The sequence below is a fragment of the Lacerta agilis genome, chromosome 3, assembly GCF_009819535.1.
Source record: "Lacerta agilis isolate rLacAgi1 chromosome 3, rLacAgi1.pri, whole genome shotgun sequence".
Taxonomy (NCBI): Eukaryota; Metazoa; Chordata; class Lepidosauria; order Squamata; family Lacertidae; genus Lacerta; species Lacerta agilis.
In genome coordinates, this window is record NC_046314.1 from 9,739,005 (window position 1) to 10,027,362 (window position 288,358).

Here is a 288,358-nt window from a genome sequence, read left to right on the forward strand (position 1 = left end):
CCTTCTAGCTATGTATGATGGGAGTTGTAGGCCAAAAACATCTGGGGACCCAAGGTTGAGGAACACTGCTCTAGATGTTGTTGGACCATAATTCCCATCATCCCCAACCGTGCTCACTGGGACTGATAGGAGTTTGAGTCCAACATTAATCTGGAGGGCGCCAGGTTGGGGAAGGCTCTGATCCAGGCATAGGCAAACTCGGCCCTCCTGATGTTTTGGGACTACAACTCCCATCACCCCTGACCACTGGCCCTGTTAGCTAGGGGTGATGGGAGTTGTAGTCCCAAATCATTTAGAGGGTCGAGTTTGTCTATGCCTGCTCTGATCTTTCCCACCTGGGTGACTCTGTAGAGCAGCCGATACTATCAGGATTATAGTTTATCAACAGTGACAGCAAGCCTAGAATAATGGGCTTCTTCTTCTTCTTTGGCGATCACTCATAGCAGAGTAAGATTGTCTTCCATGAACACGGTTTTTAACAATGAGTCCATAAGTGACTATGGAGGCCAATTCTGGACCCCCACGCCCTTCCACAGTGGGGATATTGGTTCCCGGGTGGATGTTGATCATGGTGTGGATTTGCCAAGCATGCCTTCCTCTTTGCATGTTTCTCCCTTGCGTCCTGAGTTCGAGTGTCTTCAAAGCCCATGACACCTTTGGTAAAGGCGGTTCTCCAAGTGGAGCGCTCGCAGGCCATTGTTTCCCAGTTGTCGGTGTTTATACTACACATTTTAAGATTTGCCTTGAGACAGTCTTTAAACCTCTTTTGTTGACCACCAGCATTACGCTTTCCATTTTTAAGTTCGGAATAGAGTAGTTGCTTTGGAAGACGATAATCAGGCATCCGCACAACATGACCAGTCTCCAATGAAGTTGATGTTGAACAATCATTGCCTCAACAGTGGTGATCTTTGCTTCATCCAGTACACTGATATTAGTTCGCCTGTCTTCCTGTCACCTTTTAAAAAGAGATTGATAATTTTGGCTTCCCTAAATGGTCAGCTCACCATTAAAACTTCCAATTGCTCATTGGCATCTGTGCCGCTCCAAACCTGATGTCACATATGATATCAGTTGTGGTGCAGGTGAGCATGGTTTTGGGATACACCCTCCTTGGCCACATTGGGCCCTCTTTTCCCTGCTGCTAACTGGGTTGATGCAAGCATGGGCAGTGTAGTAGCAATAATAATAATAATAATAATAGTAATAATAATAATAATAATAATAATAATTTATGATTTCTACCCCACTCATCTGGTTGGGTTTCCCCAGCCACTCTGGGCAGCTTCCAATAAAAGATTAAAAATACATTAAAACACCAGTCATAAAAACTTCCCTAAACAGGGCTGCCTTCAGATGTGTTCTAAATGTTATATAGTTGTTTATTTCTTTGACGTCTGATGGGAGGGTGTTCCATGGGGCGGGCACCACTAGTGTGTGTGTGCAGGGGCGTAGCAAGATAAATTGGTAACCGGGGGCCAAAAAAATTTTGTCACCCCCCCCCCAGGCATGGGAAAGTCAGGTGGTACCCAGTGCGGAAAATTTCTTGTCAACCCCCCCCATTGATTCCCTCCCCCGCAAAAATGGTTTTGCGTTATTTCATATTTTCTTACAAAGGAAAAATAACAAGTAATAATAATAATAAACTTTTATTTATATCCCGCCCTCCCCGGCCGAAGTCGGGCTCAGGGTGGCTAACATCAGATACATAACATTGGTATAAAATCAAACAATAATTAAATTACCTCCTTAAAACATCTCAAAATCAAATTAAAGTCTAATTAGATGGCTTTCCACAGGGTTAGGGTTGGGAACAGTAAGTGTTCTCTGAACTGAAATTTCAGCCTTCACGACATAGGAAAACAGCCAAGTGAACAGCTATTTTGGTGGAGGAGGGTCAAGATATTAACCGATATGCATGAAATTTCATATATAGCTATATAATCCCTAGTAAGTAAGACCTTCGGAGCAGGCATTTTCACAAAAAAAATATCAATTTTTTTTCCTAAAAAAAATGTTCCTTGATAATTTGTCACCCCCCCTCCCTTATGGAACACGGGGCGGACCGCCCCCGCCCCCCTTGCTACACCCCTGTGTGTGTGGAAGTCCTGGACTGCCCAGATGACGACCCCCCTCACTGATGTGGCCCAAAGGAAAGCAGAACAATACATTTGGCACCAGCTTGGCTGCAGAAGCTGCTGGAAGGAGGTGTACAAGGTGCCATCCAACTGTCTTAGGGACTCCACTCCGGATTTGTGTAGGGTTTACTCCTAGGCCTTTTCTTCTCCCCAAGATATCCTTCAAGGCAGTGGAGGTTTAGGATCAGAGTTTTCCTTCTCCTAGATGGGTTCCCTTCCCAGGTTGACAAGCCCCATCTGCCCCTCACTTCCATCTACAGCACATGCAGAAACCACCTTACTGACCGCCGGATCCACTATTGGTCTCATCCATTCCATCTGCTAGAACTTGTCTTTGCATGCGGGGGAACTCCCTAACGCCCCACAGGTTTGAAGCCCATTGGCTACCCTCACCTTGTTTAGCCAGCCCGTCAAAGCCTTTCCTGGGATGTGGCCGCTGTTCCATGCTGACAGCTTCCAAGAGCCCCAGATGAGAGCTGAGTGCAGGGTGGGGACCAAAGGTGGACCAGCAGAGAGACACCTCCCCTAACACTTAGCTACTTAAATCAAGATTGAAGTTCGTGGCTAATCCTGATTATCAGTACCAACACAATGAGCTCTAGCACGCTTGGCTCCATGTGGCCTGGTGTGGAGCACTTGGTATTAGAATTCACTTCAGAACATGCTTGGTCTGTGGGGAATCCCCTTTGTTTCTGAAGACCTGTTGTTGGTCTCCATCTGTCTCAGGAAGAGTGCACCTTTGAGTGTAAGGTCAAACCATTGGAGAGTTACAGAGACTGATGTGGCTGTAGAGACTGAAAGTGGAGAGAGATGTTTTGTTGCACCTGGGGCAGGTGAAGGTGTCCAGTTTTGTTGCTACAGGTGCAACATGGTGTTTCTTCTCTCCGATCTCCTCCCAGCGGTCATTCCTCCTCTGGCCACTGCTGTGGATACATAACCAATCTGTCTTTCTCCAAACATGCTGATATGTTAATACTATGTCTGTCCCCTTAATTGCAGGACACACACACAAACTGCCAGCGTGGGGGACCCAATCCTTTGCCCCAAGTAGGTTTGTGATCTGGATCAGGCTCCACATCAGTGATTTGCACTTTGAGCAAAGCTCCCACTGAAACAAATATTAGTTGCTTCCCTCAATGCAAACCACAAAAGCAGAGAACCCTGTTTGGGACCCCTAGTAGGGTGCAAAGGTTTAAAAGCCCCTCCCACCATGCTGGTATCCCAGTTCAAATGGGAGCCCCCACACTGGTAATCTGTGGAAAAAACAACAAAAAACAACCCAGTACCCCACACATAAGAGCCCAGGTATATAGCTAACATAGCATCAGCTTTGGCCCTGAGGGAACTCAATTTTCACTCCCAGAAAAATCTCTTCAGTTATGGAATAAAACTTGAGACAGGGCAGTGTGGACCTTGAGGTCTGAAGCTAAAAAAGCAAATAGCGATATTTACTATGTAATGAATGTTCCAACCTGAAACATGTTTACTTAGAAACAAATCCCACTTATTTCAACAGAAAAGTCTTAGGATTGGAGCCATGCAGCCCCATCCTAAACATGTTTACTTAGAAATAAATCCACTCTGTTTAACCAGACTTACCTCATGGTAAGTAGCGCTTTTAGGATTTCTGTGTTGTAAGTCTCCCCTCATTTATTTCCCTTTTTGAAGTTTACGGTATTGTTTTGGATGGAAAAATGCAAGGCTATGCCTTTGCAAATTATCTAAATTGCCCCAGCTGGTAACAGAGCACAGGTGCATCACAGACACACTGTCTTTCTCCAGACATGCTGATATATTAATACTATGTCTTGCTAGCAGTGGTGTGGACGGGCTTGGGAAGGTGGCGGGAAGGCTCTTAGACCCATCAGAGAACTGCATCTCCCTTCCTAAGCCAGACAGAAGATTCCCGGGCTTTGGGATGGAGGTGCCAAGGGAACATTTAGGGCACTGACCTAATCCCCCTAGTCCACCTCTGCCCGTCAGATGTTTTTGGCCTACAACTCACATGATCCAAAGCTAGCAGGACCAGTGGTCAGGGACAATGGGAATTGTAGTCTCAAAACATCTGGAGGGCTGAGGTTGAGGAAGACTGCCCTACCTAGTCCATCAATCACACACTACTGCTTGCCAAAAATTTTGTGACCACATAATGATGCTGCCTGTTTGAAGGACAGAAGTGGGTTCCTTTGTCCCATGTGAAGGGACAATAGAGACACTGATCCCCAGGCCCACACATGCCACTTGCGTGCATGAGATAGATCCCATTTGCTTCGTTTGATACAATCAATGCACATTTTCACATGCATGCTTCCTGATACTTGCATCACATGTAATGTGCACATTTTTGCAAATAACTTTTCCCCAATGTAACACGCACCCTCGCTCAGCCCTGTTGCAAGGATAAAATGGGCAAGGGATGGACCATCTAAACTGGGGTGTGGGGTGTGCTGGCCTATGGTCTATAGGCTGACTATGGCTCTTTCTGGCACTTGGAATCCCACCCCACCACCACATCCCTCATCAACCCGGCTTGACACTCCAAGTGTTTTTGCCTGGCAAAATGTATTCCTAATCTAGGATAATGTCAGAGGTGAGCCAGCAGTAAATCACACTGTGCAAGTTGGTGCTAACTCTTTATTAGCAGCTGCTGAATCTGAAGGTCCCTTCCTCTCCACAGTTGCCTAAGTCCCCTCCTCTCCAGGGTTTCTCCTGAGCAATCAGAGACTGAGCCTGCCTGCATCCAACCTCTCCTCCACTCTTTTCACCCCTCTTCTGGTTCTGGGAGACAAAGCGGGGAGGAGAACTTATCTCAGCAGGAGGAGGAGACACCTGTGACTTTTCACCAGCTTGACTCATCTCTGTCTCTTGGCCACTTTCCCTCCTCCCATTCTCCTGCTTCAGCTTCTGCCTCTGATTCTGGACTTCTCTCTGCCACAGACTCTCCCAGCTCACTAAACCCTGTTACCTCTTCAGTTTTTGACACCTCCCAGTCTTCTCCCTCTTCTCCCACTGACCACTCATCATTGTCCCACCACCACTCCCCGGGCTCCGAGCCTTCTGCCTTTGGAGTTTCTCTAGCTGGTTCCTCTCACTGTTCCTCTGCTTCCAGTTTTTTCCACTTGTCTGGATGGAGGTCCAGGGGCAGGGGGTGTAGAAAGTAGTCTACTGTAGAAAGGCACAGCTTTACATTTGTTGCTCCTCCCAGTTTTCCCTCTGTCCCTGCCCATCCCTGGCCTGTAGCCTTTGGAATGTTTTGAGAGCCAGTTTGGTGTAGTGGTTAAGAGCGGTAGACTCGTAATCTGGGGAACCGGGTTCGTGTCTCCACTCCTCCACATGCAGCTGCTGGGTGACCTTGGGCTAGTCACACTTCTTTGAAGTCTCTCAGTCCCACTCACCTCACAGAGTGTTTGTTGTGGGGGAGGAAGGGAAAGGAGAATGTTAGCCGCTTTGAGACTCCTTCGGGTAGTGAAAAGCGGGATATCAAATCCAAACTCTTCTTCCTCTTCTTCTTCTTCCCAGAAGGGAATGTGGCCCTTTGTAGACTATCCTGGCCTATTAGAGGAGGGGGAGACGGATGCTGAAAATCAAATAAATAAATAAATAAATATTTAAAAGAAACTGTATTTAATGCAAGAAAATAGTTCTGTGCTACTGAATGCAGACAGGAAAATGCATCAGTTTTCATGCATCCCTAGTTAAAAGCCAATAGCTTTCATGTCTTTACGTAAGGAGCAAAGGTTTGGGAGACTTGCATATTTGTCCCATCTATTTCCTTTAAAGCGTAACTGCTGATTTTTAGAGGGACGTTTGGGTATCCACAGTATTTGACTTGCTCCTAATCCTCAGAGCTGTCAGAATACCACAGCGTCAGAAGATTGGCAGATGAAGTTAATGGACTATATGGAACTCGCAGAACTGACCGCGAAACTCCGAGACCAGAGGGAGGAGAAGGTGCAAGAAGAGTGGAAGAAATTTAAAGAATATCTGAAACAACGTGAAAAATTGGACATTTGAAGTGAAATCAGTGAATATAATAGGCGTTAGCTATATACGGTAATGTTAGGTTAAAATAGTATATTAGAAGTTAAGAATGTGTTTTTTATGTATAATAGTATGGTTAGTAATAAGTTGATAGAGATAAGATAAGATGTTAGTTGATTTAGATTAAGAATAATGGTGAATGAATATTAAAATAGTTACAAAGTTACTAAAGTAAATTCGAACTGAACACAGAAGAGAGAACGGAGGAAGTCCCCTAAGTAAGATTTGAAATAATGCTAAAATAATAATTAATTGGTGTGTTCCTGTGTTCCTGTGGTGTTAGGTATGTATCAGTTTTATTTGATTGTTATTTGTATTTTGTAGTGTATTTGTATTTTATGTAGTTTGTATGTTTTCTATTCGTTGTTTTGTGTGGAAATACCAATAAATTCTTTAAAAAAAAACAAAACCAGAATACCACAGCGTCTCGTAGTACCGAAACCCTGAACTGTCTCGTCATCCTTATAGGGCTTAGCTATACTGTCAATGCAAACATGTTTCTTTTAGCGCATTAGTAACGAAGGGCTCCCTCTGCTGGTTTATTAAATGCATGAACCATTGGGGAACGTCCAATGTCTTTTCCTTCCAACAAACTCAAGAAATCTTCCGGAGACTATTGGCCTAGCAGTTGATGCTGTTGGGGTAATGGCAGTGCAAGTTCAGGAGTCAACATGGCACCTTTTATAGAGTCCTGGAACAGGAAATCAGATTCTTTCAAAGAGCTAGCAATGGGGAAAGTGTATTATTTACCTGTTACAGGTATGCAGTGCAGGAAAGCTTTATTTTGGGGTGGGGTGGGGTGGGGGGAGTCTGCTACGATAACATCTCTTCATCAGACTGTTACAAAGTAGTATTCATTATTAATACCTGCCATGCATCTCAGGATTTTGGAACAATGGGTTAAATACTCTAAGAGATTGATTTTTTTTCTTTTTTGTCCCTTGGTAGGGCTGTCTCCTCCCTCCCCCTTTCAACCCATTATTTCTTTTAGAAATGCTCCCCTTGAAAGGCTGCTGTGTTTTGATCATCAGTTGCAAAACAGATGAGATGGATAAAGAGAAGGTGACTTGAAATGGAATGGAAAGGGGGGGGAGAGAGAATGAGGATGAACTACAAGAAAGGGAACATGACCCCATTTTGGAGGGTTAACAGGAGGGGGGAAACTGAGCCTTGGGGTAGATGATATAGAAAAGGATAAAAGGTCAGAAAAAGTACTAGTGGGTGGAGTGAATCTCCAGTGGATTTTTAAAAAATAATAGACATAAAAAGCCAGGAATGGATTCTAGTGTGATTCAAATAACGGAGGAGTCGTCCCTTGAGATGAATCATTTTAAAGATTTTAAATAGTACTTTCCCTGCCATCACAGTTCTTGTTATCTAAGCTAAGCTAACTGAGCATCTCAGAAGTAAGCTTCATTGAGTTTAATGGGGCTCACTCTCAGGTAAGTTGGTGTAGGATTTCAGCCTATACGCATTTATTTGGGAGTTGGGACTAAGTCCCATGGAATTCACGGGGACTTAGCTCTGAGTAGACACCTATAGGTTTGCACCGTGAACCTCAGCAGTGTCCTTCCATTTTCCCATCTCCCAAATCCATCACTGGAACGGACTTTCGGGGTTTTTGTTTAGCTATAAAACTCCCATCTGGAGCCGGAGCCAATTCTGAATGGACAGAACGTTGCCAAGGATTTGGTGCAGCACTTGTAACTGAGCTATAAAATGTTGCGTTCCGTTTTTAACGCAGGAGTTCTCCAAGGGAAGCTGGTGCTGATGCAAGCAGTGGCCATTAAGAGTTCACCAGAAGTTGCTCTACTCCTCTGGGAGCAAGAGATCTATTTTGCCAGCAGGACTTCATTGGTGACTTACATCAGTGGAGGCCTGGCCTGGCCAATGGGTACCAGTGCTGTCAAGTATCTCGTTTTCCCCGGGATTCTCCCTTATTTTAAGCAGTTTCCCGCTGCTCTCCCTTATTTTTTATTTCCCTTAAATTTCCCGTTTTTAATGGAAGCAGCTCCTCCCCTGCTGGCCAGGGACTGGGTGGGAAGACCTCGCCTACTTGGAGAGAAAAGCCTCAGCCCTCAAAGCAAGTGGGAGCCGTTTCCCGTGCTTACAGGGGGGTGTATTCCTCCCCCTGCATCAGCCCCTATCCGTTGCCGCCGAGCCCCTCAGCCGGCCAATAGGGTTAGCTGGCGGGCGGAGCCTGGCTGCCTTTGAGCAGCTGCTGCTTCCTGTCCTGTTTTGATGGGATCAGACAAGAAGACGATGCGGCTCCATCGCGCAGAGCACATGGCTGCCCTCCTCTTTGCTGGCTGCCCTCCTCTTATTGCTGCTCCACCCACATTGCTGCTCCACCCACTTTTGCTTCTGGCTCCGCCCACCACTGACATGTGACTGTCCCCGGGATAGGTGAGACTGCTGATCCCTTATTTTCAAATCCGAAACTTGACAGCTATGATGGGTACCAATTGGTCAAATAGCTGCCAGATGTTGATACTGCGATTCTTTGGCCCCAGGCAGATGCTCTGTATCAGCGTTCCCCAACCTTGGGCCTCCAGCTGTTTTTGTCCTACAACTCCCATCATCCCTGACCACTGGCCTTGCTACCTAGGGGTGATGGGAGCTGTAGTCCAAAAACAGCTGGAGGCCCAAGGTTGGGGAACACTGCTCTATATGATCAAGAGAAAACGCCAACAAAGTAGATAAACTATTGCGGTACCAGTCGCAGTGCCACCCTCCCCCAGGCAGCGAGTCCTAAGTGGTGTGAGAGAACAAACTCATAAACAGACAACGATGGAGATTAAAAATGGCCGCAACTTTACTGATTGCAGGTATAGGTGGAATTTAGGCTCAGGTATTTGGTGTATATAAATCTTATCCTCCTGCCAGAAGGCTGAAACTGCATCAGGGTCATGCCAAGGAATGTGGCCATTGATCTACCAAGCTGGTTGCCATAAGGCTGTCACTGGACGCTCCATGGCTCATCTGCTCCGCGCTTGGCTTCTGGGCAGAGACTTCCACCAAAACCCCTCTAACGAGGTACCCTAAATACATTGCTGGTTCAGGACTGGGGTATACACCACTTTACCCAAATGGTCGGACTCTAGTATACCCCCCCATGCCTTAACCACCAAAAGTTGTGTTGTTTTTATATGAGAAAGGCAAAACCTCTCAACCGGCCAATTTGTCTACAGGCAAATTCCTCCCCGGCTCTGAATAAGGCAGCCACTGGCAACCATAGCAAGGACAGGATGCCAAAATAGATGGATGAATGGAACAACCTAGGGAATGAAGACTTCAAAGCAGAAACCTAAAAGTAAAATTACAATGAAAAGGGTAATGAGGAATAGACCATAGAAGTAACAAAACAGTTAATATAGGAAGGGGGAGGTTGCTCCTTGGCCATTAACAGAGGCGTAGGAAAGTCAGGTGGTACCCGGCGCAGAAAATTTCTCCCCCCCCCCATTGATTTCCCCCCTGCAAAAATGGTTTTACGTTATTTCATATATTTTTACAAAGGAATAATAACAAGTAATAGTAAAAAAAAAAAAAAACCTTTTATTTATATCCCGCCCTCCCTGACCGAAGTCGGGCTCAGGGTGGCTAACATCAGACACATAACATTGGTATAAAATCAAACAATAATTAAATTACCTCCTAAAAACATCTCAAAATCAAATTAAAGTCTAATTAGATGACTTTCCACAGGGTTAGGGTTGGGAACAGTAAGTGCTCCACTGAACTGAAATTTCAGCCTCCGTGACATAGGAAAACAGCCAAGTAAACAGCTATTTTGGTGGAGGAGGGTCAAGATATTAACCGATATGCATGAAATTTCATCTATAGCTATATCATCCCTAGTATAGTAAGATAAGACCTTTGGAGCAGGCATATTTTTTTATGAACCGCCCTAGTAGGGCAGTAATTGTTCCTTGATAATTTGTCACCTCCTCCATTATAGGACCTGGGTCAGTCCGCCCCCTACGCCCCCCTTGCTACGCCCCTGGCCATTAATAAGCTTCTTCAACAGCCTTCTCTCAGAGTTACAGGTAGGTAGCAGTGTTGATCTGCCATGGTCAAAACAAAATAAATAATAAATAAAAATTCCTTCCAGTAGCACCTTAGAGACCAACTAAGTTTGTTCTTGGTGTGAGCTTTCGTGTGCATGCACACTTCTTCAGATTCTTCAGTACGTCTTCAATATAGCGGTGAGCAGCTGTTATATTAACACTTTGACAGAAGGCTGTTGAAGAAGCTCATGTCAAAATAAGACCATGGCATTATATTAAAAGTGCATTCTCCTCTGTATCCTTGGATACTTGAAAAATTATGTTGAAAAGTCAAATCTCCTATTATAATGAACAAGTTCCGTTACAACTATTGGATATTAAATAAGTTAGACAACAAAGGGGAACTGTAAATAAACGAGAAATTGGAATAATAGTGTGTTAGAAGAAAGAAAGAGGAGAAACAGAAAGAAATTATAGCTGAGTTGACTGGAAGTCATGCACAGGGTGGGGTGTGGGGTGTTGGAAGGTGGTGGGTAGAGTGTGATGAAGATAAGGAAAGTATGATGGAGTGTTTGGTTTTTAAGATGTTGAAAAATGTATGTAGGTTGTGTATGTTTTGTCGGAAATATGTGTATGTATTATAATTTGAAACATTAAAATAAAGCATTTTTATTTAAAAAAAATATATTAAAAGTGCATTCATTAACAAGAAATAGGAATGCAGGGAAATATGGTTTGGGTTGCCTTTTAATGGGAACATACCAAATTCGCGCTTCACATAATAATAATAATAATAATAATAATAATAATAATAATAATAATAATTTATACCCCACCCATCTGGTTTCCCCAGTCACTCTGGGCGGCTTCCAACAAAATATTAAAACACAATAATCCATCAAACATTAAAAGCTTCCCTAAACAGGACTGCCTTCAGATGTCTTCTAAAGGTCTGGTAGTTGTTGTTCTCTTTGACATCTGGTGGGAGGGCATTCCACAGGGCGGGTGCCACCACCGAGAAGGCCCCCCTCTGCCTGGTTCCCTGTAACTTGGCTTCTCGCAGTGAGGGAACCGCCAGATGGCCCTCGGCGCTAGACCTCAGTGTCCGGGTAGATCGATGGGGGTGGAGACGCTCCTTTAATGTTTTATTATGTTTTTATATGTGTTGGAAGCCACCCAGAGTGGCTGAGGCAACCCAGTCAGATGGGTGGGGTATCATCATCATCATCATGGAATAGGACATCCCTATTTTCATTGGTGACATGTTGGAGGGTATGCATAAACCGCCCGAAAAATCAGCAAGGAAATGGCTAGCTTGTTGTTTTTAAAAACTGTAGGAAAACCTATATGATGAAATATGTTATCAAGCCTCCAAAGAATGTCTAGAGTAGAAGACTTTGGATTGGGAGCTTGAATGGAATTTTCTTCCTTTCTCCACCCCACCCACCCCCCTCTCTCTTCCCCCAATTTCAGGGCAAAGAAATGCAACAACTCTCCTCACATCCAGAGCACAGTGTACGGAGACCCCGGCTAAGAGAAGACACAATCCCACAGATACAATCTCTAGAAATCACGAGGTGACAGATGAATGGTTGAGGAGCCCTGAATAACTAAATAAAGTCCGCCATGTTTTCCTTAGCAAGTAAAGAAAATACTTTTAGCATTTCACGGTCACTTTTGGGGTCAAGGAAAATCTCGAATCCAAATACAACAAACCCAAGAGGGTGATACTGCCAAGAGTCTGATGGTTAGGGTGAGGAGCTCTGCCGAGGAGGCTGAGGAAGAAGCCTACTGATGATGGACTTAATTTGAGCTTTGCTTGGATCCTGGGAAACAGAGAGCTGTTTCCTTTTAAACAGACTTGATTGCATCTAAGCATATATAAGCAAACACCAGCCAGATAGGCTGATAGCAGCTTGTTGAGCTGGGAAATAAGCAGCTGCCATTTAAAAGCCACTGGGAGGTTGCTGGCTGTGTGTATTTTTATTTTTATTTAAATGATATCTTTTGTCCCCCCCCCCCAGTTTTTTTTGTTTTTTGTTTTTTTACAAATATATATTTAGTTTTGGCTGTTTTAAAGATTGACTTTTCTGTTTGCTGGGTTGTTATAGGTGCACATTTATTAGTTGACAGTGTTTCGTTTCCTCTTTGTTCTATGTAACAATGAAAATATTTCAATCCAGCCTGCCATTTTGCTATTTTCAGGAAGTGCACAAAAATTATTATTATTATTATTATTTTAGAAAGAATAGAAAACGTTCAGATAAAAATAAAATTCTAGAATATCCATCACAGTCAGAAGCTGGAAAACAGACTAGGGTTTCCATATTTCAAAAAATAAAAATCTGGACTGAGCTTTGTGTGTGTGTTTGTTTGTGTGTGAAATCTCCCCAAAAACAAAAATTGAAGTTTTTGAGCTGTTTTTGAGGGAAATCGGCAAAAAAACCCAACGCTTTCTACACGGGTTGCCATACACCTGGGTTTCCCCAAAGATTTTAACTGATCTTCAGCAATTCCACCCGGACGCTATTTTCAATGGACAAATACCATAACGGCTGCCATCACATTTTAGCTGATGTCAAGGAGGAAAAATCTGTACCATACATTGAAACTATAATTGGAGTGTGTGGGGGGGGGGGGGGAGAAGCTTTTAAATATAGATTTCTTCTAACAAACACATTCCTGTATGTAGTTTTGACCAACATACTCATTCTTTAAAAAAAAAAAAATTGCAAATGATTTTTCCCAATATCATGCATTTTCACTAATGTTTTTTATGCTGAGTTTTCCCAACTGTAATGCAGAAGTCACCAGACCCTTATATATAGTGGGAGGGTGGGGTTGTTTCAGTGTATCTGAAGAAATGTGTGTGCACATGAAAGCTTATACCAGAACAAACGTAGCTGGTCTCTAAGTTGCTACTGGACAATTTTTTATTTTTTATTTTATATTTGGAATGTGTTTATAAAAAACATAACAGGTTATAAATAATCATATATGTATTTGGATAATAATATTTATATACAGTAACTCTATAGTAGACAAGCATATAGGGGATTGCTTTCATTGATGTTTAATCATTTAGTCATGTCCGACTCTTCGTGACCCCATTTGTTTGTATAAAGTGATGTACAGTCATACCTCAGCTTGCGTTTTTTCAGGTTCCGAACGCGGCAAACCCGGAAGTGTTTTCTTCCGGGTTTCACCCAGCGAGCATGCGCAGAAGCGTTCTGCATGGTTTGCGCATGCACAAAGCATTCTGCGCAGTTCGCACATGGGAAGAAGCACGATATTGCACTTCCGCGCATGCACGATATCGCTGCTCGGGTTATGGACTTTTCGTGGTGCGAATGGCACCCCGGAACGGATCGGGTCCATAACCCGAGGTACCACTGTATAATATACCTTTTTAAATTTTATTTTTGCTTTTGCAAACCTTTTTTATTTCTATTTTATTTTTGTTCAACTGAAATATTTTAAATAATAAATAAATAAATACAGCTTACGGTAAAGGCAATTTTAATTAAACCATTTGTAAATTGTCAGAATAAATAAATAAAATTTCCTTCCTTTAAAACATTTTCAATAATTCTAAGGGGAAAAATATATATTAACCATTTCAGCTGCATCAAACGATCTCGTCTTCCATCAAAAGTATATGAGAAAGGCCCAGCCGTACCAAAAGGCTAAAAAATAGCTTCTATCCATGGGCTGTTAGGCTGTTGAACGAAAAATAACATAGTGAAATTGACTTGCGAGGTGGTGTGTTGTTTGATAAGAAATTGAGTGTTTGGGGCGGGGGAGGCTCATTTAATTTCATTGTACACAGGTTGTACAATGACAATAAAGGTATTATTAGGAAAGATAATAAGAGTATATTATAAGGAAAGATAATAAGAGTATATAGAAGATATGAGAAGATTGTAGAATGCAAAGATTAATGTAATTTCAGAACGTAGAGGAAATCGAGTGGGGGGGTGGAGAGAAGTGGGGGAAAGGACAAAAGAATATTATGCTTAATTGACGAGTTAAATGATAAATACAGTTATGGGTAGGGATGGGAAGGATGTGGTGACAGATTTGGTATGTATGTATTGTGATGCATTTGTATTTCTGTTATGATGTAATATGGAAAAACCGATGAAAAAGGCTAAATAAATAAATAAACTGTTTTTTCAAAGCCTGCAGTGAGCACACGATACCATGGAGAGCTTCGGATGACATTCATTTCCCAGCCACCTGAGGTTTGCCTGCATCTCCTCTTCCTAACCCAAATACATATGTTGGTTTTTATGACACCATAGATTTATGTATTTATCGTTTAAGAAATGTACATCCCACCCTCTGCCATATGTTCACAGGGCGGGTATGGAAAAACACAAAACCAACGTACACAAATCACTAGAGCTCCAATTAAAATTAGGAGTGTATAATTCAGTCCTTTCCCTGATAACAATTCACATCAGAACTCCCTACTGTTGTTCAAAGGCCCCCATCAAACAGAAATGTCTTATCCTGACATTTCCAAGGTAGGGACTGGCCTGATTTTGGATGTTCCATAACTAGAGCTCTCCAGCCAAGAAAACCCCTATAATCCCTAACAGAAACTCTTCAGGCCTTTATTGATATACTCATTTTAAACACCTTTTCTGTCTGGTCATGTATCATTTCCCAAAATTTCCTCACTTTCTTGCAAGTCCAACACCTTGCGAGTCAAACACCACACACCCAGAAGTGAGTGTTCCGGTTTGCGAACGTTCTTTGGAACCCAAACGTCTGACGCGACTTCCACACCTTCCGATTGGCTACAGAAGCTTCCTGCAGCCAATCGGAAGCCGTGCCTTGGTTTCCAAACGTTTTGGAAGTCAAACGGACTTCCAGAACAGATTCCGTTCGACTTCCGAGGTACCGCTGTCATTTGTTTTGTGTTAAGAACAACACTTAGCACCAGGCTACACACATTTGTTTTAAGGCCCTAAAATGTCGCTACAACACTATCCTAGAGGTTATCACCCTATATGTACCTACTGGGGACTAATGGCACAAGTCTAACCATTTCTACTCAAAAGTAAATCCTATTGAATTCAGGGAGGCTCACAGGGCCTTACTTCTCAGGTGTCCTATACAGGATTGTAGCACTATCCTGTTTTCATTGATTGGCAGGGGCTAATCATATCTAATAACCCCACTGAATGGTGTTCCATCTAGATATCACCTCATATAGCATGATTATTTTTGTTCTGATGAAGAGAACAGCTTTGAGTCAGGCCAAGAGACATCCAGCTAGATGCATCTTTCGAGCAGTGCCATTAGATTTACAGAGTGGATTAATCTGTTTGCACGTCACTCACAAAGACCCGAGAGTGCTGTAGAAGGCTGGTTGTTATCTTCCTGGTAGCCCTTGCAGGGCCATTTATGGCACTTCCTTACTGCAGAAAACTCCCGGTGCAATTTGGAGTAGAAGGACAGCACTTGAAAGAATAAAGGGAAATCCTCATAATTTTGTTTATTGTTTCCGACAGATAAAATGCCCGGATTCTGACACCAAATGGAAATCAGTCTTGTCTTTTGCGCTTGCTTGCAACTCATGAAGTAGTTCTCTTTCTCTCCTTAAATGCTCCAACTCTGTGAAAAGAGGAAAATAAATAAGTTGTAAAAGTATCTAGAGAAAGATCTCTCTGCTCAACTAAGTTGGTTTTGTCTATTACGACACCAATCGGAAAGACTCTCTGTGTGTTTATGGTAAAATTAATGCATTATATTAACATAAATGAATGCAACAAAAATGGGACACATTTCAGGAAAACCAGACATATTTTCATGATTATTGAGAAAGCAATATAATCCATCCAAATATTCAATATTGTTTAACTACAGTTTGTGTGTGTGTTTGTGTGTCTTCGTTTAGTGGAACGAAAGTTAAGAGGTTAATGTGCATAATAACCAGCCATTGTGCACATTTGCCAGGCCTCATGGAGAATATGCACATAACCCTCCCACAAAGAGGAAAGTGTGCACATTTCCCACTCAATGTACATTATCTGCAACAGACCTAGGAGAATGTTCATACAGTGACTGAATTTTGTACATTCTCTGGCCAGCATGCATAATCTCCAATAGGCTTTGGGAAATGTGCATATCTTGATTGCATTTTGAACATTCTTGGGCCAATGTGCACATTCCCCAGACAGTATGTATAATATATGAGAAGCATTGTCTATTTCTTGTTCTGAAGTGCACAGTTTGCACTCCCAGGGCTGCTACTGACCCACTGCCTGATCTTACATGGTCCACAACATACCCTTTCACTGATAAGCCAAGCAGCAGAAAGAAGGGTGTGTGTGTTCCAGATAAGGATTGTTTACTTATTAATTTTATATCCTACCTTTGCTCCAAAAGAGCCCTTTCTGCAGCCAAGTCCCATCACCACCTGGAAAATAGAAGGGGAAGAAATTGAGGCAGTGAGAGATTTTACTTTCTTGGGTTCCATGATCACTGCAGATGGTGACAGCAGTCACGAAATTAAAAGACGCCTGCTTCTTGGGAGAAAAGCAATGACAAACCTAGACAGCATCTTAAAAAGCAGAGACATCACCTTGCCGACAAAGGTCCGTATAGTTAAAGCTATGGTTTTCCCAGTAGTGATGTACGGAAGTCAAAGCTGGACCATAAAGAAGGCTGATCGCCGGAGAATTGATGCTTTTGAATTATGGTGCTGGAGGAGACTCATGGACTGCAAGAAGATCAAACCTATCTATTCTGAAGGAAATCAGCCCGAGTGCTCGCTGGAAGGACAGATCCTGAAGTTGAGGCTCCAGTACTTTGGCCACCTCATGAGAAGAGAAGACTCCCTGGAAAAGACCCTGATGTTGGGAAAGATGGAGGGCACTAGGAGAAGGGGACGGCAGAGGACGAGGTGGTTGGACAGTGTTCTTGAAGCTACCAACATGAGTCTGACCCAACTGCGGGAGGCAGTGGAGGATAGGGGTGCCTGGCGTGCTCTGGTCCATGGGGTCACGAAGAGTTGGACACAACTAAACAACTAAACAACAACAGTCGCACTTTAACCATTCTCACCTGTTCCGCAGCACAAGTGGGATTGCAGAGAGGAGAGAAATTTACACCTCCCCTTCAGCTCCTGTGATTTCAATGGAAATCCCTATTAAACACAGGAGAGTAGCACCATGGATCAATCATCACAGGGGAGGAGAGATTTCACCAGCTAAATAAGGGCCACCCAGCAGGAAAAAGGGGGCTGGAAGAGAAAGAGACTGGGATAGCTCAGTCAGTTGAACATAATACTCTTAATCTCAGGGCTGTGAGTTTGAGACCCACATTGGGCAAAAGATTCCTGCATTGCAGGGGGTTGGACTAGAGGACCCTTGTAGTCCCTACCAGGACTCCAGTTCTATGATTCTATACCTTTGATCCTACTCACTGCCATTTCAATATTCTCTTGGAGTAATTTCAGCAGTGGTCAGCAAAACGGAGAAGGGAGGGCAGGGTTGTGCCTGGCTTCCCAACTGCCAAGCATCACTGCTGCAAAACTGATGGCTTCCTAAAGGGACCCCTAACGGTTAGGTCCAGTCGTGGATGACTCTGGGGTTGCGGCGGTCATCTTGCTTTATTGGCCGAGAGAGCCGGCGTACAGCTTCCGGGTCATGTGGCCAGCATGACTAAGCCACTTCTGGAAAACCAGAGCAGTGCACGGAAACGCCGTTTACCTTCCTGCCGGAGTGGTACCTATTTATCTACTTGCACTTGGATGTGCTTTCGAACTGCTAGGTTGGCAGGAGCAGGGACTGAGCAACGGGAGCTCAGCCCATCATGGGGATTCGAACCGCCGACCACCTGATCGGCAAGCCCTAGGCTCTGTGGTTTAACCCACTGTGCCACCTGCGTTCCATGGCTTCCTAGAGGGTCCTTAAAAACAAAGAGGTCAGTCCACTGACCTGCACTCCATTCAGCCCCTCTGAGTCGCCATTTTCATTTTGCACAGAGTCTATCTATGGGGAGAATTCAAAGGGTGCCTGCCAGCAACTGGGGCCGATTCAGAGTGCTGTGCTTGCTGCTTGTTATTGCTGACCCCCCCCCCCAAAAAACCCCCTGAGAAATAGGAGGGAGCCCACCTGAGGACAATGTGCAAAGGGTTTCCTCCACCAAGCCTGGAGCTGGCTCTGACACTACTGCTCCTCTGATCTAAGTTGCCCACCCCCTCCAGTGTGCTGTTTTTAAGGCTGTTTGGGATTTTATTGCAAGCATCTGTATGTAACATTGCACTAGGCCCTGATGTAGACACGACATTCAAGTTCTGGCTGGAGAACTTTAGAGAGGCAAGCCCAGAAGAGTGTTATGTCCACTGTCTGAGAGCAGAATCCCATGGAGGGGTGGAAACAGCAATCTAGGACAGCTGCGAGTATGCTTAGTATTAATATCAAATACGACGGTAATTCGAAACAGAATCTTCTGGGTACAGATCTGAGCTGTGGAAGCCAAGTTATGAAATGATATTAGCATCTGGATCTTAGAGGCAGCGGAGGAAGGGCCTGCCAGCATTTGCCATATGTCCCATCTGTAGAGAATATTTAAAATACGTAAACACAACGAGTTAATAAAGAGAGTTGCAAAGAGAAGTGCTTCTCCCTGTTCCAGTGGCATGGCAAATTATCAAAACAGCCAAGTCCAAATGGAAAGTCTGAAACGGAGAAAAGCAGATGTAAAATGGCAGAGGTCTCTCCTGTTTATACCCCTTATCTGATTTGGAGACGCCAGCAAACATTTGTGATATGCTTATCTTGTGATGAAGGGTTTAAAAAAGATGTTGTTGCCAAAGGTCTCTCGTATTGTTCCTAAAAAGCAGTATCTTATTGTGAATTGAATTCTTTTCCCGGGCCATTTCTTTGCTTTCCAACGCAAGCGATGCTCATCTTAAGAGCTGCCTTGATTATCTTTATAGAAAGGCAGGACGTAAATGAGAGAGAGAGAGAGAGAGAGGGAGGGAGGGAGGGAGGGAGGGAGGGAGGGAGAGAAACTTCAAGTGATGTCATGCTAGATGCTTTTTCAATGAGTTTAAAAGTTAATGATTTTTAATGCTTATTTCTTATTGGATTTATGTTGTTTCTACTTTACTTTCCTAAGGCTCATGGCGGCTTCCAGAAAACTGAAACAATAAAAGTAACAATAAAAACAAATGTACAACAAGAATCAGTCAGCACAATTAAATCAACAGATGGACAACAGCAGCCAGGCAGCAATCATGGGAATTTTGGAAGAGGCAGATTTTGTAAGCTCTCCCAAAAGTCAAAAGGCCCCTTCTACTCAATTTGGCTCTTGCCTTGTTATCATTAGACTCAAATTTAAACAATAACCTTAAATGCAGAGATATAGTATTTTTTTCCCCTAATGTCAGCAGTCCAAATAACAATAGCCAAATTCTGGAAACAACCTATAGAAATCCCCATTGAAATCTGGGTAAATAATATTTGGAATGTGGCTCTATCGGAACGCTTTATTCGCCACAGAAAGGCACTTCAGGGTTAAACATTCTTTACTTTCATGAATGAGTCAGAAGATACTTTTATTCCAACCACAACACAAGAATCTCTGTGGAAAGGATACTTGAATTGATAATGCATAAATAAACGTATTGCTTGTGTACTGTGTACTGTATATGAAACTTAATGTACCTTTCAACAAGCTACTGTAGTTATATATTGTTCTTGATCGGAGCAGCCGCCGAGACCACATAACACCGGTCTTGAAAGACCTACATTGGCTCCCAGTACGTTTCCGAGCACAATTCAAAGTGTTGGTGCTGACCTTTAAAGCCCTAAACGGCCTCGGTCCAGTATACCTGAAGGAGCGTCTCCACCCCCATCGTTCTGCCCGGACACTGAGGTCCAGTGCTGAGGGCCTTCTGGCAGTTCACTCGCTGCAAGAAGCCAAGTTACAGGGAACCAGGCAGAGGGCCTTCTCGGTAGTGGCACCCGCCCTGTGGAACACCAGATGTCAAAGAGAAAACCAGCTACCAGACTTTTAGGACACATCTGAAAGCAGCCATGTTTAGGGAAGCTTTTAATGTTTAATAGATTATTGTATTTTAACATTCTGTTGGAAGTTGCCCAGAGTGGCTGGGGAAACTCAGCCAGATGGGCGGGGTATAAATAATTTATTATTATTATTATTATTATTATTATTATTATTATTATTATTATATTAATATTATTATACATGAAAACCAACAAAAAGTTGAAAGACTCAAACAATCCTGATCCACCCAGCCAGGTCACCCCACAGCCTTTGAGGGACCTGTGATCCTTGTGATGCTGTTGGACCAGCTCCCACCAGTCGCAGACTTGCCCTTCCCATGACTGTCCACACGTTATGGGCAAACATCTGCAGAGGAGATCCTGCTGTATGTACATAGGCTGTCCTCCTGACTGGGAACCCTAACCACACAGGTTTCCCATCTTGGGGGTGAGCCCTCAACACATGGTTGAGCTGACAAAGACGTATAGAACAAGCCAATCCTCTGAGACAGATTTGGGAGTGCACAAAGGGATCTGTTCAGGGAAAGAGACGAAAGAGAAGTCATGTTGTCTTTGCATCCACCTGCTTGCATGACTTTGGATCGCAGACTGGTGCCCTTTCTACAATATATAGCAGGGGTAGGCAACCTAAGTCCCATGGGCTGGATGCAGCCCAATCTCCTTCTCAATCTAGCCCATGGATGGTCCGGGAATCAGCGTGTTTTTACATGAGTAGAATGTGTGCTTTTATTTAAAATGCATCTCTGGGTTATTTGTGGGGCATAGGAATTCATTCTTTTCTTTCTTTCTTCAAAATATAGTCCCACCACATGGTCTGAGGGACGGTGGACTGGCCCACGGCTGAAAAAGGTTGTTGACCCCTGATATATAGGTTCCATTCACAGATGCCCACCCTGATGTGGGAGCTGCTTCAGAACCCATATTGCTGCAGTGTGGATACTGGGATCGCTTGGTAGTGGTGGAACGGCATGGACCCTTCTCATTAGATCTTTACCTGGCAAGGACAGAAAGTGGCGAACAGGTGGGAAGAACCCACACAACCGACCCCATCCAATATTGAAAAACAGAACATAGCAGCATGGAAAATTGGCTTCTGAGCCACCATCAGCATGTGGACTGACTTTGACAGGAGGGCTGGACAAGTCATCTGTCAGTCATCTAATGTCATAATGTTGTCGGGTGATTGACAGCTGCTAAAAGCCCAGGTGGCTGTTTGGCATTTGGGAGGTACTGAATAAAGCATTTTGCAAGTCCCATAGGGCCGGCAAAGCACTTTGCGCAGCAGTTGCTAAGTACCTGGCAGTCAGCTGATGGTCGGATGCTTGGGAAGTTCTGGATAAAGCGGCTTTCCAGCCACTACCAATTGGCCCTCTTTTAGCCAAGCTGTGCCACACCTCATGACAACAATTATGCCCAAATATGACAACAAATATGCCCCAAACAGCCTCACACCAAATGGGGGCATCTGCCAGGTCAGATTAGGCCTATTGGACCAGAGGTTCCCCACTCCTGACTTACAGGGATGAATGGTCATTATGAAGCTTAGTGAGCCAGGCTAATGAATCCTAAATTGTTTCCTAGACACCTTATAAAGTATCTTAGAATGTGAGCTAGAGTTGAAAACTCAAAATTACCTTCAAACCAGCAGGAGACAAAATAGCCACACCATTTTTATTTCCATAGCTCTTTGTAAGCTCCTGACTGTAAATTGATGCGAGGGGGCAGTTTTGCTTGGGGTCATGAAATCATAGATTCGTAGAGTCGTAGAGTTAGAAGGAACCCCAAGGGTCATCTGGTCCAACCCCCTGCAATGCAGGAATCTCAACAGACGCATCTCTGACAGATGGTCATCCAGCCTCTGCTTAAAAACCTCCAAGGAAGGAGAGACCACAACTTCCCAAGGGAGTCCGTTCCATGGTCGAATAAGCTTGTACTGCGTTCATCAACTGAGCATTTGTATGCAGAAAAGCATTGGCAAGGATAGGCCTAAATAAGACAAACAGGGAGGTGGGCAGGAGGCCCGTTTCCAATTTGTGTCAAATCTGAGATGGAGCAAGAATCCTAGTGAGATGCGAAAGAGGAGCAGTTCATTTAACCACATTTTGATCTGGTTAGTCTAAAACAGGGGTCAGCAACCTTTTTCAGCTGTGGGCCGGTCCACTGTCCCTCAGACCTTGTGGGGGGCCGGACTATATTTTGAAAAAAAAAAAGTGAACAAATTCCTATGCCCCACAAATAACCCAGAGGTGCATTTTAAATAAAAGCACACATTCTACTCATGTAAAAACATGCTGATTCCCGGACCGTCCACGGGCCGGATTTAGAAGGTGATTGGGCCTTAGGTTGCCTACCCCTGGTCTAGAAGAAGAAGAAGAAGAAGAAGAAGAAGAAGAAGAAGAAGAAGAAGAAGAAGAGGAGGAGGAGGAGGAGGAGGAGGAGGAGGAGGAGGAGGAGGAGGAGGAGGAGGAGTTTGGATTTGATATCCCACTTTTCACTACCTGAAGGAGTCTCAAAGCGGCTAACATTCTCCTTTCCCTTCCTCCCCCACAACAAACACTCTGTGAGGTGAGTGGGGCTGAGAGACTTCAGAGCAGTGTGACTAGCCCAAGGTCACCCAGCAGCTGCATGTGGAGGAGCGGAGACACAAACCCGGTTCCCCAGATTACAAGTCTACCACTCTTAACCACTACACCACACTGGCTCTCAAATAAGCAGAAACATTGATGTTCCTGAGATGGGGTTATAACTGGGTTGCGGCCAGAGCCTCATAGTTCATTTTTATGCCCTAGATTGGGGTCCCAGTACAAAATCTGGCGGGTCTTCTTCAACTCTTGCACCTTTAAAATCATGGCCCATAGACACGCGTGGTTCCAACCTCTGGTTTAGCAACACCACAGTTCCTGGATCGGTAAGAGGTTTGCCCTTTTCCTCTTAGGCATGACTTGAGTAGCAGACTCTGCCAATGAATAACATTTCACTATGCTGAAGTAATAGTGAAAAGAGAATGATTCAAGATGCATCTGCAGGGCAATCTGATACTGGCTTGGGGTTTTGCTTATTGCCAAGTCACTACTTTGCTCTTTTTAACCACTTGGAAACGAGTTTCGCTAAGCAAGGTTGATGAGCCAATGAGGCATCTTAAATTTGCAGCTTCTTGGAGCAAAGGAGATCACTGAGCGATGTGATAACATTGGCAGCGGAAAGTACGGTTCTCAAATTTTCGGCCAGCTTCCAAATGAATGAGCTGTTAATAAGGCAGAAAGGCTGGCTTCAGGCTCACAGCAGGATCATCAAATGTTTTGCAGACCTTAACAAGATATCGAAACCGTTGGGTATTATTATTAGTATATATTTAAACATAGATTATACTTTAAACGTCTCGATTAGTCACCTTCAGAGTAACGGTACGTTTTATTTCATGAAAAATATTCAGTATTGGCCTTTGTTAAATCATGATGTTCTTTTCAGAATGGGGGCAGCTACCTGATGTTACTTGAGCTCATAAAGAGGAAAGTAGTATAAGGAAATATAATAATTAGCAGCATGCATTTCTACTGAGAACTAAATAAATCTCTAGATTTAAAAAAAAAAATGCTATATATTGCTTTTACAGTAATGTAAACCACATTGTGCATTTTATATCCCTGGGATTTTTAATAAGACTCAATGAACTGGGAGTAGATCCACTGAAATCAATACAACTATTCTTGACATCCGTCTGTCTCAGGAGACAATGGAGATGTGCACCTTTGGGTGTGAAGTCAAACCATTGGAGAATTATAGGGCCTGCTGGGGCTGTAGAAATGGGAGATTTTTTGTTGCAGCTGGGGCAGATGTATCGTGGTGTTTCTTCGGTCTGTGCTCCTCCCAGTGGTCATTCCTCCACTGGTCACTGCTGTGGATACATGACATGTCTGTCTCCACGTACAGTGATTGTATGCAAAGGATTCCCTCCCACAAAGTGCGAGAGGGCCCTCAAGGGTGGTTTACATTACTGTAAAAGCAATATACACATTGCAATGCACATGGGGGGGGGGTGTTTCTCCATATCAGAATTCCTTTGCAGATCAAATTCAAATCTCAGACTGAGACTGTTCTGCCCTTTGGCGCCCCATAAAAGACACTCTTGTGCAGAGATGACTTCCAACACATGTCCCATGGGGCTAGCTGAGCAGTACAGTACAAAAAAAAAAAAATAGGTGTTGCTCAGAAACAGCTACAAACATTTATGGCTTCCCTGTTGGATTCCCAGGATCTGTCCACCATTTGCTAATTTTTACAGGTTTGAAATGATAGAATTGGCACCCAGTTGGTGGTCAGGTGCCACTTTGGAAACAGATGGTGCCTGGAAGGACTCGAGGAAGACGGAGGCCACTTGGGAGATTAAGACATCTGTAAAAATACAGGTTGGGGGCTAGAGAGAGAGTTGGTGCTGATTTTTAGATCACAAAACATTCAGCACTTCACACCTCTGTTGCCTAAATAAGGTCAGACACAGACCTTACTTTAGGGATGGGTGACTCTGTCGATTTTTTGTTACTCATTATCCCAGACTTAAGTTTGGTTCCTCACATTTCCACATTCATTTGCATCTCTTTGTTTTATTTTTTAAAAATCCATTGTGAAAATTCAACAGCATTTTAGTCCAAATTTCTCTCCATCTTGCAATTTTGCCTAATATACATGTTTTTGCAAAGCATTTCCCTCCAATATACTGCATTTTTGGCATGTTATTTTCTCTGATATATGCGTGTTTGTGCACATGTTACCCTAATAAGTGCCTTTTCATGAGCATTACTTGAATGCTTCAGATAATTCGGAAAAGTGCAGATTTTGAGTTATTGTATTGGAAAGTGCAAATGTGGAAGCCCTGCCTTTAAATGCAAACTAAATAAAATTTCTCTGAGATTTTATTCTTCCTGCCCACACTTCACTGGCTTTCTCTGCCATTGGTACTGTAGATCTACAAATTCCAGGAGCACATTGTCCAAAGAACGAACAAGGAAAAGGGAGAGGTGGTTAACGCCAGGAAACTGAAATTAAAAAGTAAAGTCTCCAAACTGATGCTCAATGGGAATTGATTGTTTTGCATAATCTGGACAATGGGATTTGATTTCCAAAAAAATTCATCAGGGTCACTGGAAGAAAAAGAAAGAATAACAAAAGATGTTGAAATGAATGCAAATTCTAAAACAAATCATAAACTGAATTGTTTATGTATTACCATACTGTGTCATGGCTATCTTCTACTTGAATATAAACATCTATTCATCCCTTGCATTCATCTTGCATTCCTTGCATCCCTTGCATTCATCTTAACATCTATTTTTAAAACAAAATAAAAAAATAAAAAAATTATTTCCAGTAGCACCTTAGAGACCAACTAAGTTTCTTCTTGGTATGAGCTTTCGTGTGCATGCACACTTCTTCAGATGCACACGAAAGCTCATACCAAGAACAAACTCAGTTGGTCTCTAAGGTGCTACTGGAAATAATTTTCTATTTTGTTTTGACTATGCTCCTTTGGTGTGTTTGTATGTGTGCAGAATTTTGAAAGCCCCCCCCCCCTCCTTTTTAAATCGAGTGCTTTTGTAACATCATTGTAATTCTGAATTGTATTTTTGTACACTGCTTAGAGGTTTAAAATATTAAGGGCCGGATTCAACTAAGTTGTTACGCTAGCCACTGGCGGAGGAAGAGGGGTGCGGGGGGAGCGCACCACCCCCGGCAGCATGATCATGGTGGGGTGCCATCGTGGCTGAACCTTAGAGACCAACTAAGTTTGTTCTTGGTATGAGCTTTCGTGTGCATGTACACGTCTTCAGATACACATGCACACGAAAGCTCATAACAAGAACAAACTTAGTTGGTCTCTAAAGTGGTTGGACAGTGTTCTCGAAGCAACTAGCATGAGTTTGGCCAAGCTGCAGGAGGCAGTGAAAGATAGGCATGCCTGGCGTGCTCTGGCCCATGGGGTCACGAAGAGTCGGACACGACTGAATGACTGAACAACAACAAGGTGCTACTGGAAGGATTTTTTTTTTTTTTTTACTATGGCAGACCAACACGGTTACCTACCTGTAACTGGATCTATTTTTAAGTTATCTATGACGTTTATATCCCATCTTTCCTCCAAGGAATTCAAGGCTGTCTCCCTGCCTTTCCTGTCTTCATAACAACCCTGCAAAGGCAGGTTAGGTGGTGCCTGACCCAAGAGGGACTGGTGAGCTTTTTGGCCTGAGCAGAGATTTGAACTTGGGACTATCAAGTCTTAGCCCAATGTTCCAACCACTACTGTTTCTCTTTCTCGTAGATGTTTTTCATTTAGAATCATAGAATCATAGAGTTGGGAGAGACCACAAGGGCCATCCAGTCCAACCCCCTGCCAAGCAGGAAACACCATCAAAGCATTCCTGACAGATGGCTGCCAAGCCTCCGCTTAAAGACCTCCAAAGAAGGAGACTCCACCACACTCCTTGGTAGCAAATTCTACTGCCGAACAGCTCTCACTGTCAGGAAGTTCTTCCTAGTGTTTAGGTGGAAACTTCTTTCTTGTAGTTTGAATCCATTGCCCCGTGTCCGCTTCTCTGGAGCAGCAGAAAACAACCTTTCACCCTCCTCTATATGACATCCTTTTATATATTTGAACATGGCTATCATATCACCCCTTAACCTTCTCTTCTCCAGGATAAACATACCCAGCTCCCTAAGCCGTTCCTCATAAGGCATTGTTTCCAGGCCTTTGACCATTTTGGTTGCCCTCTTCTGGACACGTTCCAGCTTGTCAGTATCCTTCTTGAACTGTGGTGCCCAGAACTGGACACAATATTTGTATATGTTATTTTACATTGGGGTGTATCCAGTGGTTTCCTCCAGCTGATGGAAGGATCTTTGATTCAGTAGAGGTCCCCATCAATGAACTGGGGAAGAATGTGATTCTTCACCACTCCTACAGCAAGCATCACCTCCCAGACACTCTTCCAAAGTGTTTCCCAACCGTACAAAGCAGATTTGGATGCAACCCATATTTTATATAGCTCATGGACAGCAGATCCATGCCAGGTTAGCCCTGAGAGCTCATGGAATCTTCATGTTTAGAGGTAGCCTATCCCCAAATACCTGTTGGGGGGGGGGTGGGACAGCAGGGAAAGGCTGTTGCCTTCATGCATTGCTTCTGGGCTTCCCAGAAATATTTGGTTTGGTTGCTGTTGTAGTCAGGATGCAGGGTTAGGTCAATCTTTGGCCAGACCCTGCAGGGTTTCGCGTATGGACTTAATTACAGTGCCCCTCGGTAAGACTGCTATCAAAATGCATCGAGCAAATTTCATGTAGTAATAAATTACTACTTTTGAAACACCAGTTTGAGGCTTTGTGTCTGCATTTTTCTTAAACCTAGAGAACACTACATCTGTTCCTTGTTTCTTTCCAGGGCAAATGTCCTGAGCTGCAAAGTGGGTCTGGTTGATGAAGTCTGAATTTATGATTCATACATGGTGGTCCATGACTTCTGACTGATCCTCAGCTATCTTAGCTCACTTGCCTGTAACTATGAGGGTCAGGGATTAACTGAATTTGATTTCTGTTAATATTATTACCATGAGCTCTGGCATGTCAGGCTGAATGTTAAAAATCACATCCCATGCCAATCCTGAGGTATGGTGACTGCACAGTTGTGGAATTCCCTCCCTAGTGAAAGCTACTCTCTGCCAGTCTTTGGACTCAGTTTTAAACAAATGGTCTCACTTCATAAGGCCTTAAGGGACTTACTTTGATTCTTCTTTTTTAAAAAAATATTTCCATTTTACAATATTCAACACTAAATATAAATCCAATAATGTTCTCTGCGACTTCCCTCCCTCCTCTTCTGCAGTTTCTTATTTTTCTATCAAATTCTTACTGCATATTTTAATTTACCCTTTTAACCCATTTATCCTTTTAAATTCCCTTAGAATCCTTACTGCCCATGTTTATATCAATCCTGCTAAGGTTTTTAATTGTTTAAACAAAAAGTTTGTTTTCATATATTAAAAAAAAAAAAATTCTCCATTCAGCTACAAAGAGTTTTTCACCCTGATCTCTTAATCTTCCATTTCACCATCTCTGCATATTCCATCAATTTTTGTTGCCAATCGTCTCTTTTTGGGGTCAGTTCCTCTTTCCAGTTTTGTGCATATATCATTCAGGCAGCTGTGGTAGTATGCATAAATAGTTGCGGTTAAAAAAAAAAATCTTTCGGCACCTCTTCTGCAAATATACCTAAAAGGAAAGCTTCTGGGTTTTTTTTTAAACAAAAGTTACTTTAAACATTTTTTTTTTAATTCATTATAAATCATTTCCTAGAAGGCTTTTGCAACTTCACAGGGCCACCACATGTGAAAAAAGTACCCTCTTTCTCTTTACACTTCCAATATATATTGGATTTAGGCTTATACATTCTTGCCAGCTTGCTAGGCATCAAATACCATTTATATACATCATAGTCACGTAGTTTTCTTTTAATGCATAGCACACTGTAAATTTTAAATCTCCCTTCCAAAGTCTTTCCCACACTGCCATATCAATATTACTGTATAACCTATATCCATTGCCCAATGTATCATTGGTGATTTAACCATTTCATCCTTTGTTTCCAATTCTAATAATAATTTATACATTTTAGACATTACCTTTTGCTTATCTTTTAGAAGGTCTTTTTCTAAGACCTTGTGAGGTTTGAGTTGTAAAGCCGATTTTTAAATCAATCTTAAAAGTCTCATTTAGTTGGCGAGAGCCACATTGGTGTTTTCTTTTCCAGCAAGTTTTTATATTTATCCCATGCTCTGTATAGATTTTTCCTAATTATATAGTTGGTGAAACCTTTATGGATTCCAGTTTTCCCATGCTACAACTATGCATGCCAGCCAAATTTATTATCATGTCCTTCAAGATCCAAAATATGTGAGTTCTTCTATAAAATCCACCCCTTTAACCAGCAAAGACAGGCTGCCTCGTGGCATAGCCTTAAGTCTGGCAGGAAGAAGCCACCTCTTTCTTTTGCATCAATCAAAATTTTATATTTTATTCTTGGTTTCTTCCCTTGCCAGATAAATTTTATTACGTCTCTTTGCCATTCCTTAAAGCATCCTGCATAACTGACAACTGGAGCTGTCTGAAACGTAAAAAGTCATTCTCGGCAGAACATTCTTTTTTAATATGTGCTGCATTTTTGCAATTTCATATTATCATAGAACTGTAGAGTTGGAAGGGAACACAGGAGTCAGTTTCGCTGTGTGTGTGTGTGTGTGTGTGTGTGTGTGTGTGTGTTTTATCCTCTTAGTTGTGAGCTGCCTTGGGAGAATTTATTCTTGCAGGTGGAATAGGAACTATACACACACACACACACACACACACACACACACACCTAGTTACAGGTAGGTAGCCATGTTGTTCTTGCCATAGTCAAAACAAAATAAATTTACAAAAATCCTTCCAGTAGCACCTTAGAGACCAACTAAGTTTGTTCTTGGTATGAGCTTTCGTGTGCATCTGAAGAAGTGTGCATGCACACGAAAGCTCATACCAAGAACAAACTTAGTTGGCCTCTAAGGTGCTACTGGAAGGAATTTTTTAATTTTTTATATGTATCTAGACAGTGCTGTTTTTCTAGAAAAAGAGGTGCCAGAACTCACCATGAACATCTCCCTTGTTCTCTTATAATGACAATGACACCCACCTGAGAACTGAGTTCCAGCGAGTTCTGGCTGTAAAAAGCCCTGTATATATTTAGCACCTCCTGGCAAATAGAAGGGGAAGAAATGGAGGCAGTGAGAGATTTTACTTTCTTGGGCTCCATGATCACTGCAGATGGTGACGGCACGAAATAAAAAGACGCCTGCTTCTTGGGAGGAAAGCGATGACAAACCTAGACAGCATCTTAAAAAGCAGCGACATCACCTTGCCGACAAATGTCCGTATATTTAAAGCTATGGTTTTCCCTGTAGTGATGTATGGAAGTGAGAGCTGGACCATAAAGAAGGCTGATCGTCGAAGAATTGATGCTTTTGAATTATGGTGCTGGAGGAGACTCTTCAGAGTCCCATGGACTGCACAAAGGTCAAACTTATCCATCCTTAAAGATATCAGTCCTGAGTGCTCCCTGGAAGGACAGATCCTGAGGCTCCAGTACTTTGGCCACCTCATGAGAAGAGAAGACTCCCTGGAAAAGACCCTGATGTTGGGAAAGATAGAGGGCACAAGGAGAAGGGGACAACAGAGGATGAGATGGTTGGACAGTGTTCTCGAAGCGACTAGCATGAGTTTGGCCAAACTGCGGGAGGCAGTGTAGGATAGGGGTGCCTGGCGTGCTCTAGTCCATGGGGTCATGAAGAGTTGGAAACGACTGAACAAGTGAACAACAACATATCTAGCAGAGTGCAGCGCAGCCAGTTATGTACTTCCAACCTCCTCACCCAGCACCCACCAAAAGTAGCCTATTGCTCATTCTCACCGGAACAGCTTCTGTTTCTTCTTAAAACACTCCTCCCACAATTTTGTCTAGGTTAGCAAATGACAAACCTCCCCTTTTTAAGGAGCTGGATTTGGCCCAAGGTCAGCCAGCTGTTATTCTCTGCAATACAACGACAAGGGGAAACCTCTGGCAGCAGCTCCAGTGCTAAATCAATGATAAAAACTATGTCCATGCATAAATGAATTGCTAAGCCAGCCGCACAGTGAAGAGGTAAATGTTTTAAGATTTTTTTTAGCCAAAGAGAGTTTAAAGTTGAGCAGGATTTTAAATCAACACAGCTCCGTGTAAAAACACGCTTCCACCCACCCACCCCTCCCTCCTTCGTAAAGACAAGCACAGAAGTGTTAAGCTTGCTTCTTCAATCGTTTCAGATTCACATCTGAAGGGCGTTGGGAAGAACAGAGTCAATATTCCTGTTACCCTGTTCGTTTGAATTTGTGCATATTTGTGCAGCTGTCGCTGGAAATCTTAATTTGAGCAGAAGTCCAATACAACACCACAGTGGCCAGCTAGGAAGGCTCAGCCCTGAAAAAATAAACACAGGGGCTAACTAAAATCAACAACAACAACAGGAGGAGCAGCAGCAGTGGCGGCGGCCTGGGGAGAAAGAAGTTTGATGCCGATGCCAAGCCAATCTCTCGTCATTCTTGATCGGCAGATAATAAAGTGGAACTTGGAAGAGAGCTTTGCTCTCAGAGCAGACCAGCGCATTATCGGCAACCTCTCTGCTCCTCTGACAGAGTTTTTTTTTTTTTAAGGATTTCGCTAGGGTGAGGCAGATTTTCAGTGACATGCTGGTGAAAGATAAGCATTGCATCTACCACATAGCCATGGGGTGTTCTGCGCCCCCCTCCCAATTCCTGATCCATGCAATCCAAAGATTTAGGTTTGATTCAAATCTCTTTGCCTATTTTTAAGCACTCTGTAGTGTCCTAGAGAGCTGAGGTGAGTGAGTGAGTGAGTGAGTGAGTGAGTGAGTGAGTGAGTGAGTGACCGGGTGGGTGCCTTAACAGTATCTGTTTGGACTAGTTTGGGTATTATTATTTTCTACGTTCTGATTTATTCCCCAGATTTAGGGTTCTGCAAAGATTATTTTTAATTACAGGTAGGTAGCCGTGTTGGTCTGCCATAGTCAAAACAAAACAAAAAATAAAAAATTCCTTCCAGTAGCACCTTAGAGACCAACTAAGTTTGTTCTTGGTATGAGCTTTCATGTGCATGCACACTTCTTCAGATACACTGAAATAGAAGTCACCAGACCCTTATATATAGTGAGAGAGCGAGGAGGGGTATTACCCATCAGCCAATCACCCATTCCCACCACCCTCCTGACTATTTCAGTCAACCTCACTGAGGTGACTAAACTGTGCCTGGACTGTACCATCTCAGGCGGAAGGTCTGAAAGTCACATGATAATATAAATGCCGCAGTATTTTTAAAAAGGCTTCTACGTAATTAGGGAGAAGGACACCAACCTAGCCTTCTCCCCCATTGTGCACGTTTTTTTTATTTGCGTATGTGTGTGTGTGTGTGTGTGTTCTTTCTCAAATGATCCCCTACTTAAACTTTGAAGTGGCACTGAATGTGAAACAGGTTTCCTACATCAGTGAGAAGCAGGCCGTAAGATGTGGCAATTAGTCGAGGACTGACTGGATGAAGGACAGAGAAGTTTGTGAGAATATGAATAGAAACTAGCCTACTGTACAAAATTCACATTTATTGCTCAGCTGCCGGCACAAAAATAGAATGAGTTGTTCTGTTCACAGATCCACTTCACAATGTATTCCTTAGCATGATCGTGTTCAATGATCATGAACACATGGCACTCATGTTGATCAAGGTTGTTGGGGGATACGTATGTGTGTTCTCCATCCTGACTTTCGAGGCCAAAATAATAATAATAATAAAATGACCCAGGGCATATTCTGCTCCAGATCAATGAGTACAGTCATTCCTCAGGTTACGGCCGCCTCAGGTTGTGTTTTTTCACTTCCGGGTTTCGCACTGCGCACATACGCAGAAGCATTCTGCGCACTTCGCCCATGCGCAAAAGCGCCGCTCTGGTTGCGGACTTTCTGGGGTGCGAATGGCACCCCGGAACGGATCGTGTCCACAACCAGAGGTACCACTGTACATGAGATAAATGTATGGGGCCGATTGTTTGCTTCCTCTTCCTCCAGATTGTGAGAAAGTACATTACATTGTTCTCTAAGGCTGGATTCAGGTGTTGGGCAAATAGAAGTTGAACCCATACCTGCAGATTTCAAGGGGGGGGAGAGAAATGAAACATATTGAAAGGCACCTGCTGCAAACATTTGATTTCCCTACTTTAAAATTAAAGTGTTTGTGTGTATGTGTGTGTGTGTGTGTGTGTAAATAATTTTTAGGGCAACCTACAGTTTTCGCTTGATTACCCTGTCATGTTTAATGCAACAATATATCAGCTGCTAATAATAAAAAAAATTAAGCTCAGTCCTTCTCTCTGGAGAGCTGCTCTGAACCATGGGGCCCTAAACCGTAATGTCTGCAACAGACATGCTACCCAATTAAATTGTTAGGGAACAGGCTTTTATATCCTTAACACCTAATTTGCTATTGTTTCTTTTAAAGTGTTTGGCTTCCCTGTGGCTTTTGTGCTCCTTCTTCTGTTTTATGGCTCTCGGTGTGTGTTGTGTTGTGTTGCATTGCATGCAAGTATTCTAGAGGCCTACTTAAGAGTCCCCTCACAAATTTGGTACAGGGGAAAATATGGGACCTGATCTCTTCCCACCGACCGAGATAACACCACTGTGCCAATGAGGCAATTAGACCCTTTGAGCAGCAATTTTTGTAGCACTTTATTAGTGACAGAAGTCCAATTACCCCCTTGTTTTCTTCCTTTGAAGGAGATTGAACACAAAGACAAGCAATGATATACTGACTACGAACCTTTCAAGTTGCAGGAGAGATGGCCAAATTCCTGATACTATGTCAATAACTCACATTGCTGAATTTTTGTAGAGAGTAGTATATTTGTTCTGGATTTGAAAGAGGCAGAAATGAAATAGGGTCAAAGTAAAGGTAAAGGTGGGACCCAGGTGGCGCTGTGGGTTAAACCACAGAGCCTAGGGCTTGCTAATCAGAAGGTCTGCGGTTCGAATCCCTGCCACGGGGTGAGCTCCCGTTGCTCGGTCCCAGCTCCTGCCCACCTAGCAGTTCGAAAGCACGTCAAAGTGCAAGTAGATAAATAGGGACCGCTCCAGCGGGAAGGTAAACGGCATTTCTGTGTGCTGCTCTGGTTCGCCAGAAGCGGCTTTGTCATGCTGGCCACATGATCCGGAAGCTGTCTGCAGACAAACGCCGGCTCCCTCAGCCTATAGAGTGAGATGAGCGCCGCAACCCCAGAGTCGTCCACGACTGGACCTGATGGTCAGGGGTCCCTTTACCTTTTTTAAGGTAAAGGTAAAGGGACCCCTGACCATTAGGTCCAGTTGTGGACGACTCTGGGGTTGCAGCACTCATCTCACTTTACTGGCCAAGGGAGTTGGCATACAGCTTCCAGGTCATGTGGCCAGCATAACTAAGCCGCTTCTGGCAAAACCAGAGCAGCGCACGGAAACACCATTTACCTTCCCACCAGAACTGCTATGTGGGCAGGACCAAGCAACAGGAGCTCACCCCGCCACGGGGATTCGATCCGCCGACCTTACAATCGGCAAGCTCTAGGCTCAGTGGTTTAGACCACAGCGCCACCTGTGTCCTAGGGTCAAAGTACATCTTATTTTATTTTGTGTGGGAAAGAAGGGATTGGGTAGCATAATTTATCAAAATAAACACGGGCGAAGACAGTCAGATAGTCAGGGACTGCCACCTCTGTTGTCAATATGTTGAGTTGAATTGTAAATGCGTAGGATACATTTGAGGATAATGAGTGTTACAGTTTTTATCATTGTTGTAAAATATATTATAATAGGTTGCGCTATTAGTTTTTAATTATATTTTTGAGTAGGATACCATTTTTTTTTTATTGCACCGTTGTACGATTTGGTGATGGACCTTGGCTCATACGGATACGGATTTGGAATATTTATTTGGTACTTTAAAATGTGATCCTGTGCATGTCTGCTCAGAATTAAATTTCACAAGTGGGGCAATCGAAGCCCCCTTTGCACCAGTCTTGCAGTGGGAGATTGGATTGGATGGGGGTGTCCTTTCAATTAGCCCTGCCGATCTCCCTCACTCCAGAGACATTTCCCAATTGCCACCTTCTTACAGGAAGGGCAATTCTGGTATTTTAAACAACCAGTCCTCCAGGTGCATATTGAGGTGCTATTGGCTCATGGGAATTGTATTGCACAAGCATTTAAAACTTTTGAACCTGCATTTTTTTATACCTCCTTTGTCACCAAAGTATGGGTGATGCTTGATATTAGAATATGCACAATGACTGAGAGAAAGGCCGGATTTAGGTTTGATGAGGCCCTAAGCTACTGGAGGTAATGGGGCCCTTTATATGTCCCTCTGTCCTTTGTCAACAACAAATTGTCGCTGTTTTTTATGTTGAATATATGCTATATGGTAATTTATGGACCTAATAGGTATCTAAAGCCATTTGCGCATTAAGAAAATATGTATTTTATCAAAGTAATTGTTGAGAAGTCCAAGCAGAATGTAGGCACCCTGTCTATAGAAATGAGCAAACCAGTGATATTTTAGGGAGCAGGCTAGCAGGCATAGCCCATTATTTACATCATAGAAACCTACACAACACAAAACACTGTTGCTGTGTGTAGGTTTTATTTTATTTGTTTTTTATCTTATACAGTGGAACCTCGGGTTGCGGACGTAATCCATGACAGAGGCACGTCCGTAACCTGCAGCGTTCATAACCTACACCGCCACTTTTGCGTGATACGATTTGGCACTTCTGCGCATGCGTGAGCTGTGAAACCTGGAAGTTGTGGCAGATTGGCCCTAGGGTGGAGGAGGTATGACATCCCAGTGCAGAAAGAGTTAAGCCACCTTCATTTTGACAGACAGTTCATCCTTTGGGGGCAGGGCGATCCCCTGTTTAAAAGGAGAGAACAGCCGTTTTGGCAGTTGAGAAGAGGGAGGGTGTGTGTGGAGACAGGGAGAAGAGGGGTGTGGGGCCAGGATAGTGGTGGTTAGGCTAGGATAGGATGAAGATTAGTCGCTTATACTGAAAGAGTTTATATTCTAGATGTAACTAAGCTGATGAACTATTGAAATATGTGAAACATTATGTTATGAAATAAATAAAGACTTGTTTTTGTTGAGCCAAGAGAAAAGAGGCATTTATTTGGTCCAGCCATATATGGATGCTCATGAGGAGGTCAACTCAGGGAAAAGACAAAACTGACCTGCAGGGTGATAGTTTGTGTCTTGGAGTTTCACTCAGGAGGGGCAAAGGGGCAGAAACCTCGGTAAGGCTACACAGTTACTAAAAGGGTTTAGCTAACTGACGCAGTGGGGGGAATCTAATGAGAGAGAGCCCCAGAACTGATAGAGCTGAGAGGTATTCTCAACCCAGGAGCCCAGAGCAATATATATATATATATATATATATATATATATATATATATAACAGGCCACGACAGCTGAGAACCCCGTTACTAAGTGATCCCTAGTTATAATAAAAGGGGATTATCCACACAGACGGACCTCAAGAATTGAGGTGGGGTGGATAGAAAAAGTGACCCCGAACACCTCAGAAATAATACACTTAGTAACAGAGGGGTAGTGGGCAGGGAGGTTCGCCGCAGAAGTAATCATTTCCGGTACTTCTGGGTTTCCCGCGGTCCGCAACCTGAAAACATGTAACCCAAAGCGTTTGTAACCCAAGGTACCACTGTATTTTGGAAATGTGCATCCAGTTGTTGTTTTTCCTTTAATTTTTTTGGGGGCCCCAAGAGAGTGGGGCCCTAAGCTATAGCTTGTTTACCTTATATGGCGGCACTGACTGAGAGGGGAATGAACCGAATCAGGCACATTCGGTTTAATTTTCAGTTATTCCAAAATGAATGCACAAATGGACACGAATGGCATTTCCATTCACTGACATGGTGACAGGAGCGAGACATCAGTGGAACCTGCACAAAAATGGAACTTTTACTTGCACGAGCCGTGTAACATGGGAGCAGTGAGCCAACATGAGCTCACCCTCTTCCATTTGGAGAACTGAGAAACTGCAACTTGTAGCTTTCTAGCTCATGGAAGAAAACAGGCAATCTTGGAAGACTTTGCCGCTCCCATATTTGTATAAGTCGCCCTCTGATGTCTACTCAGAACTGACTTCAATCAGAAGCGCTGTATGGCCAAACCTATAGAGAGGATAGGGAGACAAGTTTCCTTGCATTGGGAACAGTTGTTTTCTTAAAATATTTAGCTTGCTGTGCATTTCATATGGGAGCAGATGAGTCTTTGAAGAGAAACAACCCAACAAAAATAAGGAGAGAGAAAAGGTTACTTAATTTCAATAAACTAAAAAATTCACATAACGAATTTATTTGTAAGCACAAAGGAAAGGTTTCAAAGATGGGGTGCTTTTATAGAAAACTAGACTCCATTGGTTGAATTTTACATATAAAATTTACTCAGGGCTTTTTTTCAGCCGGAACTCAGTTCCTACACCTCTCAGGAGGGCACCATTGCCCTCCAAAGAGAACGAGGGAGGTGAGGTGTTCATGGTGAGTTCCAGCCCCTCTTTTTCTAGAAAAATAGCACTGAATTTACTTATACCTAGTTCACAATTATGTTAAGGGATAGAATTTATTGTGTTGATGTTTTAAAGTCTATTATGAAACAGGCAGCTACTTCTTGTTATAAGGACTTAAACTGTTATTTATGTATATTTGCTTTGATTTTTCTTTCCTGTTCCACTTTCCTGTATTCTTCCTCTCTTTAAGTGTAATTTTTAAAAGTTGGGTTTTTAAAAGAGAGAGAGAGAGAGAGAGAGAGGCTGAGCCGAAAATTCACATAATGATCGAGGGATAGGAAAGGGACTTGTGTTACACGCTGTATTTATTCCTCGCCGTACATTTAAAGCACATTTATGCTATTTAACGAGGGACCCAGGTGGCACTGTGGGTTAAACCACAGAGTCTAGGGCTTGCCAATCAGAAGGTCGGTGGTTCGAATCCCTGCGACGGGGTGAGCTCCTGTTGTTCGGTCCTAGCTCCTGCCCACCTAGCAGTTCGAAAGCACGTCAAAGTGCAAGTAGATAAATAGGGACCGCTCCAGCGGGAAGGTAAACGGCGTTTCCGTGCGCTGCTCTGGTTAGCCAGAAGCGGCTTTGTCATGCTGGCCACATGACCCGGAAGCTGTCTGCGGACAAACGCCAGCTCCCTCGGCCTATAGAGCGAGATGAGCGCCGCAACCCCAGAGTCGGACACGACTGGACCTGATGGTCAGGGGTCCCTTTACCTTTACCTTTATGCTATTTAACATTCATTGCTTCCCCACAAATTCGCGGGAACTGTAGCTTACCTCTCACAGAGGTGCAGTTCCAAGCACCCTTAATAAAATGCTGTTCCCAGTGTGCTGTAGTGGTTAAGAGCGGTAGACTTGTAATCTGGGGAACCGGGTTCGTGTCTCCGCTCCTCCATATGCAGCTGCTGGGTGACCTGGGCTAGTCACACTTCCCTGAAGTCTCTCAGCCCCACTCACCTCACAGAGTGTTTGTTGTGGGGGAGCAAGGGAAAGGAGAATGTTAGCCGCTTTGAGACTCCTTCGGGTAGTGAAAAGCGGGATATCAAATCCAAACTCTTCTTCTTCTTCTTCTTCTTCTTCTTCTTCTTCTTCTTCTTCTTCTTCTTCTTCCCAGGATTCTTTGGGAGAAGCCTTGTGTTTTCAATGTGTGGTATTGATGTGGCCACAGTGAGGCAAGATTTAAGAGGTGCCTCTAACCACTATGCACAGATCACACCATGCACGCTCGAGATAGGTGGACGAATGCAGGAGGGAAGCCCCCACGTCCTCTTGCAATTCAGTAAATTACTTTCACATTGGGGGGAAATGTTGTTTTCTCACAGCTGGTCTGCTAACATGTGCACGTGTCTTTCTGGATCATGTGCATGTGCTACTATACCTATTTGACCGTCTATTTTGCACTGCAATGAACTCCAAACATAGCTTGGCTTTAATACTGTATGATGCTCTGCTCAACCACTATGGTGTTGTATAATGTAATGAAGGAGGGCAATCTGAGTCGTGCTGTAATCGAATCCAAAAGTAGATTTGCTTCTCTTTCCTTCCTGGCTGACTGATTGTTAAATCTGTGGATATCCTAAACTCCTGGGTCATGAGTATTAACCTAGCATAGGGAAACTCACAAGTTCATGTTACTTTCCTACAGCTGTTGAGTGGTATATAATTATTGACAACTATTATTCGTGTTATATATATAGTACTTTAACAACCAGTCCCCTTAGCCTTTATTTTTTGTTAAAGGATATGCTTCCACACCATTCCGTACATCCAAATCACAGGCATACACGTATCAGATACAGGACCGGCATTTCATGATTATAAAAATGGGCAAGAACACGAGTTTGCACTAGCAGAAATGCACAAATTGTACATACAGAATGCAAGCAGTCTGCTGAGGGAGCTTCGAGTGCAAGAAGAAACAGGGTCAAAAGTATTTAAATTAATGCTGGTTCTCACTAACCTGAGCAGAAAAGCAGAAAAAGACATTCAAACCGTAAAGGTCAGGCCATAGAGAGTCAATGGTTTGTTCTGGGTCACTGGTTTTACAAATAATCAAAGGCAGAATCATTTGTCAAGGATATTGTTAATTTAATATTATGGGAAGTATTCCGTGTAGACCCATTAAAATTAATGGACCTAAATTGTGTTCACTAATTTTCAGTGAGTCTGTTGTTCAGTCGTTCAGTCGTGTCCGACTCTTCGTGACCCCATGGACCAGAGCGCGGCAGGCATGCCTATCCTTCACTGCCTCCCGCAGTTTGGCCAAACTCATGTTAGTAGCTTCGAGAACACTGTCCAACCATCTCATCCTCTGTCGTCCCCTTCTCCTTGTGCCCTCCATCTTTCCCAACATCAGGGTCTTTTCCAGGGAGTCTTCTCTTCTCATAAGGTGGCCAAAGTACTGGAGCCTCAACTTCAGGATCTGTCCTTCTAATGAGCACTCAGGGCCGATTTCCTTGAGAATGGATCGGTTTGATCTTCTTGCAGTCCATGGGACTCTCAAGAGTCTCCTCCAGCACCATAATTCAAAAGCATCAATTCTTTGGCGATCAGCCTTCTTGATGGTCCAGCTCTCACTTCCGTACATTACTACTGGGAAAACCATAGCTTTAACTATACGGACTCAGAGTCTACTCTGAGTCAGTCTACTCTGAGTAAATACTATGCTTACCGGTAGCTTGTTTTCATTCTGTGTCTGTATCTGTTTGTTAACCACCTTGAGTCTCTGTGATGAGATCACTTAGCAAATAATGTAATTTCTATCGCACCTAACAAAGATTACTAAAAGAGGTATTGCCACCTCTATCCTAATGCAATCCATTAACAGGAGAACTTCCCTTAGCTAAACACAAAGTCTTTGGCTCGTGTAATTTTGCCCTTGGCAAACATTATTTTGCCCTTGGCATCACATCAATGCAGAGAGCCTGATGGTGCACAGTATAAGGTAGGAGGGGTGTTTGTTCTTGGAAGACCCTGGATGGTATTATGAATGTGCTAAATGAGCTATTTTTCTTTGTCGGAATCAAGAGCTAACTGTGATGGATCCTTCGCTCGCTTGCTGACTCACTATGTTATAGAATTCTGTTGGAAGGCCAACAAAATTGCACAGAAGAGTGCATGTTTGTGATGTGATGGACATTATCTGCTGGGACTTTTGAAAGGCATTAAAAAAAAAATCCCTGGCCCCAAGGAAGCACAGGGATCATGGAACAAGAGGACGAATCCTTTTATGGGTTTGCAAATGGACAAATGAAGGATTCAGACAATGGGGCAGTCTTTACAACAGACCGTTTTCAGTGGAGGGAAGTAAGCAGGGGACTCTGGAAGAGGTGTACGTTGGTTCTGTGCGCAGCCTGAATTGCAAGTCAAGTAGGGGTGATCCGGATGAGGTTATCACATTCCCAAGTTAGCTCACACTGTGAGCAAGGCACCTGAAATCAGATCAGGGATTCCTTAAATTCCTAAGTCACTCACCTCAGTACAATTTCCCTCTCTCAAACTTCAGTTGAAGAGCTCTTCTTGTGACTCCTAGCTGTCCAATATTTTTTTTTTAATTAATGTTTATTTCCCCTTTGCCTCCTTTAAAGTAAGTTCTCCGGTGTGCTGCTCATTGTCAGCCTAATTATTACCCATTTACCCATGGGTGCCTCCTTCATGTTTTAAGACAAATTGCCCACCAAACACTAGGTGCTGGGTGATTTCTATTTCACCCACCTCAAAATGGTAAAGTCTGTCATTACAGAAGCACCCATGTCCTCATCATTTTGAAAGCCGGTTGGATTCATCTTCTCAGATTGGACAACCACGTCTGAAAATTGCACCCAGTTCTGGAGGAGGAGGAGGAGGAGGAGGAGGAGGAGGAGGAGGAGGAGGAGAAGAAGAAGAAGAAGAAGAAGAAGAAGAAGAAGAAGAAGAAGAAGAAGAAGAAGAAGAAGAAGAAGAAGAAGAAGAATGGACTTTCTTCTGCTTCTTTAAAATAAATATATAAACTCCCTGAATATCCTTGGATGGATCTGACTGCAATATGGCAAGCTTAATCCACTCCAGAGCAGCACATTTGCCTGCAAATTTCAGCTAGTTCTGTGAAAAGGGGGGTGGAGGAGTGATAGCCATTTTTAGGTTCCACTAAAATAGGTCTGTGTTCTGCAACCGTTAGAAAATACAAAATCAGGCTGTAATCCTATGCACACTTATTTGGTAGCAAGCCCCTCTGAATTCAGTAAGGCTTACGTCTAAGTAAACATGCATAGGATCAGGCTGTCAGTGTTCAGAAACGTGAAGAAAGACACAATTGCCCTATTTTGAAGAGCAAAAAAGAGGACACATTTGCCGACTTCTGCTTTTAACTATGGATCGCTGTGATGACTCTCAATTTACATACCCATGAAAAAGAGGATGTGTCCTGGAAAAAGAGGACATATGGCAACCGTAGGAGACTTTCAGGACATCAGCAGCTACTCTTTGAACGAAAGAAGGTTTTTTTCCTTGGAGTAACCATTAATTAACCTGAAAACAGAGTGCTCTGAAATGCTGACACCCATTCTTTCAATAGGTCTACTCTGAGTAAAACTTAAATCCCAACCAATTCCTTGGAGAATGGCTGCAAAGCAACTGGTTAATGTAATGACAATACTTGCTGATACTGAGGGCAAATTGTGCTGAACAATCCAAAGGTCTTGCCAAGTGTGTCTGTGTTTTTACATGAGAGAAGGGTCATATTTACTCCACCTCTGAATAGCGTAGGACTAATTTTATTACCAGGGTTCAGAAAACTAACTGGAAGGGAAACAGTGTCCTCCATCTAGCAAAAGATCCGACATGGTGTAGTGGTTAGAGTGATTGGACTAGGACCTGGGAGACCAGGGTTCAAATTCCGACTCGGCCATGAAGCTCGCTGGGCAACCTGGGACCAGTCACTGCCTCTCAGCCTTACCTACTTCCCACCGATGTTGATGGGATGAAAGGGAAAACGGGAAAACCACTTGGCCACCTGGAGCTCCTCGGAGGATTTGCGTCAAATAATAATTAAATAATAAAATGGGGACGTTGAGGGGGCTGCTGGCCAATTCACACAATCAACCGAGGCCTGGTACCTGGCGTGCAACGTACCTCTTTAAATCTAAGTCTTCCATCCCAGTGACCAGGGAGGATGCTAAGAAACAACTGGAAACCAAACACAGACATAGGATTAATGTTGCTCTCAGCAGCAGACTTCTTTCCTGCATTAAAGTCAACACATCACCGAACACTTACTTCACATTCTCCCTGGGGTGGCCCATGAATTCCCTTTATAAGATTAAGGCAGTCTCCATCTCTTCCCCACCCACCATCCACCCCGCCCCGCAGAATAATTTGCATTTCTTTAATTTTTGCATCAATAGACTCATTACGGGCCTTTTTGGCCTTGCGGTTTCCTCCTTTAATGTCCCCATCGTTTTCTTCTATTCATTTACGCTCGTTTTGCATTCATCCCTTGTCCCAAATTCCTCTCTTTGCAGTTAAAAATAACAAAGTTGCCAATGTTTTGGAAGCTGCTGGGATGATTTTTCTTTTCCCTGGAAAAGGTTTTCCCCCCTCGCTCCTTTTTTGCCCTCCCAGCCTCGGAGTTCAAAGGGACAAGTTTCCAGGCACACACAGGCACAAGCACACCCTTGCCACCAGGAGGGAAGGAGGTGGGGCTAGGAAATATACTGTTTTTTCCTGCAAATATTCATTTTGGTGTCAGCTAAGGCTATGATATTGCTGCCATTAGGCCAGAAAAGAGCAAATGAGTTAGGCAGACAGCAAACATGAAGGTGATTTTATAATTTAAAAAATAGCAGCATAAAAGATCAGGGAAGTTGAAAGAAATGATGAGAAGCTACAGGATGGATCCAGGCTAGGTTCGTCTCACTTGCTGCTGAAAGCAATGGGTCTTAAGTCACTGTGATGAAGTATCCACACTGATTTCACTGGGTCCTAACTTAGTCCATGGTTGGACACATTGGAATGGTGGGAGGAATCTGCTAGAAACCACCAAAGGAAGAAGGCTCAGACCCCAGGGAGTGGTGGTGGGATGACGATGACTGGTCAGAGGGAGAAGACTGGGAAGAGGAGGTGCCAGAAGCTGAAGAGGTAACAGGGTTTATTGAGCTGTGAGACTCTGTGGCAGAGAGAAGTCCTGAAGCTGGAGCTGGAGAAGAAGAAGAAGAAGAAGAAGAAGAAGAAGAAGAAGAAGAAGAAGAAGAAGAAGAAGAAGAAGAGTTTGGATTTGATATCCCGCTTTATCACTACCCAAAGGAGTCTCAAAGTGGCTAACATTCTCCTTTCCCTTCCTCCCCCACAACAAACACTCTGTGAGGTGAGTGGGGCTGAGAGACTTCAGAGGAGTGTGACTAGCCCAGGTCACCCAGCAGCTGCATGTGGAGGAGCAGAGACGCGAACCCGGTTCCCCAGATTACAAGTCTACCGCTCTTAACCACTACACCACACTGGCACTCACTGGAGAATGGAGGAGAGATGTCAAGAGGCAGAGATGAGTCAGGCTGGTGAAGAGTCATGGGTGTCTCCTCCTTCTGCTGCAATAAGCTCCCCATCCCCTTGTCTCCCAGAACCAGAAGAGGAATGAAAAGGGCAGAGGAGAGGTTGCCTGCACGCAGGCACAGTCTCTGATTGTTTGGGGGGAAGCCCTGGAGAGGAGAAGGCACAGACAGCTGTGGGGAGGAAGGGACCTTTAGTTTCGGCAACCGATTTCATGGAATAAGACCCACCAGGAATGAGCTGCCATGCTCATTAGACCTGACACGCAACCAAGTATGTGGAGATCATGGTTTTGCTAACCAAGACTTCACTCCAACCCTGAACTGTGTGATTTCCTGAGGCTTGTGCATTTAACTAATCCAACTCAATGTAGCTGTATTCCATCTCCTGGGAGGTCAGGAACACTTCTTGTCACCAAGGGTAATAATGGCAAAGAGATGGTGCGACGAACCTCCCTGCCAACTACCCCTCTGTTACTAAGTGTATTACTTCTGAGGTGTTCCGGGTCACTTTTTCTATCCACCCCACCTCGATGCCTTGAGGTCTGTCTGTGTGGATAATCCCCTTTTATTATAAGTAGGGATAACTTAGTAATGGGGTTCTCTTGTCCAGCTTCCGTGGCCTGTTATATATATATATTGCTCTGGGCTCCTGGGTTAAGAATACCTCTCAGCTGTCAGTTCCGGGTCTCTCTCTCATTAGATTCCCCCCACTGCGTCAGTTAGCTAAACCCTTTTAGCAACTGTGTAGCCTTACCAAGGTTTCTGCCCTTTTGCCCCTCCTGAGGGAAACTCCAAGACACAAACTATCACCCTGCAGGTCAGTTTTGTCTTTTCCCTGAGTTCACCTCCTCATGAGCATCCATATATCGCTGGACCAAATAAATGCCTCTTTTCTCTTGGCTCAACAAAAACAAGTCTTTATTTATTTCAGAACATCATGTTTCAAGTACTTCAATAGTTCATCAGCTTAGTTACATCTAAAGTATAAACTCTTTCAGTATAACCGACTGATCTTCATCCTATCCTAGCCTAACCACCACTATCCTGGCCCCACACCCCTCTTCTCCCTGTCTCCACACACACCCTCCCTCTTCTCAACTGCCAAAACGGCCGTTCCCTCCTTTTAAACCGGGGACCGTCCCGCCCTCAAAGGATGAACTGTCCGTCAAGATGAAGGTGGATTAACTCCTTCTGAGCCAGGATGTAATAACTCCTCCCCCCTAGGGCCAATCCGTCACAGGTGGCACTTCATTTTTGTTAGTGGTGATGATTCTCTCTCTCTCTCTCCGAGTTAAAGTATTCAGTAGGGATGCCCTATTGATTTATCTATGCCCATTCCACAGATTTTCTAGGTGTGGGTCTGGTTGCATGAAGTAGGTTTTTCCTCTGCTGTTGACAGACCATCACTTCAAACTTAAGAGACACTTCAGAGCTGTGGTGTCTGAAATAAGGAAGCATCCAGGATGCCCAACTGAAGTATGGAAAGAAAGGACTTCTCACATGCTTGGTGGGCTTAAAAGGAAGGTTGCTTACCTTTAAATGTTATTCTTCAGCTGGGCTTCTGTGTAGTCACTGTGTTGGGACTTCTGCAGCTAAATTTAGTTTAGCTTTGCTGAGTTCAGTTTAATATTTGTATCCTGCTTCTCTGTTCAGTCCATCAAAGCAGCTGAGGTACATCTGAATAGCAACTCAATAAATCTGCGGCTGATCGCACTAATAGTTTAAAAACAGCAGGTCATACACTAAAAGTTTATTGTTTTTTAATATTAACCCTAATATTAACCCTAATATTTTATTGAAAGAATTTCAATTATAAAGAAATAAATGATAAATAAATAGAGAGAAAGTAGGGGAAGTGGGGGGGGGGACAAAGGGGTGTATGCATACACACACACACACACACACACACACACACACTGCTTTTTTCTGGGGGTACACATACCCCTAAACATTTTGTGAATCTTTGTACTTTTGTCCATTTGCTGTATTTATTTTTCACAATTTGAGCTATGAAATGGTGATTTTCTTGAGTCAAAATGAGAGTACTCCTAAACATTTTTCTTAGAAGAAAAAGCACTATGTGTGTATATATTTTTTAGAAACTCCAAATTAAGAAAACACCCCTCAGCACTAACCGTGTATAAGACAAGCCCCAATTTTAAACCTCATTGGGGGGGGGGGTGGAACAAAACCTAGTCTTATACATGGAAAAATATGGTATATATTGGATGTAATGTAATATACTCCCATACACTCCTATATAAATTTATTTAGTGTTATTATCCAAATACATATGTAGATATTAATAGCCTACTACATTTTGTATAAACTCATTCCAAATGCTGCCATGTTTATCCAAACAGAAGTCTACGTCTGTAACAGTCCGTTCATAAGTTGCGAGTTTTGTCACATTGTCAATCCATTGATTAAAGGGTATCATATATTTATTATTTCACTTCATCAATATCAGTCTCTTGGCTACCATTAGGGTGTGTAGAATCCTTTTTTGTTGTACTGTTGTTAATTTCCATACAATTGGTACAGTATATAGTTTTAGAAAAACACACCAAAAAAACCTATTTCTCTTAGAAAGAAAGAAAGAAAGAAAGAAAGAAAGAAAGAAAGCTTTACTAATCATCTAAAAATAGAGAAAAATTAATGTTGGTGAATCTCATTGTGGAGAGAATTCTACAATCTTGGGGCCACCACTAGACAGGCCCTATCTCTTGAACCTGCCCACATATTCTCATAAGTGAATGGGAGAGGAACTGAGTCTCTGAGGCAGATTGGAAAGGAAGGGGGGTTCAAATGGAAGAGGTCTGTTCAAATGGAATCAGTCTGTTTCTGAGTCTGTCTGGTCCTAAGTGAGATGTGGGAAATCCATACCCCACCAGATATCGCTGGACCACATTGCTGGCATTGGCCATGCTGCTCAGGGCTGATGGGGCTTGGACTCCAACCACGACTGGAGGACCACCCTGCCCTCAACCATAATCCCAAAGTGGATTTGAGTTTATGCTAACCGAAGCACATCCATTCCTGACTGAACAGGCAGACATGTTCCACTCAGGGCACTGTGCTCAGTTTGTTTGACCAGAACAGTGTCACAAGGGGTATTTCTGTATTCTGTTAACTTTGGGTCATAGGTGGCAAACCTGCCAAGGGAACAGAGACTCGCTGTTCCTTCAACACCATGGTAAATTAACCCTATGTCCCCGTCATTCTTTCAGGATTGCAACTATTTAAAGGAAGAACTAGAGGCAGCAAAAACACACACACCAGTTGACCCACAAATTCTACATTTTGACAACTCTGCTGTTCTCAGGGCTGGTTGTAGGGGCAAGCATACATTTCCACATTCCATCTCTGATAATAATTTTGAGATAAGATATACTCTGCCCTCTTGTAGCCTCTTCAGAGTAGGAGGGTAAGAATAAGAGATGCGATCCAAGGGCTTCTGCAGTGATGCTCAAGTGTTCCTCAATAATTTAGATGTGGACATTGTGCTTTTGTGTTTTTTTAAACCTTGCTTCTGTCACAAAGTGGCTTGTGAAAGCTAATCCAACACAGCAAAATTCAAACGAAAGAAATCAGGGACCGCTGACTCTTCCTATTCCTCTGCTGATGCTCTGGTATTCTCTTAAAGTGTTCCTTTGTTCCAAGACTTGGCTGTCAACTTTGTGCATTTTTATGAGAAGGCATCCAATGATTTAGGGTCTGCTCTTGCTTGCCAAGATCAATTGAATGCCTTACAGTATTTATTTATCAGGCAGATTTGTCCCCAGCCATTCCATATAAATATTTCCAGTGCAATTTACAATATGTCTCTCTGTGTGCATAATCTTAAAACTGTTGTTGTTGTTGTTGTTGTTGTTGTTGTTGTTGTTGTTGTTGTTGTTTTAAAAATGAGAGGACATGAATGAAAAGGGGCAAACGAAATTTCATCATTAAAACAATGTCATCAGAGCTTAAAAGACTTGAGATTTTTATTTATTTTTAAGGTTATTTTCCCAGCAAGGTAAAGGGAACCCTGACCATTAGGTCAGTCATGTCCGACTCTGGGGTTGCGGCGCTCATCTCACGTTAGTGGTCGAGGGAGCCGGCGTACAGCTTCCAGGTCATGTGGCCAGCATGACTAAGCCACTTCTGGCAAACCAGAGCGCGCACGGAAACACCGTTTACCTTCCCTACCTATTTATCTACTTGCACTTTGACGTGCTTTCGAACTGCTAGGTGGGCAGGAGCAGGGACCGAGTAACGGGAGCTCACCCCGTCGCGGGGATTCGAACCGCCGACCTTCTGATCAGCAAGCCCAAGAGGCTCAGTGGTTTAGACCACAGCACCACCCGCGTCCCACTGTGGTCTAAACCAGCACAGTAATTAAAAAAATACGCAGCCTATCTGCCATTAGTTGAGTCTCCCTAAGAGAAGCATTCCACAGACAGGGTGCTACCTCACCTGATAGGTGTTCTCTGGATACCACCTGCCTCACCTGAGATGGCAGGGGCACCCAGAGGAAAGCCCTCAAATATTACCTCTGTGCAGGAGATTCTTCAGGCGACTGGGTCTCAAACTCTGTAGAGCTAGGGACTCCAAATGTTGTTGAACTCCAACACCCATCAGACTGTGGCCATTAAGGCAACCCTTACTATTTGAATTATATCTGGTCACCCGGATTGGTTGTTGGTCTTGGAACAATAAAAAGGTTCATATACATCTCCAAACACATGTTCAGGGTCCATATGTAATTCTATAATAGCTTTAATGAAGTCCAAATATTGGACCCTGGTGTGTGTGTGTGTAGGGGTTATCGGAATCAATCGTATATTCACTCATAAACTCAGAAAGTGCTCACATGGTAATGTAAAACCCTTTTCATCTCGAGCTTTCCCGGTAAAGGAACCGGGCTGCATTAATCTGTGTCAGCTGCAAAAAAGCTAGGCCTGACCCAAAAGGATTTTTATAAGGATCAATACGAAATGTACAGAAGCTTGCTAGTTACAAAAGCAAGCTGTGCAGCCGTCCTCCCAAAGAGGCTCTCAGCAAGAGTCAGAATGACTCAAGAAGCTGTAGGAAGTTTTCAGTCCATGTTCAAGTTCCATGGGGTCAAGAGGTGGTAATCATGAAAAGGTTTGTCATTCATAATTAGTGATGAACACAAACACCCCCCAAAAAATCCCACCCTGACTTTACCACCTTGGTTGCAGACTGCAGAGTTGGAAGGCAGGTTTCGGTAATTCTGCAAGAGTCCTGCAAAGTTCAACCCCAATTTCTGGTGGTCATGGAACTCCCCATTACTGTGGGGCACTACTATAATCATAGAGAGGCTAGAAGGGTTAGGAGCTGGGGGCACTGTTATACAGTGGTTCCGCTCCTTCCTCGTGGGCCATGTTCAGAAAGTGGTGGTAGGGGATGAGTGTTCAGACCCCTGGGCTCTCACTTGTGAGGTGCCTCGTGGTTCCGTCCTCTCCCCCATGCTTTTTAATATCTATATGAAGCCGATGGGAGAGATCATCAGGGGGTTTGGGGTGGGTGTTCATCAGTATGCGGATGATACCCAGCTCTACCTCTCTTTCAAATCAGAACCAGTGAAGGCGCTGAAGGTCCTGTGTGAGTGCCTGGAGGCGGTTGGAGGATGGATGGCTGTTAACAGATTGAGTTTGAATCCTGACAAGACAGAAGTACTGTTTTTGGGGGACAGGAGGTGGGCAGGTGTGGAGGATTCCCTGGTCCTGAATGGGGTAACTGTGCCCCTGAAGGACCAGGTGCGCAGCCTGGGAGTCATTTTGGACTCACAGCTGTCCATGGAGGCGCAGGTTAATTCTGTATCCATGGCAGCTGTCTACCAGCTCCATCTGGTACGCAGGCTGAGACCCTATCTGCCCGCAGACTGTCTCGCCAGAGTGGTACATGCTCTAGTTGTCTCCTGCTTGGACTACTGCAATGCGCTCTACGTGGGGCTACCTTTGAAAGTGATCTGGAAACTGCAATTAATCCAGAATACGGCAGCTAGACTGGTGACTGGGAGTGGCTGCCGGGACCACATAACACTGGTCCTGAGAGATCTACATTGGCTCCCAGTATGTTTCCGAGCACAGTTCAAAGTGTTGGTGCTGACCTTTAAAGCCCTAAACGGCCTCAGTATACATGAATTAGGGTCTCAACCCCCATCATTCAGACCAGACACTGAGATCCAGTGCCGAGGGCCTTCTGGCGGTTCCCTCACTGCGAGAAGCAAAGCTACAGAGAACCAGGCAGAGGGCCTTCTCAGTAGTGGCGCCCGCCCTGTGGAACGCCCTCCCATCAGAGGTCAAAGAGATAAGCAACTACATGACATTCAGAAAATACCTGAAGGCAGCCCTGTTTAGGGAAGTTTTTAATCTGTGACATTTTAATGTATTTTAATATTTGTTGGAAGCTGCCCAGAGTGGCTTGGGGGACCTAGCCAGATGGGTGGGGTACAAATAATAATAAAACAACAACAACAGCAGCAGCAGCAGCAACAACAACAACAACAACAACAACAACAACAACAACAACAACGGAATAAGTGGAACATTCATGGAAAACAAGGAAATCAATGGCTACTAAACATAATGGCTCTGTCCTTCCGCTATCGCCGGCAGTATGGCTCTGAATGTTAGTTCATGGGAAACACAAGTGGAGAGAACGCTGTTGCACTCAGGTCAGTGGTATAGCATGGGTTGCCAGTGCCCGGGACCACACAGAGGGGTGGGATAGGAGGAAGGGAAACAGTATGCATGTGCATTCAACTGCCTAATGGCATCTGCATCATCCAGGAGATCACAAGCCGCAGAGATAAGTAAAGAAGGGATGTTCCATTGCCTGGAGAGGTCAACTTCCTGGTTCGCATGGAGAAGCAGTTTTCAACGGAGCCCAGCAAGGGAAGCTCATAGCTGTATTTAGGAAGCAACGGGTGTTGAAAGCTCACCCCGTTGCAGGGAGTCAAACCAGCGACCTCCCAATCGGCAAACCCTAGCGCCACCCAATTGCACAGTCTCAATAAATCACCTATACATCTGCAGTATAAAAAGTATGTATGAATGGATTTTTCTTCTTTTAGTCTACCACAAAGGATTTAAACAATGCCACCCATAGCTCTCTCTCTCTCTCTCTCTCTCTCTCTCTCTCTCTCTCTCTCTCTCTCTTTTAAAAAAGGTCCTTGAAACTGAAATAAGACCCACCCATTCCCATATCACCTAAATCTAATAAAAATATGTAGGTGACTGTTGTTCATTATGTAGTTCCATTATCTGCAGTAAAAACCCATCTGGTCTCATCATGTAGCATATCAGTATACAGAGATGAATTATCCAGCACAAGAACTCCTGAATCCTTGTTCCCCTATCTTGTTTATGAAGGTTGGGATCCAAAGAAAAGTGAGTGGATCTCTACTCATGCAGATACAAGTTATATCCCATGTACCACTTGCAACATTCAATGGTGAATTCATTTGAAATCTCAAATATACAGTATAAAGGCTGCCTTAGGACAACACAATTATTTTTTTAAGATATTAAAAACCTGGTCCTGAAATAATGGGGCAGTTTCTGGTTCCAATTTGCTTTCGTTGTTGCGAGATTCATCCAGAGAAGTGTTTCTTTCTGTTTTAATTTCCTAAATAATTCTATTCTTCCCTCTTGCCAGTGTTCAGGAGTGCATCCTGTTGCTTTTATTTAGTGATAGCAGCAGCAGCCACACTTAAGAGAGATGAATCAGCAGGCCTGGGGAACCTCCAAGATTTGCAGATATATAATCTGAAAGAAACCGGTGGGCCCCACGCCGGAAATGTCCCGGACTAAACATGCTCAATGCCCACAGAATGTTGACTGACTTTTGGAGTTGGGGGGGGTGGTATTTGGTGGCAGGGCTAATGGAATGGAGTGTTCTGGAGGGAGGCAAAGTGTACTGGCTGGAACAGTGAATAGGAGCGCTGCAGGCTGAAACATTTTGCTTTAGATCTCCTTCACCCGTCTGCAACCAAGGCTGAAATCCTTCACACATTTTTTTCTGAGAGAAAGTCCCACTCAGCACAGTGGGGCTTCTATCTCAATAAGCATTCACAGGATTGTGCTATAAAACTTCAATCTGATGCCCGCCCACCTGGGCAGAGATGTTCAAATCTGTCAGTTTTGGTGTAGTGTGGTGTAGTGGTTAAGAGCGGTGGACTCGTAATCTGGTGAACTGGGTTCGCATCTCCGCTCCTCCACATGCAGCTGCTGGGTGACCTTGGGCTAGTCACACTTCTTTGAAGTCTCTCAGCCCCACTCACCTCACAGAGTGTTTGTAGCCAGGCTACTACCGGAGACCCTCGGTGCTTTCTGAAGAACCCCCCTCCCGTGTCACTCCCATTTGTGAAGAGAAGAAGAAGAAGAAGAAGAAGAAGAAGAAGAAGAGAAGAGTTTGGATTTGATATCCCGCTTTATCACTAGCCGAAGGAGTCTCAAAGCGGCTAACATTCTCCTTTCCCTTCCTCCCCCACAACAAACACTCTGTGAGGTGAGTGGGGCTGAGAGACTTCAAAGAAGTGTGACTAGCCCAAGGTCACCCAGCAGCTGCATGTGGAGGAGCGGAGACACGAACCCGGTTCACCAGATTACGAGTCTACCGCTCTTAACCACTACACCACACTGGTGAGGGAGTTTAACCCTCCTTGAAGTTCGAGCCTAAATTTCGCTCGCCAGGAGCATTGTTTGGCTCAGCCCTATTTGTACACAGGGATGTGAAGGTTACTTCGGCCTTTTGCTTTCGACAGAACCAAAATAACGATAAGCGCGAGAATCCGGGGCCAAAGAAAGAACCGGCGTCTCTCTAAATGCCTTCTCTCACACACACACACACACACATGTTCATTTCGGCATTGACAGGTCTGCAAACAGGAACCATTCAATGGACTGGACTTTCGCTCTCCCCAATTAAGAACAGCCTCTCATTGCTCCCTCCTGTGGATATGGCCAAAGATGGAAAAGGCCCCACCTGGGGCACTTAACCTCTCTGCCATTCATGCTGCCTTTGCTAACTCTCCAGGGCCCAGTAAGTTCAGTCCCCTTCTTTAAAGGCAGACCCTCTTTTCTTAAGCTTCTGAGTAGACTTGAATGAGTCTTCTTTTTTATTATTATTAATATGTACCTTTGGAAACATTCATAAGGGCATTATTTAAGCGAGGAGCAACACCTGTTAGAAATGTTCAGCTCCGTATAATTAAACCATTTCTTACAGCTCGGGAAATTTCTGGGAAGGCCTAACGGTTAAAGGAATCAATCCCCATTCATTTGTTTAGAAAGGGGTATGGGGAACTAAGGGGAGCCATCACAGCCAGTGGTTACGTCTCTGGAATAAAAGCAACTGGAGGAGACTAATTGTACTTTCCCCCCTCTTTGTTTTATTATCGCCAGATACTAAATATAGCTGAACAAGTTTTAAGAGGGTCACTCTCAAACACACAAAATCCTTTACATAAACGTTGCTGATCAAAGGCCCAATCTGCTAGGGTTGCCATACATTCGGAATTTCCCAGACATACCCGGAATTTGGCTGTCGGGAACAGCATCCAGGCAGAAGTCGCTGAAATGTCTGGGGAAATCCACAGGTATGGCAACTCGTATCGGAAGTGGTGATTTTGGCGATTTCTGGGGGAAATAGCTCCAAAACTTTAAAAAGCTAAACAACTTTTGTGTCTGGATTTTCACCTTCTGAAATATGGCAACCCTACAGTCATGAAATTAGAAGACGCCTGCTTCTTGGGAGAAAAGCAATGACAAACATAGACAGCATCTTAAAAAGCAAAGACATCACCTTGCCAACAAAGGTCCATATAGTTAAAGCTATGGTTTTCCCAGTAGTAATGTACGGAAGTGAGAGCTGGACCATCAAGAAGGCTGATCGCCGAAGAATTGATGCTTTTGAATTATGGTGCTGGAGGAGACTCTTGAGAGTCCCATGGACTGCAAGAAGATAAAACTCACTGGAAGGGCAGATCCTGAAGTTGAGGCTCCAGTACTTTGGCCACCTCATGAGAAGAGAAGACTCCCTAGAAAAACCCTGATGTTGGGAAAGATGGAGGGCACTAGGAGAAGGGGACAACAGAGGATGAGATGGTTGGACAGTGTTCTTGAAGCTACTAACATGAGTTTGGCCAAACTGCGAGAGGCAGTGAAGGATAGGGGTGCCTGGCGTGCTCTGGTCCATGGGGTCACGAAGAGTCGGACATGACTGAACGACTGAACAACAACAACACAATCTGCACCATGCATTTAAAGCAGTATCACCCTACTTTAAACAGTCATGGCTTCCCCCAAAGAATCCTGGGAGGTGTAGTTTTTGTTAAAAACAAACAAACAAACAAACAGGATTAACCTGAATGAATAAACTCTGTTCTGCTCACAGACAAGCATCAATACGATTCACAGCGTTTCCAGCAAGTCTGATGTCAGATGATTCTAGAGCCTTCTCCTAAGTTTCGTAGAGCGGCATGCAAGGTTTGCGGTATTGTGGTCTTTGTTTTTTGTTTTTAAAAAAAGTAGAATTCAGTCTACTCGCTAATAAAATGTAGCCTCCTCTTTGATGAAACTGTGTTCCAAGAGAGCAGCTGGTGATAAACCGTGGTACACTTGATACTGCTAGTGGAACGTAACGGAGGTAGAATGTGAAACTTACTCCAAGAAGGATTTGGCTTGGACTCCCAGCCTAACATCCCTGTGGAGCCTTCCATTATCTTGAGTGACAAGGACCCTGGCATTATAGCTCACTGTGGAGATGCCCCCCTTCCTCGGGCATCAAAGTCGAACAACATTAGCAGAGCACAGAATCTGGAACTCTTTCAGGCACTCTGATCCCCGCAATTCCCACAGCATCTGGTAACTGCAGCTTATTAATTGTTTACCAGAATGTTTGCCACTTAAAATGAAGCCATTCCAGGTACTTCGAGCTTAACTGACGCTCGGCCCATTGGTTGCCAGAAGTTTTCCAAGTTTGTTTTCTTCTGTGTGTTGAGAGACAGCACAGCCCTTTCTCGTCTGGCTGCAAAGCAGCCAAGAAGGGCTTTTGATTTCCGTTCTGGTTTGCAAAGCTCTTGGCTTCGATGGAAAGGTGTTTAATGAAGCACGTACCGTAAAGGTATGCGCTCCGTCACAAAGTCCCTACTCCTGGCTCCTTCACAATGCACGGTTACACAGAAGCCTTATATACATGAAGGAGGCAAAGCAACCTGTGAGAAAAAAGAACCTGCAGATGAAAGCTTCCCATTGATGAAATGTCCCAAAGAATGGGCTTGAATCCTTAATTTGACTCTGCCTTTGTACAAAGCCCATTTCCCCATTGATTTCAGAGTTAAGAGGGAACAGGATTCAAAACTTGAATGATTGGTCAGAATATTATCAGATTAATGAAGTATGCAAGACAGATAAGAAACTTGGTTTTCAGGTGGAAAAATCTAAGTTGGAGACGGAATTGCTGGAGCCAAAGATCAAAAATTTATCCAGAATGTACAATTTATTGCTCGAGTGGCATACAAAAGATGAAATGGTAAAATCAACAATGATAGATTGGGCTAAGGGTGTGGGGCACAACATCATGATGGAGGATAGGGAGAAATTGTGGAGAACTGGTATAAAATTTTCAGCATGCAATATTCTTAGAGAGAATGTTATGAAGATGATGTATAGGTGGTATTTAACACCGGTTAAATTAGAGAAAATGTATCATGGGCAGAGTAATAAATGCTGGAAATGCAAGCAAGTAGAAGGAACATTTTTCCATATGTGGTGGACGTGCCCAAAGGTAAAAGACTTCTGGGAAAGGATTTATAATGAATTGAAAAAGGTGTTGAAAAACACATTTAATAAAAAAAACCAGAAGCCTTTTTATTTGGTATTGTAAATCAGGAAATCCCAAAATGTGATAGGACTTTCTTTATGTATGCCACGACAGCAGCTAGAATCTTGATAGCTAAAAACTGGAAGACAGAGGAGTTACCAACGATAGAAGAATGGCAGATGAAAATGATGGACTATATGGAGCTTGCTGAACTGACCGGGAAACTTCGTGACCAGAGGGACGATGCGGTGGAAGAAGATTGGAAGAAATTTAAAATGTATTTAAAAGATTATTGTAAGATTAGAAGTAAGCTGAAAGATATGCTAGGCTGTAGATTTAGAAGATAGATCTAAGGTTTATAACTGTTTGAATAAATGATAAGGATATTAGATAAGAAGAGACGATAAGGGTTAATTAACAAAAAGATGATTTTAACAATGTAAATAAATTACTAATGATATTTCAAGGAATGCAGGAAAAGAGGATGTGAGGAAGTCAACCCACAATGATAAGAAAATAAGATAGTTGAATTAAGATTTTTAAGTGTTTATTTTGTATTATTGTTTTTATTGTTTGTTTATGTTTATGTTTTTGTTGATGTCTATGTTATACTTTGCTAAAACTAATAAAAATTTATTTAAAAAAAAACAAAAAACGACTGCGGATCTTGGTGGGTTTTGTCGTGCACATTTGTAATTCCTCCTCGTGAAATTGTTAAACCAAGTGCTCCAGTTCACTGCATCTGCCTTCTCCTGGCAAATTTGGGCTCTATGTTTGTCAAATAGGAATAGGAATAGGAATAATTTTATTGGCCAAGTACCGACATACTTGGAATTTTGCTTCGGCTACATTACAATATATACGTACCTTATACAACACTATTCCACTCACAATACAATAACACAGCAAAGGAACCCCACCCATAACTGGCCTCCCCTTCCACTACCTAACTATGAATTTAACAATTTAGTGGCGCAAGGGAAGAAACTGTTCCTGTGCCTAGCCGTTTTTGTATATAAAGCCCTGTAGCGACGTCCAGATAGAAGTAAATCAAACAGATGATGACCGGGATGCAAAGGATCTGCGACAATATGTGAATATTTCACATTCAAAATTGGAAAAAAATATTATCAATGGTTGTGGGGTGAAAGGATAAGAAGGGAAGGCCATATGGATGTTGTTCTAAATCTTGGAAGGTTTGCAGATTGAAATAAATGGAAGAAGAAGAAGAAGAAGAAGAAGAAGAAGAAGAAGAAGAAGAAGAAGAAGAAGAAGAAGAAGAAGAAGAGGAGTTTGGATTTGATACCCCGCTTTTCACTACCCGAAGGAGTCTCAAAGTGGCTAACATTCTCCTTTCCCTTCCTCCCCCACAACAAACACTCTGTGAGGTGAGTGGGGCTGAGAGACTTCAAAGAAGTGTGACTAGCCCAAGGTCACCCAGCAGCTGCATGTGGAGGAGTGGAGACACGAACCCGGTTCCCCAGATTACGAGTTTACCACTCTTAACCACTACACCACACTGGCAAGCAATATAATGAGTAGGAGTCCTGGCTTTATAGAAGAGTTCATGAATTCTCTGAGCAAGGGAAGCCTTTCTTGGAGACACATTTCTTCAGGGTTTCAGAATTAGCTGACTACTGAAGGACTTTTATTAAACCAGGGACAGGGGTCAGGCATCTGTTTTTATAAGGAACTTTTTGATACCTCTATGGGCCCATTACAAGGTCTCAAACTTACCTGGGAGAAGGAAAAGTTGACTTTAATTGGGGTGCAATGTGGACATATAAGCTCTATAAATCAACCTCTGCTTATTTTAAGGGAATATTCCTTTAAAAAATCTGCACAGGTGGCACCAAGCTCCTGTGCTGTTTTCTCCTATGACATCAAATACCCCACAGGATTCCTTGCATGGTTGCGGTAGCAGGGGGACATTCTTCTACTTACGCTGGAAATGCCCTCTGGCATCCAAATTTTGGACTGGTGTTTTTGAAGATGCATTTAAAAAAAAAATTAAATAGCCCATTCAAGTCTCCCCACAATTTGCCCTTTTGAACTTGTCGGACGATCAAACAGCAGTTTTCCAATCTAAGAAACTTTTTACATGGACGCTGGCTGCAGTGAGAAGTTCTTTGGCCCAGACATGGAAGACAACACACACAGGATTTAAACCTCTCGTTGTGGTGCAAGAATATGTGGACTCTGGCTATTGCAGGGAAAATAACTCACAAATTACCACGTTTCTAAGGAAGACCCAGAACATTTCTATGCCATTTGGTAAGATATCATTTCTTATGTGTGAAATGTGGCTCTCGTGGTGTGTTTCGCAGCTTTGTTTTTCCACGTTATCTGCTCTCTGTTTATTTGGAGAATGCAACTTCTGTACTGCTCCCACGTTTTCTAACTTTGATTATTTCTGCTTGTTTGTACTTGTGATTTTATATTAATTAAAAAAACTTTTTGTAGAAAAAGAATTAGCTGGTTTCAGAAAATGCAGGTTCAATCATTTGCTGCAAGTATGCTATGGACAGAAGGGGCTCATTGTTCACTGATTATTATTATTATTATTATTATTATTATTATTATTATTATTATTATTATTAAACCTATGTAGGGAGGACTCAAGAGGAGCAAGGGGAGTGATCTCCTCCATTCTGGGCTGCATCAATAGGAGTATAGCGTCTAGATCAAGGGAGGTAATAGTACTACTATATTCTGCTCTGGTCAGACCTCACCTGGAATACTGTGTCCAGTTCTGGGCACCACAGTTCAAGAAGGATACTGACAAGCTGGAACGTGTCAGAAGAGGGCAACCAAAATGGTCAAAGGCCTGGAAATGATGCCTTATGAGGAACGGCTTAGGGAGCTGGGTATGTTTAGCCTGGAGATGAGAAGGTTAAGGGGTGATATGATAGCCATGTTCAAATATATAAAAGGATGTCATATAGAGGAGGGTGAAAGGTTGTTTTCTGCTGCTCCAGAGAAGCGGACACGGGGCAATGGATTCAAACTACAAGAAAGAAGATTCCACCTAAACATTAGGAAGAACTTCCTGACAGTGAGAGCTGTTTGGCAGTGGAATTTGCTACCAAGGAGTGTGGTGGAGTCTCCTTCTTTGGAGGTCTTTAAGCAGAGGCTTGACAGCCATTTGTCAGGAATGCTTTGATGTTGTTTCCTCCTTGGCAGGGGGTTGGACTGGATGGCCCTTGTGGTCTCTTCCAACTCTATGATTCTATGATTCTATTATATATAGGCTGATGCTGGAGCTCAGATATGCTGAAGGACAAGAGTTAAAAACAACATGGAGGCTGTGTGGAAAGACGTGAGGAAGGAAAGCTTTCTTTAAAAATACCTCTGCAAGAATTCAGGAGGCTACCATGACACTGGCACTTGGGTGACACTTGACATCTCAGGGTTTATCCAGGTTTACTTTTTGCCCCACTGTTTCCGGGCACTGGTCTGTGCTTAAAAGCTCCATGTCTGAGCATTTTATTATTATTATTTTGACACGGAGCTTTCCCTGTGAAATCCAACACTTTATCGCTCAATCAGAGCAGACATCAACTCAGACTGTTTCTGAGGAGCTCTGCCTGCTTCGAGCTGTGATTTGTGTTCCAAGGTGCTCCGCATAAAACAAAACTGTGTTCCCGTTTGCTCTTGCAGGGAATCTAAAAAGGGTTATGACTTTCACCCCTTCTTGGCAGAAGTGGATGAAATTTGAAGGCACAAGAGAACTTCCATGGTTAATTAAGTCTGCCAGATTGCAGGGGCAGAGGCCTCTATGAGGAAGACAATCACTTTCCTCTATGTTCCACATTAGGGCAATACCTTTATTATACAAACTATGGGTCAGATTCGACTAAGTGTGGTGGAGTCTCCTTCTTTGGAGGTCTTTAAGCGGAGGCTTGACAGCCATCTGTCAGGAATGCTTTGATGGTGTTTCCTGCTTGGCAGGGGGTTGGACTGGATGGCCCTTGTGGTCTCTTCCAACTCTATGATTCTAAACAATTGTGCTTACAGAAGCCAGAGCAACGAATCCCACTAGTGCAATAGGCTTCCTGTTCTCATTGCCTTGTCAGCTTCCCCACTACCCAAATCAGCTAACGGGAGTTGAAAGAAGCCCCGGAACCGTGTATTGATGGAGGAGAGAGAAACCAATTCTATCTCGCAAGCAAAAATTCCTGTACTGGCAGAATGTTCATAATATTGTGATGTCAGATTCTTCCATAAACCTCCAAAATCTGTACTAGTTTCATACTTTTAGATTAGATTAGATTAGATTAGATTAGATTAGATTAGATTAGATTTATTTATTGTCATTGTCCGTATATACACAGTATACACAACAACGAAAATCAAACACCCAAAGACCGGATTTACCATACACATTTGCACATATCTCCAACACTCTCATCCTTATTAAAACATAACATAATACAGAGTATAACATAACCTATTAAAAGCATAGCATAACCTAAAAGCCTGTCTCATTCCTTACTACTCACTGCTTACTATTACTTACTACTGACCCTGAGATCATTATTAAGTGCAATCAAAGCTCTTGGATAGAAACTATTCAGAAGGCGTGTGGTTCGAGTTTTCATTATCCTGTATCTTCTGCCCGAAGGCAACAGTTCAAAAAGGTTGTGAGCAGGATGGGTGGGATCTCTCGGGATGTTGTGTGACTTCTTCAAACAGCGAGACGTGAAGATCTCATCCTCCTTTTGAGGAAGGAGTAGGAGTTTGCCTCCTGCTCTTTCTTAAAATAATTAAGAGATGGCCGAGTGCTGTGCATTAGCAGCTTCAAACCAGACAGTTTAGTTTTCTGGTGCTTGTGTTGGGGGGGGGGGAGAGAGACATCCTCCAATAGGCATTACAAGGTGAGTCTGTCCTTAATACTGCCTGTGGAGTGCTGAAGAGCTTCAGAGGGAAAAAAAATTCAAGCAGACCAGTGGGGTTAAAAAAGGGGGGGGTAAATGAAGTGTTTAACTTTTTGTAAAAATCCTTGGCTGCTCTGCTTTTACACCAACAATAACTAAAACTTGTCCAGAGCTCTCCAATGCTCTGTAGACAACATTTAGACACACTTACTTCTTGCAAAACTATGGGCCTGGAATGGAGAAACAGAGAGACATAGCAACAGAAAAGGAGGGAGTACAAAAAAAAGAAACAGCTCAGAACAGCACAAGGCTTTGTGAGGGGCCTGATCTGACACAGAGCACTTTGCAGGTTGACTTGGGGAGAGGCATAAGCCCCTGATTTACCTTGTTATTTGGCCGAGAGCAATGCTGGAGGAGACTCTTGAGAGTCCCATGGTCTGCAAGAAGATCAAACCTATCCATTCTGAAGGAAATCAGCCCTGAGTGCTCACTGGAAGGACAGATCCTGAAGCTGAGGCTCCAATACTTTGGCCACCTCATGAGAAGAGAAGACTCCCTGGAAAAGACCCTGATGCTGGGAAAGATGGAGGGCACAAGGAGAAGGGAACGACAGAGGACGAGATGGTTGGACAGTGTTCTCGAAGCTACCAACATGAGTCTGACCAAACTGCGGGAGGCAGTGGAAAACAGGAGTGCCTGGCGTGCTCTGGTCCATGGAGTCACGAAGAGTCGGACATGACTAAATGACTAAACAACAACAAAGCAGTTTCACAGTGCTACAATTTCTGCTCATATAATGCATTTTGCAATTGTTTTAAAGCACATTTGCCTGAAAATTCATAAATTTTGCACACGAAGATTTTCAAACAATCTTCGCTAATACAACGCAGCCTTGTATGCCATTCCCACTAATAAACACATTTTTGTGCCCACTTTCCCCTAATATACTCATTTAAAAATAAATAAATGCACAATTTTGGTTAGAGAACCGCATCTCAAAAGCTGAAAAGGTAGCTGCGTTTTTTCATTTGTGTCTCGTTGCGAGAAGTTCAAACTAGATAGGCTGGTATTCAAATGTGACGTGAAACAAATTTCCCCTCCTATCCTTAGCTGGCTGTGAGTAGAAAAACAAGGGAGCAGATTTATCCAGATATGACATGACTGGCAAAATAATCACGTACCTCAAGCTCAGAGCACATGTAGCGGGGTCAGCACTATGGAGAGCCTAGAAGGACTCTGCATGTGACTTTTTAAATTCTAAAGAAAAAGAAATCCTGTTTGAGCAGAGCTGTAGCCTGTTCTTTTGTAGGATTACATCAGCATGTTGTCCTGCCCTGCATGTGCAAGTGTTGGTATTTATTATTCAGCAGCTGGGAAAGTGAATAGTCTGGAGGCTTAGAGTTCATGGGGAGGGGGCTGAACTTTACATTCATTTGGCTATTTTTTTTTACTGATGGGAGACAGGCTGGGCACTTATCCTGTTTTCCAGAAAACTGCTGAACAAGGAGAAGAGCTTTGGACAACCTTCCTCCTTCCCTCCCTGCCCCCCAACCCGGCCAGGAGCCATGTGGGGAGGGGGGCCAACAAGGTATTGAGAGGCAACATTAAAAGGGCACCGTTAATTGCTCTGCTAGCTTATGGCGCACAAACTGGTTAAGCCCAGAGCACCTGGATATAAGACCATTTACTTCGCTGGGAAGAAAACAATGTTTTGCTCTCCTATCGCCCTGGAACTAAAACACCATGTTACAGCTGCTGTTGTTACCCACCACCAGAAAGAAGGTCCCAAGGCAGGTTAAAACATTATAAAATACAGCATTAAAGTGTGTGTGTGTGTGTGTGTGTGTGTGTGTGTGTGTGTGTGTGTAAAAGGCCAGGATAATAATAATAATAATAATAATAATAATAATAATAATAATAATAATAATAATAATAATTTTATTTATACCCCGCCCTTCCCAGCCAGAGAACCGGGCTCAGGGCGGCTAACATCAATTAAAATCACAACAAAAACATAAAAACGATCAATTTAAAATAACAGATTAAAATACAAATTTAAAATTCAATTAAAACTGCAGGTCTCAATTTCAAAATAACCCACCAATAAAAGATGAAGCATAAATATTAAACAGAAACCAACCCAAAGGCCAGGTGGAACAGCTCCGTCTTGCAGGCCCTGCGGAAAGATGGCAAATCCCGCAGGGCCCTGGTCTCCCGTGATAGGCTGTTCCACCAAGTCGGGGCCAATATTGAGAAGGCCCTGGCCCTAGTTGAGGCCAACCTAACGTCTTTGTTGCTCGGGATAAAGAGGAGCATCTTCAATATATGATGAACACTGCATAATTATACTTTTTTAGTATTGATATTAGCATTGGTTTTAGTATTAATACTCCACCCATCAGGATGGGTTACCCCAGCCACTCTGAGCAGCTTCCCACAAATTAAAACACAGTAAGACATCAAACATTATAAACTTCCCTATGCAGAACTCCCTATTATAAAAGTCAGATAGTTTATCTCCATGACCTCTGATGGGAGGGCGTTCCACAGGGCAGGCGCTACTACCGAGAAGGCCCTCTGCCTGGTTCCCTGTAACCTCACTTCTCGCAGGGAGGGAACTGCCAGAAGGCCCTCAGAGCTGGATCTCCGTGTCGGGGCTGAACGATGGGGATGGAGACGCTCCTTCAGGTATACTGGGCCGAGGCCGTTGAGGGCTTTAAAGGTCAGCACCAACACTTTGTATTGTGCTCGGAAACGTACTGAGACAATGGTACAATGAGGGTGGCAGATGCACCTCTGTGAGAAGGGAATTCCACAACTTAGAGGCTGCCATAGAAAACTCCCTCTCTGGGTTCACCACCGCTGTACCTATGTAGGTAATGGAACTGCTAAGAGGGCCACCTCTGCTGATCTTAATACCTGGGAGGGTCTGGAGGGAAGGAGGTGGCATTTGTTATGCAAGCAACAAAGGGCTACACTCGTGACTAAGGTCCCATCCACAGCATACCCTTAAATCACATTTAACACACACAAATCCCAGAAACTGGTTTGTTATGGGAATTGTAACTCTGAGAGGGGTAAACATCCCATGGTAAAGGTGTATGGAATTATGCCTGGTATGAAAATTAAGAGAAGTAGTGGTGGCCACCAACTTGGATGGCTTTAAAAAAAGGATTAGAGAAATTCGTGGAAGGTAAAGGGTAAAAGTAAAGGACCCCTGGATGGTTAAGTCAAATCAAAGGCTACTATGGGATGTGGCGCTCATCTCGCTTTCAGGCCAAGGGAGCTGGCGTTTGTCCACAGACAGCTTTCCGGGTCATGTGGCCAGCAGGACTAAACCACTTCTGGTGCAATGGAACACTGTGACAGAAGCCAGAGTGCACGGAACAACAACAACAAACTTTATTTGCATAGCCTACAGGAAATGCCATTTACCTTCCCGCCACAGCGGTGCCTATTTATCTACTTGCACTGGTGTGCTTTCGAACTGCTAGGTTGATAAGAGCCGGGACAGAGCAATGGGAGCTCACTTTGTCGTAGAGATACGAACCGCCAACCTTCCGATCGGCAAGCCCAAGGGGCTGAGTGGTTTAGACCACAGCGCCACCCGCATCCACTTCCTGTAGGTAGAGAGGCCCTGTAATAGATGGGTTGCCTTCTTGCCAGCTCTTTGCCCTGCCTGCTGCTTCTCTGCCCGCATGCTGCTGCCCATTTCGGTGAGATGACCACTACACTCATACTTCTGCTGGCCACCTCACTAAGAGAAGAATATACAGGGTCCACCATCTGCTCCCAACTAAGCCCACCTCACTGAGAAAGAGATTGTGCTGACATATACCTGCTTTTGGCAGCTTCCTCAAGAGAAATATTCTGCCCACATGCTACTGCCTGCCTGAGTGGAAGAGGAACAAAGATGAACGAATGCCTCTCCCCACAAGATGATGCTCCCTGTCTGAAGGACAGGGGCTGCCCACTGTGGCCAATGCTAGCCACCTGAGGGAGAAAAACTGGCCACTGTGATCTCATGCTGATGCTGCCTATGTCACAGACTGGCCACTGTGTTCTCACACGGATGTGTCCAACCAGAAGGAGAGACACAGGCCATTGTGATGTCATGCTGATGCTGAAGGAGAGAGAAACTGGCCAATGTACCAGCCCACAACTGCTGTTCACCTGAATAACAAGGAGACACTGCCTGGCACGCCAACACATTGCTCACCATGTTCATGAGAATTATGTCCTTTGCACCTTGGACCAAACTGGAGTTTCTTAACTTGCTTTTACTCTCCTGTTCCTGCATATTAGGTTCCCTTACGAGAGGTCTATAATAACAAGGTAATGAATCAACACACATTAATTTGTACACAAAAGCTAGGTAAAGGTAAAAGGTAAAGGACCCCTGGATGGTTAAGACCAGTCAAAGGCGACTATGGGGTTGAGGCGCTCGTCTCGCTTTCAGGCTGAGGGAGCTGGCATTTGTCCACAGACAGCTTTCTGGGTCATGTGGCCAGCAGGACTAAACCGCTTCTGGCACAATGGAATACCGTGACAGAAACCAGAGCCGCAGCGGTACCTATTTATCTACTTGCACTAGCGTGCTTTCGAACTGCTAGGTTGGCAGGAGCTGGGACAGAGCAACGGCAGCTCACTCCGTCACGGGGATTCAAACCGCCAACCTTCTAATTGGCAAGTCCAAGAGGCTCAGTGGTTTAGACCACAGTGCCGCCCACTTCATGGAGGATAATCCTTTCCATGGCTGCTAGCTGCAATGGCCGGAGGCATTATGCCTCTGAATACCATTTGCTGAGAATCACAAGTGGGCAGGCTGCTGTTGTTCTCATGTCCTGGTTCTGGGGTTCCCATGGTCCTCTGGTTGGCCACCAGGAGAACAGGTTGCTGGACAAGATGGAGGACCTCTGGTCTGATCCTACAGGGCTCTTCTTACCTCTTTAGATTGAGGAAGCATAACAGACCGAAGGACAATGAGTTTCATAGCCAAATGTTTATTTTAACCTGGGTCACTCCACACAGGCTGGTGATGAACCACCAGGGATGGTGTTCTGTTTATACAGCCACCCTTGCAGCTGGACCAGAACTGGAAGTGTGAAGCAGCACTCAGCATCCACGATAAGCCTCCTCTTCTTTGTGTTGCTTAGTACGTTGTGTCCTTTGGAGCTGTAACATCAAACCGAGTAGGAATTTCCCTTTTCTTCTCCTGGAGCTGGCTGCAGTAGTTGTCTCTCTTCCTACTCCCACTGCCTTTACCCTTAAGTAGTTACCGTTAATTTGAAGCAGCATGTTGTGTATGGGATACTTCAAATGGCTCTTTCCAGCGCATTTCGCCTTTGTTAGCAGTGGATTTCACCCCCATTGTGTGTAGCCAGCCCAGTTGCTTAGCTTTTGTGTGGTCCAGCCGCATCACACCCCAAGGTGGTATAGTTGCAGGCCATGCCATTCCCCTGTTATTTACAATGCCTAATTAAGATCCCACTTGCAACTCTTCACCCCACCCTTAATTCTTATATGAAGCAGCCAACGAAAGGTTTTGATTTCCTTTTTGGCTGGAAGACCTTTTGGCTTCTGTGAGCAAAGGGGGATTAGGAAGGGAAAGCACATAAAGGTATGTGCAAAATCACCGCGTCAAAACTGCTCTCAGAACGCTGTCTCCAAGGGATGAAAAATGTTATGAGCGGAGAGGGCTAATTGGAAGCTGGTTCAGAGATTGCACACTGGGTGGTAAAAGGCCAGGCAAGCAGGCACACGGTTTGATCAGCCACACAGCACAGACACGTCTAGCATTCCTCCCTTTTCGCAACGTGGCTGACACCCTGGGAAAGATCCTTTTTTTCCATCTAGCCCCCACAGCAGCCCAGACGCAGGAATCAACTGTAGCACAAACAAAATGTCACATCTCCCTCGTTTCGGAGGGGCTGGAACAAATTCTGGTCCAAAATCTGTTATGGCCCCATCCTAAGCATGCTGAGAAGTTCCACTGGGTTCCATGAGACATACTCCCAAGCAAGCATGCATAGGATCACAACCTTGAGGTCATGGGCATTTTCGTCCCCGTGGTCTATGGGCAGAAATCAACCAATCAACCTGGGCTATATTTAGCACGTACTGATTGTGATCTGATTGAAAGATCTAGGAACTGAAGGTCACCACCGCTCTGAATTCACAGCAAAAGATTTGTGCGATTCCTAAGAAAAAGTGTGGATCCATAGCGCTGAAGGACGGAGACAAAGCCTGAGTTGCTGTCCAAAGACAAAGAAGTCTGGTTCCTCCACCACCAACAACCATTCAGTAATCCTATGCTCTACTGATGGGGCCTGCCTGGTGTAACCCTACCTAGGGCTTGCCATTCTCCCATCACCCTTGGTTTCCGTGAGACTCATCTCCTTCCCCTTCCTTCTCAGATCTCACATAGAAGGTCGACACGTTTTAATTTGGCACATTATGGACAGACGAACCAGCTTTTCATCCTATCAGGGTGGCAAAATGAGTAGGAAAGAACATACGTGGTAGTATGATAGGTATACCTAATCACGTTCTTTAATTGTTCTCAATTGTCAGACGTACAGCCAGAACACAGGGCAGTCCTGGATGTATGAATTACACCTTCAATCAGTTACAGTGCTATTTAATCACATCTAAGTCCTATATAGGGATGCGGGTGGCGCTGTGGTCTAAACCACAGAGCCTAGGGCTTGCCGATCAGAAGGTTGGCGGTTCGAATCCCCATGATGGGGTGAGCTGCCATTGCTTGATCCCTGCTCCTGCCAACCTAGCAGTTCGAAAGCACATCAAAATGCAAGTAGATAAATAGGTACCGCTCTGGCGGGAAGGTAAACGGCGTTTCCATGCGCTGCTCTGGTTTGCCAGAAGCAGCTTAGTCATGCTGGCCACATGACCCGGAAGCTGTACGCCGGCTCCCTCGGCCAGTAAAGCAAGATGGGCACCGCAACCCCAGAGTCATCCGCAACCAGACCTAATGGTCAGGGGTACCTTTAATTTTACCTTTAAGTCCTATATACTGCAACATTTTTTCATAACTGTACCATTTAGATATATTACCAATGCACCTACCTAGCTAAGCAGTCCCTGGTCGTTGTTGCTAAGTGGATGTATTTTATTGTGTTTCTGAATTTTCTCTCTTAACACATAATAAGTTGTTGCACGCTACACTGTAATTGTTGCGGTTATGTTAAAGTGCCGTTGTATAATTTTGCACTGTATGACACTGTGATGCCATGGACTTATAAATAAAATTAAGAAGAAGCATGAGGATGGGATGTGCATTTTATTTAGAAAATTGTTGTGTGTACATTTGCTGAAACTCACACTTGAACTAATTTATATTTTTAATATTTGGCTTTGGGCAGGGGTGGAGTGAGATTTTAAAGCAACAGTTTAGGAGAGGGATGCAAATCCAGATATTTCTCCTCATTTTACAAAGAGGCCCAGACTTCAGCCAAGGAGCACAGTTATAGTCCACACACAGGTAACAAAAGAGCCCGTTTCTTTCCATGTGAAAAGGACAACAATGATCGGCGCATTCCATTGGTTTTTAAAAGTCACAGTAGGAAGCGGATTAAGGCTGCAGTCCTCACCCCATTTACCTGGGAGCAAGCTCCAGCAAGCTCAGCTGGACATACTTCTGAGTAGACCTGGTTACAATTGCCGCCTTGGTGCACAGTGGCTGCTTCTAAGCAATAAAACAACTTAGACAGCAAAAACACCAAACTACACTTCGGGGTGGGGGAGAGTAAACCAATGAGGCATCCGTTGGGACAGCGGCAATTATATACCAGTGCATGTGCAAATAATAGATAGAAATAGAAATACTTTATTGTCACTGTATCACATGTTTACACAAAATAAAAATAAAAAACAAATCCTTCCAGTAGCACCTTAGAGACCAACTAAGTTTGTTCTTGGTATGAGCTTTCGTGTGCATGCACACTTCTTCAGAAAGCTCATACCAAGAACAAACTTAGTTGGTCTCTAAGGTGCTACTGGAAGGATTTTTTATTTTTTATTTTGTTTTGACTACGGCAGACCAACACGGCTACCTACCTGTAACTCACATATTTACAGTGAGATTAAACGAGCCCCCCTCCCCCCCCCAATCTCTCAGTCCTTGTCACACTCGGTGTGCTGTCATACTACCACCAACCCCAAAGGTCAGCTGCAATGTTGCTGTCTTCCATTCAGCAGCCACACGGCCCATGGGTAGAAACGGTTCTTTAACCTGTTGGTGCGGCTTATCATGTGGGCAGGAGATTAAAATGGTGCTGGCCAGGGTGTGAGTCATCCCTGAGAATGTTTCTCGCTCTTCTGAGGCAACGGTCTCTCGCGATAACATCTAGCGGACTCAGGGGACAGCCCACGATTTCCTGCGCCGTCTTCACCACCCTCCGTAGGGACTCTCTGTCCATGGCTGTCAAGCCAGCATACCACACCGTAATGCAGTATGAGAGAACACTTTCTATCGTGGACCGATAGAAGGAAATCATCACTTGCTGTTCAACTTTGTTCTTTCGCAAGATCCTTAGGAAATGAAGTCTCTGTTGGGCCTTCCTAACCACCTGGGCTGTATTGACCTTCCAAGTTAGGTTTTCACTAAGATGTACTCCTAGGTATTTAAATTTATGTATTTATTTATTTATGTATCTATTTACATACAATATGTTAAAAAAAGCAACACTAAGACAGAAAACATTCACAGGAAGGGTCTATGCCTGGGCAAGGTAGGCAACCTAAGGCCCAGGGGCTGGATCTGGCCCAATCGCCTTCTAAATCTGGCCCGTGGACGGTCTGGGAATCAGCGTGTTTTTACATGAGTAGAGTGTGTCCTTTTATTTAAAATGCATCTCTGGGTTATTTGTTGGGCCTGCCTGGTGCTTTTACATTAGTAGATTATGTCCTTTTATTTAAAATGCATCTCTGGGTTGTTTGTGGGGCATAGGAATTCGTTCTTTCTTTTTCCCAAAATATAGTCCGCCCCCCCCCACAAGGTCTGAGGGACGGTGGACCAGCCCACGGCTGAAAAAGGTTGCTGACCCCTGGTCTATGCCATGATGGAGGGAGGGCTAGAGCCCATCATTCTGACCCCTTAGCTTTCTATGTCTATAACATCCCACTTGCAGTCTGAAGTGATTCGCTCCAGGAACAGGTTGGCTACCTAAGGGAGAATTCAACCCTAGCTGAGAAAATAGTCACAATCTGCACTGTCTGCTTCAACCTGAAGTTTGGCTTCTGAGTCACTCTGTACAAGATCTATGTATCCTCACTCAAGGCAGTCGGTGTTGGATCCAAAAATAGCTATATTTCCCCCCACAACCACCTTTGGGGGCCAAAGTGGGTTACATTTACAGGCACAAGAGCTACTCCGGACTGGATGAAGCCTGCAAAATCACAAATTGGTCCACAGGCTCTTTGTGGGGGAAGTAAAACCAGTGTTTTTTTCTGGGGGGGGGGGCGCAGGGGTACATTTTGTGAATCTTTGTACTTTTGTCCATTTACTGTATTTATTTTTTCCCGATTTGAACTATAAAATGGTGATTTTTCTTGAGTCAAAATGAGAGTACCCCTAAATATACACACACACACACACACACACACACACACACACATATATATATATATATATATATATATATATATATATATATATATATATCTGTTTCTTTCTGGTGGTTGTTTGTGGTGGCTGATATGCTTTGCAGGCTTCCTGGTCGGCCTTTGCAGGTCTCCGATAGGCCTTACAATTTGAGGCTGTCAAGAAGGCTGCTTGCAGAGTTATGAAGAACTGGGGGGTTTTTTGTCTTGATTTTTGCTAAAGCAGAGGAATGTAGGCTTTTCAAAAAATTGAAAGTAAACTTTTAACTTGTAACAGACAAACAAATACAAAACCCATCCACTGCTGTGTTTCAACCAGTGCTTTTTCCCTTTAAAATGTTTAGGGGTACTCTCACTCTGACTCAAGAAAATCACAATTTTATCATTCAGATCGGGGGAAATAAATACAGTAAATGGGCCAAAGTACAAAGATTCACAAAATGTTTAGGGGTGTGCGTACCCCCAGGAAAAAAGCACTGGTTTTTAACAATCAGCTATCCCAAGTTCTTCTGTACTATCTGCAGGAAACATTTTTGAGTGTTCACTTTTTGCAAAGAAAAATAGAAATATTATATAGGAAAAATAGAGCTGTGTCGGACCTGAAAAAGCACAGCAACTGTGTGCTCTGTAGCCTTAAGAGAACCCCAGTCTACCTGGCGGGTGGGAATATTGGCACTGAGGAAGCCTTTGCATTTCTCAAACTTTATTGCCTACATCACCTCTTATTCTTCATGGAAGGATCGACTACTTACCCACGTTCTTCATCTGTTGTGAGAAGAGGAAAAGCTTGGTGGCTTCTTGTGAACTAGAAGGAAGTGAATATAAATCAAGCTGTCACCTCCACAGAGGTTCTTCTGAATGCCATTCCAACCAGTAATCTGAGCTGTGGATTCTTCCTATCTCATGAGAAATCTCCTTTTTCAAAGAGTGTACCACTCAGTTCTAGTCAAGACAATTATATAACCAAGGGCAGAGGTCTGCAACCTTTAAGACCAAAAGAGCCACTTGGACCCGTTTCCGAAGGGAAAAAAAAAACTGGGAGCCGCAAAACCATTGCAACATTTAAAACAAATATAACACTGCATTTTATTTTTAAAAATCCGATTTAAATTTTAAAAAATCCGATTTAAATATTAAAAAATCCGATTTAAATAAAAAAATCCATTAAAAAAAAAAATCATTCATTTTTATCCACCCTGGGGACCACTACCAGGTCACAGCCTGATCCAAGGTGGGTTGCAACAGCATACAAATATTTGATTTGTTGTTTTTTTTAAAAAAAAATGAGTCCTCAACTGCACACTTGTGTTAAATGTTTGTCCCATGTCTTATTGAAGACTGCTGGCTTTTACAATAATCTTAGTGTCTTTTACCCTTAATATTCCAGACCAGAGGCTATGTTCACCTCTTCCAACCTCCTCTCTTGCTAAATAAAGCACAGAATTGCACCAGAGAAGCCTGTGATGTTTGTGCTGACTTGCATACAGGTGGCTGTAGTAGTTCGTAGTGTTCAAACCTTTTTAGGGGAGTTCCCTGCCCCCTTAATGACAATGGCGATAGATTTTGCACATGAACACAGATCCAAGTTAGGACTCCTCTCTTCCACACCAACAGGTGCTTTGTCAAGGCTCCCCTAACACACACTCAGGACAGAGGAAAAACTGCAAAACGTCCCGGCCTTGCTCCGGGGCGGAGAGAGACGCGCGCCTGCGAGAGCGCGGTCTGAGGCTGCGAGCGGAACCAGGAGCGAAGGAGGCAGCGGCAGGGAAACAGGCGCCGCTTCCTCGACCATTTTTAAAAAGAGGGCTTCCCCCCTCGCCCTCGCCTGCCACCCGCCGCCCCTGGCCCAGCCCGCAGCTGCCTACCTCGTCGTCGCCTCGACGCAGCAGCCAGCAGCCTTCTGAGAGGAACCGCGGCCAGCCCTCCCCCGCGGTCCCACAACCCAGCCAAGGAGTCCTGGCCTCCAGTGCCCGTGCGGGGACGCGTCTGAAGGCCCCCTTCCTGCCCCCATCCCGTCCCGCCTCCCAGCTGCCTCTGGATGCCGCGGGGTCCCACATACCCGCCGACCCCGGAGCTCCCCTGTCCGCCCCAAGGCCGCCTCCCACGCTAGGAAGACTCCCGGAGCTGGGCAGGGTTGGTCCTGCCAGGCAGGCTTGGGGGGCAGCCTCTCCCATGGGCGCCTGCTTCGGAGGCGGGGTCTTCAAAGTTCCCCCTCCCGCTCACCCAGCTCCATCTCTTCCCGAAGGAGCGTGTGCGCCTCAGGCACGCTCCCTGCCAGAACCCTCGGCTGAGCTGCACCACCTCTACTGCGTCCCCACCGCCTCCAAGCCCCGCTGCCCCGCTGTTCAAGGCCAGGTGATCCTGGGTACGCCCCTGAGCAGCGCCCTCAGCCTCTGGAGGGCGGGCCGCCGGCCAGCTGGAGGGCGGTCGCTGCCAGCTGGAGAAGTGGGCGGGCGTATCCGCCCCGGAGCCGCGGCAGCCGTGTAAAAGAGCCGCATGCGGCTCCGGAGCCGCAGGTTGCTGACCCCCGACCAAGGGAATAATCCTTGGTGATTTCCTTCCAGCATTTTTGTGTCCCTTTGCCAGGCCATAATGCCTAATGGACATTCAGGATCATTTAAAGGTTTATTAGCAACATCCTTACACCGTTCCGTTGCACACACGATCAAGTTAATGAATGAATGGTGAGGAGCTGGACTTATTTAATGCTTATTTTATTGCTCAGTGGTTTTCAAATTCCAGATTCATTGACAATGGTGTGAAAACCTGTGTATGTAGGCAGACTCAGGTCATAGGTAAAGGTAAAGGGACCCCTGACCATTAGGTCCAGTCATGGACGACTCTGGGGTTGCAGCACTCATCTTGCTTTACTGGCCGAGGGAGCCGGCGTACAGCTTCTGGGTCATGTGGCCAGCATGACAAAGCCGCTTCTGGCGTACCAGAGCAGCGCACGGAAACGCCGTTTACCTTCCCGCCGGAGCGGTACCTATTTATCTACTTGCACTTTTATGTGCTTTCGAAATGCTAGGTTGGCAGGAGCAGGGACCGAGCAACGGGAGCTCACCCTGTCGCGGGGATTCAAACCGCTGACCTTCTGATCGGCAAGCCCTAGGCTCTGTGATTTAACCCACAGCGCCACCCGCGTCTCTATGTGGATGCTAAGTAGGTGATTTGATAGCAGACACTGTGTACCAAATAACGAACTGAAGCTGTGGAAGAGGCATGAATTAGCTTTGGAGGCTGAATGGGGAACCTTTATCCCAGCAATGCTGCCATGACACATACGAACCAATGGAAAAATAATAACCAGGACATTCTTTGTTTGCATATGCCAAGCATAGCAGCAGCAGCTCAGATATTTATATATGCCTGTAAAGGTTTCAAGTGTGTAGTTAATTTGATTAGATTATTTCCCGCCCTTATAATGGGACCCTAGATTTATACTTTTAAGCCTTTGAGCTTATTAATTGGAGCCCTAAAGCTCTGTCTGGCCTGCGAAAGTACACTGGAGCTCAGCAGGGCAGCCTTCCATCAGGAAAGAGAACTGCGAGAGAGAATGAAGACTGACAACATGGCTGCAACGAAAAAAGGAGTGAAAGGGATCCAAACCTGTGACGCGACCCTCCTTGGAAAGTACATCTCCCGAATACAACATGAGTGCCAAAGCATTATGGAACATTTTAAATTTGGGAGGATGGGAGGTTGTTGCCAAGAGATGCCTTAGGAAGCCAGTTCTCCGTGCATTCATGGGAATCATACTAACTTACCTTAGAGCAGGCATGTCCAACAGGTAGATCGTGATCTACCAGTAGATCACTGGACGCCCGTGGTAGATCACTGGTAGATCATTGACTCCCCCCAAACAAACTGAACAACTGTGTTTCCCCTAAAAAAAAGTTGAATATTTTACCTCCCTGAAAAAACTCAACAACTTTGACCCGAACCCCAAAAAAGGGGGTAGATCACTGCCAGTTTTTAACTCCGTGAGTAGATCGCAGTCTCTCGGGAGTTGGCCACCCCTGCCTTAGAGGGTTAGCCTAGTGCCCTCCAGATGTTTCTGGACTTCAACTCCCATCATCACTCACCGTGACGGTTGGGGCTGATGGGAGTGGGTGTCCAACATCATCTGGAGGGCACCCTGGCCACAGCAGCTGTATCACGACCTCCTTTGGGACAGTGCTTTTTTGTGATGGTACTCACCAGTACAGCATACCATCCCCTCTTCATTTTGCCAACCATGTTGTGCTGGCATCTCCAGCACTGTTATGTATTTCTGCACCTCGTCTCCCCCCCCCCCATGTGAAAAGTGCTACTCACAGCTCTCTACAAATGTTGTTATTGTTTTCCCAAGCGAGGATGGCCTATGATCCAAGGTTAATGGTTCCCGTTTCCACAAAGAGTCCCCACAAGTTTCAGCCACATTTCTTGCCCACTAGTTGTACCTGCAGTGAATGCCATACCTGAAATAACCAACGTAGCCTGAGTTTATGCTATCGTATATCCTAAAGAAAGAGTGGGAGGGGGCCTGTTTTCAGCCCCAGGGAGCCATTCCCTTCTGGGCAACTTTTTGAGGTGTGGACAGAGCAACAGATATAAGTTTACCTTTGTGCAACAGGATACTTTCTGCACACACCTCTCTTTCTGACATGCATCCAGAGATTCACAATACATTATCAAAGTTCAAGGATACATTGCAGTCAGGCAAAAGCGCTTGGGAGTATGAAGTAGGGTGAGTGAGGGGTGTGGCCTGAGGAGAGTACTAAGGGCACATAGAGAGACCAAGAGGGCAACCTTTGGCTCCCAAGTTCTGAGATAGAATCATAGAATTGAAAGAGACCACAAGGGCCATCCAGTCCAACCCCCTGCCAAGCAGGAAACACCATCAAAGCATTCCTGACAGATGGCTGCCAAGCCTCTGCTTAAAGACCTCCAAAGAAGGAGACTCCACCACACTCCATGCCAGCAAATCCCACTGTCGAACAGCTCTCACTGTCAGGAAGTTCTTCCTAATGTTTAGGTGGAATCTTCTTTCTTGTAGTTTGAATCCATTGCCCCGTGTCCGCTTCTCTGGAGCAGCAGAAAACAACCTTTCACCCTCCTCTATATGACATCCTTTTATATATTTGAACATGGCTATCATATCACCCCTTAACCTTCTCTTCTCCAGGCTAAACATACCCAGCTCCCTAAGCCGTTCCTCATAAGGCATCGTTTCCAGGCCTTTGACCATTTTGGTTGCCCTCCTCTGGACACGTTCCAGCTTGTCAGTATCCTCCTTGAACTGTGGTGCCCAGAACTGGACACAGTATTCCAGGTGAGGTCTGACCAGAGCGGAATACAGTGGTACTATTACTTCCCTTGATCTAGATACTATACCCCTATTGATGCAGCCCAGAATTGCATTGGCTTTTCTCACCCCTGTCTGTCCTAAAGTGATGTTGTGGCCATTCAAAGGCACTTAATGAACCCAGGGCTCTTTCCTTTGATTCCAATTCACTCCAGTCTTGGGTCAACCCCTCAGTTTCACAGGTAGAATAATAAATGAAAAACTGAAACAAATTGAGGGGTAGTTGTTACGGGTCTGTTGCTAATGTCCTCGAGGCTTGACATTCCTGAGTGCATGCACTGGCTATTTTGAATAATAGCCTCTGTGCTCTTCTGAGAAGATTTATTGGTTTCATTCCAGACATGTTCTATTCTTAGGAATGCTTGAAGCATACGTGTCAGGGGCTGGGCAGAGGAGGAGGAATGGCGGAGACCCTTCCAGGGAGGAGGAAGAGGAAGACAGTATAGATTTACAACAGAGGTTTGAGGGAGGTCGCAGCTCAGAGGCAGATGAGGGGAGAAGTTGGGAAATCATGGGAGAGCCTGCTCCTAAGGTCATATCTTACTATACTAGGGATTATATAGCTATATATGAAATTTCATGCATATCGGTTAATATCTTGACCCTCCTTCACCAAAATAGCCGTTCACTTGGCTGTTTTCCTATGTCACGAAGGCTGAAATTTCAGTTCAGAGAACACCTACTGTTCCCAACCCTAACCCGGTGGAAAGCCATCTAATTAGACTTTAATTTGATTTTGAGATGTTTTTAGGAGGTAATTTAATAATTGTTTGATTGTATACCAATGTTATGTATCTGATGTTAGCCACCCTGAGCCCGAATTCGGCCGGGGAGGGTGGGATATAAATAAAAGGTTTTTTTGATTACTTGTTATTATTCCTTTGTAAGAAAATATGAAATAACGTAAAACCATTTCTGCAGGGGGCGGAATCAATGGGGGGGTTGGCAAGAAATTTTCCACACCGGGTACCACCTGATCTTCCCATGCCTGGGGGGGGGGTGTGTGACAAAATTATTTTGCCCCTGGGTACCAATTTACCTTGCTACGCCACTGCTAGAAAGCATTCCAGACCCACCATCTCCCAGAACCCGGTGAGCCTTAAAAGTAGGAGAGCAAAGAGCTCATTGACAGAGGGCACCTAGCAGCACCTGTAGAGGAGATGATGATGATGACGACCAATGAGGAAGTGGGAGAGAACAGGGATGGAGGTTCACTCAGGACAACGCCATTATCCAAGAGGCTGGGTTCTATAGCCTCACTCTGTAAAGTTTGAAATAAAAAAAAGACAATAAGAAACTTTTCCTTGTCTTTATACTTTCCTGGGCAACCAGCCGGGAACTGCCGACAGCATCCTGTCAATAGGTGTTCAGCTGCAGGATGGGATGATAAGGGTATCATATGGTTGGAAGTGACCTCAACGGTCAGCCCTCTGCCGACCCAGGACACCTACCGCTTGCAGCAGCCCTGCTGGATGGGCATCCTAGGTGGGCAGCTTCTGTTTCAAAACCTCTAACCAAGGAGAGTTTGCCACCTTCCAAGGCAGGCTGCTCCACTGTCAAACAGCCTGTATCACCTGGAAATTCTTTCTAATGTTTAGCTAAAAATCCCCTTCCTTGCAATTTGAACCTCTCTGGAGCATCAGAGAACAAACTCGCTCCGTCTTTTATGTGACGGCCCATCAAACATCCTCTCCCACTTCTGCTATTTTGTTTCTTTAGAATGGGTTGCTTCCAATGTTGTAGAAGCAGAGATGTTCTGGAATAACTGAATGGTTTAGCTTTTCCCACCCCAGTGCAGCATCTTGTGTCTTCCTCCCCCCCCCAAAAAAAAACCTCTCCCTTGCCGACAGTAGAAGAATGGCAGATGAAGCTAATGGACTTTATGGAACTCGCCGAACTGACCGCGAGAATCCGAGACCAGAGGGAGGAGAAGGTGTCGCAGGATTGGAAGAAATTCAAAGATTATTTAGTCAAATGTGTAAAATTGAATATTTGAGCAGAATTAGCTAGCAGAATTGGCTTTAGCATGTCTATGTTAGATAAAATAGCGTAGAAGAAGTTTAGATGTGAATGTTACGAATGTGTAAGAGTATCTAAAGATATTGAGTTTAAGTGAGAAATTATATTTGTTTAATTAACTTAAAGTTTATTGAGAGACAAGGTTAAGATTTGTGGAAAAAGATACAAAGCTACCCAATTTATATACTAGTTTTGAAAGCAGGAGGGGGAACGGGGGAAGTCTAAAAGTATGTAAAGAAGATAGAATCAAGAAGAAGATTGAGATAGGTGTATGTTTAGTTATGTATTTGTGCTTTTCTTATGTTCATTGTTATTGTCATTGTTATTGTTGATTGTTGATTGTTTGTTGTTTATCATGTATTTTTGTATTTTCTTTTGTTTATATATGGAAAATAAAAAAATCTTTATAAAAAAAACCCTCCCTTGGAGGTTAGGAGACCCAGAGGAAGAAGAAGAAGAAGAGTTTGGATTTGATATCCCGCTTTTCACTACCCAAAGGAGTCTCAAAGCGGCTAACATTCTCCTTTCCCTTCCTCCCCCACAACAAACACTCTGTGAGGTGAGTAGGGCTGAGAGACTTCAAAGAAGTGTGACTAGCCCAAGGTCACCCAGCAGCTGCATGTGGAGGAGCGGAGACACGAACCCGGTTCACCAGATTATGAGTCTACTGCTCTTAACCACTACACCACACTGGCTCCCAGGAAAATCCTGGGGTGGGGTGCTGGATCAGGATGGAGGAACTGCAGGAATATTTTGGGGGGGGAGAGGGCTGTCTCACATAGTGGAAATGTCTGTCCATTCACACCGGGCTCCTTTAGATACAACCAAATGTTTTCCTCCCAAAATGCTTTAAATTCACCCAAGCCAAGGAATCGGAACAGAGCAGAAAGTTCTGCCCATTCTGCTGCACTCACAGAACCTAAGGACAGAGTGCTACCTACATACCTCACCTTCTCCTCTGCCTTGTCAGCGTCAATCAATTCGTATTTGTTTTCGGCACAATAACTGCCACAGCGTAGTGCCAAGCCACATTGGTAATAAATACCACCTTTATTTGACTGGATCTAGTTGGGAAAATCAGCATTGGGGAGCCTGGTCTCTTTTATGAATATCTCCCCCCACCCCTGCAGGTTATTGCAGTGGCAGGTGGTCCATTTTTCTGCATTAACATCTACCTCCCTCTGGCATATACCCTAGCTGTGGTGGTTAGGATTTGGATGGGCCCAATAAGTAAACGGAAGAACCACGTGAGACAGGGAGGGGGGGGTGATGGCTATTACCCACCTAGCCCAACCCAAGAAGAAGTTGAAGAAGCAGCTACCTATCAAGATAGACCATTGGTCTGTTTTTCCCAGTGTTGTCTAGTCCAAACTGACAGCAACACTCCATGGTCTTGGGCAGAGGTCTTTTCCAGCCATGCTGCTTAAGAGTCATTCAATCAGAGATGCCTAGTGAACCTCAGACATTGACTTTGCCTTCAAAGCATGAGCTCTGCCACCGAGCTATGGCCCAAGTCACTGCAACAGTATCATCACAAAGGCAACGTTTGAGTCTCAGTGTCCCTTTCTTCCTCAACCCCTTCTCCTTTGACCCCTGATCAGTCATCCTGAAGTTCCCAACGTAATTATTCTGCTGCCACGTAGGTGGCCAAGCAACTCTGCCTCTTCTACTATTGCAGCAGTACCACCATGCATGGACCACTTTCTGGATGTGGACTTCCCACCAAACCCACACCCCTGACATTGGTTGTTTTGGGGCTTGCATTATAGCCAACTCATGCACAGAAACCTGTTTTTACACATAGATAACTGCTGCTGCATCGGGGTGAAGAGAGGAAAACCATAATTTGGGATGGAAAATCACCTTTGAAAAGAGAGGTAGAAATATGAGACAGAGAGGAAGTCACTGTGGTCTAACCCTCTGAGCCTCTTGGGCTCGCTGATCAGAAGGTCGGCGGTTCGAATCCCCGCTTTGGGGTGAGCTCCCGTTGCTCTGCCCCGGCTCCTGCGAACCTAGCAGTTCGAAAGCACACCAGTGCAAGTTGATAAATAGGTATTGCTGTAGCGGGAAGGTAAACGGCGTTTCCGTGCGCTGCTCTGGTTTCCATCACGGTGTTCCGTTGCGCCAGAAGCAGTTTAGCCATGCTGGCCACATGACCCAGAAAGCTGTCCGCGGACAAACACCGGCTCCCTCGGCCTGAAAGCGAGATGAGCGCCACAACCCCATAGTCACCTTTGATTGGACTTAACCACCCGGGGGTCCTTTACCTTTGACCTTTACACGTGTGAATCGTTTCCCTGATACAACAACTTCTCTCTCTTTGCTAGGAGAATGACTAACACCATATATGTATTCTGAACAATCACAAATATCTCTTTTTTTATTCTTATTTAAGGAAAATAAAGTTTATTTTAAAAGGCTTTTGACTAAGAGTGCATTTTAAACAAAGTACATAAACTTCCGAAGGTAAGCACAATAGCCTTTGTCACCTAGTCTGGCTTCCCTTTTGTCCCGGACACGGCTGGTTCTAGTGCACTCCCCATTATAACTTACATATGGACTATACCGAGATGCTTACGCTGGACTTTCACGTCAATCCTAAATACATTTACACTCAGGAGGCAAGTGATTTGCCCCACCCCACCCCCCACTGGCGCTTATATCCCCGTAAATGTCTTCCCAGAAGGTGGTGGGGGAACTGGCAGCCATTTGCAGAAGATGGCAACGACCGGCACTCTGATAATCCTAACGCACATTTAGCCGGCGTAGTCGATTTAACACAACCCTCCAACAGGGTCTCCTGTTCTTAATGACAGTTCTTCCCAACGCTGGTCGGTTCCAGCTCAGACAGAGGAATCAAGCCACCTCTGGCTGCCCAAGAACCCACCTAGGGCAACTGAAGGGGTACCATACGAGTGAACCCCACAACCCTGCTAAGCCATGTCGCCCCCAGGGGAGCTTGGCACAGGCAAAACAAGGTGTCTGTGAGAGCAAATGCACAGAAACAAGAATCCTTTGCATGCCGCGTTTTAAAACTCTGCCCATATTTAGACAAGGCAGGGCATTTTGCAGGAAGTCAAAATTACAGAATTTGAAAATAAAAATCCGTTCTACAATCCGGGGGGGGGGGGAGAGCAATTGAGCTCCTGGCAATGCCTGATAATGAATTCTGAACTCTATCCTGGATAGCCTAATCTCCATGAGCTCAACCCCAGGCAGCAAGTGTGTAGTTCAGTGAAAAGCTGAGGTTGCGGGAGGGAGGGGGAAATGTGTGAACAGCAGTAATACATGTATGTGTTTTAAATAATTCTTTTTTTTTTAATTGTTGAGGCAGTAATACTTGGTTCATGGAACTGCAATATACAGAGAGGTGAAATAAATAGCTTATATATATAATATATATTTATATATATAATAGAGCTGGTTTTAAAATAATTCCCTTATCATTGGTGTATTAGGTTATTTTACTTAGTCACTTGAAGGTCGATAGCAGCATTCTCCAGAAGTGAGCGAAATGATGCAGGATCACAGAGCCGTGACACCTTATGTCGTCAGAAAGGGTTACAAAAGGACTGAGGTACTGAGCCCTCCACGGAAGCTCAATGACTGATTTGCAGACCATCTTGTCTCGGTCGAGATCGCAGCAGACAAATAAAAACAGATCACCGCAACACCAGAGAACCATCCAAGGAGTTTCGGGGACTTTGGGAAAGGTGAGCGTTGGTTTTCTTTGGTTTGTGGTTTTGGTTCCTACTGTTATTTTAAGGTGGACTCGTTCCCCTCTAGAGGTTGGCTTGGAAAAAGTCACCCGTTCCAAAAGAGAAATAAGCACCTATATGTCAATCCACAGAAGGGGGAGGGGAAGGGGGAAAGTCAATTTAAATAGAGCCATTTTTTTTGTTTGTCTTCAAGTCACAATAAATCTTTTACAGCTTCCCCAGTGGGTTTTTTTTTCCTTTTCTTTTCTTTTTCAATCCAGTCTTTAAAAAAAAAAAATCAACACAATGTACAAAAATAGAGCTTCTCCCTTATTTTTAGTGTAAAAATATTTCTCTGGAACAGTCTATCTTTTGTAGTTCATTTGCATGACACTGTCTTTGTCTATCTTTTAACTGGGGTTGGTGGGTCGTATTCTCCTAGTCCGCTTGGTCACTGTCGTATACTTGAAAGGTTTCTGTAATTCCACTTGACCCTTTGGGTATCTTTTCATAAAATGAACATCTTGCTGGTTCTCCCGTGTCTTGGGCCCTTTCCGGGGCCTCCCCTTTTTGGTGAAGCCGACGTACCACCCCGTGTACTTCGCCGACATCAGAGCCGTGTAGTTGTTCTCTAGGACTTTCTCAATGAAGACACACTCTTTGCTGGTGCCGTCCGGCTGAAAATGAAATGAAAGAGAAAGAGAAAGTCAACGAAAATGGCAAATTTTCCACACAGCCAGTTGACCAAAGTACACTTCATTCTGGGAACATCCATGGCAGTGCCCATTCCTATAGCTGGTTCTATAGAAAGAGAGGAAGATTGGTACGATTTGGTCTTGTTTATTATGTTATTATCTCTTCTTTATTAAAAATTTGTATACCGCCCTGTACCCGCAGGTCTAAGGCCAGTTCACAGCATGAAATCAAAATATAAAAACGCAAAATACATGATGAAAAACAAAAACAAGAGGAACCCAATAACCCCCCACCTCCCCAACACATTTTAAAAGGGCACTGGATGTACAATTCAAGCAAGCAACATATCTTTCACAATGTCCTAATTAGACTGAAGGATGTTGGGAGACAAAATATTGCGGCAGCTGTAAATAAAATTTGCTCTCCCATATTCTATGATTTGAATATCCTAGATAGCAGGGTCAACTATGTTACTAAACTAATAATACCAGCCCAACGTAGGGCATTTATGTTAGCCCGACTGAATATCTTTCCCTCGGCATTTGTCAGGGGTAGATATCAGAATATTCCCAGAAACAAGAGATACTGCAGATGTTCCCTGAATGTCCCGGACACTGTGGAGCATATTCTCTTTTATTGTCCACTACACAGTACGCTGCGTGAACGCGTGTTGTCCCCCCTTTTGGACGGCTTGAAACCGCAGCAGGGTGGAAGTGTTGGATTCTGTCTCTCTGACATTGACCAAGGGGTGACTGTGGGGGTAGCCGAGTTTTTGGCAGCAGTGCTTCAAGGAGTACTTTAACAGGAGGAAATTTTAGATTTTACTAATACACACATACAATCAGCCTATGAGTTGAATTGTTGTTTCTTTGTGTATATATATTTTAAAGTTCCTGTATGTGATTCTTTCTCTCGCGATTTTACTTGTAAATGCCTAATAAAGGTTTGATAAGTAAGATAAAAACAAAAACAAGAGTAACCCAATAATTCCCCACCTCCCTAACACATTTTAAAAGGGCACTGGATGTCAGTTAGCCAAAGGCCTAGTTGAAGAGGAACAGTTTTGCCTGGTGCCTAAAGGTATATAATAAAGGCGCCAGGTACTGCTAATAGGTATTTCCACTCTAAGCATTCTCAAAGAAAAGAAACCTATCCATTCTCAAAGAAATCAGCCCTGAGTGCTCACTGGAAGGGCAGATCCTGAAGTTGAGGCTCCAGTACTTTGGCCACCTCATGAGAAGAGAAGACTCCCTGGAAAAGACCCTGTTGTTGGGAAAGATGGAGGGCACAAGGAGAAGGGGACGACAGAGGATGAGATGGTGGGACAGTGTTCTGGAAGCTACTAACATGAGTTTGGCCAAACTGCGAGAGGCAGTGAAGGATAGGCGTGCCTGGCGTGCTCTGGTCCATGGGGTCACGAAGAGTCGGACACGACCGAACGACTGAACAACAACAACAACAGGGACATAATTGTCAGTGGGAGTTTAGTTGCCTTGCTGTGTTCGATCAGGTTCAGTAGTTTCCTGATGGGGTCTGTAATATTGCGACCAGGGACGAAGCCAGTCTTTCCACAAATGTGGAGAGCATTCCACAAATGGGGAGCCACTGCAGAAAAGTCCCTATTCTCGTGTTGCCACCCTCCGGACCGCTCATGGAGGAGGCACACGAAGAAGGGCCTCAGAAAATGATCTCAGGGTCTGGGTAGGTTCATACGGAGAGAGGAGGTCATTAAAGTATTGCTGTCCCGGGCCATTTATTCTTATTATTATCTAATAAGAAGCGCTGCTTGTATGCCATGATTGCGTGTTAAGATCCCAAGACCTCCCTCAATAAATAAAGACACAATTGACACAGAATTTAGTTTAAGGTTATTGGCATGATTTTGGCCATAACTTTGGCCACAGATCATGAGTGGTTTGCTTAGGCATTGGTTCCCGACTAGCTGCACCTGACCTCAGCAGGGCAGCACTGACGACTGGACACCGGCAGAGGTCAGTACAGGTAAACATCATGGGGGAGCACTGGACCAGGCTCAGTCTCAAGCTCACCCCAAATGCTCCCAGGGGCTCTGGCGTGGCCATAACCCCTGGAAGGGGATCGGACAAAAGCAAGGCGAGTCCCTGGATTCCTTTAATGGAATACCCTTTCGCGCATTGGAGGGGAAGGTGTGACAACCTCCCCTCAACTCCACATTGAACCAATGCCTAACCGCCAAACCTTACAAAGTTGTGACGATTTGCTACGCGGCAGGCAAAAGCCAAGTGGCGCAAGCCAATCCGCCAAATGGGAAAATTCCTACCATGCCCCTGTCCCAAAATAAGATGACCCACGACGGCATAGCAAGGTCATGATGGACCCTAAATAAAGGGAGGGTGGGCGGGTGATCCGATGCACGAGGCGAAAAGAGGAAGCTCAACGCAATGTGCAGCGCTACATATAGGTCCCTCACTTATTGCATGAACAATCCCAATGGTCAGAATTACCCCAGCAACCAAGGGACCACCAATCAGGTTGTTGTGGCTATCCAATTGCTCCCACCCACTCAAGGAGTGAGGTCAGTCCTGATGATCTCACTGCAACACGTGCACTCTGTGAGGAGGACACGATTTCTGTGGGAGTGCAGAATAAATTAAGCCTCTTCCTATTTTTTTCTTGTTGAAAAGTAGGTTTGTGGCCTTTACAGCTATGAAAGAATGCTTAAAAGTGTTAGGGTGAAATGCCAACTGAAATATTAGAGGTTAAAGAAGGAGCCATGTGTGTTTATTGGCAGGTGGGGGTGGGGTCTCAGTAGTTGGGGGAAGTTTCATTTATGACTAGCAAAACTATATGCAAAATTTATTATCACATCACTATATGGGAGCACGGAGCAGCTAGCGATACGGTTTTGCCCACTCAGCGGTAGAACTCTGTTTTTACAAAAAGACGATCAGAAAATCAGATCTAAAAGCAATAAAGGAGACAGCAAAAGCTGTAGAACCATTTAAAAAATGCCAGTTATACTCAAAAGGCCCAATCAAATAGAAAACAGCAACAAGAACAAAATGCAGAATACATTTTGTGAACAATGGAAAATTCACGCAACTGTCCATAACATATACAGGTTGCAGAATCTAGCTGCTCTTCAAGCAGAATTTTGATTGCCTGGCCACATAATGTACCTGGCTTGTTTCTTTGTTTAGCACAGAGTATACACAACCCTGTATATAAAACTGTTACAATAAGTATAACATAGTCAAACATGAAGGCTCCTTTTGACTGTTATTTGAAAATCAGTCCAGCACATCATGCATGAAATTGCATCAGGGCTGCCAACCATGGCTAGAGAGAGCCAAACATGTTAGGCCTGTAAGGATCTGCTTCCACGGCTGGCTGTTTCCTCCTCTGCTTAAATTTCATAAAACCCTAAGTGGCTGTAATCATATGTGAAGTTAAGCTTGAAATAAAAAGTCTCCTGATGTGTCTCGCTTTTATTAAAATAACAAAACTGTGTATTTTCTACTAAATATCTGGGTTTGGAGGCAATGAGCCAAGAGTTCTGTAACCCCAATGATCAGAAGTCGAAGTACTGGAATCAGGCAAGGTTAGGATCTGAGCCTGGAAAATGGCATTAGCCACCAAATGTATGCATTTGAAGGATTTGTGTACAGTGAGTGAAGAGATCAAAGTCAGCTCATGTATTTGAGGAGCACATGTTGGACTTGCTTCAGATAAATTTAATAACTGTCTTGCTTTGTGCTGAATAGCACAAATGGATTTCAGGATTTGTTTCTGCCAAATTGGAGCCAAGAGAAAAAAATTCTTCAGCATGTCTCTGGAATGGATCGATTGCTTCTCTGCCGGAAATATACAGGGGAACCATAGTGTTATGATTCCAGAGATCTGGAGCAATCTGTCATCTCTCCTTTGGTCTGACAACTTAGCTCAGTCAAGCTTTTTCTAATACTGCCAAATCAGCAAACTTCAAAAGTATGAAAACACATTGCTGACATGATTGCTATCTTTTGAGTACTGGATTAAATGAGTTTTTTTTTTAAAAAAAAAAAAAAAGAAAAGAAAAGAAAAGAAAAGAAAGAAAACAGAATAGAAGAATTGAGTCAGATCTCCATACAAATATAACCAAAATGCAAATTCAGTCAAATATAGGTCTAGGACAAATGCTTAGTACCTTTACTGGAAATGAAGTATGTCTCAAATCAGGCTTGTTCAAGGGTTATGCCCATAGCACTTCCACTTTTAGAAGGAATTTCAGTAGAAAAAGTGTTCTTGATTTCTCCTAGGACCAGTCTCTGGTTTATAACTCAACTCTCCTACCCATTAAGAAATGTTGTTCATATATCCATGCCTTTAAGACTGCAATGTTGCCTGGGAAGTAATCCTGTTGAACTCAATGGGGCAAACTTATCAGTAGACATGTATAGGATTGCCCTGTGCAATCCTTAATTAGTATACTGTATAATAAGATTGTAAGGATGTGGTCACGCTGCAGTTCCCACAGCCACCAACAGGCGGCCACATGGACTGCTGCATGATGGCAGAACAGCAGGCAGGCTTCGTAGGCATGCAGGTGAGCAAGGAAGCAGATGGTTTAGGCAAGTCACAGAAGAGCAGCAAGGACAGGCTGGGGCAGCTTCCCAGAAGCCACCCTGCTCTGCCATTACGGCACACCTCACACTGATAATGTCATTTTAGCCTCATTAGCGAAGGAGGAGATGCATCAGAGCAGGGGAGCTGCCCTCTCCTGCCCCGCTTGTTCCTCTGCAGTTTGCCTGAGCTACGATTTGGCCAAGCTGGCAGGGGGCAAACAAGCAGGTTGGTGGATGAGTACAGAGGAGGGAACCAGAGGCAGATGGAGGTAGGCAGGCTCATGGGTGGAGTGAAAAGGTTCAGTATGAGGTGGGCTTGCAAGCCTTCCTGCGCACCTGCTGCTGTTGCTGCCGGAAGGAGGGGAACAACAGGGAGAAGATCAGCCCTCCATCATCATCCTCCCCCCTGCTCTTACCATGGCGGCATCTGCATATGAAAATGCAGTCTTCCTTCTGTCTCTTTGTATCTCTTGGTGGCAGTGGAGCGGGGAGGAGAAAATTAAGTTGATTTCTCTCCTTCGTCTCCCTCCCACCCAATATCCTTCCTGCAGACGTCTTTTCTCTCCTTCTCATGGCAGTACCACCCCACAGCAGCAGAGGGGAGGGGGCAACGAAGGGAAGGAAGACTTTCTCCCCTACAACAACGGCAGTGATGAGGTGAAAAGGTAGGGATGGGGCGGTTTTGGAGGGGGAACGGGGGTTAGGTTGGGTGTGATGGGTAGGTGGGGTTGCTGAGCAACGAGAGCAGAGGCACAGCCCCTAGTACACCTTATTTTCTTTCCTGCAAGCTTTTACTGCATCCTCTACGGACCAGAGGGGGCAGGAAAGGCAGGTCCCTTGCAAGCGAGTTTTACTGTGCAATTCTATACGTATCCATTCAGAGGCATGTCGAGCCAAGTTCAAAAGGCTTTACTCTCAAGTAAGGGGGTATAGGATTGCAGCCTGAGATGCTAGTGGCTCACACGTGGAGAATTCGCCATCCACTCCTTCCTGCTGCAACCTCTGCGGCCTCTGGATAACCTCTCCCGGGGAACAGAGACACAGCTGAGGATGTGGGGTGGAGAGCACTGTAGCGGGGGGGGGGGAATCAGGTGCAGGCAGCTTGCACAAGTTCTTTTAAGTTTGCAGTCCTAAATTCATCCTGAAGTATGCGTCTCCACCCCCATCGTTCAGCCCGGACACTGAGGTCCAGCTCCGAGGGCCTTCTGGTGGTTCCGTCCCTGCGAGAAGTGAAGCTACAGGGAACCAGGCAGGGGGCCTTCTCGGTAGTGGCACCCACCCTGTGAAATGCCCTCCCTTCAGATGTCAAGGAAATAAAGAACTATCTGACTTTTAGAAGACATCTGAAGGCAGCCCTGTTTAGGGTAGTTTTTAATGTTTGGTGTTTTAATCTTATTTTTAATATTCTGTCAGAAGCCGCCCAGAGTGGCAGGGGAAACCCAGCCAGATGGGCAGGGTATAAATAAATTATTATTATCAAAATCAAAATCATCATCATCATTATCATCCTATAAATACTATCTCGTTCTTTACTTAGGCGAGGAAAATCCACCCAAACAGGCCTCTTGATTCAGACCCGAAGTGGTTTTGAATCAGTTCAGAACTGTGATAAACTGTAACTTGACCCCCTTAAAAAAATTAATTAATGCATATATGTAATTTGAAGGAGGAAACGGCACGTCCTCTAATGCTGTCAGTTGTCTTTGTCAAATGAGATGGCAGAATGAATTTCAGTCCTCAAACATTCGTTTTGCAATGACCAGCATACCAAGGGCTGGAGGGAACAGTTTTAGGGCACATTCCCCTGGCGATGAAAACAACAAGCTCAATGCCAATATATACACCTGTGGCGCAGCCACATTTCGACATTGCTGAGCATGCTCACGGCAGCTTCCTAAGTAACAAAGAGCTCTGGGTCAAGTATTTTACAGACAGACTCTTGGCATCCGTATTCTGAGTCACATTTTCTGGGAAACGGCATTTCCCTGGGGTCCTGGTGGCTTGGATGCTGCCGTTGCGACACTATTGCACGGGGAAATGGCGCTCAATTTGTAACGTTAAGCACATTATGTTCGGCATAGGTTCATCTTCTGAGACAGGGAATTGAGAACTTTGGTACCATCCCGTAAGATGGTAGGTACTGCTTGCCCAGGATATGATATCTGAAAAGGGAATAAAGCGGTATTTCCCATGAACCATTGCTATGGTTTTCCCAGTAGTGATGTATGGAAGTGAGAGCTGGACCATAAAGAAGGCTGATCGCCGAAGAACTGATGCTTTTGAATTATGGTGCTGGAGGAGACTCTTGAGAGTCCCATGGACTGCAAAAAGATCAAACTTATCCATCCTTAAAGAAATCAGCCCTGAGTGCTCACTGGAAGGGCAGATCCTGAAGTTGAGGCTCCAGTACTTTGGCCACCTCATGAGAAGAGAAGACTCCCTGGAAAAGACCCTGATGTTGCGGAAAGATGGAGGGCACAAGGAGAAGGGGACGACAGAGGACGAGATGGTTGTACAGTGTTCTCAAAGCTACCAACATGAGTCTGCGGGAGACAGTGGAAGACAGGAGTGCCTGGCGTGCTCTGGTCCATGGGGTCATAAGAGTCAGACACAACAATGGACCATGGGTGGGGAGGGGGATGGGAAGGGAAAAAGGAAAAAACTGTACGGGTAATTCAATACTTGACGGAGATTATACAATGCATGTAAAAATTCTCGTACAATAAACATTTTTTTAAAAAAAGAGTCAGACACAACTAAACGACTAAACAACAACAACAACATGCTGGATGTTGCTAAAAGGAATAACAGTGATGAGAGAAGAAGGTATTTGACAGTCCTTGTGCACCTAGGTGAGCCTGCCATGTGCAGTTTTACTCGGTACTTCAATTATGGGGAGAAAGCTTAGGAGATCCTTCCTGAAAGCCATAAACTCTGCTCCTGACTCCCTCCAATTAAAGCCAATCCATGCCTCAGTAATCTACTAAAAGCAGCATCTGGGAGGGGGCATCACAAAGGGTCGGGGGTTACAGCCTTTTGCCCTCCCCATAATTTGAACATGGCCAATCCGTAGTAGGGGAGGTGCCATCACATCTCTCTGACACCTCTTATATATTCATTGTTTCAGAAGAACAACCTCAATGCCAGCAGAGAATGAAGTCCTGGTTGCTGTTGTTTTTGGAAGGGGGCTATTTTTTTCAATTGCAATGAGGTGATAAGCCTGTACGGCTACCACTTTTTTTTTCTTTTATCTTTTTCAAGCAAGATAACATTGACTTTACGTCACAACATTGTAATGAGGGATATCTATAACGGGGATAAATTACGCACGTTGATGGGTCATCTCCAACAGGAAGGAAACGGAGTTGAAAAAGAGCAAGCGCCCTTTGAAAAGACCCATGGAACACTTACTGGATTGATTGTCCAGAGCATTTGGTTAATTATCTCTCCGGTAGTAAACAAGGAACATCTTGAACTGAGACTAGGCAAACCTGCTGAAACATTTGCTACTCTTATATTTACATTCCGCAAATCGGCCGGCTACTCTCCTCACCTTTTATAGTCCAATTTGGTCTACTCGTAGCTTTGCTTTTACGTTTTAGGTCCTCTAATCTGAAGGATCAAAGGACAGTCTGTTGTGGCTGCACAAATGCTCTCTTCCAGGCAATGAGGGCGCTCGGCAGAATTTCTCTTAAAACTATGGGGCCATCAGAAGGGTATCCACATTTACTCTGAAGGCAGTCGTGCAGATTTCACAAGGACTTACTCCTAAATTGAGGGGTTGTTTTTTGGGTGAGTGGGGTAAATTCGTTTTTTTAAAAAAGTAATTATTTTTTGCGTTTTTACATACGAAACCACGACAAACTAAGGAAACAAAACAAAACACCTAAGGACTTCCTCTCTTTCTGTGGTATCTTCCCTCCCTCTTCTCCATGTATTCCAAGTTACAAAGGTCTTCTCTTCTTACTAGTTATCTCCTACTCCCTCTTATACTGCTGAATTTATTCAAGTCCTGCTAATCTGTTCAGTTGTTTATACCGCTTTTTTAAAAGGGTGGGTGCTAAATTCAGTTCCGTTCACTTTTTAATATCAACCTGCTCCGATTCACGCTTCTCGAAACAGCATGCAAAGCATAGCAATCCTTCGAAATGTGCGCTTCTCCAGATTTTGAGATGCAGCTCTCTAGCCAGATAAATCACTTACAAAAATGCAAATACGTGAGGGAGATGCATATGTTAGTGGAAATAAAATACGAAAATGTGTTGCATGAAGAAAAATTCATTGCACAATGTGCACGTTGGGCAAAACTGCATACACAAAAGTGTTTATTAGGAGACACGCACACTTAAAATGGTGACGGATTTTCATGAGGGTTTTTGTTTGAAAAAAAGAGAAAAGAATTGCATACTTATGTACACCTTCCTTCCAACTACGTGTACTTGAAATAGAAGCCTGAGCCAACGCAGAGGAAATGTAGCAATGACAATGTTGTACTGACTTAATATTAAATACAATGTTCACATTCAGCCATCATAAAATGGGAAGAAAAACGGGAAGAACAAGGCCTCAGCCACACTCACATCAAATTTGGCATGTGTGTGCAATGTAGCTGTTTTGAAAAATACAGAAAAGGACAGGGTAAACAATGCAGAACAAATCTTCATCCTTGCAGCAGAAGAAAACAAGCATGAGTGGTTTGGGTTAGGGCTGGGCCAAACTTTCTCAGAAAATAACTTTCTAACAAGTTTTTGGTTGTTGTTTTCTTTATCAAACTCCCCCCGAACTATTGGACAGTTTTAGTTATCCCCTGGGGAATGTTCAGTGAAATGGCCATCTTAGTCTCCCCACTTGAACATAGGTAATAATAATAATAATAATAATAATAATAATAATAATAATTTATTTTATACCCTGCCCATCTGGCTGGGTTTCCCCAGCCACTCTGGGCAGCTTCCAACAAAATATTAAAAATACATTAAAACATCAGTCATTAAAAACTTCCCTAAACGGGACTGCCTTCAGATGTCTTCTAAAAGTCAGATAGTTGTTTATTTCCTTGGCATCTGATGGGAGGGCGTTCCAAAGGGTGGGAGCCACTACCAAGAAGGCCCTCTGCCTTCTGTAACCTCACTTCTCGCAGGGAGGGAACCGCCAGAAGGCCCTCAGAGCTGGACCTCAGAGATGGGGTGGAGATGCTCCTTCAGGTATACTGATATTCAAAATGCTAAGGTGCCTGGAATGGTGGCAAACCTTACATAATTTTATCAGGTGTTTTGGTTTGGATTTCTGATGACATGTTCAGCAACTTGTTATTGGACCCCAACTCCCAATAATATTGCATTTTAATTTTGCATTTTAATTTTGTTGAAGGAAGCTGTGGGCTTGATCCCCTCTCCTTTCATTTCTCTCCTTCTCGGCCAATATGAATAATAGAGCTTCATTCAATGATGGGCGACCAAAATTTCCAAAAAAGAGGGGTGTCTGAGAAGGGAGTTTCACTTTCCCTCCCTCAGGAATAATCCGTGAAATCTTCTCACCCTCCCCTGCAACTTTGCCACTTACAAACAATGTGGAGAATTTTAGCTGGCTGTTTTCATGTAACCCTTAAAAAAGGTAAAGGTAACCCTAGTTTTGATCATATACTCTGTTTCTTGCCAGGGGGTATGACCAGGGTTTCTAAGAAAACAATCAGTTAACCAGTATACTTTTATAAACTGACCTAAACAGTTGCATGAAACCTCAACTCACCAAGCCTTATGCCCATGCTATGATTTCCAGTAATCTTTCGAACAGTTCTGTAAGGTAGTCAAATGCTGATATTGCAATATTGTAGGCTATGGGGGTAATGGACTGTCATAAGCCATTTAGCAAGCTGAAATTTGAACTTCCTGCCTTGTTCCCTTCAACAGCGCACTCTCCACTTGCTCTCAGAATGCTCTGTTTGGTGAAAAAACAGAGGTCCATCTCTGCTGTTTGTTTTTTTAAGAAACTACCTCAGAGAACAGTGAAACCACCCCTGACACCCAATAGCGTTTCTGTCCTCACCTTTATCTCCATTACTTAGTTAATGGATGTTGCTTACATTCTTCTCCACTTTAGCCTGACTTGCTACTAAGCGAATGATACAGCCTGGTCTGCGCATGGGGCAGAAGGAGATGCCAAAAGCTGCAGTGGTAGAATGGACCCACCTACTTGAGGCTGTGGTGCAGGAATCCTGTTTTTAATCCCCCACATACACCTGTTTTTGTTTTTTGGTTTTTAAGAAAGAAATTGAAAACCAGCATGCCTCCCTGTGTGATGTCCTCACTCAGGCTCTTTAAACTTTCTACTCCCAGGGCCCACGTGAGATGGCTGAAAATTGTTGAGGCCCTCTAGTGACAAAATGGTGGCACAAAATGGTGGCAGATGGAGACCTAATCAGTTGGCAGTTGCTGAAATCGTTTCCTGTTGATATCTAATCAGTCTTTGGAAATGGCTACATTCTCTGTCACTGCATTTTCCTTGTGGTAAAAGGTTCCAAAACTCAGCTTTCCTCAAGCTAAGTACAGCCTGCCCCGTCCCGAATTTAGGCAGAGCTTGCTGATCGAAAGACTAAGTTGTTTCATATTTCTTGCTTCCTACTCTCGCCTGCCTCTCAAAATATTTTGTACCTATCTTCTGTAATTTCTTCTTCCACTCTCCTTTCACACTCAACTTGTATCTAACTCCCCATCGCACACACCCCGCTCACGAAAAGAAATCCTGCTATTTCATTCCTCCTCCCTGGTCCTTTTTGTATTCATTTCTTCTTCTTTGTTGTGTACCATTGTGCCTTAAATAGAGCTTCCCCTGCCCCCGTCCCCCAGCCTTGTCTTGTCGGTTACCTTACAATAAAGAGTTGTTCATAAAGAAGTGTCACTGGAATTATTGTTCCACGAACCCAAGACACAACACTCTTATAATAGCTCGACGCTCTTATTCCTTTAACTGTAATTATCACTTTTTAATTTGTTTATTAACAACAACAGTGGCAGCAACAGCCTTTCACCTCTCATTTCTTTCAACACTTCCTCTGCTCCTTCCTTCCGTCCCCCCCCCTTAATTCAGCATGCAATTTGCTGATGCTCGCAGTGGTCCAACCAAAGGTGATGACATGTCTAGGAGGTCGATCAGGCAAGTGAGGAAGCCCTGGGCAGGATGTGTCACTAAAACCCACCTGTTTGAAAAACACTGTGTTGGCTTTTAATCATAAGGTGCTTTTTTAAAAACAAGAAAGTTTTTTTAAAAAAGGTGGCTTCCTCAACTGTAGCCTAACGTTTTGCAGTCTATTCAACCCCCTCAAGTTTCTACCACCCCATTCTGCTACACATACAGTTGAAACTCGAAAAATTAGAATATCGTGGAAAAGTCCATTTATGTAAGCAATTGTTTTCATTAGCTACTGAAGTTTAATATCTGATGAAGTATGCATGCACACGAAAGCTCATACCAAGAACAAACTTAGTTGGTCTCTAAGGTGCTACTGGAAGGAATTTTTTATTTTATTTTGTTTTGACTACGGCAGACCAACACGGATACCTACCTGTAAAAGGAGTTTAATATATGAGATAGACTCATGACATGCAAAGCAAGATATGTCAAGCCTTTGCTTGTTATAATTGTGATGATTGTGGTGTACAGCTGATGAAAACCCCAAAGCTGAAATTGTTAATTTTGGGTTCTCATCATCTGTATGCCATAATCATCACAATTATAACAAATAAAGGCTTGACATATCTCGCTTTGCATGTCATGAGTCTATCTCATATATTAGTTTCACCTTTTAAGTTGAATTACTGAAAGAAATGAACATCTCCATGATATTCTAATTTTTCGAGTTTCACCTGTATATCGGGTCCTCCCTTAAAGAGGGCACGTATTGCGGTGAGACCTGGCAACCAAACCCTGTGTTGTGGGTGGGTTTGATTGACAGCCACAACACCCAATCGGTAGGTCCCTTGATGCAGGGTTCAATCTGGCCAATGGGACGCAAGCTAAAAGGATCGAGGGGCCTATAAATACCCATGCACGTGACCCAGAGCTTCCTCTTTCGGTGCGTGCATCGGAACACCCGCCCACCTCTCCCTACTTTTAGGGCTGTTGCGCTTGACCTTGCTATGCCGTCGTGTGTCGTCTGTCGTTGGGACAGGGGCATGGCAGGAATTTTCCCCACTTGGCTGATTGGCTGTTGCCATTTGGGTTTCACCTGCCGCGTAGCAAATCGTCACAACTTGTAAGGTTGCGGATAGACTCTGGTTCAGGTGATAGGGATGGGAGAACGCTATCGTCATCCCTATGTGAAAGGTAGTCCATTAAAGGAATCCAGGGACTCAATAGTTTGGTCAACCCCTGAGAGGGGGTTTTGCCCGTGCCTGAGTCTGGGGGGACATTTGGGTGGCAGATAGAGCATGTCCCCGGTTTTCTGCTTATCCAGGTGTTCGCCCTTGGCTGACCTATGCTGGAACCCTGGGCCGGCGCTACCTGCAGAGCAGGGAGCTAGTCGAAGCAGAGCCTATGCAACCAATCACTTGCTGTAATAAATAAAGTTGTGGCCTTAATTCTGCCAAAAACCAAACCAAAATTTTGAGTCGTCTGAATTTATTTGGGATGAGGTTAAAAGGTGTGAACACGCAAAGGCCAGAAAGCAAGAAAAGGGCTGGCTCCACCATTGGGCAGAGTGAAGCGGTGGCCTCAGGCAGCTGATCTGGGCTGACATGAAAGGGCAGCAAACTGATTTATTTATATTGTATCTGGACTCCCAAGGAGAAGTGCTTGTGGGATTTTCTTATAGACTTGTGTATTGTGCATCTTGACTGAGCGGGAAAGTAGGAGGGGGAACACTTGCTGCTTCGGGCAGCAAAATGTACTGAGCCAGCCCTGAGAGGAAAAACAAAATTGGATCTAGTTTCCCTTTCCTCACACAACGCTCTCATGAAAAGAACCAAAAAAAAAAAGCTCCTTGAGCAGATGTTACCTCCTGGGTCCAGAAGGGTACCTATGGATCAAACCCTAAAATTCTCTGTGCATTACACCAGCACCAGTATTTTCTGTGTACCATTATCAGATGTTTCAAAGGAAAGGAATATACCCAGCTCACTACGGCATCAGAGTAATAACAACTAATAAATCTATCGAAAATCTTGGCAGATTGTTGTGGGTGTCAGGGAAGATTGTTGATCTGGAGCTACATCTTTTGCATAATGAAGCCATTGCATCAAACTGCCATAAGAATATTCCGTTCTCAGCTGTCTGACTCCATGCCAAGAAATCCTGAAAATATTACCATCGAGATTCCCTATGGCCTATGCATTTTCAGCTGCTTCATAGCACTGAAGGCCAGGCCATCCCTAGCAGTAAATGAATGCCAAGTGTTACTCATTACATGCATTCTTCCTCCAGCATGCTGGCCTCTGAACCTGAAAAATCCTCCGAGCTGCATACTCTGGAGTCTTGGCAGAGAGCTCAGCAAAGATGTCGGAGGGGCACTGCAACAGCTACGCAGGCACAGAATATGCGTTGGAACGGGAAACAAGAGAAGTCGTGTAATCATGGAGTTTGTACAAAGGCCCATCTTCGTTTGTGCACAACATCCATCTGTTTGCGCAAAACTTTGCACAACAAAACAACTCCATGTTTTCGAACAAAAACGGGGAAGAACAGAGGGAATAACTCAACGAATGGATGCTCTAATGGCCTGTTGAATGGGAGGCAGAAATCAGGTACCTGTGCTGATTCCATGTGCTGATTATAATCAGACTTAATAATAATAACAATAATAAGATTTTTTATTTATACCCCACCCTTCCCGATTTAAAAACCGGGCTCAGGGCAGCTAACAACAAATAAGAAACATTGGTTAAAAACGACTTTAAAAAACAGCATAAAATATAACATAAATGTGGCATCCATGTCAATAATTTTTTTAAAAAAAAAAATCAGGGTTATTTTGGGGGGGGGCAGTTCAGTAAACATCAAGTGATCACCAGGGCTAACTGCCCAAGTTGGTCCTGCTAAGGCCAGTGAGGAGAGCAGGGAAGAATTTAAATGTGGGGTCCCAGAAAGGGTTTCTTCATAGAAAAAGGCTAATTCAAATTGAAGGCCAGGCAGAATAGCTCTGTCTTACAGGCCCCGTGGAAGGAGAACAAGTCCTGCAGGGCCCTAGTCTCGTGGGACAGAGCATTCCACCAGGTCGGAGCCATCACTGAAAAAGCCCTGGCCCTGGTGGAGGATAATCTGGCTTCTTTAGGGCCCGGGACCCTTAAGCTATTATTATTCATGGACCTTAGGGTCCTCTGCAGGACATACCAGGAGAGGTGGTCCTGTAAGAATATCCCCCAGATGCTTATAATCATGGAACCATAGAATCGTAGTGTTGGAAGGGACACCAAGGGTCATCTAGTACACCCCCCTGCAACGCAGGAATCTCAACTAAAGATGGCAGGTGGCCAGCCAACCTCTGCTTAAACACCTCCAATGAAGGAGAGGGCACCACCTCCCGAGGGAGTCCATTCCGCTGTCAAACAGCTCTTAGAAAAACTTGGTACAACTGTGTCCCACCACTGAAAAATGCTACTCTTAATCTGTAGTCAGATTGCTCTATCGATGAATGTAGAATGAGGAAGAAGCGGGGGGGGGGGAGGCAAAGGAAGTGCAATCAAACCCCAAGATAGGAAGTATTTTAAAAAGCCCTATTCAGGTACTACCACTCTAAGGCAAAACAGGTACAGCAGGGATGCACAGACAGGTGTTTAGCCCCATTTTTGAGGTCACACAACTGAGACCTCATTTTGACCTCTTACTGTTAGTTCTCCTAAATGTAGACCGGAATCAACTGGCAGGACTCAGGGAGGTCTTCAGCTGATCAGCAAGGGTTCCTAATTCCCAACAGTTTAACAACAAAATGACTTCTCCCCCAGCTGAGTGCTGAAATGAGGGCAGCTAACCAGAAACAGACTTCTGTGTGAAATGACAATGAGCTCAGTTCAGTTCTGGTACTGAGCACAAATTCCTAAGGCACAGGATATACTCTAAGGCATCCTGTTCATTAATTCTAGCTTTTATGCCTGGCCCTTATTGGTAGATCTTGTGGTTCTTGTAAAACTCAAAAAAAAAAAAAAACCAAAACAGATCCGGAAAGCCTGAAGTCTGCCCACTTCACTTCTATGTGCTAAAATTCTCCCTTGTGATCTGCTCCTTCTATTGCCTCCAGTAATCTGATGTGAAAAGCTGCCCCTGATATCATTAAAAGTCCTGTTCGTTGAAGATGGAGCTCAGATAAGGACCGTGGGATGTCGGAATGGGAAGAGAATTGTGTCCATGGTTTGGGTGAGTTAGCGAAATTCCTACCCTCAACAAACCTGCCACCAGTATCTTTCGGCAAAATCTGAAGCGCTTTGAAGACAGCACAAACTGACGATAATATACAACAGCTTAGCAGAGATCTTAAATATTTACATTTTATTTTATTTTATTTTTTGTTCTACTGCATGTCAGATTGACATTTTGTAGCATTTTAAAAATTACCCACCTGGCAGAGTAATCAAATTGGGATTCAACCACAACAGAAAGGTCGTTGTTTATATACATTAATAACTTCCATTTTTAAAATACGCAGTCAAAATCCAGCTTAACTAACAGAGGAAATGTATGCCTTAACAGAATGGATAAAGGTAAAGGGTAAAGGGACCCCTGACCATTAGGTCCAGTCGTGTCCGACTCTGGGGTTGTGGCGCTCATCTCGCGTTACTGGCCGAGGGAGCCGGCGTACAGCTTCCAGGTCATGTGGCCAGCATGACAAAGCTGGATACATTCACTGAATTTTACAGTCACTGATAGAATGATTCACAGCTTTTCAAATGTCAGCAGTGGAGTGTGTGAAAAATCCTATTACCATTACTTGCTTCGTATGTTTCCTTTAGTGATGCAGCAATAAACTGAACAACTTCAAATTTTGATCTAGGTATTAGGGGGATGCACAGGCTCTGTGTGTCCCTCCAATAACGAGGCAAATCTGAGATATTCAGGAAAGTCTTCCATAGTACCTAGTTAGACAATTGCGGTGGTCTACTTCTTTGTCTGGACTTTGGAAGATTTCTTACCCAGAAATCCCACGTATCATCAGCCGCCCTGCCCCCCACCAAAAAAAAAACAAGGGAGAGAATGTGATTTCTGTTTTCCCTAAAATGCTAAAGTTTGCCCTATATTTTTTAAATATGCCAGGCTTCATCCCATCAGAAGGGGAGGCCATGCCTGCAATTTGCACCAAATCCTGGCCAAAAATACAAAAAAGAGGTAGTTTATTTTAAAAAAGAGAATAATAATAATTTATTAATACCCTGCCCATCTGACTGGGTTTCTCCAGCCACTCTGGGTGGCTCCCAACAGAACATTAAAAACACGATAAAAGATCAAACATTAAAAAAAACTTCCCTAAACAGGGCTGCTTTCAGATGTCTTCTAAACGTCAGGTAGTTGTTTATTTCCTTGACATCTGATGGGAAGGCGTTCCACAGAGCGGGTGCCACTACCGAGAAGGCCCTCTGTCTGGTTCCCTGTAACCTCACTTCTCGCAGTGAGGGAACCACCAGAAGGCCCTCGGCGCTGGACCTCATGTAAGGTTCCTTGCTTGAAAATCCTTGGGTGGACCTCCCACCCATCAGCCCCAGCTTGCTTAGCCAATGGTCAGAGATGATGGGACCCAAAATTGTCCCAGGTTTCAAGAACACTGATTTGGATGTAAGACTTCAACAGATCATCTAGTCCAGCCCTTTGCTCCTAGGCAGACTAGCCTGTCCCGAAAACACCCTCAACTAAATGCTCAGCTAATTTGACCACGAAGGATTAAGTCAGCTGGCATTGGGCTGGTCCTCAGCAGTCATTTCTAATAACTTGTTTTGAATTCTTGTGTTTGCATTGAAATCATGATCTAGGGAAGGAAAATGCTTGCGCAAGCTACCCAGAAGGTTGACAAATCATTACGGAATGTGCATTCGGGTGTGGAGTCAGACACACATCCCATTGAAAGCAAGGAAGAACCCAGCCTGCAACCACATTTGGGCGTATGGCAATGCATACCCCATTCACATTAGTGGTTCCTACAAGCAAGGGCATCCAAAGCCCTCTGAGAAATTGCCACAGATATCTGGGACCATGAGGCTCCAATGCAGGAAACTTCCTGGAAACACAAGGAGGAAGGAAGCACCTCTCTCTAAGCTGAGCTGCACTTTACTTTACCAGTATACAGGTGAAACTCAAAAAATTAGAATATCGTGGAAAAGTCCATTTATGTAAGCAATTGTTTTCATTAGCTACTCGAGTTTAATGTATGAGATAGACTCATGACATGCAAAGAGAGTTATGTCGAGCCTTTATTTGTTACAATTGTGATGATTTTGGTGTTCAGCTGATGAAAACCCCCAAGTTGAAATTGTTAATTTTGGGTTCTCATCAGTTGTACGCCATAATCATCACAATTATAACAAATAAAGGCTTGACATATCTCGCTTTGCATGTCATGAGTCTATCTCATATATTAGTTTCGCCTTTTAAGTTGAATTACTGAAAGAAATGAACCTTTCCACGATATTCTAATTTTTCGAGTTTCACCTGTATATGTGTGTGTGTGTGTGTGTGTGCATTTCGTCATAACTGAATAGATTCCCCAGTGAATTCACAACTGAGCCATACGTATTGCGTGAATCTAAGTAAAATGCCCTCGTGTTTTTCCTCCAGTCATTCTCTCTAACTTTCCTCTCTAGACCTTCACTCATCTAGGAAGACATGTCTGCCTTTTGCAACCACATTTAGTTTCAAAGATGGAACACATCGTTTTTAATTTGACAGACTTATTGAGGTGAAGCTGCAAGTTGCTTCACACTTTGAAAACGGGGAGGGAGCCCTGAATCTGCTTTTCAGTGGTTTGGTATCTTTGTTACCAGAAATGACTGTAGATATATGTTTCAGTCATGTATTTTTATGTGTGGGGGAAGAGTCACAGGTTTGGAATTTTCACCCCAGTTTTTGGGTTTGGGGTGCTGTCAATGCTTTTAAAACCATGGTTCCCAACGTGGGGCACAAGCCCTGCAAGGGGGCAATTTGATTTTTAGGGGGGGGCAATTTGAGAACGAGTTATTAACAGTTAATGGCCTTTTAGGCTTCCTCCAAGTGAATAGATCACTTTTTGAATAATAAGAATTATATGTCACGGGGGCAGACATCAGGATTTTAGAGATGGTTAGGTGGGGCATGCCCCCCCAAAAAAGGTTGGGAGCCACTGTTTTAAAATGAGGAACATCCAAATGTGAAATCGCCCATCTGCCTGAAGCAAGGGGACCTTCTCCCATGCTGTCCTTTCCACTCAGTATTTCTTCTTCCTCTTTGTAAATAATAATAATAATTAAAAGAACGCTTCATTTTCTATACCCGAAAAGATACCCCTCCTATCACCTTGATCAGGAAGCAGGGGGGTTCTTTTGTTACTGGGCAATATTATTTATTCAGAGAAGACTCCCTGGAAAAGACCCTGATGTTGGGAAAGATTGAGGGCACAAGGAGAAGGGGACGACAGAGGATGAGATGGTTGGACAGTGTTCCTTTATTAAAAATAGTAATTTTAAAAAATACAGTTCAATGCACAATTACTCAGGTGTGTGCAGTTAATTGAAGGACTTTTGACTAATTCATCTACCCGGTTGAGAGACAAAAAACCCACAACCCTAATGTCTACCTCCAAGGATGAGCATATCCCTGGAATGCCTTTGAAGGGTAAGTAAATCGAAATACGCCTGCTTCTTGGGAGAAAAGCGATGACAAACCTAGACAGCATCTTAAAAAGCAGAGACATCACCTTGCCGACAATGGCCCATATAGTTAAAGCTATGGTTTACCCCGTAGTGATGTATGGAAGTGAGAGCTGGACCATAAAGAAGGCTGATTGCCGAAGAATTGATGCTTTTGAATTATGGTGTTGGAGGAGACTCTTGAGAGTCCCATGGACTGCAAGAAGATCAAACCTATCCATTCTGAAAGAAATCAGCCCTGAGTGCTCACTGGAAGGACAGATCCCGAAGCTGAGGCTCCAATACTTTGGCCACCTTGTGAGAAGAGAAGACTCCCTGGAAAAGACCCTGATGTTGGGAAAGATGGAGGGCACAAGGAGAAGGGGACGACAGAGGACGAGATGGTTGGACAGTGTTCTCAAAGCTACCAAGATGAGTCTGACCAAACTGCGGGAGGCAGTGGAAGACAGGAGTGCCTGGCGTGCTCTGGTCCATGGGGTCACGAAGAGTCGGACACGACTAAACGACAACAAATTTGATGTGTGCAGACATGTCAGTAGACCCAACCATGTTAAACAGGAGATCGTGGTCATTCCTTTCCAAGGGATGATTGCTCTTTGGGTTTCCACAATGAAAGCTTTTTGTATTAATACACACACACACTGCAAAATAACCTCCATTTTAAAGCTGCAATGTAAACAAACCCAAATCCCTATTACCCTTCGACGAACACTTCTGGCAGGAGTCAATGTTAAAGTTTAGCCAGCGTAGTCTTTGGCATCAAGCAACAATTTGTTTGTGGTCCTCCAAAACTACAGAGATCCCCACCATCTGGTATTACTGTAGCAACTCTCTGGTAACTTTAAATATATATTGGCTTGGAAAGCAGTTATCTCACCAGAAAATCTTAAAGTTTCCCAGTGAAAAACCTTGCTTCATCTGTTTTCATTGTATAGTGAGTTCAAGTTCAGACCATGCAGAGTGAGTGACTTATGTGCTTCAGGCCTTGATGTGAGCACGGGAAAAACTGCTCATGAAAGATGCAGGAAAGGGTGGAAAGAATAAAACATTTAAAATTCCAAAGTTATCTCAAAAAATAATGAAAATATTAAGGTGATTTCCTGGATGGTTTGAATTTCAAGTCCTTGTGGCTTCTAAAGAAATCTTGAACAGATATGGGAAAGGTTATGGAGCTAATTTGGCGTGGGAACAGTGTGCTGCATAATGTAAATGCAATTCCTTCATATATATTAGCATTATATTTTAAAATATATGAGTGAAAGAAGTTAGCAAGACCAAAAAAAACAACAACAACCCTACAACCAGAAAACTAGAAGAAAAGTCTGTAAGTTCCTTGATACGGCCAGTCTAATGGAAATGATTGTGCTGGAAAGGGAACCCTTGTATTCATTCCCCCCCCCCAAAAAAAATCACTTACTTGCTACCTATGAAAGCACCAGTATTTGAGGTGATTTTATTACATTTAGTAAATTTGGAGAGCTAGCCAAATAATCCACTAGTGTCTTTGAGAGATATCCAAGGTCTGATTTCTAGTTTTTCAGCCAACAGAGTCCAGCAATGCTTCACCTTCTGGATCCCAAACTGCTTACTTAAAATATAGTGGTGGAATTGGTACTACTGCTACTACTGCTATTAAACCTGTTATTATTTATTACATTTCTATTCCACCATTCCTCCCAAAGGAGCTTAGCGTATTGTCACAGCCTACTGACTGTATTTGCTACAGAAGGTTTCCTAGTGTCCTTTCTTGGCCGTTTGATGCCTGCAGGAGTAGAACTGGGGACCAAGTGGAGCTACATGGGACGTGCAATTTGTAGTAAGCAGCAGCAACTCAGAGCTGATTAGCTGTGAGGGAGTCAAAGAAGGGCAGCTGGAGACAGAAGGTTTCATATGAAACTAGATATCAGAACAGGAGATAAATTGCAGCACCACGGACAGCTCCAAGGCAGACAACTTGCTCCTACCACCCACCACCAGATCCAAACTGATGGTATAACAGTGCTGGTTCAGAAGAGCCATCAAACCCTATCTTTCCTGGACGATGCTCTGCCTTGGAGCCTAGCATTCTGGCCTATACATTTCCCAGAATCATTCAGATGAGTCATAAGTAAGCTTTGCAAATCCTCTGGCATCTCAGAAAAAGAGGAATAAGTGCCCCTGGTATCCTGGCTGGTTGGTGAGATTGTTCCTTAGGAGGGCTCCAGCTGCCTGCTCCACTGAGCTGCTGAACCTGAATCTGTGCTGCTTCCTTCCTGGCCTGCTTCTCCCTTGCCTTGGATAAGGGCAATTTGGACATATCTAGTACAGTGCTTTCCAAGGTGCTATTGGGGTCCCTGCATTCCCTTTCCAAACTTGCTAGACAGATCCATGCCCCCTAGCAATTGAACATGGTCTGTTAGCCTATCATAGAGTTGATGGCATTCTCAGCTAAACAGGAGCTCTGCTTTAAAAAGAAAACGGTGGGGGGAAACTAGTCTCCTGTCCCAAAATTCTAGGAAAGCCATAGCTTCTATGATATTTGTGAATACTGTAGATTATCAGCAGAGGGTGTGGGATCATATACAGGTAAATCTAATTAGCACTCCATCATTCCAGGATAACTCCCACCTAGTTAACCAGTGATGGTCAAGTCCTACAGAGAAGCAGACACAACTTGCTGGAAGGAAGGAATATGTTCTTCCTGACCATTCAGCTGGATATTCCTGAAAAACCCTCTGTACAGACGGAACACAAGGACTGTGCAGGTCAACGAAGCCTTAAAAACAGCCCTTGGGGGATTTTGCCCAGCCTTTTCTGAGCAAAGGACCTCTGGGTTACAATTATTCCAGCAATTTGCCTGTATTTTGCATGTGTGTTTATATATATATATATATATATATATATATATATATATATATATATATATATATGCAAAATTCAACATGAAAATCAAAACTTAGAGGGGTGGGTTAAATGCATGTTTTCAATATTAGAGAGAGGGAATGGGCAGTGCAGGCAGGCTTGCCTCCATTTAAACTGGAATAAATGAAATGATATATAGCCTTGACCTTGACTAGCCCGCTCATGTTTAAAACTATTAGCCTTGTCTACACTAGCTATATTTGCTACGTTGGCTGATTTCGCTACATTTTTTCCGTTAATGTAGACCAGCTGTGTGTATGCACGGAACACAAACATACAATAAACAGATTTAGAATCCTGTTCGTAATATTATAGCCAAATCTAGCTGCGAAGTGACAAACAATAATGAACGGGGGGGGGAGGAGGGGGGGAGACTCCAAGGAGATTACATTCCAGGATCCTGAGACGGCTCCATTGGAAAGCTTGGCACAGAAGTGCTAGCTGGTGGAGATGTAAATTAGCTTCGACAAAGGAAAGAGGGGAAGGAAGAAAGAAAGAAAGAAAGCTTGCCCTTTTGAGGTCCAAGGATTCGCACCCGTGCCTGGGTAGTCAGTCTAACAAGCTTCAAGGTAGGTAGCACCCCCTGCTTCTGAAATGGTTAACTTTTGTCAGACGTCCCCAAATTGAGGATAGCAACAACCTGCTCTCATTTGTAATACCCTTTGTAGATGATTATATGAAACAAAGATTTTAAACTCAAACCAGGTTTTCCACTGGGGGAGCATCCAAAGATGTTCGCCGAGAAGGAGAAGAAAGCCAGATGGCATGTGTTGGTATAGTTAAGAGTTACACAGAGTAAGTCGATAGGAAATGAGTGGGAGGGGAAGGGAAATCACAGCCCACAGTTTCATTATTGGCAAGCGAACACTCCGGGGTGATTGCAAAAGAGCTTTATGGGTTTCTTTCGCTCCCAGGGTAGACTGAAATATTTGTATCATAACACAGGCACAAACCCCTTGCATCCAGGGGTTTACTGGCTGTTTAGAAAGCATTTGGTATATTAAAAACGCAGTTACTCAAGCTATTGCCACAAAAAGAGCTGAAACGATGATACTAATTAAAAACATACCCTTTGGTATCGCTAATATTTGTTTCTCTTTTTTCTTCTTCTTTAAAAAGAAAAGCTGTTAATAATGGGCAATGCATCTGGACGGGAAGATTTTCCTTCCAAAATGGAATGTTCACACAGTAACCCTCTTGCTCAGGCCAATGTATTTTATGAACTTGTCAGCAATTGCGGTAGGATAAGGCAGGGGGGAGGAAAAATAATCTAATGTGATACACACACACACACACACACACACACACACACAAAATTCAGGCTTATAATTTTATAATCTGACACCGTAAAAAGTCACATGGAAGGAACGAAACCTTCCACTTATATTAAAAACTAGAATTACACGCTGGCTGGGGTTCAAATATTGAAATTAAAAGATTTCACTTTGGAGACTTTGAACTGAAATGTTGTAATTCCTTCCATTTCTAAAGCCACGTGTCCTCTGATCTGCATTTCTCAACAGCTAACCTTTACCAACACCAGCTGTTACTCCACTAGTTTGTAGCTGAATATTCTACCCCCTTGATACTTCAAACAGCACCCCATTTCCAGTTTTAAGCTCGGAAACAAGTATTTCAATTATGCAAGTAACCTGAAAGCACCGTGAGACCGTAGGGCATATGGAAACTTGGCCGTTCCCAAACTTTTATTTATCTGTGCAAAGTATTTAACCTCCCTTCACCGAAAGACTCCAGGGCGGTGTACCAAAATCCAGCTAGAACCCTATTTTTCATTTGTTTTGGATTGAGGGTGTTTTCGGCTTTTATATGCCTGTTGTCTTTGTCCATGGAGTTTTCTTGGCAGGGATACTAGAGTGGCTTGCCAGTTCCTACTCCAGGTGGATCACGTTTGGTCCAAACTCTGATCACTGCAGATGGTGACAGCAGTCACGAAATTAGAAGACGCCTGCTTCTTGGGAGAAAAGCAATGACAAACCTAGACAGCATCTTAAAAAGCAAAGACATCACCTTGCCGACAAAGGTCCGTATAGTTAAAGCTATGGTTTTCCCAGTAGTAATGTACGGAAGTGAGAGCTGGACCATCAAGAAGGCTGATCGCCGAAGAATTGATGCTTTTGAATCATGGTGCTGGAGGAGACTCTTGAGAGTCCCATGGACTGCAAGAAGATCAAACCTATCCATTCTCAAGGAAATCGGCCCTGAGTGCTCACTAGAAGGACAGATCCTGAAGTTGAGGCTCCAGTACTTTGGCCACCTCATGAGAAGAGAAGACTCCCTGGAAAAGACCCTGATGTTGGGAAAGATGGAGGGCATAAGGAGAAGGGGACGACAGAGGATGAGATGGTTGGACAGTGTTCTCGAAGTGACTGGCATGAGTTTGGCCAAACTGTGGGAGGCAGTGGAGGATAGGCGTGCCTGGCATGCTCTGGTCCATGGGGTCACGAAGAGTCGGACACGACTGAACGACTGAACAACAACAACAACAATGAGGGTGTTTTCTGACCTTTGCCCATCATGCAAGCAGCAGCAGAGGCGCCCCAGCAAAACCAGATTTGAATCGCAGGTACCACGGGTGTTAAGGCAATAACAGCAGTGGTACAAGCCAGCGGAGGTCTGTGCGTTAACAATAGATCATGCAACACCAGTAAAATCCTATTGCCACTGCTGGTCACTGATTGCACATAGCTACTCTAAAGCCCATAGCTAGTCCAGCTGGCATGAGCATAGGCTGCTGGGTTCAATACACATCTCGCACAGCTGTCTTCTCAGAATCCAATAACATCCCACTGCAGCAGCTCTGGCACCTGGTTTCCATTTGGGAATGTAGTTTGGAGTTCTAGGCCTTTCCTGATTCAAAAATAAATTCACTTCTACCCATGACCTTTTATTTTTCTCGTCATGGTGGCAATGTTAAAAGTTTTAATTCTGTGTAGTAGCCAAGGAGGGCATTTTTTATTTTATTTTTTATTTTATTTTTTTTTAAAAAAACCCTCCTCTGTTTGTGTCAAAGTCCAGGCTTGCCAACAATGCTGGTGTGTGGGAAACAGTGAAAGTTACGAAAAACAAGTGAATTCGTTTAAATGTAATATCAGCGAAGATGCTCAGCTATGTCGTTTGTTGCATGCATCTGCTGGGGGCAGGATCAAAGGTAACAAAATATTTCTGTAATGCTACAACCACGAAGCCCACCCTTCATAAAATCTCAAGATTGCAATATTAACTTTATGGCGTTATATTTTTACTCTTCGCTCAGGGATTGCACAGCCAAACCCCTTAAAAAACTGAGACGACAGTTCCTTTTATGTATGTGCCTGTGTGCATTTTTATTTATTTATTTAAACCACCAAGGTAGGAGAGATTTATATCATGTAACGCAAGCTCTCAATTGTTTTGGAGAGATACACACATCTTTTATCAATTTATGCAACTGTAAAATGGAAACCTGTGTGTACCCAAAGAAATCAGTAATAAAACCCCAGTGGTTAGCCACAGTACTTAATTTTATGGATTGGGGGGGTTTCTTTTTCTCTCCCTCCCCCCCTTTTCTTAAAGTAAAGGCTTGAATGCTTTAAGAATTCCACATTCCTCAAGTCCTGCTTTTCATTTGGGGTTGACAGGCAAAGTTCAGAACACATCATTATGGGGTTCGCAGTCACTGCTAAAGGTAACGCTCATATTACAAATGAATTAATAGAAAACACTTACCTTCCCTATTAGCTTGCCTTTCCTGTTCATGCAAAGGTAAAAGTCTGTCTCTTTCCCTTTGATCCGGACTTGACTGCCAAATGTGTCTGTTTCCACTAGAAGCTGGGCTTGTAAAGGAAGAAGAAGAAAACAGGCATTTACCAGACCGGTCACAGAGCGAATGAGTAAAGAAGAAGATACCATATTTTTCACTCCATACGGCGCACCGGACCATAGGGCGCACCTCATTTTTAGAGGAGGAAACAAGGGAATTTTTTTTTCTGGTTTTCCTCATCTAAAAGCCCCGTTGTTTTTTTTGAGGATCAGCTAAAGGTTTTGCAGCTTTTTTGCAAAGGGAAAAGCCCTGTTTTTTTGAGGATCAGCTAAAAGTTTTGCAGCTTTTTTGCAAAGGGGAAAACCCTGTTTTTTTGAGGATCAGCTAAAAGTTTTGCAGCTTTTTTTGCAAAGGGGGAAAAGCAAAGCTCCTTTTGCAGAGGGGGAAAAGCAAAGAGGAAAAGCCCCGTTTTTATGGGGTTCAACTCACATTTCTGCAGCTTCTAAAGGAAAGGGAGCCTTTTCTACAGTTTCCTGCAGACAGATAATCTAATCAGCCAGTCACATGTCTCTGGGGAAACAAACAACCTCCCTCTGCATTCAACAATGGAGGCCTGGGCAAGAGGGCGGGGCTGAAAGGGACCGGGGACTCTTATCTCTCTCCCGATCTCTTGCTGATCAGCTGCTGAGCGGGGTCCTTTCAACACCCCCTTTTTCTCTTTGTAAAATAAAAAGCATGATCCTCTTTTGGCCCCTGGGCAATTCAGCTCCAGGGACCACCATTCACTCCATAAGACGCACAGATATTTCCCCTTACTTTTTAGGAGGAAAAAAAGTGTGTCTTATGGAGCGAAAAATACGGTACCCGTTTTTGCATAATCTTTTGAGGTGAGACAGAGCATCTGTGCTGTATCCCTGGGGCAGAGGAGAAGACAAGCAAAAAACAGAGACACACTAGCCCTCATGAGCTACCAATTACATGACTGCTTATGCTAGAATTTTATAGGAATATAAGGCTGCCACAACAGTCAACAGAACCCTGTAGAGTTGGGGATATGTTGCATTATTTCTATAAAACAAACCACGCCACTGCCTGGCAAACGTGGCCTTCAGGTTCCACATCACAAAAGCGAGTCCTACTGACTATAGGTCCTGTTGGAAAGAACTAAATAAAAGGGGGGAAGCTTTCTGGGGGTACTCAAGGGTATGCAGTGACTGCACCTTATCCCCCCCCCAAATGTTAAAAGTGTGGCACTTCCTGTAACAACTTCATGGGGAGTAGAGGCACTTTTTTAGTACTTTTCTTTTAAGGCACTGGAGAGACCTTGTTGTGCTGCTGTTCTAAGACCACTTGGCACAGTGTAATGTGAACCACCATAAGATATAAAAGACACCATATAAATGTAATAAATAATAAGAATACAGTCGTAGCATGGATCCCGAACGCCCTGGAACTCGGACGTTTTGGCTCCCGGACGCCGCAAACCCGGAAGTGATTGTTCTAGTTCGCAAACGGTCCTTTGGAAGCCAAACGTCCGCCGGGGCTTCTGATTGGCTGCAGGAGCTTCCCGCGGCCAATCAGAAGCCGCGATTTGGTTTTTGAACATTTCAGGAGTTCCGGAACATATTCCATTTGACTTCTAAGGTACGGCTGTACCAATAGATAGGATAGATCAAGGGAAAGGAACTGGATACAGCCACTGGCAGAGGAATGAGGGGGGGCGAGGGGAGTGCACTGCCCCCGGCACCATCGGGGAGGGGGGTACCATCTCGGCCACACACACCCGGACGCTCGCTGTGCACCCAACTGCGCTGTGCGCCACGCACCTGCAGGCAGTGTGCCATGCCCCAGGACACGCGCCACACCCCCAGGGATGCGCGCCAGCCATGCCCCCCACCTGCTCACCACTGCCAGTGCCAGAGCATGCTGGTCTGCCACTGGATTCAGCCAGCAGACTGGATCCTTTTCTCTCACACACCCTGCAGACCAAGTTTGTCGGGTGGGTGGGGTTATGCACCTGTCAATCACCCAACACCACCTCAGGCATCAAAATGTCTTGGTCCAGCCCTAGTAAGAGGGCAGAGAGTGGGGAGCCACTGGCCTGTGGCAGAGCAGGTACTGTGCTTCCAGGAGACCCCATGTTCTGTTGACCCCCAGCATTTCCTGTTTAAGGTTCTCAGGGAGCAGGAAAAGACCTTTGCCAAAGAGAAAGACATATCCCAGAGGTCCAGGAGAGCTGCTGCCAGCCAGAGTAGGCAGTATAAGGCAGCTTTGTGTTCTCGTTATTCTCATGGCTTCTGTCCTCTCATGTTTCTGTTATTCATATGTCAAGGGGGGGAGGGAATACAGTCTTTGTGCTATGCATAATGTTGATTGTCAGATAAAAACAACTTTCAGTGAACTTTGTCCTGTGGATTCAACAACAAAACATAATCACAAAAAGATTTCACATTGCCCATTGCATCCTGAGCCAAATGGTGGATTTCAATCATGTATGTAAAGCAGGTCTGCATCTTTTAAAATTCACATTTGTCTCCCTTTTCCAAAACATTCCCATGAAAGCTGGGTAGTTTCAAAACTACAAGATACATCACCTCACCCTCAAACTAAAACAAGTATGAGTAATACCCAGGCTGATTTTAATTTGAAAAATATCACCTTAAAAAGATGTCGGTTCCCTGCTGTGAAAATTAAAACCATCTGGATGGCGTTATTTCCAATAATTAATCTAGCTCTCTTTTGACACTGTTACTAATTAAAATACGATACCCCCTTTTTTCAAGTAAAGAATTTAAATAAATTTTAAAGAGCTAATAAAATAATGTAATAATTTTTTGGAAATAAATGAAAATTACCTTTCCTCCTACTTGCGCAGGCTAAAAAAATGCTGTGGCTGTACCTTTTTCTGCTAACAAGAACTAATTTAGTCAAGGCAAGGCTCCAGGTAGCAACAGCAAACAACATTCATTCACACAAAAACCAAAGACTAGTAGACACCGTGCAATGGTTCTTAAAGGCAAAATGCAAGGTATTTAAAGAGAAAGATTTAGAATAACATTTCCAAGACCACAACTATGAACTCGCTTACATAGAAGGAAAGACAACTGAGTTCACCGTAAAGAATCGTGGTGTCAACTTGTTCCTAGGCACCCAAATAACTAAGCATAATAACGATAATTATTATTATCAGGAGAGCCAGGCTGTCACATGGGTTAGAGATCCAATCCTGTGATCTATTGAAACCCATTAGGAGCAGGGCAAAGGAATAAACCAACAATGGAAACATTTGCTGGGGGGTTTTCTTCTAGAGTGATTGCAGATAAATTATTTGTCATTTATTCTGTATTTTACATGGCATGAAATTGGGCCCAAGCTTTGGGTCTCCCCAAAGCTGGCATAATTTCAGATCAGTTGTGTAAGTCCATTCGACTTCTAAAATGTTTGAAAACCAAATCACTCCTGCAGCCAATCAGAAGCCACGGAAGTCCTATTGGACGTTCAGGTTCCAAAAGAATGTTCGCAAACCGCAACAATCACTTCTGGGTTTGCAGCATTCGGGAGCCAAAACGCCTGAGTTCCAGAGTGTTCCGGATCCAAGGTATGACAGAAGAAGAAGAAAAAGAAGAGGAGGAGGAGGAGGAGGAGGAGGAGGAGGAGGAGGAGGAGGAGTTTGGACTTGATATCCCACCTTTCACGCCCCTTGAGGAGTCTCAAAGCGGCTAACAATCTCCTTTCCCTTCCTCCCCCACAACAAACACTCTGTGAGGTGAGTGTGGTTGAGAGACTTCAGAGAAGTGTGACTAGCCCAAGGTCACCCAGTAACTGCATGTGGAGGAGCTGGGAAGCGAACCCGGTTCACCAGATTACGAGTCCACTGCTCTTAACGACTACACCATCATAGAATCATACAACTGTAGTTTTGGAAGGGGACCATCCAACTCTCTGAGATGCAAGAATCTGAACTAAATCATCCGTGTCAAGTGACCATCTAACCCCTGGTTAAAATCCTCCAAGGAAGGAGAGTCCACCGCCTACCGAAGGAGCCTGTTCCACTGTCAAACAGCTCTTCCTGTCGGAAAGTTCTTCCTGGTGCTTAGTTGCAATCTCCTTTCTTGTAACCGGAAGCCATTGGTTCAAGTCCTACCCTCCAGAGCAGGAGAAAACAAGTTTGCTCCATCCTCCGTGTGACAGCCCTTGAGATATTTGAAGGTGGCTATCATATCTCCTTTTAGTTTCCTCTTATCCATGCTAAGCATACCCAACTCCCTCAACCATTCCTCATAAGACTTAGTTTCCAAAGCCTTGATCACCTTACCCAAACTACCACCCAGCCTGTGGGCAAACTTCTTAAAATAGATATTGTGATACATTTATTTTTGGCTGCCTACATTTTAAAAACATCGGTATTGTATTAGATTAAGGGATATTGAAAAACAAAGCATTGAGTCAGCTGTAAAATCTGCTCCCCCAAGTTCTATGGTTTAAATACAACCTATAACAGGGACTCTTGAGAGTCCCATGGACTGCAAAAAGATCAAACTTATCCATCCTTAAAGAAATCAGTGCTGAGTGCTCACTGGAAGGGCAGATCCTGAAGTTGAGGCTCCAATACTTTGGCCACCTCATGAGAAGAGAAGACTCCCTAGAAAAGACCCTGATGTTGGGAAAGATGGAGGGCACAAGGAGAAGGGGACGACAGAGGATGAGCTGGTTGGACAGTGTTCTCAAAGCAACTGGCATGAGTTTGGCCAAACTCCGGGAGGCAGTGGAGGATAGGGGTGCCTGGCGTGCTCTGGTCCATGGGGTGACGAAGAGTCGGACACGACTGAACGACTGAACAACATAACAGGATCACTTATATCTCGAAGTTAATCATTCCCACCCAACACAGGGCATGTTTGTTAGCCTGACTGAATGTTTTCCCCTCAGATTTTGTTAAGGGCAGTTATTTAAACATCCTTAGAAATGGTAGACATTGTGTATGTAATTTGAATGTGCCAGACACTGTAGAACATATTCTTTTCTACTGTCCACTATACAACCAGCTACGTAAACACATTTTATCCTCCTTTTTGGGTGGTTTGATGGGTGGCACAATGAAAATATCAGATTCTACCAGTCTGATATTAACCCGCAAGGATGGCTGAGTTTCTGTCAACAGTATCTCTTACAGTGGTAAATGGTTAGCGGGAAGACACTCCAATGAAAATTTCTGTTACTATATATCTTATATGGCTGTTTCTTTGTATATCTTTTAAAATTGTTGTATACGGGTGTTTTAAGATGGTCTATACCTGTAATGGCTAATACAGCTTTGGAGAAAGAACGAAAAATGTATTGTATTCTTTTGTTGTTCACCACAACCTACATTTTGCCCCTGCAGTGGCATGTATTGAGTGGGGGGGGGGAGTATTTGATCCCCTGCTAAATTTGCCCGTTTGCCCCCTGATGAAGAAATGACCAGTCCATAATTTTAATGGTAGGTTTATTGTAGCTGTGAGAGATGGAATAACAGCAGGAAAACCTGTATGTGACTGTAATGAAATGTTTCGTTTTGCCCTGAAATCATCTAGCAAAGAACGGAAACAACTGCTCCTTCTAACAACAATCTCAGGTGGGGCGTGTCAACAGGTTTGTAGCCAGAACAATGATAGTAGTAGTAGTAGAAGAAGAAGAAGAAGAAGAAGAGTTTGGATTTGATATCCCGCTTTATCACTACCCGAAGGAGTCTCAAAGCGGCTAACATTCTCCTTTCCCTTCCTGCCCCACAACAAACAGTCTGTGAGGCGAGTGGGGCTGAGAGACTTCAGAGAAGTGTGACTAGCCCAAGGTCACCCAGCAGCTGCGTGTGGAGGAGCGGAGACGCGAACCCGGTTCACCAGATTACGAGTCCATCGCTCTTAACCACTACACCACACTGGTACCATCAAGAAGTCAGGGGGAGGCATCAGCATGCTCAGGGAAACTCTGAGGCACGGAGATATGCAAAAAGAGTCTTTTAAAAAATATATATATAAGGGAAAACCCGCCCTAAAAAGCAGCCCAGTGAAGACCGTGCACGAGCAGTAGCCATAGACCGTTAACTGTCAGTTGGTGGAAACAACGGAAAACTTGGCGGGGTGGGTGGGTGTTGAATGGAGCATTGTGGAGGAATAAATGGTTGGCTGGCTACGAACCTGAACAGGAATACTCCCATAAGGAAGTGAGGGGACACTTCTAAGATTTCCTGCAGCTCCTGCTTACACATTGTAATCCACCACTCAGCACTCGGGTGCAAAGCCTTGATGCGCAGGGCAACAAGCAGCTAGACTAGGAAGTGCCACTACAAAATGACAGAGCCACAAGAATACTCCGGAGTGCTGAAGTGATACTCTTTCAACACTCAGGTATTAAACCCTAAGGATATGGAGGCCTCTTCATTTGCACTTTTGTGTTTTCATATAAGCACTTTCTGGTTCAGCAGATTATTTTTTTCTGAGAAGCCAGCCTCTGTTTTATGGGACTTAGTTGCAACTAATTGAGTAATGCTAACCATATGGGATACTGTGCTAAGTGCAAAGTGGTGATGTCACGCAGAAACTTTACCCTGGTGTTAGGAAAGCGGCATTAGGGCTACCCTTTCATGGTCTATTCTAGAGGCAGTTGGAAAATGGAGGTAGGTGCAAGGCTCAGCATTGGTTTCGTAGCAAATGGGGCCCGTTCAGTTCAATCTTCAGTCATTAGTCAGGGTGCAATCCTATCCCCACTAACCTGGGAGTAAGCCCCATAGAATTCCACAGGACTTACTTCTGAGTAGACGTGGTTAGGGTTGCACTGTAAATGAGTGCCAAGAGTAAAAAAGGGGGTGGGGTAAAAATGGGCCCTAATTGTAATCCTATGCCTAGAATTAGAATATTAGAGTTGGAAGGGACCCAAGGGTCATCTAGTCCGACCCCCTGCAATGCAGGAATCTCAGCTAAAGCATCCATGAAATACCCATTCATCACTAATTTTGGAGGAGTTCTCTCACGTTGCATTTTCCATTGTTGGGGCAGTGGATCCTATATTGGCTTCGTAGCCCAACTGTACCACCTTCTGGTGCCAGCAAGCTACGGCTCACTGCGTTTCTGAACCAATGACATAACCAGGTCACATGTCTGGTTATTTTTCTTAATTTAAGAAAACAGCTCATCAGCCTATTCTCCACGTAGGTAGTTATCTTAATTAGATTCCCGGTGGGGGGATCTTGTAGAAGAAATACCATCTCTTTAACTCGGGTTCTGCCTTTACAAGGGAAAATCTTCTGCTGGCAAGCTTTCCTCATATTTGGTCCATTTTACCTAAACTTCACTGAGAACTCCCGCTGGAGAAGGAGGAAAGGGCAATTCCTTAAACATCTAGGTGAAAGGGATTATACGTATATGGATGTCTATATGAGTGCTGAAAAGCGATAGTCCAGCTATGAAAACATTAAGTCAGAGGAACACTTGATGGTGGGGATGCCAATTATCTTTCAAAGATTTCCCTGGAGTGAGAGGATGGGAACCAGAAAGCTAATGAAAAGATATTAGGAGGGAGTAACAGGAAACTGCAAAACAAAATGACTCGAGATTTGTCTGTATCAAATAACTCCATCTCGCCTCTTTGGGCTAAATCAAAAGGGATGCCTCGATACGTCTGGCTAGATAGCAAAACGGGCTTCATGAAAACACATTTCCCAGCCGAATCTAAGCGCCGCATCGCCACCCAATTATTCTGGTCTCTGCTGGGTCGCATATTCCATCCCAAGAGAGTGTAATTCTGCACCCGCCCAGAGGAGGGTGTGGTACGCTTCCCACAGAGCCCTATTATTTGCTTATTTATACAATTTCTGTCCCGCCTTTCATCGTGGACGATCTCAGGGTGGGTAACAACAATTTAAAACACAATAAAAACCCGGGGAAACGCGTTCAAATAAAGCAGTGAGGCACAATCTACCTTCCATCTTTCCCAGCACAGCCCAATAAAAATCATACTTGAAATTCCCGGCAGAAGAGAAAGGTCTTGAACCAGTAACCGGAAGGTGGATAATATCGGTGCAGGCCCAGCTTTTAGGGTTATGCCTCTGTGTGTGGCACGACGCTGCTGTTCCAAGTGACGTGTGACTCAGCGGGGCCATTCCGTTGCAACCAGGGTGTTCCTTCACCTTAAATGATCACATGCCATTTATGTTGCCTGTGTACGCCACTCCTTCTGCACCACGGGGCCTTGGGGAAGGGTGAGGTACTGGGTGCTGGCAATAGGGTGCAGCTGGGCCTCCTCACCCACCCAACTGAATGGCGATGCCAAGCTGCGGTACATTCAGAAGAGGAGCAGCTGGAAAGAGTACGGCTATGAAAGGACCATGTGGAAACCACTCTGCTTGCCTGCTCTCCACGAGTGCGGGACTGAGCCCACCATCAAAAACACTTTTGCTGTTAGCTATAAAGGGACACGTGGGTGGCGCTGTGGTCTAAACCACAGAGCGTAGGGCTTGCCGATCGGAAGGTCGGCGGTTCGAATCCCCGCGACGGGGTGAGCTCCTGTTGCTCGGTCCCTGCTCCTGCCCACCTAGCAGTTCAAAAGCATGCTTCGAAAGTGCAAGTAGATAAATAGGTACCGCTCCTACGGGAAGGTAAATGGCGTTTCCATGCGCTGCTCTGGTTTGCCAGAAGCGGCTTAGTCATGCTGGCCACATGACCCGGAAGCTGTACGCCGGTTCCCTTGGCCAATAAAGCGAGATGAGCGCTGCAACCCCAGAGTTGTCTGTGACTGGACCTAACGGTCAGGGGTCCCTTTAGGATGAAAGAGTAAGCTAAAGAGGGGGTAAGAGTAAGTGCATGCTCTGGCCTTGTCCGCCTCTGGCCTCGTTCCTGCCCACAGCCAGCATGCCACCAACAGCTTACTCCTGAGGAAACATGGCACTTGAGAGAAACTTCTCCACCCCTGCTGTTTATGAACTGTCAACTCATTCTCCGAGGGTTAGTCTTTGTGTGGCAAAGTGGCACCATCCACACACAAGGGGGTAGGTGGGAATCAGCAGGCAAAGTTTGAAGAAGTATAGGGGAGGAGCTTAACAAGAACTGAGCGTGCTCAATGGGCACAGGATGCTAACTGACTGTTGGCAGGAGGAAATGGAAATGGGGGGGGGACACAAGCAAGAAATGGACAGGAGAATCTTCAAAGGCTGGCCAGTTGGAATCCCGAACAAGAACATCCCACATTGCAATGCCGCGCACACTTCCTCAGTCTGCACCCAGTTGCCATCTGAAAACAGACTATGATGCTCAGGTCAGTTCTAGATCTAGAAATAATTAGTAAAGGTAAAGGGGCCCCTGACCATCAGGTCCAGTCGTGTCCGACTCTGGGGTTGCGGCGCTCATCTCGCTCTATAGGCCGAGGGAGCCAGCGTTTGTCCGCAGACAGCTTCCGGGTCATGTGGCCAGCATGACAAAGCCGCTTCTGGTGAACCAGAGCAGCACACGGAAACGCCGTTTACCTTCCCGCTGGAGCGGTCCCTATTTATCTACTTGCACTTTGACATGCTTTCGAACTGCTAGGTGGGCAGGAGCTGGGACCAAGCAACGGGAGCTCACCCCGTGGCAGGGATTCGAACCGCCAACCTTCTGATCGGCAAGCCCTAGACTCTGTGGTTTAACCCACAGCGCCACCTGGGTCCCTTAGAAATAATTAACTGCTTATTATTTCCCATCATTCTTTCCTACATCACTTTCAATATCCAAAGTACTTTACAATCCTCTTCTCTTATACCCTCACAACAGAAACCACCACAACCTATGATGCCGTTCTGGAAGATGGTTTTGTTCTACTTCCACTCCCGGAGACACCATTTCCCCAAATGCCACCTGCCAGAAATCGCAAGAGGACAGAGTGCTATCACACTTCTGGGTTTCCCATACAGAATGGCTGGGGGCAATATCTGGCCATGAGTACATAAATACCGTATTGATTTGTTAATTATATAATATGAATTTTGCTTTAATTGTGATGCTTTAGCTTATTTTGTTGCTTTATTAGCAGTGTTTTGTAGATTATAATTGTTTCACTGCTGATCTGTTGATCATTTGATATGATTTAGGCTGCATTTGTGCTGTTCTATCACGTTGTTGTTGTTTTTTTATTGCATGTAAGCGGCACAGGAATATAATCAAGTCCAAACAAATCAAACAGCTCCTTCATATATTTGCGGGTCAAAAAATGGCTGGATTTTAAAACAGGTGTGGTTAACCTGCAATGTCCCAGATGTTGCTGAACTCCAAACCCACAACCCCATCAGATCCAGCAAGTATAACCAACAGTCAGGGGTGGTGGGGTTGTAGTTCAGCAACATCTGGAGTGCCAAAGGTACGCCACCTTTGTTGTGAAGAGTAAACAGACTTTCTGGGTGTAGAAAATGCCTAAGGTGCAAAGCAGCCCATAGAACTGCTGAAATATATCCAAACACTGCTCCCCTCCCTTTTTTTTTACAATCCAAACACTGACTCCAACGATACATGATAAAATGACCTTGCATCCACTCCTTAATCATGACATAATGAAGAGGGAGCTATGCCAAAATTATGTAAAGTCTGTGGGGAGTAATAAAACCTGCAGGCTATGAACAAGTGAGAGAATCTATATTGCCTACATATTGAAATCTTATCCATATAAACATATAGCTCCATCATCTGATATTTCAGTTGCTCGCTCTAGTATACATAAGATGCTGTTGACATTCTTGAAGAGAAGGAAGCTACTTGCAGCATGAAATGGATGCAGTGCTGTCAAGTATCCCGTTTTCCCCGGGATTCTCCCTTATTTCAAGCAGTTTCCCACTGCTCTCCCTTATTTTTTATTTCCCTTAAATTTCCCATTTTTAATGGAAGCAGCTCCTCCCCTGCTGGCCAGGGACTGGGTGGGAAGACCTCGCCTACTTGGAGAGAAAAGCCTCAGCCCTCAAAGCAAGTGGGAGCCGTTTCCCGTGCTTACAGGGGGGTGTATTCCTCCCCCTGCATCAGCCCCTATCAGTTGCCGCCAAGCCCCTCAGCCGGCCAATAGGGTTAGCTGGCGGGCGGAGCCCGGCTGCTGCTTCCTGTCCTGTTTTGATGGGATCAGACAAGAAGACGGTGGGGCTCCATCGCACGGAGCACATGGCTGCCGCCCTCTTTGCTGGCTGCCCTCCTCTTTGCTCCGCTCCGAGCCCGAGCCCGCTTGGAGTTTACAATGCTGCTCCACCCACTTTTGCTTCTGGCTCCACCCACCACTGACATGTGACTGTCCCCGGGATAGGTGAGACTGCTGATCCCTTATTTTCAAATCCGAAACTTGACAGCTATGAATGGATGTAAGAGAAGATGCAGGGATTAGGGATGGGGGGGCACGAATGTAGTTCACATTTGTAGATGAACTTACTTAATGCACACTTTACAAGACAATATGCAAACCGAAAACCAGCCACCCTTCGAAATTCACACGTCCCTGAATTTTGCAACGCAGTTCTCCAGTCGAGTAATGCATACAAAAATGCATATAGTCGAGTAAGTTCTGCATATAAACGTGTCTTAGTGGAAATACCATACACAGATTCGTTCTGTTAAGAAAACTGCTTTGCAAAGATGTGTACATCAGGTAAAATTGCATACAAACATCTGCATATTAGAAGCCTGGTTTATTTTTGGGTCTGTTTTGAAGACGTATGATTTGGTCCAGAGTTTGTTGTTCCATATGTTCTGCTCAGACCAGACACATTAAACATTGCTGCGTTTTTAATATGCCTTGCTTTGCTTGATTTTAAGGGCCCGGTTCTCATTTGAAAGTCATAATCTCTGGGGACAGAGACCTCAAGGTCAGGTCTTATGCTGCCCAAGCCTTTCAGAAGCAACACGGACCATTTGGGGCACCCATGGCCGGCAGAATACAAGCAGAAAATCCAGGCACATTTAGAATATTCCAGCACTTCTACTAAATAGCGTGTCTTTTCTAGATTCATTGCTAGAGGCAAAGGCGAAGAAGCGTGATATATGAGAAAACAATAAATAACGAAAACGGAGAAACCCAAATTATGGGAACATATTGACTTTCCATCTTCAAAATGGTCCTACTCCTGGCCAGCGGTTCGGTTGATTTGTATTTACTCAAAATCACGTTGCCAATTGGAGCTTCAGTGACTGGCTGCTCTTCTCCAGTGGCCAAGAAGGAGAGATTTCAGCACTACTGTATTCTCTTCCCACATCAATCTCTCCGTGTGCCAGGTTCGACACTGTCCAAAAGTGAGCCTCTTCAAGGTCACACTGTTGTGCTTGTGAGCGCTCCAAGCAGAAGTTAATCTGGAGGAATTTGTTGAACATTAAAAAGCACTGGTTGAATTCAGATTACAAGCTGTGCCTAATATAAAAAGATGTTATTTGCTCTGTATGGTGAGCAGGTTTTATTGCTCTGTGCCCTCCAATAAAAGTTGAAATTATGATGATTCATTTTACGAGTGGGAATATGCGTGTTTGTATATTTGCTCAAAGGAGCTCATTGTAGCTTCTTCTTCTTCCCCCAGCAAAGTGAGAAATATCCTGAAACGAAGGTTGCACTATGCTACTGTATCCAGCAGGAATGATACTTGTGGATCTCGAATTCAGGTACGCATGGTTGCAGGGTGGGGGGCAGAGGGTAACAATCTATACCCAATATTTGCTACTACCTTAAAAATGAGAATCAGCTTTTGTTTATGACAAGCAGATACAAAAGTAAATTAAAATATAGGCCTTTGGGTTCAGTGGAGGCTTCCTTAGGTGGGTGGGCAGGTTTCTCTGCTCCCTCCACCCCTCTTCAGATCCCACGACCTGCCACAGTGTTCCAGAGGGTCTCTCCATCTTCCAGAGCAAATTTGGGGAAGAACACAGAGCAGTGTAGGTCTACCGCTCCCATTAATATAGCCCGTTGTGTAATTTTATTTTATTTTTGCTGACATTTTTCTGAGGAGGTGAAGGAGATATATAAGTCCTAGCACCATCTCAGCTACATCACAATCTCATCCCTAAACAGACACACAACCATACTGTATCAGAATTATTTGTGTGTCTGTATACACGTAGGGATGCAGGTGGCGCTGTGGTCTAAACCACAGAGCCTAGGGCTTGCCAATCGGAAGGTCGGCGGTTTGAATCCCCACGACGGGGTGAGCTCCCGTTGTTTGGTCCCAGCTCCTGCCAACCTAGCAGTTCGAAAGCACGTCAAAGTGCAAGTAGATAAATAGGTACCGCTCCGGCGGGAAGGTAAACACCATTTCTGTGCCCTGCTCTGGTTTGCCAGAAGCGGCTTTGGCATGCTGGCCACATGACCCGGAAGCTGTCTGTGGACTAACGCTGGCCCCCTCGGCCTACAGAGCGAGATGAGCGCCGCAACCCCAGAGTCGTCCGTGACTGGACCTAACGGTCAGGGGTACCTTTACATTTAGCTTTATGCACGTAGCATATGTCCACAGCTGTAATGGTGGTGGGACAATTGATGCATGCCTACTCAGGAGCAAGCCCCATTGACTTCAATGGAGCTTACTCTCCCAGATAAGTGTATACAGGATTGCAGCCTTAGAGTCTTAAGCGTTGAAAAACAGCCTTAGAGTTGAAAAACTCCCCCCTCCCCAAAAAGGACCCCCTACGTCCTACAGCTCCCTTATGAATGTGGAACCAAGCATGACAATATGTGCAAGTCTGTAGCTAAAAGCAGATCCACTGACTTTATCATCATCTCATCATACGCAGTGATGTCAGAACATTATGCGCTTCACGCCACAGTATTTTCTGCTGCTTCAGGTGGAGGAGGGGAGAAATGCTTGATATAGTGACATCATCTCATGTACTTTGATCAGTGTTGGATTTATGTATAAGCTAAACAAGCTATAGCTTAGGGCCCCACTCTCTTGGGGGGCCCCCCAAAAAAAATTAAAGGGGAAAAACTGGGTGTACATTTCCAAAATATAAGATAAAAAAACAAATAAAATAAAACCTACATACAGCAACAGTGTTTTGTGTTGTGTAGGCCCCTATGATGTAAGTAATGGGCCCCGCCTGCTAGCCTGCTCCCTAAAATATCACTGGTTTGCTCATTTCTATATCTAGGGTGCCTACATTCTGCATGGACTGATTGCATGGCAACATGCGCAAATGCATAGCTGCCAACTTTTCCCTTTTCTTGCGAGGAATCCTGTTCGGAATAAGGGAATTTCCCTTTAAAAAAAGGGAAAAGTTGACAGCAAATGGCTTTAGATACCTATTAGGTCCATAAATTACCATGCAGCATATATTCAACACAAAAAAACAGTGGCAATTTGTTGTTGACAAAGGACAGCTGGACATATAAAGGGCTCCATTACCTCCAGTAGCTTAGGGCCTCATCAAACCTAAATCCAGCCCTGGCTTCGATCCCTGAATTAGGGGAAGAGGAGAGGGACCTCAGCATGGGGTTACTGTTTGGGCAACGAAGTCGCGTCTGTCATTATGCCCAGTGCTGCCCTAAAAAGCACATGCATAGGAATCGTTTTAGCAGTGCACACCTCTCTGTAGACCAGGGGCCAGCAAACGTTTTCAGCAGGGGGTCGGTCCACAGTCCCTCAGACCTTGTGGGGGGCCGGACTATATTGGGGGGGGGTGAACAAATTCCTATGCCCCACAAATACCCCAGAGATGCATTTTAAATAAAAGCACGCATTCTACTCATGTTAAAACACCAGGCAGGCCCCACAAATACCCCAGAGATGCATTTTAAATAAAAGCACGCATTCTACTCATGTTAAAACACCAGGCAGGACCCACAAATACCCCAGAGATGCATTTTAAATAAAAGCACGCATTCTACTCATGTTAAAACACCAGGCAGGACCCACAAATAACCCAGAGATGCATTTTAAATAAAAGGACACATTCTACTCATGTAAATACATGCTGATTCCCAGACCGTCCGCGGGCCGCATTTAGAAGGCAATTGGGCCGCATCCGGCCCCCGGGCCTTATTTTGGTGACCCCAGCTGTAGACAGAGAGCAGCAGCCCAGGCCAAACATCTCAAAAGGCATTAGCTTAAATTGCAAGAGTTTTCTGATCAACCAACAAGGTGAAGGAAAGAACCCAATTAACAGTCAAATTCTGTTTACTCAGAAGCATGCCTCACTTGGTTTAATGGGACTTACTTCTAAGTAAGTGTGCACGGGGCTTACAGTCCTCGCTCTTCACTCCCTGTCTGTCAACCAACTCATCTCAAATCAATGTTAGTCACTCTTTTTGCAAAGGGATGGCAGGCAGTCGTGAACTCCACACACACACACACCCAGGGCTCTCTTCAGCCTTCCTGCTTCACAGCCACAACCTACAACTTCAGGGTGTCAGTTTCCTCCTTGGGTACAGTGAAGAAAAAAGAAAACCAGTGCCTGGCAGATCTCTTGCTGCTGGTGGTCAAGAGTGCAGAGAGGCAATTCCATGTGGCGGTATTTCCCCTCTCTGCAAGAATTATTGGCGCAAGCTGTGTACATTGCAAGTTCTCTGCGCCGTTCTCCTCTGCAAGGCAGCTAATAAGCTTCACTGTATTTTCCTCTTATTATTCCCGCAGTTCTAAGGCTCTCCGTGCTACAGGCCTCACACATTCAAAAGCATTGCCAGCTTCTTTCCCTCTTCCTTGCAGCTTATCCAAGAACTAAATCACAGATCATAGAATTTTAGACTTGGAAGGGAACACAAGGGTCATCTAGTCCGACCCTGTGCAATGCAGGAATCTTTTGCCCAACGTGGGACTCGAACCCACGACCCAGAGATCAAGAGTCTCATGTTCTATCGACTGAGCTATCCCTTGGACACCGCCTGGGGAACAAACTGGCTCATAAGCACAGGTGGCATTCTAGAGTGCTACTAATGTGCTTCCTATTAGTGCTTGGGGTCAGGAAATGGCAATTTGCAGGGCAAAAAGGTCAGTTCTAATTTGTATAGGAACATCCCGCAATGTTGGGTGCCCTGCTTCCCTTGCAGCTAATTCAGTTGCGGCTAGGGTGGCCGTGTAGCCTTCTTTACAGAGGACAGCCTTCTGTCTGAAGGGCTGTTAGAGGACAGTCCTTTGAAGGACTGCACGGTCCAAGTGTGGTTGGAGGGTAAAGGGTCAGGCAAGCAGGGGGTCTGAAGATGGCCATCAGCTGTTAGGACCTGGATACCAGAACAAGCAGTCACACTGGGGGTTTCCCAGTGTAGTGCTGATGAGATTTCTGCTTGCCTGGCGGAATGACCTCCTCTCTCTCTTCCTGCTCTGCTCCGTTTTGCGTTGCTCTGGGGTTTCTCCTGACCCTACAGAGCCAATTTGGGGGCATGTGGGGCACAGGGAGGAGAGGGAAGAAAGCCCTGAGGAACCTGTTAGTTGAATACAGCCTACTATGTTTAAATCAGCACCTATAAATTAGCATATGCAAATATTATACAAATTTGTGTCCTCCTTTTTATGACACATTAAGTGCTCACCTATAAATTAGCATATGCAAATATTATACAAAACTGTGCCCTCCTTTCTATAATGCATAAGTGGCTACTCTAATTACAACCAATGGTGCTTACAAATGATCACTTTACCAAGTTATAACTTACTGGTATAGACACAACTTATATAGTAAGCCGGTCGAACCCAGGGACGATTGAGAAATTCGCTTTAGTTCTCATTTAAAGGCAACTCTGACAAATTTGCACTTTCCAATACAATATGCAAACCGAAACACAGCCATCTTTCAAAATTTGCATTTCTCGGGATTTTGCAAAGTGGTTCTCCAGCCAAGGAATGTATACAAAAATGTGTATATCAGAGTAGTAGCAGTAGTAGTAGCAACAACAATAACAATTTATTACTTATACCCCACTCATCTGGCCGGGTTTCCCCAGCCACTCTGGGCAGCTTCCAACAGATTAAAAATGCATTAAAACATCAGTCATTAAAAAACTTCCCTAAGGTATATTAGCAAAGATGTGTTAGGGAAAATTATTTTGGGGGGAAATGTATATATTAGGCAAAATTGTATGCAAGTCAGTATATTAGGAGTGGCAGTAAAGTGCTGGTGAATTTTCAGGATGACTTGCAAAAGAAAGAAAAAAACTGCAAATTGATGTGGACATTTGAAAAACCAAGCTTAACATTGGAAAAAAGAAACAGAGAGAAACTTTTAACCATTCTAACTTTTAACAACCTGGCTAGTGGTAAGGAGGGTGGGTTGGATGTTCTGAAATTTCAGCCCCTGGAGATTATCTGCATGGTGGTTGCTGTAAGTGGGCAGTATTGTCACCTCAAAGAGGTGCAGCGGGTGCAAAGTTGCCTCTTAAAGAGAATCCTAGGCAGGGCGTTTTTTTCAGCTGGAACTGGTCGGAACTCCGTTCCGGCAGCTCTCTGGTGGGCTCCATTGCCTTTATAAGAGAGCAAGGGAGAGGTTCATGGTGAGTTCCAGCCAGGGCTGTCTCGTCCATTGAGGCTGGTGGTGCGGTGCGCCAGGGCGCAATAGCCTGGAGGGCGCCTCAGCCCTCCAGTCCCGCTGGCAGCGCCTGCCGGCAGCGCCCTCCAGCTGCCCAGCAGAGCGCGGGAGCACGAGCCGGCTGCCCTCGCCTCCCATCCCGGAAGCACTGGAAGGGCGCGCAGAGCCCCGCGCCGCTCCAGCACCATGCCCCTCATCCCCCGCTCGCCCACCCCCCTCCTGAGGGGCGGCAAGCGCGGGAGGGAGGAGGCGGAGAGGCGGCATGCTGGGGGCGCCGGAGGGATAGCCGTGCCAGGGCGGCCGATCTCCTTAAGACGGCCCTGGTTCCAGCACCACTTTCTAGAAAAATAGCACTGATCCTAGGAGATATCTGACAACATGAGGAGTAAGGATGCTTGAAGAGTTCCGTTTCTGTGACTATCAATGTGAACTGACCTGGTACTTACCTCCTCGACCAGGCATGTCCAACTCCCAGGAGACTGCGATCTACTCCCACTATAAAAAATTGGCAGTGATCTACCCATTGGGTTGACCAAAGTTGTTGAGCTTTTTGGGGGGGGGGAGCCTTCACCAAAGTTGTTGAGCTATTTTGGGGGAGGAACACCCAAAGCTGTTGAGCTTTTTTAATTTGGGGGGGGGGGTGTTCGATAGATCAGGGTCACGTGATAGACCAGGATCAACGAGAGATGCCCTGCGATCGACCGGTTGGACATGCCTGTCCTTGACTAATGTGCAGATCAGAACGAAATCCTTCCGATTTTGCACTGCTTCAAATGTTGTGACACAGTGCCAAAATGAGTTAAAAATGCATTTGTCGTTCAGTCGTTCAGTCGTGTCCGACTCTTCGTGACCCCATGGACCAGAGCACACCAGGCACCCCTATCCTCCACTGCCTCCCGCAGTTTGGCCAAACTCATGCCAGTAAAAATGCATAGCTTACAGTAAAACATGCTTGGGCGTGTGAACCCTGAGATGATAGGTATATTAAAATGTGAATTTTCATGCGGGCCGTTTGCAGATAAATGCAGGAATGGAATGGGCTGATGAGCACGCACATATGAAATTAAGATATACCAGAAATAAGCTGTCCATCTCTACTGAGGTTTGCGTCCCTTGTGCCTGGTGTACAAGCAAGCACTGAAAACACGGCACCTTCAGTGTGCTAGATGCTGGCCCCGCTTAGACACCCGGTAAGATGCAACTTCAAATGCCCTGATCCTGTCTAGTGAGGCCAGCAGGCACCTTGCCCACAGCACGAGGGGCTTGGAGGAGCATGCAAGGCAGGACCACCTTGTATGTATGTCTCACTTCTCTGGCACAGAAACCAGGCAGAAGCCTGGAGCAGACAAGATGGTTTCCTACGCAGCCACACTTTGCACGCTCCAAAAAGGGCATGTGCAACAGAGAGAGAGAGAGAGAGACCTGCTTTGCTTCTCTTTGCACATGTCCAGAGAGAACGGCAGAAGGAGTTTTGGCACAGCTGAATGGAAGCACGTCGCTCCCTGCCAAAACTTTGCAGAGCTGAACCACTTGGTTCCATGCGACTGAGGTAATTTGGCTTTTGTTCTTCGGGAGGTCGACTCTCGTTGCTCTCCAGCTAGACCTATTGGGGATTGGAAAGTAGTCTGCTTGTAAGTGATATAGGCGATTGGCCATATAATGTTTTTGGAGCCCTCCCTTCCTCCCCCACCACCACCACCACTCCACAGCTCCAGCAGTATAGAACTCCGCTAGTTTACGTGGCATCTAGCCTTGTCTTGGTTCTTTTCCCCATCTGCTTTTGCCAGCCTGTAATGATCATGGGTTAATCCAACCTTCTCAATATGGTACCCTACAGCTGTTTCAGAATACAACTCCTATCAGCCCCACCCAACAGAGCCAATAGTCAGGGACAGTGGAAATTGTAGCCTAAAACGTTTGGAAGGCACGAGATTGGGGGAAGCCACTGTAGTCTCTTAGAGGTGCTGGGCCTGACTGCAAGATCTTTCCTCAGGGCAAGGATTCCAAGGATCAGACAGTTATACCTTCAGCTTCCTTGCAACTCAATGGTTCTAGTGCTTTTTTTCCTGGGGGAAAGCAGGGGTACGCATACCCCCCCCCAAAAAAAACATTTTGTGAATCTAACGGGAGAAGAAACTAAAAATAAATAAATAAATGTTAGTTTCTTCTCTAGCACGGTGAATCGTCAGTTCCATTGCTACCCCTGATGGTGGCCTCATTTCCTGTCATGGTGTTTCCTGAGTCTCAGACGGAAGCGAGCGTTTAATGTGTGAAGTAGGAGTTGGAATCTAGCATGGTGATTGGTCAGTTTTGTTGTATTTGCTGTATTTATTTTTTCCCGATTTGAACTATAAAATGGTGATATATATATTTTTAGTCAAAATGAGAGTACCCCTAAACATTTTTTTTCTTTTTTTTAAAGCACTGGTTATACTAATTATTTGCAGAGTAAAGCGTTTTCCTAACAAGACTAAACCAGGAATCTTTGGAGCATGGAAAACATGCACTACTGTGGACAGCACACCACTCATCCAAGTATCAGTGGCACCCATACAAAACAGATCTGGACACACCCAGAGACTAGGAAGGAAGCTGCCTTACAGACCCCAAGTCAAACATTTGGTCTAAACAGCTCAATGCTGTCAATACTTACTGGCCAAGCCACTTCCGCCTTAAGGAGGAGGTGGAGTTGCGGGCATCATGACACCCCCCCCACGTGCGCAGGGGGTGGGAGGCCGGCCCTGCATGACTGGGAGATTCCCGGCTGCATCACACCCCTGGTCGGCCAATCAGGTTGGCCAGGGGGTGTGGCCTGCCCCATAAAGGCAGGACGGAGCCGGGGATCTCCCTCTTTTTCCGCCTTCAGCTGCTCCAGTTTTCCCACCCTCCCGCCCTTTAAGGTTTTCTTTCTTTGACCTTGCTATGGACTTTGGACCTGGTAGGAATTTTTCCACTTGGCAAATTGGCACAAGCCACTTGGTTTTCGCCTATTTTCACAATTTTCAGGGTATTGGCGGTTAGGCATTGGAATAGTTCTGTAGGTTGAAAGAGGGGAGGTAGCGCCATCACCTGCCCCGCATATTTGAAGGGTAGTCCATTTAAAGGATTCTGGGGGGCGTGGCCCTGTTCGAAGCCTAGGGAGGTTAGGGCCTAAGGCACACCCCCTATTGGTGACCCCGGGGAGCTCCTAGTTGATATGCATCAGCAGGATTCCCCCTACTGGTGGTTAACCCTTCCTGGATTTCCAGCAGATGGGCTGGAGTCAGATATAGTCTGTTAGTTCCAATGCCTAAGCCAATACCGCTCATGTAACCAATAAAGTTGTGGCCTTTTTTTAGCACATTAACCTTAAATAATTGTGTCATGTGTCGTTATTTCTACCGGGGGGGGGGGGTCAGGAACTTGCCACGCAACAGCTCTGCAGGCTTTCAGCCAAGGGTCTTTCCCAGCCTTTCCAGGAGATGCCAGGGATTAAACTTGCAACTATTTACACTACCACTCAAGCTCAGCCCCTTCCAACATCACTTGCCTAACCAAAAGCCTTCATAAGCACCTTGTGTTGCACTGTATATTTTGCGTTTATAGCTATGGAGTAAATGAAAAGGAAACTGCAACAGTTGTTGAGACATCAGACCCTCCAAGTGTCCCTATTTTCCAGCGACAGTCCCAAAATTACGGAAGCTGTCCCAGTTTCTGATTTAATCCCGGAATGTCCCGCTTTTCCAGAATGTCCCGCTTAGGACGTCCCTATTTTCATCAGAGAAATGTTGGAGGGTATGATTTATACGACCCCCTGAGCCAAGGAGACAAATAACTACAAAACCTTTAGAAGACATCTGAAGGCAGCCCTGTTTTTTAAAAAAAAAATATTAAATGTTTTATTATGTGGCTGGGGCAACCCAGTCAGATGGGCGGGGGATGATGATGAAGATGATGATGATGGAATAGAACATCCCTATTTTCATCGGAGAAATTTTGGAGGGTATGCAATATCTCTGTCCCATGTGATTCTCCCATTTATAAACCACCTTTTCAATAAGCGATGGATAAATGTGATCATACTATTGAAATCTCTCTCTCTCTCTAATTTTGAAAATCCAATAAATTCTTATTTTTTAAAAATGAAATATCTCTCTCTCTCTCTCTCTCTCTCTCTCTTGGTTCATTTAAAGGTTCTATCTAGCACCAAACAATTTATTTTTGTAGCGATCCAATATACCATAGAAGGTGTTTGTTTTGGGTTTTTTAAAAAAAAAATGATGCCTGGATTAATTGCAGGATACTGAGTGCAAATTGCAAAACATTTCCCAGTTAAAGGCTGAGTCTCGGGGGGAGTTTAATAAGACTGGGAGTGGATCCTTCGAGGGTTATTGTACACAGGAAAGGGATGCTCATTCAGGGGGGGAAGATACCAGATCTATCATGTGGCAAGCCCCAGTGCGTATTTCCTAAAAGCAAAAAAAGTGAAGAGTAGGTTTGCACCCAACTGATTTGGTAAAAAGCACAACCCCTTGCCAGTTACGTTCCCAGATGCTGGTTGAGAAGAAAAGGGTTGTATTCTTGTGTTGTTGTTTGTTTTCTGCATGATAGCAGCCTGCCACGAGTTTGGAAAAGACTATCGGCACAATGTCATGCACTTTCATTAGGCGAACTGTACCGGGGGCTTTGCTAAGAATCGGCATCATAATTATCCACTTATATTTCACATCCCTCCCTCTGTAGTGAACTAAAGTGGCCCAAGTGGATCCGAAAAACAAGGAAGGGAAGAACCATTTCACAGGGTTTTCCAGTAAGACAATTTCCCTGCAGCCTAACGTTATTTTTTTTACTGAAGAACCAAAATCTTCAGGGCCTCTGAATCACCCCCAACAGGGAAAACATCATACTGACTGCAATGTGCTTGGAGGTCAAACAAAATCAATAGAGCGCTCTCTTAAACTGTCTTTATGCTAACCCTCTTTTCAGAGGCATCTGGGGCGGGGGGCGGGGGGCGGGGAATGGACCTTCTTTTATCATTCTCGTGATGTGCGTCTTAACCGCTAAAGGAGAGCAAAACAAATCCCGCCGTTCTTTCCGCCAGACACCTCAGCTCAGATGCTTAGTTAGTCAAGTCATCCTATCTGTTTCGTTGCATGAGGCCATTGCTCGCCAGGAAGAAGTGAGGCTGCTCAGGGTTTGGAAAGGATGGGAGAAGATCGGAATATAAATCAATGTCCCCGATTGATCAGAAATTATATTTAAAGCAGGCCATCAATAAGTTTAACACAGGTCGCAGCTTAAAGGGCATGCCAATTTAGCCCCCAGAGATGAAATGTGCAGGGTTTCCTCAGTCATTTCTTGCCAAGAAACAAAATACAGGCTGCAAAATGGATTTGGGGGGGGGGGAGTTTTGACTTCCTTCTGCGTCAGTGAGGAGTCAATCCTTTATTGACATCAGGCAGGTGCCTTCCTGGTACAGCTTTAGATAAAATAAACTAATGATAATGATAATTGTTTGGGCAAGCTACCCAGACATGTAAATTTATTACGTACAGTGGACGCTCGGGTTGCAAACACGATACGTGCAGGAGGCGTGTTTGCAACCCGCAGCGTCCGTAACCTGCAGCACCATGTCTGCACACGCACGGGTTGCGATTCGGCGTTTCTGCGCATGCACGAGTGCCGAGCCCGGAAGTAACCCGTTCCGTTACTTCTGGGTTCGGCGCGGTGAGCAACCCGAAAACACACAACCCGAAGCAGTCATAACCCAAGGCATGACTGTTAAGTCCAGTCACGGACAACTCTGGGGTTGCTGCGCTCATCTCACTTTACGGGCCGAGGGAGCCGGCGTACAGCTTCCGGGTCATGTGGCTAGCATGACTAAGCCATTTGTGGCGAACCAGAGCAGTGCACGGAAACACTGTTTACCTTCCCACCGGAGAGGTAACTATTTATCTACTTGCACTTTGATGTGCTTTCGAACTGCTGGGTTGACAGGAGCTGGGACCGAGCAACGGGAGCTCACCCGCCGCGGGGATTTGAAGCGCTGACCTTCTGATCGGCAAGCCCTAGGCTCTGTGGTTTAGACCACAGCGCCACCCGCATCCCATACAGTAAAAACATTTCAAACAAATAAAAAAACTAATAATAATAATAATAATAATAATAATAATAATAATAATAATTTATTTTTGAACTAAAAAATATGATAGCAGTTCTATGGGGGGGGAGATCCCAAGAGGGAAAGCTTAGGGAACTGAATGTGTTTAGCCTAAATAAAAGGGGATTAGGGGTTGTATCTATCTTCTCTTCTCTAGAGGAGATTTTCAGGGTGCTTGGGGGACTGCAGGGCAGAGGAGAGGAGGGGAAGGTTTCATTGAGCATGCAGGAGTCTGTTGCAGAAGTGGAACAACCATGTTGGATGCAACACTCCATGATTGCAATCCTATACCCACTTACAGTGGCATAGCGTGGGTTGCCAGTGCCCGGGGCCATGCAGAGGGAGGGAAATGGGCATGTGCATTCAACTGCCTATCAGCGTTTCTGTCACCCAGGAGATCGCAACCGCAGAGATAAGAAAAGAAGAGTTGTTCTGATGTCTGGGGCAGTCACTTCCTGGTTCTCATGGAGAAGCCATTTTCAACAGCAATCGAAGCGCATAGCCGTACTGAGGCAGCATCGGGTGTTTAAATTTTGCACCCCATACCATTTTGCGTAGCCACACGCTGCGCCACTGCCTACTTACATGGGAGTAAATCCGAAACTTTCATTGGATTCCACAAGCCTAGGATTGCGCTGTAAAATAAACCGAAAATTTCCCTAGTACAAGAGCCTAACATCCTCCTGGAACACTGACAGCAAACAGGAAAGCCTTTAGTAAATCAGTATGACAAAAATGATGTGTAAGGGAAGCATCTGGGGAAATAAGTGCAATTAAATCCCAGCACTACATCCCCCAACCTCCCCCCCCCCCACACCCTGGTTTGGATTGATTTTTTCCAGTGGCTACAGAGCTTTAAATTTAGTTGTCAATAGAATAGGTGAAAATTCAATACCACACTGGCTATTGGCCAGCTAATGTGTTACCCATGAAAAATTAAAAGTTGTAAAGTCAATTGCAAACGCAATTGTATTCTCCAGTAATAATATAACACAAAAATAACTTCTGATCAGACTGCACCAAGTGTTTCATGGCTATATGCAAAAGAGAAAATGTGGTTTCCTGCACCTTTTCCCTGTAGCAGAAGGAAATTTCAGGAGTAGTAGCTTGCATGACAAAGGTGTTCCTGCTAAAAGCAACCTCTGCTTCACAGCTTTGACAAGATGCAGGAATCTTGTGTTCCCCTTTCAGCTGCCCACCCTAGCTATGCACCACATTTGTGCCCTTATCAAAATGGTGAGAGAGCCTATTTTTAGGTTCAAAAAATATAGCAAGTTGCTAACCCTCATGGTTATGCTTTAAAAAGTGTGTGTTAAATCTAAAGGTTCTGAAAGACGGACACAAGGTTAAAAATGACATGCAGCCAAATCTTATGCATCTTTACTTAGAAGTAAGCCTTTCTGACATCGGTTACTTTAACAGTGCAACTCTATACATGTTTACACAAAGGTCTGATTCCAGTCCTATTCAAAGGCATACTCATAAGTAATTTGGGAGGTAGACGGTTGCAGTCCTACTCTCTAATAAGTGTACAGAGGACTGCAACCGTGCATCCCAAACCTATTGCTGTCTACTTTGAAGTAAGGAAGGCTCACTATACTCATAGAACTGGCCATTGATAAGTATCACATACTTCCACGCTTACAGTATAGTCCTACATATGTCCCACAGAGCCAAAGGGATCTTATTTCCATCGAAATTTAGTGCAAACTAAATTGCTTTTTTCAAAGCTCCATGACCCACAAGGCCACTCCAGAATTCTCGAAACATTTGGGCTGAAGTCCTATACAGTGGAACCTCTATTTGTGACCATAATCCGTTCAGGACGTCCGCCCGGAGGTCAAAATGGGTCACTGGGAGAGGCACTGTTGTGCGCAGGCACGGGCGGCGATTGCCCGCTTCTGCGTATGTGCCAACAGCGATTGCCCGCTTCTGCGCATGTGCGAATGGCGGCAAACCCGCCAGTTACTTATGGGCTTGCCGCGGTCACGACTTGGAATGGCCATTAAGAAGAGGGAGTGGTAAGTAGAGGTTCAACTATATACAGTTACTAGGGTCAGGAGTTACTAGATTCATCTACTGAATACAGCACAACTTACTTTTGAGTAAATAGGCACAAGATTTACAGCAGGCATAGGCAAACTCAGCCCTCCAGATGTTTTGGGACTACAACTCCCATCATCCCTGACAACTGGTCCTGTTAGCTAGGGATGATGGGAGTTGTAGTCCCAAAACATCTGGAGGGCCGAGTTTGCCTATGCCTGATTTACAGTAAATAGCTCCAACATGAGTATCACACTGATAGGTAAATGCACCATACTTATCAGTGTTTGTCCAACCAGGAAGGCCTCGTGTGTTATATTAAAGAGATGTCACTAAAACACGCATGCCAACTGCTCCCCTCGGGGGCATTACACATCTCTGATGCGGCATTCAAGGCTGAACAAGCCGACCATCCCATTTCCTGTTCTAGTGCAATGAAAAATACCATTAAGACAAATGGCCCAAACCAATGATCTAAGGATGTGCAGATCTCCCACATCATTTCCAAAAAATTTCACCACTCCTATAGAAACTCCTTCTGCTTCCCTGGAGAACAGCATTGAGGAAACCTGCGGCTTTCCGTTTAATGATGGACTACATCTCCCATCATCCCTGATCTTTGGTTCATAGTGGCTGGAGCTGATGAGTGTTGATGTCTAGCAACATCTGGAGGACTCTTGAGAGTCCCATGGACTGCAAGAAGATCAAACCTATCCATTCTCAAAGAAATCAGCCCTGAGTGCTCACTAGAAGGACAGATCCTGAAGTTGAGGCTCCAGTACTTTGGCCACCTCATGAGAAGAGAAGACTCCCTGGAAAAGACCCTGATGTTGGGAAAGATGGAGGGCACAAGGAGAAGGGGACGGCAGAGGATGAGATGGTTGGACAGTGTTCTCAAAGCTACTAACATGAGTTTGGCCAAACTGCGAGAGGCAGTGAAGGATAGGCGTGCCTGGCGTGCTCTGGTCCATGGGGTCACGAAGAGTCGGACACGACTGAACGACTGAACAACAACAACAACAACATCTGGAGGGCAGCCGGTTCTCCCAACCCTGCCTTAGAAACTAACTTGCATCTTCATGCTCATGTTTTTGATACCTTTCCTGATCAAGAACCAGTGCAAATTCACCTTGAAGTTTGACTTTTGACAACATTTGGGGACTGCTGCTCCAGTCAGTCAGTACTGGAGTGGAACATAGCTTCCAGGCGGCCTTTATTTTTGGGTGGGATTCAATCACATGCTGGCAAATTCAGGCTGCACAAGTACAGTTCACTGGGAGGTCTTGCACAACAAACCTGGTTCCCCAAAAGACTGGTCTTCTTGGGATGGGGAAACACATTGTAAAGTGTGGGTGGCGCTTGCTTTGACACAACATCATCCAACCTCCCCACAAATGAATCATGTTGAATGCTCAACAAACAGGAGGTCTGGAAGCACTCACAATTGTCACTGCACCAGCACAACAGGCAAAATAGTTGTCTTGGCGTTGTGGACTGATCCAGAGCATTGTGCCGGCACAGCAGCTGGAGTCAGCGTTGCCAGACTGGCTCTAGCCACAGCTGCCTTGCCAGATAGGGCTTGTCAGGAGTGGTGGGAGCCACCCGTCGAAGAGCCCCCCAGGGAGGATACAGAAGATGACGACTTAGATCCCGGGTCCTGGTGGTGGGACACTGGAGAGCAGTCTGCAGAAGGGACGAGCTGGGGGGTGCTAGAAGCTGGGGATTTGAGCAATCAAGGGGGTGTGTGTCAAGAAATGGAGGGCCTTCTCCTGGTCAGGGTTACAGGTTTGACAGTCACAATGTGAATGCAGGCTCAGACAGAGGGGAGTCAGAGGTTGCCCTTGCTATACAGCAGTGGCCACTCCCAATCTGCTGGCTCGCCTACCCCTCTGGAAACCCAGATCGAGGAGAGTCCTGCATGTTGCTGAGCAATGGGCCAGACATGTCCTCAACATAGTGTCTGCTTGGGAAGGATCCATAGTGAAAGGCTGGAAGGGGAAGAGGTCCAGCAATGTCTCAGCTGGACTAAGACAAACCAGAGGACTCTACCGTGTTGTTGTTTTCTGTTAATATAAAGCTAATTGCATAATGTGCCACCCGTGCTTCCCTGCCCTGTGGTCAACCTGGGCTCACTTGACAGCTCCTTGACAGCTCTTAACAATGTTGTGAAAAGCTGGAACGACGAGAGCAGGACAGAGATATGACTAATAATAATAATAATAATAATAATAATAATAATAATAATAATAATTTATTTATACACCGCCCATCTGGCTGGGTTTCCCCAAGCCACTCTGGGTGGCTTCCAAAAGAATGTTAAAATACAATAATCTATTAAACATTAAAAGCTTCCCTAAACAGGGCTGCTTTCAGATGTCTCCTAAAAGTCTGGTAGTTGGTTTTCTCTTTGACATCTGGTGGGTGGGCGCCACTACCGAGAAGGCCCTCTGTCTGGTTCCCTGTAACTTGGCTTCTCGTAGTGAGGGAACCGCCAGAAGGCCCTCGGCGCTGGATCTCAGTGTCCGGTCTGAACGATGGGGGTGGAGACGCTCCTTCACGTATACAGGACTGAGGCCATTTAGGGCTTTAAAGGTCAGCACCAACACTTTGAATTGTGCTCGGAAACGTACTAAGGTTGATACACCTCAGCGGTGGCCCAGGAGATTTTGCAGCTTCAGGCAAAACCAATATTGTTACCCCCTCCCTCTGCTGCCTCGTCCTCTGCACCAACCCAGCACCGCGGCTGGGCATGGAGGAAGTGGGCATGGTGTGAAGAAGGCAGGCGCAGAGGCAAGCAGTGGAAGAGGAAGCCAGATGTGCCACCTGAGGCAACTGCCTCACCTTGCCTCATGAACCGACCGGCCCTGATTCACCTACAAAGACATTTTGACCATTACAGAGCCAGCTATACAGCATCCTAACAATACTCAGAAGAGCAGCTGCATAAGGGAGGCTCAGCCATGGTAAAGTTAAGGCCAGACAAAGTCATATTATTGACTTGTCTTCTGGGGATTGGCACTCACATTTTTATAAAACAAGAAACCCTTGCAAGATAAATCACGACGCTAACAATATTTGTATTGATTATCTAACTGGAGGTTGCAATTGGCTCCATTGTCTCACTTCCTCTCAAATTGCTCGCAGATGGGATCCCATTTCTAAACGCTGCAATCCTAGAGGGAACACTTAAATCACTGCCTAGAACCGTACACACAGACGCAGACTCAAAACTCTTGCTCAAAAGGGCTTCGATTATCTTCAATGCTTTTCCATTGATAATTTCCTACGTTAAAAGGTTTAACAAGCAAAATTAGCGTTATGCCTCAAACTTGGCATCCCCCTGCCATGCTTGTTACATGAAAATAAGAGGTTAGGATTTCCCAGAGAAATCCGCCTGCTCAGGGGGAACAAAGGGGAGTTTGCGGGGGGAGGACGGCAGGATGACACGGCAGGACACCTGATTTCCTGCACTTCCTCCAACAATTCTCACAGGTTGTAACATCATCATCATTTAAAAAAAAAAATTGTATACCATCTTTCTATCTTACAGTACTCAATGCGGTTTACAAGCTGAAGAAACAAAAAAATGTACATCTTATAACAATCTAATGCAATACGGAAATGTGATAATAAAACAAAACTTTAAAATAAGCATCCTACATCAAAAAGTAACATTCAACAATTATTAGAGTAGAGTCATACCTCATGTTGCGAACGCTGCGGGTCACGTTTTTTCAGGTTGCGTTTGCGCTGAACCCGGAAGTACTGGAACGGGTTACTTCCGGGTTTCGCCGCTCGCGCATGCGCAGAAGCGCTGAATCGCGACCCGTGCATGCGCAGAAGCAGTGCTGCGGGTTGCGAATGTGCCTCCCGCACAGATCACATTCGCAACCCGAGCGTCCACTTTAGTATAAAATAATTTTAAAAAGTTAAACAGGAATCCACTCAACAGTTACAACAAATAATTTCTAATCAATGAAACAACGGCGAGCAGCCACAGTACATAAAATAATCCAATACAAATTGAGAAGCAGAGACCAGAGGGTGGAGCAAGGAAGGTGGAAGGAGGCCTTGCCTGACGAAGTCGCTCCCCTCAAAATCAACCAGCCACCTGGGAAGACAAATGCCTGTCAGAATAATAAAAGGCCTTCACAAGGTGATGCAGAAGCATCAAGAAGGAAGCCAACTAAATTTCCCTAGGCTGAAGTCCCACATTCTGGGTGCAACCACAGATGGGTAGGAGGTGGTCTGCTCTTGACGGGGTTAGACTCCCTGTGAAGGAGTGGCTTGGGGGTACTTCTAACAGGGACACATTTGTCTACTCCTAGCGTTATACCACGGATCACTGCCAAAGCCACCCTCCCCATGCAAACCATTACTCATTGCTGAAGGCACCATTCCACCAGATCAATGCTGCATTCATTTACTTTGCAATGCCCTGATCTCCACTGGTTTGAAACGTCAAACATAATGGCGTTTTCTCACCAAAGATATACAGGGGGAATACAATTGTTCTGCATTGCACAACGTACATTGTATGCAGCAGGCTATGTGAAACGGCAGGCTAGGCCTTGTAGGATGCCTTCACAAGCTACATCGCCCTCCTGTCCAGAAATCTTGGATGTCCTGGTGGGAGAAGAGAGCTGGACAACTCTAGCAACTCAAACAAGCTATTCCCAAAAGGTGAAAAAGGAGGAATGGTGATTTGCCAGAGACATGGACTGGAAAAGACAGACTGTTCCCAGTCGACAGGGACAGTTGGAGAATACAAAACTTCTGCTGGATGCATTCTGCAGGTGCAGAAGGCAATTAAAGTCAGGAGAAAGTGAGCCGTGATTTATTTATTAAGCCCAGGGGGGGGCGTGTCTCACATTTTTCACTCACATGTCTACTCAGAAGTAAGCCCCATGCACTACAAAGGGGCTTAATTTGAACTGTGTATAGGACAGCAGCCTTAGATGGCCAAACTGTTTCAACAACCCATCGCGTTGGTGGAAGTCCATTAGTTGACTCCAGCTCAATGGACACATCTAAATTAGGTCCCTTAACATCAACAGGTCTACTCTGAGTAGAACTTACCTGGGGACAACCCACAAAAAAACCCACATTTCCTCAAGTATCCCTAACTGGCATCCTGCCACAACAGTCTTCATGGGACTGTCAACTCCACCACGTGCCCAGATTCCTTTTTTCCCCCAAACTCTGCCTATGAATCCGACAACTTGAAGACCTCATAACTCAGTCTGGCTGCACCATAACTAATAATTGTATTGATAATCTTTTTTAAAAAAAATGTATTATTAATTAATTGTTATGTTTTACTTACATATAGCACTTTTTGACCCAAAGACACACACCCCAGAGTGAGGAACAGCATATTAAGAGATATTACACAGAACAATGAAATGCCACAGGTCATCATATATGATGCGAGCCAGCAAAATCATAGCGTCAGTAAAGAGCAATGTTCTCATGTCACAGTGGGGGCAATTGTGGGTAATTTTCTGTTATGTGCCAACCCTACTATAAAAAATTTTAGAAGGCAATGGATGGAAGCACATTTTTAAGACATTTGCAGGGAGCCAACAGTAATGGAGGCTGATAAGCACACACCTTTTTTTACTTTTTTTAAAAAAGAAATGCTTGTCTCCCATTAGGCATGAAGCAGTTCTCTGGGTGTGCAATTTCTTATGTATGTGATATACATTGGGGATGGGGGAGGTACACAAATATTGCAATCCAGGAGTTCATTTTGCCCCCCAAAAAGTTGCTCAAAGTAGAAGTTCCCTTCTAGACAAACACATTTTTTTCCTCCCTGGAGTCTATCTGCCTCACAAAGGCAGGAACACGGCCGATTAAATAAAGAATGAAACCTTAAAAGCACAGATGTTTCGAATAAGACGATTACGGCACGTTTTAAATGGTCGCTGAACCTTTCAGAACAGAATCCAAGGTGATGGTAATTGAGCCCTTCCCCTAACCCAGAGAATCCTGGGAGGTCCGGCTCACGTTGCTGTTTGTGGTTCAACAAAGCCGGCCTTCCCTGTGCTTCTAATTCACGTCGCTGCAGCGTCGTTCCCGACATCTTTTTAGCCGCTTTCAAAGAGAAACTTTCCTGCCGTGCCCACCCACACCACCCAAATCTGATGGGAGAGAATGAGATGGGGTGGAGACAGTCAAACGTTGGGCAGAAGAGAGGCAGGAAAGCAAGCAGCTGGCCCAAACACAAGCTTCTTCCCTGCCTCGGCCCAATCGCGGGTTTCCCCCATATGACCGCACAGCTGCCACAGTGAGTGAGCATCATTATGTTGAGGTCATCTCTGTCCTGAGGCTAAGTTTGTGAAAATAAATGGCTGTGAAGAAAACGGGGGGGGGGGGGTGAGAGAGAGAGACGGGGTGCGGAGAGGACTTTTTAAAGTTATTTGGTCTTCCTGCTATTCTCAGACTGCGAAGGGGAGGCGAACCCAAGCAGAAATGTTTGGCTTAAAGAGAAAGGACCGGTTCCACGGCAAATAAATTACAGATCAGAGATGCAGCTCATATAGGGTATTGACTGGTCCACAACAGTCAGGCTGTTTGTGTGCACCCGGTCATTAGGGAGAAGTAAAGGTAAAGGTAAAGGGACCCCTGACCATCAGGTCCAGTCGTGTCCGACTCTGGGGTTGCGGCGCTCATCTCGCTCTATAGGCCAAGGGAGCCGGCGTTTGTCTGCAGACAGCTTCCGGGTCATGTGGCCAGCATGACAAAGCCGCTTCTGGCGAACCAGAGCAGCGCACAGAAACGCCGTTTACCTTCCCGCTGGAGCGGTCCCTATTTGTCTACTTGCACTTTTGACATGCTTTCGAACTGCTAGGTGGGCAGGAGCTGGGACCGAGCAACGGGAGCTCACCCCATCGCAGGGATTCGAACCGCCGACCTTCTGATCAGCAAGCCCTAGACTCTGTGGTTTAACCCACAGCGCCACCTGGGTCCCGTTTAGGGAGAAGTACCAATTTCCAAATAGCATTCTTTAATTGATACTTGCCCCCCCCCCCAAAAAAAGAGGCTTGTGATTATCTAGCCATGACTTCACCCAGGCTCTGTATTACCTTCCTGTAGTTTGTATTTCCACTTGTTTTCTGGTGGCAAGGGGAAACAAAGATCCTACCATTTGATTCCTCCTGAGCTTGTAATGGATTGTAGGTAGGTAGAAGTGGGATTGTTAATCTTCATCAGAATCATCACCATGTATCTATTTTTATCACACTTATGACAGAATGCATAATGACATACAGGGGGCTTCCATCTCCCGCCCAGGGCACAGATCGGAACCAGATCTATGCATCCATGCGGCTCTCCAGATTTTCAAAACACAGAGGATCTCCAGACTAAGAGAGGAGAAAGCGAGAGACAGCAGCAGCCATTGGAGGAGAACACTGCATGGAAGGAAGGGCATCAGAGGAGGTGCAATTCACATTAAATTGAAGTATGGACGTGTTTATTCTACTGGTGCTTTATAATATGAACCCAACAACCACGAGACTATAAGAACAAGTTCTAATGATGAAATGCAACCTAGGACATCACATTATCCTAAAGCTAGCTTCAGAAGGTCTACACCAGGGGTCAGCAAACTTTTTCAGCAGTGGGCTGGTCCACTGTCCCTCAGACCTTGTGGGGGGCCGGACTATATTTTTTTTGGGGGGGTGATGCAAGAGCACCATGAGCCCCTGTGTTTTGCGAACGGCAGGGGCTGGTGGTGGCTGAGGGACGATGAGAGCCGTGCGAAAGGGCTCCAGAGAGGGGCTGCTTAAAATGGCGGCCGCTCGAACGCTGCTGTGGCTGCTGCGGCTGCTGCTGGCACCAACAAAGCCCAGCACCCTTCCTCCTCTAGGCAGGGCGGGAAGTAGCCAGGAGGAGGGAGGAGGGAGGGAAGGAGGGAGGAAGAGGAGGAGGAGGAGGAGGCGGCACCATGTGAGGGAGAGGGAAAGAACGCATGCATGCTGGTGATCCATGCAGTGATTCCTGGGCCATCCTCTGGCTGGATCCAGAAGGCAATTGGGCCTGATCCAGCCCGTGGGCCTTAGTTTGCCAACCCATAGTCTACACTGACTGATATTATTAGCTAGTCAGCCTTTTGGATGTCTAGAGAGGCCCAGAATCAAACCTACGACCTGCTTCACCAACTGAGCTCTGACACACCCAACCCCATTATCCAAAAATCCAGTTCATTCAACTTCAGCGTGCCCCTGTGCCGTATTATAGCCATGCAACCTCTGTATAATCTGTCATTTCCCCAAATGTTTTGGCTCTCAGCAGACCATTCAGGTATGAAGTTGAACCGTGCACAAAACAATGCTGCCCAGCACAGAGGAACTTTAAAATTACCTCTTAGCCAAACACTTAAGTCCGATACTTGGTAATACAATCTCTGAGCTGTGAAGTGCAGATAAAAGACTCTCCTACCCTAAGCAGTACCACCCCTGCAAGAGAACCACACACAAAGAGGGAACAAAGAGTATAGAATGTCTTCCCTCTTTTGTACAATGAAAATCTAGTGTTTCAAAACACATACTGCCTGCTCTCCTATCTGTACCATCAGTGTGAGATACCATGTAATGTGTATCCTTTTTCTTTTCCTCCTCCTGTCCTCCCCCTGGCTTTTTTTTTTAAAAAAAAGTCAGGGCATGAAATAGAATTAGTAAACCATTTCACGTTCTTATCCTGGATGTGGGGAGGGGGTGGGGACATCTTAGAGAATTAAGAGATGGGAATCTAATTAATGAACAGTCACATTTTAAGTAATCTGTCCAGGCAAAATCCTCCTCCTCCTGTTTCTCAATGATCTAAAAGCACTTCAGAAGCATTAAGTATCCTGCCTCTGTGAAATATCTGGAAAGTAGCTAGCCTTTAGACTTAGCCTGATTAATACAGCATCTGATTAAATGGATCCTAGCTCCTTTCAGAAGCAATGCATCAAAACGATCATTACGCAAACTCAATTTCATCTATTTTTGGCCGGTGTTTTCTGTTTGAAAATTTAATGCTCGAATGCTTTCGATGTGCTTTAGTGGGTCTGTAAACACTCGTCTCACTTTAAACTCATCTCACTTTATTGGCCGAGGGTGCCGGCGTACAGCTTCCGGGTCATGTGGCCAGCATGACTAAGCCGCTTCTGGCGAACCAGAGCAGCGCACGGAAACGCCGTTTACCTTCCCGCCGGAGCGATACCTATTTATCTACTTGCACTTTGACGTGCTTTTGAACTGCTAGGTTGGCAGGAGCTGGGACCGAGCAACGGGAGCTCACCCCGTCGCGGGGATTCGAAACACCGACCTTCTGATCAGCAAGCCCTAGGCTCAGTGGTTTCTTATTCCATGATGCCACCAAAATTATCTACCCAAACAGCAGATGGTGATGGTTTATACAAATCCTCAGTTTCTTCAGCAACATTACATGATCTTAGATTACACATTCTGCTCATGGCAAGGTTAGTGTAGACAAAGGAAATATCTTTGCTAGGGAATCAAAATGCTTAAGGGGGGAACTTTGGGATTTGTTTACTTTGGGTCAAGCTTCTAGTGTATCAAAACACTGATAGAGGATCAGAATACTAGAGATGTTTGCAGTCGAACAGTGTGTTACGTAATTGTTTAATTATGCCTTATAAACACTGATATGCACTACTAAAACTGAATGTGATTCTGCAATTGCTTCCTCCTGTCTGCTGCTGATGATGATGTTTCCCTGCCTCCGAATATTCCATAAATTAATAAAATAGGTCCTTTCTTCAACCAGCTGATAGCTATTTTAACAGAATTTTCTTGCTAAATTTTAACAAGTTGCAATTTGTAATATTTAAGGCATTGTGTTATTGTTGTTCTTGCATATCGAGGCCCCTTGACCACCCTGTTCCCTAAGGTGCAAATAACTAGACAACACATGGCATATTGGTTTTGGGGATCAGATAAGGCCACAACTTTTATCGGTTACAGATGTGAGGTTTGGCCATAGGCATTGTGGCAAGCAATCGCGCATGTCACTCCTGCCCGTCCCTGCGAGCCGGTCATTTAACCTCCCCCTGGGCACGGTGCCAAGAGCCGCAGTTGGTCAATTGGTCCCACGCCCAGAGAAACACCCACCAAACCTCTGCCGCCATTGGCCCCTTTGGCAGCAGGAATAGGATCCGGCCAGTGATAGGCTGGTTTTCAAGGGATTCCCAGGACCCACCCGCAAAGCTGCCTGCCCCAAAAGGGGGCAAATGTACTTGTTATTTAAATTCATTAGGCCCCCCCCCCTTGGATGAAATATCATTTGTGGCTATGTGACTGAATGCAATTTTAAAGGAAGAAAAGTGACCGTGATCACTTGCACACGCATACACCCCAGGGATGTGCATTTAATTTTAGCGAACACAATAATCACATTAGGAAAGGTGTACTACAAAGGCACAGAATCTGATCAGAGGGATCAGGTGACATTAAAGTTAATCCCACATGTCCAGTTGACTAATCAGTCAGCTTCGAGGCATGAAAAAGCCTTTTCACTGCGGCTATGTGGTGTAGAGATTGGCCTTTTGAACTATGGCCAGGGGGTGGAGATGGGTAGTATAGAGCATGCCTGCTCATTTGAGTGTAGAATCATAGAGTCACAGAGTTGGAAGGGGCCCTGGGGGTCATCTAGTCCAACCCCCTGCAGTGCAGGAATCCTGGCCACAGCAGACCCTGCGTAGGCTCAAACCACCAATCTCCTGGTTAACAGCGAAACACACTGACCCACTGGAGACACATTGAGCCTTATATTCAATCAGCAAGCGGGTCCTGCAGAAGCAGGAAGCAAACGCTGCTACTGCCGCACGTCAAAGCAACGCTCCGATTTCGGATCTCTTGAAACTAAATAGCAGTAAAATCTAATTCAATAACTAGCTAAACAAAATAGTGAAACAAACTAGCTTAGCAAAGGAAACAAGGAAACAAAGGCTAGCAATCTCAGCTCACAGGATCACAGAACGACGAAACTAACTGGCTGGGAAGCGGGACAAAGAGGGTGAGTTTCCCGCCCATCGCTAGCTTAAGGGAATTAGGACATGCCCCCGGGCCGACCGGATTGGTCAGCCTCCGGGGGCGTGGGGGTAAATTCTACCAATCGCGCAGGGGCTATGCTCAGCCCCTCCGCACGTGATCGGGTCGTGACGCCCGCAAATCTGCCTCCTGTTTGATGCAGAAGTGGCCTTATCACACCCATAGTATCCATCATAATACACAACTTCCATCTAACAGGAAGGGATGAGAAACATCCCCTATGTTATCACCTTCTTAATTCTCCTGCCCTGGGTCAAAAAATGAGTCAATAGCTGGTCTCCTTGCAAGGCACCAGAAGTCAAACCTAACTGGAGGATTTCCCTCCACCTGCCCAACTCCTTCCACCATCAAGATTCTGTGGGGATAAAATTGGGTTGTCCACCCTATGATTTTTGTCTGACATTTCCCCACAAACAAAATGGTCACCAAGGATGATCAGTGGACACCTCGTTTGAAAGTAAGTTACAGAACCCTTATGTGGGACTGAGCAAAGGATGGTAACCTTATCAAGAGAATAATTGTTTTTAAAAATGTTGATTTCTTAATACTACCTGATTTCTTCTCCCTCCCCCCCCCCCACGCTTCCTAAACCTTTTTATCTTAATAAAGCATTTAAATTGGAATCCAAGGTTGAGTATAACTTCTGATCTCTCAAGGTGCTTTCTCCTCCCAGAGTAGCAGGTCCGGGCTTCTTATTTCGAAGAGAGTAAGTGATGGTAAGGTAAAGGTAAAGGGACCCCTGACCATCAGGTCTAGTTGTGCCCGACTCTGGGGTTGCAGTGCTCATCTCGCTTTACTGGCCGAGGGAGCCAGCGTTTGTCCGCAGACAGCTTCCGGGTCATGTGGCCAGCAGGACAAAGGCGCTTCTGGCGAACCAGAGCAGCACACGGAAACGCCGTTTCACTTCCTGCTGGAGCAGTCCCTATTTATCTACTTACACTTTGATGTGCTTTCGAACTGCTAGGTGGGCAGGAGCTGGGACTGAGCAACGGGAGCTCACCCCGTCATGGGGATTCGAACCGCTGAGCTTCTGATCGGCAAGCCCTAGACTCTGTGGTTTAACCCACAGTGCCACCTGTCCCTAAGTGATCGTAGTTACTCATAATGAAGTCAAATAGGTACATTCCAGTCACTTTCACTTATCAAACCTTTATTAGGCATTTACGGTACATTCCAGTCTTGCCCCACAACTTGCATCTCAGGGACAGCAGAGTAGCTTCCTTCTCACACACATGCTTCACATAACCCCACACAGCCCATGTGTTCACTGGTGGTCTTGGGGCATTCAGCATCCCTCTTGGTCTAACCTACCTCACAGGGTTGTTTATGAGCATTTTAAAAAAAATTGGAGAGAACCGCATGCACTGCCTTAAGCTCCTTGAAGGGAAGTCAGGATATGAGTGTAATAAAGAAATTCATAAAATAATAGAGATATATTCGGTGGGCTGCAGCCAAGTAAGCAATATTCAGAGTTGACCTGTTGAAATAACTTTTCTTACGAAGTAAGGTATAGGTTAACAGATTGGCTATAATACCACCAACTGAATGAAATATTCAGGATAGATAAAGGAGTGAGTTTGGGGAAAGAATTTTCAAGATCTGAAGAGGACTTACTAGAGGATAATGATAAACTGAATAATGATAAACTGTTATCTAACTACCATTAGAATGGGAAACAAAGGACGAGGATGTTAAAGCAGTTATGATACATTGGGCAAAGGATGTAGGTTATAACAGACCATTAAATCAATGGGAGAAGTTATGGAAAGAGGACTTAAAATGTATGGCTTGTTGTTTGCTGAAAGAAAATTATATGAAGATGATGTGAATGAATGAATTTATTTTTACGGCCACAGACCAACTTATATGAAGATGATGTACCGTTGGTATTTGAGTGCAGTAAAATTAGCAAAAATGTATAAAAGTGCATCCAGGACCGGCGCTAGGGCTTCTTGCGCCCTAGGCAAACCACCTTCTGGCACCCCCCGCCAAAGCCTGTTTTAGCGGGAGGTGGGGGTGGTGGAGAGGCAAGCAGCAGTTTCTCCGCTGTAGCGGAGAAGCTGCTGCTCGCCTGCCCCGCCCCCCGCCAAAGCCTGCTTTAGCGGGAGCCGGGGGGTGGTGTAGGGGGCAAGCAGCACCTCTCCGCTACAGCGGAGAAGCTGCTGCTAGCCCCAGGGCCGTCTCAGGCACATCTGCCACCGTGGCACGACAATCCTTCCAGTGCCCCCATGCGTCCTCGGCGTCCAGGGGAGAGCGCGGGTGGTGCAAGCCCCCAGATGCCCGTGGGGGCAGAGGGAGGCCGCCAGTGGGGCCGCGCGGCTCCCCCCGCTCGCTGCGCTCGAAGACGGGGGGCGGGTTGGGGAGGGGGCACCCGGTATGCCGGCGGGCTCGCAGGGGCGCCCGGGGGGGCCCAGCGCCCTGGCGCACCACGCCACCAGCCCCAATCGACGAGACGGGGCTGGCTAGCCCGTCCCGCCCAAGCCTGGCCAGCGCCCCCTCCATTTTGGCACCCTAGGCAATTGCCTAGTTCGCCTAAATGGACGCACCAGCCATGAGTGCATCGAATGTATGTTGGAAATGTAAGAATAAGAAAGTTACAGGTAGGTAGTGTGGGATGTGAAACATGAGAGCAGTTAAATACAACATCGCTGCAGGTTAACACAAAACCACAGGGGCCAGACTCCATCTTTCTCTTTTGGATTGGCTGCTTGACAGAGCAACATCTAGTCAGGGCAAAGATGCTCTCTTGGTTTCTAGCCAAGAGAGGACAAAGGGGCTTTCTCCCGTATGGAGATAGTCTCCACATGTATACTATTTTCTAAGCTAAGAGTCTGCCTTCTGGGATCTTATTGTGAACAGGATGATGTATGTAAGTAAACTCTTTTTATGCTTTCATAGAAGACTGTGTCGTGTCTTATTTTGAGAGGGATTAAAGGGGCAAATACCAGGACAATTATTATAGAGACTCTAGCGAGTCTGAGCAAGCTATCCACTGTATGTGTTTAAAAGGGGAATGAAAGCTCTGCTATATTCTGGGACTTGTTAACACAAGTTGGAATACGATACCTTAAACAATATATCCTCTCCTGCATCCCTAAACATTCCCACAGGTAGCCGTGTTGGTCTGCCGTAGTCGAAACAAAATTAAAAATTAAAAAAATCCTTCCAGTAGCACCTTAGAGACCAACTAAGTTTGTTCTTGGTATGAGCTTTCGTGTGCATGCACACTTCTTCAGATACCAGGTGCTACTGGGATGATTTTTTTTTTTTTTGTTAAGAATATGTTTTTGTTTTTACCATATGTGGTGGTCCTGTAGAAAAGTAAAAGGCTTCTGGGAAATGATATACAATGAATTGGGGGGAAATGTTTCGGATAACTTTTGTCAAAAAAAAGACAAAAAAAGAAGCCTTTTTAGTTGGATTAACAGGGGATGAAATACCAAGGGACTTAAAAAGACTATTTATGTATGCGACAAGAATGTTGCCTGCCCTGAAGTGGAAAGAAGAGAAGGTATCAACAAAAGAAGAATGGATAACTAAGATGATGGACTATGCCGAAATGACAAAGATGACTGTGAAGATCAGAGATCAAGATGGAAAAAAAGTTTGAACAGGAATGGAATAAATTTATAGACTATTTAAAAGACTACTGTAAATATTTCAAAACATTAGCAGGTTTGATGTAACATTTATGAAAGTGCATAACTGGAAATTAGGGTAAATAAGAGGGGGGGAAATAGTTTTGAGAAAAAATAAGATGCAAGAAATAGGAGGGGGAGAAAAATGGAAACCAGGGGGGGAGGTTATACCATATTTTTAGGGAAGTATTGATTTACAAAATATTGTGATAATTTGAAAATAAATTTTGAAAAAAAGAAAAAACTGTTCTTAAGTTTGTGTGAATTGGTGGGTCTGCTATGAACATGCAACACAGTAACCTAAAGTAGCAACGACTGACTCAGGCTGGAGGCAAATTAACTGGTTCAATTAGGGCAAAACCATCTCGGGTCTCATCCTCGGCCATTTTATTCTTACCGTAAAATTCACCAGTTCACCTAAGCAATTGGGGTCCAGTTTGCCTCAGTTCTAACTGGCTATGCCTACACAGACATCTGTTATTGGTTCAATATCACATATATATATTGGCTAGGCCTAATAATATATTCCTCATTGTGTGGAAGACCTGAAGGCAATGAAAGTACCTACCCCTGCCTCCCTCCGAGATTCACACACTGGCATAGCAAATAAACAGAAATCCTCTTACCATATTTGTCTCCATCTTCTCCTTTGGCACTGATCCGTCTACCTAGAACTTGAATATGCTTCCCACTTGTTCTGCTGTACAGCTGATAGAGTCTGAGCTGCTTCCTGCTCACATCGTCTCGCGCTCGCGTTTGATTTTCCACGTGTATCCGGAAATCCACATTTTCTTCGGCGACAAACATCTATTTTTTATTTTATTTTTTAAGAAGGGGGAAAGCAAGACAGTAAACTAAGGCAATGTTGTTGATTCGCAAATTCAAGTAACACTACACATACTTTGGCTAGCTAAAACTTTGTTGCAAAATATTGTCGCGAGCCAAACAGCATTTGGTCGCTACCATTATATACTGTCCAACTATCTCATTTGTCCATGGCAGGGATACTGGAGTGGGGATAGGCGTGCCTGGCGTGCTGTGGTCCATGGGGTCATGAAGAGTCGGACACGACTGAACGACTGAACAACAACAACAACAAAATTATATACTGATCTGCACCTTCTCTCTTCCCTTGACCCTTCGTCCAGTTCCACGCTTTATTTTATTTTCTAAAATACATTTTTATTAAATTTTCACTTTAAAAAAACCAGTAAATTTCAACATTATCCTACACAACTCCTTTCCCATCACTCTGCTGAGCTATGACTTCCCTCCATCCCGCCAACAAGCTTCCTTTTCCGATCTACATCTCAGTTTCATTTTATTTTATTAAGTCCATGTCATAGGATTTATTTCACTCCTGCTAGTGTTTTGATGCTTTTGAATTATGCTTTTGAGTTATGGTGCTGGCGGAGACTCTTGAGAGTCCCATGGACTGCAAGAAGATCAAACCTATCCATTCTGAAGGAAATCAGCCCTGAGTGCTCACTGGAAGGACAGATCCTGAAGTTGAGGCTCCAAAACTTTGGCCACATCATGAGAAGAGAAGACTCCCTGGAAAAGACCCTGATGTTGGGAAAGTTGGAGGGCACAAGGAGAAGGGGATGACAAAGGACGAGATGGTTGGACGGTGTTCTTGAAGCTAATAACATGAGTCTGACCCAACTGCGGGAGGCAGTGGAAGACAGGAGTGCCTGGTGTGCTCTGGTCCATGGGGTCATGAAGAGTTGGACATGACTAAACGACTAAACAACAACAAGTGTCTTCAAGCTTCTACATTTATTTTTTATATAGTCAACAAATTTACTCCAGTCTCCTTGGAATTTTTATTCATTCTGGTTTCGGATCCTGAAGGTCAGTTTTGCCAGTTCCATGATTTAAAAGTCCAATAACAGTACATGTGATGCCTCCAAAAAGGATGTGGGTGACATCCACCTGCCCAACCTTTCTTTGGCTCTAGCCAAAGAAAGTTCTTATCTACTCCTCCCATGGAAGCTACCCACAAGCCATGATAGTTATCTTCCATGTTTAGAGGTGATACACCTCTGAATACTAGATTCTGAAGACAAACAACAGAGGAGGGCTTTTGCCCTCAACCATTGCTGGTCAGCTCCTGAGAGTAATTTGCCTGAGCCTGCTGTTGTATAGAGAATGCTGCGATAGGTGGAATCAAGTGATGTGCCCAAGATCACAAACGCAATGGAGGCTGGTCCTTTTGGATTAAAGAGGGCACTGCCGCTCAGTCTGCCCTCAGCCGCTCCCCAGTTGTCTGTCTTTTCACTTATATCCACTGCTTCCTGCTCCTCCTCAGTTTCAGCGTTGCCCACTGTAGAACTCTGCGAAAAGGAAGGTGGTGACCAGGGGCGTCTTAGCCATAGAGGCTAGTGGTGCGGGGAACCACGGCGCCAAGTTCTGGGGGCGCCAGAGAAGAGGCGGAGGCTGGACACGGCACCTCCTGGCATCAGCTAACCATCTGCCTCTGCCATGCCCGGAGGAGCCACCCTCCAGCCCCGACTAAACCACTTCTGCTCTAATGGAACACTGTGATGGAAGCCAGAGCACACAGAAATGCAGTTTACCTTCCAGCTGCAGCGGTACCTATTTATCTACTTCCACTGGTGTGCTTTCGCACTGCTAGGTTGGCAGGAGCTGGGACAGAGCAACGGGAGCTCACCCCTTCGCACGGACTTGAACTGCCAACCTCACAATCAGCAAGCACGAGAGGCTCGGTGGTTTAGACCACAGCGACACCCGCATCCACTTCCTGTAAGTAGAGAGGCCCTGTAATAGATGGATTGCCTTCTTGCCAGCTCTTTGCCTTGCCTGCTGCTTCTCTGTCTGCATGCTGCTGTCCATTTCGGTGAGATGACCACTACACTCATACTTCTGCTGGCCACCTCACTAAGAGAAGAACATACAGGGTCCACCATCTGCTCCCAACTAAGCCCGCCTCACTGGGAAAGAGGTTGTGCTGACATGTACCTGCTTTTGGCAGCTTCCGTAAGAGAAATAAATATTCTGCCCACATTCTACTGCCTGCCTGAGTGGAAGAGGAACGAAGACGAATGAATGCCTCTCCCCACAAGATGATGCTCCCTGCCTGAAGGACAGGGGCTGCCCACTGTGGACCATGCTAGCCAGCTGAGGGAGAAAAACTGACCACTGTGATCTCATGCTAATGCTGCCTATGTCACAGACTGGCCACTGTGTTCTCACACGGATGTGTCCAACCAGAAGGAGAGACAGAGGCCATTGTGATGTCATGCTGATGCTGAAGGAGAGAGAAACTGGCCAATGTACCAGCCCACAACTGCTGTTCACCTGAATAACAAGGAGACACTGCCTGGCACGCCAGCACATTGCTCACTATGTTCATGAGAATTATGTCCTTTGCACCTTGGACCAGACTGGGGTTTCTTAACTTGCTTTTACTCCCCTGTTCCTGCATACTAGGTTTCCTTACCAGAGGTCTATAATAACAAGGTAATGAATCAACCACATTTATTTGTACACAAAAGGTAGGTAAAGGACCCCTGAATGGTTAAGTCCAGTCAAAGGCAACTATAGAGTTGTGGCACTCATCTCGCTTTCAGGCCGAGGGAGCCAGTGTTTGTCCACAGACAGCTTTCTGGGTCATGTGGCCAGCATGACTAAACCGCTTCTGGCACAATGGGACACTGTGACAGAAACTACAGCACACAGAAACGCTGTTTACCTTTTTCCTTTACAAAAAAAGGTAGCAACCCTAATGCAGAAGTCACCACAAAGGATTCAAATGCAATACAAGCCTAGATATATACTATAGCAACTTAAAATCACCCAACCCACCCCTTCATTGCGTTGGTTTAACACAGCCATAAAGCATTATTTCAAGGACACTAACCAATTTGCAGTTTACACCTCCAGTAAGGGAATCTATTATCCCCCTATATTTCCTCCCCTCAGTGTGGCTTCACTGCCCAATAGGCATTTTTAGGAGACGGCTGCCCTCTAACTCCTGCTGGCTGCTGGTGGGACCATCTCTGCTTCATGAATGCAAGCGCTGGAGATGAGAAATCATCAATCAGACAGACAGCTTGGTAAGGATTTCAGCAATTTGCACAGCGAATAAAAAATAAAAAATGCTACCTCTTGCACACATCCCTTTTACATGTAACAGGCAAGTGTAGCTTGAATGTTGATTTCTGTTTCTAAATTTCCGCACCAACTTGAAAACTTTCTTTCTATAAGTCTATATGGAAATTCGTATACATTTTTGCAAGGAATTCTGCGCATTATTTCCACTGATATGTGTTTTCATTTCCTGCACACCAGTCCCTAATATATGCTTTTTGTATACTTTTTTATTGGAGAACTGCATCACAAAATTTGAAGAAGTGCAAATTTTCGAAAGACAGCTGTGGTCCTATTGATGACCACATCAGGTAAAGTTGCATTAAAACAGAAAAAAATTCTCCCTCGTTTCTACCTCTACCGCCTCCATTTAAAAATGAAATGAAATGAAACCACAGGGGCTATAATCTAGAGCAAAACGTCAGCATTAAAAGAGAGGCATCTTGATCCTTTCCTTTTTGTAGTTCTACATACACACACACACACACACACACACCAAAAAATACCCCCCCCCAGCTTCCTGCCTTCCTCGCACCCTCTAACAACAAAGTAACAGTCTGCTGGTATTTGTAGTTTGGCCCCTGTATGTATACATTTCTTCTGTAGGAATATACAGCCACAAAGTCCCCTCAAACACAAAATTGCACGATCTAAATGGTTGCCTGGATGTTCAGATACCATAACTGGTGACACTGCGCCAAATGCCACAGCAGAAACATGCATTTTAAACACTGGATATTTTCTTCATACTTCAGTAGAGCTGTTTCCCCTCCTTGAAGTTCAATCCGTGGCCACTCAATAGATGCTCTGGAATGCATTTAACGCAGCCCATTGTTATGCACATGAGAAAATGTGCGGTTGAGGCACGGTGTCTTTTTAACTTGCTGGATGGTTCTCCATTTATTTCAGAAGCCTCAAGCACATTTAAAAGACAACAATCTCCCGTGCAGTCTTAGAGGGTAGGTCAGGTGCAAGTTGCTGGGAAACAGGCTGGTACAATAATACACACACACACACACAACACCAAACCATCTATCTCACATGAAGAAAGAATACTGTTAATGGCGTGTGAATGCTACCCTTCCCACCTCAAGGCATCTCAACAATTTAAGAGCAATGCATTCAAAATTATGCCCTGTGAAACTCTTGTGTTGACCTTGCTATCCCTGTCATGGGGTTGTCTGCTTTTGGGGCAGGGGCCTGGTAGGAATTTTGCCAGTTGGCTGATTGGCTGTTGCCATCTGGTTTTTGCCTACTGCTCAGCAACTAGTCACAACTTGTAAGGTTGGCGGTTAGGCATTGGTCATTATGTGTGATTGGAGGGGCGGTAGTCTCTCCAAATGGTGATGGTGTGCTAGGAATTCCGTTAAAGGAATCCAGGGGCACATATGCTAGTCCGAAACCCCGGTAGGGGTCAGGGCCCATGCGAGAGCCCCTGGGACCCACTGGGGAGGGGAAGGGTTCTGCGTACCAACCCCCAGATCTCTCCCCAGATGGGATTTCCCACTGCTGACACATAGTCAGCTCTGTCCCGTCAGACAGCTAGTCTGGACCAATGCCTACGCAACCACTCACATTGATTTGTAATTTAATTAAATTGTGGCCTAAATTCTGCCAAAAACCCAAACAAAAATGATGTCTCGTGTCTGAATTATTTGGGGGTGGCGTTGGGGACCTCCACACGCAACTGCTTTTTCTCTTTCCCACCTCTTTCTTTGCCTATATGTTATTTACACAACCCAAGCTACATCGAAATTTGTGACTACTGTTGTTTCATTTTTGCTTTTCCCCTCGAGTCTTGAATGAAAGAGGGAATATGAATGGCTTAAAAATCAAAAATAAAAATATAAGATTAATTAGGTCCCAAGCAGGACATGCGGATCATCTTACTTTAGCAAAACAATTGTAAACAGGAGCATAGTATACACAGCTTTTTGAAGTCCCTGGGCTTTGAAAGGACATTCATTTGCAAGAATTAAATATCCCTCCATTTAGGGCCCTTATTGATTTCAAAAAGTAAACAAATGCAAGTCTCTTTGATACATTGGAAATACCTTTTTAAAAGAACCTTTTCAGCCAGTGAACCAACCTCACAGTAATTATTTCCTTCATGACCTTCCAAACATATAAAATTATCTCGGCAAGATCAACAAGAAATATCTAAGATGTCGCTTTCCCAGGTCTGGGAAGAAGGCTAATCACTATTTTGTTTCTATGGTTTTGGCAAACTTCCACTTTGCCAATTAGAAAATTTGCAAGGCCACCCCCAGAGTGGTGTTTTTTTAGGCATGTGTTGAAATGTAACACCCCATTATTTGCTGCCATTTCCTCTTCTAGCCTTGACTGCAAGACCCAAGCTGTTCGGATGACCGAGAAAGACATGTCCCCTTCAGCATTACAGCAGCACCCCTCTCCCCCAAAAAAGAGCTGCATAAAAAGATAAAAACTGTGTGTAACTGATTACCTGTCCAGAAGCCATTGATGAATGCCAATATACCCAGCCCCTTTTTGAAACCACAGCTTGCAAGTATTTATTTCTTAACAAAACTATAATAGAACCAGCGGCAGAAATAGAAGACTTCTGCAACTAACATAATCAGCAACGCTTTTGAATCATAGAATTGTAGAGTTGGAGGAAGAAGAGGAGGAGGAGGAGGAGAACGAGGAGAAGGACGAGGAGGAGTTTGGACTTGATACCCCACCTTTCACTCCCCTAATGAGTCTCAAAGCAGCTGACAATCTCCTTTCCCTTCCTCCCCCACAACAAACACTGTGTGAGATGACAGGTAGGTAGCCGTGTTGGTCTGCCATAGTCAAAACAAAATAAAAAATAAAAAAATTCCTTCCAGTAGCACCTTAGAGACCAAATAAGTTTGTTCTTGGTATGAGCTTTCGTGTGCATGCACACTTCTTCAGATACCTCTGTGAGGTGAGTGAGGCTGAGAGACTTCTGAGAAGTGTGACTAGCCCAAGGTCACCCAGCAGCTAACCTAGCCACTGAATTCTGTACTAGCTGAGGTTTCCAAACCGTCTTCAGAGGCAGCCCCATGTATAATGCATTGCAGTAATCTAACTGCTGGGATCTTTGGATTTAAGATTTTAGTCAATTTTACCAGCTTTTGTGTAGTAATAAAAAGCTGGTCATATTTATGAAGATTTTTGATCAAGAATGCTATGTATTTGCTAAGCTGCATGTGGAGGAGTGGGGAAGCGAACCCGGTTCACCAGATTACAAGTCCACCGCTCTTAACCACTACACCACGCTGGCTGGGACTTCATGAGTCATCTAGTCCAAACCCTTGCAATGCAGGCACCTCAGCTAGATCATACATGATAGATGGTCATCCAGCTTCTGCTTCGGAAGCTTACAAGGCCTCTCCACTGACAATGGAAATCACACTTGTACCCAGTTTCCTAACGGCTGCATTTCTGATACTGGCATCTGCACATACCGTATTTTTCCATGTATAACACGTCCCCCATGTCTAAGACAAGCCCTATTTTGGGGGAGTCCAATTTAAGAAAATGGGGGGAGATAGCCCAGAGTTGTTGAGCTTATTTAGGGGGGATGCATAACATCACTCACCCAAATGACAAACGCTGCCAATCGCATGCAACACTGAAACCACCAAGCTCCGGCAATTGCAAGAACAATTGTCGCAGCAGCAGCCAATCCAAAGCAGCCCTTGCCGCAGCCACCCAATCACCTTTGACAAGCTCCTGCTTTGGGGTGAGATTCAACTACCAGTCCAATCAGCTTCTGTATGTGCCTGGGGGAGAGTGCCATCTTGTCCTTTGCCTCAGGCTGTAAAATGTATTAGAATCATAGAATAGAATCATAGAATCATAGAGTTGGAAGAGACCACAAGGGCCATCCAGTCCAACCCCCTGCCAAGCAGGAAACACCATCAAAGCATTCCTGACAGATGGCTGTCAAGCCTCTGCTTAAAGACCTCCAAAGAAGGAGACTCCACCACACTCCTTGGCAGCAAATTCCACTGTCGAACAGCTCTTACTGTCAGGAAGTTCTTCCTAATGTTTAGGTGGAATCTTCTTTCTTGTAGTTTGAATCCATTGCCCCGTGTCCGCTTCTCTGGAGCAGCAGAAAACAACCTTTCTCCCTCCTCTATATGACATCCTTTTATATATTTGAACATGGCTATCATATCACCCCCTAACCTTCTCTTCTCCAGGCTAAACATACCCAGCTCCCTAAGCCGTTCCTCATAAGGCATGGTTTCCAGGCCTTTGACCATTTTGGTTGCCCTCCTCTGGACACGTTCCAGCTTGTCAGTATCCTTCTTGAACTGTGATGCCCAGAACTGGACACAGTATTCCAGGTGAGGTCTCACCAGAGCAGAATACAGTGGTACTATTACTTCCCTTGATCTAGATGCTATACTCCTATTGATGCAGCCCAGAATTGCATTGGCTTTTTTAGCTGCTGCATCACACTGTTGACTCATGTCAAGTTTATGGTCTACCAAGACTCCTAGATCCTTTTCACATGTACTGCTCTCAAGCCAGGTGTCACCCATCCTGTATTTGTGCCTTTCATTTTTTCCCCCCTAAGTTTAGTACTTTACATTTCTCCCTGAGTCTTGTGCCATCCCCGAAGCAGATAGTACTTAGCTAGTTAGGCCAGTGTTCAGACTCCATATAAAGCAGATTGAAATGTTCCATATTTTCACCAGTGTGGACTAAAATTTCCCCAGTGAATGTCGATGATAGGGGTCTAACGTGCATTGGATGAGCATCCAACCTTCTGGGGACTCTCCGGACAAGGACACTGGGGATATTGGAAAGAGTGTTACTCTTTGCATAGCATACTATAAGCAGGCTCGGTTTTCCAGAGTCCCTAATGAGTCTTCTACGGTAAAATGCCATCCCCCTCAAAGATGGTTTGGGACTCTGATACGCAGTGTCATTCTACTTCGAGATCTCTCATCGCTGCTGATGGCTTTCTGAATCTATTCGGAGCCAATTTGGAATCTAATTTGAGTCTCTCCTGCTACATAATTGATTGGAGTGCTTTTGGGATAAGTGAAATTCAATGATGTTCCCTTGAAACGTCTTTGTTAATGCAGCCTAAGTAAAAAGCACTTAGGGGATGAAGCTGAAATTGAACAGGAAGGAAAGGTTGACGATTGGGTCAAACTTCCCTCCAGCTGCCAGAATTCGGAAATATGAGATGGGACAGAAGCAGAAGGGGCACTCTGGAGTACAGAGAAGGTGATAGATCTCAGTAAGAACTCAACAACGCTCAAAAGAGTGATGTCATTCCAGCACTTGCTTAACTTTATCGCATTGGACCAAGAGCATATTTTGAAATGCCAAAAACTTAAGTAACACTAGGAATTTATTAAATCTTCTGTTCCCCAGCCGTTAATAATAATTTTCTGGATATTAGAAGGAAAGCCCTCGTGTCCCTAGATGTCAGTGACAGCGTATTGTCTTCCGTTTTCTCTCTCTTCTTTTTATTTTACAAACTTTTTTTTTTAATGCTTTCTCTAAAACCATGGGCCCGCTAAGATACACTGGACTGAATCATGCCTAGTTCCCACTAAAATCAATTATACTGATCTTGTCAAGACTTAACTTTTCACAATGTTTTCAATGAAACCTAGAACGTGTTGGTTAGAGTGTGGTGCTGATAATGCCAAGGTTGCAGGTTCGAGTCCCGTGTGGGACAGCTGCGTATTCCTGCATTGCAGGGAGTCAGACTAGATGATCCTCATGGTCCCTTCCAACTCTACAGTTCTATGATTCTATGAGTCCTGCTGCATCAGGTCAGTGGCTCATCTAGTCTCTAATTCTGTTCTCACAGTGGCCAACTAGATGCCTCTTGGAAGCCCATAAGCAGAACCTGATTGCAACAGCACTTTCCTCCAGCAGTTTCCAACAACCGATAGATGAATTCTTTCCAGATGACTTCTTTATTGTGCATTCACTCTGACTTGCTTGCAGGGGTGTTGGATGACATGACAAAGCAAGTATCATCCCACACTTTCCAGTGCCTTTTCTTATCACTTTCCTTCCTGCAAAAAGTCTGATTGTTTGAGGAAGTGAGTTTGTCGTTCAAGACCTCCCTATCAACCATAATTGTACAACCAGACTTTGCTGCTAAGTGATTAAATTCCACCCCAAAAACAGGGACATTCTGGAAGCACCCTTAGTGGCAATGGGAATTTAATAGGGATCAGATCCACGGTTACTCTTTTAAGTGGCTCCCTCCAGATCTTCCCTTGATCCTGGATAATAAATCAACTCAGCAATGGAACACCAAGTCAACCATGACAGGATTGCAATGCTGTGTAAAACTCAACGCTCCCACCTTCCTGCAACCCACATTTTTATTTTGAGGCAGTTTCACCAAATTACGCTGAATGTTTGGAGCAACAGGGGTGGCCATATTATGGACGGGTCCAAAGATCCAGTCAACTGAGCAAAAGGGAGTGTTGCTCTGTAGCCCTGTTTGCAGCCCCTGAGAACGACAGCCTTCAGAAGGTCAAGGGGTTTTCTGAGCCGCTTTTCTGAGGCTTGCAGGATTTCCGACAGGAGACAGAGATTGGCAAGCCTTTCACTTCATGTAGGGGATCTTTGGGTTCCAAACAATTGATTCTGGAAACCATTTTTGTTTCAAGCGTAGTAATTGCATCCAGAAATTTGAAACTATCAGATTCATGACAGAATTGGAAGGACAACAATTATTGACGCTGGCTCTTTCTCTTTCCTTTTCAGGACTGGGGAACCTCAGGCCCAGAATACAAATACAGTGGTACCTCGGGGTTACATACGCTTCAGGTTACAAACTCCGCTAACCCAGAAATAACGCTTCAGGTTAAGAACTTTGCTTCAGGATAAGAACAGAAATTGTGCTCTGGCGGCACGGCGGCAGTGGGAGGTCCCATGAGTTAAAATGGTGCTTCAGGTTAAGAACAGTTTCAGGTGAAGAACGGACCTCCGGAATGAATTAAGTATGTAACCAGAGGTACCAGTGTACTTCCAAATCTTACCCTCAGACCTGTGCCTAGGTTGCCTACCCTTGATGCCCTTCAGATGTTGTTGGACTTCAGCTGCTATCAGCACCAGCCAGCATGGCAAATGGAGAAGGGTAATGGGTACAGTTCCCACCCATCCTGTACAATATAGGATCGTCCCGTATTTCAATGTAAAATGCTATGTCCTGTATTGATTCAATACACAATGAAGTTTGTCCTGTATTTCCGGTCCGTCCGTCCGTCCGCCCCCCCCCCCCCCGTGTGTGTGCGCCAAGTTAGGGATCCTCTCCAAATGCATTTCTGTGCAGGGCATTTAAGCACAGCACATATTTACAAATTTGTCTGTGTGCACATGTGTTTGACAAATTCCGGAGGGGCCATCCTGTTAGGCTGCAGTGTAATGGATTGCTCTTACGTGATTTCAGCACAGGAGGGGGATGCCCCCCCCCAACCCCTGCCCCGTCCTGTCCTGTATTTTGCCAGAATATAGAGGGCAACATGTTGGCTACCCTTCATCTACTGCTGTAATTTATTCCTGCTATGGGATGCAGCAAACCTGAGAGGGTCCAGGAGAGGATAGTGTTTTATGTAGGAGGGCATATAAAGGAGGCCATGATCTCCTGAAATTTGTGATTTGAAATAGTTCAGTTGTTTCTGAGCACAATTGAAAGTGTTGGTGCTGACTTTTATAGCCCTAAACAGCCTCAGCCCACTATACCTGAAGGAGCATCTCCACCCCCATCGTTCAGCTTGGACACTGAGGTCCAGCGCCGAGGGCCTTCTGGCAGTCCCCTCATTGCGAGGTTACAGGGAACCAGACAGAGGGCCTTCTCGGTGGTGGTGCCCGCCCTGTGGAACGCCCTCCCGTCAGATGTCAAGGAAATAAACAACTATCTGACTTTTAGAAGACATCTGAAGGCAACCCGGTTTAGGGAAGTTTTTAATGTTTAATGCTGTATTGTGTTTTTAATATTCAGTTAGGAGCCGCCCAGAAACCCAGCCAGATGGGCAGTGTATAAATTATTATTATTATTATTATTATTATTATTATTATTATTATTTGATAGAGAGGTGGAACACACATGGTGAACAAGCAAACCCAGTGAAGCCTAATGGTTCCTCTCTGTCCCAACTAAACAATTTTTGAAACATTCCCTTACCATCTAGAAATGCATATTATTTTATATTATTTTATTTTGCATTTGTTGAACAAATTTAGATCCTGAATACTATAAGTATCAGAATTTCAAAACCTGGCAGGTTTGATGCAAAGCTATCAGGATTCCGGGGGGGGGGGGGAGTTTGTAATTGAGAAAACTACCAGATGGGGTGGCCTGGAGCAATGGAGTCTCTTTGCAATGGGCATGTTTGCTCATATGACCTTTGCCAACAAAATTCAGCTGCCCCTCAGCATCTTATTGTGCAGGAAAGACTAAACCAATTTACAAGTGAAAAGGACAAGCAAAACACTGGCCCAAGAATGAGACACAATAAATAATAATAATAATAATAATAATAATAATAATAATAATAATAATAATAATTTTATTTATACCCCGCCCTTCCCAGCCAGAGAACCGGGCTCAGGGCGGCTAACATCAATTAAAATCACAACAAAAAACATAAAAACGATCAATTTTTTTTTGACCACAATAAGCTTCACTAAACCAGAGAAATTTGCCTGAGAGATACCATTCTGAAAGCTATAAAGGTAAAGGGACCCTGACTGTTAGGTCCAGTCGTGGACGACTCTGGGGTTGCAGCGCTTATCTCGCTTTATTGCCCGAGGGAGCCGGCGTACAGCTTCTGGGTCATGTGGCCAGCATGACAAAGCCGCTTCTGGCAAACCAGAGCAGCGCACGGAAATGCCGTTTACCTTCCCACCGGAGCGGTACCTATTTATCTACTTGCACTTTTGGCGTGCTTTCAAACTGCTAGGTTGGCAGGAGCTGGGACCGAGCAACACTGCAAAACTTTAAAGGAAACACAGTCCGAAGTGCATCCCTCTAGAAAAAGCCCTTGCTTTGTCATTTACAGGCAGTGCTTAATTGGATTACCCTTGATCTTAGCCAAACTAAAATAAGATTTTTCCTTATTTTGAAAACCAACAAATCTTGACATTGGGATTAACACCTTTTCCTTCTTATTATATCCCAAGGAACATGGAATTGGTAACTATGAAAGGGGGGGTGTTAAGTGATCTATCCATTACAAAGGAGCTGTAAGTGGGTTTGACACTAAAGGTAAAGGGACCCCTGACCATTAGGTCCAGTCGTGTCCGATTCTGGGGTTGCAGCGCTCATCGTGTGTTACTGGCCAAGGGAGCCCCCGTACAGCTTCCGGGTCATGTGGCCAGCATGACTAAGGCGCTTCTGGCGAACCAGAGCAGCGCACGGAAACGCCGTTTACCTTCCCGCTGGAGCGGTACCTATTTATCTACTTGCACTTTGACGTGCTTTCGAACTGCTAGGTGGACAGGAGCTGGGACTGAGCAACGGGAGCTCACCCCGTCGCGGGGATTCGAACCGCCGACCTTCTGATCGGCAAGCCCTAGGCTCTGTGGTTTAACCCACAGCACCACCTGCGTGCAAATTCAGTCCATCCATTAACTGGTACCCAGAATGAAGAAACAAGTACTGTACCTGCTAAACAGGTACAGTTGGAAGGTATGAAATAGGGATGGGGAGGCAGCACTGGAAAGGCAGCACAGGGTGCCTTGGGGTGGCTTGGAGACAAGGAAAGGTGCTAGTGGCTCCCTATAATAAAGAAAGAAAGAAAGAAAAAGAAAAAGAGCTCACATCAACTGCTGCTTCTTGCAAGGGACCATATCTTAAAGACAGGGGGGGGGAAATCCCCCTCAAGTTACAAATACAACAAGCATCTCAGTATCTATAAATCGGCTCTAGCAGTGTGAATTCATACTAATGAAGAACACCTGATCAGCTTTGCAACTCCTCGAAATCAATCTGAGGCCTCATTTGCGGGAAAGAGATGGGAGGAAGCGCAAGGAAAAGACCTTCAATAATGTTAGGTAGAAATCAAGGAAGCAACGTTCTGTAGACAAGAGCAAGGATAAAGCTGATACGAAGCAGGAAAAGAGTGCCTTTTTATTTTATTTTATTTTTAAAAGTAATAAACCCTCCAAAGAAACAGAAATCCCTCTTGTTTACTGGAGAGGATTAAATCCCCGCGACAGTTTTTCCCAAGGTCATTTCAGGATTACATGCTTACTGGCATATGTGTGCTTCTGAGAGACACCGAGGGATAGGGCCTGCAAGCCCTGTGTATTTCAGAGCGCCGCAAAGAGTTAATTGTGTAGCTTCACATTGGCCAGACAGAATGTGAATAGTCTAATGTTAAGAGCTCCAAGTCCACTCCAAAATTCCACATGAAATTCTCCCCAATATACAAAGTGCCTATTTATTACCGCGCTAATATTTCTCTCTCTTAAAAAAAAAAAATCAAAAAAATCTGGAAAGCACATAAGAATAAACTGGATTGGAGAAGTCGCACTGTTTATTCATTTCTGCAGCATGCCCAGCCTAGACCCCCTCTTCTGAAAGGAGGTAATGGGATGCTCCCCACCCCAAGAGAGTCTACACAGCCACCCACAGAGGTTGTTCTTTCCTGCAGCATCCCTGCAAGCTCTCGGTGCTCTTTGCCAACCCTTAACCATGCACAAATCACCAGCTGAAAAATACAGGGACACACCCCCTTTTAAAAAAAAAAAGGGAAACCATTTGCCCAGATACTGAAGCAACAGCTGTAGAGTGGCCATGTATCTACCCTGCTTTGTGTTTGAACCCCTGCCTGGGTTAAAGGCAGGGGACCATAAGAAGGGAGAGCAGGTGCCTTGAATTGGTCCATCAACAGTTCGCAGTACCTATGGGGACCATAGCCTCTGTGTGATGGCCTGGGAGTCAGACTCTGATGCTGAACCTGAGGGATCCCAGCCTGCACAGGATTCCCCGCCTCCAGAACCAGCTGAGCCAGGGCCAGGGCTTGAGCCTGAAGGATCCCCACCTGTGTTGGATCCCCAGGTGCAGGCATCAGCAGAGTCTGCTCTGGCTCCTGATGGGAGGGAGGACCCATTGCCTGCAGGTGCTCCACTCCCAGCCTCTTCAGAGGAAGCTGAGGCGGCCCCTGGGTCCAGTAACCCACCAGCCTCTCCTGAGCTACAGAGGCTCAGGGCAGAGAGGCGAAGGGAGTTAAGTGCCTGCAGGAGGAGTGCTCGCCTCCAGGCCCGGAGGAGAGGTGAGTCTCCGGAGGATCGGGGCCGCCCTAAGCATAGGGCCAGATAAAAGCCAGCCAGACCCAGCCCAAGTTGCGTGAGCAACTTAGTTGCAAGCGTGTGCTCAACCTGCAACCTTGTGCCTGAACCTGCCTTGGACCTCGACCTGCTCTCTGCCTTGCTCCCCGCCAGACTGACCTCCTTTGGACCCCTAGACCCAGGACTGGACTTGGACCTTGCTTCACGGACAAACCCTTGGGGCCAGCACACTCTGCCTTGTAAGCAGAAGGTCACAGGTCCACAAATCCTTGCTAGCATCTCCAGGAAAGGCTGGGAGAGAGTTCGCAGTACCTGGACAGCAGACCGAGCAGGAATATATGGGTCACCCGGTCACAGTCTTCTGCACTATGGTGAGATGTATTGCACGGTTTTGACCTATAAAACCTTAAACGGCTCAGGGCCGCAATACCGCAAGGACCGACTCTTTCCATATGAACCTACCCGGACCCTGAGATCATCTTCTGAGACCCTTCTTTGTGTGCCTCCTCCTCGAGAGGTCCGGAGGGTGGCAACACGAGAACGGGGCCTTCACTGCAGTGGCTCCCTGTCTGTGGAATGCTCTCTGCAGGGAAGTTCGCCTGGAGCCTGCTGGGTTGTTGTTGTTATTCCGTGTCACGGAGCCAAGCATGGCTCGGAAAGAGAGGGTAGAGGAAAGAGCAGGGAGAGAAAGTTGGAAAACAGCCAGTCAGGGGGAGGAGGCTGCATATAGAGAGCAAGGGCCAATAATCACAACAGATACGTCCTCGTCAAACAGCCCCCCTTTGCAGACATCGCCGGAAGAAAGAGAAAGCACTTACTTCAGCAATAGACAGGGGGAGGAGAGCCAGAGGGAAAGAAAGAGATATAGACGTCATTTCAGAGCGACCCGGAAATTCTTATGTTGGAAAGCGCGCGAAGACAGCAGTTAGGATATTTGTCCGCCAGGAGAGCAGACATGATTTATTACACTGTAATTAGCAAGGTCTAATAAAATGCTTTTAAAGCTCGAAACTTGAGCCGGCTATTACTCACAGCAACATCAAAAGGCAAGGGTTGCCGTGACATTCCGATTATGTATTTTTGTGGTTTTGTATCCTGATTTTATTCTGTGAACCGCACTGAGACCCCCAGGTATAGGGCGGTATATAAATTCAATAAATAACAATAATAATAATTTCTACTTAAAATCTAGTAAAGATGTGTAAATCTGCAGCATTACATATAAATTAGCATATTTAAAATTTAACGCAGATCAGAATCCTGTTCTGTTTTGTCTTTGCTGATGCATTTTTTTGGGGGGGTCCCTCCTCATCCCTTGTATAGTTGTTGCGTTTGTCTGTTTTTTGTTTGTTTGTTTGTTTGTTAAGTCTAACAAGGCCTCCTGAGAGTTGCTCTTCACTGTTACCAAAATTATACTAGCAGCTTCACAAACAACAACAAAAACTACGCAGCTAAACAGTACTGTAGATTTGGGGGATTGCGTAACTGACAAATGGCAATCCTGGCCCGTACGTCTGTCTGCGGAAAGCTTGGAAATAACAGTGAAGTACATCAGAAATCAAAGAATCGTTGGAAGGGAATCTAAGGATCATCTCATCCAGGCATAGGCAAACTCGGCCCTCCAGAGACTACAATTCCCATCATCCCTGACCACTGGTCCTGTTAGCTAGGGATCATGGGACTTGTAGTCCCAAAACATCTGGCGGTCCAAGTTTGCCTATGCCTGATCTCGTCCAACCCCCTGCAATGGAGGAATATGCAGCTGCCCCATATGGGGATCAAACCTGCAACCTTGGGGTTATCAGCAAAGCGCCCTAACCAACTGAGCTATCCAGAAATACGAAGCCCATGGTTACGATTATCTGGAGATCAAACGTGATTTCCTAAATCTCACATTCCTGCTACAGTCACATCAGCCTGAATGTGACTAGGACTGGAGACCTACATACAGTTATGAGTAGACCCCACTGAACTTCTGGGTAAACCTCCATAGATTGTACATCCCTGAGGAGTCGCTGGCTGCATCTTCAGGAGGGAGAAAGGAGGAGCGGAAGGTGAAGAAAAGCTCCCCAAAGTTCCTTTAACAATGAGAAAGGGGGGGGGTTTCCAGGACGAGTGGCGCCGTGATAAAATTGCTTGCACATTTGCAAAGCTAAGCAGGGTCCGCCGTGGTTTCAAACTGGATGGGGGAACCGTTTGTTGAGATTCCTGCATTGCAAGGGGGTTGGACTAGATCAGTGTTTTTCAACCACTGTTCCGCGGCACACTAGTGTGCCGCGAGGTGTTGCCTGGTGTGCCGTGGGAAAAATTGAAAAATTCAAGAGAATTACTTTATATATAGTCAATATAGGCACAGAGTTAATTTTTTTTAACATTTTCTAATGGTGGTGTGCCTCATGATTTTTTTCATGAAACAAGTGTGCCTTTGCCCAAAAAAGGTTGAAAAACACTGGACTAGATGACCCTTCCAACTCTACAATTCTGTAACATTTTTTTACAGGGCTGGCTTGATTATGGAGAAGCACATTCTTCATTCTGTCTTAAGACTATGACCAGATACAGCCAGCCTTTCTCTTCTACCCCATCCTGCTCTGTTTACCATCTAGCCTGATGAAGAGTACTGGGGAAGTGGAAAGCTTGCACACCATTTTCTGACATTTTGGTTGGCCAAATAAAGGTATCGCCCTAATATTGACCTTGGAATTTTTCTTAATTTTGCAGCATAGCTACCTTGACTTTTCATGTTCTGCAATTTATTCATATGATATCCTGTCCTACCAGTTTGCCGTTTTCTTTTTTTCTTTTCTTTTTTAAATCCTTGCAGCAATTTTTCCTATTAATCATAAAGTAAATAAATCCTGTGAGGCAACTTAGGCCACTCACTGTCTACTAAGCTAAGTCCACCCAGTGGGTTTCCTAGTTATACCCAGTGCTTTTTTTCTCTATTTAAAAAAAAATGTTTAGGGGTACTCTCATTTTGACTCAAGAAAATCACCATTTTTTTAGTTCACACTGGGGAAAATAAATACAGCAAATACAACAAAACTGACAAATCACTGTGCTAGATTCCAAATCCTACTTCACACATTAAACGCTCGCTTCCGTCTGAGACTCGGGAAACACCATGACAGGAAATTAGGCCGCCATCGGGGGTAGCAACGGAACTGACGATTCACCGTGCTAGAGAAGAAGCTAATTTGTTTTAGATTTTTAGTTTCTTCTCCTGTTAGATTCACAGAATGTTTAGTGGTATACGTACCCCCAGAAAAAACCCACTGGCTATACCAGGATTTGGAACTGGGTTATCCAAACATAAGATGCCATAACATCACACACTCACAGATCTTTAACCCGTGCTTTCATCTGCTAGCATTTATATATGAAGGTAAGCAGAGACAAAGACATACAGATACAAAAAGCAAGAGGGTTGTAGCAGAGATGCTATAAGAGTATCCTGAACTTCCCCATCTCAGACGAACAGAAGAAGAGCCTGCTATATCAGGCCAATGCCCCATCTTGTTCGGCATCCTGTTCTCACAATAGCCAACCAGATACTTACAGGAAACTCACAATCAGCATCCAATCACAATAGCACTTTCCCTGGCCCCGCCCTCTGCATTCAAGAGTTGGGATCTCATCATGCATGATGTCACAAGCACTGTCCAACAGGGACTCATGACTCTCATACATCCACATACCACAGAACACTTGCAGTGATAATGGGTTTGCTGGCAGGGTGCAGGTATATATTGTGATGGGTTTCTGAGTGCCAGACTCCTATAATCCTAGGTAAAGGTAAAGGGACCCCTGACCATTAGGTCCAGTCGTGTCTGACTCTGGGGTTGTGGTGCTCATCTCACGTTACTGGCCTTGGGAGCCGGCGTACAGCTTCCGGGTCATGTGGCCAGCATGACAACCCGCTTCTGGCGAACCAGAGCAGCGCACGGAAACGCCGTTTACCTTCCTGCCAGAGTGGTACCTATTTATCTACTTGCACTTTTGGCGTGCTTTCGAACTGCTAGGTTGGCAGGAGCAGGGACCGAGCAACGGGAGCTCACCCTGTCGCAGGGATTCGAACTGCTGACCTTCTGATCGGCAAGCCCTAGGCTCTCCAGCTCATCAGGACAGGCTATCTTTCTGATGAGGGAATCACCTGGGCGACGGGCCATTAAGAGACTAAAGAAAAGGTGATGGGCCATTAAGAGAGCAAATGAAAGGGTGCTCTGTGCCAGATGGCAAATGGGTGTGCCTCCTCCAGCTCTGAGATTTTTAGAAGGATAAAGACTTAGTTGGAAGCAGAGTTTGCTGTGATGTGGCCTGGAGGAAAAAGCTGCAGGCTGGAAAGGCAGAGAGAGAGAGAGCCATGGCTGATTTCTGCTTGAATCCAAGGCTGCAGCTATGAGAGAAACAAGACCATTTGGGGATGTTAAGGCTGTGAACCCCACCATTGTAGACTCAGGTTATATACTGATATGCGTGTGTAAATAAGCCATATGTCCTAAAGACACTGCAGTGTCTGCTGTGCCTCATTCCCAAAAGGAAACGCAAACCCTGTGTAAGCTCCTGAGACCCCTGGAATCTTGCACCGCTCAGGGATTGGGGTGGCATGCAACAATATGATCTTTGAGTGTTCGGAAAACACGATGTGCTCCTATCACATGTGCCACTTGGTAGGAAGACATCCGGGTTGTGTGCAACAAGTGAGTAACCACAGTGCATTTATTGCATGGAGGGGGAAATGGAAAAGCGATAGGAGTATTAGCTATCACATGCCAAGGCCAGGCTCTGGCAGCAGAAAACAGTTATAGGGGAGAAGAGGAGTGTGCCAAGTTCCATAGTGGGGTTTCTTGGCTCTAGAATTTTGAGAAGGGCATAAAGATTCCCAATAAGAAGTGAGATTGCTCCCACTTAACTCTCCTTGTAGTTACCACCATTCAAGACTCACAGAAATAACTTCCTGAAGGCAGGAGGTGCACAAAGCACAGAGTTAAATATCCTTGGGTTTACATGAAACCATACAGGTCAATGTACATCCATCAAGAATCTACATTGCTGGAGTTATTCCCAGTGCTGGGCAAGTTAAAATATGTGAACTTGATGCAATATTCTCCTGAAACTAACTTCTCCTTTTGACAGTTAGCACATTTATGAGCAAACACATTCCTTGCTGAACTTTAAACGGTGTGAGCTGAGATATTCATTAACTGATTGTGATTTCCAAAACTTCTTGAGAAATGCCAATTTTTATCTTTTGCTGGGAACTGTCTAAATGGCATCATTGAAGTATGTGGCTGTGCCCTGGCCATTATAATTCCTATGGTGCAGAAGGCAGAAAACTGAGATTGAGGGGTGGTGATTTGCTCAACGCCGCACAGCAAAATCAAACTCAGATAACTCATACATACAAGGGCAGGGTAAGATGTGAAGTAAAAATATTCCATTAGTTGTGGGACTGATAATTTAAGCAGCTGGTGGTCATTTCGAAGGCATCTTCTGGTTATCACATTGGAATGCATATTATATCATACACAGCACGTAACCCTGCTGATTTACGTGTATTTGTGATTCTGGTGGCCACGCATCCAATACAGTGGTGAGACTTCAAAAATGCAAGTTACTGTTTGGTACTGAAGGAAATGGGAGCCATCAAACATGATGGGACAAGTATAAATTGTTATTGGGCCAACGTACATGAGCCCCAGAAAAGAGCCCATGTTCCCAACTGAGTCAAAAAGATGCTAACCTGGCTGTACAAACCACAGTTAAAAGGTTTGTGATTTTAGGGGGTTTCTGTGTTTCACCTCATCGCTGCACAGTAGGCCCTTCCCACAGAGAGAGAGAGAGAGCGCCAATAATTTAAGAACCGCTTCCATGCCATGTGATTTGGTGAACAGCATGGGTTCTGAATGTTCTGAGCATACTCAAATATCTGAAAGGCTGTCACATGGAAGATGGCGCAAGCTTGTTTCCCCCTGCTCTGGAGAACCAGCAGATTTCAAATTACAAGAAAGGAGGTTCCAACTGAACATTAGGAATAATTTTCTTCAGACCGTCTCCCTCAGGAGGTTGTGAATCTCCTTCCTTGGAGGTGTTTAAGCAGTTAGATGGCCATCTGTCATGGATGCTTTAGCTGAGATTCCTGTTTTGCAGAGGGTTGGATTAGATGACCCTTGTGTTCCCTTCCAACTCTAAAATTCTGCAAACAATTAGGAAATGGCCCACCCTATTCCCACAACCAGGAACCCAGCAAGCGTACTTAGAAACACAAACATGTCCCTTTCTCCAGAGGTAGCCCAGGTCTGGCAAGTCCAAACTTATGTGTTGCCTGCCTGATATTTTTTTAAAGCTCCGGCTGTGCAAGGTGCTAAACACAACACCAGGCAAATGGCAAGGCCTGCGCATTAATCAAACAGCTTGATCCCTGAAGACCACCCCAACCCCACGGCGTCTTACCAGAATGTACTGCATTGCGAGCCAGCTGTACAAGTTGGATGTTGTTAAACTCATCCAAGGGACAGCACCTGGTTTGCATTATTGGCAAAGGCATCTACAAGCAATGCGCTTTCGACAGGCGTGAGGGAGCTGAAAAAGTGCAAGGGGAAGTCCCCACATAAATACATTATTGTGCATGCCTGACCTGATAATATATGAAAAGAACCAGGAATAAATATATCAGGGAAGGAGATGGTTCATGACCAAGGCATTTTTGCAACACAGTGGGGAGGGAAGGACCCTTCCTTGTATTATCTGCCGCCTCCCCCAGCATTCACACACACACACCCCAGTATAGCTTAGTACAGACGCAACTTCTCTGCCAAACTAATATCTCAAGGACAGATCTCTCTGAAGCCCTTCTTTGCTGTTCTTTCACACGTAGGTCCTGGCACTACGGGACAAGGGTTTTAAACCCCACAAAAGTCAGCAACCTTCATTTCTGGAAGCAAAACTGCCCTGGCTTCTAGAAATAGATGGGGGGGAGTATGGTAAAATGCTACAACCCTGTCTCAAGGGATGATGGAAACAGAGGGGGGGACACCCAAATTGCAAGGGTCTGTTAGGCAGTAGAAACCTCCCCCAAATATCTGATGCAAGAGCACCCAAATTATGTGTTCTACCTTAAATAAATTCTGAAAATTTTCTGCACAGATTTGCAAAAGGTGTACATTTTGTATTCTGCGCAACTGTGATCTGACAGGATTTGGAACGCTTCACATGGAGTGGTGCATGCTGGGAGAAGTAGAAGTGTGCTTAACAAGGAGCAAGGGATGGGGGGGGGGGGATTTTGTTTGGCGCGTATTTTAATGGAACCCCTTCCCAGTTTGTACTCTCCAGAAAAATGCATGGACTGAAATGCAACTATCATTCAAGAGTCACACTTCTTCGCGTTTAGCAAGGGTGCAGGGAGCTAGTCGAACCAGAGCCTATGCAACCACTCACTTTCTGTAATCAATAAAGTTGTGGCCTAAATTCTGCCAAAACCCAAACCAAATATTTGAGTCATGTGTGAATTCTTCGGGGGGGGGGGAGTTTTCTGGGTCTGAACACGCAAATGCCGATGTTCTTAGGAATCCAAATTATGTGCCAGACACCAAATTCTTTGCAGGATCGGAGAAGATGAACAGCCCTGCGCGAGAGAGATAAAGACAGTGCAGGGCAGGTGGGAGTAACACGGGCGCTTTATCTGTGTGTCACAGGTTCGGACATTAATGGTGCTTCCTTTCGATGTGCTACAACTGAATCAAACCACATAATCCGTGCTCTGTTGCAGGTGGCTAACCATCAGCAGCCTAGGCATCTGTTCATTATGCATTTGGCAAATGGATCCCTGAACCTGCATTTTGCACAGAGCCAGTAGCAAGGAGGTTTTTGGAGCAAGGTCCCTGTGGCAATAAACATAATCAGATGAACAAGGATGTGTACACACAGAGAGAGGTGGGGAGAGAGCAGGAGGAAGGGAGGGTTGAACCTTGGCCAATGGCTAACCTTAATTTTCATCCTTTGATCAGATCACATTCTGATGGAATAGCCTCTGCAGTAGCCTCACGCACCAATTTGTTCATTTCATTTGTTTTGGCGTATTTATCCCCAACCTAACAACGGACGTTATCAAGGTGGCTTGCAAAGTAACAGGGTGAAATAGACAAGTGATACCAGTGTTAATAGAGTGGTGCAAAAGCATGCCGAGACCACATAACACCGGTCTTGAAAGACTTACATTGGCTCCCGGTATGTTTGCAAGCTCAATTCAAAGTGTTGGTCCTGACCTTTAAAGGCCTAAACCAAGGGCCCCCAAACTAAGGCCCGGGGGCCGGATGCGGCCCAATCGCCTTCTAAATGCGGCCCGCGGACGGTCCGGGAATCAGCGTGTTTTTACATGAGTAGACTGTGTGCTTTTATTTAAAGTGCATCTCTGGGTTATTTGTGGGACATGGGAATTCGTTCATATTTTTTCCCAAAATATAGTCTGGCCCCCCACAAGGTCTGAGGGACAGTGGACCGGCCCATGGCTGAAAAAGTTTGCTGACCCCTGGCCTAAATGGCCTCAGCCCAGTATACCTGAAGGAGCGTCTCCACCACCATCGTTCAACCCAGACACTGAGGTCCAGCGCCGAGGGCCTTCTGGCGGTTCCATCCCTGCGAGAAGCTAAGTTAAAGGGAACCAGGCAGAGGGCCTTCTTTGTAGTGGCATCTACCCTGTGGAACGGCCTCCCATCAGATGTCAAAGAAATAAACAACTATATGGCATTTAGAAGACATCTGAAGGCAGCCCTGTTTAGAGAAGTTTTTAATGACTGGTGATTTAATGTGTTTTTAATCTTTTGTTGGAAGCTGCCCAGAGTGGCTGGGGAAACCCAGCCAGATGGGCAGGGTAGAAATAAATTATTATTATTATTATTTTCCCGCCCGTGACCTTTGATGCTCCAGCAACAAGCGCCATTCTGCAGCTGAATCTCCTGACCTTGGACATCGAGAGGGGCTGCGTTTCTGCAGGTGCGAATTATGAGTAACTTTCTCCTCAGATGCACCAACGTCACCCAAACACACATCGCCACTGCAGTGCCCTTCTGGAAAAAGCTTCAGGGTGCACAGCCCTTGAGAGGGATGACCAGAAACCAGCAGCCCTCCCAGAGATTCGGCCACATGATCCCAGAGGCTGCCTTCTTTGTTCCTTTCCCAAGCCATGTCTGAACCTTGGCCATGCCAGCTGCGGATGATGGGAGCTAGAGTCCAACCCATTGTTGAAGAACTCTGGTCTACTCTGCCTGTCAGAGGCTCTCTAAAGGAGGTATCTCACACCGGCTCCTGGTGATCCATTCCCAAACTGGATTGTCCAGAGATTTGAACCTGAGAAGATCAGCCTGCAAACCCAGTGTTCTTGCCTGAGTTGCAGTATCCCTCCCCTCTCTCTATTGTCTCCTCTGCATTGAATTTTTAAGTGTAAGCTCTTCGAGGCCTTTCTTTATGTTATGACCCTCTAAAGCATATGATACATTTGTGACACTAGAAAATGTGTTTCATTGTTCTGCCCTGAAAGGGAATGTTGCCCCAGAGCAGTCATCACGGCCAAGACTTTGACGTCACATCCAACGAAAGAAAAGCATTAAACAATCTCTGGTACCTTGCTGCCTTATAAGGAAGCATTTTGTCATGACTTCATAAGAACCAGCAGCACATATACCCCACACACATCAAAACATACTTTGCACTTTTCAAGCAGTGCTTTTTTTCTTTAAAAAAAATGTTTAGGGGTACTCTCATTTTCCTACTCTATTCTAATATGAGTAGGAAAATGAGAGTACCCCTAAACATTTTTTTAAAGAAAAAAAGCAGTGCTTGAAAAGTGCAAAGTATGTATGATGTATGATGTATTCTAAGGTAAAGGTAAAGGGACCCCTGACCATTAGGTCCAGTCGTATCCGACCCTGGGGCTGCGGCACTCATCTCGTGTTAGTGGTCGAGGGAGCCGGCGTACAGCTTCCGGGTCATGTGGCCAGCATGACAAAGCCGCTTCTGGCGAACCAGAGCAGCGCACGGAAACACCGTTTACCTTCCCGCCGGAACGGTACCTATTTATCTACTTGCACTTTGACGTGCTTTCGAACTGCTAGGTTGGCAGGAGCTGGGATCGAGCAACGGGAGCTCACCCCGTCGCGGGGATTCGAACCGCCGACCTTCTGATCAGCAAGCCCTAGGCTCTGTGGTTTAATGCGTACTCCTGCATACCCCCAGAAATAGAGCTAGAAAAAGAAAGAGAAAGAAAGAAAGAAAGAAAGAAAGAAAGAAAGAAAGAAAGAAAGAAAGAAAGAAAGAAAGTCTGCAAATTTGTGCTGACTGTCCGCTGGAACCAGCAAAGGCACAGTTTGTAGAATTGTTATAAATCAACATCTAAAAGTTGTGTGTGCGTTTTCTTTCTTCTGAAATATTTTCACAAGTTTTTCCCAGCCCCCCTTCATGGTATTGTGCTTTTCGCTGTCCCCCATCCGTCATGCTAGATAGCGAGAAGTCGCAAAGAGGAAATTCATGACATCACTGCTTCGGTGAGACTAATGGAATCAATGATGTCAAAGAATGATACATTCCGCTCTGTGTTTCTTTATGCAAGGAAATCCTAGAGGATTTCACAGTGGGGGGAAAGAATCCGAAACAGTTACTTATGATTGATTTCTGTACGGAACACGACCCCGCCTCTCCACCACAAGCATGTTAACTGGGGAAATCAGCACATATTTCCAGCCTTACCTCAATTTTCTTTTTAAGGTCAGAGTTCAGCTTTGCGAGCCCTCGATACCTAATGGGCTAATGATCTGTCCCTCTGTGTCTTTATGCGCCGGGTTTCTCGCCAGATGGTATTGCAATGCCGTGCACTACATTTCAAACGCACCAACCCCACAGAAAGCGTTGTGTACCAGGGCAAGCCCTCAGGACCGAGCTATTTATTAGTGCTGTGAGTGCTTCTCTCCTGGCGTACGAAAACTCCATCCCCTCTTTATATCGGGGGTCCTGTCCCGTTCCCCCTCCCTCCCGAGATTAGCACCCACCGTGCGGGGAAATGGCAAATGCTGAGATAATGCCACAGGGGAACGTTTGTCAGCTCGATGGAAAAATGATCAGCTAACGCCAAATGCTATTTAAAAAAAGAATGAATCTTCCCTCCTTCCTTCGTATGGAATCATTTACATGTACCCCCAAAATGCACAGAGAACGAGGAGGGCTTGCGTTCAGCAGGTCCAGCTCTTTTTTCAAATGACCGAAGTCAACGAGCCTCTCCTGAGGTCTTTTCCTTGCGAAAATGAAACCCTCCAAGGAGAGGCTTGGAAGCCTGCGAGTTCCCACACACGAGAAAACTATCAATCATATTTATATACTATATCACCTACAGTACAGAGCATGTTAGCCACCCCTTTCCATCATGCTCCCTGACTCCAAACTAGGTGGAGTAGATCTAAATACAGTAAGGAGCAGAGAAGCCTGTGTTTCCGTGCGTCCCACGTCCGAAATCTCCCTGCCAGACAGCACTAATGATTCTGTACAGTTGGAACCTAGGTTTTCAAACGTAATCCGTTCCGGAAGATCGTTTGGCTTCTGAAATGTTCGAAAACCAAGGATCAATGGGCTGGCTGCAAAGTCAACAGGGGGGAATGAAAAACGCGCCTCGGAAGCCATTCGACTTCCAAAGCACGTTCGAAAACGGAAGCGATTACTTCCGTGTTTTCGGCGTCCGAGTTCCAAATTGTTCGGCTTCCAAAACGCTTGAAAAGAAAAAGAGTTTGGATTTGATATCCCGCTTGATCACTACCCAAAGGAGTCTCAAAGCGGCTAACATTCTCCTTTCCCTTCCTCCCCCACAACAAACACTGAGTGGGGCTGAGAGACTTCAGAGAAGTGTGACTAGCCGAAGGTCACCCAGCAAGCGCCGAAACCCGGGTTCGGAGAGGTGCGCAACCCGAAAACGTACAACCTGAAGCGGCCGTAACCCAAGATATTACTGTAATAATAATAGGTTTTTGAAAAGGTAAAGAAACCCTGGACGATTAAGTCCAGTCAAAGGTGACTATGGGGTTGCAGCGCTCATCTCCCTTTCAGGCCGAGGGAGCCGGCATTTGTTCACAGGCAGCTTTCCAGGTCATGTGGCCAGCAGGACTAAAATGCTTCTGGCACAACGGGACCCCATGACGGAAACCAGAGCGCATGGAAACGCCGTTTACTTTTCTGCCGAAGCAGTACCTATTTATCTGATTGCGCTGGTGTGCTTTCGAACTGCTAGGTTGGCAGGAGCTGGGACAGAGCAACAGGAGCTCACTCCATCACAGGGATTCGAACCGCTGACCTTCCAATTGGCAAGCCCAAGAGGCTCAGTGGCTTAGACCACAGCGCCACCTGCATCCCATAATAATAATAATAATAATAATGCCCCACCCACTCTGTTTCATTCCAACCAAAATGAAAACATAAAAAAATTAAACATAAAAGCTCCCTTACACAGGGCTGCCTTCAGATGCCTTCTAAGGGTTGCGAAGAAGAAGAAGAAGAAGAAGAAGAAGAGGAGGAGGAGGAGGAGGAGGAGGAGGAGGAGGAGGAGTTTGGATTTGATATCCCGCTTTATCACTACCCGAAGGGGTCTCAAAGTGGCTAACATTCTCCTTTCCCTTCCTCCCCCACAACAAACACTCTGTGAGGTGAGTGGGGCTGAGAGACTTCAGAGAAGTGTGACTAGCCCAAGGTCACCCAGCAGCTGCATGTGGAGCAGCGGGGAAGCGAACCCGGTTCACCAGATTATGAGTCTGCTGCTCTTAACCACTACACCACACGGGCATAGTTACTTATCTCCTTGGCTCGGGGGTTGCATAATTCCATACCCTCCGACGTTTCTCCAATGAAAATAGGCTTCGCCCTAAAATACACTGGGCTTAAAGACGTTCTATGCCTGCCTAACAGAACCTCCTTTAAGTATCTGAAAATCCATCTTTCTAAAAAACAAACACAGCTATGAAGAAGGTGTATTTGTCCCTGTCCCCAGCCCCAAGCAAAAATCTTAAATGTCTCGTGGCCTTGTTGTTGTGGGGGGGGGGGTGTTTTCTAGGTTCCTCCCGGTGCTGAGAGTTGGCATGCCAGTTTTTATTCTACTACACTTTTAAGGAAGAAAATCCCTCAATGGCGTGCTTTTTAAAAAAACAAACGTGGAAGTGCTGACACATCCTTAACTGCAGCATCTTGAACATGACGCTATAATAAGGAAGCTCCTTGTGTGGCCCGGCGCAGAGATAAATAAAAGCCCTTTTGGCAGCTGCTTCCGACAAATCATAAGCCTTCAAATGCATAAATGCTAATGACAGCCCCAATGATTAGAGGTCTTAATGGTGCGCCAAGCTAAGATAATTCAGAGCGGAGGCAGGGTCATCCCTTCTGAATAGGCAGGGGTGAGCAAGTTTAAAGAAATCAATAGACACTCCTGATTTCTTCCAGGAGAAGAAGGGGCCCTGGTTAATTGTACAAACACTGGCTAACCATGATTAATTTCGGTATTGGATTTTCAAATAATTCAGCCGGAGCTGAGGACTGCCTCTTCACCCACTTCCCTAACCAGAGAATGTCCTAGCGTAGGGCACAATTTCCTCATAATAACGCAGGACGCAATTCCAGCTCTTTGGGGCGGGCAAAATAAATGTCACTTTGACCAACACTCCATGCATGCACCACAAAGGCTGTGGCTGGGTTCTGAATCAAAATATCTTATTGGTCAGCCTCGCAAGAGGCAGGGACATTTGAACACCGGCAGAGTCAACCCAGAATGGTTGGGTGGATTTTGTGCTCCATTACTTATTTTCCCCCTTCCCCCCCCTCCCGCCGCCCGCTCTCTCTTCTCTGTTTTCACCATGTCTGGCCATGGTATGGCATCCATCTGTCTCGAGAGACAATGGGGTGCGCCTCCAGGGGTGAAGTCGAACCAAATGACTTCCCCCAGGGACGCAAGCCTGGGCAGTATGTATGGGGGTTCTGGGCTGCCCAGATGACAAGACCCCCCCCCCCCTCTCAGCCTCACTGTTGTGGCCCACGTGAAATCAGAGCAATACATTTGGCATCAGCTTGGCTGTAGGAATTGCCGGAAGGAAGCATACAAGATGCCATCCAACCATGGCAGCTCACAGCTGTCCATGGAGGCGCAGGTCAATTCTGTGTCCAGGGTATGTCCCTTGAACATGAGGGTATAATGGTATAAAAAGATTTCCTGGAGAAAAGCACGTCTTTCGCACATTCAAAAGAAGCTAGTTACTCCTTGCTAAAATATTAAGAGTCGTACATTATTATTATTTTGCGGTGAAGCCACAGTCTCATGCCAAGCCTAGCAAAGTCAAACAAAGTCATGTCTCACTGAAATATTTGCACCACCTTGGGTTGAATTTTACTACATACCACCATGTACCAAGCAATCACTCCCAGCTGCTGCCACAGAGCATCTTCTCTGTGATGCAGGACACAGGAAGAGGTCTGTCGTTATCTTTTTTTTATGATACATTATACAATTCCATTTACACATAACTCACACATACACATATACACACCCAGTTACATTCATACAATTACAATTACAATTACAATACCTTATACCAATACATATACATATCCAAATATTTTAATATCTTCCAGACTCATTTTCAATCAATTATAGTTTTATTACATAAGTTGTTTTTTTAAAAGATATAAACTTGTTCTTTCTAGCCTTCCGCTTACCACGGTAAGACTAAATTGTTAAATAATGTCGTTCTTCGACTTCCCTGTCAATCTCTTCATTAAAATATGAAGAAAATTGATCATCATAAATAAAATTATGACACCGACCTCTTTTACTTTACTTCTTATATTTCTTGGTGGTTTAATCTTGTGTGCTTTTTTAATTCCTATGTCGTTTTCCAAATAACAGGGGTTATTCCAAAGCTAGTACTGTGTTAATACTGCATTTTTTCTTTAGGTATTGCATAAAGCTGCTCCATTCTTCAATGAACTTTTCTCTCGGGTTATCTAAGAGGTCTGCCGTTATCTAATAAAGGAGTGGGGAACCTCAAGCCCAGGAGCCAACATCTCTTGCTCCGCCCAGTTTTAGCTCTGGCCCCACCCACACTGGTATGTGGTCCCTGGAAAAGTTGCCCAGTTGCCTCCGGCTGCAAAAGTTCCCCCACAGCTCCCGAGAAAGCTTGCGATTCGTTGGGGGATTGCAGTTCTTTTCCATTTCTTTCTTCAGAATAAATAAATCCCTCCGGCAATCTTTGTAAACAAACAACGATATGCAAAACTAAGCAACTGATATTTTAAAAATAAAAATAAAAATTAATGCTCGGTCTGGACCTTCACTTTGATCCTCAGTCTGTCTGACTGGCTGTGCAGCTGATGCAGTGAGCTCGGTGGGTTAAAGCCAGCATAGACCCTGTTTCAAAGCTGGCAGAAGTGAAAAACCCGCTATCTGGCCTCGGTGTTACTCAGATTCTTGGCACAGACTAGATTCTGCTGCATGCTGGGGGGAATCAGACTCCTGGAAAGAAATGAAAACTGACTGGTGGTGTTGTTCCCCCTCCCCCTTCCAAATATATATATATATATATATCAATATAAACAATATATATGCAGGTCCTTTGCTAGTAGGACATGCAAGGTAAAGGTTAAGGGACCCCTGACCATTAGGTCCTGTCGTGTCCGACTCTGGGGTTGCGGCGCTCATCTCGCTTTACTGGCCGAGGGAGCCGGCGTACAGCTTCCGGGTCATGTGGCCAGCATGACTGCGCCGCTTCTGGCGAACCAGAGCAGTGCACGGAAACGCCGTTTACCTTCCCGCTGGAGTGGTACCTATTTATCCACTTGCACTTTGTGCTTTCGACCTGCTAGGTGGGCAGGAGCTGGGACCGAGCAACGGGAGCTCACCCCGTCGCGGGGATTCGAACCGCCAACCTTCCGATCGGCAAGCCCTAAGGCGCTCTGTGGTTTAACCCACAGCGCCACCCGCGTTCCTTTAGTAGGACATGCATACTCTTCTCCAAATATCGTAACAATAAAGCATCAAGAGGCAGATCCTGACTCACTCAATGGGTCAACCGTAACCAGCTGGACAAAGGTCACCATGGTAGGATTCGCAGATTGCTCTAGCTACCGGGGGGTGGGGTTGCCCCAGTTGAAGCTTCCAGAGGGGCACCATTGAGGCTCCCAGCCTGTGTATGTATGCAAATGCATTGGGTGGGAGCCAAACTGGGTCTTTGACCCAGGTGAAATAAAGTCTAGTTTCGCCAATGGATTTGAACACACAGCTTTTGTGTGAGTCGCCTAGCTTGCATAGCGATATATTGATGGGAGAAATCAGCCATGCAACCTAGTTAGCCCACAATACTGCTGCCATATAGAGAATCTGGCCACCAAACAGGTGTCTTTTTTTGATGTCCGCAGTGGCAATGCAAGAACTGAGTCTAAGCACAGACCCTGGCAAGCTGAACTGCAGTGGCAAGACTGGGCAAAGAGACTTAAGTTACTAGCTCTCTGCCCTTGCCAACTTCTCCTGGCAAAGTGCGGCCAGGCTCTCACCCAAGTCTTTAAAGTGATGGAGCGAGGCAGGCCAAGTTAAACAAACCTTTAGCCTCCGGTGGGTTGCAAATGGCTGAAATGTATATTAGTGGACAGAGTGCAGCACAAGTCATCCTTGTCCTGGTGCAACGCCACAGCTCACAATGCTCCATCCTATCCATTTTTGTCACGCACTGCAGACCATAGGATTGGACTCTTAGGCTCTCTGATTCCAAATGAACTGAATCACAGGGGTATTTCTCTGGATTGCAGGCCACATTAAAAAAAAATTCTGATGCCATTCAACGCTGAAAAAACAGAATAAGAGTGAACTTGGTAAATAATTATTATTATTTTTTAAATGACATCTTGGAAGACACCACATTGGCCGCCTCAGTTTTAATAGAATAGGGCATGGGACGCGGGTGGCTCTGTGGGTTAAACCACAGAGCCTAGGGCTTGCCGATCAGAAGGTCGGCAGTTCGAATCCCGGCAACGGGGTGAGCTCCCTTTGCTCGGTCCCTGCTCCTGCCAACCTAGCAGGTCGAAAGCACAAAGTGCAAGTAGATAAATAGGTACCACTCCAGCAGGAAGGTAAACGGCGTTTCCGTGTGCTGCTCTGGTTCGCCAAAGCGGCTTAGTCATGCTGGCCGAATGACCTGGAAGCTGTACGCCGGCTCCCTCGGCCAATAAAGCGAGATGAGCGCCGCAACCTCCGGCCCAATCGCCTTATAAATCCGGCCAATGCATGATCCGGGAATCAGTGTGTTTTTACATGAGTAGAATGTGTCCTTTTATTTAAAATGCATCTCTGGGTTATTTGTGGGGTATAGGAATTCCTTCACATATATTTTTTTTCAAAATGTAGTCTGGCCCCCCACAAGGTCTGAGGGACAGTGGACAGGCTCCCTGCTGAAAAAGTTTGCTGACCCCTGGGATAGGGCATTGTCTACGCTCTCCAGGCTTACAGGAAGGGGTTTTCCACCATCTGACCCTTCTTAACAAGAGATGCCAAGGACTGAATCTGGCCCCTTTAGCACGTACTGTCACTATCTTATAGCCGCTCCCCTCAAGAAGGAAAATGCTGTCGTCCCATAGGGGCTTGTATGTAAAGCATGTACCTAGACGAGCTGCAGGTCTGATCACCACTGCAGTGTGGAAACTGCTTAAATAATTGTGTCGGCTGAATCATCTTGCAGTGTCTCTCTGGGGACAAGAACTGATTCAAGGCTGATTCAAGGAACGTCCTCGACAACCCAGTCACAAGTGCAGCAGAGAGGCTCACGTGCCAAACATGGTTGCAGAAAGTGCAGAGCAAACATTGGGACAGGGCAGAAGTCTTTCCTGGGTTTTGAAACACCAATCAAGCAAATCTCCGTGTTGAGGTCCCTAAAGCTTTTGGCTGTGGCAGAAATGGGGGCTACCCAAGCATTTAAAATGACCTCTATCAAAAGGCCTTTGAAATATAGATTTGCCACATCCTTAAGGATAAGAGTGGGCGCCAACCTTTTCCTCTTCCTGGAGCGGGTAGTGCTGTGGTCTAAACCACTGAGCCTCTTGGGTTTGCCAATCAGAAGGTCGGCGGTTCGAATCCCCACGACGGAGTGAGCTCCCATTGCTCTGTCCCTGCTCCTGCCAACCTAGCAGTTCAAAAGCACGCCAGTGCAAGTAGATAAATAGGTGCCGCTGCGGCAGGAAGGTAAACGGCTTTTCCTTGAGCTCTGGTTTCCGTCACGGTGTCCCGTTGCGACAGAAGCGGCTTAGTCCTGCTGGCCACATGACCCAGAAAGCTGTCTGTGGACAAACGCCGGCTCCCTCGGCCTGAAAGCGAGATGAGCGCCGCAACCCCATAGTCGCCTTTGACTGGACTTAACCATCCAGGGGTCCTTTACCTTTTCACCTCTACCTGTAATCATTGATCTTGTAATTTCCCCTTGCCACATTTAGGAGCGAGCTTTCGTTTCATTTAACGAGGGACGTCACAGCTTTAACCTCCATTCTGGCTGAGATGACTGAGGTACATAGGTAAAAATTTCCCCACAAACCACTGCCCTCCTCTCCCAAGTCAACCTCCAACCCCCCCCCCTTTTCTGCTGATGCACATTCATCAGCGTCCTGTCAATCCTGCAAAGATTCCTGTGAACTGGAGTGCACCCCTCACAGAGCTTCAGTTCCCTGGATCTGTGACAAACTACAATTCCCAGGTTTTTGGGGGGAACATCATGTGCTCTAAATGTGCGGATGGTGTGAACACAGCCTGAGACCTGGGGAGTTGCGCTGTAGGCAATATTGAACTAGATCAGGGGTGGCCAACTCCTAAGAGACTGTGATCTACTTACAGAGTTAAAAACTGGCAGTGATCTACCCCTTCTTGGGGGGTTCAGGTCAAAGTTGTTGAGCTTTTCCGGGGAGGAGGGAAGCCCTGTTTTTTAGGCATTCAGCTCAAAGTTGTTGTTGAGCTTTTTTAGGGAGAAGGAAATCCCTGTTTTCGGGTGGTGCAGGGCAAAAAAGTTGAGCTTTTCTTAGGGAAGCCAAAGTTGTTGAGCCTCTTCGGGGGAGCCAATGATCTCCCGGTGATCTACCACATGATCTGCCTGTACTAACAATCTGATTAAGGCACCTTCCTATTTGCACATAATAACCACATTAGTTTTACACCCATGCCGTCTAACATTACTGATGGCTGGTGTGTTGGAAGCACAGAATATTTGTTTAGTAATAATAATAATAATAATAATAATAATAATAATAATAATACAATAAAAAGCTAACAATCCCAGAGTAAAGTCTGGGTTTGGAAAATTCTCAGTCTTTTTTGCTTTGTTTTTGTTTTTTTAACTTCTTACTATCAGAATAGAACAGCAGAGCAGACGAAGAGGGAAATCCTTCCTTTGCTTGGTTAATTTTTAAATGCCAGTTACCTTGAACTGAGCCTAAGCAAGCAGCTGTGAATGGAAACAGGTGGCAAAGCTTCTCATTATTCTCAGCTTTTTTTGCTACCTCTGGACACTGCGTCCCCTAAGTGTGCATTAGACTAATCGCTTTTATCCCAACAGGCTGCCATCTATTTTAGGCGATAATTATGTTATCCTGTTTTCACAAAGGACAGGGGGGGGGGGAAATACATCCAGCCGGTTTTGACACTACAGACTTAGGTGCGGGGCATGCACAGAGGTGGGACGCAGGTGGCGCTGTGGGTTAAACCACAGAGCCTAGGGCTTGCTGATCAGAAGGTTGGCGGTTCAAATCCCTGCGACGGGGTGAGTTCCCATTGCTCGATCCCTGCTCCTGCCAACCTAGCAGTCCAAAAGCACAAAGAGCAAGTAGATAAATAGGTACCACTCCAGCAGGAAGGTAAACGGCGTTTCTGTGTGCTGCTCTGGTTCACCAAAGCGGCTTAGTCACGCTGGCCACATAACCTGGAAGCTGTATGTTGGTTCCCTCGGCCATTAACGCGAGATGAGCGCTGCAACCCCAGAGTCAGACACGACTGGACCTAATGGTCAGGGGTCCCTTTATGCACAGAGGTAGTTACTGGTGCTCGGAGTCAGGTGCCACGTTTAATTGCTTTCATTTGGCTACATCCTTGTGCAATTACACGACAACACGGGTACACAGTGCAGAAGGAGTTTGGATTCTTGCACTGAAAACCATGAAAGGTGGTGGATCTCTGTAGGACTCGAACCAGTGGCTTCAAATTACAAGAAAGGAGATTCCGACTAAACATCGGGGAAAACTTTCTGGCGGTAAGAGCTGTTCCACAGTAGAACGGATTCCCTATGGAAGTTGTAGACTCTCCTTCCTTGGAAGCTGCCAAGCAGAGGTTGGAAGCCCACCTGTCATGGATGCTTTAACTGAGATTCCTGCATTGCAGGGGGTTTTGGCCTAGATGACCCTTAGGATCTCTTCCAACTCTACAATTCTATGATTCTGTAAATGTTAAATAAGAAGTGCCCCTCTAGAGAACATAGGGAATACAAGCGCCACATTTCCATTTCAGCAATATTGTAGAGATTCCCAGGGGTTCCTGGTTGTAGGAACGTTTATATATAATATAGCAGGGTTAAACATTTCCTTATTTGAATTTACACACCAGCAAGCGGATTGCTGGCTCGTTTGAGTCCTTTTTAATAATTGTGTCTTCTACCTTCTTGCCTTCTTGGTTGCTAATCCCTTTTGTCCCTCTTAAAAGAAAAATACACATGAATCTGAATGATAACAATATAAACTAGTTTACTGTCAGATTCACTGAGTACATACTTAGGTTACAAAGTTTATAAACTACAGGTGAAACTCGAAAAATTAGAATATCGTGGAAAAGTCCATTTATGTAAGCGATTGTTTTCATCAGCTACAGGAGTTTAATATATGAGATAGACTTGTGACATGCAAAGCGAGATATGTCAAGCCTTTGTTTGTTATAATTGTGATGATTTTGGCGTACAGCTGATGAAAACCCCAAAGTCGAAATTGTTAATTTGGGGTTCTCATCAGCTGTATGCCATAATCATCACAATTATAACAAATAAAGGCTTGATATATCTCGCTTTGCCTGTCATGAGTCTATCTCATATATTAGTTTCACCTTGTAAGTTGAATTACTGAAAGAAATGAACCACGATATTCTAATTTTTTGAGTTTCACCTGTATATATTAGATATTAGTGAGTCCTAAAAAGACTCCATCAGAGCATGTACTGCTTAACACTTCTATCAGCAGCAGCCCAACCAAACAACGAACCAAACCGACTATCACATAGAGACCGTTAGTCCTCTCGTAGAATGTTGGAATTGACTGACATATCCCACACTGATTGGGGGTCTGCAGACCCCCAGTGTGTCCACGTAACTCACCCAGGGGGTCCATGACACATACCCATCATCTGCCTAGGGCATCCCATTTTTGAGGGCTCACCTGCTGAGACCGTGTGGCTACCGCTTTCCGGAGTCACGGGAAGCTGAGGTGTGCCCGGGCTGAGCTTTCAGGGCTGTGGTGGCACCTCCTTCTCCTCGTGGCCAGAAAAGGGATGCCCGCCCCTGGACGGAACTCCCGCCGGCTGCAGCCCAGACTTTCCCCAGCCCATGCCAGTCCTTCCCTGGGGCCTCCCTCCCAGCCAAGGAGAGACGACCAGGAAAGGGCTGCACTTGGAACCTCGGCCTGTTCTCCTGCTGGAGCTGTGGCTCGGGCGCTGCTTGAACACTGCCAAGGAGCGCCATCTCTGCTGCCACAGGGAGTTTGCCGTGCTAAGAGGGCAACCACAGTGACTGCCAGGCAACCTCCATGAGGAACGGCCACCACGGGGTCACAGCGAGCGAAGTCTGCCTGTTGCCTCCCATGCAATGCCAGCAATGAGGTTAGGGGGAGCAATTCTTGCCTTGCCCCGGGCACCGGCAATACACACTACACCACTGAAGGCAGGGGCTCCTTTTCCTTTAGATGAGGACATTTGAACAGACACAGCACACGGGGGGGGGGGGGGTGCTGCTGCACTGTTCAAAATCCCCTCTGCTGACAAAATTAGGGGAAAGACAGGAACCCAGATTTCCTTTCCTTCCGGTCCCCCTAATGCTGCTAGAGTGCTTTCCTCCAGTCCTTCAACTGCTCCGGTTCACATCTTATGCCTCAACACATCAAACTATACCGGACGTCAGGGCAAGCCATTGCACCAACATGTAGAATATCGGGTTTATCAATCTATTGATTGCAGTGAGGCTGTTTATTATTCTGATCTCACCTAGAAGGAAGTCTAGCCAATCGAAGTAAGGTCATGACCACTGGGTAATAAACCGGTACTACATTAATCATAATTTACTTTACAGAGGATCAATACTAAATTCTGCTCTGTAGCACACAATACTGTACAACGTTTCACCCGGTGATTAAGGCCACCCAAAGACAGTTCTGTATCTTATGTAGCAAAGCTCAAATCCAAGCATAACACCTAATGAAATTTGTTAACTAGCTCACTGATGCAATCTGCTATTTTCTTTTATACCTGTCACAGAAAGCTGGCTTATCCTTGCTTTCCCATTTAGCAGCTATATCTGTTTTACCAGCTGTTTCGTTTTTTAAAGAGTCCTAGACCACATAATTAAATTTTCCTTTATGACAACTGACAGGACAGTTATTGGAACTAATGGAATTCCATATCCTGTTATCTCCTTGATTGCACCAGTGATTTAAGATGCAAGATTTCAGTACTGTGGAGACAGCAATCCCAGCAGATATGGATACAGGCACAGTCAGCGTTTGGCAATGCTATTATATATAGCTGATGGAACCTCAAGTTGCAATGGAGTGAATAGAAAAAACAATCACAGTGCCTTAACTTCTCAATTCACACTGAAACAAAAGTGATGTACATCCATATCCTATCAGGATTAACATAATACATTTTACATGCATGGCTACAATAATTAACTTACTTTTTAGGGATGCGTGTGAATATTCACCTGAATAAAATCTGAATGCTCATGGCTAGTGCAATTTATTTATGTATTCGTTATTGCTTTCATTTTAACTAATATCCTAGCAATACTATCATTGGCAGGAATAGTTTTCTTAAGTTCCATCATTCATCCTCTTTCCCTTAAATCCCATATTCTATTTACCACATCACAATACCATTATCTATGATCATTCTTTCTAATAGGTTGCAAGTACTTCATTACACCTGTTAGTGATTTACAGAATTACAGACTTCTAAATATCTCAAAAATTTACTCCAATCAGCTTGAAACTGTTGGTCTCTCTGGTTTCTTATCCTCGCAGTCCATCTCGCTAGTTCCGAATATTCCAATAATTCCAATCTCCAATCTTCTACCGTTGGTAAATCTTTCAATTTCCAATTCTGTGCCAATAGAATTCTAGCCGCTGTGGTGCCATGCCTCAGTTTAAGAACGGACTTCCGGAACGGATTCAGTTCGGAAACTGGGCTCCCACTGTACTAGCAGAAGAGGGAAACTTTGGAATGAGCTTAGAAGGGCATATGTTTAAGGTCTAACAGCCTGTATTTCCACACTTTGCTTCACTGCATGTTTTGTGATTCAAAATATTTGCTGAGGTTCTCTCACCCAAGAGACCTTGCTCCTAACTTGGATCTTGGCATCCAGGAATTCTCCTTTTATACCTATTTTTTTCCGCCCTTGCAACCAACACATACTCACCCCTTTCATGGGGCCATCTGTGCCAGTTGTGCCTTATATTATGTGATGTTATAGCAGGGCTTTCCAGTCCCCCAAAATCAGTGAGCTGTAGTGACCATGGCTGTCTGGCGACGCTTTCAGCTCTCTCTAGCCTCCGAGGGAACAGGTTTAGCGCAGCCCTAATCCACCCAAACTTACAATATCGGAAGCATTCCACACCGTTACTATGGCGCAGGAACCCTTCCGAGTGGTTAAGTAGAGCTAAAAGGCTTCTAGTCTGTAACACCTGTGGCTGGTTCAAAGCCTTCATCAGCCCTTCACAACAGCCGAGAGCATAACAAACATGCCATTGGACACGACGCAGAACAAAAAAGTCAGAATATATATTTGTATATCTTTCGAGAAAGCGACCTGAAGGCTCAGAGCTCAATAGCCTATATGAGGAAAAGATTATGGGGGCAGCCATCCTTTTTTTTTTTTTTACCTCATGTGCTTTACAGAGACATTGTATGGGGAAATAAGATGGCTGTCCTCGTAGGTAAGAAGGGGAAGACATCTTTTTCTCTACTCGTTTACTCAAGAGCCAGTGGCAATTTTGAAATGCTTCTTACGCAAATCATTTCAAGGAGTGCAGCAACCACCGAGCTACTCCGGGCAACCCCAAACTGTGAAGAAGAGGAAACAACAGGATACTGCGTCGCTTTTCCTGGTCCTGTCACCTGAGGTCCCGGGGACCTTTAGAGAAGAAGAAGAAGAAGAAGAAGAAGAAGAGGAGGAGGAGGAGGAGGAGGAGGAGGAGGAGGAGGAGGAGGAGGAGTTTGGATTTGATATCCCGCTTTATCACTACCCGAAGGAGTCTCAAAGCGGCTCACATTCTCCTTTCCCTTCCTCCCCCACAACAAACACTCTGTGAGGTGAGTGGGGCTGAGAGACTTCAGAGAAGTGTGACTAGCCCAAGGTCACCCAGCAGCTGCATGTGGAGGAGCGGAGACGCGAACCCGGTTCACCAGATTACAAGTCTACTGCTCTTAACCACGACACCTCACTGGCTCTACATCCACACAAAGGATGTGTTCTGTCAATAGGCCACGTCCCCTCCTGCAGTTTATTCAGCTGAACTATGCCATATAGCCTGCCAGTACAGATGTCTGAGGCATATTACTGTTACTGTAATAATTATTTATTGATAAGGATTTTCAACATATAATTCATTATTCATGGTTTACCTGGAGATGCTTCTTTAGTGCCATTACAGGCAAACGCCAGCAAGTAAAATAATCTAAAGCACTTTGTTGCCGTGCTGCCATCAGATTGGTAGCATATTCCCCATTGAAAAGCTCTGCAGATCACCCCATTTTCAAAGCTTCATAGAATCATGGAGATGGAAAGGACCACGCGGGTCAAAAAATTCCAACACTCTGCAGTGCAGGAATCTTTTTGCCCAATGCGGGGCTCGAACCCACAACCCTGAGATTAAGAGTCTTGTGGTCTACCGACTGAGCTACCCCAGCAATGGTGGTGGAGCAGGTCTATAAGCAGGAAGAGTGGAGGCTGGTCCATTAGGGCAAATGGGGCACTGCCCTGCCCAGTGCTGGATTTACGCATAAGCAAAACAAGCTATAGCTCTTGGGGGACCCAAAAATTATGAGTCTTTGTAAATTGTTCTTCTAAAGGAACTTTTGTTCTTGCCAAATGCCAATGTGTTTGCGTTATTAAGTTTCTTATGAATAAAAAATCATTTTACGTTAGAGCTTAATAATTATTTCACCATTACTATACTTCTTAATTGCATTTCACTATTAATACATTTCTTAAGGGACGCGGGTGGCGCCGTGGTCTAAACCACAGAGCCTAGGGCTTGCCGAACAGAAGGTCGGCGGTTTGAATCCCCGCGACGGGGTGAGCTCCCGTTGCTTGGTCCCTGCTCCTGCCAACCTAGCAGTTTGAAAGCACGCAGTGCAAGTAGATAAATAGGTACCGCTCCAGCGGGAAGGTAAACGGCATTTCCTTGTGCTGCTCTGGTTCGCCAGAAGCAGCTTAGTCATGCTGGCCACATGACCTAGAAGCTGTACGCCAGCTCCCTTGGCCAAATAAAGCGAGATGAGCGCCGCAACCCCAGAGTCATCTGCAACTGGACCTAACGGTCAGGGGTCCCTTTACCTTTACCTTTATACTTCTTAATTGTATTTCAGTTCAACAATTACTTTGATAAAATACATATTTTGTTATGTGCAAATGTCTTTAGATACCTATTAGGTCCATAAACAACCATATAGCATATATTCAACACTAAAAACAGCGACAATTTGTTTATTGACAAAGGACAGCTGGCCATACAAACGGCCCCATTACCTTCAGTAGCTTAGGGCCTCATCAAACCTAAATCCGGCCCTGGCCCTGCCCAACCTCACTCTGCCCTCCGCCAGCCCCAAGCTGCCTGTCTTCTTATTTACTCCCATTTCAAGGGGGCGGGGCTCTGCCTGTCAATTAGCTCTGGCTCCACCCACTATTGGTCTCCCACCCTACCAGTGGGCACCAGCACCGAGCACAAAGAGTTGCCTATTGACAGAGGTGGCTTTGGGGCAGCGTGACCAGCAGGACCGGTGCTAGGGCTCCTTGCGCCCTAGGCGAACCACCTTCTGGCGCCCCCCACCAAAGCCTGCTTTAGCGGGAGGTGGGGGGTGGTGGAGAGGCAAGCAGCAGTTACTCCGCTGTAGCGGAGAAGCTGCTGCTCGCCCGTCCCACCCCCCACCCCCCGCCAAAGCCTGCTTTACCAGGATACGGGGGGGTGGTGTAGGGGGCAAGCAGCACCTCTCCGCTACAGCGGAGAAACTGCTGCTAGCCCGTCCCGCCCAAGCCTGGCCAGCGCCCCCTCCATTTTGGCGCCCTAGGCAATTGCCTAGTTCACCTAAATGGACGCGCCGGCCCTGGTGACCAGTTCTGCCACACTGGGCGCTGAACCTAGGGGGGGTGGGGCTGCCATAGAGAGTCGCAACCTTTGACATAGTAGATTGAGCAGAATGGAAGGCGAGAGGTGGGGGCGCATGATTTTGGCCTCACACAGGGTGCCACTGAAATTTGAAATACCTTGCTATACAGAGCTGCCCCCTTTCACTCGAGAGAAGGGAGTCTCTTCCTCAGGCCACTTAGATTTACATGCTTTTCACATACACACAAGAACGTATACCGTATTTTTTCGTGTATAAGACTAGGGTTTTTTCCCCCTTTGAAATAATGCCCAAAATTTGGGGGCGTCTTATGCATGGATAGATCTTCCCCATTTTCTTAATCGGAGTCCCCCAAAATAGGGTGCGCCTTATACATGGGGGCGTCTTATAGGCGGAAAAATACGGTAACTCCATATGTATCATATATATTATGGGAAGAATTCAACAGCATTCGAAGGTGTTCGTTCGATCAGGGCAAATATTTCAGCTTGCCAGACAAAATTATCTCAAAGCAGAAGTCCTCCTCGCACAGGGCTTCTGTTGATGGGATTCATCCGCTGAATCCTACCCTATTTATTTATTGCAAGCTGGCCAGAGAACACTGGGGTGGTATTCAACTGTTGCTCAGAGGAGACCCATTGAAATCAGTCGAAACTTTTTTCAGGAGAAGTCATTGCGATATTTTAAAAAAAAAAATAGCTTTCAAAATCAATGAATCTGATGAAATTGTCTGTAGTCCACACAAGTTTGTGCTGTGGTTTAAAAATAAATAATGGTCTTCAATGCGCCTCGAGGCTCTTTGGTTACATCTCGTAAGTTTTTTAATCATTTGTTTCTGTGAGCAAATGGGGAAGATCCTCAGATGTAATGGTTCAAAAGAAGAAAAGGGAAAAGATTCCACGTTGATCTCTCGCCCAGCATATGAAGCTGCTGTATTAACCTGCAAAAGCTCTGCATTTTCATGACTATCCCAAATCCCCATGAAATGCAATGTGTCAAATCCTGCAAAAATTCCTCTTTGTGACTTGAAAGATCTCACGCTTCTTTTTCAAGAGCTCTGCACCAAAATCTTGATTTATTTATTTTTATTTTTTTGAGAAGTGGGAAAGCGCATTGATTTGGCTTCTCTTTCCTGTCTGATTCGCAGATTTTTCTCCACTCGGGTTAATTTCATATTCCTAGACATGGAACGCGTCTGAGATTTGCACTGTAAAAATGTTTAAAGAGGCAATGTGCAGCAGCAGTGGCAAAAGAACTTGCTTTCTTTTTTATTAAAAAAAAATGTGTGTGGAGGTGTGGGGGGGGTGTGGGCAGAATACTGCTCACATAATAGAAGCGAAGTTGGGATTTGCCTCTGGAGTCCTGAAAATCGGGAGCCTCCTTCCTGAAAAAAGGAAGAAAGGTATGCCCCCCCCACCTCCACCCAGACTCTGATCACTGGAAGGAACTATCACAAAGAAAATAGCCAGACCATGACAGCCTAAGCTCAGCTCTTCCTCTTCCCTTTTATGCTACTCTCCATCCTAAGGTGGTGCCATTGAATGCCAATAAGGAAGTCGTTTTGGCCGCCTCAGACAGTCTGTAATTTCTTTAGATATCGGGTCTCCTGCACATGTCGGAAGGGAGGGGAGCCCGTCAGGTAGGCTGGAGCAGGCAGGCGTTCTGGCTGCACCTGGTCAGCTAGGAAGCATGACCAAATCTCGCATGCATGTGTTTACAGCAGAAGAAATGAGCATACAATAGGCCTTTGTCGCTGCTGCTAATCAACGTGTTGGTCTCACATTGGGTTTAGTGGAGTGCAGCGCAAGATAAGTTCAACCTGAAAGCAGGGATTCTCTGCCTTCAAGCTAGTCCTTGAAGGCAAAGGGGGGGTGGGAGGCAGGGTGTCTGAGGCTCCCCAGCAACAACAAAGCAACACTTTTTCAAAAGGGGGGGGGACCAGGAGCCTTTGACTAGCTAGATGTGAGTTCAGCTCCCTTTCCTTAAGAAGCGACATGCACAGTATTTTTACCAAACACTGGTAACCCAAACATTGCCGTACAAATTAACCGAGTGACTCAAAAACAATGCACGCCCTTTGACACAAACATTGTTAGACGCTCTCCCTTCCCACAAATGTGCCAGACTCGTTCACTTTTCTGTTTCCACGCTTATCCCATGTTTTGAACCGAACAATCCAGGGATGCAGTTTTCCTGAGCTCGGCCATGATGGTGTTTGCAGCCTTCGAAAAGGTTTTGCTATGAAATGTTTATTTTTAGATTGGCTCAAGGCAACCACTGCTAGACAATGATGTGGTCATGTCTCAGTCTATAGCCGCTTTGTGCACTAATTGCGGGAAGGCAGTCCCATACGGGGTTTTTCTTTTTTTCAAAAATAAAGAGACGCATCATTTCATAGATTATTTCTATGACAAACCTCTTGTCTCTTCCCTTCATAGCATAGTCATAGCATAGCATACATAGATATAATTGCAACAAACACTGTATTTCTGGCATGATCAGTAAATGTTACTGAATCTATACCAAGTTTTTCGTAGATGATGCCCAAAGATTTTACTCACGAAAAGTAAGTGCATTGATTTCAATGGGTCTACTCTGAATATGATCTAGTTCATTATCACCCAATAATAATAGCAACACCTGTTGGCTGTCTTCTTGTGATTTTCTGCCAGATTCGTCCAAAGAGAGAAAATATTACCATGCCTGTTGGCATACTCTCAAAAAAAAAAACTGATGGAACAGTGCTCTCAAAGTTAGCCCATTTGTTGTTAAACGGCTCTCTCACTATGCTGCTGGCAAAGGCACCGTATGTTTGTGTCTGTGTGCACATTCTGTTCACAGATCTGCACCCCTGGAAATTGGAGTGGTAAATCTCACATCTGGAGCCCCAGCCCATTGGTGCACAAATTTGTAGACCCTTATGCAAATCAGACGCCTAAATTTTGGGTGCCAGGCTTTGCGGGGAGCCAGGCCAGTGTCCAACAAGCCTCCCATACTTGCACACCATGTGTTACACAGCATAATAGCTTCAGTGTCTCTACTGAGTCATACCACAAAAAGATGAAATATACTTTGAAGTCTTGAGATCCTTTTACAAAACTGTACTGCGAGAGCTGGACCATCAAGAAGGCTGATCGCCGAAGAATTGATGCTTTTGAATTATGGTGCTAGAGGAGACTCTTGAGAGTCCCATGGACTGCAAGAAGATCAAACCTATCCATTCTCAAGGAAATCGGCCCTGAGTGCTCACTAGAAGGACAGATCCTGAAGTTGAGGCTCCAGTACTTTGGCCACCTCATGAGAAGAGAAGACTCCCTGGAAAAGACCCTGATGTTGGGAAAGATGGAGGGCACAAGGAGAAGGGGATGATAGAGGATGAGATGGTTGGACAGTGTTCTCGAAGCTACTAACATGAGTTTGGCCAAACTGCGGGAGGCAGTGAAGGATAGGCGTGCCTGGCGTGCTCTGGTCCATGGGGTCACGAAGAGTCGGACACGACTGAACGACTGAACAACAACACTGCGATCCTGTCATTTTAACACAGGTCATTAAAATGCAGGTCATTTATTGAAAAATTCTATAAATGATATTACTTCAGCAGGCTCAGCTCTGCGCATTAATATAATATAATATAATATAATATAATATAATATAATATAATATAATATAATATAATATAAATAAGCCATTATTTACTATGCGGTAACCAACTCTACTACCAAAGCATTTAATTTGCTGTGGTGGTTTGTGGCTTATTTTCAGCTTGTCCTTCTGTTTTCACTCATTAGTGTTCAAAATCTGGCACTGTGTAATTAAGTCTTCCAAGCAGGAGGAGTAACAAGTTCTGCAGCAGGCAACTTTCTTCCAAATAAATCCTTCTTGATATATATATATATAAAAGGAATGCTGAGCAGATGTCCTAGCAAAAGTGCAAGAGACTTGTCCAATATTCTTAAAGCACTGGGTTTGCTCCTTAGCTACGCTTGTAACGGGACATCTTATAATCCACTGCATTATAAGACTCAGTGCAATTCCTCCTCTTTCTGCAAACGGGGATCTTGTGAAATTAACAAATAAGATCATGTAGACCAGGCACGTCCAACAGGTAGATCGTGATCTACCAGTAGATCACTGGACATCTGTGGTAGATCACTGGCTCCCCCCAAAGAAGCTCAACAACTATGGCTCCCCTAAAAAAAAGCTCAATATTTTTGCCCTGTGCCTCCAAAAACTGGGGCTTTCCTTCTCCCTAAAAAAAAAAAAAGCTGAACAACTTTGACCTGAACCCCCAAAAAAGGGGGTAGATTTTTAACTCTGTAAGTAGATCGCAGTCTCTTGGGAGTTGGGATGTAGACATTTCACCATTCAATTAACCACATTTCCCTGGAAAGGTTCTAATAACTAAAAGTACTGTGTTGCATTGATCCTGGCTGTAGACAGGGTAGAGTTGGAAAAGGGACAACCGAAATGTTCAGGGGGCTAGAGCAACTCCCCTCCCCACCCCCGTGGAAAGCTTACAACTGTGGTGGCTTAGGGAAAGGGTGAGTAAGTGGTTGGGGAACATGACAGAAGTGCACAGTGGAACATCGGTTTTCCGAACGTAATCCGTTCCAGAAGACCATTCAAGTTCCGAAACGTTCGAAATCCAAAAACTCAATGCCCCTCAATACAATAGGGAAACTCAAAACGGAAGCCGCCTCAGAAGTTCGACTTCTGAGGCGTGTTCAAAAACGGAAGCGTTTGGGTTCCAAAATGTTTGTCATTTGGGTACAGCCCTCGCTTGACATGCAAGGAGGACTCAGCCTCATTTGCTGGCATCTCTAGCGTGTGGGAAAGACTGCTGCCTCAAACCCTGGTGAAAACATTCTCCAACCAGAGCTGCAGCCACTGTATTATTAGGTCCAGTCAAATATGCTTTCCTGCCTCTCCCATTCCACATACTGCCTGCCCCCAGAGGCATAGGAAGGTCAGGTGGCACCCGGTGCAGAAAATTTCTTGTCACCCCCCCCATTGATCCCCTCCCCCGCAAAAATGGTTTTATGTTATTTCATATTTTCTTACAAAGGAATAATAACAAGTAGTAATATTAATAATAAACTTTTATTTATATCCCACCCACCCCGGCCGAAGTCGGTCTCAGGGTGGCTAACATCAGATACATAACATTGGTATAAAATCAAACAATAATTAAATTACCTCCTAGAAACATCTCAAAATCAAATTAAAGTCTAATTAGATGGCTTTCCACAGGGTTAGAGTTGGGAACAGTAAGTGCTCCACTGAACTGAAACTTCAGCCTTCATGACATAGCCAAGTGAACAGCTATTTTGGTGGAGGAGGGTCAAGATATTAACCGATATGCATGAAATTTCATATATAGCTATATAATCCCTAGTATAGTAAGATAAGACCTTCGGAGCAGGCATTTTCAAAAAAAAATTCAAAAAAAATTGTTCCTTGATATTTTGTCACCCCCTCCATTATGGAACCCGGGGTGACCCGCCCCCCCCCCCTTGCTATGCCCCTGCACACACACAATGCAGAAGAGGAAACAATTCTCGAAGGGGAATGAAGCTGCCAAGTCAGAGGGCCACGTGGAATTAGGGTGGAAGCTGAAATCTGGCTGCGAGGCCACCTGTTCCCCACAACTGAGCCATGCAATTCACATCATCTTATTAGGTAGCTGCTGAATAAATGGAAGTACAAGCCTCGTTCCCAGTTATGCTTGTCTAAATACTAACTTCATCGCTCTTTCTCTCATACACATATTCACGCAGAGACCTGGGTTTATGGACAGTGTGAACTTCTGGGAAAGTCTGAGATCAGACTCTCCTAATGAAACTTTGTTGCTGTTCAGTCGTTCAGTCGTGTCCGACTCTTCGTCACCCCATGGACCAGAGCACACCAGGCACGCCTATCTTTCACTGCCTCCCGCAGTTTGGCCAAACTCATGCTAGTCGCCTTGAAATGAAACTAGCCACTGGCAATCTCATCTCTATCCAAACCATATTTACCAAAATATGTTCAACAAACATTTTAAAATCCCCTTCCTATGGAAATCTAGCCATTCAGGAAGAGCGGTTATATCTTGTACTTTCTCCTGTTGTGTTTTTGCATGAAACGTTCAGTCACATAAACCTGGGGAGGTGGCCTGGTTCTGGAAAGATGGGAAGTTTAGTAGCGGAGGGACATCCTGGGTGTGCAATGCTCTGCAATCCACAACACCTTAGGACTGGCATCCATCTGTGCACATATGAAAGTGCCACAATAGCAGAAGTTGCATCTATATAAATTCGGGTCACCACATAGTTGTTAAACGTATAGAGCCCCTCTCCTGTATTATTTACTTAAAAGCATTGCAAATCTCTAGGCAGTATATGAAAACACAACACAAACACAACAGAACAACAATGAATAAGTAGGAAAAAGCCTATACAACTAGGCTCCTTGAGTGGATTTCAATTTTCAGTCATATTTGCATCAATATATCACCCAGGACTAGTAGCAATGGCCACTAATTTGGATTATTGTTATTATTAATAATAATAATAATAATAATAATAATAATAATACCCCGCCTATCTGCCACTCTGGGCAGCTCCCAACAGAATATTAAAAACACAAGAAAGCATCAGTCATTAAAAACTTCCCTAAACAGGGCTGCCTTCAGATGTCTTCTAAAAGCCAGATAGTTGTTTATCTCCTTGACATCTGATGGGAGGGCGTTCCACAGGGTGGGTGCCACTACCGAGAAGGCCCTCTGCCTGGTTCCCTGTAACTTCAATTCTCGCAGTGAGGGAACCGCCAGAAGGCCCTTGGAACTGGACCTTTAAAGGGCCATTAAACAAATACAGGGAGGATAAGGTTTTCAATGACCTAGCTACCCGTGGAGGCTACTGTACGTTCTCCCTCAACTGTCAAAGGGAGAATGCCTCTGACTATCCATTCTGGGGAACACTAGTGGGCAGAGGGCTGTTGCCTTCATGCTTTGCTTGCAGACTTCCCGTGAGCATCTGGTTGGCCACTGTGAGAGAAGAGGGGTTCTTCTTGAGTTCTTAATTGTTCTAGCCAAAACAAGAAGCACCTTTCGTCCCAGAGTCAATTAGGAGGCTCCTTCTCTCTTCACGGGATGCGGGTGGCGCTGTGGGTTAAACCACAGAGCCTAGGGCTTGCCGATCAGAAGGTCGGCGGTTTGAATCCCCGCGACGGGGTGAGCTCCCATTGTTTGGTCCCTGCTCCTGCCAACCTAGCAGTTCGAAAGCACGTCAAAGTGCAAGTAGATAAATAGGTACCACTCCGGCAGGAAGGTAAACAGTGTTTCCGTGCGCTGCTCTGGTTTGCCAGAAGCGGCTTAGTCATGATGGCCACATGACCTGGAAGCTGTATGCCGGCTCCCTCGGCCAGTAAAGCGAGATGAGAGCCGCAACCCCAGAGTCGTCCGCGACTGGACCTAACGGTCAGGGGTCCCTTTACCTTCTCTCTTCACACATGCTCCTATCTGTTTTGCCCATGGAGCTCGACGGAACCAACAAGGCCATCTCTTTCAGCGTGTAGCTGGGACAAGCTCTTCCCTCTCGCAAAGCATTTGCTGTTGGAATTACTTAACGGAATATGGCCTTTGGCCCATCCCCACACGCAGAAGTCCCAAAGGCTGCAAGAATACAAGCTGATCTTTGCTCACTCACACTCTTTGCTCTGTCCAGCATGCAGCTGTTTGGGCAGGCTAAATCATCCGTCTGGCTGGATGTGCAACCGTCGTTCCCGTTGCTACGTCTGACGGAAACCAAAACCACCCGCTCCAGCGATACGAGAAATTGATGCAGGAGAGTAGAAGAGACAAACCAGCAAGCGAAACAAGGATGTTTGCCAGGTGGAAAGCTGGCACTGCCCTGCGTCAGCCCTTTCACCAGTCCACCCATGAGGATCTCTATCTCCAACAATATTGCCATTGTAACCTCCCTAATTGCACAAAACACATGCAGGGGGAGGGAAAAAAAACCACTAGATTTCTCCCTCGTTTTTCAAGACATCCTCATAGATCCTATGTGCACACAGGGCGGGCATGGGGGACCCATGTCCTCTTCCCAGTATTACTGGACTTCCAGTTCCTATCAGTTGGGAATTAGGAGTCTAACAAGTTAAGGAGGGCCACAGGTTCTCTCTCCCTGACAAAGGATCGTAGAGGAGAGAGGGAACTCCAGTATTATTCTATCCAGGTCCTTTTCCTGTGGCACAATTATTCTCTTGCTGTATTTTTTGCTCCATAAGACACACTTTTTTCCTCCTGAAAATTAAGGGGAAATATCTGTGCGTCTTATGGAGCGAATGGTGGTCCCTGGAACCGAATTGCCCAGGGGCCAAAAGCAGATAGTGCTTTTTATTTTACAAAGAGAAAAAGGGGTGTTGAAAGGACCCTGCTCAGCAGCTGATCAGCAAGAGATCCCGAGAGAGATAAGAGTCCCTGATCCCTTTCAGCCCCGCCCTCCATTGTTGAATGTGCTGCAGAGGGAGGTTGTTTGTTTCCCCTGCGACATGTGACTGGCTGATTAGATTATCTGTCTGGAAAATTTAGAAATGGCTCCCTTTCCTTCAGAAGCTGCAGAAATGTGAGTTAAACCCCATAAAAATGGGGCTTTTCCTCTTTGCTTTTTCCCCTTTGCAAAAGGAGCTTTGCTTTTCTCCCTTTGCAAAAAAGCTGCAAAACTTTTAGCTGATCCTCAAAAAAAAAAAACAAAGCGCTTTTCCCTCTGCAAAAAAAGCTGTAAAGCTTTTAGCTGATCCTCAAAAAACCAAGGCTTCTCCCTTTGCAAAAAAAAAGCTGCAAAACTTTTAGCTGATCCTCAAAAAAAACAGGGCTTTTAGAGAAGGGAAACCAGAAAAATATTTTTTTCCCTTGTTTCCTCCTCTAAAAACGAGGTGCGCCCTATGGTCCGGTGCGCCCTATGGAGCGAAAAATACGGTATCTTCTCTATAGCAGCCTTAAGAGCCTGAAAGTGAGGTTGTGCCTCTTGGCCTTCTGTCGTCTTCTCCAAACCTGCTTAGCCTGGTCTGATACATGCCTTGCATGCTGGAAGTCTCTGTGCTTCTCCTGTCCTCAGAGCCATCTCTTCTATTTCCACAGCCTTCGTGGAAAGCGGTGATCAAAACGGAACACCATTCTCCAGCTGAGGCCTAGACACTGCCAAGTGAAGCAGGACTGTTCTTTCTCAGACCACCCCCCAATGGACATTCCCAGGGATTTGGCACCAGTATCCAAGCTCAAGTGGGACCGATGGAATAAAGAATCCAACTCATTCTTTTGCAAAAGAGAAGAAAAGCCAATTACTGGAAGGAACTCTGGTCACATAAATTTTCCCCCAAACCATCATCCCCGCCCACTGGCCATGCAGGCTAAGACTGATAAGAACTGGAGTCCAACAAGACACTCTCTTGAAGGGCCACAGGTTCCCTGCCACGGATATAGGATCATAGGAGAGAGAGGGGACTCTGGGATAATTCAATTCAAGGCCCTTCCCAGTGCCATAACTCTCTTATCTTCTCTGTAGCAGCCTGAAGGGAGAGGGACTGCCGAAATATTTCCATTTTTGCCGTTGGGATCGCCCATTGTCAGAGCAATGAAGATGCAGGCCAACTGAAACCGATGGTCATGGACAGGCTGGATGAAGAACAGTCCTAGGAGGAGGCACCAGCCTGGGAACCCACTTGGGGAATCGCCAGGGGAATTGTGGTGGGACAACGAGGGGTGGTCAGAGAGAGGGGTCTGGGGGGAGGAGGTGTCGGAAGCTGGAGGGGCAACGCGGCTTAGTGAGCAGGAAGACTCTGTGGCAGAGAGCAGTCCAGAGTCAGAGACAGAAGTGGAGGCAGGAGAGATGGGGGGTCAGAAGGCTGGGATCAAGGGAGTCTCCCCCTCCTGCTGAGACCAGCTCCCCTCCCCCCCCCCAGTCTCCAAGAATGCGCAGAGATATGAAAAGAGCAGAACAGAGATTAGTTGTGCACAGACACCGTTTCAAACTGTGTGGGGGAAATCCGGGAGTGGGGTGAGAAGACGGGGACCTTCAGTCCTCGCAACTGTGTCATCAGGGCAAGACCTACCAGGGTGGGTTGCTGAGACCACTAGGCATGAGCTGTATTTTGGTTCACTTGAATAAAGAGTTAACTTCACTGGTTTATCACTTGGGTGTTGAGCTGCATCTGACTCCAGCCCTGACGCAGATTAAGGCTCCTGACCCCTTGTCCACCACACCTCACATTCACCTTTGCCCTGTGCAACATACATACATACATACATACAGTACATACATGCATACATAATTTTACTTGTGAGCCACCTTTCCACAGTTGTAACCATGCTCAAAACGGCTTACAACATGCCAAAGAGAAGCAAGCAATGAGTCAGTCTCAGATGGCAAGGAACTACAAAAAACACCTCACAACATATTACACTGTTCGCATAATATCAACAGTCCTGGGAATGGCTAAGAGACTCTGGCTAAGACAACATGATGGTGAACGCTCACCATAGAATGATGGCAAGGCCTGTATGCTTGGCGCATGGCTACTAGTACCAGAAAGAATGTCTAATGGCTGTGGAAATCCCACAAGAGATCTAACTGCAGATCTAGAGGCAGGTCGTGTCAAGACTTCACCAGGGCTACCTAAGTAAGTTCTCTTGCTGCATGTTCTAGGACTGCTGGACCAAGCACTGAGGAAATGAGGAGATTGATGAAACTGCAGGGTCAAAGCCATCCCTTATCTCGTCACTGCAGCAAGCACAGCCAATTATGTGGCTCTTTTCTAATCTCCCCCGCCCCCCACCAACAACCCAACTGGAAGAGAATTAATTATGGCTTTCAGTGTCATGAAGTACAAAGCAACGTTCTAGCTGTGCTTATTGCTGACCTTGTTTCCACCCCATGAATGCATGTCTAACTTTCAGTGTTTTTCATCTGGTACACTTATCCCCCGCCTTTCCTTCCAAGGAGCTCAAGATGACTGACCATGTGTAACTCTTCCTCACGCTCACCTCCCTCTTTTAATCAAAACAACCACTCTCACAGATGGATTAAGCTGAGAGATAGTCACTTGCCCAGGGTCACCCAGTGAACTTGGACAAGTTGGATTCGAATCAGGGTCCCCTAGTCTGACCTTTTTGCTCAACCTCTGATGTTCATGGGTACCACTTTTACTTGCATCCTCTTCTTAAAACCTCTCAACTCAACAAAGGGATGGATGAAGGAAGGGCTCTGTGTGTGATTCTGCTTTGCACAGAGCATAGGTAAAGGTACCCCTGACCATTAGGTCCAGTCGTGTCCGACTCTGGGGTTGCGGCGCTCATCTCGTGTTACTGGCTGAGGGAGCCGGCGTACAGCTTCCGGGTCATGTGGCCAGCATGACTAAGCCGCTTCTGGTGAACGAGAGCAGCGCACGGAAATGCCGTTTACCTTCCCACCAGAGTGGTACCTATTTATCTACTTGCACTTTGACATGCTTTCGAACTGCTAGGTGGGCAGGAGCTGGGACCGAGCAACAGGAGCTCACCCCATCATGGGGATTTGAACCGCCGACCTTCTGATCAGCAAGCCCTGGGCTCAGTGGTTTAACCCACAGCGCCATCCACTGGGTGTGGCATGCACAGGAGAATTCCCCAGTGGATTGGGTCCATTGTCATTTGCTCACATGGTATATATATTTTGTAAAGACAGGGAGGGCTTTCCACAGGTTAGCAGTGACAAATCCCAGCCATGATAAATACTGCAACAGCTAACTGATGCCAGCCCTCTTAAGATTTTGGGAAAGTTTAATTCCTGAATTCCTCATGCAATGAGTGAGCTGAAATCCTTTGCCTGAATACTTGAATTTGCTGGGAGCAGACTTGCAGAACTTATAGACTTCCAAAAGTAAAGGCAACAATTTCCTCTAAATAAATATTAAGCCTAAGTGATGCTAGTTTAAATGAAAGCCAAAGGTTAACTCCTACTGAAGATGATCATTACAGTCAAAAGCTTCTAATCCTCCTCCTCTCTCTCTCTCTCTCTCTCTCCCTCTTTTTCTCTCATTCAAGCTCCACACATGTAATCCAGCCCAAATCAATCCAGACGCTCTGGATAGCAAAGTGGTCAATAAACGAAAACTCCCTGTGTGTGCACCTTTTCATATACTGTATATATATATATTTTATTAACACTATACACATGCACTTGAAAGTCCTGGAGATAACTTATCAAGAGTATGGCTTTGTGCTGTGATACCCATATTAGTGGACCCTCTCAAAAAGGCCAACCCAGAAGATTGGAGGAAGAGGAAGACATCACCTTTACTTATCATTGATTGATTGGTATCCCACCCTATCCCATGGGCTCGGAGCAGCACACATACAACAGTTTCCACTCCCTTCAAACCCATCCTTAATAAACACATTTTTAAAGGCTCTGACCCCCTCAGTCCTTACCTCCTGCTAAAAACTAAGCCTGACATCACAATCCTATTGCACATATTACTTGTGGGACTAAGCCAGGCATAGGCAAACTCGGCCCTCCAGATGTTTTGGGACTACAACTCCCATCATCCATGACCACTGGTCTTGTTAGCTAGGGATGATGGGAGTTGTAGTCCCAAAACAGCTGGAGAGCCGAGTTTGCCTGTGCCTGGACTAACCCACCAAGAAAACGCAAGGGGGCCTGCTTTTGAGTAAGCATGCAAAGGACTGTGCTGGTAAGCATGTGTGACAATGCTACTTTACATAGGAATTAAAGCCGGAGCCAGAGCTAGAGTGGGTGGGCTAGCCAGGCTTTTTTTGCCCCAAGTGAAGCCCCCGGAGTGTGTACGCAAATGCACATGGGGGTGCCAACATGGGTGCAGCCGGGGGGGGCAGGGAGGGGCGGCTGCTGCCACCCCAAATAAATGAAAATCAATAAAAATACATCGCTAACTGAGGTTCTACCCCCACTCCCCCACCAACAAAAGGCCAGCCCCCCCCCCAAACAAAAATCCTGGCTTACACCCATGGATGCCAAACTGGGTGAAATAAAGCCAAGCTTCGCCCCTGGTTAAACCCCATTCAGTTCAATGGGGATCACTTCCCAAGTGAGCGGGTGCAAGATTGCATCCTGAAACTGAATTGAATGGCACATAACTCTTCCCTGCTTTACCCTCTCCTTAGTTTTCCTCTATGAGTGGCACAGAACCTCCGTCCCGTCCCGTGGGTCTAATTGCCCCCCGAGCCGCCCCCGTTTGGCCTGCGGTGTTTTTTCGACAAAGCCACGCCCACCTGCTCTGCACCTGACGTCGCTTGCCCGTTGCTTCCCCTGCGTCATTTTTTTTTGGGGGGGGGGGGTGGGATTGCAATCTCCTCGGGGCAGCGACCCTTCTTTTTTATTTTGAGGCTGTAAAGCGCCCTGTGCGCTAACGGCGCAAGGAGAAGAGCCTCTTACAAGCTTTACTTTCGCTCTGCAGCAAATCCTGCTGTCAGATCTCCCGAGTACAAGAAGAAATGTTGCATAATCAGCACTAAAGTGAAGTATGGTTCCAATAGTGGGAAAGTACAGAAAGTATTTTCTCTCTCTCTCTCTCTCTCTTTCTCCTTTCTTCTTCTTCTTCATTATTTTATTGCTTTGGAAAGCCTGAGAGCTCCAACTGTATAAATGCCAATAACTTCCCAAAGTTTTTTTTTTTTTTTTTAAAGGCTGCTGCTGAAGTAAGAGATCGGATTTTTTAGCAAGTGCTTTAGAGGCAACACGCCAAACGTTTTCTGATTCCCAAAAAGCAACGAGGGGATGGGAGGGCGGTGGGGAGCGGGACAGATAAGGGGGGGGGTGGAATAGGAGTTGATTAACTTCGGTTACTGCACAAATTGGGGCGGGGGGAGGAAAGAAAGGGGCTTTCTCTCCCTCTCTCTCTCTCTCTCCCGCCCTGTGTCTGACTGTTTCTGCCAAGGGTGCCCGTTTCGCTGTGAGCAAACGCCTTTTTCTTCCAACCGCAAAGTAATTTACAGCTGAAGATTTCGGAGTCTTTTTCTCTCTCCTAGTCCTTCTGAGTCCCCCTTTCCTTGTTGTTTTTTCCTACACACTCTCTCTCTCTCTCTCTCTCTCTGGGTTGGGGATTTTTAAAGACTTTTTTTTTTTTCAAGGGAGGTAAGGCTATGGCACGGCTCTCGGCGCTTGGCTTTCGGAGGAGGCTCGGATTTCAGAGGCTTTAATCCGTTTGTACAGGATCAGTTCCTACCCAACATGAAACAACCGCAACAGAAACCCTGGCAGACAGGTGCATTCCGGGCGGAGAGAGAGAGCGAGAGAGGAGCGGCTGGAGCGAGCGAGCGAGCGACCTTGGGAAGAAGGTGAGGGCGCCGGCGGAGAGAAAAGAAGGGGGGAGCAGGTTAGAGGGAGAGGTGTTGTGGGGCGTCTAGGGGGGGGTCTCGCAAAGCGCGCGAAGCCCCCCCCTACCCCGCCCCTGCTGCATTGTGGCACCTTACAATGCACGCGGGAAGCTTGCCCAAAGCAACAAACAGCGAAGCGCGAAGAGGCTGGGGGAAGGCAAGGCGAGAGCGCGAGGCGGAGGAGGTCTCTAAGCACCTGCTTTGCCAACACTGAAATATTCAAGATCGCGGGCGGGTCTGTCTCCGGACGCACGTGCTGCCTCGACACCAGCTCCAGCTACGCACCAGAAATCCACCTTTTCTTGCTCGCTTCTTTCCCAGCTCCTTTCCCACACACACACATACCTTCCTTACAAAAAAAAACGGTAGAATGTCGTGGAAAACAATGCGGTCCACTCCACCCAACACCACACCAGTTTTACTACAATATAATCAGACAGAGATGTGTGGCGAGGCATCACACAGCGATGGTCTGTCTCCAAGTTGCAGAGTTTCTTTCCTAATTCCTCCCAGCCACCAACCCAATTGGATCTGGGTGCGTTTCTCCTAAAGGAGAGGGGCGTCTCTTCTTCAACCTTTCTCTCTCCACAGGCATCCTTCTTCATTAGGTGAAGGATCTCACTCGTTTTCAAAGCACGCAATCTGTTTTCTTTTCTTTCTTTCTTTCTTTTAAGTCCTCCCGTCCCGAGAGCCAGAGAGCTCCAACAGGAGAACCTTCTGCCCGTCCGTGCCCTGCAAGTGCATCAATCAACATTTTTTTTTGCAAAGCGGAGGCCAACTTCTCCTCCTCACATCATTAGCCAGACTAATGCGCTCCAGAAAGAATACCTTCTTAATGCAGGGCTCCTGGCATTTGCAGCAGAAACAGCCATTTGGGAACAGGCGTTGGGGTGGGGTGGGGGTGCGGGTCGGTAGGAGGGAGGGGGGGTCTGATCAGAGGGAATCCTTGAAGTTGAAGACCGTTTGATTCAAGTGCTCTCTCTCGCTCTCGCTCTCGCTCTCGCTCTCTCTGAGCTGAAAAGTTCGGCAAGGCGGGAGATGCCGGTTTGGAGAGCAAGTGGATTCTCTCTCTACTACAGCTATAATAAACTGGCTCGTAAAAGTGACGGGGCCGGGGGGGTGGGGGCGGAGAGGGAAAGAAGCATCCAGAGGAAGAGGTTTGGGGGGGGAGGATCACTTACCTGTATCTGGATGCACAGCAGCAGGAAGTGTAAACATCTGGGGAGAAGGAGAAGAGAAAAAGCAACAAAAGATCAGAGGATGCGATGGGAAGTTCATCAAAAGACAATCAACACGCGCGCGTCGCTGGTTCTGTTGGATAAAGAGCGCAGTTGAGATATCCGATAATGGGGCGAGGAAACTCTCTTTTTGTAAGGAAGGGGAGGGTGTCACGGGGAGAGAGAGAGATAAAAGATCCCGAAATGTCACTTTAAAAAAAGAAAGGAAGGAAGGAAGGAGGAAAAACCGGTGGCGGGGAGAGAGGGGGGGGTTGGTGAAGAAATGCACCAAGCGGGGCGATGTCAGCTTGATCCTTACAGGCAAGTGCAGGCGGAGAGCAGGGAATAATACATCGCTGAGCGCGGCGGCAGAGTTGGCGGAGGTCGAGGTGGTCCAGTGGCTTCCCGGGAGCGGCCGAGCGGTCAAACCCCGAGCCGCAGCGTGGCCATGGGAGGAAGGAGGGTCCCGTCTTGTCAAGTCCGGCGGCAGCGTCCGGTTTCCAGCGGTGCCGCTTGGCGCTGAGCAGCAAGGCGGAGAAGTTGAGCGCCCGGCTGCTTTGCCTCCTCCGAGTGACTCCCTTAGACATCAGCTCTCCTCTTCCCCCCCCCCCGCCGTCTCTCCTCCTCCTCCTCCTCCTCCGGCTCGCTGGATGCGAGTGAGGGAGCGCGCGCGCGCGCGCCTGTATGTGTATGTGTGTCTGCTGCGCGCGAGTGTGTGCGCGTCTCTCTCTCTCTCTCTCTCTCTCTCTCTCTCTTTGGAGAGAGGAGAAGGTGCTGCCCGGTTGTCAGCAACTTCCGATCCTCAGCAACAACCCCTCCTTTCCCCCCCTCCTCCGTCTCGCCGCCACCCCCTTCCCCCCACCCCTCTCCTCTCCTTCCCTCTCTCTGGCTCTTCCTTGGATCAGACTGCCCAGACAGATGCCCAAGGATGCGTCTCAGGTCCTTCTTGATCTCCTTCTCCTCTCTGTGCGTGTCTCTCTTTCTGTCTGTCCCTCTCTTGTCTTTCCCTCCCCACCGATGGGGTGTGTGGCTGCGGCGGCGGCAGCAGCGCGACGAGCCTCCGGGTCTCTCTCCCTCGCTTCCTCCCAGTCGCTGGGCAGGTTCCTTACGAGGTCATCGGAGGGGAGGGCCGGGCTCCCTCGGGGTCGCTTTGGCCCAGGGCCACCTGCAAGCGGGCTGGGACTAGGAGCCCCTTCTCCTCCTCCTCCTCCTCCCGCCTCTGCGCTCTCCCGCCCGGCTTCTCTCGGCATCCTCCCCACCTGGAGAAGGGGTGCGAGGGGGGTGGGGTAGAATGAGGTGGAGTGGGAGCGCGGCGCACAGAGAGAGAGAGAGAGAGAGAGGATCCTGGGCCAGCGGAGGGAGGCGCTGGCTGCTTTGCACTTGCTGGAGGCGAAAGGCGCTCGGGAAGCCAGCTGGCGGCTGGGCCTCCGCCTCTCCGCCAGTCCCGTTGCGCTGGGGGAGCCTCGGTACCTGCGCGGCAGCCAGAGACCGCAGCGACGCGGCGACACAAAAGCGGGCGAGGGAGGCGCGAGAGAGAGCGCCTTTTGGAGCGGAGGGGCAAGAGGAGGGCACGCGGAACCGGAGAAGGCAGGCAGGCAGGCAGAGATCATGGCAACTCCATGGAGCCTCCACACTCAGGGGCAGTCTATCCCCACCCCCGAATGGCAGTTGTTGGGAGTGCGGCCGCGGGGAGAGGGGGGGAAACACTTAGCTGGAGAAGGCTGGGCTTCCCGGAAGTATCTGGTTGGGCGCTACTCAAAATACAGGAATTTGGAGCGGAATGCAGATTCTGATCCAACAAGGCTGTTCTGAACAAAGAGCCTCTAAGGTTCAAGTAGCGCCGCTGCTCTGGATAAAAGTTGCTCGGAGTGTGCGGGTGGGAGCTGGACAGCAGGGGGCGCTGTTACCTCCGTGCGTTGCTTGCCGTAGTAGTGGTTGGTGTCCAGTTGGTGACTGGAAGATAGGAGAGTCAGCAGTAAGTTAAGCAGGAGCCAATGACAGGCACAGCCACCCGCTGGCTGGTTGTTTTTTTGGTTTTTTTTTGAAAATTAATCTTTTTATTAATCATTTACACAGTATTTTACAAAGATGTACGGTGAATATTCCAAATACAAATAAGAATAAAAACTTTAACCGCTGGCTGGTTGTAAGGAGGCAGGCAGGTGGGGGCAGGTGGAAGTGGGTCGGGCAGCACTTAATCCGCCCCAATGGAGGGCCGCTTGCTTGTGGGCTTCCCTGAAGGCATTTGGCAGGATGCTGTTGGAAACTGGGTGGTCTGATCCAACAAGGTCCCCCTGGCATTCCTAGAAGCCCACGGCCACCTCAAAAGAAGAACTGGGAGCAGCAGAAGACCAGGTCTGGACCCACCAAGGAGGAAGTGCCGGCTTAGAGTTAAGATGGTTCTTTGCATAAGCGGCCAAGGTCCAACCTCCTTGGCCAGCTGGCTTTGGGAAGGCCACCTGGAGAAGCCAAGCACTTTCTGAAAGACTGGAAGCCCATAATGGCCAGCCTTTAGTTAGGACAGGCATAGGCAAACTCGGTACCTCCAGATTTTTTGGGACTACAACTCCCATCATCCCTGACTACTGGTCCTGTTAGCTGGGGATGATGGGAGTTGTAGTCCAAAAACATCTGAGTTGGGAGGTACAAGGCCTCCTGCCTGAGCCTGGGCTTCTTGACCTACCCTGCAAATTCAAAAGTCTTGGGTAAGCTATGAGCCATACACAGGGCCATTGATCACATTGGATCTAGACCTATCCCTTTATACCCCCCCTTCTCCCTTCTCTTGATCCACTCTAACTCCTCCTCTGCCAAGAAACACGTGGCCCTGTCCGTGAAGCAAACCCCCTTGCAAGGTACTACCTCAACTCCCCTGCCCCCCCCCACTCGCGTTAAGGCTCTCCCCCAACCCGTCCTCCCAACTCAACCGGCCTGTTGGCTTGCTTGCAACTGACTGAGCCTGCGAAGCAAAAAATGTAGGGCATCCTTCATCCTGTAACACCTGCCTGACCAACACACCACATTGATGGTTGGGGGCGAGAGCAGCCCAAGGTGGTAGGACCGCGCCAGAAAGCTGCCTTCCTTCACAGCACCACCTGCAGAGTCAGGACAGGGTAGCAGCAAAGTTGGGGCTGCGTGGGCATATGGGCAGAGCCAACCCAACTCTCCTGCCAGCGTGCCCACACAGCACGAATCTTGCTGCCACCCAACCCCGCACCATCTAGGTAAGCAGTATCAGTGCAGCCACGAGGAAGGCGAGTCCATGACCCTGTCGTCCCATTCCTGGTTGTGAGCCATAGAATCATAGAGTTGGAAGAGACCACAAGGGCCATCCAGTCCAACCCCCTGCCAAGCAGGAAACACCATCAAAGCATTCCTGACAGATATCCTGACAGATATCCAGTGATCTAGTGGCTGTTTGGACAAGGCCTTAGGTTTTCAGTCCTTGCCTTGGCCTCAAAATTGTCTTTCAACCTTAGCTCAGATCCCTGTTTGTTTTGGGGTGAGAGAATGTATTTTTTAACCTCTGCCACAGTTGTTAAGAGCTGCACCACCACTTTATATTGACAAGTGCTGTGGAAACAGAGGAAGTCTTCCATGGTTTTCGCGCACATGAGAATATTTCTGCGGGTTACGATTCTCTGCAAGTGTTGATGGAGACCATCTCCCAAAGTCAACCCAATTCCCGTCGGATTTTGACCTCATGAAATGTCTTCTTCTCTGGACTCACCCAAAGTGGCACCATGTGCTTATTATAAGAGTGGGGAATATCTTTGCGGGCTTTTGCACTGCAAAGCATGCTTGAGCCTCCCTTGCATGGGATCGCTGCGCGTAAAAGTCGTTACCGCCAGCGGCCTTGGCAAAATGGGTGGCAGCACGTGGAGAAAATATGTGTTGCCCTGAAAAAGAAAATGTGTGGAGCTGCTACTTTAGTTAGTGTAGGGGTTATAGAGAAGGCCAGGGCAGCAATGAGAAGATGGGGGCCTCTCCTTGGCTGCTCCTCTCCTTAGCTCCTCGATGGCTTGGAGGATGGAAGAAGGACAAAAGACCAGAATGAGAACCTTTCAGCCCAATCTCTGAAAGTGCGCAAGTGTCTTCATTTTGCTATGCCAAGGGTAGTCAACCTGGATGTTGCTGGACTACCACTCCCATCATTCCTGGATGTTGGCCATGCTAGTTGGGGCTGATGGGAGTTGTAGTCCATCAACATCTGGAGGATGCCAGGTTGGCTACCCTTGGGCTATATACATACGGTACATTCCTTCTTTTCTGTGTGTGATATCCACTAGCATAACTGACGGGGAGGGCAAGACTTGCGGGTATAGGGCGGTATACAAATTCAATAATAATAAGAGAGTATTTTTAAAGAATTCATTTAATAAAATTATTCGGATTAGTATTACATGTATTTATATCTATTTATGTGGTTTGTTTTTTGTGTATTTGTATTATGTGATAGTATGTATTTGTATGTGTGTATGTATATGTACATGTAAGTATGTAATTTGTAATTGTAATTTGTTTAATAAAAAAATAATAATAATAATAATAATAATAATGAGTTATCACAGGGAAACAGTGGCGCTGCTGTCTCCCTGCCCCTCTTCACATTTCCAGCGAAGCTCAAAGGAGGATACAGTCTCGAAGGATGCTTGTTGCTAGAAATAAATAAATGAAACTGAAGTTCACAAAACAGGGCATGGTCTCCCACTATCGATAAAATAAAGCTAAAGGTTCACAGGGTGGAAAGTTCAGTCACCTTGCACAATTCCACCACGAATCACTGGCCCTTGTGAAACCTAGAAATCACAGTTCCAAGGAATGCAATATGTGAGGAATAAATTGCATCCCTTCCTGTACCAAATGCAGACCCCTGGCCTATCTTAAGTGTTGTCTGCAATGACCGGATTTTGGTCAGGAGCCTTTTCCATCTCTGTCTGGAGATTCCGGGGATTGAACCTAGGACATTTTGCCATGTGCTCTGTGCTACTGAGTTTATGACTCTAAGCTTATATGCAGTGAAAACCTGGAGGTAGCCATAGCCTGGGACTCTCCATGGAAGTCAACCTGTGTCTGAGCAGCACCTCTTCAGACTGCAAGCAGGGAGCACACACATGATTCCTGATCCTACATATTGAAAACATTCCCTCCACGCGATTAGAAAGCTGGCATGTCAGGGATCAGATTTCTAGCCCAGTTCTTCTGCCTGACCTGCTAGTTTTCAATGTGTGTGTAGGGGGGGGGTTATTTCTGGCGCAAGGTCGTTTAATCATTTAACTCCTCTTGCAGCCGGAAGCGGTCCAGCCCAGATGCAGCGAGAACTAGACTTAGATGCGTAAGAGAGAGGAGGGCATGTGGCAGGTGCAGGAAGCTGGCATCTGTTCGCCTCTGAGGAACAAGCCAGGAGGCCTCCTGCCCTCCATCACTTCAAAGGCCAGAAAGGCACCTTCAGAGTCATGTTCTCGGCCAAGGAGGAAAAAGCTTCCAGACCCTCTGCTTGACCCTGCAGAGCCTGTGTTTATTCAACTGCTACCTGAAAAGTATGAAAAGAAGACATAAGGCAGCTGAACGTTGAACGCTGGGTGCCCTATCCTTACGACAGTTGGAAGACCACCAGCCAGTGGATGACGGATAATAAATATACAAAACCGTGTAAATCACTGGAGGAATGGCATAAATATGAAAACTAAACTGACAATATCATAATGCAAAGGGCGTTTATAAATATTCCATCAAAGGCAAACCTATATATGCTCTGAATCATCAAAGTGCTAATATAAAGTGCAATTACAACGTGCAAAAATACAAAGTGCCATAAATGTTCAATAAAATGATGAAGATGGTATAGAAAATGTCTATCAGACACGAAAGTGGATGACGGATGTCAGAAGAACATTGGGGGGGTGAAGGTATGGCTTGCGTACCCAAAGACTCCCAAAGGTTCGTTCCAGATCAGATTTAAGTCCTAGGAAGAAGGAGGTAGTTGTGAATCTCAAAGTATGTATGAATCACACTCTGCTGGCTGCGTTCATCAAAACCAGATTGTGAGCGTCTGAGTGAGTAAGTGAGTAAGTAAGTCATGTTGGGAGCAGACCCATTGAAAAGAATGGGCTTAAGTGACTAAAAGTTCAGCGATCCCAATGGAGCTATTCCAAGTATGAAAAACATGGGATATCGCCCAATGTGTTGGGTCACAGCTATTACCAGAGGGCCCTGTCAATGTGGAATGCCCGCACTTCCATTAACACCAGACTACCAGGATTTGTCTCTGGGTAAAGTTTACTTTAACTGTCTGCTTAACATTCTTATGACCGTTTATTGTACTTTTATTTGCTGTGTGTGTGTGTGTGTGTGTGTGTGTGTGTGTGTGTGTGTGGACATATATAATATACTGTTGTTGTAAGCCGGTTTGAACCCGCATAGGAAAGCAGCAGAGAGAAATGATTAAAACAAATATGTAAAATTAGTATGAAAGGGTAAAGGGACCCCTGACAGTTAGGTCCAGTCGCGGACGACTCTGGGCTTGTGGCATTCATCTCGCTTTACTGGCCGAGGGAGCCGGCGTACAGCTTCCGGGTCATGTGGCCAGCATGACTAAGCCTCTTCTGGCGAACCAGAGCAGTGCACGGAAACACCGTTTACCTTCCCACCAAATTGGTACCTATTTATGTACTTGCACTTTGAAGTGCTTTCGAACTGCTAGGCTGGCAGGAGCAGGGACCGAGCAACGGGAGCTCACCCCATCGCAGGGATTCGAACCGCCGACCTTCTGATCAGCAAGCCCTAGACTTTGTGGTTTAACCCACAGCGCCACCCACGTCCCTTGTTGTATGGTAGGGTAGTTGTGGTTTGTTTTTGCCAAGCTATTCTTTGCTGCTCCCTTTCACCTTTGGGATATTATTTACGTCTGAGCTCAAGTTGACTTTTTCTTTTTTCTAGCAAAGTTTCTTTTAAAAAAAGAAAAAAAGAAATCAAATAGATTTTTCCCACACCCCAGCTGTTTTCCACTGGCTGCCAGTCTGAAAGAGTTTCCAAACACTTCGCTTGCCATCTAGTGGGAAAACAGCATTGCTGCAAATTCAGGAGCAACTGCCTTGCAGAAGTCCTATACTTAAGATGGGGGAAGGGATCAGCCGTGTGCTCTCTTCCTGAGCCTGCAACTCTTCCATGAAAGCAAAGTTTGGGGTGGGAGGGAATTATATTACACCGAGAGAGCAAAGGCTTCTCAGACAACATTGGTTCTCCTTCTCAGAACTCAAAATTAGTAATAGGTTGGTGTGTGTGTTTGTGTGTGTGTGATTTTTATTACATTTTCTGTTTTACAATTTAGAACACTCATTTAAACACCCTTAAAAGATCAATGGCTTCCTTTCTTCCCTTTCCATGCTTCATTTTGCATATCATAGATCCCTGCATATTTTACATAAACTAAAACTATTCAGTATTCCATTATGACATCCATCAAAACTTATTTACACTGTTAAATTTACCCTAATGCTGCCAACATTTTCAAGTGCGCACAATTTCGCCCTGTATATTCAATAAGCGTTTTCCAATCTCCTCTAAACGTATGTTCTTCTTGTTCTCTTATTCCATATGTTAAGTCCGCAAGCTGCGCCTATTCCGTCACCTTACGTTGCCATTCTTCCTTAGCCTTTTAGTTGCTTTGATTATACCTGCTAAAAGAAGAGCAAAGGGGAAGGGATGTTTAAGAGCTCTTGGTTTTTACAGTCAAATGAAATCGCGGGCGGGATCTGAGATAAAAAGCAATGGAAGAAAAATGACAAAACAAAATGAAATAAAAAATTCCTTCCAGTAGCACCTTAGAGACCAACTAAGTTTGTTCTTGGTATGAGCTTTCGTGTGCATGCACACTTCTTCAGATACACTGAAACAGAAGTCACACTGTATTTAAGGGTCTGGTGACTTCCGTTTCAGTGTATCTGAAGAAGTGTGCATGCACACGAAAGCTCATACCAAGAACAAACTTACTTGGTCTCTAAGGTGCTACTGGAAGGAATTTTTTATTTTATTTTGTTTTGACTATGGCAGACCAACACGGCTACCTACCTGTAACTGAAAAATGACAAAGTAATTATAATAGAGAAACTTTTGTAATAGAAAAAAATATTATTTATATTGGGATTTTATGTTGGAATCACCCTGAGACCTGCAGGGAAATGGCAGTATAATAATAATAATAATCATCATCATCATCATAAGCAGTAGAAAGGTAAAGGTAAAGGGACCCCTGACCATTAGGTCCAGTTGCGGACGACTCTGGGGTTGCATCGCTCATCTTGCTTTATTGGCTGAGGGAGCCAGAGTACAGCTTCCGGGTCATGTGGCCAGCATGACTAAGCCGCTTCTGGCGAACCAGAGCAGTGCATGGAAACGCCGTTTACCTTCCCGCTGGAGCGGTACCTATTTATCTGCTTGCACTTTGATATGCTTTAGAACTGCTAGGTTGGCAGGAGAAGGGACCGAGCAATGGGAGCTCAACCCGTCGCGGGGATTCGAACCGCCGACCTTCTGATCGACAAGCCCTAGGCTCTGTGGTTTAACCCACAGCGCCACCCGCATCCCAAGCAGTAGAAAAGGTGTGAGTAAAGACAATGTGGAGGTGAGGGTGGGAAATCAATTTATGAAGCAATGTATTTGATTTGAAGTTTACCTCTTCAGCTTCCGACAGCTCCTCTTCCCAGTCTTCTCCCTCTGACCACTCATAATCTCACCACCATTCCCCAGCCTCTGAGCTTTCTTCCCTTGCCGGTTCCCCAACGGGTTCCTTCCACCATTCCTCTGCGTCCAACCAGTCCATGACAGTGGATGGGTGTTTAAAATCATGTTTGACCTAAAGATGGGCCCTGGGTCTCAAGAGGTTGAAGACCTCTGGTGTAGACAATGCTGGACATAATGGAACAACCATCTGACTCAGTGTAAGGCAGCTTCCTATGTTCCTATGTTGGCAGCAGCACAAAATACAATATTTTTTTTCCAGATCCAAACATATGACAAATTCAGGCACATGCTCTGGAATGGCTAAGTCATTCATCCTCTAGGGCACCAACCAAATGTCTGTGGTTTTCAACTCTCACATCAGCCACTGATGTTATTCAGCAGGGGGAAAGCAAGTCTGCCTCAACTCCCATTAATATTTTTTAAAAAAACTCTTTAAAAAGAATCAATGAGAACAACGATCACATCTCACTGGGCGTAATATGGGAACTATTGCCCATTCCTGGAAAACTCACATACAGCAGACAAAAATGCCAGGAACTACCCAAATTGCATTCCTATTTTAATTTTCAGAAGTGAAATGCCCATTAGCACATTAAGTGAGAATATGGCAATAGCACTCAACTGTGCATTGATCAATATTGTCTGCATTGCAACATTATATTTAATTCAGTGTGGTGTAGTGGTTAAGAGCAGTAGACTCGTAATCTGGGGAACCGGGTTCGCGTCTCCACTCCTCCACATGCAGCTGCTGGGTGACCTTGGGCTAGTCACACTTCTCTGAAGTCTCTCAGCCCCACTCACTTCACAGAGTGTTTGTTGTGGGGGAGGAAGGGAAAGGAGAATGTTAGCCGCTTTTAGACTCCTTTGGGTAGTGATAAAGCAGGATATCAAATCCAAACTCCTCTTCTTCTTCTTCTTCTTCTTCTTCTTCTTCTTCTTCTTCTTCTTCTTCTTCTTTATGGTGTTTGTGATTTGCCAACACAGGAACATTAGAAGCTGCCATACCCATTGGTTCATCCAGCTCAATAATGTCTACACTGACTAGCAGCAGCTCCCCAGAGTTTCAGAAAGAAGCCTTTCTCACCCTTATCTGAAGATGCCAGGACCCAAATATGGAACTTTCTATATGCAAGGCAGATACTCCAGCTCTTTCCCAAAGTATTCTCACCTTTAAAAGCTCCGAGGGCCTTCTAGCAGTTCCCTCGCTACAAGAAGTCAAGTCACGGGGAACCAGGCAGAGGGCCTTCTTGGTAGTGGCGCCCGCCCTGTGGAACGCCTTCCCATCAGATGTCAAGGAGATAAGCAACTATCTGACTTCTAGACATCTGAAGGCAGCCCTGTACAGGGAAGTTTTCAATGTTTGAGGTTTTATTGTGTTTCAAATACTGAGGCAATCCAGTCAGATGGGCAGCATTTAAAAAATAAAATTATTATTACAATTAAATTATTAAAAGAGGAGAGGAATTTGAGGAAGCAAAAGTCCTCGTTTTTAAGAATATCATTATCATCATCATCTATTTATTTATTTATTTATTTATTTATTTATTTATTTATACATACATACATACATACATACATACCTCTCCTTTTTTGTCTGATGGGACTCAGGGTGACTTACAGATAAAGATAAGAACCACTGAAAGCATAGGGGGGAAAGTAATTAAAGAACGTTTTAACAATTAAGAGAATGAAAACTATGTACAGGTGAAACTCGAAAAATTAGAATATCGCGGAAAGGTTCATTTCTTTCAGTAATTCAACTTAAAAGGTGAAAGTAATATATGAGATAGACTCATGACATGCCAAGTGATAAATGTCAAGCCTTTATTTGTTATAATTGTGATGATTATGGCGTACAGGTGATGAGAACCCCAAATGAACAATTTCAACTTTGGGGTTTTCATCAGCTGTGCACCAAAATCATCACAATTATAACAAGCAAAGGCTTGACACATCTTGCTTTGCATGTCATGATTCTATCTCATATATTAAACTCCAGTAGCTAATGAAAACAATTGCTTACATAAATGGACTTCTCCACGGTACTCTAATTTTTCGTGTTTCACCTGTACGCGCATAAAATCTGTTTAAAAACATACAAATAATTGCAATAAAAACAGCAATGTTGTCTAGGAAACATACAAATAATTACAAAAGAAATAGCACGGCACCAGCCCTTTCATTAAAAGCAGCCGATTCCCCAAAGCCTATTGGAACAAGAAGGTCTTCACTTGCCTGTAGAAGGACAACAGGGAAGGAGACAGGCCAGCTTCTCCAGGGAAGGAGTTTCAAAGTCTGGGAGCAGCCACAGAGAAGGCCCTGTCCTGCATCCCCACCAAGTCTGCCTGTGAGGGTGGTGGGACCGGGGGGGAAAGGCATTCCCAAAGGTCTCGAAACCCGGGCAAGTTCATATGAGAGAATGGGGTCTTTCAGATAGCATGCACCTAAGTTGTGTTGCATGTGCACGCACACTCGATTTCAATAAAAGCTCTCCACTGTTAACACTTTGGCTGTAAAATTGCTTACACAAAGCATTCAAATGTATATCAGGGACATGCATTCCAACCTTCCAACCTTTTTTAATCCCTCTTCACTGTGTGATTTTTTACTATTTCTATTTTTAAAGGTTATGATGAGACATTGGTCTTCTTCTTTTGCGTATGAAATGGAAGCTCTTTCCGTCAGGCCGAGCTGCCAATTAACTTGATATCTTAAATATCTTCCTTTCTAAATTCTGAGGATGGTGTCCGTGTGAATACCATCAAACACTCCCCATTTATCCAGATATTTTTAATCTGCCCTCCCAGGCTCTCGAGATCACATCATCACATAGTTTCGTTATGAAAATAGCCCTGTTTTCCATCAATAGCCTACGCAGAAGTCGTCCCTCCAACATTGAACAACGCCAGTTATGCAAAGCCATTGGGAAAATGCAAAGTAGAAGGTATTAATTATATCACCTGAACTAGTACTCCCTACTGACTTTGAAGTGTGAGATTTGATTAATTCTGTCTCACCCTGCATAGCTGGCATTGTAATGAATGATCATAACATTATCCAGACTTGGCTAGAAGACCAGCCAGAATCTATTGACGTCAATCTTGCATCCATTGACATCAACAAGAAAACCTCGGCCAACATATGCAGGAGGGACATTAGTCATCTCCTGCAGGTCTGAAGAAGGTTCACTGTTCATCAGGATGAAGGGCAAAGGCTAGAGGGGAACAAAAAAAGAATATCCTTCCATTAAGACATAGCATAACTCTGTAAAACCATACTAGACCAGCCTTTCTCATCCTGGTGTATACGAGATGATTTGGACTACAACAACCATTAGCACCAGTCAGCAAAGCTGTGTTGGATGCAGCTGGTGGGATTGGTAGTCTGAAGCTTATGGAGGGCACCAGTTTGGCAAAGGCTGCACTAGATGTATTATGATTATGAGTGTCAGCCTTGCAGAAAAGCTTGGGCTCATTTGTTGTTGCTGCTATTTAGCCATTTAGTCGTGTCCGACTCTTCGTGACCCCATGGACCAGATCACACCAGGCACTCCTGTCTTCCACTGCCTCCCGCAGTTTGGTCAGACTCATGTTGGTAGCTTCGAGAACACTGTCCAACCATCTCGTCCTCTGTCGTCCCCTTCTCCTTGTGCCCTGGGCTGGCAGAACAGATGGCATTTCTAGTGCAAGAGGAATAATGGCTTGGCATGCCCTTTGAATGTTGAAGGAAACCATCAAGACCTGACACTGTCTCTTGGCAGAGAAAACATCTATGAAATGCAGTATTGCTGGTCAAGCAGCAGATCGTTCTCTTTTGTCATCTTTTTCTGTTGTTGTTGTTGTTCAGCCGTTCAGTCGTGTCCGACTCTTCGTGACCCCATGGACCAGAGCACGCCAGGCACGCCTATCCTTCACTGCCTCCCGCAGTTTGGCCAAACTCATGTTAGTAGCTTCGAGAACACTGTCCCACCATCTCATCCTCTGTCGTCCCCTTCTCCTTGTGCCCTCCATCTTTCCCAACATCAGGGTCTTTTCCAGGGAGTTTTCTCTTCTCATGAGGTGGCCAAAGTATTGGAGCCTCAGCTTCAGGATCTGTCCTTCTAGTGAGCACTCAGGGCTGAATTCTTTGAGGATGGATAGGTTTGATCTTCTTGCAGTCCATGGGACTCTCAAGAGTCTCCTCCAGCACCATAATTCAAAAGCATCAATTCTTCGGCGATCAGCCTTCTTGATGGTCCAGCTCTCACTTCCGTACATTACTACTGGGAAAACCATAGCTTTAACCATAGCTTTAACCAGAGTCTTTTAAAATGTGTTTATTAAGGATGGGTTTGAAGGGAGTGGGGAGGGGGGTGGAAACTGTTGTATGTGTGCTGCTCCGAGCCCATGGGATAGGGTGGGATACCAATCAATCAATGATAAGTAAAGGTGATGTCTTCCTCTTCCTCCAATCTTCTGGGTTGGCCTTTTTAGAGAGGGTCCACTAATATGGGTATCACAGCACAAAGCCATACTCTTGATAAGTTATCTCCAATACTTTCAAGTGCATGTGTATAGTGTTAATAAATATATAGATATATATATGAAAAGGTGCACACACAGGGAGTTTTCGTTTATTGACCACTTTGCTATCCAGAGCGTCTGGATTGATTTGGGCTGGATTACATGTGTGGAGCTTGAATGAGAGAAAAAGAGGGAGAGGGAGACGGGGGGGGTGGGGCGGGGAAAACTACTGGGAAACTATACAGCTTTGGTTTATTCTTTTTTTCTTTATCCAGCCCACCTTTCAATATTTGATTCTTGCTAAGAGACCTTCTGGCTATAAGCCAGAGAATTAGGCTGGATGGGAACTTTAAATTCACATTTTTAAGTTTTGTGGAGAAAAGGTAAGATAATAAATATGGAATATCAGCCGTCCTGGTTATACCTTCTTTCTTCCTGGGTTTGCAGTGATCAGTTGCCTGCCTCTGTTAAACAATGGAGTTTCCTCCCACCAGATGTAGAGATGGGCACAAACTTTAAAACAGGATCAAAGACTTTCCTTTTTTAAAAGGTCTCCCACATGAAAACCACGGGATGGATCTGCCTGAGATTTAGCATGCTCAGTCTACTCTGGAGGGACTTCTATGCCTGAAAATTGCATCCACTTTTACAAAAGTCAAAAAAAAGGATACATTCCACATTATAGTCAACAGGTGTGAAAGAGCACTTCAGATCTAACAGATCCAATTTGGGCCTGAATAAAGCAAGTTAACAATTCTCTCCCACCAATTGCTCAAACTTGTTTGTGGAGAGGCTACAATAACCAATAATTTGTTAAGTATATGCTTGAAATGACACTGCAAACTCAATGTAATGTTTTTGTGGGGATTGTATTATCTAACTAAGTACTCAGTTATTCATTATTATTTGGGGAAATAACAGTTTTATTGGGAGGGGCGAATGTATTGAATCAGAATGACACAGAGCAGAACCAATACAGATCAGGCTGCCTCCAAACACTACAGATACAGGGCACATCATCTTGTTGTTGCACACCTCCAGCTTTACAAATGGTGGTGAACACAGCACATGATATCATGGGCTGTCCCCTGAGCCCACTAGAAGACATCGCAAGGGATCGTTGCCTTAGGAGGGTGAGAAAAATTCTCAGGGATGATTCAAACCCGGCCAGCACCTCTTTAATCTTCTACCCTCAGGCAGGAGATATGTAAGTATAATCAGTCGTACCAACAGGCTAAAAAAACAGCTTCTATCCATGGGCTGTTAGGCTGCTGAATGGAAAAGAATATAGTTACAGATAGGTAGCCGTGTTGGTCTGCCGTAGTCCAAACAAAATTTTTAAAAAATTAAAAATCCTTCCAGTAGCACCTTAGAGACCAACTAAGTTCGTTCTTGGTATGAGCTTTCGTGTGCATAGCTCATGTTGTTGTTGTTGTTGTTGTTGTTGTTGTTGTTGTTGTTGTTCAGTCATTCAGTCATGTCTGACTCTTCATGACCCCATGGACCAGAGCACGCCGGGCACGCATATCTTTCACTGCCTCCCACAGTTTGGCCAAACTCATGCCAGTCGCTTCGAGAACACTGCCCAACCATCTCGTCCTCTGTCGTCCCCTTCTCCTTGTGCCCTCCATCTTTCCCAACATCAGGGTCTTTTCCAGGGAGTCTTCTCTTCTCATGAGGTGGGCCAAAGTACTGGAGCCTCAACTTCAGGACCTGCCCTTCCAGTGAGCACAAACTTAGTTGGTCTCTAAGGTGGTCTGGAAGGAAAATAATATAGGTCAACTGACTTTCAGGGTTGATGTGTTGTGCGACAAGCACACAGAGTGCAATGAGATTGAGTGTTTGTGTGGCGGGGAGAGAAGCTTGGTTAATTTCATTGTACACAGGTTGTACATTGACAATAAAGGTGTTTGTTTGTTTGTTTGTTTCCAAGTAAATGTGTTTATCATTAGGACAGGAGAAGCAAATTCTATTTTGCTCCTGTAATCACGCTATGATTTAAATGAGCTTAAAATCAGAAGCTGCGTGTCGTGCCCAGAGCATTTCTTTCTTTCTTTCTTTTTTAATCAGAGTTAGCAAAACATTTTTGGTTTGTTGCCCCGATGCACCAGGAACACGCCGTTCTAAGGCACGGAGTAACACGGAGGAAAAAGGAATACCAGTAGTGTGCTTCACAACTGAAACGTTACACATGGCCATCTGAAATCCCTCCACTGCCATCGTCTATAGGCCTCCAAACCAACTGGTAGCCATTAGGCAGAGTAAGGCAGCTTAGTCAGGGAGAAGATGGCAGGGACGTAGCAAGGGGGGCGTAGGGGGTGGTCCGTCCCATGTTCCATAATGGAGGGGGTGACAAATTATCAAGGAACAATTACTGCCCTACTAGGGTGGTTCATAAAAAAAAACTTTTTTAAAAAAATGCCTGCTCCAAAGATCTTATCTTACTATATTAGGGATTATATAGCTATGTATGAAACTTCATGCATATCGGTTAATATCTTCACCCTCCTCCACCAAAATAGCTGTTCACTTGGCTGTTTTCCTATGTCGTGAAGGCTGAAATTTCAGTTCAGTCGAGCACTTACTGTTCCCAACCCTAAACCTGTGGAAAGCCATCTAATTAGACTTTAATTTGATTTTGAGATGTTTCTAGGAGGTAATTTAATTACTGTTTGATTTTATACCAATATTATGTATCTGATGTTAGCCACCCTGAGCCCGACTTCGGCCGTGGAGGGTGGGATATAAATAAAAATTTATTATTATTATTACTTGTTATTATTCCTTTGTAAGAAAATATGAAATAACATAAAACCATTTTTCCGGGGGAGGGGATCAATGGGGGGTGACAAGAAATTTTCTGCACCGGGTGCCACCTGACCTTCCTACACCTCTGGGGGGGGGGGAGGGTGTAGAATGGAAGAGGCAGGAAAGCATATTTGACTGGACCTAATAATACAGTGGCTGCAGCTCTGGTTGGAGAATGTTTTCACCAGGGTTTGAGGCAGCAGTCTTTCCCACACGCTAGAGATGCCAGCAAATGAGGCTGAGACCTCTTTGCATATCAAGCGAGGGCTGTACCACTGAACCAGAGCCCTTCTCCATGAATCCTTCTGGGTGAACCATGAACCATGTTCATGTGTTGCACGGTGACCCCAGAATCCGGCCACGTTGCTGTCCCTGCCTCTATTGATTTCTTGGCACGGAGGTTTGGACTGGCAAAGCCTATGCAGGATCGGCAAAGAAACATACGATCTGAAACACGGGTTTTTAAAAATGGTTTCCACACACACCGTACTGTACCTGTATTCCCAGGCCTTTGCAAATGTGCGTCTTGTCCACCTCGCAGATGATGCACAGCAGAGAGCTTGGAGCTTACAGTAGCCCGTAAAATTTCACCCAGGGCCAAGGCTTCGGCAGCAGAACTCTCTTAATGGTGTTAATTTGTCTCAGACGCTTGAAAAGTCCCGATTTAATACTGTGTTCAAAGGGGGGGGGGGTTTGGAGGCATGTTGGATTAGTAACCCTTCCTCGACAAATTCAAATCCAAGCATCTTCTGCTTACACGGCTGTTAAGGAATTCCCCTGCTAAAAGTGAAGGGGGGGGGAGAGAGAAAGCAATTCACTTTCTCTGCTCCACTGGTCCGCAGCGTCACTTGAACTACCAGACATTTCACACAGTATGAAATGTATTCAATAGGCCCAAGGAATTAATAGCATGCTTGAGTGAAAAACCGCTTCACACCCACTGGATGCCCCATCGCATCAGGGCTTAGGAATGTGAATGAGAAGTACAGAAAAAGGCTTCCATCTCCTTCCACCCTTCTTGCACCTGACATCATTCAGCAGGGCAGGCAGCTGTTTTGCTCTTTGTACTAGCAAGTTCATAATTTTTTAAAAAAGCATGTTCTCTTTTTTAAAAAAACTTGCTTTGTTTTTTTTAAAATAAATGAATGAATTACACCCCACTTCCATAGCATAATAAAAGCAGAATGCTATCTGTGGATTATCATATTTTTAAGCCATAAAACATAAAAACAAGCGTACCTTGGCATTGTAGCCAGAGTAAATATTGCTTAGCAAATTCCAAAGAGCTATAGGAAACATAGCTGTCAACCTTCCCTCTTTTTGCGGGAAATTCCCCTATCAGTACTGATAGGGGAATTTCCCGCAAAAAAAGGGAGGGAGGTTGACAACTATGATAGGAAAAGTCTTCATGATCTATCAAGGGGCCACCACAAACAAAGCCCTACTCCTGGGTATGAGCATTCTGACTTCTGGCTGTGGTGGAAGTCCCCAGTTCCTGGTTTCAAAAGTCAGGGAGGTAAATGTGGAAGAAGGCATTCCTTCAGGTATTCCAGCCCTAAACTCTGTGGACTCTAAAGGTTAAAACCAATGTCTGGATTATAGCCCCTCCAAACCTACTGGTAGCCAGTAGGACTCTGGTAGCATAGCAATATTCCAAGCATCTCTCCTGACTTAGATGTTTTGGCTCTGCACTCTAGACAAGCCAATGCCCAGATATCTGAGGGCCGCACCACGAGAGGTGCATTACAGCAGTCAAGTTGAGAAGTTATGGGACATTGCGCAAAACATCATCTCTAGATCTTATTTTTCCAGCAGGGGGCACAATTTGCATATCTCCCAAAGCTTGCACAGTTAAGAAGCGTCCCAGAAGACCTGGATCCACGAACATCCCAATCCTTTCTGGCCTTTGGCCAGATAGGGCAGCTTTTTGTTTTCAGAAGAAATGAAAAGTAGCGCTCCCATAATAGGGACGTGAATGGCGCTATGGTCTAAACCACTGAGCCTAGGGCTTGCCGATCAGTTGGTTGGCGGTTCGCATCCCCACGACAGGGTGAGCTCTCGTTGCTCGGTCCCTGCTCCTGCCAAACTAGCAGTTCAAAAGCACATCGAAGTGCAAGTAGATAAATAGGTACCGCTCCAGTGGGAAGGTAAAAGGCATTTCTGTGTGCTGCTCTGCTTCGCCAGAAGCAACTTAGTCATGCTGGCCACATGACCCAGAAGCTGTCTGTGGACAAATGCAGGCTCCCTCGGCCTAAAGAGCGAGATGAGCACACAACCCCAGAGTCGTCCGCGACTGGACCTAATGGTCAGGAGTACCTTTACCTTTAGCACTCCCATAAACAAGCATTTGTTCATCCTTGTCATGATGTACAAGGATTCAAATGAGCATCTCATGGCATGCACTGAGTATCTGGATTCTCAAATGTCAGCTTCTGAAATTAATCCAACCAGTTATGACCTTCCATCTTTTCAGCTATATTAGTGAGCGCACCCCCCCCCCAAAAAAAAAACCCGCATATCAAATCAAATCAGGAAGGTCTCGCCCTAACCTCAACCTCTGCCAGCAAAATGATTAATGTCTACCAAACCAAATTTAAAATTTAAAAATTTCAATGCTTGTATTGAATCTATAAGGAAGTTGAGATGTTGTGGAGGGGGTGTCAAAGGGTGGGATGGTGGGAAGGATTTATGTGTATGTGTATGTAAATAGTGGCCTTATTTTTGTATGTCTTTGCAGTGGTAGAATGTATTTCTTTTTCTGTATTACTAAAATTTAATAAAAAAAAATAGAATTTTAAAAATAATGTCTACCAAACCAAGAAAGCTCAGTTGTCTATTGAAGCAGTGTTGCCTGAAGTAACATCGAGCATTTCACCACTGCCCCATTTCTGCCCCACCCCAAATTAAAATTGTGTTCCCTTTACGCACAGCATTCTAAAAGATGCCGCTGGTTTGAGTCATGAATGAAAGCAGTTTAGCCTTCCTATCAGCCTTCCTATGAGCAAGGCATAGGAACTCATGCAGTTTTTTAAAAAAGAAAAGAATATTCCCCCAAGCTTTTAAACAATACTAACTTTTGAAGTTTGTAAATCTTTTACATTGCAGCCTCTACTCAGAAGTGGTTCCTATTGAATGAAAGGGGACTTCCTTGGCAATTTTAAACATTGATGCTTCAAATTATTGACCGGAAGGGCGACGCTTGGAAGAGTTCATTAAATCATATAAACACACAGGGACACAGGCTCTCTCACTTTAATGCCCGCCTTGGGCTTTGCTTATTTAAATATATCCAAAGAATGCTGTACAACTAATTTGTTTCATTTCAAACATTTGTGCGCTGTATTTCCACCTTTAAATAATAATTAAAAAAAACAACCACAAGGTGGCTCTCATCAGATAAAAACAATGGGGGGGGGGAGGAAACAAAGTGCAAAGGGTGATAAAGAGCAAAGCAAGAGACAGAAAATGAAGCAGAAAAAAAAAAGAGATTGCTCCCTGAGGTTGTGGTACACACTGTACCTCTAAAGCACATTCAGAGCACCTTCTTTCCCTCAAAGAATTATGGGAACCGTAGTTTGCAAAGGGCTGCTGGGTATGTAACTCTGCGGGGGGTAAACTTCATTGCCCTGAGTGGATGGGTAGAAAGGAATAGTCTTGAACTGCTGCTGCCTAAAACTTTAAAGGGATAAATCCAGAAGAGTCTCCCTTGGGAGGGAGCTCCAAAAACACTTTTTAAAAAAATCAAATAAGGGAGTTCTTGACACCTTCGTGCTTTACCAGATGCAGGGAGGGTTGCTGTTGCCGTTTGTTTGCAGGGGCAGGACCTTGAGATCTCACTGTTTACAACCCCCCCCCCTCCACGTTAACTTTCCCCCTCCATGTGAAGGTATACCAGCAACTCAAGAGTAACACTTCCTGCATTTGGTGTAACCCACTCGAGTTTATGCCGTAATATTTGTTTCAGTTTGTAAGGTGCCACAAGAGCACCTGGGATGGCTCAGTCAGTAGAGCATGAAACTCTTAACCTCAGGGACTTGTGGGTTTGAGCCCCACATTGGACAAGAGATTCCTGCATTTCAAGGGGTTGGACTAGATGACCCTCGTGGACCCTTCCAACTCTACAGATCTGATTGCATGGTTTTCCTGTTGCTTTTGCTGCCAACAGAGTAATGTGGCTACCCTTCTGGGTTGTTGTTGTTGTTGTTTTTAAGGTAAGGGCTCAACTTTTGTAACTACCCAAGTCCCTTTGGAACTAGGGGCATGCATTCAAAGGGGGGTGGGTAACAGCTGCTTGGATAGAGTTTGCCCCACACTGACCCCAGATCTGCTCTGGAGGCTTGGGAGGAAACCCAAAACTTATTTAGGGTGTGCAAGGATGATGTTTTTTTTGCTCAGCACTACGTTGAGCACCAGCCCTTTGTCCCACCAGCTGAGGGCCAAGTAAGCAAATTTCAATCATTCTTCCTTGTAGCCTCTTGTACCTTCTGAAAATCTGCTAGGTGGCGGCACAAATCAGAGACACAGGAACCGACCAAAATTTGCCTCCTTCCACCAGTGGAATTTTCAACTGGATCAAAAGCCTTCTTCTGCTACCAAAAAGCAAAATACAATTTTGCTTGATTTTATTTTTTAATCCAAAGTGACTAGCTTCTATATCACTTAACTAAAATTAGCCTCTGCATTTACTATCATAGTGTTTTTAAACTGCTTTTCTACTAGCAAGCAAAACCCACATATCCTTTCAAGGGGTTACTCACAGCTACCTTCTGTCTTTAGAATCATTACCCATTAGTGACGTCAGACAATACAATTTACCACACGATTATACTCTATGTGTATCTGTCCATTTCTTGTAGTTCCTTTTACAGTATTGTTGTAACTTGACATTCAAGAGGTGGGATCTTAAGATTAACCTCATCCCCTTGTGGACTTACAATTAAGGTTTTTCAGACAGTACTAATTTACTAAGTGGCATGTTCCACCAACAGATTGATGAGATTGTGGTCAACGTCAACTAAGTAACTCAATGAATGGGGGGAAATGGGAGTTTTCCATTTTGTAATGAGGTCACATGTATTCCTTTAAAAACTCTCCCAACTCCCTCCTTGGCCTTTTCTATATTTTCTTAGGTTTTAATTTCTAAAGCCATTAGTGTTTCACAAGGGAAAACCCATAATCAAGAAAGAAGTGGAGCACTCAAAAATATTTTCCTATTGCAATCTCCTGCTGTTTTCAGGAATGATATAGTATTTGAGGGAAGCCCAGAAGATAGTTCTAACATAACTGATTTACATCCCACACAGAAACCAGGGGCTCCAACATTATCAAATTCAAGTTCTCAGGAACCTTCTGAACGAATGTGGGTAAAAACTAGTTAAGACTCTTCATAGCTGTATTTGTGTTACGGCTTATTATATATTATCATTATATACTGAATTTATATACTGCCCTGTACCCAGAGACTAAGACTGTACACAATGTCTCCAACATTTGTTGGTGCCCCACTGTGGTATAATTTTGGGCAGCATGATTAATGCCCCCCATACACCAATTTTGGGGATTTCCTTTTGAGAAAAGCACTGTGCAACTGAAGAGTGCTCACTTCAGCCAGTGAAGGATAGGCAGCCATCCATCCTAATGGTGTTGAACTACATGCTCAAGTGACACCTCAAGATGTACTGATATTCTACCCCCCTCCACACACAAAAAACCATCACAATGAGCTTGTCACCCCAAGAGCACTATTGCTTTCCCGTTAACGTCATAGGATCTTCTTCCGTTTATTTCCATTCTGTGAACTCTTCCCGGAGTATTTTTAATACAGGTATCATCTGCCCGCTTTGTATCACTGAACAGGGTGATAAAATGACACTTTACATTATGAAGGGCCAACCCAATAGTTGCCATTGTTTGGTCTACATTACAAGAGGTTAACCAATTGGTCTTCAGAATATATTAACTAACTCAGCTGTTGAGTACAGTACTGAGAATTTTGTTTCTTGTGGTCCTGTTTCTGTTACAATGGTATCAGCACAGTTGGAGGAATTCAAAGAAGTATACAATGGTACCTCTGGCTACAAACGGGATGATTTGGCGTTTCTGCGCATGTCATTTGACGTGTCTGCGGGTTCGGCACATTCATAACCCATGTTGTACGCATCCTGAAGCATTCATAACAAGAGGTACGACTGTACAAATATAGAGAGAACCTAAGGGGACAAAAAAACAAAACTAGAAACAGCCCAGAGGACTGGGCATGCTATGTGGCCAGGGAATGCTACATGCCAGGGAAACAGAAAACCAGGAGGGTAAGTAGGAACGAAATGCAGCATCTTGGAAAGGGACACTCAAGAGTAAACCAAATCATGTTTTTTACAAGACAGGCAGGGATTGCACAAGTGGCAGAGGCTTCAAAGATCCATAGCTGGGCAGAGCACCGTGAGCATATTTTCAAGGAGGACTAGCCAGCACTGCAGGAGTTCGTTCAGTAAAAAGAACAGAGACTTCATTTTGTGAAAATACTAACTGCTTCTAGAAAGGCTAATTTGATGCCTTCAGTCCCCCACCAAAGACTATCTAAATTTGCTTCCAAAGCAAGAAGCACTAGACTATGGTCACAATTAGGTTGTTGCATGGAATTGCTCAGTCACTGTAGCCTCCATCTGGCAGTTTTGGTCAGACAAGTTGACTGTACTACTAGACCAACCGTAACTGTAACCCCATTTCCTCCATTACTACCACTAAATGTTTTATTAAGAGACATGCCCATTGCATATTCCTCTGGCTGCAGTTGAGCATAAACTCGAGACCCTTGGAGAGAAAGGCACAGCCAGGCCATCTCCTCCTCCCTTCAACTCCCAATCGTACTTTCTGCTTACTGAAACACTCCGTACAAGTTATTCTTATCTTAAGAGATGTTCTGCATTTTCATTCAAGTTCTACATTGTCCCTACAGTCCCCCCCAAAAAGCCTTTGCAGTTTCGTTCTTTTGGGTCTTGCCTCCTTGCACAAGAACTACAGAATGAGAAGTTTCAGTTTGCCAGGATGACTTTGGGGCACTTTTACAAATACATGATAAACAGGAATGGATGAGTGCACAAAAGTCTGTAAAGATTTATCAGCAGATATACAACCTCCTAAGCAAACATTTAAGGATTCCCCCCCCCCCCAAAAAAACACCTATGGTCTACATGTACATTGACCATACTATGTAAGAGAGCTGTAAACAAAATCCCAAAAAAACCCTACCCTTCCTTGGTTCACATCGTGAGGCCTAGCCAGCTTCTAAGATGTTTTGGCATTCACTGGGATACAGCTCAATACAGAATTTAGAAAACCCTTCCCAAAACATGGGAATCGAAAGGGATCCTCCAACCCTTCCCAAAACATGGGAATCGAAAGGGATCCTCCAACAGTTTGACTTCAACCCTTGTCTCTCAAGGCAGACAGATGCCAACAATACTGCAACTTGATGTTCAATAAACAAGTAAAACCAGCAGGATCGGGAACTGTCAAAATACCATTCTGAAAGGAATTCCACACCTCATGCTCTTGGGTAAGTGTGATTAAAGAATCCTGTTTGTATGAGTGTACTGCAACTTGTACGGGAGAAAAGCTCAATCCAACAAAAAAAGGCAGCAAAGCTACTTAAAATACTAAACTTTATTTTTCACATTTACATTTAAGTTCCCCCATTTCCATTTTTTACCACCACTACTATGCATTATCAAAACATTCCATACATATTTGAAAGTAAAAGGGTGGAGTCCTGGTCTTAAAAACCGAACAGGCATTTTGGACAACACATTCTTGGCAAAACATTCTGGACGACATTAATCAAGACTCTGTAGGGAAAGCTTTAGCATTTATAAAAAGGACAGCCAGATATTAATGGTTATACACACAGAACTGAAACTGTAAAAGGAGCCATTTATTAACTTCTTGCTCACAGAGTCTGCCTCCACTGCCAGAGTGCTTGAATAACCTAAAACACACCAAAAATAAAAAAGGGTTAGTTCCGTCTTGATCTTCCTTTAGAGTGCAAATTGCATTAAGCACCAGAAAAGCTATTTAAAACAATAAATGATCAAGTAAAGTCTGCATAAAGTATTTATGGGCATGGAATTCTCTACTTAAAAGTTTCTTTCATCTAGGTACAGTTAACAGGACAAGTGTATATGAAATCCAAGTCTGCGCTAATTTTATTTTTTTTAAAAATGCTTACCAAGTACAGCACTCAGTACACCAAGATTAAAATTACTCAATATATTTTGCCTTTTAAGACTGCTCACACCCTATAAAGCATAGTAAAGGAAAGCAAAAGGAAGGGTGTGTCTCAGCTAGGCAAATACTGTCTGAACTCTGCCTGCCCTGCCCTTCTGTCCAAATCCACTTCAGTAGCTGAACTAGCTGCTTTCAAACATTCTCCCTTCAACGGGCCACAATTTCCACCCCCCTCCCTCCCGACAGCTTTGAACTGTTTGGGGGAAAAGCAGAAAAGCATAACAATTTTGTTTAAGGAATTTTGATAGTGAAATTTAAGGTTTACAGGTCTAACCCAAGACAGCTTGCTTCCTGATACCAGCACCACCACCTCCTGGCATGCTGTCACACCAGTAATTTGGTTGATTTTGGGAAAGGAGAGCATCAAGACTGCCAAAGGTTTTAGTGCAGTAGTTCTTCTCTGCAAAAAGGAAACTGAAGGGAAGGCTAGCCAAATTCAGCAGTAGAAAACCACAACACCATTTTACTTGGTCAAAATGGGGCTGGAGAATCCTGTGGGTTTAAAAGTGAAGAGACACCGACCATCAAAATGGAGAAAAATGTTTCCTTTCCCCACACAAACAGCTTCCACTTATCTAGTCCAAGTACTGCTTGTAGCTGAAGCTCTAAAGTGTGTGGAAAGTGACTGGGAAAGGGGACAACAATTTATTCTACCGATTTTATCAAAATCCAATTGATTCCATTACCTTCTGGTCCTCTGTCCTGAAACAATTCTTAATGTAATTCACAAACTTGGCCTCCACCTTAGGCAAACTAGTTCCCTATTGCAAAAAGAAAACAGTGAAACTTAAGATTGACACAAGGAACTGAAAGACTTTTAGCCTGTGTGGTAAATGGAAATAAATCACTACACAAACTTAATATGATTCACATGCAACATTCTGGAGGACCTTTGCTACTATCAGAGACAAAGCATGCCAATTCCTGTTCACAGGACAACATTTGTTCTAGTGAGATTGCAGCAATAGGGGAAATATAAGGTGTGAAAGCCTGGGGGTGGATTTTCCACAGCATTTTTTTTGCCCAGTTGGGGGGGGGTGGAATCAGAAATTGGGGTAGTGATGCTTGTGATTATAGCATTTGGCTGCATAATGAAGCAAGCAACTCGCCTGATTCCTGTTGCTTTTCACGTGCCTTAGATTCCTCCATCTTTTGCATGAAAGGAAATAACTGGATGTGTACAGACACAATCAAGGGGCTAACATGAAGAAGTGTGAAGCTTAATGAAACAAAGCTTCTGAAGCGCACAAAACTCAACATGAAAGTTCGGAATCAGAATTTGTGAATTTCTCACAAACAAACCCAAGTTGCAATATTAAGTTTGTATTTACATGACTGCAACATGCAAGTTCAGGACTGTTAATCTTGCACCTACAGCAACTAAGGTATTTTCAGCCTGCACATATTTACTCAAGCAGTTCCCAGAATTCAACAGGGCAGGACTGTATACAGCTTGAGTATAATGATAACATGCAACAGATTAGCGTAGTTATTTACCACTAAAATGCAACATAGAAACTATTTTGTGAGCTTTTCCTGCAAGGCATGTTTATTTCCGCTTAATGCTGAGGTGGTTGTGATATTTAAGTCCAGATAATAAAACCTTCCTTCATTTATGGCAATGTTGAGCGTTTCAGTATTCAACTTCACCACCTCCTTGCCAACACACACCAATTTATCCAACTGGTAAAAAGATACACTTTGGATGCAGCATTCTGCAGTTCTGTTTATATCACGGGTACCTTTGCAATAATTGTACGACCAAAACAAATCCACACAGGGCAATATCCAATGAAATCTGCCTGCTTGTACAACAGAAATCCACTTGTACAATGGGGCTTCGGGTTATGGCACGCCGAAGCTCCCCCCATATCTGCTTGACAGGAAACGCCAACCAATTGGATCAGATTTTGAAGGCATACATTGGGAAGGAGAAACAAACAAGCAGTTTCCCTCATATATTATGTTGGATCTCACCCTTTATAAACATTTCAATAGATATACTCAATGGTACCACGGTGTGTGTGTTGACTAATTACACATTTATGTTCTTAAAACCGGTTAGGTTCGAAAAGTATTTCACATTGCCATTTCCCCCAGAACTCGTTTTTTCAGCAGATTTTTGTACATTCACCAAGCAGTCCGTATAAAGGGCTTCTGCACCACATATTAAAATTCAAGCACATCCAAAATTTTACATTCAGTACCTGAACAAAGGATTTACGTCTTGCTTGCCACTATGAGCTCAGCAGCAATTAAAACATAAACGTGATTTTCAGTAAGGCAATCTCTACTAGCCAGGTAGCCGGTAAACTTACCTTTTGTATGCTTGCCTGCATTTTTGCTTTCATCTCATCTAGAGTGAAGGTTTTTGGGGTTTTTGGAGTCTGTGGTTTCTTGTCTTTATGCGACTCCGGAGTCTGAAACAGAGCAACTTATTACATTTCTCAACAATATGACAACATAGTATTTACTATCTGGTCATTGTGCCCAATACCTTCTGTTTACACTATATGCTTTGGTTCCAGATTCAATTATTAACAGCAATTTATATTCTGCCACGTAAGGCAAACGGTGTGTACAGCCAAGCAGCAAATGCCCTTGTACCAATACATCAATGCATCCACTAGATAGGGTAGCAGGTGTCAACCACAACTGTCTAGCTTGTACAAGAAGTCCAGATTTATAGCCCTTCTAAAAACATGGTCATTTCATCAACTACATTAATGTGAATTCTAGTTTTTGTCTACACATGAGAGCTATTTTAAATCAGTTATTAAAATTCCACAGCTAACTTCCTTAAGTTTGTAGTGAACAGATGTTCAAATAATTCCCAATTATTTTACAAATCTGCAGGCAAATTATGAATACCAGTGTGTTAAGGAATTTATACCTACTTTTGACTTGGGTGTTGCCAGCTTGGAATCTTTCCCATTCTGGTTTGATTTTGGTGTGTTCTTTGCAGAAGAATCTCGGGCAGGCTAAAATAGGAATAAATGCAAGAATCTTATCAGTGCTCCACTTTATGTCAATCTGCCAAAAGATTCCATTCTCTACTAGCCAAATACCACATTTGCAAATAGGGGGTCAAAATGACTAGGTGGGAAATAATCATACCATGGACAAAATCTCCTTATATGGTGTGCATGCACACTTTCGTGTGCATGCACACTTCTTAAGCTCATACCAAGAACAACCTTAGTTGGTCTCTAAGATGCTACTGGAAGGAATTTTATTTTTTATTTTGTTTTAACCAATAACGTTATACTTGATTAAAACTTAGTACCCATAATTTATTCCTGGTAATGCAAATTAAATTGATTTTAATAGCCTTAATGGTTCTAAATCTCATATAACTCATACAAAATCACAAATCCTATCTTTTAAAAAAAATCCTTTAAAAATATTAACAAAATCCACAACTCTTGTTCAGATCTTTTCTATTATTTTTCATAAGTTATACAGACATGTAATGAACTCAGATAAAGTAATTGTTAATGGAAGGTGAAAGCTACAACTTAAAAATCCAACTTTAATCCAACTTAATCTTTAAGCCACAGTGCCACCTAGTGCCCCAAGTCCGTAGAGTAACATAAAAGTATGAGGTTTTTATCATTTAACTTCTCCAAATAAGATTTTACTGTATTACTTGAAGATGTAAAAAAAAAACCATCCCAGCTGATAGCTTTTTTACATAATCTAAGTCAATTTACTGCAGTTGCGCCATAATAAAATGATTAGGATAGTTCATAGCCCACTCCCTTTAAACGCTGACAAGCCAACAGTGCTTATCAGACATGCTTGATTTTTAATTTGGAAGTGCAACTGTTGTTGCTCTGAAGCACCAAGACCCAGAGCTGAAGCACAGAGGACTAAAAAAATGTTTCAGAACCAGCATTTTGTGGAAGAGACCGTACAAGGGTATTGGACAGTACAAGTCTCAAGACGGGGCAGGCAATGTTTGCATATGTAATTATTAGCTAGTAATTATTAGCCCTCAGAGACTGAAGCATCCTTCTGTGCATTCAAAATATGCGAAATTTACAACTAGAGCATGAGCTCAGCAAAGGTAGCAGAAACACAAACCAAGTCAACTCAACCCTTCTAAATTGGTGATAGGGTATAAGAAGGTTTTGACATGTAATCAGTAGCAAATAGCAATTATTTATTTGCACCAACATGGCAGACCGGAGCTCACAAAGTAATTGTTTTAATGTTTTTAAATCACCTCGATCATTTCAGTGGGATAGAAATCATTCTGTTAAAAATAACTCAGTTCTTTTTCAGCAATTGTTGTCACCAAATTGTGAGAACTGTGAGACAAGATACTGTCAAATCTTTTCTTTGCTATGAGGGTTGGGGTAAAGGTAAAGGGAACCCTGACCATTAGGTCCAGTCGCGGTAGGAAGACTCTGGGGTTGCGATGCTCATCTCGCGTTAATGGCCGAGGGAGCCGGCGTACAGCTTCCGGGTCATGTGGCCAGCATGACTAAGCCGCTTCTGGCGAAGCAGAGCAGCGCACAGAAATGCCTTTTACCTTCCCGCTGGAGTGGTACCTATTTATCTGCTTGCACTTTGACGTGCTTTCGAACTGCTAGGTTGGTGGGAGCTGGGACCGAGCAACAGGAACTCACCCCGCCGCGGGGATTCGAACTGCCAACCTTCTGATCTGCAAGCCCTGGGCTCTGTGGTTTAACCCACAGCGCCACCCACGTGTCATGAGGGCTGGGATACAATACTTTTATACCTGCCACCACTTCCAATTCTTCACTACTGAATTCTCATTCTCAAGCCCCTCTATGAAGCAACAGCAGATATAGAACACTGCTCTCTCAAATTAAAACACAGTGGTACCTCAGGTTAGACGCTTCAGGTTACAGGCACTTCAGGTTACAGACTCCGCTAACCCAGAAATAACACTTCAGGTTAAGAACTTTGCTTCAGGATAAGAACAGAAATCGTCCTCTGGCGGCGCAGCAGCAGTGGGAGCTCCCTTTAACTAAAGTGGTGCTTCAGGTTAAGAAGTCTCAGGTTAAGAACGGACCTCCAGAACGAATTAAGTTCTTAACCCAAGGTACCACTGTAGGCTGTGACACCACCAGCTGAAATGCTCATCTAAAGTCTTGCTCTGGATTTGTAGCTTCTGGTTAATCCATTATGCTCAAACATTTCACATTTTCACCTTTATATTCAACCACATCATTCCGATAGCATAAACAAACAACCCACTGCAATGTTAACAATCCCTTCAATAAGTACAAAGTTATATGTTGTGAAGTAGTTTCTGAATTATACATAATTGCTCACTTTTTTTACTGGAGTCTTCTCTTCCTCCTCCTCCTCCTCATCCATGTCGTCATCGTCACTACAATTAAAAATTCCAATTAGTATTAACACCCAAAAGCGTGGCAATTTAAGCATCTTTGAAGGCCCTCATCCAACTTGTATTATACCAGTAAGAGATAAACAGAAGCGGAAACAACAACTACAACCTAATGTGAACTGGGTTGGGGCAACACACACTAACCCAGAGCAATGCCAATTTCAGAGTATGTATACCTAAGCATTCCTAATTTAATTCTGTTCTTCTTAAGCTGCTCTGGAGATCCTTTCTGAATTTAAAGCAGGATAGGAAATCCAACTGAATAAATAAAAAGTAAAAAAAAAAATTGCTGGCAAATTGTTAAAAACACTGAACATATTCCAAAAGGTAACATACTCTTCATCATCATCGTCGTCGTCTTCATCATCGTCGTCGTCGTCATCCTCTGTCAGCTTTACTTTTTTCTTTTAAAGAAAGAACATATGGAAGGGATTACAAATATGCCCAATGTTTTGATTCTACGTTTAGACCTGCTAATGTAGGATTCACCATTGAAGTCTCCGCTAGCACGTAGAAGGCCTGATTTTCCTCCATTGACTATCCCTTTAGTTACGAGATTGTGAGGATGATTACCTTTTTCTTCCTTGAAAAGTAGAGCTGAAGAAGGAAGTTGCAGAAGTAACAATATGCCTAACTTCCTCTTTCAGTTCTATATTCTGCCTTCCCAGGGCACAACAGCACACCCTTGAAAATTGAAACGTACCCACCAATCCTAAAAGGGTGCCAACCAATGTAAAATAAAATATTTTCGTCTTTTTTACACATACCACATAAGGCTTCTGTGGGAATTTGTTTTATAGGTGCCTTTGCACCTTTTTATTGAAGTTTATTTATGTTTACCTTGTGGAATCCTTCCGCCCTTGGAAGGAAGGGTAAAAAGGATCAGACAGGCAACTCGCTGCATGGATCCTTCCGCGGTTAAAAAAGGCGCTCTAGTTTTAAGTAAGGTAAACAGTCGTTAGTCTGTTTCCTGCTTAAACTTAGCACAGCAACAGGATTGTGACGTTTGACCCTTCAATAAATAGCCGCCATTCCCTGTTGTGGCGTGGAAAAGGCGCGAGGCAAGCAGAGTAAGATAATCGTTGCGTGGCAAGCATAGAGAGAAAGAGAAACTGAAACCAACCACGCAGGGTAGCGGAAGGCTTCTTCACCAGACTGCAGTCTCCTTTGTGTTTATTTCATTTCATTTTAAAGCCTTTTATTTGGCCGTCTAGTTTTTGGCCATCGCTGAGTTTAGTTTTTTCTTCTTCTCCGGAACCTTTGGAACTCACAGACGCTAGCAGAGAACTTCAGAGGCAACCAACTATCCGAACTCACAAGCTAAACCTTCAGATCGTAGCCGGCAGACCCTTTTCACGGCGCAGTGGGAGCAGGATCTCCAGCATTACTGCCCATCCCATCTGCTGGCTACCCCCACAGGCTTCCTCTAATTTATATACGAAATTTGGTTTTATTTTATTCGTAAGTCTAGATTCACAGAGGACCTATGCAAAATTCCTCTTGCCAACCATACAAGCTAGAACACAGATGAGTTGCTTGGTTTTTAAGAGCTTATGTGAGCTTTCCTATAGACACACTATCAATTCCAAAGCAGCCATTTCTCCACCACCCCCCAGCTTACCTGTGGAACTTTAGCCAATGTCACACCTGCAGGCCTTTTTGCTGTGTTGTGTAGTACCTTATCATCATTTTCATCATCAGAAGATTCTGGTTCTTCTTCTAAAGCTAAAGATATGGGACAAGTCAAGTAAGACTACACACAAATTTATGGCAAGTTGTAAGAGATGCAAATCACTTTACCAAATTATGTGCTCAGACAGAAATTAAGCGAAACGGAGAAGAGAGGTCACTTTCTTACCTACAAGATGTTGACCACTGACATAAACGGGTCCTGAGCCACTTTTCAACCTCAGAATTACCGGTGGCGTGATTTCAAAGCCACCTAATGAAACCTGAAGGGGGGAAATGTACAAAGCATAGTTGAAATATTTGCATCATATAGACAATACTAGTATTGCCAAGCTACAGAACTCACAATTCCCAACAGGTCTAGAAAAGGCATCAAGGTTTGAGATCTAGAAAAGGCACTGTGATTATCATACAACTCTACTCAAACCAGCAAAAGTGGTCTAGGGTTCTGCATGAAGAACCTGCATCAAGCAAAAGCTGAAGCTCTTTCCCATTTTCTTTGGTAGAGTCCAGACTAGTATTTAAAATGATAGAACTTTATAAAAGGTAAACCAGCTGGCTGAAAGCCCTTTCTTAGCAAATGGCCCAGGAAACTGCAGTTTCAGCCAAGCTACAAAAACTTTAGCCTTTGAAGTGTTGCAGAACTGGCTTCTTGAAAAATGGGTCATTCAAAACTGAGTAAGACAGAAAATTGCAATCGACATCTGAATAGCCAAAACCAATTATTCACAAGGTTTCTACCAAAACAATTAATGTACAAAAACCTAAATGAGGGAATATTCTTTAAAAAATTGAGCGAAAAATAATGCCAAGGGTTGTATAATGAATCACAGTAAAGGATTTCATGTGTTTATCAACTTAACGAAAGCCTGAATTATGTAACTTGGTCGATTTTTTCTATATTTATAAATGTGTATGTTTTTATTTACAAAGGTAATAATAGGCCATGGGGCAGCTTACAGACTTACAGCTTACAGACCATAAAAACATGATAAGACGTGGAAAACCTCAGGCCAGGAGGCAAAATGTGACCCATAGAGCCTCTCTTATCTTGCTTATGGTGCTCTCCCAAGATAACACCCCCTCTTCCCAAAGCCACTCCCCTAAAAGGCCTTGCTCTGCACCCTCAAGTGCCAGGCTGCAATGTGTCCTTGAACTGTACAGTTGTACCTCGGTTTACAGATGCTTCAGGTTACAGACTCCGCTAACCCAGTAGTACGTCAGGTTAAGAACTTTGCTTCAGGATGAGAACAGAAATTGCACGGCGGCAGGAGGCCCCATTAGCAAAAGTGGCAGTTTCAGCTTAAGAACAGACCTCCAGAACGAATTAAGTTCTTAACCCGAGGTACCACTGTATTGGGAAATTTCAAATGTCTGATATTTTACAGTTTTTAATATATGCTGTAAGCCGCTCAGAGCAGCTGGGGAAATCCAGCCAGATGTGGAGGTTATGAATAATAGCAATAATAAATGCTCAAAGTTAAGTCCTTTTATTTACATAGGCTTAGAAACATTACATTTTTTTGTACCATGAAACTTTTTATTTCACTGTAGCTGGCAGAAGCTACATTATAAAAATTGTGTTTCGTAGTTGTAAGTACAATTATTTAATGTTTGATCTGTTTGCATAGGGAATAGACAAAGGTTTAACAGATACAGCCAGCCTTGATAGCCAAGCATTTGTTTCTTGGAGCCAGCTGTGAAGTAGTCTTACCATTGCAGCTTTTAAAAAAAAGTGCTATCATAAAATAGATAAGATTGTTATTTCTGCTGAGATTCACACTGTTTTATCTGTATTAAGTGGCTTATGTTTTTTAAACAACTTTGTAATTTGAATCTATTGTATAGGAATAGGGACCCTTTTTCAGCCTAATGGTATTTTACTTAAGGCATTTATATAAACCCTTTAGTCAAAAAGACTCCAAGTGGCTTTCATTAGTACTAAGAAGATCCCTGAGCTCAGGCTCACAAGTCTATAATGACATGATGACACAGTTGGAAAAAGGAACAGAAGAAGGCAAGAGGGAAGGCAAGGAGGTACAGGTTTTTTGTTACAGTTCTTACAGTGCAGTTACATAGGTCAGTTCATGCAGATTCTGGCTGTGTAGAGCAGCAGTAACTCCTCACCGATGTCAGTGGAAGTTGTGACTGTCTTGCCCTTAAGGGCAGCTCTCTCCAGAAGCACACTTCCCCAGATCAGATCTGTGAGCAGAGCTAGTGACAAGTGTCCAGCACAGGACACGGCAGCTCCTGCCATACAATTCTTTTCTCAAACTGATGTATTGATGGCTGCTAGAATCCTCACAACCTTTTTACGTATTAATTAATTACAGTAAATTTGTATGCCAGAGATCTCAGGGTGGTTTATAGGTGTGTGGACTGCATGTCAGTTGCAGGTGGGCCCAGAGGTAAAAGGGAGCAGAGTATAAGATGTGGCTCCTCTCTTTACACAGCAGGCTGAACTGCATCCATGCAAGTGTCTGAGATTTCTACCCCGCTCTTTGCCCAGGCAAGCAAGAACTTTATTACATGGTACCTCGGGTTAAGAACTTATTTCGTTCTGGAGGTCCATTCTTAAGCTGAAACTGTTCTTAACCTGAGGTACCACTTTAGCTAATGGGGCCTCCCACTACCGCCGCGCAATTTCTGTTCTCGTTCTTAACCTGAAGTACTATTTCTGGGTTAGCGAGTCTGTAACCTGAAGCATCTGTAACTAAGAACCAGTGATGTAGGATGAAGCTTTTCCTTAACAGAATGTTTTTCATTTCCAGAAATGCATTGTTTCATAAAATTAGAAGTTTTAACAAATGAACACATTACCTGTTAGGTTGGGCAGGTATTTCAAAATTCTAATAGTCCTTTAGGCATACTCACATTAGTATGTTGACAGCTCAACATTGGTATGTTGAGCAAAGGTTCACGTTTGTTTAAACATAATGGCTAAAATCCAATCATAACTGCAGATCAGAGTTGACAGAGCAGGTTTTCCCTCCCCCAAATCTGTTCTAAAGTGCTGGGAGACCCACTTACCATGGGAGAGAACAGGAAGGAGATGTCTGTTCATGTGATACTGAATGTCATCCACCATTTACACAACATTAATGATGCTTTAATTAATTATTCCCTAAACAAATAACTTAAAATTCTATTGGGGGGAACTGTTAAGATCATTAGCTTGTGAAATTAACAGTGTCTTTCTCTTGTTTTTGTTTCCTAGATGTCAAACATTGATATCAATTTAATTATCATAGAAATGTCCAATAAACCCACATCACTACACAAAATAAAAAGACAAGAAAGCTAAGTCATGTAACCCAGTAAACTTGCTGACCAAATTAAGATGCAACACTAAACCACAGGTAAGAGCCAAGTTAAGGTCACATGTTCAACCTTCCTTCAACACAGGCATGAAGAGCTCTTAAGTATCCACTTTAGTTTTCAACTACATAGTTACTGTACAATCAAAATGCTATGTGAGAATACAACTAGAAAAAAATGTGTAATGGACTAGCGTTACATAGTATTTGTTTATTTAGACTTCATCCCACAGATTTTAATAGAGAAGTGAAAAACTTACCGTAGGCTGCACTGACATCTTCAAGGATGCCAGAGTGACAGTAATCTGCTTTCCTTCGTAGTCCAAGGCTTCTGCTTCAACAACATGCAACTCATCTTTAGCACCAGCCCCTAAGCTAACCTGTAGAACAAGGTACAGTGTTTGACAAGCAGAACAGCTGAGGCTTACAGCCTTAGTGCTACAACTACCCAGCACAAATGGTATACCAGAGCAGCTTACTTTATTCTGTTGGTGCCATAATGTAATTACTCCAAGTTTAATCGAGACGCCCAAGAACACCCCCGTTTTAACACGTATTCCATGGTAGCCTCAGGTGAAGCCACAGAAAGTGTGATGCCACAGCATAGTGGTACCAATGCAGATCAAGCCAGTGTCTAGATAGCTGCATCAATAACCCATTCTGGCCACAGTGAACATTTCGGGTGCAACTGCCACAATGTTTTGCATCAATACAACCTGCAATTATTTTGCAGCACTTGTTCCATTAGTTCTTCTGTATTTTCCAAAGAATCAGAACTTACCGTTCTTAGAGAGAGTTGATGATCATTTTCTTCATCATTCACCTTGAAATGATACTCCTTGTCTGCCTTTAGTTCACAACCTACAAAAGGAGCAACATGTTTGCTATTAAATAGCTTGAATATTTAACTCCCTTTACAGGCCTAACAGAGAAGAAATAATATGCAATCTTTTTCACTTCTACTAAAATTAAAAAGGCCCACTTAACACGCCTTACTCCCAAAAAAGACTGCAGTCTGTGTGTCCCTTTTTTAACCCACATGCAAATCAGAACAGATCTGCTTCACTTCTACATCTACAAAAAAACCAAAAACCCTTGGAGGTTTACAGTGTTTACAATAGCTGTATTGTAATCAGTCACAAATTGGGATCAGAGCCAATAGAGAAAAAATCCTGAGTACCATTTAAAGCTTTATAAGCATTGATCTTCCACTTACACCTCTTGTTAAAAGCACACAAACGCCATGCCGTTCTAAAGCACCAATTAAGTTTCTCGGGGCAAGCAGCTAGCAGCACAGCGCACAATTCTACTTATATGCCTGCGGGTTACAAAGAACGAGTTGCCATCTTGCGATTACACTGCTCATCATCTTGCAAGGTGCCATCATGCTCCGCCTACTGAAGCACATGGCCATCCAGAGGCCCTTCTTTCTCCTCTCCCCTCCCCACCTGGTGCCACACTGCAATACCAGCCTCTGCACCAGCTCTCTGCGCTTTCTCCCCCCCCCCCGCTCCAACAGCAGGCCTGGGTCTGACGTGAAGCCACCTGTGTCGACCCGAAAACAGCAGGCGCGGCAGAGAGGGAAACGTTATTTCCACGGGGAAGCGTCTCGGGGCCAGAAAAAATGATTAATAACCGTAGGGTTTTCTTTCCCTGCCTCATTTGTGTGGTCGAATGCGCATTCGCTTTTATTTTCCAAGCCGAGTAAGTCGCAATTGCTTCTTGACCACCTGACCGCCGCCGCCCCCCCCCACCCAACCTTCCAGGGCGGCCACGTGGCGAAGCGCATGGGGGGAGACAGGGAGCCGAAAGGCCCCTCACCCAACTCCCCCCCCTCCTCCTCCTTCAGACCACGTGAGAGGAAGGGGGGGAGCGTCGCCAGGAACTGGTGGGCCCGGTGCCAAAGCGGCGGCGATGGCGTCCATTTAAGCAGGGAGGAGGTTGGGAGGGGGTGGGAAAGGAGGACAAAGGAAGCAGCAGCCGCCGCATTTCCAAACACAGCAGGGCGGGCGGGCGGGCGGGCGGCTGAGGGCCCCCCCCAATTTCCCCCGACCACCACCTCAAGCAGAGCCCGCAAAGCGCAAGCCACGTGGGGCAGGAGTCCGCCCCCCCCACTTTGCTTCCATCCCCGGCGGCCCCGCCCTCAATGAATCTGGGGAGAAGCGCGCGAGGGAGGAACGCGGAGCGCGCGAGGGACGTTCGAAATGCGGGGCGGGGGGAAGAAGCAGAAGCGTGGGAAAGGGGCCGTGCGCATGCGCCAAAGAGGTGCGTGATTGAGGGGGGGTGTAAGATAACCCCCGTCTCGTCTTTCCCTCACGCGGGCAGCCTAGGACACTTTACCGAAGAGGAAGGTCTGCGGCCTGAGGGAGCCCATGTTGTCCATGTCCATGCTGCTGTCCTCCATCTTGTCTGCTGGCCTCCCTCACCACCTAACGCGGTCGTCGTCTTCTTCGTCGGTATCACCGGCTCTTCTCCTCCTCCTCTCCCCGCGCGGACGGGACGGAAGGCACCTGTATGGCGGGCGGGCGGGGGACGGACGGACAAACGCAGCAGCAACAGCAACGCGCACTGCGAGAAAAAGGGCCCGCCTCCTTCCCGCCTCCCTGCATATATAGTGCCACAGGTCTCGCGAGAACTGCCGCCGGACGCCCTTTTCCTTTTTTGGGGGGGGGGTGGCTCCCTTCCAATCAACTTCTGCTGGCGGGAGCCGACAGATTGAGGGGCGCATGCGCCTGAAAGGATGGGCGGGGTGTTCTATAAACGCGAGTGGGTGCTGGCTGCGCGCGTGCGCTCTCGCCTTCCATCCAGTCATCCTGCGCGGCCCCGCTGAGGCTCTCTCGCGCATTACGCAGCCGTGCAGGGTCAAGATCACTGAGTTGAGCCCTTTTTAAATTAAAGAAAAGAACTGTGATTATTATTATTTTTCCTTTTGTCATGAGGCTGGTCCCCAACTGAGAATTGCGTTATGCTTCTGCTACTCCTTTCCCGCAAGGAAATCAACAGCGCGCACATTAGGATTCCTCCTAATTGCTGTATATTCATGCCATAAACTCAATGCTTTTTTTCGGGGTGGGGGGTGGGGACGCATACCCCTAAATATTTTGTGAATCTTTGTACTTTTGCCCGTTTACTGTATTTATTTTTCTCGATTTGAACTATAAAATGGTGGTTTTTCTTGAGTCGAAATGAGAGTACCCCTAAACATTTTTTGGTGGGGGGGCACTGCATAAACCTGTCAGACCCCTTGGTAGGATTGGTGTGTTGTTTTTTGAAAACTCAAAAGCTTTTAGCAACTTTAGAAAAGCATGCGTTTTAAAAGAAGTAGAATGTAAATAAACAAAACTTGTTTTATTTGTGCTGGATATTTATTGATGCACCGCTTCTCTAAAACCCGGACCATTCAAAATAATAATAATAATAATAATAATAATAATAATAATAATAATAATAATAATAATAATAGGATCAGTCTAGTGACATAATTTGCTTCATAACGGAACCATAAAGCAGAGATGAGTGTAATATTAGGTGAAAAGAGAACCCCAGGGCAGTGATTGTTACAGATGCACAACTGTCCCCAGTGTCATTTGTGAAATGTTTGGATGTGGAGTTGTGTCCGTTTCATTTGCTTTTCCCATTTCTCTCATTCTCCCAATGTTCATCCCTGACATACGTGTAAAAACAAGGTGGCGGGTGGGTCTGCACAACGCTTCAAGAGTGTGCAAAACGCACCTTCCGAATTTGCACATTATCTATTGAGCTACGAGCCATTATAAAATCTGGCATACCAAACCTAAGCCGTTTTCATTTGTTTGCTTATACAATTCACTGGACAAATTGCTGGTCCTTGGGGCATATAAGCAGTATGCATAACTGGCCGTATCAGCCTCCCCCCTCCCCCAAAAAAGACCAAACGGCCATTCTAAGGTTGGAGCTGAAGTATTTGGTGAAGCATTGAATTGCCATTGTATGTAAGTGTAATGCACTGAGTTTTTATTATGCTAAGAATTTTTGTCATTGTAAGAGGGCTTGTACTGAATGAGGTTCTTATAAGCATGTTACCGGTATGTATAATTTAAAGTTCCTTTTCAGGCTGACCAGAGGACGATTCACAAAACCGAGACTGAAATCCGGGTATCTCGTTGTTGGAATTCCGTTGGGATCGCACCAGCACAAATACACACAGAGAGAGTTTCTCTCATGGACTTATTTCAGAAATATTTGGACTAAACACCCACCCACCCCACTCACACATGGAAACAAAGACCACCACAGCCAACCCCAAATGAACAACCACACCCTAGCCTAGGCCAACCCCAACCTCTCTCACCCCCAAAGGAACACAAGCGACAGAGAACCTGCACAAGCAATGCTGACATCAAACCCTACATACCGGTATATTAAGTAAAATAGAAACATCGTCACCCACCCCCACCCCCACCCATCTTTCCCCCTGTCCACCTGTTCATAAGTGTGCCAAGCAAAACAAGGCCACATGTCTGAAGCAGCACAGGAAGACAGGCCTCACAGCATTTTGACTTCTGACACCATTTTGGCTCTCAAAACTGACCAAATGTTTACCAAATGTTTCTCTGCAAGGAGGGAGGGGGTGAGGGAACCTTCCCATTGTCTCAGAAATTACCGGTAAGTACAGTGGTGCCTCGCTAGACGAAAATAATTCGTTCTGCGAGTATTTTCGTCTAGCAATTTTTTCCGTCTAGCGAAGCACCAATGCAAATAGCGGTTTTCGCTAGACGAAAAAAAAAATCGTCTTGCGAGGCAGCCCCATAAACTTTTTCGTCTTGCGGGGCAGCTTCTGCTAGATGAATGCCGTTCGTCTAGCGAGTTTTTCGTCTAGCGAGGCATTCGTCTAGCCGGGCACCACTGTAATCACCATCTCAAAGGAATGGCCTTGCTACCCAGGAAAGGCAATCAGATAAGACATTATCATATAAATTGGCAGGCAGGAGAAAAACAAACTTCTCAGATCTCTGTTGAAATTTGTTGGAGACCGCCTTTTCTGTGATGTAGGCATGAGGTATCTGGGGGTGGGGCTGGACTCCAAGGGGGATTTTTTTCTTTTGAAATGTCTTTATAAGTGCTTGCACACATGGCTCTGGGCCCCTCCCCTGCTCTCCTGTGTGTTGGGAGGTCAACCCTGTTGCAACGGAACAATAAACATCAAGCTTACTAGCTGCTTTGCTTCTAAATATTCTCTAGTTGGCCTCTGTCGTTTTTTTTTACTCCTACCGATGGAGAACCTGCAAAGGATTTTACAAGGGCTCTTGTGTACCCCATAAGGGAATAAATATTAGGTCTGCCTGGCTTTAAGATATTGAGTTGTGCAAGTCATTATTATTATGACATTGTATAAATTATTTAAGATTTCATGTAATAGAAGGTGTTGAAATGCTGTACATTATTGTTAATAACTTTTGTAAACGACATACAGAGTTGTTTAGTTTTTTATTTATCTCTCTGTATTCCTTGGACTTGGTATTGCCACTCTCACTATGCTGGAGTTGGCTTGGTTGCCAATTGGCAGCCACATGATAACAGTGTAACAACAGCCTTCCGTTTTTATGTACCGGTAAGTTTGAGTAAGTTAGTAAGTTAGAGTAAGTTAGTAACTTTGCATAAGTTAGTAAGTTTGCATACTTCACTAAGTTTGAGTAAGTAAGTAAGTTTGCTTAAGTTAGTACAGTGGTGCCCCGCTAGACGAATGCCTCGCTAGATGAAAAACTCGCTAGACGAACGCATTCGTCTAGCGGGAGGCTGCCCCGCTAGACGAAAAAGTCTATGGGGCTGCCTCGCAAGATGAAAATTTTCCGTCTTTTTTTTTTTCATCTAGTGAAGGCGCGGCTGTCATTGCCGCTTCGCTAGACAAAAAACCCGCTAGACGAAAATTTTCGCAAAACGAATTATTTTCGTCTAGCGGGGCACCAATGTATGTTTGCGTAAGTTAGTAACTTTGCGTAAGTTAGTAACTTTGCGTAACTTAGTAAGTTTGAGTAAGTTAGTAAGTTTGCATAAGTTAGCATGTTTGCGTAAGTTAGTAAGTTTGAGTAAGTTAGTAAGTTTCTGTAAGTTAGTAAGTTTGCGTAAGATAGTATGTTTGCGTAAGTTAGTATGTTTGCGTAAGATAGTATGTTTGCGTAAGTTAGTATGTTTGCGTAAGTTAGTAAGTTTGCGTAAGTTAGTATGTTTGCGTAAGTTAGTAAGTTAGCGTAAGTTAGTATGTTTGCGTAAGTTAGTAAGTTTGCGTAAGATAGTATGTTTGCGTAAGTTAGTATGTTTGTGTAAGTTAGTAAGTTAGCGTAAGTTAGTATGTTTGCGTAAGTTAGTAAGTTTGCGTAAGTTAGTAAGTTTGCGTAAGTTAGTATGTTTGCGTAAGTTAGTAAGTTAGCGTAAGTTAGTATGTTTGCGTAAGTTAGTAAGTTTGCGTAAGATAGTGTTTGCGTAAGTTAGTAAGTTTGCGTAAGATAGTATGTTTGCGTAAGTTAGTAAGTTTGCGTAAGATAGTATGTTTGCGTAAGTTAGTAAGTTTGCGTAAGATATTAAGTTTGCGTAAGATAGTATGTTTGCGTAAGTTTAGTAAGTATGCGTAAGATAGTATGTTTGCGTAAGTTAGTATGTTTGTGTAAGTTAGTAAGTTAGCGTAAGTTAGTATGTTTGCGTAAGTTAGTAAGTTTGCGTAAGTTAGTATGTTTGCGTAAGTTAGTAAGTTTGCGTAAGATAGTAAGTTTGCGTAAGTTAGTAAGTTTGAGTAAGTTATTAAGTTTGTGTAAGTTAGTAACTTTGCGTAAGTTAGTAACTTTGCGTAACTTAGTAAGTTTGAGTAAGTTAGTAAGTTTGCATAAGTTAGCATGTTTGCGTAAGTTAGTAAGTTTGAGTAAGTTAGTAAGTTTCCGTAGGTTAGTAAGTTTGCATAAGTTAGTATGTTTGCGTAAGTTAGTAAGTTTGCGTAATTTAGTATGTTTGCGTAAGTTAGTAAGTTTGAGGAAGTTAGTATGTTTGCGTAAGTTAGTATGTTTGCGTAAGTTAGTAAGTTTGAGTAAGTTAGTATGTTTGCGTAAGTTAGTATGTTTGCGTAAGTTAGTAAGTTTGCGTAAGTTAGTATGTTTGCGTAAGTTAGTAAGTTTGCGTAAGTTAGTATGTTTGCGTAAGTTAGTAAGTTTGAGTAAGTTAGTAAGTTTGAGTAAGTTTGAGTAAGTTAGTAAGTTTGTGTAAGTTAGTAAGATTAGTAAGATTGAGTAAGTTAGTAAGTTTGCGTAAGTTTGCGTAAGTTAGTAAGTTTGCGTAAGTTAGTAAGTTTGTGTAAGTTAGTATGTTTGCGTAAGTTAGTATGTTTGCGTAAGTTAGTATGTTTGCGTAAGTTAGTAAGTTTGAGTAAGTTAGTAAGTTTGCGTAAGTTAGTAAGATTAGTAAGATTTAGTAAGTTAGTAAGTTTGTGTAAGTTAGTAAGTTTGCGTAAGTTAGTAAGTTTGTGTAAGTTAGTATGTTTGCGTAAGTTAGTAAGTTTGAGTAAGTTAGTATGTTTGCGTAAGTTAGTAAGTTTGAGTAAGTTAGTAAGTTTGAGTAAGTTTGAGTAAGTTAGTAAGTTTGCGTAAGTTAGTAAGATTAGTAAGATTGAGTAAGTTAGTAAGTTTGCGTAAGTTTGCGTAAGTTAGTAAGTTTGCGTAAGTTAGTAAGTTTGAGTAAGTTAGTAAGCTTACTGGTTTGTACTGGTTCGCTTTCCTCTTGCTTCCTATTACTTGCTGGTGCGTACTGGTTTCTACTGGTGCTTACTGGTCTGTACTGGTTTGTGCTGGTGCTTACTGGTTTGTACTGGTTCGCTTTCCTCTTGCTTCCTATTACTTGCTGGTGCGTACTGGTTTGTACTGGTGCGTACTGGTTTGTACTGGTGCTTACTGGTTTGTACTGGTTCGCTTTCCTCTTGCTTCCTATTACTTGCTGGTGCATACTGGTTTCTACTGGTGCTTACTGGTCTGTACTGGTGCTTACTGGTTTGTAAGCAATGTTTTTCCCCCTTTGCAAAAGCTGCACAAATCTGAACTGATCCTCAAAAAAGCAGGGCTTTTCCCTTTGCAAAAAAAGCTGCAAAACTTTGAGCTGATTCTAAAAAACAACAACATGGGTTTTAGAGGAGGAAAACCAGAAAAATATTTTTTTTCCTTGTTTCCTCCTCTAAAAACGAGGTGCGCCCTATGGTCCGGAGCGTCCTATGGAGCGAAAAATACGGTATATAGGGAGAATTTTTTTAAACATATTTATGGGCAACACAGCCATTACATTTTGTGAATACAGAGACGGATTATAAAGCTCATTTAAGTTTGTTATCCTTAACTTTTTGTTTTATGGTATTGCCTTATTAGCCAGGGGTTATTTTTCCTTTTGGGGTTTATATTTTCTCTCATTTGCAAATATTTGTATTCCATAGCTAACTGTATTCCAATACACCTAACTTAGGCAGTTTATTTTTCCGAGCATAACCTTGCTAGCGTGTGAAATGAGCGCAATTGTGCGGTAGTTGGAGCATCCTTGTTTTTGTTTATTACACACTATTAGTTAAATGCCTTTTACAAATCTGAACATTTACACACTAAAAGAAACAAATATTGCATGGTGCATTAGTTTGAAAAATCAGAAGGAAAAGAGAAGCGAATAATAGCAAAGTCATAAAACTTAAAAGTACAAAATTAAGCCCAGGGACGGAACCCCCAAATTGGTGCACCGTCCAAAGACAGACTTGTGGAAGACTTCTTTAAATCAGGCCTAAAATCCCAGTTCAATAATGGAGACAGACAGAGAGAGAGAGCTAATAGCATTTGAACAATACCTTTCCCAATTCAATATAATTGATTTATTGCATGTCCAATGAAGCCATCAAGTGTACAAAATGATTAATCTTATATTTCTGCTGCTGTCTTCTCTAAAGAATACAGCAGCAACCAGATTCAAATAGAGACCTCAGGTGAAAGGCATTTCTTCTCCGAACAATGCAGATGCTATAATGCAGGTCTACAAAACAGTTCACCATTTTTAAAGGCTTGTTGTTGTTGTTGTTGTTGTTGTTGTTGTTGTTGTCGTTCAGTCGTGTCCGACTCTTTGTGACCCCATGGACCAGAGCACGCCTATCCTTCACTGTCTCTCGCAGTTTGGCCAAACTCACGTTAGTAGCTTCGAGAACACTGTCCAACCATCTCATCCTCTGTCGTCCCCTTCTCCTTGTACCCTCCATCTTTCCCAACATCAGGGTCTTTTCCAGGGAGTCTTCTCTTCTCATGAGGTGGCCAAAGTACTGGAGCCTCAACTTCAGGATCTGTCCTAGTGAGCACTCAGGACTGATTTCCTTCATAATGGATAGGTTTGATCTTCTTGCAGTCCATGGGACTCTCAAGAGTCTCCTCCAGCACCGTAATTCAAAAGCATCAGTTCCTCGGCGATCAGCCTTCTTTATGGTCCAGCTCTCACTTCCATACATTACTACTGGGAAAACCATAGCTTTAACTATACGGACCTTTGTCGGCAAGGTGATGTCTTTGCTTTTTAAGATGCTGTCTAGGTTTGTCATTGCTTTCCTCCCAAGAAGCAGGCGTCTTCTAATTTCGTGACTGCTGTCACCATCTGCAGTGATCATGGAACCCAAGAAAGTAAAATCTCTCACTGCCTCCATTTCTTCCCCTTCTATTTGCCAGGAGGTGATGGCTAGCACAGGGCCTTATTTTGGCCAAAGTGCTCAACCTGTATCTGGACTCAACTGCTTCAGTTTTCTGGCTGTGGGCTCATATGATGGAATGTTCCTTTGATTAGAAGCGTTGCCTCAACACAGAAATCTAGAATGTCAGAGAGAAGGACGAACTAGAAAGAACCTTTCTTCCTGACACCCAGTTGTATCTGTTTGCGTGTGTCGGATGGAATAACATTCAGTCATACAAGCCCCACAAAAGCAGTGGTACGACTCAGATACAGCTTGACCAGTCCATGAAAACTTGCATAAACTATAAGTGAAAGGCCGTTCTGACATAGGATAGCGAACTAGGCATCACTTAAAAAGGAAAGGAAACGCATCACACCAAAAAGGCAAAAAGGGTGTGTAGATTGGCATAACATTTGCATATATAAATATATAGATATTATGTGTTTTTATACTTTCAACTGCCCTGTAATCTTTGGAGGAAGGGTGGTATATAAATTTAATTAATAATAATTAAATTTAATTAATTAATTGATGATGATGATGATGTTGTATCTTTTTTTCTTATTGCATCGGTAGGTTTTGGTTGTGAAGCGGTTTACAAATCTGCAGATAAATAAAATAAACCGGCTTGCCTACTGGATCCTGTTGCTTTTCATTTTCCTCCCTCTATGACTTCTGCTAGTCTTTCACTTCTTGGGGGCCTCTCAGGCACTTAACTCAGCCCTCACCGCAGCCATCTTTCCTTTTCTAGTTGTTTCCCTTCTCATTTTAAAGAGGCACTCGTTTCTCCGCTCCTAAAGAAATACTCCCTTGTTCCTTCTTCCTTCTCTTCCAATTTATCTTCTCCTTCTGCATCTAAGCTCCTACAGCACAAGGTTTTATTCTTGCTAGGAGAATACCCGGCACTATTTTTCTAGAAAAAGAGGTGTCGGAGCTCACCATGCACAGCTCCCTTGTTCTCTTATAATGGCAATACTGCCCTCCTGGAGAGATGCTAGAACTGAGTTTTTCCAGCTGAAAAATAAGCCCTGAGGATACCCATGTGATGAGTGCGATATCATGGCCCGGGATTCACATTTGCTCTTTGACGGATAGTTCAGTTAATGTCGATGAAGAAAAGCAGAACCACGCTGGCAGTCTTCTGGTGGCCACTGTTTACTAACCAAATATTTGCCATGTTTTGTCAAAAGTCTGTTAGCTCTGAATGTCTCCACCTCACCCTCAGCCTGTGGGGTCTTGCATGTACTGGTGGAGGAAGAGGAGTGCAGGGGGGGAGCGCACCGCCCCCAGCAGCGCGATCCTGGTAGGGGGCCATCGCGGCTGCACCCCCCACCCGCACTGGGCGCCATGCCCTTGCAGGTTGAGTGCCCCGCCCCCAGGACACACGCCAGCCCTGCCTCCGCCCCCCAGTGCTGGAGCATGAAACTCTGCCACTGGGAAAGCAGTGGTGAAAGCATATTTGTTGCACGATAGGGTGGCACTGTGGGTTAAACCACTGAGCCTAGGGCTTGCCGATCAGAAGGTCGGCGGTTCGAATCCCCGTGACGGGTTGACCTGTTGCTCGGTCCCTGCTCCTGCCAACCTAGCAGTTCGAAAGCACGCAGTGCAAGTAGATAAACAGGTACCGCTCCAGCGGGAAGGTAAATGGTGTTTCCGTGCACTGCTCTGGTTCGCCAGAAGCAGCTTAGTCATGCTGGCCACATGACCCGGAAGCTGTATGCCGGCTCCCTTGGCCAGTAATGCGAGATGAACGCCGCAACCCCAGAGTCGGACACAACTGGACCTAATGGTCAGGGGTCCCTTTACCTTTTAATGTCCCTTTAATTGCACAGCCACAATTTGTCAGGGGGTACTTAAATCCCACCCACAAAGCAGTGGCACCAAATTGAAAAAAATATTGGTGGGGGGCAGGTAAGCCCCGCACCACATAATTGTTCACAAGACATAGTGCATGCCCACCATATGAATTGAAATGCCCATTGATCCTTCAGATCTGCTGCTTTTGCCATTGTCCCTTGAGCATCATTGTGTTGTAGCAGTGACCAGAATGGGTTTTTTCCGATTGCTTTTTTTTTCAGGTTCGGGTCTGATGATCATCGTTCCTAGCACCACCATAGTGTGATGTGCACAGCATGAAGAGTTCAGGGGCTGCTGCCACAGCAACATGTTGCTAGGAGCATATTACAACATGCATATTCCAGGGTCTTCCACTGGTTTCCTGGAACCTGGTCACAATTCCAGGTGTTGGATCTTAAGCCCTAAACGGTTTGGCTCCTGTGTACCTTAAGATACCGCATTCTCCGCTATATCCCATTAGAATGCCTACCGTTTCCCAAAGGGGATAATCTATATTTAAAGACCAAGGTTCCAAATCTGCCTTCCAACCAATGTGATGTTTTGTTTTAAAAAAAAAAATCTGTTTGTGTGTTTGTTTATTCTGGAAATGGGCCATAACGGAAAAGCTTAACACTTTCCAATTTTGAAAATTTGGCTTGTATTTTCATTGCTGGTAGCATGCAATTATAGGCACTTAGTAAGAATTCAAGCTTTTTATGCTGTGCCCTAGAGCTTAAAATTAAGAGGCCAACGCTGGCTTAGTGCTGCTTTCAGATGCAGTTGGCTTCAGCATAGATCAACCCGGAGACTAGCTGCCGCCTCTCTATTGAATTAAGTCTATATTTTTGACAAGTGTGGCAGCAGTATCATCCCTTTAATCATCAACAATCCATTGTGTCTCTTTATGCTAATAAATAAAACATCCCATGTTAAATATTGCCCAGTAAGCACTCAAAAACCTGCAGTCACCACCTGCCTGCATGTTAGAAAGGAGAATAATAGGTTGGTAATAAAATAACATCAAATCATGTCCAGGGTTTGTATAGACACTATCAGCGGTTATTGCAAAGTGCAAATCAGATACCAATTGAAAGATACAATTCTCTTTAATACAACGGACCCATGCATATTTCACTAACTCGTCTCAAGATATAAAATGAATTTAACAAGACGATGATGGAGGTCAGAATACTTAGTAAATTCTTTAAGAAAGGCTTTTAAGCCCTTACTATCGCCGTTGCAGTTTGTTAAACTGTCTGTAGAAGCCGGCACAGGAAATGTTGGACCATAGAATGGGGGGGGGGGCGACTTTATTGGCCTGTAGGCTCAGCCGGAGCAAACCATTGACTTTTGGTTGAGATGCGAAAACTCCTTGGAAATGCACAACATTACAGGTATGAGGATGTTTTGCGACTAGTGATGGGGATATTGGGTGCTAACAATTTTTTTATATATATAAAAAGCTACTTTATGTTGAATGGAACCATGTTGTGCTCAAAGTAGACCTATTTAAAAGTAATGCACCCATTAGCCAAGCTCATGACACTTTGCCAGAAAACCCCCTTAAAGGTGGAAACGGTCGCATCCCACCTTTCCTGACAAAATGGATCCTGGACCAATTTCAAGTGAGAAAGGAGCAGTGGTGTCGCAAGGGGGGGCAATGCACCCCAGGTGCCATGTCTGGGGAGGTGACAAGAAGGCACCCCGCCGGGTGCTCACACTGCCGGGCGCGGTGGCGCAAACTGCCATCACGCCGCCACAGCCGCATGTGGAGGATCCTCTGTTCACGGCTGCAGCCGCGTGCGCAGAATCCTGCCACCATCCATAAGGCGTTCGAGCAGCACTGGCAGCAAACCGCTACATACAACACATGCGCGGTGTTGCACGCATGCGCTTTACGTACATGCGCCCTGCATAGCAGTGGCGTGCATGCGTCGTACGTAGCGACGCCACGCATGTGTCATACATAGCGGTGCAACGCATGCACAGCCGGCGGTTTCCCCTGCCCTGGGTGTCGGTTAGCCTTTGTTCGGCCCTGGAAGGGAGAAACCCCAGAAAATCAGTGATATGTTGGTGACAGCTTTAACTACAAAAGCAGCTTAGAAATATTTTATCAATAGAATCTTAAAACATGAGGCTTCTTGATCCCAGCAAGGGAAATCCACCATTGGAAATATGCCTTCCACGTTTTGAGGCGACGCAGATGCAAAAGTGCTTCTCGGTCCGTGAAGTTATCTGCCGCCACATCCGGGGACCACTAAGCAAACCTTTTTAGAACTAAAATATCCGCCTGATGAAGTTAAACAACAGATCAACAGAGCCAGACTGATACACAGAGAGAACTTGCTGCGAGACAGACACACAAAAGAAAATAACAGAACACCACTAGTAATCACATACAGCTCACAAGTTAAAACAGTACAACGCATCATCAGAGATCTACAACCTCTCCTAGACAATGACAGTTCTCTGTCTCAAGCTCTGGGAGGAAGACCTTTCATCGGCTACAGACAGCCACCCAATCTTAAACAACTCCTCACCCACAATAATACAACAACAGGACTCAACATGGACACGGGTACCAGAGCCTGCAATAAACCCAGATGCCAACTTTGCTGCCACATAAACCCGGACAACACCATTACTGGCCCCAACAACATCAAACATACCATCTCAGGACTATTTAATTGCTCATCTTCTAACACTGTGTATGCCATCAAATGCCAACAGTGCCCTTCAGCTCTCTATATTGAACAAACAGGCCAAACCCTACGCCAAAGGATAAATGGACATAAATCTGATATCGGGAATCACAAGACAGAGAAACCAGTAGGAGAACACTTCAGTCTCCCAGGACATTCTATACAAGATCTCAAAGTAGCTGTCTTACTACAAAGGAATTTCAGAAATAGACTGGAAAGAGAAGTTGCTGAATTGCAACTCATTACCAAACTTAAAAGCATGGAGAGACCTGGTCTGAATAGAGACATTGGATTCTTATCTCATTATACATGACAAAGCTATCTTGCTTTTTCCTGTAAGACCAATTGCAGTCGTTAACAGTCGTCAACAGGTTTTCCACACCTATCAGCCAATCACCCATTCCCACCTCCCTTCTGAGTAATACCCCTCCCAACTCTCTCACTATATATAAGGGTCTGGTGACTTCTGTTTCAGTGTATCTGAAGAAGTGTGCATGCACACAAAAGCTCATACCAAGAACAAACTTAGTTGGTCTCTAAGGTGCTACTGGAAGGATTTTTATTTTATTTTTTATTCTGTTTTGACTATGGCAGACCAACACGGCTACCTACCTGTTCCTAGTTTCTTGTGAGCAGTGGTAGGCTGGAGCCTAGAGGAGCATAACAGAAAACCTGCAGAAGAAAAATGTCCATTGTTGTTGTTCAGTTGTTCAGTCATGTCCAACTCTTCGTGACCCCATGGACCAGAGCACGCCAGGCACCCCTATCCTCCACTGCCTCCCGCAGTTTGGCCAAACTCATGCCAGTCGCTTCTAGAACACTGTCCAACCATCTCATCCTCTGTCGTCTCCTCTGTCCATACTTGAGACTAAACGGAAGGGGTTGGAAAGCAAAACAGGGAGTTAGGAGGAAACCCTGCTTTAAAAGAGGCACGAGAAAAGAAAGATTGCAAAATACTTTTTGCATGGTTGCAGGGTGAAACATACTCGGAGTCAAGTGTGAATTTCATGCTCTTTATTCAGCTCATAGTAGTGAGGAATGCAGTTCCTCCAAAACGTTTGCTTTATATACACTATTTACACAATGGGCCCCACGTGATTGGCTAATTCCGGGATACTCCTGTATGCCAATCGGAGTGCGGATTCACTTCCACCTGGAGCTGGATTGGGTGGCTCCTGCGGACCAATCAGACTGCTGCAATCTCAATCCTATTGTTCGGGGACCAATCAGACTGCTGCAATCTCAATCCTATTGTTCTGGGACCAGTCAGACTGCTGCAATCTCGATTCTATTGTTCTAGGACCAATCAGACTGGTGCATTTTGGATCCTATTCAACTCAGTACATAACACCGGGCATGGAAGGATGCCTCTATCCTTTCCAGTGATGTTGCAGCTACTAACCGATAGCTGCCTATGACACAAAATCGCATTCCAGGCTGCACTCGCTTTCATAGTGGAACCACTAGCTAGTGCAAATATTCATTTCCCCCATCAAACCAAAATAGCAGTAGTGCATTGCTTGGGAAATGCGGCTTCCCCCAGGTGGAAGATGTCATTTGGCTGAATGCTTTTGCAATGGAAACTGCTTCATCCGGATTGCTGCAACTGGCTAAATGCTTTGCATACCTAGTTGTGCAATGAAATCTTACCTGGAAAGGCTCTTATTGGTCTCCCTATAGTACTAGGCTGCTGCTTCCATAATCCCGGGACCAAACATAGCATAAATTCAGTCTCCTTTATTTGGCCCCTGGGCATTTAACACTTGATCTGAGAAATCACATCCAGGTTTTCCTTCCCCTCCCCAATATTTCGCTCAATTATGTTCCCGAACTAAAATCTTTAATTTCCGTCTTAAGGCTCCAGACCTCAAAGTCACCCCTAAATAAATCTTCACTAAATTTTTAGTTTCACTATCCAGGGAGTTTCCCATCCCATTTCTAATACGATACACACACACACACACCCACCCCTATGGGCTCCATCTTGGTTGATGTTCTAGTAAACCCCCTCTTTAATTCCCCCAGCAATACCATTCTCCCCGAGCCTTTTGCTAACTTAATTAGATATTCTAGCACTTTGGTTTAAAATAGTATTTAATTTCACTTAATGGATTTCAACCAAAATATTAGGATTCCCCAAACAGACATGTTCCTTCTCATTATTTTATCCAAAGGCTTCTGATTCATCTTTTCCTTGCTTTGTCAAAATCTAGTTAATTGACTATACTTAAAGTACAATTTTAGCAATTTCCCTCAGTGAGGCATCATTGCTTACGCCTATTAGCACTACCTAATTGAAGTTATAATCTCTAGCCAATCACTTCACCCACTTCACAGACCTGAAAAGCTGCAAGTGGTAAATATTAATGTTCTGCTTAAATGTATGCTGACTCCTCCCAGATTAACTCTCTGCTCCTTGGAGTGTAATCTAATAAAACACTGGATTAATGGGATTTTTCTATGTGAATCAGAGGGAACAGAGAGTTCAAATATGCATTTTGCCATCTTGTTAATGCAAACATTCTCCCTAGGGCCGCAAGAACCCGAAAGAGTCATGGAGGCCATTAGCAGGTTTTTAGTTTATTTCAAAATCCAGGGTAGCAAAAAAAGCATACCCAAAAAAGCAAAATAAGTTAGAATGTAGGAACCTAGAAAGATGCCTTATAGCAGGCATTCCCAAACTCCAGATGTTTTAGGACTACAACTCCCTTCATCCCTAGCTAACAGGACCAGTGGTCAGGGATGATGGGAATTGTAGTCCCAAAACATCTGGAGGGCCGAGTTTAGGAATGCCTGCCTTATACTGAATCAGTCCATTGGTCCATCAAGCTCAGAATTTCTGGCCATGAGTCTTATCAGGGCCACTGGAGCTCTCTGTTTGGCCACATCCACCTGCTCTGTAATTAAATTAAATTAAATTAAATTAAATTAAATTAAATTAAATTAAGTAATTTAATTCCCTGAAATTATCAATGCTTGTATGAATTCTAGAGAGTTCTCGTGTGATTGGCTAATGTTGGTTACATGGGAGATTCCATTTTATGTGACGCAAGATGACTGTGTTTTAGAATCCACTGTGAACACTGCTATGTTGAATAGAGTGTCGGAGTGCTTCTTCCCTGCTTGAAAGCAAGAGAGCCAAGCTGCAGGGGAGGGTAAAAGTGGACATCTCGGAGCTGCATGGCATGACCTAAAGGAGATACAGAAGTGCTGAGCTCTGGAAAGAGAGGAAAATGCGGTTGTTTGAAAGTTAGAAGAAGAGACTGTAAGCCCGTGCTTGGACAAGCATGTGACTGTTGAAGTCTGGACCTTGGTTTAATTTTCGAAGAAGGGTGTCAGAAGAAGTGTGCATGCACACAAAAGCTCATACCAAGAAAAAACTTAGTTGGTCTCTAAGGTGCTACTGGAAGGAATTTTTTATTTTATTTTGTTTAGTCATACATATGATTTGAGCTGCTTTGTTGCAATGTCGCAGCTCTGACTTCAGCAATATATATGTGGTAAAGACACAGCTAAGTCAGAAGGAAGTTTGCAGCACCTACAGAAGCCTCAGCAAAGCTCCGTGGGAGGGCGTTCCACTGGGCGGGCGCCACTACCGAGAAGGCCCTCTGCCTGGTTCCCTGTAACTTGACTTCTCGCAGCAAGGGAACCGCCAGAAGGCCCTCGGCACTGGACCTCAGTGTCCGGGCATAATGATGGGGATGGAGACGCTCCTTCAGGTATACTGGACCGAGGCCATTTAGGGCTTTAAAGGTCAGCACCAACACTTTGAATTGTTCTTGGAAATGTACTGGGAGCCAATGTAGGTGTTTCAAGACCGGTGTTATGTGGTGTCGGCGGCCCCTCCCAGTCACCAGTCTAGCTGCCGCATTCTGGATTCATTGTAGTTTCCGGGTCACCTTCAAAGGTAGCCCCACATAGAGCGCATTGCAGTAGTCCAAGCGGGAGATAACTAGATAACTAGGGCATCAGATGGTTTGAGCCACCCACCTGTGCAACGTGGCCCAAAAGGGTGGGAGAAATAAGTATCAGGGTTACTGGCTAGCAGACAGCGGCGTCTCCCAGTCCTATCTGGAAATGTTGGGAACTGGACTTGAGATGAAACCTGGGTGAGAAACACAGTTGCTGCACCACTGAGCCACAGTGTTTCTCCATGAGTTGTCTGGGTGGCACACAATTAAAATGCAGCACAAACTTAACTAAAACCACAAAAAACACGTATTTTTAAAACTAAGAAGTTTAGGCAATACTACAGAAGGTTTTCTTGGGTTTGTTTTTTTAAGACCTGGGCAAGCTGTATGAACTTCAGCTGGTGCCAAAAGGAGCACAATGATGGTGCCGGAGGAAGCTCTCTGGGGCAGTTGTTCTCTATCCAGGGCACCATTGCTAAAAATGCCCTCTCCTTGGTGATTACCAGCTTCATCTGGCTGGGGTACTCAGAGCAGGGCCTCTGAAGAAGGTTAGGGTAGGTAGCTATGGTGATCTTTCAGGCAGCATAGTTCCAAACCATTTAGCACTTTAAGTTGGGCCCAGGAACAGACGGGGGCCAGTAGGGGAAATTAGTAATCAAGTGCAGGGGCGGAGCAAGGGCTGGGCGTTGGAGGCGGACCGCACCTTGTGCCACCCTGGAGGGGGGTGACACTCGGCATGCCCCCCGCAACGCCCAAGCCGAGCCCCGCCACCCGATAAAGAGCACGTGCCGATGGTTTGCTCACAAACCTGCTTGGCGCGCGCGCTTTCATTTTTTCCGGCTGGAGCGTCACCCCCAACCTGGCCCGCCCCTCGCCTCCGCCCACCCCATAGCGCACATGTACAGTGCCACTCCGTAGCGCGCATGCGGCGTGCGTAGTGACGCATGTGCACTACGGAGCGGCGGAGCGGCAAACCCCGCGAGCAAGCCGAGGCAGCCTCGCTCCACAGCTTGCTCGCAAACCTGCTCAGCAAGCCGCGAGGAAGTTGGGGGGGGAGGGAGAAAAGAATATTACGCTTGATTGAGGATATAAATGATAAACATGTGGGGATGGGGATGATGTGGGGATGGCTTTGGTATATTTGCATTGTGATGTAATATGGAATAAAAATTTTAAAAAGAAAAAGAAAAATGTAAAATTGGGTAATTGTTTTTGCAAACTGTTACAAAAAAAATCAATAAAATGTGTTTTTTTAAAAAAAAAATTGAAACACAACTCTCATCAGCCCTAGTAAGCATGCCCAATGGCCAGCTATGAAAGGAACTGCAGCTCAGCCACATCTGGAGGGCCAAAGATTCCCCACACCTGGTGTAGAGCTGGAGAGATCAATGGTCTGAATCAGAATAAGGCAAGTCTCTCTGTCCCCACGCTCTTGCTTTGCCTTGTGGAAGGCAGAATAGAAAAAGGGCCGAAAAGTGACCCAATCTTATATGAGCTTTCTACATTTTTGTCAGAATTTGCCAACTCTGGTACAGGGAGTGGGAACGGCTGTTCATGTCAGATTTCCCACCCAGCCAGCGATTCCAGTCACACTAAATTTAGCGAGGTAAGAGCATTAGCCTCTTAGACTTAATTGGTTTCAGTCGATTGATCAAACTGACAGTGAAGAACGCAAGCGACTTCAAACAAAGGTCTCTTGTGTTTCTTCCTTACCTGGCTAAATTAAGTGCCATCTTGGCATCAACGTCTCACACTGGCTCTTTTCTTTGGAAACGTGCTTCAGGAGGAAAGGTGGGCGTGGAATACGGCATCAGTGATATATTGTCATTCATTTCAAACAACCCAGTCCCAGTGCTTAGGGCAGAAATGAACCAGACTCTGGGCTCTCTAACCCAACCAGATTTTTCTAACTGAAAGACTGGAAATAGATCTTGGTCTGGGTTGTTTACCCAAGTAGAAATAGAAGAATCCAAAAGGATAAACTACAGGTAACTCGCAACGTATGTGCATTTAATTCACTTTTCCATGCTTGGCAAATTGTTGGTGTTGTTCAGTCGTTCAGTCGTGTCCGACTCTTCGTGATCCTATGGACCAGAGCACGCCAGGCACACCTATCCTTCACTGCCTCCCACAGTTTGGTCAAACTCATGCTAGTAGCTTCGAGAACACTGTCCAACCATCTCGTCCTCTGTCGTCCCCTTCTCCTTGTGCCCTCCATCTTTCCCAACATCAGGGTCTTTTCCAGGGAGTCTTCTCTTCTCATGAGGTGGCCAAAGTACTGGAGCCTCAGCTTCAGGATCTGCCCTTCCAGTGAACACTCAGGGCTGATTTCTTTAAGAATGGATAGGTTTGATCTTCTTGCAGTCCATGGGACTCTCAAGAGTCTCCTCCAGCACCATAATTCAAAAGCATCAATTCTTTGGCGATCAGCCTTTTTTATGGTCCGGCTCTCACTTCCATACATTACTACTGGGAAATAATAATAATTAAAAGGGGCAGAAAGGGGACAGTCTTACAGGAAAAATAGACATGGGCAATCCCACCTGCCATTGAACCCAATGTGTTTTGACTATACGCAATTTTGGCTTTACACGCTATCCCCAGAACGTAAAACCTGTGTAAATCGAGTTTGCTCCAAAGCAAAATAAATAAGAGTAAACGGTTGCTCTCATCGGTTGTACCTTCCTTGTCCAAATGGTTGCACACTCACGATGGAACATGGGTTGCTTCCAGACTGTCATTATTCACAGAAGAGATTCAATCACACACCTGAAATTTATGCTTGTGTAATTAAAATGTTCTGTTTTCCTGGTGCAGCAAGGTGGCTTTTTTTTTTTTAAGGACTTTTGTGATTAGGAAAGTGTATTGGAAAAGTGTGTGGCGGTTAACAGGAGGACATATAACCGCGGCACAAGCAGATCAGGACAAATTCAGGATGAATACCTGCTGCTCCTAGACAAATTAGAACGAATGCTCAGTACAAACTGGCTATGATCCAACCTCTGTGTCAGCTTCTCGCTAGCAAATCAGAATGAATCCTTCACAAGCAGGCTGCCTGGAGGAGCCCATAGTGGGATATACACACAAGAACAGGTGCTGTGTTGCTGTCACTCACCCACACTCACCGTGGAAAGGCGACGGCAACGACGTTACAGAAGAAAAAGCAATTATTGGGGAGCCGTAGGCATCACCTGTCCAGAAACACCCCTAGAAGAGAAAGAAGAGAAACAGGGAGGTGAAATCTGACCGTCCTGTTCAAAAAAAAATAGACATAGTGGAGTATTAAAACATAGCTGACAGTTTTCCTGCTACAGAGCAAGGTACGTCTTAATGTAAAAGATAAGATTCAGGAAGAATCTAAGGTAGCATATGGACAGCAAAACCCATGTAGGCAGCCAGAAAGACTTCTGGTTGTTACACCCAAGTAGGGAGGGACAGAGTGTAGATGTTTCAAGGACAGGAAGAAGAGGCAAAGCTGCCTTCTTTCAGATTCCCAGGAGCTGGCGCTAATGATCCCTGTCTTCACGATGAGAAAACATTCCTCCAGGTGTTGCTGGACTATAACTCCCATCATGCTTGACCATTGGGTGCACTGGCTGGGTCTGATGGGAGCTGGAGTCCAACAACGTCTTCTAGAGGGCCGCTGGTCTTCCATCCCTCAAGTGTGATGCTGAATAGCTGAGGAATTGCACCAATTCCTTCCAAACGACCGTAGGGATGCACCCCATTTCTGACTGTCCATCGGAATGCCGTAAAGGACTCCTACATGGTAGTCTTTGGGGACCCTCCACAAATTATTTCAGGGTAGTCTTTAGGGGCTATCGCCAAACGGTTAAACAGGGGAAAGTGTTTCTCTTCCAGATGGCTGTTGAAGTGACTGAGAATGACTGAATGATGATCTGTAAGAAACATCAGGAGCTACACAACCCACCCAACCAACCACTTAAACCTGCTTCCTGCCTCTGGTGACCCCAGCCATTAAGAACCAGGCCTGTCTTTTCATCTGCATCACTTCATGGGTCCGTTCTGGCTTCTGCCTCTTCATCACTCTCAAGTGCGATGGGATGTTTTTAACTGGCCTTGATTGATAGCCGTCGAGATGTGTCTGTCTATATACCACCCATTACTGCGCAATCACAACAAGCCATTCTTCACAGGGATGTCAAAAGCACTGCGTAAATGAAAACCGTTTCGAAACAGACTTTTCTTTGGCGAACCGAGGCTTCCTAAACATTGACTTTTGATTGTTTCCTGACACTGTAAGTAAAAAGCGCAATCCGTTTGCCTCCCTTTCTCGATGTTAAGACACTATTTTTGTTTTTGCCTAGCTTCTCTTTTGAAGAAGCAGTTTTGAAACAGGAGCAGCAGAGGGTGCTATAGACTGCTAATAGGAGCCTTCCACTGTAAGAAACGGGGAGAGATTTTATTAACTTCCTGCTATACAACACAGCAACCTTTTGTTTAGTCGCTGCAAGCAACAATTCTAGATGGGGCTTGCTCCAATTGAGCGCTAAAGAGCAGGTTTTCATGGGGAAAGCTCCCAGGCAATAAAAATTAAAAAAAAAACAGCCCCACACGCTCAGACACAGAGCTTTTAAGTGTGGACCTGCACCTGGAAAGACTGGGGCAAAAAGCTAAGTGGAGGTAAGCCCTGTTGCAAGGTTGGTGTAGAGCTCTCCACATGGGCGTACCCACATGGCTTTAGATACCTGTTAGGTCCATAAATTACCATATAGCATATATTCAACACACACAAAACCAGAGACAGTTTCAGTTACAGGTGGGTAGCCGTGTTGGTCTGCCGTAGTCGAAACAAAATAGAAAATTCTTTCCAGTAGCACCTTAGAGACCAACTAAGTTTGTTCTTGGTATGAGCTTACGTGTGTGTTACACTCCTGAAGAAGTGTGCATTGCACACGAAAGCTCATACAAAGAACAAACTCAGTTGGTCTCTAAGGTGCTACTGGAAAGAATTTTCTATTTTGTTCAGAGACAGTTTGTTGTTGACAAAGGACAGCCGGACATATAAAGGGCCCCATTACCTTCAGTAGCTTAGGGCTTCATCAAACCTAAATCCGGCCCTGCCACTTGGTTTTACACACAAGCAAAGCACCTGAAAAAGGGCTGTTGGGAAGAAAGTGTGTTCAGAGGAAGTGTGCATGCACACAAAAGCTCATACCAATAATAAACTTAGTTGGTCTCTAAGGTGCTACTGGGAGGAATTTTTGTTTTGTTTTGTGCGCATGTAGAGAAAACTTCCACCCATTAACAGCTTTACTTGCATGCCTACAACAGTCTTTGTATATTGTGCTTACATTGCCCTTCCCCAACCTGGTGCCCTTCAGACATCATCGGGCCACAACTCCCATCACCATTGGCCATGCTGGTTGGGGCTGATGGGAGTTGAAATCCAGCAACTTCTGGGAGGCACCAGGCTGGAGAAGGCTATCCCTAAGCTAACAGAGCTACTCTTGTTTCCAGTGGATTCTGCTCATGCATAAATGTATTGTTATAATGAAGGGATAATGCAATATAGAGTCAATGTAAATATACAGCTGTAGATGCCTGCAGTGTCTCAGGCTCCCAGGATATAAACTATGTTTTACGACATGAATCAATATAGCTTCATCAGTAAAAGGCAATGCAAAATATCCTCTTTGGGCACTGAGGGCAGATAAGTCATATACCTGTATAGTCTCTCTATGCACATGTGTGGCCGATAAACACTTCTGAGATGAAAACACGCTTGCTTTGTGGTACCTTTACAATGTTGCAGGGTGTGTGGGGGGGGGGAGAGAGAGAGAGAGAGGAGAATCACGTCTCTCCAGGTACCTACATTGTGTATGCAACATTGTGCATGCAATCAAATGCCAACAGTGCCCTTCAGCTCTCTATATTGGACAAACAGGCCAAACACTACGCCAAAGGATAAATGGACATAAATCTGATATCAGGAATCACAAGACAGAGAAACCAGTAGGAGAACACTTCAATCTCCCAGGACATTCTATAAAAGATCTCAAAGTAGCTGTCTTAATACAAAGAAATTTCAGAAATAGACTGGAAAGAGAAGTGGCTGAATTGCAACTAATCACCAAACTTAAAACCATGGAGAAACCTGGTCTGAACAAAGACATTGGATTCTTATCTCATTATACATAACGTAGCTATCTTTAGCCATCTCACCCCTTGCCTTTCCCTGCAAGACTAATTGCAGCCGAGTCGTCAACAGGTTTTCCACACCTATCAGCTGATCACCCATTCCCACCACCCTTCTGAGTAATACCCCTCCCCACTCCCTCACTATATTTAAGGATCTGGTTACTTCTGTTTCAGTGTATCTGAAGAAGTGTGCATGCACACGAAAGCTCATACCAAGAACAAACTCAGTTGGTCTCTAAGGTGCTACTGAAAAGAATTTTCTATTTTGTTTCGACTTCAGGTACCTGTCACTCATTTCCTACCCCTTTGACCAACTTGGTGGGGACTGATGGGAACTGGAGTCCAGCCACATCTGGTAGGCCAAAGGTTTCCCAGTCTTGGTAGAATTCCCTGCAATGTTTGATAAGCCAGTTTCGAAAGTCAGCAGAATTTGAAAAACGGCTTGCCGTGCAATGTAGAAAGCTGCTGTGAATGGGAAAGACTTTACGAGGCCCGTTGGGCGTGAGCAAGCAACTGTATGTACCCAAAGGGGTTCATAGGCTCACAGCCCAGATAATCTTATACAGTAATGAACTTGGAGGTTCCTGCAAAACATTCCCCCCCAAAAATTCCAAAAGATTACAAAAGAGTTCCAGTAAGTTTGATGAAATGTCTCGTGTGCATTCCTCACCAAAAGCTGCATTTGTCAAGAGCATAACACATTGTCAACATATTATATGGAAATTCACCAGAGTGATTTAATACATTTTCCTGTAGAAGTTCTGAGACAAACAATCACATAAGTGAACCAATGGGTGAAGTTAAGAGCTATGGAGCTTGCTGCATTGATTAGAATGTCATGGGCCTAATTCTGCGATTTCATCCAGAATTAAAGTGCTCTCTCTGGACTACTTATTGCTCGGGTAAGTGAGACGCATTTAAACAAAGTTTCTGTTCTGGTGGCTTAAGCATGTACCCAACTAAAGCAACTTACTCAATCTACTCATTTAATCCTGTGAAAAGAAAAATGAAACATTTAAGCCACATCAGACCTTCCAAGTGTCCCTATTTTCCAGGGGTGTCCCTGATTTAGAGAAGCTGTCCTGGTTTCTGATTTGATCCTGTAATGTCCCACTTTTCCTTAGGATGTCCCTATTTTCAATAGAGAAATGTTGGAGTGTATGGTAAAGGGACCCCTGACCATTATGTCCAGTTGTGTCTGACTCTGGGGTTGCGGCGCTCATCTCGCGTTACTGGCCAAGGGAGCCAGCGTACAGCTTCCAGGTCATGTGGCCAGCATGACTAAGCCGCTTCTGGCGAACCAGAGCAGCACATGGAAATGCCGTTTACCTTCCCGCTGGAGCGGTACCTATTTATCTACTTGCACTTTGACATGCTTTTGAACTGCTAGGTGGGCAGGAGCTGGGACCGAGCAACGGGAGCTTACCCCGATGCGGGGATTCGAACCGCCAACCTTCTGATCGGCAAGCCCTAGGTTCTGTGGTTTAACCCACAGCGCCACCCGCGTCCCTTGGGGTGTATGGTAGGATGTCCCTATTTTCATTGGAGAAATGATGGAGGGTGTGGAGTTATCCGACCCCTGAACCGTCTGAAAGCATTCCTGTAAAGGTAAGCTTTTTAAAAAGTTTAATGTTTTTATATGTTTCGGAAGCCACCCAGAGTGGCTGGAGCAACCCAGTAAGATATGTGGGATATAAATGTTGTAACCTGGGGTTAGTGATTTCCGTAAGTGATTTCAGCTTTCTGACATAGCAGGCAGGAGACAGCTTCTTCATGTAACACTCTTTATTCAGGCAAACAAGACTGGAGACTGAGGAGAGGGAAGCTACATTTATAGGGAAAGAAGACTGGCTAGAAAGGATACATTTTGGAGGGAACAATCTCAAGCGATCACAAAGCTGCCTTTTGGTGGGAACCAATAAGACTGAGGATCCAAATGCAGCAACTTGAATGAACCAATAGTAGCTGTTCCTTCTGGAACAGGAAGGCAGTTACTTTACCCTAATGCGAATACAGTCAATACAGATATAAAAACCATTGAATCAATACACAACAATAAATAGTATAAGTATCACTATGGAATGGAACTTCCCTATTTTCATCGGAGAAATGTTGGCGGGTATGCTATATCTTTAGGGCTGTCTCCATACAGAAGAACAAAATGCTAAATGTTTGTTTGACTTGATAATTCAAGCACGTTTTAACAGCCGCAACAACACCATATGTTTAAAGCAGGTTTCATGACTTCCTTCAAAGAAATCTCGGAACTGTAGTTTTTTAGGAGTGCTAGGAAGTGCAGTTTAAATGTGCAGTGCTGATGTGTTTGCAATTTTGCATCAATCATGCTAATGCAATTGTAAAGCTCCCTTTAAGAATGAACATTTGACAAGGCTGGCTTTGAGAAAGATGTGGTGGCATTGCTCAGAGGTTAGCATATTTTGGAATAATATCTATGAAGAACTGAAGAAATTATTGAAATGCACGTTCAAGAAAAAACCATAATTATTCTTATTAAGTATAGTGCCAGATGAGTTTAAAAAATCAAAAAGAACACTATTATTGTATGGGATAACAGCGGCTAGAATATTAGTAGCCAGAAATTGGAAAAAACAAGATATTACCGAATATTACAGATTGGCAAAATTTAATGTTGGAATATCTACAGCTAGCAAAAACTACGGGAAGGGTAAGAGAGCAGTTAAAACAAAAAGTTCACAAAGAATGGAAATTATTTAAGGATTATATGGAGGATAATGGCATAGGAAGATTCCTATTAGCAGAATTAGGCTGAACCAGATGAGAAATTAAATCAGAGTTAATAAAGAGATAAAAGGAATGAAAGTAAAAGCTTATAACTGTGCGACAAACATAGACAAAGAATACCAGAAACAGCGAGATTCATTGGAAGTCTTTTTATTTAACATCAAGAATGTTTTATACTTTGGAAATTATGTTATAAACTTTGTTTTTGATTTTTGTATTGTTTTCTTATTAACATTGTAAATATTCTTTTCTCTCTCTCTCTCTCTTTCTTTTTTCTTTCTTCTTTTTTTTGACTCAATGTATTCTATTTTTAATGTTGCTGTGTTTGTTAGTTGTCTGAATGTTTTTTTAAAAAATAATAATAAAGTTTATATTTTTTTTAAAAAAGAGAAAGATGACTTATCTAGAGCCATACCTTATAATGTCAAGGAACATTTTAAAATTTCCTCAGCGGTTTTACATTTTCTTTTTCATTGTCAATGTTTTAATTAAATTTTAAAATCTTGACGTATAAATTCCAGATTCCAAATTTGTTATACATTTCTCTTTCAACTTTGACTTCCCATCTTCCCCTAAAGGAACTTAAATGCAATGGGGTGACGTGGAAATAATCTTACAGGTAGAAGTCCTCCTGATTGCACACCAGATACCTAGAATCCTAGATCTGTACAGCTGGAAGGGACCACAAGGGCCACCTATCTAGTCCAGTGTTTCCCAAACTTGGATCTCCAGCTGTTTATGGACTACAACTCCCATCATCCCCATCTAGCAGGACCAGTGGTCAGGGATGATGGGAGTTGTAGTCCAACAAACAGCTAGAGACCCAAGTTTGGGAAACACTGATCGAGTCCAACTCCCTGTAGTTCAGGAATATTTTGCCCAATGTGGGGCTCGAACCCATGACCCTTAGATTAAGAGTCTCATAGTCCGATTTTGGGAAACTGTATATGACGAGATGAAAAGAATGTTTAAATACTCTTTAAAAAAAAACACCAGAAGGTTTCCTACTGGGAATAGTACCAGACAGTTTAAAGAAGGAAGATAAAACATTATACTTATATGCAACATATAGCAAAAAATTGGAAAAGTGGAGCAATCCCAACAAAAACAGAATGGCTCGCCAAACTTCTAGAATATCACAATATGTCTAAAATAATGGAAGAAATTGGAAGGACCACAAAAGAAAGGGCAGACAAAGATTGGAAAGCGTTCAGAGGATACTTGAAAAATTATGTTGAAAAGTTAAATCTCCTATTATAATGAACAAGTTCCGTTACAACTATTGGATATTAAATAAGTTAGACAACAAAGGGGAACTGTAAATAAACAAGAAATTGGAATAAAAATAGTGTGTTAGAAGAAAGAAAGAGGAGAAACAGAAAGAAATTATAGCTGAGTTGACTGGAAGTCATGCACAGGGTGGGGGGTGGGGTGTTGGAAGGTGGTGGGTAGAGTGTGATGAAGATAAGGAAAGTATGATGGAGTGTTTGGTTTTTAAGATGTTGAAAAATGTCTGTAGGTTGTGTATGTTTTGTCGGAAATATGTGTATGTATTATAATTTGAAACAATAAAATAAAGTATTTTATTTATATAAAAAAAGAGTCTCATGTTCTACATTAGCCTATACTGCAAAGGGTCTCTTGAAAATAAGGAAGAGAGATCCCGTCATGTTTAAAGCTTGGTTAGTTTAGGCGGTGGGGGATACCTAAGATTCCAAGCACTGCCTCAGAAAAATCGTGACAGGAAAACCCACATTTTTTATAGTGCCCTGGAACTGATAAAAGCACGTTAGTGTTTGTCCAGAATGCGATCACCTAAAAACAACCGAGAAGTATTAGGTGATGGAGACGAAAACACAGCAAAAGATCTTGAAATTGTCGTGGCAGTATCAAAAAATCACTATGACAGTGTTATAACCTGTAGATCACGAAGAACGAAGAAAATATCCAGCAAGCTGGCACAGTGGGATACTCATCACTACAGGCTATTCCGAAGAGCAGTCAAAAATACATAAAAATTGATTTCTGCTAGCCTGTGTTAGATAGAATTCTTGTTGAACTCGACAGATTATTCACCTCTCACACTAATTTGCTCTTTGGACCTCACGGGGGGGGGGCCTTGGAAAGAAAGGAACAGAGGGGGGAAAGTCAGCAAACATAGAATCATATTCCTATTAGTGAAACTGGAAATTACGATGACTGTCTTATTTACACATATGGATTTCCAAAACCCTCCATGCTTGTATTAAGTGTGTATTATAGCCCAATCCAGTGCATGTTTAAGACCCTCTAGAGCCAACAGGGCGAAAGGACGTGGGTGGCGCTATGGTCTAAACCACTGAGCCTAGGGCTTGCTGATCAGAAGGTCGGCGGTTCGAATCCCCACAACGGGGTGAGCTCCCATTATTCCGTCCCCGCTTCTGCCAATCTAGCAGTTCGAAAGTCAAAAGTGCAAGTAGATAAATAGGTATCGCTCCGGCAGGAAGGTAAACGGCATTTTTGTGCGCTGCTCTGGTTCGCCAGGAGCAGCTTAGTCATGCTGGCCACATGACCCGGAAGCTGTACGCTGGCTCCCTCGGCCAGTAAAGCGAGATAAGTGTCCGCGACTGGACCTAATGGTCAGGGGTCCCTTTACCTTTACCTTTAGAGCCAACAGGGCTTACTCCCCAGAAGATCTCAGAGCCCAGGTAGGTTTGTACGGGATAACACAGTAACTTCAGATAGCTTGGGAATTCCTCCTCCAGGTAATTATTATAGACGCAACCTCCAGAGGCTGCTTGACTACAGCTCCCATCGTCCCTGACCACTGGCCACGCTGGCTGAGGCTGATGGGAGTTGAAGTCCAGCGAAATCTGGAACCCGGCAGGTTTCCCCCCCACACACACACACACAACCCCCCCGTTCTATTTAACCATGAAAGGTGTGCAGGCTTCATTCAATGCATTTCTTTTTAAAAACTTTCTTTTATCACACTCATACAGTATAAAAACTTGGCCTATTCTGTGGGCTCAGCTCTCCGGAGTTTTATTGTGTTTGCCGTTTCCGCCCATCTGTATGCAGCACTGCAGCTTACTCAAAGATGAACGGCCGTGATCCTGGCTTCACATGTGTCTTAGGCTTCTTGTTACTGGGAGAGCTATCAGCTGTGTCTGGCAAGGGGCATCCATTTTAATTAGGGAGAGAGGCTTTTCTATCCATTATTTACTATCCGCAGAAAACAATAAAATCCTTATCAAAATGGAGGCGAACCCAAGAAGTATTTTTCACTCATCTTGTTAGCACAAATCACAAGAGGAGTAAAACCAGCGCTAGGCACATCAGATCAGGACAGCCAACAAATCCAGACCTCAGGCTCCAAATGCGTGCGGTGGTGACATTTGGACCACATCTTTAAGTATGGGTCCATCCCATTCGTCTCTAAAATGGGATTGATGGGTGATTCAAAGGGGCGCCCAGGTGAGGGTGCTGAGCTGTCAACTTGCTGTTCTTTCTCCCTTAAGATATTCTGTTTTGTTTTCGTTCCTCCTGAAATGAAAGCACAGTGATGGGAATCACACACACACACACACACACACACACACACACACACACAAAAAATCCTCAATCCATGCAGATTTGTGGGCGGGGGGAACCTTTTCACGCAGGGGGCCACATTCCGCTCTGGGCAACCCTCTGGAGGCCACATGCTGTTGGTGGGCCAGTTCAGAGGGAAAAGCAGACAGAGCAACTAATGCGAACTTTGCATTTGCCCAGTAGCCTAGTTTTTGGGGGGGCGGGGGTTGCTTCTTTTTATTTTTATTATTTTTTAAAAAATATTTTTATTAAAGATTTTCTCGATTTACAGAGGTAATGCAATGTCTCTCTCGTATTTTTCCATGTAACATTTTTACAAAACGGTTGTTGTTGTTGAGACATTAGGGAGAGAAGGGGGAGAGAGGTGGGTGGGATGGGGAGATGGGTGGGGTAGGGTGACGATGTTTCTGTTTCACTTAATATGTGTAGGGTTTGGTGTCAGCGTTGTCTGTGCAGGTTCTCTGTTGTTCGCTTGTGCTCCTTTGGTGGTGAGAGAGGTTGGGGTTGGCGTGGGGCGTGATTGTTCTTTTGTGGTTGGCTGTGGTGTTCTTTGGTCTCCTGTGTGAGTGGGGTGGGTGGGTGTTTTTGGTCAGGTTAGCCATATTGATTTGTTTGCTGTTGGTAGATTTTTGTCATTATCTTGTTGGGCTGTGTGCGATGGAGGGGGACCATAACCCAGTAGCCTAGTTTATGCAGACATCCACACACCCGCTCTCTGTCCTCCATTCTGTGGGATGTATCATCACTGAAGCAGTCAAATACAACATTTCCTGTTGCCCAGAGTGGACATACAGGGGAATGTTGCTCCAGGCAGACGGGACTTCCTGTCATACCTGCTCTGAAGCATCCTCTCCCTGCGTGTGACCAGGTAGATGGGCATGACCCTGGCAGGCCCTACAAAGGGGCTAGTCACCCAGCCATCTTCCTCTTTTGCCTTTTTTCCTCTTTTGCTCTCTGCTGGCTCTTAGCCAGCAGCACATGGCTCATCCTTACAGAGGATGGAAGCCACAAGATAGAAAGTCTGAAGCCTAGCTCAGACTTCTTTTCTCCACGAATGTAACTGTAACCACAAGATAAAGCCTGCCTTCAGAATACTACTGTGGATTGAATGTAAGTAAACTTTACTGTTACTTTTAATCAAGACTGTCGTGTTATTATTTCCTACAGACAGCCACCCAATCTTAAACCACTCCTGACCCACAATAATACTACAGCCAGACTTAACGCAGACACTGGCACCAGAGCTTGCAATAAACCCAGATGCCAACTTTGCTGCCACATACACCCGGACAACACCATTACTGGCCCCAACAACATCAAACATACCGTCTCAGGACTATTTAATTCCTCATCTTCTAACATTGTGTATGCCATCAAATGCCAACAGTGCCCTTCAGCTCTCTATATTGGACAAACAGGCCAAACCCTACGCCAAAGGATAAATGGACATAAATCTGAAATCAGGAATCACGACAGAGAAACCAGTAGAACACTTCAATCTCCCAGGACATTCTATACAAGATCTCAAAGTAGCTGTCCTATTACAAAAGAATTTCAGAAATAGACTGGAAAGAGAAGTTGCTGAATTGCAACTCGTTACCAAACTTAAAACCATGGAGAGACCTCGTCTGAATAGAGACGTTGGATTCTTATCTCATTATACATGACAAAGCTATTTTTAACCTTCTCAGCCCTTGCTTTTTCCTGTAAGACCAATTGCAGTCGTTAACAGTCGTCAACAGGTTTTCCACACCTATCAGCCAATCACCCATTCCCACCATCCTTCTGAGTAATACCCCTCCCCACCCTCCCACTATATATAAGGGTCTGGTGACTTCTGTTTCAGTGTATCTGAAGAAGTCTGCATGCACACGAAATCTCATACCAAGAACAAATTTAGTTGGTCTCTAAGGTGCTACTGGAAGGAATTTTTTATTTTTTATTTTGTGATATTATTTTTATTTTTATTAGAGGAAAATGAGAAGGGAAATTTACGAGGAACAATCCAGACTGGACAATCCAGACTGGATTGCTTAATTTAAATGATTCTAACGAATCCATCAACTTGCTTCCAGCAATGTACAAGGGAATGGGCTCTGCTGCTTGCTCACTAACGTGAGTGAGGAGGGATAATATTTAATCAATATATCCTCACCTACTTTCCTAAACAGTCCCACACATTCAGAGGAGCAAGTGACATCGTCAGAGTTCAAGAGCACATTCCAGGCAGGCAAAAACACCCAGGGAGGCTGAGGGGCATTGCAAGGAGTGTAACAAATTACTGTTAAAACAAAGCAAAACTGGAACAATTTCTATGTAACAAAAATGAGTAGCATAAGGAAACGGGGGGGGGGGGGGGGTTCAATACATGTTATGAGACTGGGGGCTGGCCAAGAGAAGGTTAATGGATACAGAAGTACTGCTGGAGGCTGCCTTAGAAGCCCTGGCCAAGTTGCCAAACATCACTTTTGTTAGGAAAACTACACAGAAAAGGCTCACAATAACTGGAGGGAATAACTGGAGGCTTGTCTGGAAGATTGAGGGCCATTTGGGGGGAAAGGCTTGCCTTTCTCAGCTACCCCTTTGGCCACTGGGAAGTGACAAGGTGTCCCTGTGTAGAAAGAACAACAGGTGGCACAATGAGGCAAAATGGAGAGGCACCGCTTTCAATGAGAAATTAGCCTGCTCCCAACTTTCGGTGTTTTACTCTACAGCCCCACTGCATAATAATTATTGCGGATGCCCAAGATTACGGCTAGCAGCCATTGATAGCCTTACACTCTAGGAATCTGCCTAATCCCCTCTTTGAAGCCATCCAAGTTGGCTACATTTTGTGGTAGCAAATCCCACAGTTTAATTTTACACACTGTGTGGAGAGGAGCATCCTTTTCCTTGTACTGAATCTTCCAACAGTCATGCTATGAGATTAGATGCAGGCTGACTGGATCTGCTTATGGTATTTCTAGCACGCTGCTTTTGTGCAAAGAATCCTGAATGCCTAATAATAATAATAATAATAATAATAATAATAATAATAATAATTTATTACTTACACCCCACCCATCTGGCTGGGTTTCCCCAGCCACTCTGCGCAGCTCCCAACAGAATATTAAAAACACAACAAAACACCAAACATTAAAAACCTTATAAAAAAATAAAAAATTCCTTCCAGTAGCACCTTAGAGACCAAATAAGTTTGTGCTTGGTATGAGCTTTCGTGTGCATGCACACTTCTTCAGATACATACCAAGAACAAACTTAGTTGGTCTCTAAGGTGCTACTGGAAGGATTTTTTATTTTTTATTTTGTTTTGACTATGGCAGACCAACACAGCTACCTACCTGTAATTAAAAACCTTAAAAACTTCCCTGAACAGGGCTGCCTTCAGGTGTCTTCTAAAAGTCGGATAGTTGTTTATTTCCTTGACATCTGATGGGAGGGCGTTCCACAGGGCAGGCGCCACCACCAAAAAGGCCCTCTGCCTGGTTCTCTGTAACCTCACTTCTCGCAGCGAGGGAACCGCCAGAAGGCCCTCGGAGGTGGACCTCAGTGTCCGGGCAGAACGATGGGGGTGGAGACGCTCCTTCAGGTATACTGGGCCAAGGCTGTTTGGGGCTTTGAAGGTCAGCACCAACACATTGAATTATGCTCAGAAACGTACTGGGAGCCAATGTAGCTCTTTCAGGACCTGTGTTATATGGTCTTGGCGGTCACTCCCAGTCACCAGCAGCGACTGCTACTCACATGGAAATGGTCTCACCACTACATTTCCGACCACGTATGTGCTTTCCCTTGCTGCTCTCAGCTTTTCAGAGAACAAGAAGTCTTGCTCTTGTTTTTCGCATGTATGGGAGAGAATGGATGAGCAGATGGATGGATACTGTCCCCCTGACGTTCTTGTATCAACCCCTTCCGACGTCTTATTATGTCATCAAAACCCTTTAGAGTGCACTGATTCCTCATGGCATTATGAAGTAACCTAGAAGGTTGTGGTGGAAAAGCAGAATATGCAGGTGATATTGGGCTGCCAACAGCCCCGTGCAACATTGTACAAAACTGTGATTTCACCGATAATTGTTAATGTTTCAGGAAGCCCGTGGGGAATAACAGAAAATTCTCACCATTATCAACACATCGTAAACGGCATCAAGCACCTTTGACTAAATGATACTTAAGCAAATTTCTTTCTGCACTTGGATGGTTTCTGGTAAATGATAATGTTTATTGTAAGGAGGTCCATAATAAGGTCACTGGTGCACAATCAGTTCTGACAATTACTGGCAAATCTCGAGAATTTCCAAGTGCTTTATATGAACGGTCCGGTTTCATCTCAGTTTCCATGGCTAACCAATAAAAGGAGACACATACCAGGACTAGAATTGCCATCTGTCTAGGAGGAGAAATGCAGCCTGACCTGTTCTTAGGACCTTCATTAGCTTTTTAGCGTGATTTGCAGAATGAAACCTTTCATGGAATAGAGGCAAGCATTAGGCATGTGCAGCAGATAAAATTCCCTCCGTGGGGGGAGGGCTATGGCTCAGTGGTAGAGCATCTGCTTTGCATGCAGAAGGTCCCATTTTCCATCCCCAGCATCTCCAGGGATGCGAGAGAACCTCTCTGAAATTCTGGATAACCACTGCCATTCAGTAGAGACAACTACAACCTAGATGAACCATACTGGTCTGATTCAGTACAAAGCAGCTTCTTATGCTCTGCTCCATGAGTTCATGAAACACAGCATATTGGTGACTTGTGGAAGTCAGTTGGTTGTTGTTCAGTCGTTCAGTCATGTGCGACTCTTCGTGACCCCATGGACCAGAGCACGCCAGGCACGCCTATCCTTCACTGCCTCCCGCAGTTTGGCCAAACTCATGTTAGTAGCTTCGAGAACACTGTCCAACCATCTCATCCTCTGTCGTCCCCTTCTCCTTGTGCCCTCCATCTTTCCCAACATCAGGGTCTTTTCCAGGGAGTCTTCTCTTCTCATGAGGTGGCCAAAGTACTGGAGCCTCAACTTCAGGATCTGTCCTTCTAGTGAGCACTCAGGGCTGATTTCCTTGAGAATGGATAGGTTTGAACTTCTTGCAGTCCATGGGACTCTCAATTGGTAGTTGGTAGTCAGTTGGTAGTTCACCACAACTCAACCAGAGTGATGTGTCAGCAGAGCGTGAGGAGCCCCAGCAAAGTCTTCAGGGATTTCCTGCTTCCAGCTGACAGCTTCTTCCAGAGTCCCCAAGTTTTGGGGAACAATCCTCTCCCACACAGTTCAAAGCAACAAAGGGTTTATCATCTCCAGACACAAAACAAAGCTAAACACTGCTATCTACTCCAGTCGTACCTTGGTTGTCGAATGCCCTGGAACTCGGACGTTTTGGCTCCCGAACGCCGCAACCCCGGAAATGATTGTTCTGGTTTGCGAACGTTCTTTTGGAACCCGAACGTCCGACGGGGCTTCCGTGGCCAATCAGAAGCCGAGGTTTGGTTTTCGAACGTTTTGGAAGTCGAATGGAACAGATTCCGTTCGACTTCCAAAGGACGACTGTACATACAGTTCTCTGGTCTTTGAAGTAAAGATACATACATAGACAGAGAGATCCACTAACACTATTGCCATGCTAGCAAACGCTGCTCTATAAAACCCACAACCTCTTCCCCTGACTCTTACAGATTCAGAGTCAGACCCTGACAGCAAACAGGGCAGGATAGGGACAAGACATAACGAAAGCCATGCCCTAGAGAATATTATATCCGTCTGTACATGTTGACATATTTCCTGAACCAATGGGGAGGATGGATGACTCAGCAAATGAGACATTTGAACTTGCTGGTGTTGCTATGGCAACCCGGAGCACCTGGCATCCTTTCTCTCAGGACATCCAGACGTGGAGGATGTGCTCCTCAAGACAGGAGCCCAAGCACTGCGTAATTTAGCCCAATTGTTCACATTGCACCAACAGTGGGAGTAGGGTCCTTGCCCACCAGCTACCCCCTCAACACTGATGTGCTCACTGATGTGCCCCTCTGATGCATGTGGAAAAAGAGCCCTGTGCATGTTCAGCTGCTTTTTCTCATTGATTCCTAACATTTGGAATCCCCAACTCTGATTGAGGTGTATGCACTTCTGTTGTATGTTGTGCAGCCCAGTCAAGAGCACGTTTACTCAGAAGTAGCTACCACTGAGCTCAGTAGGGTATCTTCCCAAGTAAGTACGTATAGAACTGCAGGCTCACGGAATACGATCCTCTGCAAGGTTTACTTTGGAATAAATCCCACAAAGGTTCAACAGGGCTTACTTCCAAGTAAGTGTGCCCAGGATAGCAGCCTCAGTCCTATAAATCTTTTATTAATGTTTGGTATTATACTAATTAAAACTGCCTTCTGTATGTATTATTAATTTTTGTAGCACTTCATGCTAGGGTGACATTTTTTAGCTGGCTTAGCAGAATTTACCACAGTAAATAAGAAAAAACTCATTTCCAGGCAATTAGGCTTGCAGAAAAATAAGTCTGCTAATGGAGGGCATGATGATTACAAATTTTACCTAAGTAAACTGGGTTTTTTTTTAATGATAACTCCTCGTGCTAAGTAAACAGATTGCTGTAGTTATGTCCTAAGCAATACTTAAATGTAACTGTTTAATAAATTGGTAAATTACTCATTTCATCTTAGAACAAAATGGTAATCCTGCAGTAATAACATAGTATATATTCTGTAAATATGAAGCATCATCACTTTAGCTCTGAAGAAATCACCCGAGCGATATGTCAGCATTGATCTAAAACTGTAGCATTTTATCTCAAGTTTATTACCCATTTTTGAGAATCGCTGAGATTCTCAGAGCATAATGGCAATAAAAGAAGAATTTAAAAAGCGCTTAAATGTGCATAAGTTAATCAGAGGTATCCTCGGGGGGAAAGGGAAATTTGGTAAAACATGAATTATCAGCATCATTTAAACTTAGTTTGGACGCTGGAGATAATAAATGGCACCATAATTTAGAAATAGCTTTTAACATCAATGACTGTAAGTAGCACTTTACCGTTCATAAGAATTGCAAAGCAATGGTGCTGCAGCCAATTTTATTAGCCATTTTTTTCTTTATAAAAGCATTCAAACCATTTTCCAAACTGAGCAGACAGGAACAAGAATTACATGTTAATATGCAAAATGCATTTGTTTGCGGGCCGCCCTCCCCCCCCCACACACACACACTTCAAAGAGCCAGCAATAAATCTACCAAAAGATATGGTCTGCAAGCAATTGAATGATCATTTAGGAAGAATAAAGCACTTTCAGTTCTTACATATTTGGGTGAAAGACTATAGGTTGCGGGGGGTGGGGGGGACGGAGAGAGGAAAAGTAAGTTGCTCATTCATTTCTGATTTGACACAGAATGTCTCGGCACTTCTGAGTGAGTGAAATGAGACGGCGCATTTCATTTCTAAGGAGCTTTGCGCAAAAGTATTCTACTTTTTAAACTTTTCATCGCTGCCAAGCAACGCACAATGCAGCATGACAGATAATAATCTGCGGCCGCCGATTTCCTCGTGCGGACAAAATCCAAAAATTATTTAAAAACAAACAAGCAGGCACAATGGAACTTCTTCTCCTGGGCTTCTTATTGTGAATGCCGCTGTGGGTGTCATTTTTTTGGGGGGGGGGGGACACAGGGGAACTAGGCTACCCTGTGGGAAAGCTATAGATTGCTTCCACATGGCAGATTGCCAACGCTCCTCTTATGCCAGCGCAGCCAAGGACATTGCCACTGGTCCTTGCATGGTGTTCATCTGTGAGCCTCAGGGTGCATGAGGGTCTGTTTTTGTGCACCTGTAGGCAGATGGCCAGGGCTGTCAGCTTGGATCAGCATGGCAATTGCAGCTGGGAAAGATATCCACACTAAGCAACCTCTTTGCGGGAATGCACGCCCAGGCCTGATTGGGCATGGCCCACTGTGGGCTCAGTCGCCCCTTTCAGATGCTTGATTTCTTAACCCTATTTAGCCACCATTTTCAATGCATGCACGAGACGCAGCCTAGAGGCACTATCCTTCCAGATCAAGAAGATCTATGCCGCTTTACCCCCAGATCCCATAGATATGCATACACATACGGGTGGCGCTGTGGGTTAAACCACAGAGCCTAGGGCTTGCTGATCAGAAGGTTGGCGGTTCGAATCCCCACGACGGGGTGAGCTCCCGTTGTTCAGTCCCAGCTTCTGCCAACCTAGCAGAAGATAAATAGGTACCGCTCCGGCGGGAAGGTAAATGGTGTTTCTGTGCGCTGCTCTGGTTTGTCAGAAGTGGCTTAGTCATGCTGGCCACATGACCCAGAAGCTGTACGCCGGCTCCCTCGGCCAGTAAAGCGAGATGAGCGCCGCAACCCCAGAGTTGTCCACGACTGGACCTAACGGTCAGGGGTCCCTTTACCTTTACCTTTACCCCACTTAAATCACTTTTAAAAAATGGGTTTTATAAACAAGAATAATGTTATACAAACAAGTATACCAAGTTTTCTCATGTCATTTGTATATCACCAAAAACAGCATAATAGGTGTGGGGAAAATATCTACAACGTGTTTTGTTATTAGTGGTCAGTGTATAAGTTCTTGGTTTATGAATTGGTTTAAACAATTAGGAAGAAGAAGGAGGAGGAGGAGGAGGAGGAGGAGGAGGAGGAGGGGTGGGGTGACGGGTGGGGTGGGGCCAGGTTGTTATGCTTCTATTCTTCCACTGAGTGTATGTGTGGGTTTTTGTGTCAGCATTACTTGTATGGATTCTCTTACTAGTAGCTTGCATTTCCTTGGTGGTGGGAGAGGCACTGGCGGGGCGTAGGGGGTGGGGCGCCCCAGTCAGCGCGATCCCGGTAGGGTTCCATCTTGGCTGCCCCACCCACCCACGCTGCGGGCCACACCCCAGAACGCATGCCACGCCCCTGCGGACGGCATGCCACGCCCCCAGAATGTGCACCAGCTCCGCTCCCGCCTGCTTCCCGCCCCCGGTGCCGGAGCATGAAGCTCCACCACTGGGGAGAGGTTGGGGGTGGCTTAGGGGGTGGTTGGTTGTCTTTGGTTGGCTGTAGTGAGAATTGTTTTTGTGTGAGCGGTGTGTGTGTGTGCGGATCAGGTTAGCCAGATTGATTCATATGCTGTCAGGGGATTCTTGTCGTCTTGTTGGGCTGTGTATGTGATAAAGGGGAGCCATACCAGGGTGAAGGCGTCTTCTTCCATTTGCCCCCGTGTCAGTTTATTGGTTAGTTTTTCTAATAAGGCTGTTTTCCATACTACTGTATTTGATACCATTGGTCCAGGCTTTCTCCTGACAGGTCTCTCCAGTGTCTGCTTAAAACACATTCAAAGCACATTGTTTCCCTCAAAGAATGTCGTTTCTTAGGTTGCTGGGAATTGCAGCTGTGTGAACGATAAATTACACTGCCCAGGGTTCAAGGGGACAAGCTTTGAATGTATGATGTCCATGTAACCAAACACTATAAGGCAGCATACTTGATGCATTTTGTCATATCCCAAACATGAGTGTGGGATTCTAATAAGAGCATTTAAGCAGCAAAAACTGACTCAGCAGCTGCAGTTGATCAAGGCAAAATGGCTTCTGCATCTACTTCTTCTATGTCCTGTCAACACTTGAGTACACATTCTGTCTCCTGCTTAGCTTCCTATAGCACTATACTGTTATAAAGATGAGAGCTGAGAGCAAATGGTAGCCTTTTGTGACTTCTTTTTTTCCATAATCTTTTTTATTCAGTTTTACAGACATACAATATATTTACAATTCATTACATGTTGAACATTCTGTATTTTGGCCTCTCTAGGCCCGGACTTCCCTCAAGCCTTCCATATGATTCTTTCTTTGTTTTTATATTTATTCCATATATTATTGCTTTGATATTCATAACTAACATAATCATTGCTTATTTCATCATACAATAATATTTATTTTTTACTACAAAGCTTCCTGTAATCCTACTAACGTATTCAATTGTGTATATTTCTTCAAATAATTTACAATTTTTTTCCAATCTTCAATAAATTTCTGATCTCGCTGTTCTCTAACTCTCCCTGTCATTTTATCTAACTCCACATATTCCAACATTTTCAAAATCCATTCCTCTTTCGTCTGCAGTGTTTCCTGTTTCCATTTTTGTGCCATTAGGATTCTGGCTGCTGTTACCATGTATTGAAAAAGTTTTATATCATCTTTTTTTAATTCCTGTACCTGTAATGCCTAATAATAAAAATTCTGATTTTTTAACAAAATTGTATCCTAATATCTTTTTCATTTCATTATATATTTCATTCCAATAATTTTTAACTTTTTCACATTCCCACCACATATGGTAGAAAGTTCCAACATTTTCTTTACATTTACATTTTGTGACTTCTTTTGCTCTTTAAAACCCAGGCACTAAAGCAGTCGTTCCTTCCAGTCCTTCAGGAATCCAGCCACTGGGCATGTGCCAGTCTCCCTGGCACTTCCAGATATGCTTCTCCTCCTCTGCACATGTCTAATGAAGCACCGTCGGCTTCTTGCGACATGACCCTGATGGACAGGCAGACCAGCTGGGAAGCAGGGGGTTGCCCTCAGAGTCTCTCCAGGTGCTGCCAAGTGCCAAACGTGCAATTATATTGTGTCAGGTTGTGCTCTTATCACCTAGTGCAGATGTCAGCTTGGCAGCCTCAGACCGGGACCAGAACATCTCTCTCCGCTAACCAGTCTGGGCAGAGTCTTACACAAGACTTTGCAACAGGACCGCTGCAGAGGAACCAAAGTAAAACTTTTTCAGGCTCCCTTGATAGTTTTGCTATTGCCAGGAGTGCCATGTTGGCGGCGTAATCCTGTTACGATTATATTACTGAAAGGTCGCCGCCGTTTTTGTCTCTTGCTATATTTGATATGATGCTGTTTTACTATGTCAATATGAAATCATTCTGGCAACGGTCGATTCTGAGATGTGTTTCTTTTTGAGCATGGCTTTTTGCGGAAAGGCAATGCACAAAACAAAACGTTCCCTGCAGGGAATGCCTGACTAATTAGGGGCTTATTCAGAATGCCATGGTCGGGGTGGCAAAAAAGTCCAAAACAGCTTTAAAGGGCTTAGTAAGGTAAAGGTAAAGGGGCCCCTGACCATCAGGTCCAGTCGTGTCCGACTCTGGGGTTGCAGCCCTCATCTCGCTCTATAGGCCGAGGGAGCCAGCGTTTGTCCGCAGACAGCTTCCGGGTCATGTGGCCAGCATGACAAAGCTGCTTCTGGCGAACCAGAGCAGCGCACGGAAACGCCGTTTACCTTCCCGCTGGAGCGGTCCCCATTTATCTACTTGCACTTTGACGTGCTTTCAAACTGCTAGGTGGGCAGGAGCTGGGACCGAGCAACGGGAGCTCACCCCGTGGCAGGGATTCGAACCGCCAACCTTCTGATCAGCAAGCCCTAGACTCTGTGGTTTAACCCACAGCGCCACCTGGCTTAGTAGGATACTGCTAAATAAAGGACCTCACTGAGGGAGATTTTATGCAGCCAAAAATAACTGTATATAATTGCCAGTAAGAAAAGGTTAAAGACCACAGAACAGACAATTCCTAGAGAAGGTACAGCTAGGTCACACCCCCTTACCTTTGAAAAGGGAGGTATAATTGTTTGTTTCCTGTTCCCTTCCTCTTCCTCCCTCCCTTTTGAACCATGTTGGAGACTCCAGGCTTGACTCAGACCATGTGCTTGAAACTGATTTCTGCATTTTGTAAGCAAGAATACTTTGCCTGTGTTTCTGCCGTAGCATCGAACAATGCATGAGTGAGACCTGTGATTACCGTAAGCAAAGCATTTAAACTTACCAAACTGTGCAGTCTATTCACACCGAGAGGGGTAGAGGCAGGGGAGAACTGTGAGCATTTAATAATGGGAAATGTAAAGGTCTAACAACCTATATTTTCTGTGCTTTGCAAACGCGGCATGGATCTGTATTTTAAAACTCTGTTTTGGCTAAAGAGTGAACTCAGCCACTTTTTTGAACTCGGCCAGTTCAGCGCAGGTGGTGCTGTGGGTTAAACCACAGAGCCTAGGGCTTGCCGATCAGAAGGTTGGCGGTTCGAATCCCCGCGACGGGGTGAGCTCCCGTTGCTCGGTCCCTGCTCCTGCCAACCTAGCAGTTCGAAAGCACGCAGTGCAAGTAGATAAATAGGTACCGCTCCAACGGGGAGGTAAACAACGTTTTCATGCGCTGCTCTGGTTCGCTAGAAGCGGCTTAGTCATGCTGGCCACATGACCCAGAAGCTGTACGCTGGCTCCCTCGGCCAATAAAGTGAGATGAGCGCCGCAACCCCACAGTAACGGTCAGGGGTCCCTTTACCTTTACCTAGTCAGCTGTTTTTCCTTGTAGTTCCCCACACATATGGGGCTTCAGGATAAATTCAGTCTTCCCCAGGTTATTTCCCAACACACACTACAAAGTCTGCTGCTACAATTGCTTTTTATATTTTAAGATTACAGCAAGGAGGATGACAGGGAAAACACCAGATTCTCCATGCAAAAATGAGCAATCTTTTCCAAAGAAAACTCTATGGAAGATTTCATACCAGTATAAGCTGCTAGCTTTGTTAATGTTCAGACATGATAGGGGAGCATTCCTACAAACAGAAAAACATAGCATTTGACACTCACAAGAAGAGCTGGAGTAACATACTACCTAAAAGTCTGAGTGACGGATCAGGAAGTTGAAATATCTTCTCTGCCATGAACTCAGGCATTATTTGCAGGATATAATACTGGCTTACCTTACATGGCTGTGATAGCACTTAGAACATTTAAAATCACTATAGTGTTCTGTTGTGGTTGTAATAATTATTATTATTAGCAATGCTCGCACTAAAAATACGACCCCTTTGAAAAGACAGGAACGGTAAGAACTGAATTGACAAGCTGATCACACACAGGAGCTATTTCATTTGTTTGAGTCTGAAGGGCAAGACTGAAGAGAGATATTTGAAAAATCTCTGCCATTGTTCTTTAAATAGCTGAATGGAAACTAGCATTTCATGGATCTGAAGGAAAGCTTAATAATCCTAGGAACAGGAACGTCTTAAGATGCATCAAGTGAATGGCTAAATCTGACCCTGCAATAAAAGAGATGTGCTGGGAGAGCATTTTGATTTATATATATGCAGCGCAAGAAAGTACTACAAAGTTTCTAGCAGGTGAATTTAAAAAATGGCCTAATAACCTGCTTTCAAACTGTTTAGATGCATTATTACAATCAAGCGGTACTGTATATACATTTTGCTAAATAAACTGTTCTGAGAAGTAGATGGAGGAGATCTAGCAGATGACAAAATATCTTATCTGAGGTAAATTACTTTGTCTCAAGGTTTCTCTGCCCAGAGAAAGTGGAATATCCCATTGTGTATCAGACGGTTGCCTTCTCTATTCGCTTTTTAGCATCTGGTAGAGATGTGTCTCTTTCAACAAGCTTTTTAAAACCTTTATCCCCAGTCTGTATCTGAATAGATTTTTGTTAGGTTTTAAGCTGTTTTTCACATTTATAGTTTTAAATGACTGTTTTTGATCTGCAATTGGCTTGTTGTTTTAAATGTCCTTTATGACTGTGTGTAGGCCCTTCATGGGCAACTGTAGCGGAAGTTAGGGCTGGGAGATGTATCAATACATCGTCCAAAAACCGGTTTGAAGTCCACATTGTGGTAACAGTTTCGTAAAATTTGACATGGCAAAGTATCGTGAATCACAACGTGTTCGTGCGCTATGTAAAAAATTGTGATATGGGAAAAGCCATGAAGCCAGTCACCATGTCCTTCCTGATTCCTGCTCTCCCTGTTGCTCTGTGCTATAAAATAACAGTTGTAACAATATGTTAAAGGTAAGTAAAAATGTATTCATTTCACTAAGTTGTAGTAGTTGCCAGGACATTACCCTGTTCACCTCTACATAGTTACATACTTATTTCAGACATTGTGGTATACGGTGGTACCTTGGTTTACGAACTTAATCCGTTCCGGAAGTCTGTTCTTAAACCAAAGCATTCTTAAACCAAGGCATGCTTTCCCATAGCAGCGGGGGACTCAATTTACAAATGGAACACACTCGCAGAACATGTTCTGCTTCCAAGGCAAAGTTCACAAACCAAAACACCTACTTCTGTGTTTACAGCATTCTTAAACAGTATATCATGATTTTTAGCTGATGATATATCGTATTGTTGGAAACCAGATATCGCCCATTCCTAGTGGACGTCACTCACTGGCACAGTTCTTCTTTAATTCTTCTTAATAACTGGGGAATGGCCGTAACTCAGTGACAGAGCACATGTTCTGCATGCAAAAAGAACTTGAGCTCAATCCTTGGCCTTTCTCAGCAGGGGTGCAAAAGACTCCTGTCCGAAATACTGGACATTTGCTGGACCATAAAGAAGGCTGGTCGCCAAAGAATTGGTGCTTTTGAATTGCAGTACTGGAGGAGACTCCTGAGAAGATCAAACCTATCCAGCCTTAAGGAAATCAGCCCTGAGTGCTCACTGGAAGGACAGATCCTGAAGCTGAGGCTCCAGTACTTTGGCCACCTCATGAGAAGAGAAGACTCCCCGGAAAAGACCCTGATGTTGGGAAAGATGGAGGGCACAAGGAGAAGGGGACGACAGAGGATGAGGTGGTTGGACAGTGTTCTCGAAGCTACCAACATGAGTTTTACCAAATTGCGGGAGTCAGTGGAAGACAGGAGTGCCTGGCATGCTCTGGTCCATGGGGTCACGAAGAGTCGGACACGACTAAACGACTAAACAACAACAACATGTAGATAGACAATACTAGGTGAGCCAATGGTTCAACTCAGAAGAAGGCAGCCTTTCTATAACCAAGCATTCAAAAAAAAAAGACCGGCTAGCAGAAATCTCGGTTTCACTTGACTAACTCCACAGCTACCAGGAATGAACTCCCACCAACTGTTCTCGCATCAAGAGGTTTCCAATGTCAATAGCTGGGTCTTGCCCTGTTGATATGCATCATTCTCTCTGCGTGAGGATTGGCCACCTGCTACCTGGACCCATTCCTATTTTGGCTGGTGAATTTCCAGCCAAGAGAGGCCAGGATCTTTGCTGGCTGCGGTGAATGTCTCATTTGGCAAAGGAGAGGAGAATGCTGGATGCAGATATGAAGAAACAGATTTCACTTAAAAACAAAAACAAAAACCCTACCCTCACGGAGATATCTAGATCGGCAACCAACTTGCTGCCTGTCTGCGCTGTGATGTGATGGTAGACTTGCGATGTGTTAGAAATACGCTGTATTGCCTGATGCCAGTTAGAATGGATAAATAAAATGTGCAATGAACGTAGACTATGTATGTATTAGAAGTAGGCTAGACAAGTTAAATAAAATGTGGGGTGTCACTAAACTGGAGAAATTTACAATGTGCAAAACTGAGTTGGAGCAGCTTACTATATCTATCTATCTATCTATCTTGGTTTGGGGATATTTTAGGACATTCATTGATATATCATAGATGAATTTAGTAGGAACACTAGGTGGGTTGCATTTGTTGAATTCTGTGAATGGAAAGGGTCCTTCTCTGCTAACAAAAGGAGTAAGTCAAAGTCTGCCATTCCCTCCCCCACCATGTCTCTCTTAGTCCCCACAGAATCTGATCCAGAGGGCTGGAGGATGTGAATGGGGTGGAGGAGGATGCAGTGGGAATCCAAAGTAAAAGACCGCTCTGCAAATGAAAGGACCCTTTCCATTTGCAGAAACAAAATAATAAATAATTAAAAAATTCCTTCCGGTAGCACCTTAGAGACCAACTAAGTTTGTTCTTGGTGTGAGCTTTCGTGTGCATGCACACTTCAGATATTTTTTATTTTGTTTTGACTATGGCAGACCAACACGGCTACCTACCTGTAACATTTGCAGAAAGGCAGAGTTGGGCACAACCCATCCCATCCTATTTGCAAGGATGCTGTTAATTCTCTACAGTATACTCTGGTCCATAGCTTAATATGTTTCTGCATGATGGCGTGTCTTCGCATGTTTCTGTGCAAGTTATTTGTGCTCATGTGGGGCAGATTTTGCTTTAAAAAAATTGGTTACAGTACTTAATTTTACCCTTACACTTCTGCCATTCAAAGGGCTTCCTACATCTGCTACTTCTAAGAAGCCATTCGTGTTTTCTAATGGCTCACCTCTTGCATGGCTAGTGTTGTGTCAGGCGAAATATAATTGTAGGAAGTACCTTTCTCTGCTCATGCATTCATTAATTCACTTAAGCAAAAGATCTGTATATTTTATCTACCTTTATATTATCTGGCCTCTCTGGATAAGTAAGCAATCCAGCCTTGTAGATCTATGCAACCCAATGCCCCTCTTTAAACGATTTCCCACAGAGCATATGGAATTTGGCTAGTATTCATTGTTAGTCTACCGGCATGTTGAATTATGTATTTCATCTGGAAGGAAATAATGTTTCGATAAATGATAGGCCCTAAGGCAGGGGTCAGCAACCTTTTTCAGCTGTGAGCCGGTCCACCATCCCTCAGGCCATGTGGTGGGCCGGACTATATTGGGGGGGGGGGGGGAGAACGAATTCCTATGCCCCACAAATAACCCAGAGATGCATTGTAAATAAAAGGACACATTCTAGTAAAAACACGCTGATTCCCGGACCATCCATGGGATGGATTTAGAAGGCGATTGGGCCGCATCCAGCCCCCATGCCTTAGGTTGCCTACCCATGCCTTAAGGACATAACAGCCTCACCAAATGTTGACCATAACTCTGGGAAAACACCTTGCTAGATGTGACTCTTGGTTGCTGAACACAGGCCCAAGTTTCTTAATACATCCATGGTCCTCAGATTTAGTTATTCTAAGGCAGGAGTGAGGAACCTCCATCCCATGGGACTA

The 288,358-nt window shown here is 44.7% G+C and overlaps 2 protein-coding genes across 2 annotated transcripts; both read right to left on the minus strand.

Annotated features, from left to right (window-relative positions):
- Positions 1 to 80,965: 80,965 nt before the first annotated feature.
- FGF18 (fibroblast growth factor 18) lies at positions 80,966 to 206,684 on the minus strand. Its single transcript, XM_033142818.1, is given in 6 exon segments — positions 80,966 to 82,045; positions 108,091 to 108,197; positions 149,102 to 149,282; positions 206,047 to 206,083; positions 206,402 to 206,469; positions 206,472 to 206,684. Coding segments are annotated over 6 exon segments (858 nt in total). The 5' UTR covers positions 206,670 to 206,684; the 3' UTR covers positions 80,966 to 81,778.
- Positions 206,685 to 229,778: 23,094 nt separating this feature from the next.
- NPM1 (nucleophosmin 1) lies at positions 229,779 to 243,279 on the minus strand. The gene is made up of 11 exons (XM_033142819.1): positions 243,147 to 243,279; positions 241,588 to 241,667; positions 241,067 to 241,186; positions 237,659 to 237,752; positions 237,422 to 237,525; positions 236,137 to 236,204; positions 235,725 to 235,782; positions 233,315 to 233,398; positions 232,736 to 232,837; positions 231,104 to 231,178; positions 229,779 to 230,118 (listed from the first exon to the last, which is right to left on the minus strand). The coding sequence occupies exons 1-11, from the start codon at positions 243,208 to 243,210 to the stop codon at positions 230,080 to 230,082; spliced, it is 888 nt and encodes a 295-aa protein (XP_032998710.1). The 5' UTR covers positions 243,211 to 243,279; the 3' UTR covers positions 229,779 to 230,079.
- Positions 243,280 to 288,358: the final 45,079 nt, after the last annotated feature.

What these genes read in the sequence shown, in the direction of transcription:
- NPM1 (XM_033142819.1), bottom strand. Translation starts at nt 243,210, where the DNA reads ATGGAGGACAGCAGCATGGACATGGACAACATGGGCTCCCTCAGGCCG. An exon ending in AGATGTCAGTGCAGCCTACG is followed by an intron (nt 237,753 to 241,066) that starts GTAAGTTTTTCA and finishes TCCCCCCTTCAG; the next exon opens with GTTTCATTAGGTGGCTTTGA. An exon ending in TCAGGACAGAGGACCAGAAG is followed by an intron (nt 230,119 to 231,103) that starts GTAATGGAATCA and finishes GGTGTGTTTTAG; the next exon opens with GTTATTCAAGCACTCTGGCA.